Source organism: Chinchilla lanigera, unplaced genomic scaffold, assembly GCF_000276665.1.
Source record: "Chinchilla lanigera isolate Chin_1 unplaced genomic scaffold, ChiLan1.0 scaffold00028, whole genome shotgun sequence".
Lineage (NCBI taxonomy): Eukaryota > Metazoa > Chordata > Mammalia > Rodentia > Chinchillidae > Chinchilla > Chinchilla lanigera.
In genome coordinates, this window is record NW_004955429.1 from 10,991,138 (window position 1) to 11,266,452 (window position 275,315).

The 275,315-nt window shown below is 41.8% G+C and overlaps 2 protein-coding genes across 4 annotated transcripts in view; both read left to right on the plus strand.

The window, feature by feature from the left end:
- The window catches only part of Cubn (cubilin (intrinsic factor-cobalamin receptor)), a 248,624-nt gene extending 201,464 nt beyond the window's left edge, over window positions 1-47,160 (plus strand). Inside the window, exons 57-67 of the mRNA XM_005386965.1 lie at window positions 6,853-7,053; window positions 9,381-9,510; window positions 11,079-11,296; window positions 24,707-24,915; window positions 33,409-33,571; window positions 33,886-34,091; window positions 35,553-35,700; window positions 36,848-37,029; window positions 41,491-41,656; window positions 43,725-43,960; window positions 46,108-47,160. Coding sequence (XP_005387022.1) covers window positions 6,853-7,053; window positions 9,381-9,510; window positions 11,079-11,296; window positions 24,707-24,915; window positions 33,409-33,571; window positions 33,886-34,091; window positions 35,553-35,700; window positions 36,848-37,029; window positions 41,491-41,656; window positions 43,725-43,960; window positions 46,108-46,215 — 1,967 coding nt within the window. The 3' untranslated portion in view covers window positions 46,216-47,160. The remainder of the gene's footprint in view (window positions 1-6,852; window positions 7,054-9,380; window positions 9,511-11,078; window positions 11,297-24,706; window positions 24,916-33,408; window positions 33,572-33,885; window positions 34,092-35,552; window positions 35,701-36,847; window positions 37,030-41,490; window positions 41,657-43,724; window positions 43,961-46,107) is intronic.
- Window positions 47,161-52,067: 4,907 nt separating this feature from the next.
- Rsu1 (Ras suppressor protein 1) lies at window positions 52,068-243,561 on the plus strand. 3 transcript variants are annotated; one of them, XR_261324.2, is made up of 10 exons: window positions 52,068-52,192; window positions 52,389-52,500; window positions 78,706-78,756; window positions 95,063-95,183; window positions 99,740-99,858; window positions 101,519-101,601; window positions 101,873-101,987; window positions 155,892-156,024; window positions 202,938-203,172; window positions 241,204-241,275. XR_261324.2 is itself a non-coding variant. In XM_005386967.2 (9 exons), the coding sequence occupies exons 2-9, from the start codon at window positions 52,392-52,394 to the stop codon at window positions 241,304-241,306; spliced, it is 834 nt and encodes a 277-aa protein (XP_005387024.1). In that variant the 5' UTR covers window positions 52,069-52,192; window positions 52,389-52,391; the 3' UTR covers window positions 241,307-243,561. The 3 variants fall into 3 exon arrangements, 2 of the variants coding, with proteins under 2 accessions (XP_005387025.1, XP_005387024.1); XM_005386967.2 differs by lacking the exon at window positions 202,938-203,172 and having other exon boundaries at window positions 52,069-52,192; window positions 241,204-243,561; XM_005386968.2 differs by lacking the exons at window positions 78,706-78,756; window positions 202,938-203,172 and having other exon boundaries at window positions 241,204-243,561.
- Window positions 243,562-275,315: the final 31,754 nt, after the last annotated feature.

Consider the following 275,315-nt stretch of genomic DNA (forward strand, 5'->3'; position numbering starts at 1 on the left):
ATTAGATTTTTTCTTTCTGACCACATTGATGGTGACATTTATTGAATCCCAACAAACTGGAGTCTTCAGCTACAGCAAAAATAACCTTTCCCAGGCCCTGCTGAAGGGAGCCTGAGGGATTCATGTGCACTTCTGCTGTGATACAACTGAGAATTGTTCTCAAAGAAGGTCATGGCTTTGGGGAAGGAGCATTGGTCTTTCCAGCTGCTGTAGGAAGTAGGAAGTGGTTCTGAGAGACTCTGTTTGAGTCTTGCTGGGCCCAGCATGCCAGTGGGGTCACTGCTGACTAAGATGAAAAGGAGGGTTCTAGAACTGTTGTCTTAATGGACCATTAGCACTGAAAGATAGAACTGGCAAGGAGAAGATGGGCAGTCTCAGGCTACAGAATACTATGGGGAAGCTGCTAAATGCTGACAACTAGTTGGGAAGATTTGTCCTTTTTCTATGTGGACAAATCATCCCTTCATTGTGGCTACTACACGCTGACAACTAGTTAAGGAAGATTTGACTATTCAGACATGTATACCGATTACGCAGCTGCTCACTTGAGCTCTTCCTACCAGGAGGCTGCAGAAGCTCAGTGAACCCCTCTCCACTCACCATAAAGAAAGTTGTTTTAGAAGTGCATTATTTTATGTTGGCCTAAATTTCTCTAACTCTCTCAATACTTTTACATTTCCAATATAAACCATTTTACAAACTACAGACTGTTACCACTTGGGCTCATCTTGGAATTGGGTGTTACTAAATACTTACTTTATTTCCCCAAATATTAAACAGTCCAAAAGTGTATTTTTGTGATCTTTTAGCCATGTGGCCAAGTTGATGCCCTCAAGCTGCTAGAAAAGTTATAGGCCCTAGTTTTTACGTTGTAGATAAAGCACTTAGTAGATGGAGTTAACCCAAGGTAAGCCAAGGCCTTCTACAGCTCAATTTTTCTATCATTAAAATTGGATTATAACATTGATTCATCTTAGTGATAGCAAGGGGCTTGTTTGTTTGTTTGTTTGTTTGGTGGTGCTGGGGTCAAATCCAGGACTTCGTGCAAACAAGGCAAGTACTGTATCGCTGAGCTACGTCACCAGTCCCTGGAGATTTTTAATGAAAAAAATCTTACCTCTAAGCTAACCACGGACTCAGTGTTGCTCAGATCCAGAGCAACTGCCACATATTGGCTGCCTGGGTAGCACTTAGCCCATGTGGTGGGGGCTACGAAAGAGCTAAGTGCTTTTGTTCTTTGTCCTCTAGGGACAGTCTCAAAAATCAGTCAGGGTTGGGTTACATTTTCAGAGCCATCAGCTGGGAAGTCCTACCTAATATTTGCTTGAATTCTCTGATTAGCTTGAAGTCCTGTTTTACAAGCTACATCTAATATAACACTAAAAGGAGAAAGGAAACAAAAGTTAGTTTTAGATTTTTCTTTTTGCTCATCTCATAGCACAATAATTGAGTTTTGCCGGTTGTTTCATTTCACATTTCCACTTATTTAAACTTTAAAGAAAAGTGGCGTTATGCAACTTACCAATTCTTCTCTTTGCTTTCTCGCTTGTTTTTAAAGAATTCAGAATGCGGGCACATTGCACAATGAATTATTTTAGAAGAAATTGAGCAATGGTTCCTTTTAAATACTTCTTATGGGTATTTCATTAAAATTGGCAGGGCGTTAGATGGAACTGCTTAGTTTGTGAGATTCCTGCTTCGGCTCTGCTGCACAGGAACTTGCTTTGTTGGAAGGCTCTGGCCTTCGCGCTGGATGGAGCTTAGTTCTGCGCTAGTCTGTGCTTCTCTCTGCTGAAGCACTTTGCCAGTGAAAAGACCGGTTTCCGTGCTTTGCAGAGTGAAGCTAATTAGGCAGGGGACAGATGCCTGTCAGTGCTTTCCCTTAAATCACTTGCCATCTCGAAACCCTTTACTCCTTCCCCAAAAAGACCTGATTTTATCTACCTGTTCACAGTGTCCTAACTAAACGATACTCCATTAAGCTTAGTCCCTTTTGGCACTTTGTCTCTTTCTCCCTATGACTCTGAAGAAAAACTATAGACTGAATCTAAATTCCACAAGTTTATGCTATTTGCCACGTTCCTCAGCCTTAAGTTTTCTGTTACTTCTTCCCAAAGTTTTAGAATCATAATAGAATTCAGAATTAGACATTGTATTGTAGTAAAGTCCACAAAAATGTAATAAAACTTGTATTTCAGTACTTTACATAGAACGCCTACACATCTCAAACAATAAATATGTGTGGGGAGGATAGAAGCAGTCATAAAAACCAATCATGCTCAATTGCTTTACAGCTTAGATGTCTCAGCAGTAAATATGTATCAAATCATTTATGGAAGGTAGAAGTGACAACGATTGTAGCTGCCTGTCCTACGGCATGGACTGTAGTCCCAGGAGAATATATTGTTCAATTTCAGGGAGCTTGTCTTCCTAACAGGTTCTTGTGCCTGATTCAATGTCACCTGTTGGCCTTAAACTCAACTTTGAGATCTACCTTGTTTCTTAAAGAACTTTATCTAGATCTTGACAAAGTTCCTGCCTCTCCCTAGCAGATAGTTACCCTGGTCATACTTAACTGTCTTCTACTTGAGAGTGCTGTGTACATATAATTATGAGCAATGGATTCCTCATTTAATTATGGAGAAATATTCAATTATTTTCTGATGGTCACTGTCTTTATCACCTACTATCTTCTCATGGAAGAATCATGCTGATTTCTTTGATCGAACACACTGATGTGATATGTAGCCCTTAAAAAAGATATGTGTGCATTACTTGATTTCTTGTGCCACAGTATTTATACCTCATTTTCTTACCTATTACCTGTTCTTACTAGTTCTTGATACATCTTTAGATTTGCACAACTTTGCCAAGTTGTAAGGACAGCCTCTGTGAAAGAAGTCACAGTGGGAAAGGATGGAAGGATACTTTAATCCATTAAATGTTTCCAAGTATCACAGTTTTCAGTTCGACTGAGTCAGGCTTTGAGAACAAGCAGATTATCTTGAACAATTTGATTTATATTACATTGTCATGTACCAAGAAATTCAAATTCCCTCACATCCCCTCTCAACTTCCTCTATGTCTCCCCAACAGACTTTCTTCTTGTCTCCCACCATTTGTAAGCAGTTCATGGGCTCTGGTTATGTCTCAGTAAACCACTGCTATTAATTTATAATTAAACTAGCTCCTTTAACTAAGTTTTTGGAAGAATAATCAAGTATACAGCACACTTTACCTTAAGTGTCATACCCTTGCCATGATTTTCTAAGCTGTGTACCACTGTGATAATCTATATCCTCAGCCCAACAATTTGTAAAGCAGCTTTAAAACTGAAAGGCACCTGCATAGGAGGCTGTTTAGCAAACACAGGGCCAGGAGTTCAGCCTGGGGTCAGGAATGTTTCCCTGCATTCTGTGAGTTTGGATCTGTAACTTTGTACATGGCTGTTCAGTAAAGATGTTTTTATAGCCAACACAAAGTGTTTTCTATTTTCAAAGTCATCTACTCTGCATTTTTAAGACTCCATCTGAGCTTTTGTATGTGTTCAAGAAAAATTCGGAAGTGGTAATTAAAGTACATAATTTGGCAGTACTCAAAGTATGAATCTGAATTTAATTTCATCCTTGTCTTATTTTTCCCAATATCACATTGCTTCTAATTACATGGTAAAATCATTAAAGTTAAGTCTTTCACATTTATGACCGATTAGAAACACTTCTATTCTAGGATTTTCAAAATAAGGGAATTCTCTGAGGCTTATTTAATAAATAGGATCTTCAATTGATGCCTCACAATATCCTCAAGCTGAGGAACCAAATATATTCCTAAAATCCAGATTTAAACTGCACAAATATTTTCTGATGAAAACATCAGCTTTGTCCAAGTTAATCCTCAGATCCAAGAAGTGGGGAGGAGCACCCTGGCTCTTTGTACTCTACGGATGCATAACATGAATGTGTGTGTCAAGATCCTCTCAGTTAAAAGGAGTAGACTATCTTCAAGGTCGATTAGATACAAAGCTGGGATTATTAGGAGGATTCCGGGTTATCTCATATCATCAAAGAAAGGTTTAAAAGCAGGAAAAGGATAAAAGACTTCTAGAACAGGGGGAGCAGAGGCAGGGATCCCTCGCCGGCCTCCCTTCCCCGCCCCTTTGCTGCTTTCTGCATGATAGCACCCTTCTTTCTCATTCCTCCGTGCGTGCGTCAGGAAGCGTGGCTGACCCTGTTTTCTAAGTTGAACGTCTTTGGCTGCTACCACTGTCCCCCGTCATTCACAGTTCAGGTGTGTCCACCTGGCCTGCACTGGGTGCAGTGTCCTGCTTTGGGGCAGTCAATCGTACATCAACAGAACACAGGATGGAGAGGTTCTGTTCTCAAGAGAAACAGCAGTGATGATGATAACAGTAAAGTGCTGCCATGTTGTTAGGAATTTCTAAGGCACGGTTGCAGGGAAAAGTCCAGCTTGGCTTAGACATGAAAGAGCCTTAACTGCATTTGCTTTAGCGTGTGAATGACGTTATCAAATGTGTTCCTGCTCTTGCGCTTCCTCTGTACTGCTCCAGTATGAGGGTTGCTGGGGCTGGTTCCTCTCCTGGCTGTAGAGTAGCAGCCTTCAAAGCAGGGGCCCAAAAGAGAGAAAGATGGCGTCTCTACAGCAGGAGGGCAGAGTTGACTTGATACACAGATGGACGATAAACATGGAAAGGTACTCAGCATCGTAAGTCAAGGAAATGATCTCAAAGCCACAACGAGCTACCACTTCACAAGGGCGGCTTGTAAGCATGGCCACAGGGTGGCTTGTACCACTGGGGTGGCTATAATTCTAAAAGTAAACAATAACCGGTGTTGACAACTATGTAGAGAAATTAGAACGTTATGTATTGTGAGTATGGTTATAAAATACTGCTGCCACTCAAGAAAATAGAGTGCCAGGGTCTCACATTTTTAAATGTGGAGTTAGGGTATGATCCAGCAATTCTACTCCTAGTTATATACCCAAGTGAGTACATATTAATGCATCCAAAATGAAAATGTATCAGTGCTTCTCAACTGATGATATATTTTCAGTACTAAGGGTTAAACCCAGGGCTTTCACACTAAGCTATATCCTAAGTCCTTTTTATTTTATTTCTTTATTTTGAGATGGGGTGTCACTAAGTTGCTAATTTGCTCAGAGTAGGCTCAAACTTATGATCCTCCTGCCTCAGCCTCCCAGAGCCCTAAAATTACAGACGTGTGCCACCACACCTGGCTCTGATGAATGAATGTTTTTAAAAATGTGATATAACCACACAATGAAATATTATGCTGCCACGAAGAGGAATGGAATATTGACATGTACTACCACCTGGATGAACCTCAAAAACATTAAGTAAAAGAGGCCAATCACAAGAGTTTACATATTGTGTAATTTTGTTCCTGTGAAATGTTCAAAATAGACAAATCCATAGATAAAGAAAGTAGATTTGTGGTCATGTAGGGCTGGCAGAGCAATAAAAATAGAAAGGGTAGAGAGTGATTACCAACAGGTACAAAGTCCTGTCTAGGGTGCTGGAAATGTAGACCTGGGAAGAATGGCAAATTCCTAAACCCTGTGCAGGTGTGAATTGGTAACATCTTTCCAGAAGGTCAGTTGGTAAACCTAGAAAGATTCTTGCCTTAGTACCAGTAACTCAAACTCTAGAAGTTTATTCTAATGAAGTAATATGAAACAGCCTCAAATATTTGTGTCCAACAGTGTTTTTCTGACAATTTTTTAGTTGAAGGTAGAGAGCCTAGAATTTATGGAATATGGACAAGTGCTTAACACTTACGATACAGTTTGGAATTTTCTTTTTTCTTCTTGAGTAATTTTCTTTTGTAATCTTTAATTTGATGCATGCATTAATAAATGTGTCAAAAGACTAATCACATAGAAATGCATGTTAGTGTGTTATTTTATGTCACTAAAAATTGGGTCACAAAGGATTGCAATGCATGTGACCCAGTACCTAGTCACCTGTGAAAATGACTGGAGAAGTTGTAGTTGTAACATTCTTTTCAGTTTCCTGTTTATTCTGTTTTTTTATGTTTCAATTTCCTGTTTTATATATTGCATATCAATATATTATAATATTAATTTAATAATATATTATATAATTATATATGAATATATTCATTTTCTGTTTCATATATTTCAATTTCCTATTTCATATATTTCAATTTCCTGCTTATTCTGTTTTCTGTATTTGTTTTATAATTTAGGAACAGTGGTATGTAGTTCTACAATCACTGGAGCCTTAAATTAATTTTATTTGGGTACGCAGTGAAATTGGCTGTTCAGAAAACACGAAGGGGTTTCCAGTGATCTCTTGATGGCAGGAGTCTCTTGCACATTCTTGGAGCAGACCTTCCCTATGGCCGCGCTGTTGATGGGGCTCGGTCGCTTTGTTGCAGCAGCAGCGTGCGGCCTGTGAGAATGGTTCCATTCACAGCAGCATACTTATCAGCGACTCTGGCTTCAATGGCTCAGCAACAAACGTCTTCAGATATTGCCAAATATCCCCCAGGAGGCAAGGCGTCTCTGGTTTATAATTATTACATTACATGAATTATAAACAGCAAATTTTGAATTTTTTTAAAGGTAGAATATGTATCATGACTCTCGTTGCGTTTGTTTTGAACCTGGGGTCCACGCTGTCTCATCAGGAAACAAAGCTAAAAGTCGACGTACTCAATTATCTCTTGATTCTTACTGTAATTTTTATATCACCTCTGCGTATCGTCATAAGGTTTTGTTTAAAGTTTACAGCATTGATTGTCAGTGTGGTTTCTGATCATAACGCTGCTTGCTCCGTACTCTGTGCAGCGCGCTCGGCCGCCACGGGGTACTGTGACAGCGACGGTCTGCGCATTCTCAGAGGGGACAGCCTCTCTTCCACACCTGTGGCTACCGTGTGCGGGGAGGAGACCTTGGATACCATCGGGGTGGCCGGTCCGGTGCTGCTTCACTTCTACTCTAACTCGCGCGTCACGGACTTCGGATTCAAGGTTTCCTACCGGACGATCAGTGAGTAGCTATTACGATACAGTTTGGAATTTTCTTTTTTCTTCTTGAGTAATTTTCTTCTTGAGTAATTTGTAATTTGAATCACAGTTTTCACTGTGATTCAGTAATCACCAGCTTGAAGATTCAGAGACTTTAAGGGAATTAGATACGTGGGACAGAGATATTTAGCCATTCTTTTCTTAAAAAGAGACAAACCAGAGGGAGGATTGAGATTTATTTTGTGATTTAAGTTAAAATGAAAATTCTAGCTGTCTTACTTTGCATTCATTATATAAAGATGTCTTTAGGTGTGAATTATTCCGAGTTGTCTGGTGCCTGTTTTATTCCCCAAGTCACTTTGTTAGTACAAAAAATAATACTTTGTCAATTTAGAAGATATATAAGAGAATATCTATATGGATCTTCTGATAAGAAAGGATTTTTTAAAAATGACTTGCAAAATGCACAAGCCCGAAAGGCAAAGAAAAAGGTGGATACGGTCAACTGTGCTATAATTTACAATTTTTCTCTAACAAAGGCAAATGCTGGATAAAGGCTTTGGAGCTACGAAGAAAATCATAGATTATGTTTCCCATCTTGTCTCTGCGCCTCTTGCTTGGCTAGTCTGCACACAGTGTTTTCCCCATAGCTTCTCCACTTCGGTGAATCAGACTTAGTTTGTAAAATGTCTCCTTGCTTTGTTTTGTCTTTGTTTAACCAAATCCACTGCTAATGGTAGAAAGGTAAATAGTTTCCCTTCAGATAAATTACTTTTTCCATCCACAGGGAAGACTAAAAAAGTCTATTTACTTGTGAAAAGGGCCTTGATAATTTGTTCACATTAGCTGCTATCTGAATCCTAAACGCTATCATTTGTAAAGTATGATTCTGTATGGTGGTGTAGGGCCCGTCGGCACCACTGGGATAAACTAAACGATGAACATTTCTTCCCTCTTGTCTTGTTGAACAAAAAAGGAGAATATATTTGCTTTCTTTGTTTGGAGCAACCACTGCTTTGGAGAATTAAACCACTGCTTTGTATTCTTCTGCTTTTTAATCTCCCCTTTTCATAAACACAATGTGCAAGTTTTAATAAATCTGGTACATAAGCCTCACTTAAAGAGCATTGTTAATCCTGACCCCAAGACTTGACAGTGTACGAAGATGGAAGATATTTAGGCCCTGATGAATTTTCAGAGAGCACATAGTTGTGTATTGAATGAAACAGAGTAACTGCTGCCCAAGGTAGACATTTAATTCAAGACAGATGTGCCCAGGGGTCTGAGACCATGAGTACTTACAGGCAGAGAGAGAGGCGCTTTCCCTGCACATGAGTTCAGCTGAGGCAAAAACAATAAATAAGCAAAGAACCATAAATGGCAGCTAAAAATTGTTTCTCATGTCTCAGAGGTGAAGGTGGAGCATGTCCTTTGACAGTGCACAAACCACAGAAATATCAAGGTACACTAACGACATTGTAATTTTAGAATCATAAAGTACACATAGGTCTGTCTTTCCGCAAGAGTAAAGCATCTGACATTAGGTGCGACAGTCTGATCCTTCTTATATGTAGGCTGAAGCAAAATTACTGTAGTAATTTTATGTTGTGTACAGAGAAGCTGTGTTATACTTTGTGGCTGCCATTTTATTGACTGTTGGGTCTAACTAAAGACTCTGGGTTAATAATTATGGAGTCAGAGTGTGGAGAGGCTTAGCTTCCTGATGCTTATAGAAGGTAAATTATACAAATTTGGGTTAGTGTAGGATTTTTTTTTTTACCACTCTCACAACTAAATATAAATACAGGGGACTTAAGAACTATGTATCTGACCCATACAGGAACAAAGCTTGAAACTTCTGAAACTGATTTCCAGTACTTCGCCTTATAATATTCTATTCTTAATGGAAGATATGTGAATCTATATTTTTAAGGATTTCTAGGCTGAATTTTTTCCCCGATCTCCATGATCTTCTAGAACACACCCCAACTGCCAGTTATCGCTATTATCTATCAATCTGTCAGTTAAATAATGGGACAGGAAGCTGCACCACACATGTGAAATGTACTTCCTCCTTATTTTCACTCTGACTGTTAATTTCACAGATACTTACTCCTTTCTGAAGTGTGCCTTAAGATATTCTTCCCAGGTTTTACTCCTTTACTGTCTCCTATTCTTTACTCCAATGGAAAAAACAAAATTATTTCAAAAGACACTGAAAGAGATTAAAGCTAATTTAAGAAAAAGAATTATTATCTCACTTAGGAGAACACGTACAATAATATAAAATATGTAACATCATTATTCCATACTATGGATCATAACTGTCCTCTGCACCTTCCTTTGCAGCGTGTGGTGGTACATACAACTCATCCACTGGAACAATCAAGAGTCCTTCCTACTCAGAGGGCCACTACCCAAACAGTGTCTACTGTCTGTATAACATCTCCGTTAGAAATGACAGAGTGGTTCTACTCAAGTACGTAAGACAAATTTGCTTTCTCAAGAAAAAAAAAATACTTCCAGCTTTGTTCACAGAAAAGCTATTCTTCTACTCACAGGGAGCACTGATTCTTTCTCTCAATAATCTAGAAGGCAATTCAGAGGAAAGAAGAGGGAGATTTCTGCATGGCAGGCAAATCTGGGAACTCTTCCCTGCCCCATGCAAGGCAATGATGTTCAAAGGGAAAACAGGCTTCCCACCCATTAAAAACAGTTCTTAGGACCCCCCAGCAGTGGAAGGGGCTTCGTATAATGGGTTACCAGGTTCTAAGGCCGTCTTGAAATCAGCGAGGGTAGGAAGGGCTAGAGAAAGCACTTACATTTGTTGGACATTTACCAGACACTGGAAACGCTGATCAATGCCTTCCTTATTTGTTTTTGATTATTCTTAAACAGCCCTGTGAAATGTATATGTGTCTCCCGTCTTACCAATGAGAAAACTGAGGCTTGGGGAGAGAGGGTCGCACAACTTTCTAGGGTAGCACACACTGAAATGACAAGTTAGAATCTCAGTCTACATCAGATGTCCTCCAAAAATCATATCCTTAGTATTCCCCCATGCTGTCTCTCAAAAAGAAATTCTCTGCTAAGCAATGGGTTTTTCAGCCGTGCATCAGAACACCTGTAAACTGGTTCTGTAAGAGATACATTGCGTCATTAGGAAATTCCTCGTCTAATTCCGTGTGATCACAAGATGGTTGAAGGGATGCAGCTCCCTGTTCTCCAGGGGAATAAAGTTCAAGGCTGCTTTTACCTAAAATGGTGCATTTCTAACCCTGGGGTCTCAGTGACACACAGTGCCTGGAAAGGAATTCAGAGAGAATTGTAAATTTCTTGTTACAGCAATCACATAAGACCCAGTAGAGTTTTGTTCATTCTTTTCTACCACTACTTATATGTTTGCATCTCTTATAAGAAGTATGTTCTCTCATATTCCTGCTTCTAAAATGATCATAATAATAACTTCACTTTATTCAGCAACTACTGTGTGCCAGATACCATAGTTTGGTTTTCACATATTGTTGTGCTTAATCTTGCCATGAAGTGCATTTTAAAAGAGAAAAACTAGACTGTCAGCACAAGGCTGAAGCTGTAATTCTGAAACCAGCATTTCTTCCACTTTATTACCCTAACATTCTTCTCACAAGAAACGAAAGGGGTAACAGCACCACTTCATCTCACAAAACAACCAGGGCAGAACAAGTGCCATATTTTGGAATGATAAATTAGTTCAGCTTATCAAAACATGATCTCAGATGGACTTTGATATATCTTAGACTGGCAATTTGTTCACATGTTGAACTGTATACTATTGCTCAGCTGTCAAAGTTTTTGACATTTGTATGTAGTTACTCAGAATATGTATGTTAAACTTTTGAATGCATCACTCAAGTGGTGTCTTACATATAATATTTCTCACCAAGTAAAGCTCAGATGTTTTGCTTTCAGTTTTTGCCTTATGTGCTTCTTTTTTTCTTACAAGAACTGGGGAATTTCATAGGCATTCAAAGGAGAACATCAGTATTAATGAGATACACTTCACAGGTTCGGAGATTTTAGTGTGGTCCCTTCCACTCTGTGCTCCAATGACTTCGTGGCAGTTTATGATGGTGCTAACATCAGCGATCCCCTTCTTGGCAAATTCTGTGGTTCTACACGTCCACCGGTTCTTAAGAGCAGCAGTAACAGCATGCTTCTGGTGTTCAAGACAGATTCTCTTCAAACAGCAAGAGGCTGGAGGGCAGTTTTCCAGCAGACATTAGGTAAGAATTTGGGTCACGGAAATCTTTTTCATGGTTGTTACTTTTGTTTCATTTCATTTTTTTTTCCCACTTGACCAAAGTTTCATTTCATTTGAGCATAGAAGCATATGTTGAATATAGTCTTGGTTTTTAAAATTATGTATAAATCATTTTGGTTTAAAAAAAACATCCAACACACAGATCTCTTCTGTATGCAAAGACAAGAGCAAAGGTGCTTGCTGTTTAGGCTCAGCCACTCACTCACCGACGGGAGCTGCGCCTCACTTTACACCAACAGAAAGGGTAAAAATGGAACCTAAGGTCAATGGAACCTAAGGACAAGGCCGAGATGAAGGCCCTGTGGACTATGCAAAATTTATCCTCAAAAGGATGAAGAGTCTTGGAGAATTTTAAGTAAAGACCTTAGGGCCAAACCGGACTATAAAAACCTAGGGTTAAAAGACCCCATAAGCCAAGAAAGAAGAAGCTTATTAAAGATGGAAAATACCAAGGCTCAAAGTAACAAAAGAGAGAAGGAGGTAGAGGGGAAAATGGAAACCTCAGTTATGTAGAAGGTAGGATGCATTGCAAGTATAACATCTGAAACTTCGTGGTACACTACGTGAGAATACAAGTGGAGTAGGAGGTCCTGTGGGTAAGTGGTTGGACGGTGGGAACTTAGTCTAAGATACAAGGGAGAAATACTATATTTTCCGGTATTTGGAACAGCAGGGCATTCCCATATGGAAGTGGGGGCAGCTATGAGGAAGTCAAAGCTTCAGAAGCAGCTTGGGCAGGAGAGAGTAGTGGCAAGGCAAGCGAGGCGAGAGTTTGAATTGCAAATAACACCCTAGTTTGTTCGTGCTGCACGGGAGAGATAATTATCTGCATAAAATTAGCTCAGAAGTTCAAATCATTCAAAATAAAAGGTAATCAGTTCTCTGTTTAATTATACTAATAGCATCAATGACATAATTTATATTTTACTCCAGAGGATGTTTTGATTCTTGCATTTGAATAGTGATGTGATTCATGTTCTAAAACTCAATAGCTCCCCAAACAAATCTCATCCTCTGTGAAGACTCAGGAAGACCCAAGCGCTTTCCTCTGGTAATAATTCTGACTCGACTTTCCAGCTCTTTTTCTCTGTACCCCATGCTGTGAATAATCTTGATCTCCCTGAGACAAAAGCAGAGCTTAGCTGAGACTTCTTCACGTTTGACATGATACCTTGTGTGCATTTCTTGAAGAAGTAATTATACATGTGTGTTTCGAAGGCCCCCCACAAACTTCAGACATCTTGACAAGTGTATCAGAAGATCGCTTTACCCCCTACCCTCCTTAGCTGTCTCAACAATAACTTGAAAGTAAGTCTTATGGGCAGAGAGAGTGTGTAGCCTAACTAAAATGGTGTAGTGAATACGAAACACAAAAGGCTATTTTGAAAGAAAAATTAATTTTTCTTTGGAGATTTTTTTTTTTTGCACGAAAAAGCTCACACATTTTTGCCTTTAGCACAGACTGTAGGATCGAATGATGTGTCTGCATTTGGTCTGCTACCTACTGTCAAGTTTTCTTTGCCCTAATCTGTGCTTGCATGACCACTGGGATAGCTGTCTTGACGCTCTCCACAGCACTGCCGTCTGCATGAAGCCCTCCAAGTTAGCCAGGGTTTCTGAGCCTTATTAAATTACTATGGTTTTCTGAGCTACACAGGGGACATTTTTAGACTGACTGTGATTTTACTGAGCTGTAGAAACACAGAAGAAAAAATTGTACTCTCAGGGGCATTGTCACTGCATGAGTCATCGAACACTTACAGTAAATTACTGTTTTCCTCCGGTGTCAGTAGAGAAAAGGTTCAAGCGGAGAGTGCAGAGATGGAGTTTCATTGCCTGCCAGCTTTGTGCTAGCACTGTGTTCCACGGGAAAGACTTTTGCCTCTGTAAGAATGCAAACAGCCACTTGGAAGGACTTAAATAATTTTATCTGATCTTCTATGATAAGTTTTTCCAAAACCTACATATTACAGTTTTGTATTGGGCTTTATGAAGTTTTCAAGCCCACACATGTAAGTTTGTTGATATTCTAAATAGCTTTCAAATTTGTTTTGTTGCCCTTGTTTGTGGTGAGGGAAAGAGGAACAACCACAAAAGCAGCTTTAATTCTAAGGATTATGGAAGTCTCTTGGTTATAGATCTGAATTTTTATAAACCTAGAGTTGGCACACCACCTATCTCTGTCTCATCCATTGAAACCTGCCTTGTCTTTCCTGTATGGAGAGGGGAAGTGAATTTATTGGCCAGACCGTGAATTTTCATTTCCGAGGCTTAAGTTTGCCTGGAAAACAACATCTTCCCTGAGTAATAATTGGTGTGAAGAGGAGGCCTTTATGGTCTGACATTTTTAGTTAGTTTGGTGTTAACCAAATCCCTAAATAGTTTTTCAATTTTTCTAATTAAATTATACACTTGGCAATAATTTATATACATCTGTTTTAATTTTTCAGAATTTAGTACACTCTTTTGCATAATTATGTGATTATTAGATAAATTCTTCTTATGCATTTGTTACATTTGCACTGCTGGTGGTTCTTAGAGAATTGGGGAAAAATACCCCTTACTTGCGAATCCCTAAATACGTAGTGAAGTTGGGTCTCTTCCTTTCATGAGATTTCTGCTGTTTGAACCCAAGTGTGGGACCTAAGTTGAGGGAAAAGCTAAGCAAACAGTACTCCAGAGCTAACGGTAAGGTAAATTTGCCTTCCTGTGTTTCCCCTGCACTTCCACACTGCAGAGATAATTGATCCTGAGTGACTGACAACCAGCAAATTCATCATCCTGAGCTTCAGGGCTCTCCGAAACTCTCAGAGTATCTCTAAATCTGAGCATTGCTCTGGACCAGTTCATAGCTGTTATTCGATTGCCAGTGGCCCTGTGATCCTATAAAGTTTAAAAAGCTCTTGGTTCGGTAGATTTGGCCAGAGGAGCCTGCTGTACAGGGCAGAACAGAAGCTTAGAAGAATCCTTGAGTCTAGTAACTTCTACTAGTTTAGTTTTAGCCTTTTTTACTAGCAGGCTCTGCTTCAGCTGTGACTCTACTTGTGTGCCACAGACGAAGCACTTCACATTTGCAAGTGTGTCTTTAAGCATCACAGCCTCTATTTCTTCTTACTAGATGGGTCTCCCACCAGAGTGTCACTCAGTCAGTCTTTTCTTGATGTACATTACTGTGTCATGTCACTGTCCTTTCATTTTTCTCTCAAATAATGTAGCCTGTAGCATTTCAGCAAAATTTTGGTGTACAAAATTGCAGTTGGCCCAGATATATTTTTTAAGCCTTTGAATCAGTGAGCTGCCCAGGAGAGGGTGAAGAGTGCCCCCTGCAGGAATCTACGTACGGGAAGGATCAGGCCCTTCCAGTGGAGAAGACGCCAGTATCACGGCCGTGTCGTGTGACATCAGTGGTGAAGCCTTAACCCAGAACCCTCAGCTCCTGTTACCCACTGTCCACATGCTGAGGATGAGGGTGTCTGTCTGTCTTCTACCACTCAGGGCATTTGTCACACGGAGAATGAGTCAGGTAGCATTAAAGTCAGACCCAGAACCTTTGCTGTGAAACAAAAGCAAAAATATCAAAGCACAGGTCTAACAAGGGCAGAATTAATCATACTCTGACAAAGGTAGAAATATAGCCAATTGGGAAGAGGTACAGAGCAGGCTTTGGGTGGCTGTGATCCAACTCGTTGATTATGTCACTGTGAGGTGACATGGCTTTAGAAAAGTCCTGTAACATTTCTGAGCTCATTTTGTATCCACTAACACAGATTCATTTGAAATATTACCGCTTTCTATCTTTTAAGAATCTGATAAGAATGAAGTAGATAATTCTTATAAAGTACCTTGGCTGTCAAAGAGGAAGATCATTTATTGGAAGGTAATAATAAAGTCCCCAAAGTTTTATAAATCTCTAAGGCTCACCCGCCCTCTCCTCACAAAGGCAGAGGGTAGCTAAGGGGTGGTGGCGGCAGGGACTATCAATCATTTCTTCTCCTCAAGAGCATTTCAGGCTACAGTGATTTCTTCTTTCTGACTTTACACTTTGCCCTGATACCTAACCATTAAGGCCTAAAGTACATTTTAAAATTTAAATCTGAAATCAAAAGCCAAACTCTAATAAAATCTTAAAGCCCTACAGATGCACAGCACATAGCTCTTACTGCATCAATATTGGCTTTATGAGTCAATTAAAAAAATAAATGGATAAATTATGCTTACTTCAAGATTATATTGCATTATAAAATATATTGTATATTTTATACTATAATAGCTATATTATATTTAGGTTCAACTTGTTCTCAAACTTCCATCACAGTTCATACAGTAGAGCTCTTACACAGGGAAGGAACTTGGATAACTTTCATCCAGGCCAAGAGGGCTGGATCAGACTCAATATTTGGGTCATGTGTGTTTTCAGTCTCTGGATTTCTTCCTGTCACTTTAACTTTGTAAAATAGCTCTCAAATATAATAAAGGAAGAAAGTTGGTGCGGTGGGTATAAGTTGAGGAAGACAAAGGGATTCACATATATGAAGACACCATGTAAGAAAAGGAAAGGAAGACAGAAGGATAAAAAGGATGTGACCACAAAGTTGGAAGATACGGTCTCAGCAGTATGAAAAATCTAACATGTCATCTTACTTAGACTTCAGCTTCCAGTTAAATTTAAATTTCACAGTTTTAGTGTGAAGCTTAAACTTTGAGAGGAATTCTGAAATTCTGTAGCTAAACAAGAAAAGAATAAACTTTAAAATATTCAACAACATGAAAATATAGATACATGCCTGTAGACATCTCTTTGCAGCCTGCTGTGAACTGCAAACCCCATGACTTTTGGAAGTACAAGTACAATGAGATAGCTTGAATAAGTTGATAAATCACTGCTCACATAACTCTCAGGTTAGTATTAATAAGAGTACTAGTCAAATGCATGAGGGAATGTTAGTTGTCTGCCTTCTTAATGCTGTTTGCTTTCTTTTATGAAGTCTGACAATGAGATGAACTGAAACTGTAAACCCATTTAAAGAAAACTAGACTAAGCATATTTCCGCCCTTTTATAGCCTTGTAACTTTCACTGTTGATTAGACTTCCCTCGGGCCGGTGATGTCAAAGGGAAGGTTATCTGCAGGTTATTCTTTGTGGCTTGTATTGAAAAGGGTTTTTTTGCTTAGTTTAAATTATGGGAATGGGATAAAGAAACCAACAAACCCTTAGTTCACCAAAACCTTACAAAAGGAAGTAGACTGGAGTTAAATTCCAAATCAGCAAGAAGAAAGGAAAGGTTTTTAATAAACACATTGTAATATCAGATTCTATGTCCCCTAGAAAGACCAGACTGCTGCCCCAGGTCTGGAAATGGTCGTGCTGTCCTTGGGAAAATAAGCCAGATGGTATTGTGGAGACCAAGCTAAGTGATAAAATTGAGTTAATGGCAAAATATACGATAACACTTTGAAAAACCCTCCACTGAACAGGAGCTGAGAAGCAGATACTCTGCAGGACCTAAGCCACACCAGCCCTTCTCAAAATGCAATTCAGTTTTGCCTCAAAAAACTGGGTGTTTTGGGGTGAAGTTTTTGTAACCATATGTTTCCTAAAATAATCATTTTTTTTTTTTTTTGCTCAGACTAGCTTGGCATTGATGTAGTATTCCCAGAAACATGAAAGTGTAATACATTCACTCAGCAGTAAAAACCTTAAAACGCTCTTTGGTTCTAAAAGAATTGTTTAGAAGTAAAACAAGATTAACCCTCTGTTCCTCTCTTTGTTCTATATGAGGTCTGTGGTAGCTTTATATTCTGCTCACTGTCAAGCAAACTTGTCACCAAATCCCAGGGCACAATAATAATAAATACCCATCACTAACACTCTACTCCCTGCCAGATGGAGCACAAGCTTCCAACCCTTACAACTACCTCATGAGGCAGAAGTTGACCATTTCACATAGGAAGAAATAAGAATTTAACCTATGAAGCAATTTGTTTGTGGTCAAAGGATTTGGAAGGGATTAGAAAAAACATTAGCCTTCAACTAGGTCTGACTCTCCCACACTCATGCTTTTCCTTATCAGCCTGCTTTGTCTCCAGAGCAAGTGATAAAAGTACCGGGGATGAGCAAAGACCACAGGCGTGCATTCCTGAAACATGAGTTACAGCTTTTCTTTCCCTTCAGAGTGGAGCTGCTTCTCTCCACGTTCATCCTCTTGTTCACCGCCATCTGCTTTGCAATCGCAGCACACCCACTTGTGCTGAGTCCTGATGGTCTAGTTCGTAGCTATTACTGTAGCATTCAGTGTGGTTCCTCCTCTCAATAAAACAGGAAAAGCACTCTGGCAAGCTGAAGTAGGGAGATTATGAGTTCAAACTCATCTCGGGCAACTTAGCAACTTAGTACGAAGTAAGACCTTGTCTCAAAATAAAAAGTGAAAAGGGCTGGGACTGTAGCTCATTGCAAAAGGCCTTCGATACCCAGTACTGTAAAAAAAATTATAAATGGCACTTTTATAGAATAATTACGTATTTATAGTGCATGCTACAGTTATGAATAGTACATAGCCTTTTACTATTGTACATTCACATAAATATTTTATAACATATTTGCACAATTGTGCATTAATATTAAATACTTGAATAATAGTAAGGTTATACATAGGTAGAGTCATAATTTATATATTATAGTAATATAAATGTATCTGTATAAATAAAATAAATATATAGTGTGTATATACAGGCATATATACACAGTTAGAGCCTGTTATCATGATGGTGTCGTTGACACACAAATGACACATCTGTCTTGCTGGTTTCACATGGCGTTGTGGTAAAGAGCTAGGACAGCTATGGGGAGTATAATTGGATTGGAATATAAGAGCAATGAGTCTCCGCATAACAGAAAAATCGGAGCACCAAATTATCACCTCCAACCAGCAAAATCCCTTATCATGGGTTTATAACATAATAAAGCAACTTATTCAAATGGTATGGTCCTGATTGATGGACTCGTCATGTAGTTCCATTTATAAATTGGGAAACTGAGTCACAAAGCAATCAAATGACTTTTCAGGGTCGTTTAGCAATCTTGAGACATGGAAAATAATCCCTATTCCCATTAAGTAGTACTGCCAGCAGAGTAATAACAACTGAAATATCACTAACACAATGCACAAACACATCAATAGTAATGATAAAAGTTTCATTTTCTTGTTTAAATTATTTAAAAATATTGGATACTTGGGCTGACTTTGTAAATTCCACCTCTTTTTTATTTCTTTTTTTTCTGGTACCGGGGATTGAACTCACGACCTTGCGCTTGCCGGGCCCACGCTGTGCCACTGAGCTAAATCCCCCACCTCTTTTATATTTCAAAGCAAAAAATATGTGAGCACTAACACGGCCTATTGCCAAAAATGTATTGGTGGAATGTTGAGTAACTTTTGATTTTGCAATTGTCAATATTAAGCAGAGTCAGACTTCTTTTAAGTGGTGTTGCTGCATATTAATATCACACAACTTTTGTAAAGTAATGAATCTATTACTCAAGGATTACAATTCCTTAAATACAGACTTAACATCATTTAGTGTCAGAAATTTTTAGCTAAAGAAGCTTTTTTCTATTAGAAAGCTACCCCCTTGGACAATGTTTCAAAACTTTTGATGAAACTTTTATTGTTATTCTGCCGAATCTCTACCTAATGAATCAAGTATGTCATTAAAGCCCAACAAACTAGCTTTCAAGGTAGGCTAACATGTTCACAGCAAAAAGCCACTTTGCTTAGTGAGGTGTGGTAGTGCACACCTGTAATCCCAACACTTGGGAGGCTGAGGCAGGGAAACTGCTGTGAGTTTGAAGTCAGCCTGGGCTACATAGTGAGTCCAGGCCAGCCTGAACTGCCTAGCAAGATCCTGCTCAAAAGAAAAGCCACTTTATTTATATCTATCTATCTCCACACAAACATATCATGATCAAAAACTGCTATGAATTTTCAAATTCTTAAACATTTATGATAGTAAAAGACATATCTCCAGTAATCCCCCTCAAAATAACCCTTGCTTGCACCAATTTATCCCATTGTTTTCAGCATTTTCTGGTTTTTTTTGGTTGTTTTGTTTTTCTCTTGTCTTTTTGAGACAGGGTCTCACTATGCAGGTCAGGCAGACCTTGAACTCACTTTGTAGCCCAGGCTGGTCTTGAACTCACAACGACCCTCCTGCCTCAGCCTCCTGAGTACTGGGATTACAGCTGTGTGCCACCACGCCCGGCCATTTCAGCATTTTCTGAAGCAATTCTCGGTGTCCTTTTTTGTGAGTGTCTTTAGTGACACTGCTGTAGCTCCTTGATGTTTTAAATCCTCTCAAAGTCTTTACCTTTCATAGACTTCTTGACCTTGGGGAAGACCTAGAGTTGCGCAGTGCCAGATGCAGTGAATAAGGTAGGTGAGGAGACACTGTAATGCTTTTGCCAGCCTGCCTGTCCGCTGGATGGCACTCAGCAGCAGCACTCACCCTATTCTTTTATCACACCTTGTGTGTTTATGCACACACACGTGCACACACACACATACACACATACGTGTGCTTAGAGTACAGCAACTTTATAGAACAGAAGTAGATTTAATTACAAGAATTCCCACATAAACATAGACTAGAAAACAAAGATTCATCTAATAAAAACTATTGATTTTTTTATTTATTCCTTCACTGTTTATTCACCAGCACTGAGTCTTTCTTTGAGGGTGTACAGGTGAATCCATCAAGGTTCAAATCCTTAATAAGCTCACTCAAGAAGAGATGTCAAGAAGTAATCAAGAAGAGATGTCAAGAAGTAATCGTAATTCAGTTTTAAAAAACAACCCTTTAACAGAATTATATGCAAGGCACAGGAAGCCCGTAGATAATGTGATTTCTCTGTGAATCTAACATCATTGGAGAATCATTGGAAATTTGAAGCATCTGAATTGCATCTGGCACCTTGGAAAAAAATATGAGGTGGGAATATTTGTCTGGGTCTGTTTCTGAGGTCTCTATCCTGCTTCACTGATCTGTAGATCTAACTCTCCCTGACCATCGTAGTGTCTTGGTTACCATAGCTGGAGAGGGAGCCTTCCTTTCAGTAGCCCAATTCTCCCCCTATATTTTTTGTTGTCAAGATTGCTTGTGCTATTTGAGGTCCTGTCTGATTCCACATAAATTTAAAAAGGACCATTTCATGCTTTGGTTTTGTTAGGCATCACATTAAACTCATGCATCATTTTGGAGAGAATAGAGAAATTTAGTATGTTGAGTTTTCCAATCCATGAAAACATGTCTGCCAATTTGTTTAGGTCTTCTGTTATTTCTTTCATCATTTTGTAATTTTCAGTATATCGATCCTCTATAAGTTTCCTTGAATACATATCTAAGTATTTGATGATAGCTGGCATGGTGTTTTCAATTTTGGTATCCACATTTTCATTGTATTGTTATTGATTTTTTTTTTCCCTGTACCAGGAATCGAACTCACAACCTTGCACTTGCCAGGCAGGTGCTGTGCCACTGAGCTAAATCCCCAGCCCCTTGTTATTGATTTTTATATGTTGTCTTCTATCCTGAAGTTTTACAGAACACATTCATTACTTCTAAGAATATTTCTGTAGATTCCTTAGGATTTCCACAAATGGATAGTTCATCTGCAGATACTGGCAGTGTTATTTCTTCCATTCAGGTCTTTGTATTATCTTTTGTCTTGACTATTATTTGCAAGAATTCTAATACTATGCTGACTCAGAGTAGTAAGAAAGAAATATCTTTACATTGTTCTTTATCTTAGGGGAAAGTCTTTTGTTTTTCATTATTAAATATAATTTTAGCTATGTTTTCATAGATGCACTTATAAACTGAAAAATTTTCCTTCTATTTCTAAACTGCCGAAAGATTTTATCATGAATATGTGTTGGATTTTGTTCAATCTTTTTTAGCATGAACGGACATGCATTAATTTGGAAAGAATAGACAACTTTTTGTTTAATCATTTTTAAAGCATTTGGCTTAATTACTTTTTTAATTTTCAAAGATAGAAAGAATGATTCTCGTTGAATTTCCTGGGACTAATTGCATACATAGGATGTTTTCAATGGTATGTGAATAACACAAAACAAATTAAGAGAAAATAATAAAACTGTCCTTTCCCTAAGTTCCTGACGCAGATGCCCCTGGACTTGCAGTGGGTTTCCATCCCAGCATAGCAAGCTGGTGTACTGCAGTGTGGATTATCAGTTGTGCACTCTTGTGATGGCGTGGTTTCCTCGGAGCTGAGCCAGTATCAGGAGAGAGAATTGCATAGCACATATCAGTGGCCCCAGGAAAATGTCCAAGTATGGATACCGCTGAAAGTAGATAGCTTTTACACCATCATGAAGTCTGCAGGTCAGGAGCTGCACCATTGTAAGTCAGGCACCTGTACTTTCTGTTCTTTTTCTATGGAATATCACTACTGATTAGCTGCTGAAATTAACTTTTTTTAGCAACTTACCTTTCTTTTAGTATGTGAATGGTGTACTTCCCAAACACTACAAGCATACGTACACATTCTAAGTTAAGTTAGGGTGCGTTTCAACTTAGGGTATCTAAAGTGAGTCAAATTGAGTGAAGTTACTAAACACAAACAAACAAAAGAAATAACATGCAGTATTACAAACACCATGAAAATGTTTTTTTCTTATATTACATAAATATTTTTCCGAAAATATTGCACATATTTGAGGCTAGGGAGAATAACAAATTCTACCTTTGGAGAAAAAGACAAAACAGGTTCATTATGAAAACTAGCTGAATTTTTAAAATGAGTTCACTGCTTTGGAGCAACTGTGTACTGCAGCTTCGAAAGTCACAGTCAGGTTTTTGAAAAACAAGGATTATGAAGCTCTATACCTGCATCCCTGAAAGGTTAAAATGAAGCGCCATGGTGTGTTCCATTACCCTGAGGCCCCAGCTTTCAGTGTTTGCATTGTGCTTCCCGGGCCTTTCTCCTGCCTCCCCAGCTGTAGCCTGAAGCCGTAGGCATCCCTGTCTATCTGTAGGTCCAGCTAGCTATCAGTCACCTAAGTAGTGGTGATCCGGAGGCATATGGAGATGTTATCCCAAAAAGCTCAGTAAAATGTCAGCTACATGCAGTGTCAACCCCCCAAAATGTCAGTTCTCAAAATAACTTCACTCCACTAAAGCTTTCAAGATGTTTTCGTTTAGATAGTACTCCTGCCTTTATCAGATTAAGGCCGGCTTGTGCTTCACTCTGAAGTTTAATCATTGGAAGGAAATAATTTAGGATTCAGTTACTGATTCTTAATTAAGTAGATCTGGGCCTGGATCTCACTGCTCGCTATGGGTTTATATTTCCAGTAGTTCTCTAGCCAAAACACTTTCTTCCTCTAAAGAAAAAGCTCTTCTGAGTGAAATGTTTCCAAGTTCGAAATGAAGGTCACAGTGACATTTGTTCTCAGGTCTAAGGTGTGTCACTAGAGAGAGCCTCTGACACAACCTGACTGATGGAGCAGGTGCTGATGGATGAGTCTTGTCTGGATGGTAGAAAATTAAAGGGGGAGAGGATGGATTTATGGTGCTCACCATAGCAAGGTTAAAATGTGTTACAGCATCAAAAAGGGAAATTCGAAATATCAATACAAATATATGCACATTTTATAGAGGGACTCATTTTCGTAGTCACAGGCTTCTCCTGTTTTTCTTCCCACTATAGCCTGCTATTTTAAAATACCAAAATAGCAATGGAGCAATAGCACCTTTTCGGCAGCATACTTTTCTTTCCTTGATATTGATCTTTACGTTTCTGCAGTGTATACTTCCATCGCCATTTTGTCATCGGAGACTCAAAAGCACAGATCGGTTATATTATGTTTAAACACTAAATTGGAGGATTTATACAGATTACATTTCCTGCACCCTACAAATATCTATTTGCTCAAATGACATTTTTTCTTCAGTTCTTGAACCATTTCGGCAGGTTTACCCAAAGATGACGTTAGTTGTGCATCTTTTATATTCCGTACATGTATGAATATGAATTAAGCCATGTGGTCTGTTCTAGTTTGCTAACTTAGACCAGACATCTGTGGGTGTGTTTTCATTTGCTGTTGCCAAAATGATGCTGTACAAAGCTACTCCAAAGGTCTGTGGCAACTCTGCACGTTCGCCCTTCGTTGGTTTTAAGGTTAGAGTTGAAGGTTGACATTGTTGACGCTGTGTATTTCCTGCCAAGCTCCAAATGCAACATTTTAGCGCCCCCTAGCGTCGAGAGCTGTCCTTTGACTGTTGCTAGATAAATACTTGGCCAGAGACGGTGAAGGTAGGCTCAGGACCTTGGGATTTAAGGTTGGAATCACTAAGGATCTAGCTTTGTGTGGAGTGCAAACTTGGGCATTACTTTGAGCACCAATTTAATCCCTATTCCCATTACATCTGTTCTGAACTTAATTTTTTCCTGTTTCTTTAAACTATCAATAAATTTTTCTCCTCTTTACACACTTCTCCTTACCTCATTTCTGAGACACCTGCTTTGACTGTGGGGTGGACAAAATGAAATCCAGTAACTAGAGGGTTTTGTCCCGTATTTTTGCATAGAAGACCGTTTAATCATTTCTAACATGTTCTTATCTCACATTTGTATTCTCACTCTGTAGTACAAATTTTTGTCTTTCAAAGTAGACAATTTTGTCATGTAAAGGTCTTCTTCCGTTTTCTCCCTCCCCTCATTTTGGAAAAGAAAAAAATCAAATATAGAGCCTGATGTAATATAAGTCAGACAAATTATGGAATGCTCCGAGCCACTTTCTATAAACGATTGGAAAAAAACTTTCTGGGAGCCAGTTTTTTGGGAAGATTTGGATAAATCATAAATTCAGTTTTCAGGCTGGCAGTATTCAAGAAAGTGGGACATAGAAGTCAAACATATGCACGTTTTCCACCAGTTTTATTATGCAAAATACTAGATTTTGTATCAAATTGGATTTTTCAAGGTTGGAAAGACTTCAATAAATCACATGAACAGTTCCAGAAATGCACACAGAACCAAACGTGGTTCCTCATATGTGAATGATAAAGAGGCGATGCAGAATTGGGATGGGAATGGAGAAGGCAGGCAGGCAGGCAGGAAGGAAGGAAGAGAGGGAGGGAAGGAGAAAAGGAGGGGGAAGAAGGGAGGAAGGAAGGGCCAAGACAAGTAGAAATCACCCCTGCTCCAGCCTGAAGATGCTCTGTGGATGATAGGATAACGTTCATACAAGTGCGACAGAAAACAGAAACTATGCTCTTTTCAAAACACTCCAAATCGGTTTTAAGATTTATTCTGCTGTGTCTGCATAGTGCTCTGTCTTTGTTTTAACAGGACCACAGCATGGATGTGGGGGTTACCTGACAGCTTCCAATACTACTTTTGTCTCTCCTGATTCGGATTCAAATGGACGGTATGACAAGGGCTTGAACTGCGTATGGTTCATAACTGCACCTGTGAACAAAGTCATAAAACTCACCTTCAACACATTTGTCCTGGAGGCAGCACCTGCTTCATCGAGATGCTTTTATGACTATGTGAAGGTAAGACTATTAAATATAACAGAATCTGCCAGGCCCAAATTAGCAAAGTGTATTCCAGGTACACCATAATAGAAAGTCTTGAAAATGGTGAGTACTATTGCTTTTTACAAAAACATATTCTACAATGATACGGTGTACAATATTGCACATGGCATATCCTCATAGCAAGCTAATCTTTCATAGAGGTAACTCAAAACTTTTGTGTGGCTTCTAGATTAGTTTTAAGATCCAGTTTGTACTTCACCAGTGCCTTCCCAAAAGGTGAACCATGAGAAGCCTGGTTGAATGGAGATATTCAAAGGACCTTTGGCAAATCCTCAAATAAATGACAATGTCTGTCATGTGAATAATCATCTCTTCATATGTCTGTTTATTAAGCTTATAGACTGACATCTTATGCTACCTTTAGATATGGAAAATATCTTAGCTCGTAAGTCCCATTAGATGAACATTTCTGTTCAATTTTTAAATAATTCTCTAATATTAAATGATTGTATCTTTCAGACTATATGAATTCAGAGTATAAGTTTTAAGTAGCATCAACCAAAACTTACTGGTACACTCTCAGGGGGGAAATAACAAGATTGGAAAGTTTTTTTTTTTTCCATGAGGAACTTAAATCTGATTAGAAAATTAAGGAAAGGCACATGCAAATCCAGCATGAATTGTTCAAGTTAATCAATATTTAAGTGCTAACTAATGTATTAAATGCAAGCTTGAAGCACTATGCAAGTTTAAAGGGAAGGAAGTTAATGATAACCTGGTATGATCAAGAAAGTCTTCACAGGGTGAGGGAAAACTTCTTCAAATGAAGAGAGAACTCGAGGCAAGGTGAATATAAAAATGGGCGTAGAAGTTGGACTGCATATTCTGTAAAGAATAAAGAGGCTGGCCTTCTTGAAGCAAAATATTCATAGATCAAGAAGAAGTACCGTTGCCTAAACTAGAGAAAATATAGTTTACAAAGTATAGTGAAAGTCAAGTGAATGAATTTAGATTTTATGCAGCTGAAAGTAGGGAGTAGGTGAAGGTTACTTAAGCAGTGAGTGATGTGGAATCCACAGTCAGGTGAGAGAGAAGCTCCCAGGAGAGCTCCCACCTAGATGAGAAGTACCCAGAATCCGGTGGGGCAAAGCACCAGAGCCAGGTGGTCTTCAATTTTAAAGACACTGGTTCAAAAGAGAAGGACAAGTCATAGGTGGAATAGATATGTAAGTGCTTAATGATAGACTTATATTTTCCCTGTGATAGCAGGGCGTTTAGGACACCAGAAAAGCATGAGTGCTCCTAGGAGTCGTGGTTTCAGTGACAGCCAAACAAATATGCGGCATTGCTCTGGGAGAATGGGGTAGAGCTGGGACAGAGAATGGGACAGATCTCTCGCAGGACACAAACATCGCCGTGACTAAACAGAGACAACAACTGCACTTAAGTGAGAAGAAAGAATGCGTTCTTAGACAGCATGGAGAGAGCCAGGCACTCTCACTAGCTTCCAGGAGAGAGGCAATTGGAGAGGACATAAGAAATAAAAGAAACATGAGTAGTGAAAACTATATCACTGAGGTTGAGGGAAAGACTTTTTTCCAAAGGATGTGTGGTTGATTCTGTTAAATTGCAGATTACAGGCCAAGAAAGGTTAAAGTTGGAGGACCACTATTTTAATGAAATACTGGGACAGAAGCCAAGCCAGAGTGAGGTGATGAAAGGCTTGAGATAACAGGGAATGTCAACTCAGGCCAAATCCTGCTTTCCTAAAATGAGACCAAAATGGCCAGAATAGCCCCAAGCTGAGCTTTAAGACCCAAGCGCTCCCTTAGTTTTAGAGAGAGGACTTGGACCCCGTTTTGTTACCAAATTCATTAACCTCCCTGATTCTTCACTCCATCTACTAAAAAGGAATCACACAAGAGAACTTTCTTTGCAAGACTCTTTTGAGGATTTTTAAAAATGCATACTAGAGTGTTTAGCATTGTGTGTGACATAACTTGTTAACAAATTTATTTCCCTTTTTTTCCCTCCTTCGAGTAAATCCAAATAGGCACAGAGGCTATGGAATGTCTCTTTCTTAAAATATGGAAAATAATTCACTTACATAAATAATTCACTTATGTGAGCATAATTCACTTACAAAATTATTACAAGTTTAGTTTCATGCAGGATATCTCAGGCATGATCTTACAAGGAGAGCTGATTGAATTTCCTCTCCAGATCTATTTCGAGGATTGTGATTTGATAATGTTGTATAACAGCTTGTAATCATATGAATTTGCTCAAATCACTTAGGACAAAAATTACAGTATCAAAAACAAGTAGTTCATTTCTAGCTTCAAAATAAAACACTGTTTCTCTCCCTAAAAAGATTCTGTTTAGATCGACTCTTGTTTTCCCTCCTGGGAAAGCAGTTTCCCTCAGCTGGTAACTCTTCCAACTTCTGCTAACTAACAGACCAAACACCAGCTCTTGGAATGTGGAGCTTGGAGGTAACCTTCTTACTGAGGCTGTGTGATAAATGGAACACTGGCTCCCTTTTAAATTGCTGCTTAGACATTATAATAAAGTTGCTTTTTAGAAAAGCTAGATTAATTCCACTCTATAGGTAGATATGCAAGGCGTATCACACCAAGTCTATTACTCATTCATGTTGCCGTCACTGTTATTTTGGAAGGGGTTAGCTTGGAGAGCAGGCAACACACAATGAACTATGCATCTCATCGAGTGGTTGCTATTGAAGTTGACATCACATCCATTTCACAGAGTTATTTGGCAGTCATTGTGCCTGGCACTGGAGATGTGGAGAGTTAAGGACACATCTCAAGGAGTCAAAGCTTCTCAAGGAGCTGTCAGCCCAGGGAGGAGACCGATGCATAAGCAGAAATGTTATCACACAACATGACAGAAACGGCAGGTATAAACAATTTGAGAAGCAGAGCAGCAGTGGATCTCAGTGGCTTCATTTTGAGGCTCAGAAAGGGTTTCCGAGACGGGATGTTCAAAAGAAATGGAAGCTTCCTCCCCTTTTCTACCCTCCACAAAAGGAGAGGAACATCACAGAAGCATGGCTCTTGAGAGAGTCTGGCCACCAAAAATAAGAGAAAAAGGAATGGCTCTGCACTGCATAATGTCACACCCAGCTTCTGACACCACATTCCCTGCCGGTTCAGCCACTCCTGTGAAGGGTGATGAGGTGGCGAAGAGGGACCGGAAATGCGACTCGGACTTCCTTTGCTGGAAGACATGGTGGCAGCGGTGAGGAGACGGCCCCCTCCCCATATATCCCAGGATTCCCTCAACCAAATCAGTGCCCCGTTTATAGCCAGTATTTTACAAAGCTTCCTCTCCCATCCAATGTGAAAATTTTCTATATGAATTGCCTTGTGGGATTCAGCAATGTGGTTTCTAAACAGTAAATGCCAGATTTACCCCCCAAGTATTGTTTTAATGCCAGTATAAACCCAAAGAATCCCACACTTGTGTAAAACATTCCCTAGGGACTGGTACTGATTACACTGAAAACCTCTGTCTCAACCCACTGGGTTGGACCATTTGAACTGTGGTTAACCACTGGGAGGAGGGACTGGCCGTCTCTGGGTAGAAGATCAGCAGTCCATGCAGGCATGGGACTCCTGTGGGGTAGTGCTGCTATTCCTGCCTTCCTTCCTTCCTTCCTTTAATTATTTATTAAACATATGTTGATATGAGTCTACTTCATTCTGTATAGTTCTCCAAGCACAGGACAAGAGGATTAAGATTTTTCAAAAATCCTACTGTAGTTGGGATCTTGAATGTCCCCCAAAGGTTCATGTGTCAATAGCTCAGTGGCCAGCCTGGGACATGAGGAGTCTGTGGAACCTTTAGGAGGTGGGGCCTAGCGGAAGGAAGTTAGGTCATTGGGGGCGTGGCTTAAGGGAGATACTGGGACTCCAGCCCCTTCTCTCTCTCTTTACTTTCCTGCCACCAGGCAGGGAGCAGGCTCCTCCCCGACATGTGCCCTCCCAGGTTTTTCCTCACTAAAGGCCAACAGCAACAAGGCCAAGGGACTTCGGACCAAAACCTACAAAAGCAAGAGCCAAAATAAACCTTTCCTTTAAGATTGATCACCTCAGTTATTTTGTCCCAGTGATGGAAAACTGACTAACACAAATGCTGTGAAAATACCTGTACTGATGGAGCAGGTTGTGACCCTTGCCGCTTTGATTCTCTTCCTGAGACCAGTGGGACTAGCAGAAGTTTTAGTCCAGAAAATGCTGAAATGGATCAAGGGTTCAGCCCCATATCTGTATGCTGTTTCCCTTACCAAAGATGCCCCAACAAGTTGTCCAGAAGACCCTGTCAGAGATTTTATAGTAAGATCAAAAAGGTCACAAGGATGCCAGGCACAGTGGCACATGCTTATAATTCCAGCTATGTGGGAGGCTGAGGCAGGAAAAATGGCAAGTCTGAGGACAACCCGGGCAACTTAGTGAAACCCTGTATCACAAGGAAAAATGCTGGAGAGATAGCTTATTGGTAGTGCTCCTGTGCCGGGAAGAAAAAAAATTCATGAAAGAGACCAAGAGATGGGAGGTAGGGAAAGAGACATAAAAAGAACTGTGTTATGTACATGTGGCAACTCCCTACAGTGAACGTTGTCATGATGTATCACAAGCATGGGCTAATACAAATTAAAATTCTTTCAAAGGATGCTAATTTGAAATACTCAAATAAGAACACAAAACATTCTCCTATTAGTAAATTTCCTGGGAAATATTACACAACAATATCCTGTGGGAATTAATGTCTGCAGTTACTGTTAGTTCTGAAAATAATTAAATTCTGATTTCAAAGTCTGTCACTCTTGTGCTTTATAAGTGTCTAGGAATTAAAATCCAAAACATTTCCTTCCCATTTCTTCAACTGCTCCAGTTAATGGGTGGGTAATGAATAGGAGCTTGTAGTAGTTCTAGTCACCAGAGGCTGATTTCCACTAAAACATTTGCTTGACCCCTTTAGGATTTTAACTGGAGTCTAATACTACCAAAGAGATTGAAAAGTTGAGGTAACACAAAGTTCTTTTCGGCACTTGCCCACATCTACAAGATTTAGAACACGGTTCAAGCCCCAGGCCTTAAGCAGGTATCCCAGGAAATATGGACTGCCAGAAGACAGTGTGCAGCTCCACATGACCATGAGGGTCCTGAGGAGACCATGCATGTCCTAGTCCTTAACCAGTCCCCTCCCGGCACCCGTAGGCACTGCCTGTAACACTGAGTAGAGCAACTCAGCCGAAAGCCCATGGTAGAGATTTGGGGCTGGCTGAGAACAGGAGAGCAGATGCAGAAATCTTGGCTTTTACCCCACAGGAGTCTAGGAGCCCATGTCAGCTGTCCAGCGGCCACTGGCTATTTCAGCTCAATGAGGAGAAATATTATTGTGGCGTGAGTAAAGGATGCAAAGGATCATAGGGCCAGACACTTGTGCAGTTCCCTCCTCCCCAGCCCTGGCTTGTCCCTCATACTTCCCTCCATATTTCTCAGTTGACTATTTAAAACCCAAGTCAGGTCTTAGAATTCTGGTAGGGCGAGATCGCAGCTACTTGGCAGGAAATGGATCGAACTCCACAGCCTTGTCCGATGCGCCTCCCTACCTGTCCTGTTCTCTCATCTCTGGTCCCGTCCAGGGCATGTGCCGTGCATCTCATGCACATGGCCTCCCACCTCACGTTCCCTCTGCTGTTCCTCTTCTCTTTGGTAAGTCTGAAAGGTGTCTGCGTATTTTTAAGGTCCAGTTCAAATGTCTATGCGAAATCTTTCCTGATTTCCATCATCTCCACCACATTCCCATTCTTCTATGGTAGCATCCCTTTCCCCCCATTTTTTACATGATTCACACACACTCTGTGTGTGTATGGTGTGCTTAATTTATCAGCCTTTCCTCTCCCGGGTCCATGGGCACCTTGGAGGGATAGAAAGTTTTTCCCCTCCCAGCACCTAGCAGTGAGGTCGGACACACAATACACCTTAATGGTACATGGCATAAAAATGCTCGCTAATGTGATTGTGATCATGAAAATAGCAATGATCCTAATGAAACTTTAACTTGTTTACCGCAAAACGGTGCATTACCTCCAGCCTGGCAAATAGCCTCTTCTTTAAAATTATGGGTTCCATTCCAGAATTCTTGAGTCTCTTCTGACTCTAAATTATCTGAAATTATGTTTAAGTGGGAGAAACATTGCCATCTAGTGGTACATGTATTTCACTTTTTATTTTAGAATGACTTACTGTTCTAGTCAACACAATCCTAGCATTTTAAAATAATGTCAGCGGTCATGGTTGCTATGAAGTGTCTGGCACACCATCTCTCTGTTACGACTTCATTTCCAACTACATAGACAGTTGTGTTAGAAATACAGTCAAGATTACTCGGATGGAGAACACTTGACCTTCCAGTAGAGCATGTGAAAGAGATCCAGGCCCCCACTGTTTCTGCTGGTGGTGGTTCTGGGTGCTGGAGACATCCCAGTGAATAATCCAGTCTCCCCATCTATGGGACTTATTTTCTTCTGGAGAGAGAGACCAGAAAAAGCACAAGAGACCCAGGCCAGAAGCAGATATCTCAGGAGACATAGGCTCCCAGAAGACAATTTGATTGTAATAAAATAAGATGGTGGGGGAGGTCAGCACTGCGTAGGGCTGGCCTCTCTGAGGAGACCTGAGATCCTATGGCTGCCCTCAGCCATTCAAGAGCTCACAGTGGTCACTGTTAGTAAGTGCCGAAGCTGCAGGCTGGGGCGCTCCTGGGCTCGAGAGAAAGGAGTGAATCTGAGAGGCGGTGCAAGCCAGATCTGATCTGATGGCATTGCAGAGGACCAGGGATTCTACACTCACTGCAAGGTGAATCCGCTGGAGCATTCCAGGGAGAACAGAAGCGAAATCTCACTTAAGGTCAAGCCCCTTGGCCAGCTTGGTGGAGGAGTCTGGGACCGCTCTGTCGAATTAGGTGTCTTCAGGTAAAGGGTGATGGTGGTAACAGGAGGTGGCGTCCTCTGAGATAACCTCTTCAAGGTGGAGGGGAATGAATGTGGGAATAAAGAGGGAGGTGTGAAAGGATTCAAGGATGAGTGAAATTTTAAGCTTGAGCCATGTATTGAGATAAAGAAGACCTGGGAAGAACAGTTTGGGGAGGTGCAGGGCTATGGTTTGCTTGTGTCCTCCCGGTTCAGGTGTTAGACAATCCTCAGATTCCTATGCTGATGATATCTGGAGGCCTTTGGGAAGTAACGAGGGTTAAATGAGGCCAAGAAGAGGGGAGATGGGGGCTGGCGCCCCTGCTGTCTCTGCATGCGATGCCTGTCCCTTGTAGTGTTGCAGCAGGGAGGCAGCTTGACCTTGGACTCCTTAGCCTCCAGAACTGCGAGAAATCCATTTCTTCATAAATTACCCAATCTGGGATATTCTGATACAGCCACACAATGCAGACAAAGACAGGTGGAGAGGAGAGGAGCCAAAGACTTATTGGGTACTTATTGAGTGTCTATGCCAGACGCTCTTAAAATCTGGGGACATTTCAATAAACAGAACGGACAGAAATCTGTGCTTCTATGGAATTTGCATTCTCTTTAGCAGAGAAGACAGTGAAATAAACAAGCCACCTACCTACTATGTGTAGAATGTCATATTTAGCCTGAAGAAAAATCAGACAGGAAAGGAAAAGGGGAAGCTCAGGAGAGTGGACAGAGGGAAGCCCTTCCTGAGTCAGTGACCTGGAGTAGAGGCGGCAGGGACTGCAGAAGGACAAGCTGTGTGGGCACAGAGGAATTGGGACCCAGGCACAGGGACCGGCAAAGTAATGGGAAACAGGATGGCTCCTGGGTGGCTCAAGAGGGAACAAAGCAGGTAAAGGGTGATGGTGGTAACAGGAGATGGCGTCCTCTGAGATACCTTTTAAAAACAGAAACGGTGAGAAGGGCGACCCGAAAGATCAGGGTGAGGAGGAGCGCAGATTCTGTCAGGTCTTAGCCATTGTCATGGCGCTGGCTTTTGTATTGAGAGAGAGAAATCACTGAGGCAGATTTGTGCAGAGAGGTGACCTGGTCTGGCTTCTTCTCAACATTAGCCTCTGGCTGGCATTTTGAGAACAGACTGAGAGGCACAAGAGTAGAATTGGGGGCGATGATGCAGGCAGGACATCAGAATGGCTTGGACCGGCGTGGTGGTAGGAGCAGTGGTGAGGTGCGTAGCGGGTTTGAGGACACTCATGATACACTCTTCTTTGAATCATATATTACTTTCCTAAAGAGGAAAAAAATGATAGGCACCGTGCTGGTCTTGTACCCAAAACTTTTATAATGTCATTGATCCGATCACAATTCTGTTCCTAAATGACGACGACCTGTCAGAACACTGGTGTAAACATCCTTGGTCATGACGTTTTGGGGCTTCACATCTGCTGCAATGTGAAACAGTGCAGTTCTCTGTGAGGAAGGGAGAACTCATGAGCTCATTTTCTTTTCAGCTATATGACGGGGACAGTGAAGATGCAGACTTGGTAGGAACATTCTGTGGTTCTGCAGTACCTGCTCCTTTCATCTCTTCTGGTAACTTCCTTACGGTTCAATTTGTCAGTGACCTATATTTGGAGATGGCAGGATTTAATGCTACATATACCTTTGTAGACAGTAAGTAAATTGATACTTTTTTATGTTATGACATACCTAAGTATTTCTGTACTGAAAAAGAATGCTATTTTTATTAGATCTAAACTCAGTGTTCATTACTAAATTATATCTTAGTTGATCACCAGACATATTTTATTAACTGTTTTACCCACAGTATAATTAGGTTCAATCCTTAGTCAAAAATATATACTTAAATCCTTACTAGAATGATACAAGTATGTCCCGTTGGGGGAGAGGAGGGGCAGAATGGTAGAGACTGCGTGATGACTTGTGAGTAAAGTATCTCCTACGTTGTTTCTCTCTTGCCTCCTCAGTGCCTTGTGGTGGAACATATAATGCAACTTGGGCTCCCCAAAATATTTCATCACCCTATGTATTAAACGCCAGTTTCCCATTTTTCACCTGTACTTGGGTCATTAGAGCGCCTCACCACAAGCAGGTCAAGATAACCGTGTCGGAATTACAGCTGCACTCGGATGACTGTGCCCAGAACTACTTAGAGTTTCAGGACTCACCACAGGTAACCCTGACAGTGTGGACCACAGTCACAATTAGTGTCCTTTTTACTAATATTTGTAAAATACTTGATGAAGTTAAGGCATGAGTAAATAAATCCTCCAAGTTACTTATGTTTTTCAATTCCATGTAAGTACATTGAAAAACTTGCATTTGGTCCTGTGGGCCAAGAGCTTTCAAACTTTCAGACACCTGCAGATTATCTGGGTGTCTTGTTAAAAATACACACTCCTAGGGCTGCCCCTCTGAGGCTGGTTCCCCTGCATAGCATCAATCTGAATTTTTCATCAGCCTCTCTAATATTCTGGCAATGACATGAGCACTGCACAGGTCGGGCCCATGTCTGTAGCTGGTGAGACCTGTGTATAAGAAGAATTGAAAGAGTCTACAAGGGACATGGGAAATTCAGCTAAGACCCCATTAGGGTTCAGTCTAGCAGGACTGTATTCATGGTAGTAGAATAAGGGGAGAAAAAAGGGGGAGGGAGAAGAAGGAAGATAGAAAGATCTCGTTTGATTAACAGAGAAAAAAAGAAGAAAATCTTAATTTCCCATTGGGTAAGTTCTTGCAAAGACTCAGGATATGAAAATGTGATGTTAACTTAAGGCCTAAAGATTTGAGTGTGGTCTTCATACGGGCAGATAATTGATAATGAAAATGATGAGATCACTTGGGGAACTGTGTAGCACAAGGGCTCAGCACGGGCACCCGGGAGAACACTTGGGAACACCTGGACTGTCTTTGTAGTCTGGGGGTGACTATCCTGCTCATTCCAAGAATGTCATGTTCCAACCCCTGTGTGCTGCCAATAAGAATTCTGTCTGTCAGGTTCTCGGTTCTCAGGCTCCTCCTCACTGTAAAGCTGGGGTTGCCTGCTTCTCACATGCCTCTGTCTTGGGAAGAAAACTCCAGCCTGTCTGACTCCAATGAGCAGGCTTCTCTTGAGACACCAAATTTGCTAAGATTTATATAAATACTAGACGCTGGAATCAGTCTTGAGCTCGCATGGTTGTCAACCTGCTTGGTTACCATCATTCTACGGTTTAGTAGTTTTTAGGACAAAACTATTCCTCACCGGTAGCCTCAGCAGGAACTTACAGCCAAGTAGACAAGACCCTTTGGGTTGAAGCTCTTTCAATTTTCCATTGGTTCATGAAGTTGAGACAGCAGAGTCTGAGGCAGTTCCCTTCAGCTGGACCCAATGAGGCAATTTGGGAATAAGGAGGCAGCTACCCACGGTTTCAGCAGAAATTCTGCCCCCCAGCACCACCCCTCAGCCCTCTGGGGAGGTGTACATCCGTCTATTCCAAGGCTAACAGTGAGTCGTGCTGCAGTGTTCTTGCAACACTGGAGCCAGCGCAGTGGCTGGGTGTGTAAGTCGGACTTCTCTGTGCAGTTCAGTTTGGCTATCGCGGCTCGCTGCTGAGACCAAAGCTAACACAAGTCGGCCTCCGTTTCATTTCAGGTCCGTGGAAACCCTGGAATTCACTTCTGCAGGAGAAACACATCCACGGTGCCGGTGTTTTACTCTTCAATGAGCACTGCTATTGTTGTTTTCAAATCTTATGATTTAAGCTCTAACTCTAGAGTGAGCTTCGTCTATGAGATTGCAGGTAAGTCCTGGGACTTCAATTCATTCAAGAAAATCTTCCATCTTCTAATCATGGGAAGTCACCCCCTTGATGAGCTTAGGGGTTGTGATGATAAATCATGTCCATTAGGTAAGACTCTTAAACTAGAACGTTCAATTTAGCAAATTTCTAGTGCTGGTTCCTGAAGAGGTAAAGTGTGTCTCATACTAACTAACATGTAATGCAGTTAATTTAAATATATACCATTTATTTTATTAATTATCCACTTGACTGCGTGTAAGAGTCACTACGGGTTTAAAAAGTTCACCAAGATAAAATACCTCCATCATGCCTACTGAAAGTTTGCAGTTCAATGATTTTTAGTACATTCAAAGAGCTGGGCATCCCTATATCTTAGGTAATTGTTTTATAAACCCATGGTTCTTTAAAAGGATTATTTGATTTTATAACTGAGAAGTTTACTTTTTAAGAACACTTTATTTCATGTGTATTCTGAAATTGATTAAAGCAGTCTTTGGTCCAAGCAAACAATATAAATACTTTTTTAAACAAAAAATCAGTAAAGAGCAATGACTTTACAGTGTGCTATTAACACACATAATTTACCAAAGGACTTCCAGCGAAACCATTATACAAAACCCTGTCTGAGACACAGTCTTAATGCATAAAACAGAGTCTTCACTGGGTGTGGTGGTGCACACATGTAATCTCAGCACTGTGGGAGGCTATGCCAGGGGGATTTTGCAAGTTTAAGCCCAACGTGGGCAATTTAGTGCATTAGTGACATCCTGTCTCAAAACAAAAAAAAAAAAAATTTAAAAGGACTAGGGATGTAGCTCAGTGTGAAAATACTAGGTTCAATCCCCAGTACCACAAAAGAAAAATCTCAAAAAAGGTCTAAATGTCAACCACCAACACCTTGATAGGATCACAAGAGTTCAAAGGATCCTGGAGTCTTGCTTGGAGGAAGTTCACACATCTCATCCTTGCGCGGGGGTGTTTGTGTCAGCAAGTTTATGTCACCTCTCAGGTCTCAGTGACCTCAGAGGTAAACAAACAGGTTGGATCAGCTTTTTCCTAAAGTTTGTGTGAAAATTATTCTTGTCAGATTGAAAGAGCACTGAATATTTGGATGTATACATTAACTGTGAACACTTTTCTCTCTAAGGTTGCAGCAGACACTATAACCAAGGATTTGGCAGTGTGAGGAGCCCCGGATGGCCAGACGATTACTACGCAAACCTGGACTGCACTGTTCTTCTCTCAGCCCCGCAGAACCGCACCATCTCCCTCTTTTTCCACGCTTTCGGCCTGGAGAGCTCCAGGGACTGCGTGCACGATTTCTTGGAGGTGAGGTGCATTTGGCTGTCATGTAAATGAATTAATGTGAGAGGTGATGGGTCTCTCAGGAGAATTCACTCTTTTATCTCCTGCTGCTAATTCTCTGCATCCCTTATCCATCCCATCCATTTCTTCACCATCCCATTCCGCCCGAAACACTGACTGAGCACCCTCTAGTCCAGGTGCTGGGAATACAACAGAAGACAAAAACATAGTCGTGGCCCTCAGGGTATTTAGAGCCTAAAAGACAGGCAGAGGGCAGGGGGCAATCACAGCATCACGTGGGAAGGACTAACACGCTCCATCCGTCAGGGGCACTGACTCCGTGTGGGGGCAGGGATGGCTTCTTTCCGTAAGGAGATTATACTCGGTTCTGACCCAAAGGACCAGAGGAGGTCCAATGGCAAGGCGCTGGTTTGCAGCATGGCACTGACTTTAAGAGTTTTGTCTGTAGGTAAAACTGAAGAATACCAAAGAGTTCGCTGATTTCCTTGTGGGCTGCAGTCAGCTAGGGCACCTGCACTATTTTCTAAGGGTCTTTGAGCAAATGTGCTGCAAACTAAAATTAGTAATTCCATTTGACCCAATTATTCCCTTCTAGGTATCCTCCCAAAGGAGTTAAAGGCATCATTTTACAATGTCCACGCACACCCATGTTTATAGCAGCACAACTCACAGTAGCTAAATCTTGTGTCCATGAATAAATGGATCAAAAAATGCAGTATTTATACACCCTGGAATACTACTCTGCCAGAAAGAAGGATCCTCTTGAGTCATTGTAGGAAAACGAGTGCACCTTGAGACCGTAATGTTAAATGAAGTGGATCAGATATACAAGTGTAAATATCAGATGGTTTCTTTTGTATGAAAAATGCAAAATATAAATAGAGAGCAAAATAAAAGACAGTTAATAGGAAGTCGGGAGATAGCTGTTTTGCATAAAGCAAGGGGACCAAGAGACGCAGGGGAGGGACGGGGCTGCAGAAAGAACTGAGGTGAGTTATGTCCGTGTGCCAGCTGCCCGCAGTGAGCGTAACATTGTGGGCTACAAACACATACTAGGAAAAAACAGAAATCTTTTGTGCAGTTGTAGGTGAACTGCATTCCTTCGGCCACCCCCACCCCCCAGCCGAGAAGAAGCTGCTTGGGAGCAAGGACTGTCAGCAGTCTGTCTACACTGCACCCAGCCACCCACTCACCTCCACCCCTCCCCAGAGCTCCCTAAGGGAGCAGCGCCGGGCTCCCGGCGTGGCGGAGAACACCCAGCGCTGCTGCGTGTGGGATCTGCTGCCCAACCCGAGGGCTTACTTATGCGGCAGGACGTCACCTCTTTGTTCATGGAGAGGAGATTCCCCTAATGAGCTCTGCACCTTGGAGCGGGTCTTTGATCGGAGTCTTATCCCAAATATCTGACCTTGGTAGGATAAACAAGCGGACGGGGCTTCTTTCCTTCTGGGTGGGCTTCCTGTTGGCTCCTCGCTTCTTAGTGACCGAAGCCCTGGCCCCACCCGCTTCTGCGTCTGCCCTCAGCTGCCTTCTTCCCTTTCCCGCCTGCAAGCCTTTCCCAGCCGGGCTCTCTCCGCCTCTGTGCTCCTGCCAGGCCAGGAAGCCTCGGCGTTCCTCCGTCTGTAACTCTGGAGGAACGGAATCTCTCACCAAGGACTTTGCCCCGGTAGCAGCAAAGGCCGGGCTCCAAGCCGGTTTGGTTGTGTGTGTGTGTGTGTGTGTGTGTGTGTGTGTGTGTGTATGTGTATTTTATTGGTACATTTTAGGTACACCTAATGATCACATTCATCGTAGGGCATTTGTACCTGTGCGTGATACATCTAGCTTCTGCCTCTCTCCCATTCGCTTCCCTCCCTTCAACCCCTCCTCCCCTGCTTATTTACAAAAGCTTTGTTTCCATTTCTTCCTTCCACTCTTTTTTTCTTGTCCCTTCTTTCCTCCCATGTTCTTCTCATCTGAACTTCCCATCTCCCGGTATCTGTTATGCATTTTGGTCCTTGTTTACATTCTGGCTTCCTCACACCAGAGAAACAGTGTGGTTTTTAAACATGTGTGTCCGATTTATTTCACTAGAGAGTATGGTCTCAAGCTGTATTCATTTAGTTAGAAATATCTCAAATTATCCTTCTTTATTGCAGAGTAGTACTCCACTGTATTAAAAAACCACATCTTCTTTATCCATTGATCAGTTGATGGGCATTTGGGCTCTTTCCAAGGTTTGGCTAACACAAACTGTGCCACTATAAATATGGGGGTGCATCCATCACTGTGATGTGATGCTTTTAGTTCTTTTGGGAAGATAGCAAGAAGGGGAATAGCTTGGATGAATGGAACCACTAGTCCTAGTTTTTGGAAGAATCTCCACACTGATTTCCACAGTGGTTGCACCAGTCTACACTCCCACCAACAGTGCAGAAGGGATCCTTTTCCCCACAGCCTCTTCAGCATTTGTTACTGGTTGATTTCTTGATGATAGCTGTTCTTTCTGGAGTGACAGGAAATCTCAGTATCATTTTAATTTGCATCTCTCGAATGATCAGGGGTGTTGAACATTTTTTCATGTATTTTTTTCTATTTCTACTTCATCCAAGAAGTGTCTATTTTGGATGCTGAGTTTTGGATTGAGTCTTTAAATTTGGGGTGTCTGATTTTATATTTTCTAGATAGTAGTCTTTAGTCTGAGAAACAGCTGGCAAAAATTTTTCCCCACTCTGTGAATTGTCTTTTCACTCTGCTGGTGGTTTCTTTTGCTGTGCAAAAACTTCATCAGATGAGATCCCAGTTGTTGACTCTTTGTGATAGTTCCTGTGCAATCAAGGTTTTCTTCATAAAGTCTTTGCCTACACTAATGTCTTCAGGAGTTCTACCTGTTCTCTCTCCCAGCAGATTTAGTGTTTCTGTTTTAATATTTAGATCTTTAATCCATTTTGATTTTAGTTTAGTGCACGGTGAAAGCTATAAGTCTAGTTTTAATCTTCAGCATGTGGAAAGCCAGGTTCTCCAGCACCATGTACTAAAGAGGCCATCTTCCTTCCAGTGAAGGTGTTCGGCTTCTTTCTCAAAGATGGGATGGCTGAATGTGTGTGTTGTTTCTGCATCTTCTAATCTTCTCCACTGATCCTTGGATCTGTATTTCTGTCCAGACCTGCTTGGAATACAGATGTCTTCATGGCCTTTCACTCCCTTTCCAGGGTCTTCTGTCTTCCAGAGACGCCATCTACTCTCAGTTCTTTCATTTGTCCTGTACAGGAAAAAGTGAATATGAGGAGTTGTTAGCAACGTCATATGTTGCTCCTTCTTTCAGAGCAAAGGCATTTGTAAAAGAGGACCAGAAGGAGAGAAGGCTGCCCCATGTACTGGTAGAGGGCTGGCTGCTTTGCTCCGGCCAAGGCCACTGGGTTTAAACATCTGACAGATACTCCAACAACAAGCAGGAGAACAGCCCTGTTTTCTCCCACAGGCTGGAGTGGCTCTGTTCAGCTCAGCCCAGCCCAGCAAAATAAGCACTGCGCCTCTGGAGCAGCTCTCTGATTTAGACAACCGGCAACTGACCGAACTTTTGACTACGGAATTCTTAAGGGAGTGGGGGAACTTCTCAGGTGTTGACTATGTACATCCGGGAAATCAGCACTTACCCATATTGAGCTGGTTCTAACGAGGCACTGCCGGGGTCATGTTCCCAGCAGGCACCGCCAGTGTGCTCTTGGGAGTAGGACTGGCTGAGCAGATGCGGTAGGATCCAGGCTAGAGGAAGGAGTGTGGCTGAATTCACAGAGTGCTTTTTCCTCTATCCCCACACAGACTGACTCATTTCCTGTTTTTACACTTCCCCTGCAGGCTGTGAGCTGAAAAGAAAAACTACACAGCCTCAGGATGTGTTCTGAAAACACAGCAGAAATCAGAAATGTTATAGATTCACTGAGTTGTGTCCTTTTCCCATACAGAATCGTTTTTGTGGACTTTATACATTTTGTACTTGGTATCTCTTTTTCCGTAATCCTTCTAGAGTGCCTTGCAAAGGGAACACACACACACACAGCATAGTAAACGAATTACAGCAGCTAACCCGTAACACCATGCAATATCGCCCCCACCCACAAACATTTTCCATGCACTTTCATTACATCCTGCAAAATGCCTCACCCAAAAGCCTACAGAATAACAGTGCCAACTGGACATAAAAGTGTGCCAGGCTGTTGTGACTACTGTAAGCGGGCAGACATTTCTGAATTCACAGACAAATGGTTTTTGACCTACAAATTGAACATTTCTCCCCTTTGCAAGTAAAAGTGACTTCTGTATGTTTTTTCAGAAAATCCTTTGTTCTTAAGTACATAAAAATACAAAGCTTTTGTAAAAAAACAAACCAGCACTGGTTATTCAAACTGTCTCATGTCCTACTGCGCAGTACTGGTGAGTAATGGTGAGTTGGTGAGTAGTAACTGATGCCTCTTTTCTTAAAAGATAAGAAATGGAAGTGACAGCAGCTCACCACTACTTGGGCTCTACTGTGGAGCCCTGCTGCCCAACCCCGTGTTCTCCCAAAGTAACACACTGTATCTACGGTTCAAGAGCGACAGCAGCATTTCCGGCCGGGGATATGGAATCACCTGGACCTCATCCTCCTCTGGTAAGATATTTGCTTTGCAAGCTGAAGTAATGTAGGTGAGAAAAACACGAGATGTCCAATAGCAAAAGACAAAGCGACCTTATCTTCTCTGCTGTTTCTCTGACGATATTCTGCTAAAATTAGGGATATTTTTAACAACAAAAGCACAGATTCTCCTTAATTCCACATTTATTTTTATTTCTACATATAGAAAAGTGTACATATTTACACAGAAACTAGAAATAAAAGAATTTTAAATTCCTCTATGAATTCTGTTCTGTGAGGTGTTTGACTTTTGTTTTGATCACCAAGGCAGTTGTCTAAGAATTTAATGGAAAGAGGTGGCCCTAAAAGCCGAATGCCTACCACTTCCTGTGCATAGATGAGCCACTGTGCATGCTGGGTCACTGCTGCTTCTCAGCAGTCCTGGGCGTTGCTTCCTTTTTCAGGGATTTATCTTCTTCCCTGTTTGGTTTATTAAAGAGCTGATGCAAATTTACATCATACCATTTAACTTGTGAGAAGGAATACCTTTATAAAAGGCCCCAAAATACCTAAAAAGCCCCCCAAATAAAAATAATAGCAAGGAATCACTTTACCCATGCTAAGGGTCAGGAAGAGGGTTCTATCAAGAAGCCAGTCCTGGATAATGAAACCTTTGTACCTAAAGGAGACTGAGCAATTTTCTCCAAGGCCCTCATTTTAAAAATGAGAAGCTAAAACACCACAATCAATGAGTTGCCCAGGATGCCCAGCTGGACCGCAGTGGAGGTGGGTCAGACGCCAGGCTGGGTGCTTTTGAGCCTCTCCAGCTTCTTCTGGACCTCCACGGGTATCCGGTCTAACTCACAGTAGCTCTGGTATTTAAAGGAAGAAATAACACCAGTATCTAAAGAGTTTTGGCTTTAAATACGTCAATCTTAAAGCTGTCGGTCATTATCCTAGTAATGCAACAGCAAGCAGAAACACCAAAATGACACCCAGGATTTGGAGGCAGATTTATTTACTTCGATGGGCACTGATCGGGATCATTCCCAGAATATCAGGCCCTGATCTCTGGTGGCCTAGGACTTATATGGGATAAGCAAGCAGGAAGTACAGAAGCAGAATGGCTTGTCAGTTGGGGACTGGTTTATACAATGTGCATCACAGTGACCACCTATGCATCATAGTGACCATCCATTTCTAAGAGACAGGAGCAACCAGAACTACAACAGGAACTATTACCTAGGAAACTAAGAAACTAAAGTACACTGGCTGGGGGAGGGGGCGTTTTCTGTTACAGTGAGGTCCCTTTTATTGTAAAGTGATTTGTATCAAAAGCTACAGTGGCAGTCTCTGTTGGGCCCAGAATGTTATTTTTAATTTGACTTTAGCATAGTTACCGTCAACTCAGCACACACAGGTGCTCATTGCCAAGTTCCGGTCTCACCCCAGAAAGAACCGCCATCATCAAAAAATCGGATAATAACAAACGCTGACTGGGCCATAGGGAAAAAGGAACCTGTGTACGTTGTTAGTGGGAATCTAAACCAGTACAACCACTATGGAAATGAGTATGGAGATTCCTGAAAAAACTAAAATTAGAAATTCTGTTTGACCTAGCTATTCCCCTTCTAGGTATCCTCCCCAAAGAGTTAAAGACATCACAATTCACAGTAGCTAAATCTTGGTAGCAACTCATGTGCCATCGCTAGGTGAATAGATAAAAAAGTGTGATAGTCACACACAACGGAGTACTACTCTGCCATAAAAATGGAGTTGTTTGTAGGAAAATGGATGCACCTTGAGACCATAATGTTGAGTGAAATGAATTAGACTCCCTTCAGAGGGGGAGGGGGTCAGGAGATAGAGGGAGGGGAGAGAAGGAAGGGAAGAGGATGAACAGGGAATTAAGAGGAGGAGGTGACTGGGCTGGGGACTGTAGCCCAAAAGTGAAGCTGCAGACAGCGGTTTCTGCTCCCTGTTCTGCACAGTCTCACTCAGCTCGTTAATTAAATAACAGGGGTGACCTCGCCCTCTGCACATTCAAAGCAGGCTCAAGGCTTACTCTGTGCTCACGCGAGCTCCCTGCTGCTCCTCCTTGCAGGCTGCGGGGGGACTCTGTACGGAGACAGCGGCTCTGTCGCCAGCCCGGGCTACCCCGGCACCTACCCCAACAACACTCACTGCGAGTGGGCCCTGTCCGTCCCCTTGGGCAGGCGGGTGGTGGTCAGCTTCTACCTGATCAACATCGAGGACCCGGGAGACTGCGTGCACAACTATCTCCTGCTGCACGACGGGCCCGACGCTGCCTCTCCGTCCTCCGGCCCCTACTGCGGAGCGGTGAGTACCACGACGCTAGATTCGCACTTCCCGCGTTTAAAAACCGAAGGTAACGTGGATTCGTAAAGGCGGACACAGGGAAGCACAAGCCTTCAACGAAGAGTGCAGTGCTGACTTTCTATCGGGGGCACGAGTGCCACCTGGTGGACATGCTCTTTAATTACTACCGATGGCCCAAACCGGACCGCACCCGGGTCCCCGTGGAACTGCTTACATTACAGTCCGTTTCCAGTGGAAAAGTCATAGCGTGCTGCTTTCAAAAGCTGCAGAAGCGCTCTCGGCGCACCTTCAGGACTGAAAACTTACGTCTATTTCTATAGAGACTGTAGAGTATTTATAACGAGACCTGAACTGCTGGCAGATTCCTCCCTTTCATTTCTACTTCCTGCTGAAATTCTCTGAAACAGCAGTGACCAGTAGTTCGATTGCTTTTGTAAAGTCCTGATGCACTGCATCTTCCCCAAGCATCAACTTAGAATCCGACACTGACGCAATGCAATGCACAGCCCCCGCCCTTCCTACCTCGTGCTAAAAGAGCTTACAGAGCTATCAGGGCCTGTGTGGCTGCTGGTGAGAAGCTGTTTCTACCTATCCCGCTTTCCTCATTTGCCTTTTCGAGTCGAATTGGGTAGAGAATTCTATAAGTGGAAATGCAGAGAATTTTAAAAATATAACTCACTTGTAAACTTGGTAAGTGTTCTTTTTTCAGAAATAATAGAACATAGATTAATTTTCTTCTAAAACCTTGAGAATTCTCCTACTGTAGTCTTCACAGCACCTTTCCTTGAGTATATTTGCATCCACACGCGCATTCTTATCCTCCCCGGTGGAGGTTTCTTTCACTTATCAACACATCTATCATGAGCATCTGAGCGGACCAATAAAAGCATGTATTTTTTCATTCATTGTGCCCTCTGTTGTCATTGGACAACATCATGGTCCGGCATAAATTACCTAACAAAGCCCCTCTGACTGGAAGTTTAGGCCGTGTGGACCTTTCACTACTGCAGACAACTTGGCTCCTCTACCTTTATACACAGAGCGACTGTGTGGGGAGAGATTTTGGTCATGGGACCGCTGGGCGTCACCTCACTGTTCACATGCAGGAGGCCACAGCCAAGAGACCCCAGTGAAGCTGCCGAATCCCAGATTTAGAGCTGCATCTTGCATATTTCATTGAAATTTATACATCGTTCAAAAGGGAGGCAAAGAGATAATTTTAACAATGCCATTATTCTGTATTTGTGTAGTGTGTGTATGCATGTGTGGGTGTATGCGTGTGTGTGTGTGTGTGTGTGTGTGTGTTTCGGCTCCCTGGATCCCCATGTGACAATCCTGTGAAGGGGGAGTTCCTGCATATCCTGGACCTTGCCGATAAAAGGAAACTCAGGCCCTGAGAAGGGTACTGATGGCCATTTAAGCCAATGTCACCTTAAATCCAAGTATACAGCTAGATATGTCAGCTTTGTCCCTCTGTTGCTCTTCACAGTATTTCCCCTGTCTTACATTTTCTGTTATAGATGTGGCTATATGCACGCCTGTAGTCCCCACCCTTTGGTAAGCTGATGCAGGAGGCTTGCTTGAACCCAGAAGTTCAAGACCACCCTGAACAGCATAGTGAGACCCCATCTCAGAAAAAGCAGTAGACATAATTTCATGTGTAATTGTATTTTTCATAAATGAAAGGTGCCACCAATATATAAAGTATAAATATGACTGAAAAATTATAGAACATAAAGTCAGTGTACATGAAACAGTAGAAGTAAACCTTTGCATTGCCAGTGTAGACACACAACTGTATGGGGACTTAAAGGTGTTTCATGTTATGATAAAATAAGTGTCTTTGTTCACAAGGAAATTCTGCGTCACTTGCAGCTTCAGACTCAGAACATGTAGAAAACGAAAGAAGAATAGGACATTTTCATTACCCTCAGAAGAAACCCTGCACCCACCTCCCCTCACACTCCACCCGTTGAAATAATCTTTTGTAAAGTTTTGACGCTAATTCTTGCCAACTTGACTTCTAGAAATATGTGCAAGATCACTATAAACTCTATAAAACTTTAGTGCATATTTTTTTGTCACATTTCTAGAAAACTATTCAAATTTTAACAAGTTCTAACTTGTTGCCTTTTTCTGTGTTACAGGACACTGACATAGCTCCCTTTAGGGCTTCTTCAAATCGTGCCTTCATAATATTCCACGCGGAGTACGCAACACGTCCATCTGCGTTCAGGTTAACGTGGAACAGCTGAGCTGAAAAGTCTGGGTTACTCAGCCCCGTGGCTCCGCCCAGGGGCCATCAGACGTCACGTGGGACAGAACTCCGCCATCCTTGCCCGGGGCCACGCCTGTACCACTGAGCAAAAACCGAACTTCTGTGGCTTCCGGCAGAGAATGTATGGGATCAACATTTACCCATTGTGTTGTACATAGACTACCTTCTTTCTATGGCTATGTGTATCATTCTTTCTTCTAATGTTTTGAGCTGAAGTTTAAAAATTCTTTAAAGGTTCAAAAGTGATGTAAATTTTTAAAAAATTAATAAAATTTGATTTTCATTGTGGGTGTCAGAGTTAATATTGAAGGGCATAAAATGAAACTGCGTTACTTTTTAACTCTTTCAAACTTAGTCTTTTACTATGGCTCAATGTAGAAAAAAGTCTGACGTGACCTCCGAAGTCTCTCTCATTTCACCCTCCGCTTGCCTTGCATTCTCCTTGGCGGTGCTGAATCTTTCCACACTTACTCCAAGGACGCTGTCATTTCCTGGTTAGCGAATTTCTGTGTGTTCTTCATTCTCTGTTACTCCGTATTTCTAAGACATTTCCTTTGCTTTTCTTGAGCTTGACCTCTTCTCTACATGCCTAAGTACCAAGGATGCTTGCTTTTTCTTCCAAATATCTTGTCTACTGTTTACAGCTCACTTTGAAAATTATTACCAACATGTAGCTTCCCAAATCCTATATGTAAGAATTTCTCCCTTTTTGATGTTTCATAGCAATTAACGTGTGTGTGTTTGTGTGTGTGTGTGTGTGTGTGTGTGTGTGTGTGTGTGTTCCTGGGGATGTGGTACTGGGGATGGGACCCATGCTAAACAGGCATTCTGTCACTGGGCTGCACCCCCAGCCCACTGTTTCTTGATCAACTTAGCTGTGTATGTTTCATCTCCCCTTATTAAACTGTGTGTCCTTTGAGGACATGGCTCTTGAGTGCTCCCATAATTGTGAAACATGGAATGGATTCCCTCTCAACTGATAAACTGTCACTATGATCCTGCTCGGTTGCCCATCTTTTTCTAGGTGTAGGCAGCTCAGAAGTAGGCTGGGTTCCTCATGACAGGGACGGCTCAAGGGCAGCCCAGTGACCACTGCAGGTAAGTGGCTTGCAGCTACAGAGGGGTGGGACTAAGCCGTGATGCCAAGAAGGAAGGAAGACTGCTGTGGGGGAGAAGACATCCGAAATCAACATTAAGCAGCAGCCTGCATGAGTTCCCCAAATCCTCAGAGATCCATTTATTTTCCAAATGAGTTACTGAGCCTAATAACTAAAGATGTTTACTCCTGAAATTTAATATTATATATTGTGGAGCTTGCCTCCCCCACCCCAAAAAGCAGTGTATTCCTTACATTTTGTCAAAGAAAAATATAAACTTTAATTATATCATAATGCCTTTGTTCAAATTTTCCTCTGCATTTTCTTCTTTTCTCTATGCCAGTGCATAACATCATTATTCACACCATTGGAATGTTACTGCATAAATGTAACACATATTACATTTATTACATTAAATTAATTTTTTCATGTTTCCAGTATTGTTAATTATACTTTAAAATCATACAGTATATAACTTATATGTATTTCACTTAACAACTTCCTCTGTTCACATATTTCCTTCATTCTCAACCTACTACTGTAACAGACGAACATTTGGCAAATACTTTTTGCTTAATTTAAAAATCATTTTATTGTGAAATAACATAGGTTCACAGAAAGCTGAAAGGTCCTGCATATGGAAAGTTTATGTGTCCCTTTCACCTAGTCTCCCCCAGCTTTACACAATGCGTTTTGAATTCTTTCCTATGGGTAGATTTCTGGAAAAGTGGAAGATCTGTTGTCTTGTATTTTGAATTATTGGTGAAAAGGATCAGAAAATTTACATTTCTACTACCAATCACAATTCTGCTAATTTTAGAAAAATATCCAAGTAGAAGCCAGAAGATATTTTTAACTAGCTAATTCATTTCATTTTAACTAGCTAATTCATTTGAAAATTCCCAAGAGTGTTTTGAATTTGAGAACCCTTTGGAAATCGGCAAACATTTGTAATTTATAGTGAGGAGAAATTCTGTCAGAAATTCTTAAACACTTCAAAATGGTAACAGCAATGGATTAAACCAAGTGTGGTGTCCACTGATGCCTAGAAATCTGTGGAATAGGAGAGGTCACCCCCCCAGGAAGCTGGCCCTGCTCTCCATGGGTATTCAGATTTGGAACTTTGGGACACATTTATCTAAGAATTATATTCAAGATGAGCAATTACATATAATTTCTTATATATATCATACATTCATATCCTTATATATGCATGTGTTTGTCTGCTACTATTATGTATTCCAAAGCTATATTAATAAAAGAAAATTATACTGGAAACATGGAAAATAAGAGGGTCACCAGGGAGTTGAGAGATTATGGCATAAGAAGAAATATATTTGTGTCTGTCCTGCCTTCCTAGCTCCTAAAACTCCTGCGATTTTCTGAGTGCTGAGGTGCTAGCTACATGTTCTGATATTTGGTCTTTGACTTCAGGTCCTAACACAGAGCTAACTTCCTAGGTGATAAGAGCACCTTTAGTTCTAATGAAGTGACTGTTGGTGGATTCCTGGATGGAGACTGGTCATCAAAAAGACCAAGCTATGTGGAGAAGAAGCTTGGAATGCTCAATCCCACCCTCATCCTCTAGCAAGAGGAGGGGCCTGAACGTTCAGTGAGAATGCCTAATTTAGGGTCATGCCTGTTGATGAGGCCATAAAAATCCCTGAAGTGCGAGGTTCAGAGCACTTCCTTGCGGTGAACACATCCACATGCGGGGGTGATACACCCCAACTCTAGCCTGCACTCAGGACTCCCGAACTTTGTCCTGTACACCTCTTCATCTAGCTGTTTGTGTGCCCTTCATTATATCTTTTATGAATAATAAACCGACAAATGAGTTTCTCTGAGTTCCATGAAGCATCCTAGCAAATTACCTGAACTAGAGAAAGAGGTCACTAGAGCTCCAATTATTTCAGGTCATCAGAAGCACAGGTGACCACCCACTACCTACTCTTGACTGGAATAAAGTATGGGTAGTCTTGTGGGACTGAGCTCTTTCCCATGGATCTGATTTTTCCCATGGGATCTGCAGGCGGATAGCGTCAGAAGTGAGATCCACTGTAGGACAGGAAGCTGGTGTCCGCTGGATTGCTCGGCATGTGAGGAAAACCGCACACACATATGGTATCGGAAGTGCTGGGTACTGAGTGTGTGTGCAGCAAAAGCAGTTTGATTTTTCCTATTTCAGACAGAAGTGAAGACAACTTTCTATAACATTCAGGAACTGAAGGAGAGCTCACTTATAAATAAAACAGAAAGAAATTGCTGCCTAGAATAACTTCCAGAGAGAAAGGCAGCAGGGCTGGGAATTGCTGTTCCAGGTGCTGTCTGTGTGTGGGACTGGCAGGTGCAGGATGGGAAGGTGGGTGGGAAGGAATGGAACTGCGTTAGCAGGCACCACAATCACCATATCCCACATAAAACTGTGTTCTGTCCTCCAAAAAACAGCAAACAGCCCAAGGAAGCCAAATGCTGACCCCAGAGAGAAACAAATACACGTAAACAAGAATGGAAGAATCCACTCCAATTATCCAGAACAATCAGTTCAGGTCTTCAGCTCAAACATAATAGGCCAGCCAAGATAACCGGAAGAATCCTAGGAGCATACAGTGGAAGAGAACTAAATAAACACGTATGAGAAGGGACCCTTGAAGAAAGTAGCGTAGCAAACAGAAAGGAGGCATAAAAACCATTACTGTCAGAGAGATTTGGAAGAGAGATCATTCATGAAATAAAAGCAGGGCACTAGTTAAGACAGAAGAGTGGGGCCCTAATCCAACAGAATTGGTGCCCTTGTAAAAAGAGGAAGCAACATCACTTACACAGGGAAAAAGCCTGTGAGGATCTAGAGTAGCGGCTGTCTCCATATCAAGGAGAGTCCTCAGAAGAAATCAGACCTGCTGGCATTTGACCTTGGACTTTCAGCTCCCAGAACTTTGAGGAATCAAATTTCTATTGTTTTGGCCACTCAACCTCTGGTATTTTTTTGTAACAGTTCCACAACATTCACAAGGTGCCAGTGCTTTCAACCTTCGTTGAAAGGAATCACTATCAGAAATGGACAGAATAAGACAAATTATCAACTTTTCAAAAAGCATTTTTGCTTTTAAGGAGCTAATGATTCAAGAAATGAATATATAATAGAATGTCAACTGTTAAGTAGAGATGAAATTAGAAAATCATAAATGAGTGCTAATATTAATTTAAAAAGATGAGAAAGGAATTTTTACGTAATCCTATAGCATCTCCTCCACACATTACTTTTAATTATGAAGGAAAAAATATCAACTTTATGGTGAGAAAACCTGCCAGACACCTCCTTAATTAAGAGATCAGAGCTCACCTCACCAATCTCAGGAGAAAACAATGTCATCTCTTGGTATATGGAAAAAGGCCTATTGTTTTAGTAGTATTTTTCCAAATTTCATAACCTAAATCTAAACACAAGGAAACCTTAGATAAACCTACTTCGAAGAACATTCTGCAAAATATCTGGCTTGTATTCATAGATAATATCTAGTTCAAGGATTAAGAGGGCTGAGGAACTGTTGCGGAGTAAAGAAGACTAATGTAAGCATGATATTTTTATTTGGAATGTTCCTTAAACAAGAAATCTCACTTTTCACATTCAAAGGTACAGATCTTTCTTTCATCCAGCTGGTTCAGAGCCTGCGAATGTGTGCGTCTCTGTGTTTGTCTGTGAGTCAACCTACCTCTCCTTCCATCTATCTTGTTGATACCAAAAGAAGGACTGTCTTTCTATGTCTGTCTATCTATCTATCTATCTATCTATCTATCTATCTATCTATCTATCTATCTATCATCTGTCTACATACCTACCTATCACCTCTATTTCATGGTATGTAATTGTCTCTAGGCACAAGTTTCAGTTGAGAGGACTGAATTCGTATTAGTGGGTGACATGAGTGGAACCGACTGAGGAAATACCAAGGCAGCACCCAGTTTTGTCAGAATTCAAAATTTGATTGCCTTTTGAAAAGGAAATTGGAGCTTTCTGGGATCCATAATATGTTTCACAGATGTCAAAGTCAACTATGGCTTTTAAAGTGGTTTGGGTTTTACTTGTAGCTTCTAACCCTGAGTAGGGGGCACTCCATGTGCTCAAGACCAAAGATCTGGTGCAAAAAAGCCAGCAGCTTCGGACAAACTTACGGAGTTTTCAAAAATACGATTTTGAGCTGCAACCTACGGATACACAGAACACGACTGAGTTGTGGATTCCAGTAGCTCATTCTATAGCGTTCCTTCCAGGGGAAGGACTGATAAAGGTAAAATTGCAGAAAACAATTAGCTACCTAACAGTAGCGACCTCTGGTAAGCAGAGCTGCAGTTAAAGAAGCTGAGCCCGGAGACCCACTCACTTTGAGTGAAATTTTCCAGGACCCACCCTCAGCTATGACCTTCTTCCGGCTCAAGACACACCAAACCCCCCACTTCCGCCCTCATTACTTCGACCTTCCATCGACTAACTGAGCATGCGCCAATCCTAGAGCTCGCCTTTCTGTGCTGCTAATTGGCATCTCAAACCCGGAAGAGAGGAACTAATCTCGACTTGGGGGCGGAGTCTCGGAGGCAAATAAAGGACGTGGTTGGCTGGCCTCGGGGTTCACATTCTTCTATAGGCGGAGCCTCTCCCTGAAGCCAAGTTTAATAAACTGTTCTCCTAATTTGGGAAGTGTCGCGTGCGGGCGGGGCGTGGCCCGGGGGCGGCCGGGTGTGCGCCTGCGCGGAGCGGCGGGACAGGGCGTGTTCCGTGTACCCGAAGGGCTTGCAGCGAGGGAGCGCATCTCTGCCCGCCGCGCGCGTCTTGCGGGAGTTCCCTGGGTGCCCTGCTGGGTGAGTGGGTGCCACTGCACCAGATTTGCTTCTCTGCCCGGCCGAGACCGGGCTGGACCCTTCCTACCCCCTTCCCACTGCTCTGCCCACCATCCCGCCTGGCCAGAACTGGGGCGTGGCCGCCGGAGGGGTCTTAACCCTATGTCCCCCTGTCTGTCTTGTCATCGCCCATGTGCTGTGTTGTCGTTTGGTGCAGAACATGTCCAAGTCTCTGAAAAAGTTGGTGGAGGAGAGCCGGGAGAAGAACCAGCCGGAAGTGGACATGAGTGACCGCGGCATTTCCAACATGCTGGATGTCAACGGCCTGTGTGAGTGCCCGAGGGTCCCCGCCTGCCCCGGGAGCTGGGAGGGTTTGTGGGTTTGCCCAGGAGCCGCGGGTCCTCACGGAGAGCGGGGAACGCTTTCCACCGCACGCTGTGCTTGTAAACATCACCTGTCTGGTGCCTGGCGCGGAAAGTTTGCGATCAGAACCACACTGACTCTGGATCTATGGCGTGGATCCAGTTGCTGGACCTCTGTGGGCGGCTCGTCCTCGTCGTTTTCCTAACACAGAAGTTACACGATGAGTAAGAGTTCTTGTGCCTGGAGTATTACAAACATTTCTTGACTTCTTACCTCGTTCTGGGTCTTTATTCTAATTTAATTCGAGTTTTGTTAACTTTTTCTTGTGCTGTAGTGATAGCGTCCTAACTTGCTGTGTTGTCTCCGCTCTAAGGGGTCAGTTTAATCACTTTATGCCCTCCGGTGCTGTTCTCTGGCAGCACCTATGGTGTTATGTTACTGTCTTCTTTAAAATCAGGAATCGCAGGCTCAAATCGCTGCAGGTGGTATTGGACATGAACTCCATCATATGCGTCGATCCAGATGGGGCAGCTGCAGCCCGAGCTACTCAAACCCAAACAGCTGTCGCCATGCGTTGCCAGATTTTCTTTTTTTTAAGAAGCCAAAAATGCAGATTGTGATAGCCACTGTCTTCCTTTTTAAATATTAACAACTAATTCCAATATTCGAAAAATCCTTTATAAGTGAAGTTAAGCAGTTCTTCAGGCTGAATATGACTTACGGTCGGGTCTTCTCCTGGAGACATGTCTAGTTGCCCTTCACTAACAGCCGTGCCGCAGGCTCCTCAGCGTGGGGGGCGAGGTCCAGCTGAGTGTGTCACAGCCTTGTCCTTCCCGCGTGCTCAGCTACACTGAACCTCAGCCACCTGAGCCAGAGCATCCTGCACCTTCCCTCCCCCCACGCTTTGCACCTGAAGTCCTTTTGCTTCTGTCAGTGGTCTACTGAGGTGTCCCAGCAAAGAAGAAGCCTTCTCTGTGCCCAGCTGACCAGTCACTCCCTCCTCTGAAGTTGGACATGCGTCTCTTTCCTCTGCTCCCCGCCCGGAGATGGGGGGCTAAGCCTGTGCGGTGTGCCCCTTATAGTCACTACCACTTCCTGAAGCACAGCAGGGGCTCCCAGCTGTTTGGTGAATGAAGACGAATGGACGAGGCTTACAGGTTTGTGAGATGCAGTCCAGGGTGTGACAGCAGAGAAGAGGTGTGCAAGTGACCCCGAAAGAGGATGAGTAGCTTGGCAGGCATGGGGAGATTGAGTTGACTGTGAATTCCTGCTTTGTGCCCGGGGCACATTCGCGGTTGATGCTATTGGTGTATCTTGGCAAAAGGAGCCGAGATGAAGAGCTGTAGATGGCTTGCGTTTGGTGGCCGTGATTTGATCAGTGTGCTTAACCTTATATTAATGAACACCTCAGTCTTGCTCTTGTATGCTGGTCGCTTGCGTTAAAGATGGGTTGTTGCTCAGAGCAGAAGTCTGGTGCTGGCTGGGCAGCTGAGGATCTGGATGGGCTCCACGCAGCCCCTCCCCAGCAGTGATCGTGAGTTTTACTTGGGCACTGCTGCTAGAGGCAGAAGAGGGTACTGAGGAAGCGGCACAGCTGTACCCTGGCCCCCTATTTTTCTCTCTTACAGCAGCCTTTTTCTCACAGGGCCGAAGAGAGAGTTTCTCTTAGCACAGCAGCGTTAGGCGCCTCTGCTTTAGAAGAGCCTCCATGTAATATTTACAAGTGGAAACCGTGGCTTAGCTGTTTCACTTCAGCTTCATTATCTCGCGGAAGCCGTGGCTCTTAGGACAAAGATAGCTGTTTGCTTCCTGAGAAAAATGTTTCCGGTACAACATTGGGTGGAGAAAAAGCAAGATCATTCTTCGGTTGCTGAGGAAGAGAACATGTTGGGAAGTTTGGTGGAAGGGCGCTTGGAGATCCCACCCCTCAGGTTTCTGTGGTCGCCCCAGGACAGGCTGCCCTCTGCTTATTCCTGGACCTGTGCAGTCCTCGGGTACAGAGTCCTGAGTTCTTCTGCACAAGCCTCATCTGCAGCTCACTCATCAGCCATGCACACAGTGCTCAGTATTTCCATGTAATAAAGTACCCGGCATGGTTACATGAGTGTCTTCCTTTACTTACACAACTTTGCGTAAGGATGGAGGTTTTGTATTTCTTTTTTTCCTTTCTTTATTTTTTGTCTTTTTGAGACAGGGTCTCACTATGCAGTTCAGGCTGGCCTTGAGCTCACTTTGTAGCCCAGGCTGGTCTCGAACTCGCGACGATCCTCCTGTCTCAGCCTCCTGAGTGCTGGGATTATAGGGGTGCGCCACCACGCCTGGCTTTTTGATATTTTTTTTCTTTCTTTTTTGTGTTGTATTTCTTTGAGGCATATAAAATGCTTGGAAGAACAGAGTCTCAGAGAGAGCAAGTTAACTTTTATAGGCGTTTTGTGGAATTTGCTACCAAATACTTTTTCAAGGGGGAAAACTTCCTAGTCCGGTGGCGGATGTCCAAGTGCAGTTTCTTGCCTGCCCACTCAGATGGCAAGGATGGTCAGATCCTATGTTGAGAAGCCTGGGAGCCAGGCTTGGGCTGGGAGAGGCTGGGTTCAAGTTCTGCTGCTTGCTACTGTGTAACTTTAGAGAAGTTACTTAGCCTTGCTGAGCTCCAGGTTCCTTTTGTCAAATGGTAACTAAGTAGCACTTGGGAGGACTGGTGTCTTAGTTACCTTTCTCTCCTTGCTGAGACAGAGTACCCCATTGCCAAAATTAAGGAAGGAAAGGTTTATTTAGCTCACAGTTTGTGGAGGTTTCAGTCCTTAATCAGTTGGCTCCAAGGCAGGGTGGTGTGGCACAAGGGCAACCGTTCAAGGGGGCAGAAGAGAGGAAAAGCAGCAAGAGTAAAGGGGGGGAGCAAGCCTCTTTTCCTCCCTTAAATTGTCTGCTGCTCTCCACCCTAGGGTGGGTCCTTTACACCCACACCATATCCAAGCCCTCCTCTTGCACAAGCTCAGAATGTTTACAAAGTGGGGACCCTGGCCCCATGCTGAGTAACTTCCTTAAACTTCTAAACTCTTCAAGTTGCCATAATGTATCAACCAGTACAACTGGCTTAGTGTTAAATTCAGTAACTGTGCCTTACACAGTAACTATTAATATGAATATCCGTGCAGGCCCAGAGCCTAGATGTACGCAGTTCCAGCTTCAGCAGTTGCCTGAACCAAGATTTTAACTTGCTTACTTAGGCTGGGTAAATCAGTTGTGTCATCTGTTGGCGTTTTTTTTTTTGTGTGTGTTGTTTATTAGAACTTGGAATGTCTGGCATTTTTGCCAAGGGTTCTACTTGATTAGCTAGCTGTTATTTTGATACTTCTAATTCTCTATTTTTAAACATTTTTTTCTACCTTGCACATACTTTGCACACACATTCTTCCTTAAAGTTTTTAAGAGTAATGCTGACCTCTTTGTTCTTTTTATTAAACAGATTTTACCCTGGAAACTCTCCAAACAGCAACTCTCTTCTCATAAATGATAAAGTTACTTTTTTTTGTACTAGGAATTGAATTATAAAGTTACTTTTATTATTATTATTTTTTATTTTAAAGAGTAAAAGAAGAACAACAAAGCAGTAGGGGGATACACCGAATTACAGACAGAGTGGTAGGACATTATCAATGGTTGTTATTTTACCTATTGGTATCTTCAAGATAGTTTCTCAGGAAAACAAACAGACAAATAATAGTGAGTTACAGACAGAAATGGCAGGAAATTATCACTGGTTGTTGCACTATACCCTGCTTTCTCCAGAGTGGTCTCTAGGGAAAACAAATAGAGCTATACATGAGTGATCAATCAAATAATCATTGACTATTCTCAATGGTTGTTGCAAACACATAGTAACAAACATACATCCGTTTATGGAATAGCATAGGAACAATACAAACATTACAGAGCTATGGACAGATTGGTAGGAAATCATCAGTGCTGCAATACATGTTGGCATCCTCAAAGTGGCTTCTCAGGAAAACAAAGATAGGTAAGGAAGATCCAACAAGTAGTTATAGCCCAAGGGTTGCGAAAAATAGCGGGTTACCTCATCAGTGACTCCCCTCACTGAGGTGTGACGGGCAGGAAGGAAGGCCAGGGCTGAAAAGAAGGACGGAGAGACTAGTGCCAGTGTCCAGCCACGGGCCGTCCACTTTTTCCTCTATAGTCATGATTTGGCGGGGCTCCTTCTCCATGAAGGCGGTTCTACAGGATCTGAATACTGGGCACCCATGTAATGCATGAAGTCTCGGTGCTGGAGCTCCACTCGCCCCTCCACCGCAGCCTGCACGGTCAGGGGGAGAATGGCCTCCAGGGGGTTCTCCCCAGGTATTGCGCAAGGTGCTCCTGGTTTCCAGCTCCCGAATGGCTCTCGCATCCCCAGTCAGCTCGACCTCTCAGTCGTCTGGCGTGGGCACTCCCGTGCTCTCCGAGTCCTTGTTCAGCAGCTGCTCCTCCGCTGACTCCGGACCGTTCTGGCTCTCAAGGGCAGGGCCAAGAGTGACCCGCCGTGTGGCATGTTTTCCCAGGGGTTTCTCCAGGTCGGGATGGTTCACGCACGTCTCCGGGCGGGCCTGTTGGTGTCGGTGCTTCTTTGTGGCATGGCGGTTCTGCACCGCGTAGCGTCGGCCGGCGGGAGGGCCGTGCGCATCTCCGCGCTTCCCGGGCGCCTGCTGTCTGCCTTCCCGGGCACCAGCTGCGGGGCAGCCCGGGGCAGGGCGCCTGCGCGGTGGGGTCTGCGCCCGGGAACCGAACTCACTACCTTGCGCTTGCCAGGCAGGCGCTTTTGCCGCTGAGCTAAATCCCCAGCCCCTAAATTTTTTTTTTTTTTTTTGTGGTACTGGGGATCGAACTCACAACCTTGCGTTTGCCAGGCAGGCGCTTATGCCACTGAGCTAAATCCCCAACCCTTGCTCAAGTCTTTTATCAGCTGCTTTTTCTTCTGATGCACAGCTGTAATCTCAGCTACTCAGGAAGACTGCAAGTTCGAGGCCAGCCTGGACAACTTTGCCAGACCCCGCTTCAAAAACAACAATAGCAGCATTAAGAGGGGCGCAGATGTAGCTCAGTGGTAGAGCGTGTCCCTAGCATGCAGGAGGTCTGGGTTCGATTTCACAACTATATAAATGAATAAACAGAATCTTCTACCAAGGGAGGGCACGGTTTAACTAAAGGACCGAGGAAAAGAATCAGCAAGCAGAATCAGGAGTTCCCAGCGGATACTATTTCAAAACCTCTGTCAATAGAAGTATTCCTCCATTAGGAAAGCACGTGGTCATTGTGGGCTGTCTTTGGGGTCAAAATAAAAGAAGCTGGAAAGAACGCGCGGTTTTTTAGCTTACGGCCATTAACTGCCCCGCCAAATTGTGTGCCTTTGCCTGCCTGTGTGTCATGAAGCCTGCAGGGTTTGGCCGGGGAAGCCCTTTGAGAACTTTTCTCTCTCCATCTGGCCCACCCTCTTGTCAGTCAGTGCTTGTTGAAAGAATGAATGGCCTGCCTCTCCTCGGGCTCCGCCAGCCCCACCTCGCCTGGTAAGGGGAGGTGTCCTGTGTTTTAATCTACCATCCATTGAGCCAGGCTGTCCTCGGTCTTGTGCTCAGGAAAAGTTTCTTGAAGGAGAAATGTTAACTGTTTTTAGTCCAGAAATTTAGGTTCACTGCAGCAGAAAGCATTGCATAGGAGAAGGAACGAGAATCCTGCTCCCTCTCTGCTGGATTCTCACTAACTTTCCAAAGGGAAAGCACTTTACAACTCCCAGAGACGGAGGAGAAAGATCAGATCTGTCACATGTTCTAGTTTGATTTTTGAAAATGTGTCAAGATGGGAAAGATAAAACTTAGGACCCTTTAAGTGTAATTGAACTAATAATGACATTTTCCATTTTTTAAATCATTTGACATTTCAACTCCAGTCAGCCAAGACCTATTTTTTTGGTAAGTAAATTTTTTGTTTGTTACTAGCTGTGTGACCTTGGGCAAGTCACTTAACGTTTCTGTGCCTCTAGTTCCTCATCCATATGAGTACCTGCGTCATAGGGTCTGTAAAGTGCTCAGTATCACGTCTGGTACATCTTAGTACTCGTATTTGCTATCATTATTTTATAAAACTGTTCTTTTTGTAATTGTGTAAAAGATGAAGATCATATCTCTTGGTTTCTTGGAAAGAAGGAAGGTGCAGGGGAGAAAGTGAAGCCTCACACTGGCAAGTGCAGAGCCCCTGGCAGCACAGGGAGGGAGGCGTGGGGGGAGCAGTGGGCATAGACTAGGGCACAGGAGTGGGGTTGTGACCTGCTTGGAGCTGAGACCCTGCTGGGGTGGCAGAAACACACTGAAGACTGTTGGTGCTTTTTAAACTATTAGTTAGAACACTGGATGTCGTGTAGCATGTACCTATTGAGTATATATTTGTATTTTTATTTTATTTATTTATTTATTTATTTATTTTTGGTTTTTCTCCGGTACCGGGAACCGAACTCATGACCTTGCGCTTGCCAGGCAGGCGCTTTTGCCGCTGAGCTAAATCCCCAGCCCCTGAGTATATATTTGTGATGGACACTATCAAAGCCAAGTATTTTGGGGACCTCCTTTCTGTTCAATTTTCATATAGTGATAGATTAATATTTGGTATGTTAAGGGAACTGGGAATTTATTTTTGCTTTTTTTTGAGACGGGTCTTAGTATGTAGTTTAGGCTGGTGTTGAACTCAGAGTGATCCTCGTGCCTCAGTCTCTCAAGGGCTGGGATTACAGGCGTGCCCCACCATACCTGGCTGGAAAGTGGTTAGTTGGGGATCAAGTACTAAAATTTTCACCATTAGAAACTGTGACAGCTGCTCTGCCATGATTACTGGCTCCGAATTGTGAGAATCCATGATGGAGTCGGCATGGAAATCAATTGTAGATCATACCTTGTGTTTCTTTTCATAAATTTGCATGAACCGAGTTGACAGGTCCATCTAGGTACATGAGATCCACTGTTACAAAACCAAAGCTAGAGATGATGGTTTTCTTTTATTTTTCCAGTACTGACATTGAACCCAGGGCCTTCACACTGAGCTACATCCTCAGCCTTTAAAAAAATTTTTTTTGAGACAGGATATCACAAAGTCACCGAGCTTGAATTTGCTGTCCATCCCGTCCTCCTGCCTCAGCCTCCCAGAATGCTGGTATTACAGGAAGGCTTCCCCAAGCATGGCTGAGAGGGTTGTTTTATGTCTCATATGGGCCTCTTGTTTCTTTTACTAGCAAGTTTGTGCATGTTGGTTTATTTTTTTATTTTTCAAAGCAAAAGATAGCAAAAAATGTGACTGAGGAGTCATCCCTTCAGATCAGTGGCCTGGCCACTAGGGGTCAGTGTTGAGCTGCTGTGTTTGGCTGGAGGGGTTCTCAGGAATCACTTCCTCCTTCACCCACCTCACCTCTTCCTGCTTTATCCTGGAAAACAGTATTCTAGATTGGAAGTGTTGGTAAAGCTAAAGAGGACAGTGATCCTATAACATTATCTACTTTATTTCCTAGCACGGCCCTAAGGAAATACAACGGGAACACCAGAGTTGATTTCTAGGTGCCAGCAGGGTTGGCTTCTCCTGAGGTGTCTCTCCTGGGCTTGCAGAGGGCTTCTGCTGCCGGTGTCCTCACATGATCAGCCCTCTGCCCTCCGCGTCGGAGTCCGGACTCCTCCGCAGAAGGAGCGCCTGTCACGGTGGTGACCCGTGTCAGCGGTTCACAGCGGAGAGAGCAGAAGGCTGTTGGAACTCTGCACGGAGCCAGGCATCGCGCAGCCCAGTGGGTGTCCACGCCCTCTCCCCGTCTCGCACTCCGCTGTGTTGTTTCCCAGCCCTGCAGGACCAGTGAGGGCTGCGCGCTCTCTTGGATGCTAAGGGGAGATTCCCAGGGCTCGCTTATCCCAAGGCATTCAGTCTCAGAATGCTTTGAAATACTGTGCCAGGCAAATAAAATATGTCACCGGGCTCGCCTGCTGACTGGGAAACCTGGGTTTGCAGGACTGCTGTTGAGCTTCGTGTGTAAAAAAATAACAAACAACTTCGTCTCCATCTGAGCAATATTAGCTGGAAACTTCCCCTTCCTTTGTAGTTCCTGAAAAACTACTAGTTACTAATCTTAATAGAATTTGATAATTAGACGTGAGATCTTTTTACATGGTATATTCATTTCCTTCACTCTTCAAACTCAGAACATTGGCTTAAAATATTCTATGAACTCTGGTGCTGGAAAGGGTTGTATTGGGGGATTGACTCCTGTTTAGGCAGAATAAACCTGAGTCACATGAAACAGCGACTTTAGTTCTAGTTGACTCATTCTCGTTAAAGATTCTTTGTATTTCATGCATTTCTCTGCGTCTCTCTTTCCTATGCCTTTGAACTCAGAGTAGTTTATAATTAGAAGGGAAAACTGGACCCAGTGAAAGACACGCATCATCAGACCAGGACGTTTTTCAGAAGGAATATATATTCGTCTTCCCGGTTTTTCAGGACATAGTAGAGACCAGAGAGCAGTAACATGGTTCACAACTTCAAGATATAAATGGGGCCTTTGCGAATTTTCCTGTGTAACTTATTTTTTGTTGTTGTTATTTCTCAGCTGTAAAGTTTTAAACGTTCAGTCCATGTCAGAAACACTTATTAAATTATATATATATAGTATTAAGTTGTGCACTTTTTGCTAGGCGAATAGATAATACAATTAAAATATCAACCATATATAGGCAGAGTGCACTAACACACATATGTATTTACCTTTTACCACTGTGCGAAGCTCTCTGTGTGGGTTACTGCTTTGAGCCTCATGGTCATTATTGTGATGATCCTCCAGCTAATAGCTGAGGCCACAGATTTAGAGAGCGTAAGTGACTCACTCCATGTCACCCAGGTGACGAGTGGCAGGGTCACCAGACCGCAGGGAACTCTGTGTAACCCGTGTTGTCTTCCTTACTCATTTCCCTGCGTGTTCCTGGCAGGACCTGCCTGAGCCCTGAGGAGGGGACCAAGGTGAACGGTGCATTGAGCGGGCGCCCCAGTTAGCGCTCACTGGCAACCTGCCGTGGCTGGGCTGCTGCTTCCGTAGCACTTCTGCACCTGTGCTGCCGAAGCGCGCACTTCTGTACCCCTCTGAAGTGCATTCAGGCATGTATGTGAGCCTTCCTGTGCTCCTTCTGGGGACACAGAACCGCCTTCTTCCTAGACACCTACATGTACTTTTAAAAAGATCAACTTACAAAAAACTCTGTGGAAGTCCTTAAGAAGATAAGTGCTATAGAATAGCATACGTTGACAAATTTTCAAACAGAAACAACATTATCGGCACCTAAAGGCCCCCCTGCTCTTCCCAGGCACTGTCCTCTCAAGGATGACTGCTGTCCTGACTTGGGAATCATGGATTAATTTGGCTGGTTTGTCTTGACCTTTGAAAAAGGATGGAAAGGAGGAAGGCAGAGAGACAGGGACAGAGAGAGAGAGCACTTTCTCCTGAGTCGGGGTCCTCTTGTTCGGCCTCATGTTTGTGGGAACAAACAGAGAGCAAGCCTCTTTTCCTCCCTTATATTGTATGCAGGCTCTCTGCCCCAGGGTGGGTGTAGCTCTCACACCCATAATCCCAGCGCTAGACCATGAATCAGTCTCAAACTCTAGAGGCCCGTCCCATGACTGCATGAGGCTTTAGGGGAGCATCCAGACACAAACCATAACACTCAGTGACGGTGAACCGGTACTAGTTCTGCTGTTTGTTGTTGTGTCCTGTCATATACTAATGCCCTTTTACTTTCTCTCCAAGTAGTTGGTGACAGGGCTGGTCAGAGCTTTCAGTGACATAAACAGCCCATTGCAGCGTGCGTGCCATGGGCTCGCCACCTGCGCTCTAACTTATTGAATAAGAAGCTCATAATGTGGAAACAGGTATCAGAATTTTTGCATTTAAAAATTTGATTTTGTATACTTACTCACCATGGTCTTGCAGTTCTTACCCTTGGTCAGGCTCAACTTGTTCATTTTGGATCCTCTTCTAGTCGGGTCTTCAATCCTTCAGACGGGACCGCGGTGTTGAATTGCTTTCTTGCACTCTGGGGTAACAAGGTGTTCTAGATGTTTCTGTACATTCCTGCCTCAGATCCAGACTCATTCATTCCCTAAGAAGCTTCTTTGTGTTTTGCGGGGAAGCATTTGAGGATCAGTCTCTGGACTCCAGATTAAAATGATATCATTATGATCATCATGAATGGCTCATGGATTTTTTTTCTTCCCGTCTAATTTTTATACTCTTGAGAACCAGTTGGGGTTATTGGAGGCAAAAATGATGAAAACATCAAGGACCCCGGCAGCTGGGGTCAGAGACAGGCTAGTCACAGTTTGATCTGTGACCTCAGTTCTCTGATTAATCTATGAAGAGTTGTTGATTTTCTGTCTGATCAGTTTTTTTCTTGTTGTGAGGATGGTACTGACAGCTTCTAAGTTCTTGAGCAGGTTTCCCTTTCTTGCCAAAACAGGAATCAGATACATCTCTGACCCTGTTTGGGCTCTTCACATATGGCTTTCCATTTTGTTATAGTTGAAATGTTCTTGAATTCTCAGCACATATAGTCATTTCTTACTATTCTGTCCCTATGTTATCCATCCTGTGGTCTTTCATAGGTACCTATATATTTTATGTTCATCAGTCCTTAGGGCAATGTCTAGTTATTTTGATTGTCTGAAGTTCCTAGTCTTATTAGACAGGCATCAAAAGAATAATATTCCTGGGCTTGTCTGTGGATGATGCATTAAAATTTGTGCCCTTTTTACATCAAAGTCAATTTACCGGATATAAAGTCTCAGAGTTTCTCTCCTGGAGTATTAATTGTGCTCTTTTATTTCTTATGGCATAAAATACTATATTGTCTAGAAGTCTTTTCTTCTAATTTTATTTTCTGTAGTTTCACTGGATTATCTTGGTTAGCATATAGATCATTCTGGATGTATCATTTCCGAGGTACGTAATACACAGTTTAAATAGTTCTAATGTTTTTTTATTACAGGAAAGTTTCTACAATGCTTTTTAGTATATCTTCTTTTCCCTTTTATTTCCTTCCCCAGGGTTTTTCAGTGTATTTGGTCTTTTTGCCTATGTTTGATATTTATTACTTGCTCACAAATTCTTTTAGTGTTGTCAATTCATTTTATTTTTGAAGAAATCACCTATTTCTTGCAAGGCCTAACGTGTTGTGTTTATTTTTTCTTGGCTAGTCCATTGTACTTAAACTTTATTTCTGAAAATCATGTTTATTTTATTGTATTTCTAATTATTTCATGTGTTTCATCTTCACTTCTGAGCTTTACTAGTTCTGCTGTTAGTTGTTGTATTCTGTCAGGTATTAATGCCTTTTTACATTGTTTCCAAATAGTTGGTGACAGGGTTGATCAGTTTCTGGGGAAGCCATTTTTGGTAATGGGCTTTCCTTGTTAATAAAGATGTTATTATTTTCTTTTTCCCTGTAATAAATACTGCTAGGTTGCTTATTACTGTTATTTAATGTAAAACTGAGCTTCCTAAACTTTGAGAGGGAGGCTTGATTCTGCATGGCTTTTCTTATTTCACAGGGCTGTTTTGTGGTTTTCATGTAGAATACACACACAGACACACACACACACACACACACACACACACACACACACACAGTTGCTTGCTTTCAGATGACCTGGCTCACTCTCCCCAGCTTTTATTGGGACTGTCTCTGGCCTGGATCCCTGTCATTTCTGTCCTGCTCAGTTTTGACCCGGTCGTGGAAGGGAGCCCTCCATGGTCTGCTTCCGGGTCACAGGGCCTCAGTTTATTCTGTCCCATCAGATCCTACCAGCAGCCCCCACTTTTGGGTGAGACCAGCCTCTCCTGATCTGACTTCTGCTGCTCTTCTTAACTTGGTCTGCTGTGTATTCTAATGGTTGGCTGTGAGAGTTTCTCACTTCTCAGGATTGTTAGATGCCTCTGTTTTTTCTTTTACCCCACAGGTGCTAATATCATGTTGGTATTCATGTTGGTGGCTTGTCCCCACTTGCTTGTATTTTGGAGTTTGAGGGAATATTTTATCACTTAGTTTTGTGGTAAATTGTGTTCTTGAAATTTCGTTTGCTTCCTACCTACTCTCTTTTTACGTGGGGTTAAGACTTTTAATCTATTTTGTCATGCTGTTGCCTTCTTCCCAGAACTCAGACTTTAGTTTTAATCTAGTACATGCAGGGATTGATCACGAGGGCACCCTTTTCTTCTATGTCTCCCGGCCTGAGCTTTGGGCGCCTGAGCTTGAAATCCCACACCTACTTTACCTACCTCCTGCTCTGTGGCACAGATGTGGGGGTTGTGAGTTTGCTAAGTTTTCCCTGTTAGCAATGAAATGGTGATTGATTTAGAGTTGGGGGCTAAGTTACATGCACAGCAGACCCTCCAAAAGCTTGCTTGAATAAAAACAAGCTTTTCTTTCCATCAGAGTCCAAGGCATGTGTCCCAGATTGTGGGCGTCTCTGTTTCTGGTGGCACTCAGGCTTGATTGCCAAGCATTCCTCTCTTCCTGCAGACTGGGAACTACCTTCTGATTCTTCAGACCTGGTAGCTGGCACTTGGAGCTCTTTGTTTGCTGTTGTGGTCTAGATCTAAAATTTTACCAACAAACCCTCCTATGTCTGGAGGTAGGGCCTGATGAGGAGGGTCAGTGGGGGTATAAGGTGTATTTGTTTTTTTTTTATTCTTTTTATTTTTTTTCTGTTGTCAGGAATTGAACTCATGACCTTGCACTTGCCAGGCCAGTGCTGTGCCCCTGAGCTAAATCCCCAGCCCCTAGGGTGTATTCTTGTCTTAGTGCGCCCTCTCTCTTCCTGCTTCATGGTTCCCCTAGCTTTTGTCCACCATGCCCCTTCACCGTGCCTTTTCTTCCTTGGGCAAGGTGACCATGGACTGAACCTTCTGAAAACTGAGCCAAATTAAACCTCTTATCAACTTGTGAATATCACATATTTTCTCCCAGCAATGGGAAAGTGATTAATACAGAAATTGGTACAGAGAATGGTGTCATTGCTGTGACTATATCTGACCATGTTGTTCAGAAGCCTTTAGATTAGGTTTACAGAAGATTCTGTCTGCAGAAGCCCTTGTGAATCAAGTTCGATGGAAAACCTGATCAGAGTTTAGAAAAAACCAGGATACTGATTGAAATGCTAATGATAATGGTCAGGCTCATGAGGTTTCAGAGGGGAACAACAACTCTATTGGAAACTGGACTAGAGGCCATGCACATTTCATTCCACTAAATAATTTGTCTACATTTTGTGAATGTTCTAAGAGTTTGTGTGAGGCTGACTTTTAAGATAGCAGCCTGACCTGGTGGAGGGAATTTAAAGGCAGTTCATGTTCAGGCTGTGGCAGAGATACTGCTGGCTGCATTTCAGCCAGATGTATAGTGAAAAGCAGGAGCAAAAATCAGACCTCAGTGATTGTAAAAATTTGCAGTTGTATTAGAAAAAAGCACCTATACATTTGGATCAAGGAGATCAGGGTTGCTAGAAAAGATAAGCATTTTTTAAAAGCCACTTACTTTGCATCAGGATAATAGCAAAGGTCCCTCAAAGGCATCTCAGGAATTGGCCAGATCCCACCCTTCTCAGGCTCAAGTGTGTAAAAGTGTAAATTCTCTTACTAGACTCAGGTGTGAAAAGAGGGTTCCAGGGCATTCAGCTCATTGAGGGCTGCCTAGGGAAGTGTTTCCCAAAATTCAGCCATCCAGGCACTCAGAGGTGGCCGTAGCTGTGGACTAAGGGGTCCCCGCTACTGCTTGAGCTAATGGCAAACCTTGGCATCTTCTGTGTGGTGCTGTTTTTTTAGGCATGTAGAATGCAAGAGTTGTGGGGTCTTGGAGGCTTCCACCCAGATTTCAGAAGAAGGCCTGAGAAGGCAGACGAAAGTGTGTAACAGAGTCACAGTCCTTGCCAAGAGCCCCTGAGAGGGTGATGGATGACACTGTGAAAGTGAAGCAGAGAGTGCAGTGGAAAAGTTAAGAGATGCCAAGAGGTTAAAAGATGCCAAGAATGTGGAATGGCTGCTGAGGAAAGCTGTAGACAGTGAATGGAGCCAACCCAAGAGAGAGATCATGTGGGCTGCAACCAGCATGGCCGTGGTGGGAGTTGGCGTCTTGGCAGCACCAGTCCCAGGTGCTGGACACAGAACCATAGGATTAAATGTTTGCACTGTTGGTTTTGGTCCTGCTTTGGTCTGATTCTTTTCTAGTCTTCCTTTGGGAATGGGTATGTTTATCTTGTGTCATTATGTGTTGGAGGTATTTTGCTTTTTTCAAAATTTTTTTATAGGGCTAAGAGTTCCCCTTGAGTCTTACCAGAAGACTTTCAACTTGGACCTTTCAGCAATGCTGAAACTCTTAGGGCTTTGGCAACTCTTGGGGATGGGCTAAATGCTTCTTACGTAATGAGATGAGATGGACATGAACCTTTTGGGACCCAGGGGCAGAATATTATGGTTTAGATCTAAAATATACCCCAAAAGTCTTATGTTTAGAGGTAGGGGTTTTGGGAAGTGATTGGATATTGAGGGTGCTCTATTCCTCAGTTCATTAATTCGCTGTGAATTCATAAGTAAATGTGCTGTCAGGAGGTGGGGCCTATTCAGAACACACAGGTCACTGGGGTTAGACCTAGAAGGGTATATTCTCATCCTTGGCTCTCTGTCATCAAGACCACAGTCCTGGCAGAGGCTCTGGGGAGATCTAATCTCTGCCCACCCAGGGAGTGGTGGCTGGGGGACGGTATCTCCTTGAAGTAACCAAACCTCCTATTAAAATGTTATTACCATGTGTAAAGGGGAAAATGGATATTGGTGGATCCAGGGAAATGTGATTAAGCTTCCTGACTCCTATCTCTGTCTACCAGTCTCTTCCACTGCTGTTAGCCTCTCTATGGAAAGAGTCCTACGTTGTCATGATTCTTGTTCCTCTGGGGTTGATCTAAGGAGATAGTATTATGTCATGATTTGAAGCATAGATTTTGGAGTCATGGTCTTTTGTTAATTGTCCCAGCCTTGCTATTGATTAGTAATGTCTCAGAAAGATTGCTTAGCATTCTTGTGACTCAGTTTTCCTTCTCGTGAAATGGTAAAAATGGAGTTCTCCTTAAATAAAGGATCATGTGTTTGTGGTATCCGGTACAGGCTAGGTACTCAAAAGATGATCATTATGATCCATAACTAGGAAATTGTATTTGTTAAGCTAAGACACAGTCTGTTTTGCAGATCTTTTTACTGGGAGCTCCAACGGGGCAGGAGATTTAAGGGTGAAGAGTCAGATGCATATGTGGGGACAGGATTTGGTAAGAGGCTGTTGATGGCTTGAGTGCCATATCTGCTTGCTGAAGCTGTGTGTGTTGAGAGGGGATGGGCGATGGAAAGGTCTGCAGCAAGACTGGGGAAAGGCATCATGTGAAGGAGAGATTGCCAAGGCCCTGCGGCTGGCCAGAAGAAACAGGCCCATGTGTGATTAGGGAGCAGTGGACCCTGAGTGTCAAGCTAGGCCACCAGTTGCGGGGTTGGAGAAGGCAGGGCTTAGAGGTTAAGACAGGCAACTCACGGGAGGGACGCTGAAGGCCAGGATTAGAAACTGCGGATGAAGTGCCTATGTGACCAGATCATGTCAGGCTGCTGGGGAGAGCAGGTGGCCAGCAGGTGGCGTGTGGTGGTCATAGACGTGCAGTGACCATTAAAGGACCTCAGCTGTGGGCTGGCCTTGGGCAGGCAGCACACCTGGGCTCTGTCTCTTCTTGCATTACCAAAGGGGAACCTGTCCTGGATTCAGGTGAGACTTGTGGGGGCAAGTTAGGGTGTGGAGAGAAATGCCTGACATCAGATCCAGGGAGGGCAAGGTGCCTGTGTCCCATGTAGGTGACATGCTTGTCTGTGGGCATCCCCGGGGGCCAAGACAAGCTCACGGTGTCTAAATACAGAGCATGTGCAGTGATGGCGGTAACACCCATGGCTTAACTTTGGAAGAACGAAAACAAGAAATGGACCTATAGGTTTAAATTCCTTTTTACCTCTCAGACACCATCAAAGGCATCTGTTTGGCAAGCTGTGAGTGTGGCCAGTGGTGTATTTGTTTGCTGTGTGTTTTGACACTGTTATGGTTTGGGTCTCCATGTCCCCCTGAAGCCTTGTGCAGTTTTAGATGAGGCCTTTTCAGAGCTGGCTGAATCTAGAGTGTGTGGTTGGGATTGGGGGTGAATACTGGGGTTAAGGGTGGGTGACTGTGGGATCAGTCCACTGATAGGATCGGCAGCACCCTAATCCTGGCAGACTGGACACAACATAAGGGACAGAAAGAGGCTTGTCTGCCCTGGCTTGCTTCTGCTGTCTTCTGCTGCCATGAACTGTTTCTCCTCGGTGATGCCCTCTGCCAAGCCACCCTGCCTTGGAGCCAGCTGATTCTAGATGGGAATTTCTGTTCTCTGCAAACTGTGAGCCAAATAAACCTTTCCTCTTTTAACTTCGGCTGTCTGGTATTTTGTCTCAGCAATGAGAGAAGTAACGAAGACGGGGTCAGAATGAATCAGTTTCTTATTTTAAAAGAGTTTTCTCTGCTTACCAGCTCTGAAATCAGGGGGCAGGTGAGCCTCTCAGGAGCTCCTTTTCCTTTTCTGATAACTGAGAAAGAGGTAGGTAATGTGAGTACTACCTTACAGGGTTGTCATGAGGAATAGATGCATCAGTGAAGGTCTTAGAATTGTGCTGTCCACCAGGGTTAGTTACCATCATCATCATCATCATCATCATCATCAGCATCAGCAGCAGCAGCATCGTCATTATTCCAGGATAGCACATTAAGATATGAGCATTACATGTATGTTAAATTCTCAGGCTCTCATGGCATCACATGGATCTCACACTGCTAGGAGCTGTGTTTTCCCTTTGCTTTGCTTTGAGTTACCTTATATAGCTGTCATATATTATTCAAGAGAGGAATTTTTCATTCACATGTACACTGTGTTTCTTATAATGGGAATCTTGTATGTTCTTGAAAAGATGACAGCAACCAGGTGTGAGTGGTGCTGTCCTCGTGTGGAAGGAATAAACTCAAGATTGGAAACTTGGAAAGCATGATTGTAGTCTGTGTTCTAAGTCTAATGCTTGTGGACTTTAGGAGACATTTATCACTGGGCCATAGTTTTCCTGTCTGTAAAATGAAGAATTTAAATTCTTTGATTTCAAATGGGCTGTGGTTTGTTTGCGTGTGCTCCCCAAAGTTCCTGTGTTGGAAACTTCATCCCTAAGGCAACAGTGTTGGAAGATGGGGCGTAAGAAGAGCTGATTAACTCTCAGTGCTGCACCTTCAGGAACAGATTAACGCCATTATCCATAGAGTTGGTTTAGTTATCAGGAGAGTAGGTTGTTGTCAACGTGAAGTCGATCCCTCTTGCTGTTTTGCCCTTTGTTCTGTTGCACTGTGCTGCTCTCCACCAGGGGGTGACACAGGCAGAAGCCGTCCCCAAATGGGGGCCCCTCAGCCTTGTGCTTGCCAGCCTCCAGAAACCTTAGAAATAATTTACTTTCCCTTATAACTTACCTAGTCAGTGGTGTTCTGTTACAGCAACACAAAACAGACTAAGACATAGGATTCTGTTGGTGCTAATATTCTGTAAGTGTGATTGCTAAAACTACATGTATTTTATATTCCAAGATAAAATAGCTCATGCTGGAAAAATTAGTTGATGCAAACAAGAAACACATAAACAGAAAGAGAAGGAGGAGATTGTAGACACAGAGTAAAACTGCCACTGGGGATATAGTTCAGTGCCTGTCTGGAAAGCGCAAGGTCATGAGTTTGATTCCCAGTACAAAAAAAAAAAAAAGGAAATTGCCTGTGGTCCTTTAAGATTTTAGTAGTCTGAAAAAACTTTCAGGCATTTCTTCCTTAGTAAGAGTTTCAAATCAGCTTACCTCTTTTATGGCACTCACGTGCATGTTAGGGTTCTAAAGAGAAATAGAACCAATTATATACAGACATTTATTAAGAAAATTGGTTCATGTGATCTTGGAGGCTGAGAAGTCCTATATCTGCCATTTGCAAGTTGGAAAGTTAGGAAAGTGGGCAGTACCGTTCAGTCTGAGGCTGAAGGCTTAAGAATTTTAGGAGGGAGGTGGGAGTTGCTGATGGAAATCCCAGAGTCTGAAGACTTGAGACATAGGAGCTCCGAAGCCCACGGTCAGGAGCAGATGGATATTCAAGCTCTACAAGAGAGACGGTTTCGGCTACCTCTGCCTTTTTGTTCCATCTTGACCTTCAACAACTTGGCTGTTGCTGGCCGTAGTGGGTAGGTTGGGTCTTCTTTTCCCAGTGTTCTGATCAGGTGCTAATCTCTTCCGGAAACAAACCAGAGACGCACCCAGAAGTAATGTTTTGCCAGCTTTCTGGACCGCCCTTTGCCCAGTCAAAGTGACGTATGCATTGACCGTCACATTCTGTGTCATGTCCGCATGTTTTGTCTTGTCCTTGTTGTTACAGAGGAAACTCATTGCGGGCAGCCACTGCCGCTCACCTTGTGCCCAGTATCTTGCGAAGAGTTTAAGTTTTGTTAATACTGCCCTGCTTAACCCTAAGAAGGAATTATGACCATGTATTGTAGGTGGCGTACTGTATTTTTCTCTTTAATTCTTCCAACTTTGTGCAGAAATATACTTTTTCTTTACATGGTTTCCTGAAGAAGAACTCTAAAATGGTACATTGCATATTGTAAAAAAATTGTAAAATGATATATCTGGACAAGAACGACATTCTTAGTAATGCCTTGGGTCTGTCACTGTTCTTAACGTCACAGGGACTCAGTCCCCCAGTTAGTGACAAGTTAGTGACAAGTGACATGTGGGACTTCTCTGTTCTTATGTATATAAAGAGATACCGTGTTTCTTTCCAGTTGTCATACCTGATAAATTGCTTTGTTGTTGAGTTAAGGAGTTAATTGTGGCAGAGAGACCCTTTGTCCATAAATAATAGAATTCAGCAGCTACTTACTGCGAACACTTCCTACTAAAGTGTTTCCGACCTTGCATAGTAATGAGTTATAAAATACAGAATGACTTCCATGCCACAATAATTTTTAAAAATTTTACATTATGGACAAAATTAAAAGAAATGTTATTATGATTCTAGGTATGTTGATGAATATGATATTTGTGTTCTGTCTCGGTGTCAAGAATTTTACTGTATGTCTTCATTTTAATGTATCATCAGAGCCTGCATTCTTAAGATTGGAATCCGTATCCTACTACCAAGGGTGAAATAACTTCAGCCAGGCAACACTGGCAAGCATCTTAGTTATGTATCAGACAGCACCCACGTTCCTGTAGAGTCTCTGAATCAAGGTCATTTAAGGCTGCTGCTGCTTGTAGCCCACCAGGGAAACAAGAGGGAAGGGCCATTTGGACCATCCCGTATATTAAGTTCAAATTAATTCTTTCTGTAATGTGTAACATTGAGTAGATTCTAATGAACATGGCAGCCTCTGTGTGTGATTCCAAAGGGTTCTGTTTCCAAGGTAACCTGTGGAATTGTGCAGAATTTGAATAGTGTCCTCTGAGAGTTACAAAACGAGGTGACCCTCTTTGAATACCTCCTGTGGTATGTTACATTTCTTCCTGCATGAGCTATCAAAAAGTGGTAAACCAGTTGCCTTTGGCTGGTAGCATTCTTTCTAGTTGCTTCCATTTGCAGTGCCCAGTCTGTGTGTTGACATGGTGGTTAAGCACTAGTTTTTGTGACCAGCATTACAGAATCTGTTGTTTGAAACCTAACAATGGCTAGTTCTAACCCATGGCAAGATTTCGGAAGATTTCCAATTCCGTATCACTGTGTGTTTTTCAAGCCTTACATTCTTTTCCCCTCTCTGGATGTAAATGTCATTCTGTGAAGCTAGAACTTTTCCTCCATCTCTAAAGTGCTACCAGAGGAATAATTTGCTTCCTAATTTGCCCAGTTGAAAGCTGTAGAGACAGTTTCCAGTGTGCCACATCTTTGTGATATGTGGGGTTATTTTGAAAATAAGTCTGCGGTGTCATCCTAGCGACTGCAGACTTCATCTGCTTGCTGCTGCTTTTTTTTTTTTTTCATGCTGTCTAACTTTATGCAGAAGGAGGAGGAAAAACACTGAATCCATTTTAAATAATAATAAATACCTACTTATTGGTGTTTGGAAATGCTGCTGCTTTTTCTACTATTTAATGAGTTGTTTGAGTTTTCTCAATTTGCTTCATTAGGATACTGAGTACCTCCTCCAGGTTCTGCACTGGGCTTCCCAGATTGTATTTCTGTGTGCTCGGATCACCTCAGGATCGCAGCCTCTAGCCCTTATGTTCCTGTGTCCTGCAGGTTCAGCTGCATTGCGTGATGCATCCCCCACTCAAAAGCATCTCTGATGTGTCCTTTAGCAGCGAGTGACAACACCTTTCCAATTCCCATGATCCTTTTGGATCCCTCTCCAAGTCTGTGAGCTTCTTATACCTGGCATGTTAAGTTGTCCGTGTGTCTTCCTAAGTTGGGTGACCATTTCGGAGAGGGACAGCAGATATAATCTGAGAGTGTCTCCTTTCAATGAGGATGGATGGTCCATGCTACTTAGGGATTCTAAGAGAATCTCCAAGTTACAGTTGATTGATTGAGTGGCATTCTGAGCATGGTCAGTAAATGTTGTGTCAGTAAACACATAAATGATTCCTTGATTGCTTTTCTGATAAAATTATTGAATTAATTCCTTCGTGGTATTTTTCTGCCCCTTCTCTTCTTGGGTAAAGAATGCACAATTACAAATGGGCCGTGTCAGCTACTCGCCACCCTCTTCTCACCCCCAAGTTCTTCCTTATCAGTGATTTTGTTTCCTGCTGTTCATTTTGGTCAGATCCAGTGTTCACGCAAATTCTGTTCCCACGGGCTGCAGAGGAAGTGATAGTCAAGGCACCGCACTATGGAACTGGGAATGGCAACACATTTTCTTAATCATTTGTGTGAATTTTGAAATGAATTCTCCTCTGAAAACATCTGAGCAAAGCATAGCTGAGTATGGCGTTAGGAATTTGGACAGCAGTTTGTTCCCCCTGTGCTGCTGGAGCCCATTATTGACAGTTTATTTTCCCCCGAGCAGGATGGTGGCCAGCAAGGCCCAAGGAGCGGGTCAGTGGGACAGCCTGCTTCCATTACTCGGCCATGGTGGACTGCGGTGGCCTTTGTGCTTTTAAATACCCCGTTCTATTTTGGTAGACCTTTTCTTCCTTCCTTTTTAACAGCGCGGTTGTGTAACCCGACTCACAATGAACCAGCTGTTCCCAAGTAGAAGGGAGTGGCCCGGTGCATCAGTGCGCCGGTAGCCATGGCCTGAGCCTGCGCTGGGCTTTGTGGCTTTCTCTAGATTCTGTTCAGCTTAACTGCCCTCCCTGCAGACCCAGCCTGCTTTCCTTTGTTGCCCTAAGTCTTTTTCTCAAAGGTCTTTTATTAGCTTTTTCTTTTCTGCTCTAATTTCTCTCCCTTTTACCTTCCGTAGCTTGTGGCCCTACAACAATAGTGAGGGAGAAGAATGCATTCTGTTGGCGTGATCAGGGGAAGCCCCCCCCACCAAACACTTCCAACTTCGTCGGTTTCTGTCTTGCTGTTTGTTGACCGGCCGCAGTGAAATGATTGAGAAGAACCAGCTTCCCCTAATTAAAACTGTCGCCGTGCACCCTGCTCCTCTCTGAGAAGGGCAAAATTTCTTTTTTCTAATTAATTACTTACGAATGTCTTAGAAAAAATGAAGGCAGAAGGAGGTGGGAGGAGTATCAGTTTTCTTTTGTAATCAGAATTGATTCCTGTGACCTACAGATGGCAGCAGGAGAGACTGCTAATTGTCTGGTAGCTTCAGTTTGTCGTATCTTTCTCGATAACAAAACCCCTAGGTTTTAGCTGGCCCGCAGTGCCCTGCAATACGAACTGTGTTTCCTAGCCACTCTTGAAAGCAGACGTCACCGTGTGACCAAAATGTGACTAAGTGCTTTTGGTGGCAATACCGTGCCCGTCTTTGTGGAAGTGTCTGTAAGGAAGATTTCTTCTTTTCTTTCCTCCTAAGGGTGATGATGTAGGCGTGATGGCTTATCACAGGCAATCATTTTGGACCATGAGGTATGTCTTAGTAGTTTGAGTTGCTATTAACAAAAATAGCGTAAACTGAAGTGCTTAACTAACAGAAGTCCAAGGGCTGGAATGTTGAAGGTTACAATGCTAACAGATTCACTGTCTGGGGAGGTCTCTTTCCTGGTATACAGGAGGCCACCTTCTTGGTGTAGTCTTACATGGTGGAAAGGTGGAAAGTGACAGAGGTCATCCATGTCGTATCTCTTCTTATATGGGCAAAAATCCTGTTCCAGAGGACTCCATCCTCATGGCCTGACTGCCCCCCAGTCACCATGAGAAGATCTCCCCTCCCAATGCCATCACTTTGGGGCTCACGCTCCCACATGTGAGTTTTGGGAAACAGACGCCTTCGTTCCATGCTGGGAGGAGCCTTGCACTGGGGATGTCTGGGCCGCGGGACACCGGCAGCCTCTGACCTGTGTGTGCAGGACAGAGACGCCCGTGCGCTGTGTAATCTGGGGTACTTGTTGCCGCTGTCATGGGAGGCTGAACGTCATCTTCACCGATTCAGTGGAGTCTATTTAATCTTACTTGGTGTGAGGGAACTTTTTGAGGTGATTTTTTTCATGCTCAACTATAAACCTCAGGGATAGAGGATCGAGTGGACAAGAAAATCTTAGCTCTCAGTAATAAAAATAGAGGAGGTTTGCAGTAGCATCTGAAGTCTTAACCCTGGCGTGGGAAGCCACCCCTGTGAGTCTTGTTAACAACCACAGAAGTGCTCCTGCTCCTTCTGCCCCCTCTCGCCTCTTCCCTAATGAGCTCACCCCCTGCAGTGACGCGGGGTGGATGTCAGAGCGGGAGTGGGTGAGGAGAGTGTCCCCATGCGTGGTGACTGAGCCCAGCTAGGTGAGGGAGCGCCCAGTGGCGGGGGCCAGGCACACGTGTCAGCGTCCGGGCAGGAAGGGCAGGGGGGACTGGGTGGCTACTGCAGGATCCCCTGGGTCGGATCCCAGTAGGACTTCATGAGGACGCAGGATCTGGCCGGGCAGGAAACAGCAAACCCAGGCCAGCGTTGTGCCCAGGGCTCCTAGGCACAGTCTCCCGTGATTCCTCCCTGTTGCACAGGACACATTTCATGTCCGGATTGCACACCGCAGACCCTGCGTGAGGAATCATGGTTCTAGAAGAGCAAAATAGGAACAAGTGTCCAGCAGTGTCTGGGCTGGTACGATCAGCTGGCCAGCCTGGGCTCCAAGCCGGTGTGAATCACAGATCTACCGGCCCTGGGCTGAGTACAGCTGCGCCTGCCAAAGGTGTCTTCAGCTTTAAGCCAAGCTGTTCCTGGCTCCAAATCAGTAGCAGGCCTCGGGTGCGTCCAGAAGAGAGCACAGAGCTGTCCGATTGTGACAGGAGTGAATCTCACTGTAAGATAACTGTTCCATGCAGTGAAGTGTAGGAGTTTTGGTTCAGTCTGTGAAGAGGTGAAACCAGAGTTCTTCCTGTTAGAGAAGGAAATCGTAGTCATGGAAAGGGAGAGGATTGAAGTGAGTCCTGTGTTGTATCGGAACTGGATGTAATGGGGTGAACTGGTTATTAATAATGTAAGTAGTAAGATTGCGGCACTTTGTGTGTGTGTGTGTGTGTGTGTGTGTGTGTGTGTGTGTGTTCCTAGCTCTTTCTACTCCGAGAGGGCTGAGAATGTCCACCTCACCCCCAAGAACTGTGAGCGCATCTGGACCTAGAGTTTAGCTTATCAATATCACTTCCCACAACCAGGAACCAGAACTTAGGGGAGAAATTGTTGATTCCAGAGCGCAGAAGAGACGGGAGAAGAAAGCGAGGATGCCCTCAGGGAGTGACGGAGACACAGCTACGTGGGAGGGACCCAGCAGCTGGGGTGGGTGGACCCCCACTGGACATGCGAGGCCCAACTTGAGCATGCACATAAGTAATGAGACATTATAATCCCATGACTAAAACGGGAAGCCATAAACCGCACTAAAATACAAGTCAGTCAGTGCCGATGTCCCGGCAGCGGAGCTGGGCCGTTTGAGACTGGGTCATTGCTTGTCTTGGGCTCATCAGCATCCCTGGATTCTGCCGTCTGGGCCAGTGTTACAGACAGGCGCCGTCTATCCTCTTACCATAGTTACTGTTACAAAGGGGGCAGTGGAGGAGCCTCCTGATGAAAGGGGGCATCCTCAGCAGTGGGACGGATTGAAGCCCGGTGCCACTGGACACGAGGCAGTGAGCACAGTGTGTCCGCAGTGCTCTAGCCAGAGCTGCATAGCCAGAGCCTAACCAGGAATCGAGCAGTGGCCTGTCCACTCGAGGGACTGTTGACTGCTTTGCGGGACCACACTGACGTATTTGACATCGGTCATCTAGGAAGTAAAGTAAGGTTTATTTTGGTGCTGGAGGTTTAAGTCCAAGACTGGGTTGGGCCTCATCAGTTTGGGCCTCTGATGAAGGTCGCACATTATGGCAGCGTGGCAGTAGAAGCCAGCAGTTCCATCTCAAGCAGGAAGCAGAGAGAGAGAGAAGGGGGCATTGAAAGAGACCAGGGTACCATGGTACTCCAGCGGGCTCCCACTAGCCCCACCTCATGCAGGTCCACAGCAGCTCCCCCAATACCACTCCCTGGGTCCAAGCCCTTACGTACCTTTGGGGAACACTCATCTGATCCATGGCAAGGACATCATGCAAAATAATCTGACCTACAATTTTCCTAGTTGCCAGTGTCAAGAAAGTCAAGGAAAGGAAGCTCCCAGACTGAAGGGGTTTAAAGAGATTTAACAGCTCCACACAGCAGGGATTCTGAACTGGATCCATTTTTCATAAGAGAAAGAAATGATTGGGGTGCTTCTTGGAGGAGGCAAAGGATTAGGTGGTCACAGTGCTCAGGGTAACCTTTTTGCTTTGATGATTGTCTTCCAGTTATGTGAGAGAATGTTTTCATTTACCACACTTATGGGACACTAGACTAGCAGCTTGATTCAAAGATTCAGATCAGGAAAATAGGTCTTTATATGGTGTTTTGAACTTTTCTTTAACTTAGTGATGGTGTAAGAAAAAAGTAGGCAAAAGTTGTGGTCAGGAGGGATATATACTCATTTTCTTTTAAACATGCTGAGATCCAACAGTGGCAAATTTTTTTGTCTTACTATCCCTTTAAGGAAAAAATCTCTACTGCATTAAAAGAATGGTCTTATAGAAAGAATGTTGGAAAAACTTCTAAATCTGAATCTTACATAAACATGTAGATATCTGCATATATAATGCTGACCACCCAGTAAAGTTTTAGGAACCAAAGTGGAAAGCAGGTCACTTCTCCCTCTCTCTTCTTAATTTTTGTGGATCTGTGTATATTTTCTTTCTTTATAGGTAGAAGAACCATTCTTTAGCAAATTTAATCTTGTTGAGCAGATTAAACTGCTAAAATAATGTTTGAAACTGGCAAGTAAGCTGCATTTCAAATCAGTGCTTTGAAACATAAACGAAAATATATTTAAAGAAAGTGATGGAGGGTCTTTACCTTGATCATCTGATCACGGGTAGAAGAGTTTCCGGTGGACAGTGGACATTGATGAAGTAATACGCTGCTGGCCTTCTGGGAGATGGTACCTCTGTTGGGATAGGATGGTTTTTTAAATCAGTGAGGCCTTCGTGTTTCTCTGGAGTCACTGCTGGCTCTTGAGTGGTACAGGTGGAACTAAACAGGCAGGGTGAGGCAAGCAGACCAGGTCACCAAGCAGAGCTAGCTGGTCCTTGTCATGTGTGATCCAGTAACCTTAATCTCATTAGCTCCAGTTTGCCGTGCTAATTATACCGTCAACTGCCTTTTCTTCATTTGGTTTAACATTTACCAGCTAGTGTTATGTGAATCCTCGTGTCTATTTTGAGCCGTACCACTTCAACCTGCGAAAATCATTTAACAGTTTACCTGGTAGGGGCGCAAGTATAACTTGGATGCATTTCCTGAATGTGATTTTCTTTCTTTCTCTCTCTTTACAGTCTCCTTATCGCACATCACACAGCTGGTCCTCAGCCACAACAAGCTCACAAGTAAGTTAACGCCTCTCATTTATTCCAGAGTTTTTCGTTTGTGGGTAATGTTATCCTAATGCCAACTCTGTTTTTATATTTCCGTTAAAGAAGCTGATGACAGATGCTTACCTGGGCAAACTTAAAGTTGACTTGGTGACAACTAAGATTGCCTTTCTGTATCTTATAGTTGCCTCTACTTTGAGAGTGCTTTCCCTATCATGTGTGTAAACTAGAGGGAGCGTGGCACTATTTATCTGAAAGTGGTTCCATTCAGGAATGGTAAATAATCTGGTGACCGGAATTGCTGGACCATTCCTTACCATTTCATTAAAAAAAATAACCAAAAATACTAGCATCAAAGCTCTTTGTTTTCATCCATGTTATTCTTCAAAGGGGAAAGATTTAACTGTTCAATATGCTTTCTTTCCCTGCTTGAGGAGGGAAGACCCACAAGACAGATGGATTACATACATTTGTATCCACATTTTTCAAATTTTCAAGACTGGTCCCTCCACCCCTCCCTGCCTGGTTCTCTTGAGCATCCACAGTGTCACGATATGGTTATTATGAGATGGAATTAATATCTGTTTTAATAAGAATACCTTATGTGAATGATGGCCCATTTTATTCTTACTGCTCTGGCTTTAAAGATTTTAATGTCAGGGACCCACTCTCCTTTCTCATTCCTAATTGACTGTCACTCCTTTGTGCTTGCCATATTTCCTGCAGACTTGAATGATTTTCTAATCGTGTGGCAAGAATTTGTCAGGGAGCTCTCTGAGTCCAATGGAGTTGAGCAGGATGTCATGTCGCGGGATTTGTGTGGCGGATTTATGTGTTCACGTGCATTACAGATAGCTTGAAGCAATGTCATGGAGCTGTTGATTATTGAGAATTAGGAGTGGCAGTGAGAGAGGGCTCCTCACGTGCGGGAAACAGGCGGATTAGCTCATTTTTAGCCAAGCGCTATTTGGACCGAAAAGGCACAGGGACACAGTTGTCACCTTTAGGTCTTGGTGGCCACAGAAGCTAAAACGTGAGACCTGCCCGTCACGTGTGATCCTTGTTAGCACAGGTAATACGTTGGTGGTTGCATTGTTCTTGTAGAAAATGGCCCTGCTCTCCATGGAGACCATAATCCCAGTCTGGAAGGGATTTTCAGTGTGTTTTGAAAGGTGGACGGCACAATCTCTAAATTCCCCAAGACTTTGTGTGCAGACATTCTTGATGCTCTCCATGGCACAGTTCAGAAAAGTATCGCTTAATTGTTAAACTTAACCCTCATTAGATCTGTGTCACTACTGGGACGAACCGGGTTATTGGTAAGCAAGAAAGGCCGACTTGCTATATTCCTGTTATATCATTCATTGATCTGCCCTTTAAGAAACTCTTCCAACTAGTTGTGTATGTCGTTTTACGTATCCACAAAGACAGAAATCTCAAGGTTCAATGAATCAGTTTCTTTTTTCAGGCATAGCACGTTACATAAATTCAGAGAGGCATAAATAAGGAGCTAAATTGTGTCGGCTGTTAAAGAGGTTGACTGTGAACGAATCTAGACTTCCCATTTCTCCCCTCTCTGTTTTTTGTCTGCTGTTTTACTCTCTCTCTCTGAGACACTCTTTACCGAACCCAGGAGACTCTAATTAATCGTCTTGGTAAATTCTGTTTCCGGCCACGGTGAGTAGTGTCAGTGCCACCAGATCTGCTCCACTAAGGTCAAATTAGCATCTTTTACTATTTTTCTGGCATTTAAATGAATGACTTCTCCTATGGTTTTTCAAGTGTTTGTAGTAAATATGTCCATCTGATGGAAATATAAATATGCATTAAATGTAAGTGGCTGAGCACACCCTCCTGTCACTTTTTATTCTAATCAGTGTCTTTCACTTTCCATTGTTTTTAATAGGGACTGGCTGACAAGGCTACATTAAAACCACTGGGACTCAAAAGATAAACCCCTCAGCACCCGCCTTGATCGTGCTAACGCACTTGTGTTTTTGTCTCCGCGTGCCAGTTACGCTGCTCTCTGACATTGCCGCTTGCTCGGGTATTTAGGGAGTGAATGACTGGCTTACCCAGTCTGAGACCTGCACTTGGGGACACTGTTCGAGTCCACTGACTTGAGTTGATGTCTGCACGGGCAGCTCATCAATGCAGGACTGGGTTGATGGCCCTTTTCCTGCTGGTGGTTTTGACTAGGACAGGGAAGGTAAATAAGCCACGAAGTCGCTAAAGGTGCACTCTATGGCCCTGAAATTGCCCAGGCTTTGTGAGCACAAATCCCTGAAGTTTTCTTTAATGGAGTTCCTAAAACTGTTTGAAGCTTCCCAAGGTAATTATGTACTGTCAGAGCTTTATTTTTATTACAATAAAGCTATTTATGTAGACCTAGTAGTTTGGGACAGCATTGGTGGTTTTTGGTCAAGTCAGCGGAAGAACCCACGGAGACAGTAGCTTTCCCAGGCGTGTGCGTGCTCTCGATGTAGCTATCCAGACAGGAGGAGGAACAGTCAGTGATCTTTTCCCTCTGCCTTCGCCCGACGTTGGGCAGGTGCAAACTAGGAACCCAGCAGGGCGGACTCTTACTGACCCAGTGGACAGAATTTCAGAATAAATATCCTTTCATGTATTTACTTTTTGCAGCACTTTGGATAAAACCCAGGGCCTCACGCATGCTAGGCAGACACTGGACCACTGAGTTACGCCCCAGCCCAAGAGTAAGGTTTTCGTAGCCACTCCTTTCACTGAGCACCGCCTGCTGCCACGCAGGTGCTAGGTGCTCTCTCTTTGACTTCCAGAAACCGCCCCCATCGGGCCACGGCCCGATGGCTTTTTTTCCTCTCGGGCTGCCATAGAACAGTCTCCTGCCCCCCGCCCCATCCCAGCCTCTGCATCTGTGCTGGGTCCTGCTCTCCGGAGCCCCCTCTGCTGTCCCCTCCCTGAGGCCCCTTGCCCACTCCGGTCCACGCCACCTTCTTCCACACCCGTGTTGCACATGGATTCCTCAGTACCAAAGTGACAGTTCCTTTGTCCTTCTGTGGCTTCACGTTTCTTGTCTCCTCAGCTAGACCGTAAGCTTTTGCAAAAACAAGGAGCATTTCTTAGTCGGGTGAAAGCCTGTGGCTGAGTGCTGAGCACTGTCCCTATCATCCCCCATGTAACTGACCGTGGTTGTTCAAAGGAAGGACCTGGTTTCAGAGGGAGCAGCAGCCCTGAAGTGGCTGCTATGACCAGGCGATTTCTTCAGGACTGGCTGGTAGACGGATTTCAGAGGTTCTGGCCACTACAGACTGCCGTGTCTTGGTCATCGTGTGCCTCTTTCAAATGTGCCGGGCTGTGAGCACACTAAAGAAACACGTCCAAGAAACTGACGTTTGCCTCTTCCGCACACTCAGCGCGGTCCTTCTGTAGCTCAGGTGTGATGGGCTCTGAGGGCCTCTGGCACCCCACGGGACCTGCAGCTCAGGAAAACTGGGATCCTGACCCCCATGGGATCCTCAAGACCCCCCTGGGCTCAACTGAGTTCTCTCCAAGTTTTACCCTCTCCTCTCGGTACTCTGCAGCTCATTGATGATTGAGCCTGTGCTCCCTTCACTCAGAATTAGTCCCATATATTTAAATCCTCAAGATATTTACTAATTTTCACATGTACCTAATTGCGTTCTGAATTTCCAGAGGTAGGAATCCTTTTTGTCCCTTCACATAGCAACCCAAAGATTTTCTTCGCGTGGCTTCTTTCGGTCTGCCCTTTCTGAAGCCCTCATCTTCTTAGTGACCCTCCCTTTGGAGTCATCACTAGCTGTGTGTTTTTCAGTCTGCCCCTTAAATCTGATCCCCAGATTTTATAGGGTTGAGGGGTGTAGGCTTTGTGTCTGTGTTTTCACCCTTTGAAATTTCTTTCAGGGACAGCCATTCTAAAAGTGGTCCACTAGAGGTCACTGTTGAGACACACATTCCAACCCCCATCCATTCTTGTACATAAAAAGTAAAACCCAACTTGGTCTTCAGAGACATTGTTTGCCTGCTGTTGGGTGGGTCCTGTACCGCAGGGCTTGTTGGTGCTGCCACTTGCATAGGACAGTTTCATCGCGTTTAGAACCTTGGAGAAGGAGATTTGTTGTTTTTCTATTTGGCTCCTAAGATATATTCAGTTTCTCACTTTTTTTTTTTTTTTAGTGGTTATCATGGCTGCTTTCTTGCGTTAGAAATATTTCTTTTCCTAACATGTTATATATGTAATTGGATTTTAATTAAAAATAACGATGTAAAGCTGGGCGCGGTGGTGCACACCTGTAATCCCAGAACTCTCAAGGCTGAGACAGTAGGATCCCTGAGAGTTCAAGGCCAGCCTGGGATGCATAAAGTGAGCTCAAGGCCGGACTGAACTACACAGTGAGACCCTGTCTCAGCAACCAAAAAAGTCAGGAAAGTATTCATTTTGCACGTATTTATACTGATTTTTACTGTATAGTCATTTTACAGGGAAGAATACTATATGTTATTAAGTGAATTAGGTTCTGCCTCAGCGGTAAAGCAGTCTGAGTATTAATATTTAAACATGAAGCTTTCCTTAATTTTTGAAAATAACTTTACTCCTACAGCAACACCCATTTATAAATACTGAAAACACCTTAAATAGGACAACAGTATTTTTTACTTTTTTTTTTGGTTTTGGTTTTTCTCCAGTACCGGGAACCGAACTCACGACCTTGCGCATGCCAGGCAGGCGAGTATTTTTTACTTTATGACCCATTCGTGTTGAGGATTAAGCTGTCAGCATTTGTGCAGTAAATTCAGAGGCTGTCCCTCTGCTCTGTGCAGACTTCAAGTACCTTTCCGTTACGACAAACTTTCGTTCATGTGGAGCTCTGCATGAGATTGTTTACTTTTATACTTCGAAAAAAATTTTTTAAAGTACTGGGGATGGAACCTATTTGTACTGAGTTATGACCTGAGCCCTTTCCTCATTTTTTATTTTCAGATAGGGTCCTGCTAAGTCACAGAGTGGCCCAGTGTTGACTCAAACTTGCACTTCTCCTGCCAAAAACTTCCAAAGTGCTGGGATTAGAGAGATACCCCATGTCTGGCTTTACTTTGAACTTTAAAGTGTCAGATAAAACTCTCCTATATTATTGCTGGGGTACAACTTCAGATCTTTGCTGTGACTATATCTTGTTATTTAATGTACTAGAGATGGCTGGGCAGGTAGCAAACCCTGGCTTTATGGCAAAACATAAGTTTTTTTTAAAAAGCTATATCCTGTTAGTTGTAGGTTATGTATGAACTTGAAATTCTAGTGAACAAGAACGTGTTAGGATAGTTTCTTTAGTGATTTCAGTAATTTCTTTATGACGAATAATGTCCTAAGTACATAAAGAAGTCAAGGTAATACTTTTACGCATATATACAGAGTCTGCCGAAAAATATATACACACTTCAGGAAAAGAAAAACTTGTATAAATATTTTTACTAATTTATTGAGACATCATGAGTTTAATACAAGTTACCTTTGGCCTCTACAATTACAAAAGGTGCTCAAAGGGGTGGCCATGAGCTTCCAGACATTTATTAGGGTGGCAGACTGCTGCTTGGGTATCTTGGTCACCGAGATTGCTGCATATGCATTTTCAGTTTTTTCTTAAAGGGTCAACAGTGTAGTGGATTTTCTGTAATACATGACATCCTCTAGGGTCCCCCATATGAAGGTAACACCATCTGTTGAAAAAAAGTATTCTATTTTTCCCCTGAAATGTGCATATCTTTCTTTGGCAGACTCTGTATATAGGTAAGATATCTAACAGAAAGTTTTATTATAAGTGAACTAAGCATGTTGAACATGAAAATGTATTCTCAAAATATGCAGATCCAATTATATTAAAGAAAATGAAGCAGTTTTCTTAAAGTAATAAATTGAAACTCTTTTCTACAGATAGATTATTGAGATGAATGAAAAAAATTAACTGCCCCAATTCTGATAAGACTGACCTTCACCACTCTTCTAAGACTTTGTTCTTCCTGAGTCTATAGTTATTCCTTTTTTCATAGATTATTTGTCAGCCCTTACGCAAAGGCTCCCATGCCTGACTTGTATGAAATTAAACTGTGAGGGGGGAATATGCAAAATAAATCGTCCCTGTGTCATGAATTCATCTTGTGACAGTATCAAAACAACTTGCTGTTTGCATTTTAACAGAGTATAAATGTATTTATAATACAGAGGCTTTGATCAATAGCTTATTTTTTTAATTAGTGCACATTTATCAGTTTGTTACTGTGCCATCATCTGAAGATTAGAATTGAAAAATATATATATATAGTATTTTTGAGTGTGACAGCTATTAATTAAACAACGTCTATCTGTTGGTCTCAGGTGGCAGTTACCTTGAAAACTTGCTGGCACTTGGGAGTGTGCTGATGTTTCTTGCTTTAGAAAGTGGGCGGGTGAGTGGCCACATCTGTTGTGGTCCAGTGGCCCCGCCCACGGCCAAGGCTGGTGGCCACAGTGGGAAAGCTTGTTCTCTGCAAGAGACATCTCATCTGTGGCTTTTCGCATTCCTTTGTTGCTGGTTCCAGAGACCAACAAGTGCCTCTTGTAGAGTCCTTTTGCTCGAGAGCCTACTCCGTGCTAAAGGAAACTCACTAAAGCATAGTATACTACTTCTCCTACGGTGTATTTTTCAATGGAACGGTGTCAGTTGTTGCCTCTTGAGAAAGGTGGCTGGCTGTGGAGGAAGGGAGAGAGGGACCTGTGTGCCTTTCACTTTCCACATCATAAGTAGCCCATTTGAGGGGGCTGATCTTGAGATTTCCATTGCCGTTTACAGCAGAACACCTGTCAGACAGAACCAGTTTCCTGGCAGCATATTATGGATATATGGTATTGGGGCTTGTATGTGAATAGGTATGGTGTGTGTACGTGGAGCCTGCTGCTTTCACCGCTGTGAAGAACAGAACAATACAAGAGTTAATTAAGCTCCAGGAGAAGCAAAGGAATCAAGAGGTGTGAGGCCACTGCTGGTGAACAGGACACACCGCTTTCCAGTGAACTTTCTTCATAAGTGGGAGAACGCTCTAAAATGATAAAAGGAATCACTCAGGGTTTTACTAGAGAAGCAGATATAACACAAGATATTATAAATGTATAAGAAATTTCAAGATCGGCTTGTGGTGGTCAGCCATAGAGTTGGACGAGGAAGCGTGCAGAGGGTGTCTGCATGCTGGAGACTGAAGAGCCCAGCCCCAGGCCTGGAGCTCACTGCAGTGCCCCTGGAAGTCCGTAGCAGGAGGCTGATGGGTCTGTGACAGGATGCGGAAGCGTCCACTTCAGAAGGGTGAAGAATCCGAGGTGGAAGCTGAAGCGTCTGTGCCAGAAGCCAGGAGATGACGGAAGCCGAAGGTGAAGATGGATGCTCCTCCCAAGAACGGAAGCGAGTCTGTCCTTCCTCTTTCCTCATTTACACCATCGATGCTAGGGTGGGTCCTCTGCACCCTAGGGTACAGAATTGCCGAGCTGACTTAGTTAAGCTTCTAAACTTCTCAAGTTGACATAACCAATCAATCACTGCAAAAGGCTAGGTTAGTAAATTCATAAGCCAGTCCCCCTGTCCTTTACTATCATAATCCATGTTGTGTGCTGTGCATAATTACATGTGCTATACTTTTATGTGGCTAGCAGTGCAGTGGGCTTGCTACACCAGCGTCTCCACCAACAAAGGGATTGCGCTCGGTGCTAGGTGATGGCTTCTGTGTCACTAGGTGGTAGGAATGTTTCAGCTCTGCCATTTTCTTCGGGACCATGGACATATGTACAGTCCAGTGTTGACTGAAGTATTATGTGTCTCAGGATGGCATATAAATTTTCTGTTGTGTCTTGTAAATAATGTGGGCTGTGTGTATGTGTGTGTGTGTTAGTGTGCGTGGAGTAGGGCAGTGTGAGTATCCAGTGTGCGATATACTTAGATACACACATTCTTTTACAGCATACCTTTTTAACTTTTCTTAAGTCACTGACTTTTTAAAAGAGCAGAGTGAAGACCATAGCAGTGGTCCACAAAGATATTCATGCAATAGTTATGACTTCAGCACATTTGTGGATGCAGATAATCCATGACTTCTGTAGGGGTCCTTGTCCCTCAGGGCAGGGAAGCGCCAGGCTAGAGGAAAGACAACTCTACCTATATTTGCCCTACAGATAGATACATGGTATTTCTTGAAGGAGATGTTTCCTGGAAATTTGTGTGAAACTCGAAGATTTTTTAGGGTAATGTTAAATTCATTCTTTATATCTTTTTAAAATATTCATATACATCACCTTATTTATCTGCCTAAATTTACATTTTTAAGAAAGAATTTGTAATCTTGTAACACCCAATCTTGAATGCAGTGTGTGTGTGCGCGCGCGCGTGTGAGCATACGTATGCGCCTGTGAATTTTTCAACTCCAGTAAAATCTTGAGGGGCCTTTCCCCATTTTTGTGTTTCTGCTTTGTCAGTCAGTCTAGTAGAATAAACAACCCAGATGCGATTGACCACCAGTTAGCAAACCTATTGACCTTGTTTTCTGTCTCTGCCTGAATCTTCTTTTGTCTGTTTTGGTGGCTCCTTTAGCTTTCTTGCCTGCCCATGCATTTTTTGTCCTACTTACGCAATCATTTTCCCATCCGAAGTCCCCGCCCCTCCCTCCGAATCTTGCTCATCTTTTAGAACCCTCCTCGTATTTCCCAGCAGCCCTTGCTCCCCTCCAGTGGAACCAGCACTGTGTGGGAAGTAACATACAAGGTGGCCGTCATTCTGTTGGACCATGAAAGACGACACCCTGCCTGGGTAATAGCTTCAGTGTGAAATGAAGGAGGAAGAGCTGCGTTTACTGAGCAGCTCTGGGGAAACAGCCTAGCACCGTCAGATGATCAGGGCTTGGAGCTCTGGGGCTTCCTCAGGGCTTTCAGCCCCTGCCCTTGGCATTGCCTCCCTGCCCCTGGTTTGTGAGTGTGCAGTGCAGCTGTCCTCGCCAGGGAACTTTCAGCGCTCTGAGTAGGAGCCCTTCTGTGGCTTGGTCTTCCTCCTTCAAATAGAAAAAGCGGGAGAACTGCTACGGTTAGAAGGCAGAGCTGGTGGAGTAGAAGGGAATGCCTCAAAGCCGCTACATGGGCTGAGTGGATCGCTCCATCTCTGAGCATCTTGCCCCACCACGGCCTCCTTCCCTCCTCATCCACTTCCTCTGATCCTCAGGTTCTCAGCGTATGGCCAGACAGGAAGGGAGGCAACCTGTGAAGGAAACCTCAGCTGTAAAGATGGGAACTATGGGCAAGGCGTGCTTTGTGAGTGTACACGTGGGAAAAGTTGACTTCTTTCCTGCCTACCTCTTGATGTTAACAATGGAGCATTAAGTATATATTATAGTTGTACATAACAAATAGGCACCTGCTCTACATGCACATAAAAGGAGCTGAGCAGCTCTTTTTCCAACACAGAGCTCACTTTCTACGTCGATTCACTTAAGGTTCTTGTGTTGCTGTCTCCGGTTTTGCTCTTCTTGGTGTTGGAACTTCTCAGGCTTTTTTCCTAGTAGAGAGTTTTTCCTGTTCTTCTCTTACCCTCCACTAGATGCCGTGTCCTTTTCTCTCAGTTCTTCTCCTGCCCAGCCCCCAGATTCAGGCTGGTTATCGATGGATCATTGTGCCAGTGCTGTAGCATATCAGAACCAGGTGCGTTTCCCCCTCAGGGCTTTGCAGGTCCTCCTGAAGGGCAGCGGCCATTCCTTGGTCCTCTCTGAGAAGTTATTGCAGGGCGCAGGTGTGAACTAAGTTTTGTATCCACAGAGGAGAAGAAATTCATGCTTGTCAGCGTTTGGGGAGATTTGTTTGGTTATGTAAATACACTCTTTATAGTTCGGGGACTTCTTTTTCATGTTTGGATTTCTATTATAAAATCGGCCTTATTGCTTGTTTGTACCTTTTTTCTCTAATTTTTATATAATTGATTATTCTCACTGCTGCTCAAAGAGTGGGGCTTTTTTTTTTGTTTTTTCTCACAGTAATTAAGTCAGGGATATTTTTGGTTCCTAAAATGACTTACGCTGCAGAATCCTAAAGAGGATAATCCATGAAATGATATAATAAGTATGTACTTCCAGCTGTGGGTACTCAGTAAATATTTGTTGATTAATCAGAAGTAACATTACCATTGTCATTTGTAAATCTAATAATATTTGGGGGACATTGGCCTTTATTGAAGTGGATACTTAGATATTTTGCTATTTTATTTTTACCTTGAGGAACATGTAGAACCTTCTAAATGAGACTTTGTTTCAGTGTTTCATAAACTTTATGTTTTCAAATAACCTATAACTACTGTAATTCACTGCTTTAATAGCTGCTGTGGGGGAAACCCCATAAAATCTCTGAAGCAGTTATCATTAGTATATTTTTGAACTTCCAACTCATATGGCAATACATAATTAGTTCATAATCTACCTTGTGTTTTTGGCCAGAAAGCAAAGGTAATTAATCACTATAAGTACAAATGACCTTTTTTTGCATATAAAACTCTGAAGAACATAATTATGTGTATGCAAGGGAAAAGATCCTCTTGTACATGGAATCATTAAAGTGGCATTGCGGACTGTGATATCTGATCTGCTGAAGGAACTGACGTGTGTGTAATTGGTCTACACATCATTTCTGCGGAGTGTAGACACCAACATTTTCCAGCTGTGATATCAAAAGCTTACAGGGCCTGTGCTTTTTACTTTGCTCGGAATGCTCCAAGTCCCATTTTGCATTGTTTCTGGTCAGTTTGGCCTCTTTTCACCTTGTCCCGTGCAGACCAGAGGGAGACAGTTGGAATCCAGTGTCACGTTCATCAAACACTGGGGTAAAGAGATGTTTCCGTTCATCATTTTCTCTTAAGTAGCTGTTTATCCCGTACGTATGTGCAGTGAGCGATCGCATTCGTTTTCATGTATTCTCAAGTTTTTAGTAGTCTTTCTAGCAAATAAGTTTAGTATGACATAAGGTAATTTCATAGCCTTTATCATCTTTTATTTATTTTTTTTTAAGGAGCAGTAGAAACATGTAGCTTTGCAAAAATAAAACCAGACATTTTCCTTTGTTATGGCAGCAGACAGAAATCTCTTATTTTTTTTTACTATAAACATGTCAGGTTTATAGAAGCAGCTCTGTTTGCTCTAGTTTGCGTGCTGTTGTTCGGTGTTCAGCCCAAGGGTAGGTGGCACTTTTGCCTCCCCAGAAATGGGCACAAGGCAGCAGCGCTTAACCAGCGCAGGACCAGGGTGTGCTCTTGGCTCCCAGAAAGCCCCTCCCCGACCTTCCTGTGGGTAAGTCACCCTGCATCACCCACTTCCGTTACAAGCCTGTGAATCCCTTGTTCAAAGAGACAACAGGGCTGAAGCGCCTGCTTTGCTACCCCTGCCCAGTCGTAGCGCAGTAAGCACCAGACGAGACAGCTCTTGGTTCTTCCGCACGAATACAGAGTGGAGCTCTCACCACCCAGAAGTTTGGTTGAAGTGGGAGGGAGAGGTCACCTCCGGATTTCGTGCCCGTGCTTCTGACAGAAACCCACACAGTTCTACGCAGCTTCTGGCTTCCTGGCATCGTGGGTGTTAATGTAGCACGTGGTCTATTACTGCCCTTCTATAGCAGCAGAGCGCTCACCATATGGCCGTAAAGACCAATGCCTGACCCTCTGACCCTCCCGTGGGCTGCGTGCAGGCGAGCTCCCGGCCGTATGTTTTGCGTGGCGCCTGCTGTTCCCAGAGCCTGTCACTCTTCACAGTTTGTTTCTTTGCCTCAGGGTCCAAGATGCTTTTGCTCAGAAAATGCCCTGATCGGCTGCACCTAAGCCGGCCAACCCGTACTATACCCAGCACGCAAAGGTTAGGCCTCGGTATTTCAGAGGACAAAAGTATAGCAGGGGGCATCCCTTCACGTGATGTGGCTGCTGAAGTGACTTCATCTGGTGGATTACGCAATACAGGGATTCTCTCCCCTTGAATGTTGTCATCTGCCAATACCAGTCTCACCATTAAATCTATGTGAGGAAGCAGAAGCTGATGAGATATGGTGCGATGGTTGGGCCTCTTGTTTTTTCCCATCAATCCCTGGGCTCAGAAGGAATCTTAATTTGGATAAGATTGGTTATTATACTGTCATCATCACTGTGGTGCAGGGTTAGGGATACATGGAATTAGCAATCTTGATGTCACCAATGAATTAAAAGTTCTCTGTACCAAAATAGGGTTCTCAGACCAATAGCATCTGCATCCCCTGGGAGCTTGGGGAGTGCAGATTCTTGGCCCCAACCCAGTGGAATCAGAAACTCACTGGTGCTTTCCTGTGTCTTAGCGAGCCCTGTGGCAAGTCTGATGTACTCCACAGTTTGAGATCCACTGTAAAACATTCTGCAGGGATGGAAACTCCCAGGACAGGAACAACCAGCCATGTGTGGTGGTTGTGACCAAAAAATGCAATTAGTAATTTTATTTAATGTTGATTAATCTAGATTTAAGCATCCGCACAACTAGTGGGTGCCCTTTGAACAGCCCAACTCCAGGACTTACTCTGCTGTGTGTTTTCATAGGGGCACACTCCTAAAATGCTCTGTGAATAAATTATTAGTTATAGCATTTTAAATTTTCAGTCATAAGTCATACTCCTGGAGTAAAAATCCTGTTGCTGTAACTAGTTTATTTTGGTTATTTGGAGTCTCCTTTTGCAGGGCGGGAACTTACGAGCGGCCAGGTAGCTGAGGGAAGCTGAGTTTGGCCCAACACGTTAGACAGACACATCTCTAGAGTAATATTTAAGTTCTTTGATTCAGGAGGATTTGAAGGATGAGAGGGCCCAGCTGGCCTTGTTAGTCCAACTGGTTAAAATCCCAGAAGACGCTATGACTGCAGTCCCTGGCCGTAGACCCCTGGGGCCGTGCCCACGGCTCTGTCCCCTTTTGCAGAAGCAGTGGAAGCCCTGGACTCAGAGGGACCCGGAGGTTGTGTGGTCCTGTGGTTGGGGCAGAATGCCATGTGAAGGAGCCACGCAAGCCCAAGCGTGGTTAGGATCTCTCTCCCAAATGTAACAGCCGAAGTCTCAAGACAAAATGAACCCTCGTTGGTGACAGAGAAAATGAGTCTAAGTATCGCAAGCAAAAGTTCTACATGACCGAGCTTCCTAATTGGGGACCCTATTGTTGTATTATTTAAATCCATTACCACTGATTTTCATAGTGCATCTCTTCTTCGACTCATAAATGTTGCACACAGGTAGAAGAGTGTTTAGAAATGGCCATTCTCCGGCCTTCTCATTTTGCACTTGAGACCTGGGAGGCCCAGAGAGGTTGTGTATTGAGCAAAAGCACACACAGCAAGGACGCCGGTGAGGCGGGCTAGGCCTGAGTCACCTCTGCATCCCATGCTCCTCTGGGGCTTCTCTGTGCCCAGTTCTGCGTTGCCTCTGTGCCCTGTGGGTACTGCTGGGCATCACAGAACTTTGGTGAAATATGGCTATCCACCTTTCACAATAGCTAAAATTATTTGTGCTATGTATGTATATGATGTAGTCATTGCATAATTTGTATTGTTAACCTTCTTAATGGATAGTTTTGTTGGATTAGCTTGTTTTCAAAGCACTAGGTCCATTTCAGGTTTGACCCCTCCTTTTGTAACTTTGTGCTTTGAATAGCATGGCTCTCTCACTGTCCCAAAGCACTGCTTCATGCCAGGAATGTGATGCTGTGCTCATAATAAACGTTTGCTAAATATTGGTCAAAAGAATGAATGGAATCCAGCCAGACAGGTTTGAATGGTAACGTCTTTTGATATTGACTGTGGCTGGGGGAAAAAAAATCTACTTTAGGGAAAATATTGTGTGATTTTTTTTTTTTTTTCCTGCTGCTAGCTTGAATGAAGTCTTACACACGAAAAATTCACACGCGCATCAAAAGGCTGGGAGAGGATGGGTAAATTGAATGTGGGGCTATTGTTTGTGTCCACAAAACAAAGTCCTAAATCACATTTAGCATAATTTGTGGTTTTAAATTGGACTGGTTTGGAAGGAGAGTGAAATAATCTCTCATCCTGTCAAAAGGGCGATACCTTTAGATCAGCATTTAATTGCATTGGCAGAGTAACTTTGGGGTGGCCGCAGTAATTCTGGTCGCATTATTCTTGGTTTGTGGCTAAATTGAGATCATCATTTTCTCCTGGTTTCACTAACTTTCTTTATTGCTCTTCAAACTCATCAGATCAGTGTGGGGAGAGTAGGTTTCCTGGTAGCTGGAGGGTGGACAAAGGTCTCTGGGTAGCTGCACTTTGCAGAATAGGGAGAGTCCTGGGGAAAGTGACACATGGTGACAGAGAAGGTACCGGCTTGTGATTTATATAAAGCAAATAGCATTCATTTTTACAAAAGGGTGCTATTGTGTCCGCACCCAAAATATGCTTTTGCAGCCACTTTGTACAGGTCAGGTTTGTATGCTTTAATGTGAATCTGCAGGAATAATTCTGGAAGTAATTCCTAGCTGTCTCAATTATTCCACGAAAACCGCTTATCTCCAGCCACTTCGGGAAGCAGTCCACTGCCCAGTTACTGGACGCTGTCCCTTGCCTCTGAGTCCTGCTCCAGATTGATTTCTAGTTTGCAGGCGTGCTCCTCCCAATAAAGGCATTTCCTTTAACTTGTACCAAGCCTTCCCACTCTCCAAAAACAATCAGTCATCGATGTTTTAGACATTTCCTAGCCCTAAGAGTGATGCCTCAGAACTGTAATGAACAGTGTGCCCCTCCTCTTTCTTTGTCCCCCGGGGAGTTACCAGCTGGTGTCCTTGGAGTAGCCGCCTCCTTGATTATGTTAGATCTGTGTTTGGAATTTCATACACACCTTGGTGGCGGGTCTAAGCACAGGTGCTCCTGGTTGAGTTGAGGCTTGAGCGGCAGGCAGGCATTCAGCCGTCGGGGGCAGAGGAGGAGGAGGGGGCGGGTGGCTGCCAGGAGACTCTTAGCCGCATTTTCACGCTGGACTCAAGGCCCGTGGCAGTGTTTCTAGTTACCTGCATCGTGTTTATATTCAGGCTTCTGTGAGCCTTGGGCAAGATCATTGCACATGCAGATGTTCGTAGAAAGATTGAGTAACGAATGGGATCAGTAAGTACGGTCTGTGCAAAGTCCTCTTGCTGCCAGTTCAAAGTTGGACTTTTGTTCCTCTGTATCCATGGGTGGTTGGTTCCAGGAGCCTCTAAGATAACAGAATCCAAGGATGCTGCGTCCCTCGTGTAAAATAGCATAGTATTTGCTTATAACCTGTGCACATCCTCCAAATACTTTAAATCACCTCCAGATCACTTACAAGACCTACTACAATGTAAATGTTATGCAAATAGCTATTACATTGAATTGCTTAAGGACTAGTGACAAAGGACAAAAGTGTGTATGTCTGGATCTGTGGGTGGTTGACTCTGCAGATGTGGAACCTACAGACATTGAGGACTGACTATATTTTTGAGATAACAACGCCTTTGGCTTTTAAATTTGTATTTGCAGATACAGATTACAGGGAAGGGAGACCCCTACAGATCCTATGTGGTTGTTTTTCAACTTTGATCTGCATACTACTTAGTTCATAGCATGCTCCTCAGTTTGGTAATTGTATTTCTGTATAATTTCAGTGTATCGATCCATTGTTAATCTATGTAACCTGTGTGTGTGTGTGTGTGTGTGTGTGTGTGTGTGTGTTGGCCAAGGTATATTACTCCAAAGGCCCAAATCAGAAACTAGGCAGGTTGAATATTTTGTCATTTAAGGTTGAGCTTAAATTGAGATGTAATACAATGTTTAAGAGGACAGCTCTTCAGATAACTGGACTGTTTAAAAGGCTTCAATGTGGGGCCATCACAGGGAGGAATTTGGGTTTGCTATCTGTGTTCTGGTGGAGGTACGAGAGAACCAAAAGGCAGAAAATAGTTGCACTTAGACCTATGACAATTGGAAGTCTGTGTACTTTGTAATTATCATTTCGTAGTCAGTTTATGGTTCAGAAATTCCTTGTCTTTCCTTTTTTTGCCTCCTTCCTTACTATTCACCTGATACAAACCATGGCAAATCTTCTGTTCTGATCATACAAGAAGAAACACCTCTGCTTCGACCTGGTGGTGAGGCACTACCTAGGAACCTGGGAAAGAAATAAAAACCGAATGTGAATTACGTGGTCGTATTGGAGCTAAAGTTTCACGGGAAAGGAAAGCAAAATGTGTTGCTGGTATTCCTGGCTGGGAGAGAGGCTCCCGGATTCACATCCTGCGTTTTGTCTCCGTAGCTGTGCCGCCCAATGTCGCAGAGCTGAAGAACTTGGAAGTGCTTAACTTTTTTAACAACCAGATTGAAGAGCTGCCCACGCAGATCAGCAGCCTTCAGAAGCTCAAGCACCTGAACCTCGGGTGAGTATTGAGGTGCAGAGAGAAAGGCGCAGAAGGGGCGTGGGGGGAGCAAAGGGCAGGGACACTGTCCATGTTACTGCATAGAAGTGTGTTTCCTGTTTCCTTTTATATGTGAGGTTTTAAGGAAAGTTTTATTGTTTTAATATATCCTTTCAATGGCCTACACTAGTGCATATCTGTTTGAGAGCTAATTGAGAAGCTAATTGTTAGCTCAATAAGGGAGTTTTTTTTCTACTGTATTTTGTGTCCAATAAAATTTTTTATTTCAGTTATGGTGACCAAGGAGACACTGACGTGTCTGCATAGCATTAGCTGTTCAAACAAGTTACAATATGGTTGATTTTTTTTTTTTTTTTTTCCCCCTTCTCTGTATTAGTTAGAAATATTTCACAAAGTGCCTTCCTTCCGGGGACAGGAAGCTACCGTTCTCTCATGCCACTTCATTAATTCTTGCAGTTCTCCTGAGTGGCCAGGAGGTTATAATCCTGTGTCTTTATGCAGAGGTGAACAGAGGAATGTTGATTCAGCTGAGGTGGCAGAACCAAGAAGCAGCCACTAATAACGCCTTGTACTCCCGGATCGCTGTGCAGTTCTGAGTCCTCACGCCAGCAGTGACCCCCTCCACATTTGTGAGGCAGGGAGGGAACGCGTTAGTGCTCCCGTTCCACAGGGAGGAGGCCAAGCCTTTTCCAAGGGGTTCAGGGACTTGCTTCCTACTCACCCCGAGGCTGCTGGCAGAAAGCAGGGGAAATCCCATTGGTGCGGGTCCATGCCTTCTCCATCACAGTCCAGAGAGGCCAGCCGGAGCTGTGGCTTCTGAGTTCTGCCTTCATTGTCAAAGGTGTTAGGTGAAACTGCTCATTCATGCTTCACTCTCTGAGCGGACTACTACATTCATTAAATTGTAGCCCCTCCGTGCTCACTTAAGTCAGGGACTGACATGGAGTGGAACAGGAACTGGCCAGGTATTTATCAGTTTAGCAGGAGGCGAGCGTGGCAAAGAATCTCATCCACGAAATTCCTGTTAGATTATTCTTTGCACAGGCATGTGGTTAGACATTTAGTTTGAAGCCCACTTGGGCTAAGAGACCATCCTTGTAAGACCCATGAGCATTCTTTTTTCTAACGTGTGAGGGGAAGTAGCGTTGAAAGAAGGGAGAAACCTCATCTTACAAGAGATGGTTCTTTCCTCTGCATATTTAGAAACTCTTTTCCTATCTGGCAAAGCAGAAAAGGAAGGACCCTACATTTATTAAAGATTACTAAGTCTCAGTGCTTAATTGGCATGTACTTACGAAGCTAAAACCAGATATAGGGGTATATTTGTACTGTTCATTTGTTCATTTATTAAAGGAGGTATATATAGTTCCATCCTTAGGAACATAGCCTGGTACATGGCAAATAAGGTGTAATGTTGTTATTATTATTAGTATTAGTATTACTATTATTTAGTTTTTCCTTTATTTTGTTTACATGGAAGTGCCTGTTCTATATCAGGAGTCTTGCTTGTCTCGGGGGTCAAAGGTGAAAGTCACGGTCTGGGTTAGGGTTGGGGTTAAGAGCCAGGGCTTGCTGTGGGTCAGCAGTAACAGTACAATAGGGTCCCAGACATGCTGGGGCTGATGGCTTCGTGGGACAGGGAGACAGAGCATGCTGGTCCACACGTGAGGTCCTCGGAGAATTCACACGGGGAACGCCTGGCTCCCGGCTTCACACCTGAGAAGTAATTTCTCAGGCTTAGAAGTGGAAGGAAGGCATCTCAGGTTGGGATGAGCTGTGACCTATTTAGAAGCTCAGAGCATTGCACATCCGGGAATTTTTATTGCAGGTTTATTGATATTTCTGAGTGCACGATCTGAGGCAAGCAGTGGTCAGGGGAGAGGCAAGGCGACACATGCAGTTGGGAATGTCTGCTGCTCATTTTAATGAGTGCTTGTGAACTTCCCAACGGAAAACAAGCCTAAGCAACCAACCGTTCGGGCCCAGTAGAGCTCCATGGCAATTGGGGAAAACAGCTGTGAAAAAACAGATGGCAGAGAACCAGAAGTGCTAGTGAAGGGCCTTGTGAGCTACAAAAAGGAGCTTTGGTTTTATCCTACTGTCCATTGAGAAAGTAGCATAATGGAATAGTGGGTATGAGTTGAGATTTCTCCATGAAAGGTCAGAGTAGAGAAACTTGAAAGAAACTAGAGATTGGGCGGCAAGCGAGAATGCTAGTTTAATGGCTTAGGTGAACGAGGGCAGTGACGGAGGCATGGGAGAGATTTTATTTGCAAATATACAGAAGGAGAAGTTGGCAACACAGCAATGGATAGGGTAGGGCAATACCCAGATTTCTGTTTTTGGTAACTAAAATGGAAATACAAATGGGGATCAGTTTGGGAAAAATATAATGAGCCTTGGTATTGTTCACTTAGGTGTGACATACCTTTGGGCAGAGTGATAAACTGTCCTTTTTCATTTATTATTCATCATTTCCTTCTAGTCCTCTTTGAGTTGTTTGCATTTTTGGCTCTTGGAGCTTTGTGGATTGTATAATGCTTTCTTTGTTTAGTGACACACTCACACCAGCAGGATTGTTAAACTTCCAAACAAAAGTTTTACTTCTTTGGGAGAGAAATTAAGATAGGTTTCAGGAAAGGATATTCAGTCTTGAAATGGCACAGAGTATTAAATGCAGACAGTAATTGCCAGGTTAAAATAAGTTGTAGAGAAGACTGTTTAAGAATAGTCATCCAGAATAAAAACATACACGTAGGAGACCACAGAGCCAGAGAAGTTAGACCACATGGACTGTGGCCCAGAAGACTCGCTGATCCAAAATTTGCTTTTAAAGTTATGTAGTATTTGCTGTTTTTTCTGATGATCACAAAACCTGAAAATGTGTTGACCACCCGCTTAAATAAAAGAACATTTTGTTGTGTTCTTAATTGTTTAAACCTAGTTCTTCTTATAGAGTTATTTTCCAAGAAATGCAAAACCATATAGGTGCCATATTGGTACAGTAATAATTTCTGGGATGACTTCACTGGGTCAGCATTCCCAGTGAATCTGGAGCAACTCCCAGCCTGGTTTGTTGCTAGAGCTTAGCTCATGAACACTTAGTAGTTAGTGAACCAAGTAGGCTACTTGACAAAAACGCTTCACAGATAGTGAATTGATAGAAAATCTGGGTCATCATTATCATTGCGGCAAATGTCCTGAAGGTTATTTTGCCCGTGAAAGTCTACCTGAGAGATAGAAATCCACTTTTCTCTTTTGGTTTTCCATTCTGCCATCAGTCATGTCTTGTGAGGCCTGACTGGTGGGGGTGGACAGGATCGCATCTATTACGAGAAAGATCAGTGACTGGAATGATTTTTAGTGTCACAGTCCCTCCTGTCTCTTAATATCTGTCAACTTAAAGTTTTGGTTTTTTAAATTGACTTTTAAGAATATTCAAAGGAAACTGCATTAAGAAAAATAAGGGTCTTGAATAGGATAAATGATGGTAATATTAAAAAATTACCCTCAGGTTTCATTGGATACATACACACATATACGCACACACATGCATATCCAAAAGTTTGCCATCTTGGTATACAATTGAGATTCAGTGATGGTACAGTATGTTTACATTATTGTGCAAGCGATCTGCGGAAATTTCTCTTCTTGCAAACCTGAAACTCTATAGCCATTGAACAACACTTTCCCCCAAGCCCCCTGACAACCACTAGTGTAATTGGAGATAATTTTAAATCCCAATAGTTGTACAACATGAAGTTGAAATTTCTCCCTTCCATTAAAAGGAATAAATGACGTAAAACACATCAAAAAGTTGGAAAACAGCAATACAAAATACGCATTTTTGGAGGTATCATTGTGCATTCCCTGGGAAGTGTTTCTCCAGACAGACAAATATTTTGTGATAGTTTCAGTTTTTATACAAAACAATAATTGAACTTCACCGTTGGAGAAAATTACAACTGAGAATTTTTAAAATGTTTTACAAATATATAGATCTTGTGACTAAAATTATTAGGTTAAGACAGGTACTGCACAATCTCACTGGTATGTTATCTGTTCAGAAAGCGGAATTTGTAGAAGCAGAGCAGATTGGTGGTCCCCAGAGGCCTAGTGAGTGGGGACCATGTGGACGTGTTAGTCCACGGACACAGAATGTCATGCAGACAGGATTAAGTTCAGGAGAACTACTGTGTGTCATGGTGACTACATTATATAGCAAAATATATGCTATTTTCGAGAATTGCTAAGACAGTAGCTTCTTTTAACATTCTCACCACACACACATACCGGTAAATAAGATGACCAGGCTTGTTAGACAGCTTGATTTGGCCGTTCCACACTGTATCTGTCTACCCACGTATCATTTGTACAGCACTGTGAGTATATATAATTTTTATTTGTCCCTTACATTACATTTAAAAAGCATAAAGTAAATGTGGAACCCTGGCACTTTGTAAGGCTTTCAGCCTGTCAAAAAGTAGTGGAAATCATCTGTGTTCTGTGTGAACGTGTGTCTTGTGTGTGATGACTGGCGTTTTCCTTCCGCGCAGCATGAACCGGCTAAACACTCTGCCACGCGGGTTTGGCTCGCTCCCAGCTCTGGAAGTCCTGGACTTGACTTACAACAACTTGAATGAAAATTCTCTTCCTGGAAATTTCTTCTACCTTAGTAAGAAACTTTTAATTCTATAAATCTCCTTAGCATGGTACTTTGCATTCTAAGGTAAAATTTATTTGCCAGGGCCCAGACTCTTAAGAGAAATTATTAGATGCATATATTTTTTTTCTTCACAGATTACCTTTGAATAGCCCTTCGTAGCTCAGCAGTATTTATATTTGATATATAGTTATCTAACACCCTTGGTCAGAAGTGAATTTAGCAATCTCATATTAAGTTTCCAAGACAGATATTGGAACTAAATGAGAGCAAGTCTCCCTTTTAGTTAAGAAACTTGACTTTCTTTTTAAGAGTGAACCCCCCAAAACGTACTCCCATCTTGCTATTAAATCTTTGCAAGATACTTACTCAAAGATATTCCAGACAAGTACTTATAAAAATACCCACTGTTAATAAACTGTTAACTAAATTTTAAAAATTTCCAGCCAGGATTCTTGTTTTATATTTGGAAAAGCACTTTATTGATGTAGCTTGTTTTTTCCACTGTGCAGACATTAAGAAATTGTTAGTCGTAGATGGACACACTTGATGCTTTTATATGCAAATAAATGTCTTGTGCAGGAACTCTAAACATTAGAAAACATTGATTTTCTAGGAATTCATTACTAAATATTTCAATTTAGGAAAAGGTTGCATGCCTTAAATGAATATTCTGCTTTTCCAGTGACATCTATGGCATCCAGAAAATTCTCAATTTTAGTCTAGCTAGCTAATTTCATTTTTTACCCCATGTACTCTGCCTTTCAAGACTTTCTCAGGCACATGAAACCAATTTGGAATTATTTTCTTTCTTAGTGCTCTGGAAAAAATTGTTTTTGTCACATGTATTAACATACAGTTCTGTTGATCTTTTAAACATTAAATATCTATAAATAAATGAGGAAAAATCATACATCTTAGCATACAGTACCCACCTTTTGGTTGAGGCTAAAAAGATGCTGTAGGATTTTAATGTGCATTAGTTTGGGATCATGTTATTATGGTGTAATATTGTGAACAAAATGATGCTGAGCTTCTGTTTAATTCAGGCTGTATTCCTTTTAACTCCATGCCATTGTTTAATCCCCTCTGTCTTCATATATTTTTGTCATTGAGGCCATAGAAGCAAGTACTAATAATTAGTCTGATTATGGAAATGATCAGCTGTGATTATGGCTCCCATCGCTGGAAAGCCTTTCATGTATTTATTTATTGTGGGCGTCATTGTATTACATATGAAAGTTCTACTGTGACGTAGTCCTGTTTCTCTGCAAGAGCTCTTCTGCTGTCTGTACAGATGCAAGCGAGGCAGTGGGTCTCTTTGTTTTACTTTGGATGCAAATGGAATAATAAGCGTAAATCGGAAGTAATAGAGAAAGATAACTATCCTTTCTAGAAATGCACAGAAACTCTATGCCAAAAACTGCCGCCCATGCCCACTGCTTTAATTGTGTCAGTCCTCTTGGATATAGATGTTTTCCTGGACACACCAGCCACACAATCAGCCAGTAAATCTAAGTTTGACCTGCTTGTTATTATAGTGGGCCGAGGTATGTCACAGGCTTTTCACCAAGCCAGGGTTATTAATCAAAGCTGACTCCCACGTATTGATCAGACCTCAAATGGTTCGGTTCCGTGCCACCCTGTTTATATATTGCTGTTTAATTTGCAGCCACCCTGCGTGCACTCTATCTAAGTGACAACGATTTTGAAATCCTGCCGCCAGATATTGGGAAGCTCACAAAGTTGCAGATAGTAAGTAATTTATCTAAATTCTTAGAAAATCAATTCACTTTTGCAGCCCTTGTAAGAGTAGAATCAAGTCAATTTGAGCAGGAGTAAGGTTTGTTTTGCAGGAGTGAACCACCGCTCCTGCTGCTGTTTCTTGTTTAGCTGCAGTCACTTGTAAATAAATTGAAAGAATTGAGCCTGAGAAAAAGAAAGGGCGCGGGAGAGTGCGAGAGTTTCTGGTGAGCACCTCTTTATGAGGGACTGTATTGACAGCCGCTTGTTTTCTTATATTTAGCTCAGCCTTAGGGATAACGACCTGATCTCGCTGCCTAAGGAAATCGGGGAGCTGACCCAGCTCAAGGAACTCCACATTCAGGGGAACCGCCTGACCGTTCTGCCCCCAGAACTAGGTAAGGCTGCTGATGAATGATCTTCGTTCTTGGCTTAATTAATAACAATTATCTAAGTGCAGCAGTTCTGAACGGCTTCTCTCTTCCTCTTGGCAAACTTTCTCTACCCAGGGACCCGATTGTGATCGTTTCCAGCCCATTTGTCACTGGCCAGAGTTCAGTGCTATGGGTTTGGCCTGGCCTGGTGCTGTGCCCCGCAGCTGTAGCATCTGGTGTCTCAGAACCACGGATGAAAGGTGACCCGGCCCAGCCCCCTGCGCGGTGTGGCAGGAAGCGCGTGGTGCTGGGAGTAATGGTCTTACGTAGGGCCCTCATTTACTGGCTGGGTGAGCTTTCCAGCTTCTAACTGGGTGATTAATAACTTTTACCAAAGCCTCACTCTTATTTTTTAAGGGCCTGAGTTTTTTGGGGTCTTTTTGCCCCCAAAAACATTATCAAATACATAAACTGTTTGTTATAGCTACTTGAAAATGCCTTTTCCAGTCATAAATTCAGTTGTCTCTGCGTCCTGTTTCCAGTGAGAATGGTTAAATATGTTCTCACTGTGAATCCTTAGGTCCTGTTCTGGCAGCTGAATGTCATTTCTCTGCTTGGTCGTTTTTATGGCCCAGGGTGGGCATGCAGCCTTCCCATGTAACCAGCCCACCAGCGACTCTGTTACCGAGGCAGTGACGGCCTTCCACAAAAGGCTTATGAATTCACTTCCCCTTCCTTGTGCCAGCCATCTCTCTCCTCTTGTTTCTTTCAGCCTCTGAAACACGTTTTTTCCCAGTGGTTATTTGCTTCTCTGGACTGAAATAACATAATTTTAGAAACTTTCATTTAATTCACACTTCCTCAAGAAAACAGTTTCTCAGGTGGAGCTGGTGGTTTTGAAGGACCCCCCCCCACACACACACACATACACACCCCAGTTAGAAACTAGAATGTCCCTGTGAAGTCAGAGATCTTTTCATTTTCATCCCCAGCTGTACCCTCAGTGCCTACCATGTGCCTGGTAGCTAATATGTGCTCAGGGAAACTTCACTGAGTGAGTCATGACATGAGGACCTGGGATAGCACGGTGTGGGGAAGGTTACAGGCAGCTTAACTTCTGTCTGGAGCTCTGCTATGCGGTACGGATGTCACCAGCTGCATTTTAGGTGGCGAGTGGTTACTGAGTAGGAAACCAGGAACCGCAGATGGAGGGCATTCCCATCAGCCCGGAGTTCTGTTGGAAAGTGACTGTCTAAAGGAAAAACCATCCCGTGATTTCATGGAATGAATACAAAGTTCACTTTTCCCATCTCCTTCAGCTCCTCTGCTGGGGTTAGCAGGCCAGCAGACCCATAGGATTTTAAAGACTAAGGAGTCACTCAGCGCTGTCTCTTTCTTGAGTGACGAGCAGCCATGTCTTGCTTTGGGAGAAACAAAATACAGAATCAAGAAAAGCTTCCTATCAGGTTTTGAAGGCAAAAACTTCCTGTCAAAGGGAATACTTCCTGCAGGGATTATTCACCGAAGGTGTTATCACCAGTGATGTCAGGGAGTCAGTGCAGAATACAAAGACCTTTCCCTTCCCAACCTCTTGAGTTGGAGCTGTGTGTGAGATGATTCTCATATAATTTGGTGACGCTAACATGATACTTCTGCTGTGTGTGCTTGGTAAGTGTGACTGGAAGAAACAGAAAGATAAATACTATTTTGCTTCTGTTTTAGTTCATCTTTAAACAATGAGGCAAGGCAGGATATTGAAGAATTACTTTATTAGATAGTAATTTGTTAGAAGAAATACCAAATTGAACATACCTGTGCCTATTTATATATTTTTACATCTTCGGTTGCTGTTTTATTTAAATATTCTCTACAGTCATGTTTGTCTGGCATCTTTTAAGCTCTCCAGTAGCAAATTATATATATTTCATTCAAGAGTAGAATTACAAGTAAAGTCTTTAATGACTTTATTTTTGCTGGTTATACCTAGAAACTCTTACTCTTAACATTTGCCTGGAGTTGTTTTCTTATACTTGGAAACATACACCTACTTGGAAATACATAAGAGTTTCTGTTATAAATCTAAACTCAAGATGAAGACAGTATTATTTATTTTTGAACAAGATTGCCTTAAGTTCAAGGCCAGCCTGGGCTACACAGTGAGTTCAAGACCAGACTGAACTGCACAGTGAAACCCATTCTCAAAAAAGCAAGAGAGTCGGGCGTGGTGGCACACACCTGTAATCCTAGCACTCAGAAGGCTGAGGCAGGAGGATCCTTGTGAGTTCGAGACCAACCTGGGCTACAAAATGAGCTCAAGGCCAGCCTGAACTGTATAATGAGACCCTGTCTCAAAAAGACAAAAAAAAAAAAAAAAAAAAAAAAAAAAAAAAAAACAAAAAAAAAAAAAAAAAAAAAAAGCTAAATCCAGAATAATATAATAGTAATACAGTAAGAGCTAGTACATATTTAAGCCCCCTGTGCCAAAGCACTGTGAAAAGTACCTTCCTGCAGTAGCTCTTATAATTGTTGAGAGCAATAAGCAGGGTTTTTAGAGGGAAGGAAACAGGCTTAGAGAGGGCTGGTGATGTGTCTGCAGGGACACACTGTTGTGTCACAGAAACAAAACCTGGACCTGATAGCCTCTTCACTTATATCCACGTTCCTGACCGCAGTAGGGGGCTCCTTCCCATCTGCACACCAGTAAAAAATTCCCAGAAATGCAGTCTGAACAAAAGACAACACCTGTCCACATCCCCGGGTGGCAGCGTCGGGAGAGTGGAGATGCTGTGGTCAGTCGCACAGCAGGGTCAGTTGTGCACGCGTGAGCCTGGACCAGGGCTTTGCAGATGCAGCTGAGGTGGCCTCTACAAAGCGAATTTCTCTTCTGCTGTTCCATCCCAAGCCATGGATTATTCCACAGTTCTCATCTCCCGGTAAACATGAGCCACAGAGGGGATGTCTTCTGGTTCCAGAACTGCTTCTGGCTGGCTGATGAGCAGCACTGGGCGTTGATGCCCTAACAGCTCTGTTCTCCATTCCTGCTGCGTCTGTGGGCTGTAGCTTTGCCCCTGGGTGCACTTCCAAGTGTGGATACTGATGCTCTCCCTCTTGTGCTGTTATTTTTTTATATATCTAAGTAATCGAGGTAAATACTTCTAAGGTTTCTGTGAAATAGGCTTTCAAAATAGAACCAGGATTTATTAGCTTGAAAGCTGGTTGAGGAGAGTTTCAGCCAGCAGAGGATTCCAGATGAGTTCTGGCTTGTGAGAGTTGACATGGTGCGGGCGCACAGCCAAAGTTTGGGAGTTTTAACACGTGATTCCATCACTTTGCTTTTATCGTGTATCCATGTACAAGATACTTACACCATAGCGTCTGGTTCTGAACAGAAAAGCACTTGTCTTCATATTAGTCCATGTAGATATGGAGTGTTAGATAGCAGTTAGCGGTCTCTCATCTGCTCATTTGTTCATTCATTCAGGCATTTATGATGTTGCTACCTCAGACCAAGTCTTGACTCCAAGGAAATTAGCTCTGTAATAAAGTAAAGTTCATTTACCCCACAAGTATTTGTTGACCTCCTGCTTCAAGTATGTGCTAGGGATTGTGAGACAGAACACCCGTTATAAAGCTGATGTTCTAGGATGGGGACTGTGAGAGAGAGAGAAAGAGAGAAAAGCAGGTCACGTGGTGTTTAGTGATCTTGGAAAAGTGTAACTGTGAGCAGAAGAGCCAAGCTGAGGGAGAAGTGACCCGAGGAAGCTTCACTCACATGGTGATGCCACTGAACAAATGCCTGGAGGGAGGATGGAGTCCTCCAGGCAGAGGGAGAAGCAAGGGCAAAGGTCCTGAGGTGGGCTTGGGCATAAGGAACAGCAGGAAACGTAGTATAGATGGAGCAGACTGAGAGAAGAGGGAAGTTGGAACAGAGGAGCTTGGAAAGAAAATGGGAGTTTGTGAGGCATTACTAGGACACTGGCTTTTACTCTGAGTGAGGACTTTGTTTTAAAATTCACTTGATTGTACATTTAGATGAATGTAATGATAACATGCATCATTGGGAGTGTGTAACCTGTAATGACAGGTCTTGCTGCTGCTTTTTTTCCCATTCCCCTGCCGTCCCACCCCTGTTGCCCTCCTTAGTTACAAGAGCTTCATTTCCATTTTTTTCTTCTATTCTTTTTTTCCTTTTCCTTTCCCCCTTTACCCTTCCTAGTTACCCTTCTCATTTGAACATGTTCTTGCTGTTTCACAATATCTATTATGCACTTTGGCCCTTAATTATACTTTCAGTTTCTCACACCAGAGAAACAGTGTGATATTTAAACATGTGTGTCCAAGTAATTTCATTGAAGAGTATGGTCTTAAAGTATATCCATTTACCTAGAAATGTCTCGAGTTTGTACTTCTTTATGGCAGAATAGTTCTCCATTGTATAAAAGACCTACATCTTCTTTGTCCATTCATCAGGTATTTGGGCTGCTTCCAAGAGTGAACTATTAAAAACTGCTGCTATAAATGTGAGCGTGCATACATTGCTGTAGTATGATGGCTTTAATTCATCCAGGAAGATACTAAGAAGGGGAACAGCTGGATCAAGTGGAACCTCTAGGTTTAGTTTCTTGAGGAAGCACACACTGATTTCCACAGTGCTTGTTTCATTCTATATTCCCACTAGCAGTGGAAAAGGGTTCCTTGTTCCCCACAGTCCCACCAGCATTTATGCTGGCTGATTAGTTGGTGATAGGCATTCTTTCTGGAGTGAGACGGAATCTCAGTGTTGTTTGAATTTGCATCTCTCAAATAACCAGTGATGTTGAATATTGTTTAATGTATTTATTTGCCATTTATACTGCTTTAACTGAGAGGTGTGTGTTCATTTCAGATGCCCAGTTTTGGATTGGATCTTTGTATGCAGGGAGTCTAATTTTTTGGAATTCTCTCTATATATTCTAGATAGTAGTCTTTTGTTTGAGAAACAATTGGCAAAATTTTTTTCCCACTCTGTGGGTTGTCTCTTCACTGTGTTGGTGGTTTCTCTACACAAAAAGCTTTTTAATACGATGAGATCCTAGTTGATTTTGTTTGTGATAGTTCCTATGAGATTGGGGTTTTCTTCATAAAGTCTTTGCCTACATCAGTATCTTGAAGAGTTCTACCTATTCTCTCTTCCAGCAGATTTAGTGTTTTTGTGTTTTAATACTTAGATCTTTGATCCATTTTGAGTTTTAGTTTAGTGCATGGTAAGAGATGTGGGTCTAGTTTTAATGTTCAGCATGTAGAAAGCCAATTTTCCAAGCACCATTTATTAAAGAAGCTTTATTTCTTCCAGTGAAGGTGTTTGGTTTCTTTGTCCATGATAAGATGGCTGAGTATATTTGGAGTTGCTTCTGCATTTTCTAATCTGTTTCGTTGATCCTCAGGTCTTTTTTTTTTTCTTTTCTTTTTTTTTGGCAGTACCATGTGGTTTTTTATCATAGTAGCTTTGCAGTATAATTTCAAGTCAGGGATGATGATATCTTCCAGCCTTGCCTTAGTTGCCAAGAATGCTTTTGGTATTCTAGATTTCTTCTCATTCCAAGTGAATTTTAGGAATGTTTTCTCTAATTCTCTGAGGTATGCTATTAGTATTTTGATTGAGATTGCGTTACGTCTGGCTAACAATTTTGGAAGTATGGCCATTTTAACTATATTGGTTCTTCCTCCCTAAGAACAATGAATATCTTTCCATTTTATGATATCCTTTTCATTCTTCTTTTTCAGAGTAGTGTAGTTTTCAATGTAAAGTTCTTTTACTTCCTTTGTTAGATTGACTCCTAGGTATTTCATTTTTTTTAATCTATTGTGAAAGGTGTGGTTTCCCTAATTTCTCTCTCAGTGAATTTATTATTTGAGTTTTGACTTTGTTTCCAATGACGCTACTGGATTTGATTATTAAATCTAGAAGTCTTTTGGGGGGGTTTTTGTGTCTTCTAAGTAGAATATCATGCCATCTGCAAATAATAGTTATTTAACTGCTTATTTTCCTATCATCATTCCTTTTGTTTCTCTCATTTGTCTAATTGCGCTGGCTGATGTTTCCAGAACTGTATTCAATAAGAGTGGTGACAGTGGACATCTTTGTCTTGTTCTTGATTTTAGAGTGAAAGCTTTTGGGTTTTGTCCATTTAGTATGATGTTGGCTTTTGGTTTGTTATAGATGGCTTTTAGCAGATTACGATGGCCTGTTTCAATTTTCTGTAGGGCTTTTATCATGAATGGGTGTTGGACTTTGTCAGATACTATCTGCATCTGTTGAGATGATTGTGTGATTTTTTTGTTTTTAGCTCTGTTGATAGGGTGTATTATATTTATTGATTTGCTTGTGTTGAACCATCCCTGCTTGGACATGGTGTATAATCTTTAGGATGATTTGCTGCTTTCTGTTTTTCTATTACCTTACTAAGGATTTTTTTGTGTCTATGTTCCTTAGGAAGATTGACCTATAGTTCTCTTTGTTGACTCTTTCTCTGGTTTTGGTATCAGAGTAATGCTTGTTTCCAAAAATGACTTTGGGTGTATTGCTTCCTTTTCAATTTCATTAAAGAATTTGAGGAGTAGTGGTACTAGATATTCTCTAAATTACTTGTAGAATTCATCAGTGAATCCATCAGGAACTGGGCTTTCTCAATTTTTAATTACATCTTCAATTTCATTGATTAATACTGGGTTATTCAGAATTTTTGTATCTTCTTGATTCACCTTTGGTAATTTTGATGTATGTAGGGATCTGTCCATTCCTTTTGTGTTTTCCATCTTATTAAAATGCAGTTTCTCAAAGTAGGTATAGTTCATCTTGTGGATTTCTACAGATTGTGAAATCTGCTGTAATTTCACCCTTTTCATTCCGGAATGCATGGATTTGAGTCTTTTCTGTCCATTTTTTGATAAGGTTCACTAAGGGTTTGTCAATTTATTTAACCTTTCAAAGAACCAGGTCTTTGTTCATTGATTCTTTGTTTTGTTTTCTTAGTCCCCATTGCATTAATTTCTACTTCAATCTTTATATTTTCTTCCTCAGTCAAGCTTTGGGCTTGACTTGTTCTTCTTTTCCTGGAAGTTTGAGGTTGAACCTTAGGTTGTTTCTTTGAGCTCACTCTGTTTATCTGATTCAGGACTTCACTGGTATAAATTTCCCTCATAGAATTGCTTCATTGTATCCCATAATTTTTGATATGTTAATCATTTAATGATTAAATGATATTAAATGATTTTTGATAGTTAATCATTAAATGATCATTTAATTGTAGAAGCTGTCTAATTTCTTCTTTAATTTCATCTATTACCTATTGGTTGTTTGGGAGGATGTTATTTCATTTCCATGTGTTTATGAAGTTTTTGAGGTTTTTTTGGCATTGACTTCTAATTTCAGTGCATTGTGGTCTGATAATATGCATGGGATAATTTCTGTTCCTTTGCATTTACTTAAACATGTTCTGTGAGCTAGTATGTGGTCTATTTTGGAGAAAATCCTGTGTACAGATGAGAAAAATGTGTATTCTGATATTGTGGGATGGTATACTCTGTAGACCTAAAATAAGTCCATTTGTTCAATAATTTGGTTCAGTTATCTGTGTTAATTTTTCATCTAATTGATCTATTTGTGACAGTGGGATATTGAGGTCCCCCATTACAATTTTATCAGTGCTTATTTGATTTTTTATTTCTGTTAATGCTTGTTGTATATAGTTGGGTATAGTGGTATTTGGTGCATATATTTATGATTGATATCTCTTCCTCCTGAATTGTTCCCTTAACAAGGATGTTGTGACCTCTGTCTCTCCTGATCAGTCTTCACTTGAAATCCACTTTTTTGTGCAAATAGAATAGCTGTGCTTGCTTTTTTCTGAGTTCCCATGACATGGGGTATTGTTTTCCATCCTTTTACTTTCAGTTTATGAATTTCCTTTTGAATTAAATATGTTTTTTGTATACAGAATATTATTTGATTTTCTTTCTTGATTCTTGATCTCGTGTTTCTTTTGATTGGTGAATTGAGACCATTTAAATTGATGGTTATTACTGATCTTTATTCTTGTTATTTCCTTGTGGTTGGTTCCTTTTTTCCCTTTTGTTTAATTACTTATCTTTCCTAATGGATTCATTTTGTTGGGGTTCATGAAGTTATAGTTCTTGTTTTTTTTTTCTAGAATGTTCTTAACAACATTTTGGAGTGCTGGTTTGATGGTTATGAACTTCCTTCCTTTTCCAGGGAAGTATCTTATTTCTCCATCAATTTTGTAAGATAATTTTGTGGAGTACATCTGTCTGGGCTTGAGTTGTTTCCTTTTAGGGCTTGAAATACTTCACTTCAACTTGTCCTTCACTTAAGAGTTTGTGTTGAGACATCTGCTGTGATTCTGATGGGCTTTCCTTTCTAGGTAATTTGTTTCTTTTGTCTAATAGCTTTTAATATTCTGTTCTTGTGTTGAGTTTTTGGTATCTCGGCTATTACAAGTCTCAGTACAGTTTTTTTTTTTTTTTTATCATGGCCAGTTGGAGTTCTGTATGCCTCACTTAGTGTATGTAAAATTCTTTTTCCATATTTGGCAAATTGACTGCCATTACTTCTGTGAACAGGTTTTTATGCCATTTCCACTATCTTCTGCTTTTTCATTGACTCTGATCAATCTTAGCTATCCTTCTTTGTATCATCTAGCCGCGTTAGATTGATTTTTCATGGTCTTTTGCTATTTTTAAGAAATCTTTCTTTTCATGATCACTAACTCCAATCCTGTCTTCTATATTGATATTCTGTCCTCACATCGATTCATTCTATTGTATTTACTTGCAGTAGCATTTTTAATCTCCTGGATATCTGCTTAAATCTGTTTCACAGATTCCATTTCTTTCCAATGTTGGGCCTTCATGGTTTCCATCATTTTCCTAAGTTCCTCTATTTTTTATCTGTATCTACTCTAGATTCACTAACTATGTTCTTCAGTAGGGTCATTATCTGTGTAGTTGTCTGAGAAATTATTTCTGATGTGAATTTTTCTACAGCCTCTCATTTGCTTTGTTTTTTCCACTATTACCACTTCAGAGAGCCTGAGTGAATGGCTTTCTAATTGTTTCACCTCATTGCCCCCTGGGTTTGCCTTTGGCCAGCTGGAAGTTGGGTTTGCATCTTGCCTCTGTGTCTTCTCTTTTTCCATTTTTTTTTTTTTTTAGTTTAGTTCCCGCATTGATGCTTATGAACTGCTTTTGGTACTTAAATTTATTGCTGGTATTGAGATCCCTTAGGAAATGACTCCTTCTCAGAGATGTCTTCCAGATGTAGCTGGCTTTTGCTTGTGAAGTCTGTTGCAAGATCCTAGTTTTTTGCGGAATCTCCACACTGATTTCTACAGTGATTGTACCAGTCTACACCCCCACCAACAGTGAAGCAGGATTCCTTTTTCTCTACAGTCCTTCCAGTATTTGTTATTGCTTGATTTCTTGATGATAGCCATTCTTTTTGGGTGGGATGGAATCTCAGTGTTTTAGTTTGCATTTCTTAAATGACCAATGCTGTTGAACATTTTTTCCATATATTTATTTGCCATTTGTATTTCTTTATCTGAGAAGTGTGTATTCATTTCAGATGGCCATTTTTGGATTGGGTTTTTGAATTTTGGGGCCCTGATTTTTTAAAATTGTTTATATGTTCTAAATAGAAGTCCTTTGTCTGAAGGGCAGTTGGCTAAAATTTTTTCCCAATTCATAGGTTTTCTTTTCACCCTGTTGGCGATTCTTCTGATGTGCAAAATCTTTTTAATAAGATGAGATCCCAGTTGTTGATTCTTTAAAGTATTTCTCGTGCAGTTTGGCTTTTGTTCATGAACTCTGTACCTACCCCTATGTCTTCAAGATTTCTATCCACAATCTCTTCCTACCTCTTAATTTACTGGGTAGAAGAAGTTGCCGCATATTTGGCCTAGTCTCTAATTCTTTCACACTGGCTTATAGTATTGTTTATGACTCTCAGACAATCTCTGTCTTGTCATACAAGGAAGAACAACTGATTAGAACAATTATGTCACTTGGTTTGAATAATACAGTTAATAATTTAATAGCATCAAAACAGCCTAAAAAATGTCAAACTGTGTTAACTATTAATTTTCCACCCTTAACTGTATGAACAAGACTTGCAGTTATATAACAGAACCTAAAGCAAACCAGAAAATTGTATATAGTAAATATCCCTCAATATGGCTATTTTACCTTCAGGGGAGAAAATTTAAAAGGGGCTAGGGGAGGAAATAGAGAAATCGAAGAAGAGAAAGTGATTATAACCAAAGCTGAGGGACAAAGGCGGATGTTGCAAGCTTTGGAAAGCCGATGAAGACAGGAGGGCAAAAAGAGGGAAGAAACAGAAATAAGAACAGAGCAAAACTACAGCAACAAAAATATTAGAGGCAGTGTTCACACTCATATAAAAACAAGAACAATCAAGATAAGAGAAGAAAAAGAAAATGAAACCAAAGAAAAGAAAAAAAAAGAAAAAATGTCCACTTCAGGGCATGTCCTAAAGTCACTGGTAGACGGAGGGGACATACAGAGCCCAGATCTGTGTTATTGATCCCAGCAAGCCAGCAGTACAATTACTGTGGGGTGGTGGGTAATCCCAGCAAGGCTGTGCGTTTAGTTCCACTGAAGTTCAGGCTGCTTCTGGTGTCTGGCTGTGAGGCTGGAACCCAAGTTGTTTGGCCTGCAACACTTCAGGTGCCTCCTGCTGTCTTAAACTCGGCTCTCTGCCTGTTTGACTTTGGCTCCCTGACCTCCTGCCGGCTTGGATTTGACTGTACCTTACCATGACACTTTGAGCTGCTAGATAGAGCCAGCTTGCAGCTGTTCTGGGTTCATTTGTCCCCTTCCCAAAATGGCGACCAGCTAATTGCCTTCTGCTGAGGGTCATCTGAACTGGGATAACTCAGCAGCCACTGCAGTCCGCACTGTCCTCTGCTGTGTTCCAGTGGTACTTTTCTCCTTGGAGGCTTCTGGGGTTGACAGTAGTTACTGTCTGCTGGTTTGAGTTGCCGCAGCATACTGCAAGCCAGGGCCCAGGGAGAAAGTGGTTTGCCACCTTCCTCTTCTGCATTGAGGTTCTTCGCTTCTCTCTCCCCACGGGCTCTAATTCTTGCTTTAGACCCTTGCTGGATCACAGGGATCCACTTCCCTCCTTGTCCTCCTCGTGTTGCTGTATTCCAGCATCTAGACTCAAATCTCAGAGAGGCTGTTTCTCTGCTGCTCACCAGTCCACCATCTTCCCTGAAGTCCTCTACTCTGAGTGAGAAGCACTTTGCCAGTGGGAGTTAGAGTCCTGAGCTGGAAGATCATCCTGGATGACCCCACTAGATGAGCAAAGCGGTGGCAGGAGAAGCAAGAGGGTAGGGGCCTGTGTGGAAGGGGCCCTGAGCCAAAGAAAGCAGGTGGCCTTCAGGAGCTGTAGAAGGCAAGGAACTTGATTGTGCCAAAGGCTCTAGAAGGAAAGGGTCTTTGCTTACATCTTAGTTTTAGCTTCATGATTTCCCTCACCAGACTTGTGAACTCTGAGCTGTAAGAGAGATTTCTGTTGCTTTATCTTCTGCTCATGGAAACTTACACTGGCAGCAGCTGATACAGATGGGAAGGGCTTCTAGCAAAGATGGGCACCATCTGACTTACTTTTCAGTGGGGCTCCTTGGCTGCTGTGTTGAAATCATATCAGAAGAAGGTAGAGGATAAGCACGGAAGCAGAGACTGTGATAATAATCTAGACAAGAGCAAAAGCCAGAACCCTCCAGATGGTGGTGGTGGGTGTACAGGTACTGCTGAGTGGCCTGGATGTGTTTCAGAGCTGAAATTGGTGATGGCTTGGATGAGGGGCTGAGACAGTCACGTTGATGTGAGGTTCTGGTCCTGTATGGGACGGGAAAGATTTGGGGAAGAGTAGGTTAAGGGAAGGGAAGAGGGAAGGTAGCCAGGAGGTGCTCCTGGGATGTCTTGAATTTGAGATGCTTTCTGGGTATCAAATTGGAAAGGCAACAGAAATTAGAATCTGGAGCTCAGAAGAGAGATCTGGGCTGCTGGTTTACTTCGAAGCAGTGCAAGTTTAATGCCACAGATGGAGCACGAAGCCTTGTATGTGACTGTAGAGGACGGAAGTGGAATTTAAAGCCCTTTGATTCCTAAACACTGAAGCCAATTGGGACCCAGGGTGTTTGGCTCCAAATGGCTTCTGGGCAGACCTTGGGTCCGGGTCAGGCTGGTCTCTTGCCCTGCTGGCCCACAGCTGCCTCGTAGTGTTGTTTTTTTTTTTTTTCTCCGGTACCGGGAACCGAACTCACGACCTTGCGCTTGCCAGGCAGGCGCTTTTGCCGCTGAGCTAAATCCCCAGCCCCTTGCCTCGTAGTGTTGTGTGATATGCAGTGGCTTCTGAGAAGATGAGTCCTCTGCGGAGGCTGCTGGAGGCTGCCTCGTGTTTTCCCTGGTGCAGTTAATTCTGCCAGTGAAGAACAGTGAAATGCATGTGATAAAAATCTGCTACTGTGCCTGCTTCCCTCCTGAAGTCTCTTTTGGGCCAGTATTTTTAGCCAGCATCCAGTCTGTCCTGTGAAGCAGCACCTGTGATGAGCCGGTCTCACCCCCATCCCTTCCCGTGCATACTATTTCTTGGAAGAATTAATTAATGGAGAGGTTAAAAGGCCTGCATCTGTAGGTGAGCAAAGGAAGGCAGGATCTTAACTATCTTCAGGCAAGGTAATGATAAAGAGTCTGGCCCCAGAATAAGAGCACCGTGTGACTTCAAGGCTACCAGCAACAATGGCAGTGGTGACAAGTGTTCCGCTCCACTTTGCCTTTTCCCTCTCATATTTGAGAGATGTTTCATGAGCTCGGTACGCACTGCATGGTTTTGCATGGTCGTCCTTTTTCAGTGTTGTGTGACCTGGATGACTCGCTCTTGATAGACTCATACTTGGATGAGACTAGAGTCTCATCAATAGTCATGGGACACTTACCCCTGCATTTGTCACTCAGGTATTGCTTTTGGAGGAGACAATCACATTCCTCAGCTAGATATACCACTAGGCAAGTGCTTAGATGTCACAGCTATCTCTACTCTGATCTGAGGCTCCCATGGGATGTGGTTGTGAGGTGCCGCACCTACCTGGGGTGAGCTGGCTTACTGCTAGCTGTATGTGCCAGTAATCAATCTCATTTCTTAGTTACAGTATCTATGAGAAGCATATGCGTTGTTTCTAGCATACTTGTGAAGGGTGAAGACAAATATTAATTTTAATCAGAGAATGAGCGACATCATGACTTGAGACTTTCCTCCCATTTACATTCCCTAGAATGAACAAATTAAGACATTAATATCTTACCTATTCTAAACTTTTTTTCTGTTATATTTCTTGATCCATTTCTTGTGGACCCTGAGAAGCTAAGGGAAAATGCTTTCTTTATGGAGGCAGGCAAGGAAATCCCATGTTCTTTAGACAGTTAAATTTCAGATTATAAACATCTTGTTTATCTTCTCTTGTATTATTGTCACTTCGCCAACGATTCCTTTTTGTTTGATTCAGAGTGTTAAAACATTTTTAAAATACCAACAGTAGACCACAAAGGTGGTTTGGCCCTTTATCACTAGACCTGGGTTCAGATCTCACCATCCCGGTTCCGTGCTCTGGAACTGTCTCATTTTCCTTGTTGCTAGAACAAAATATCCCATGTGCACAATTTAAGGAAGGAGGGTGGTATTTAGGCTCACAGTTTGGAGAGGTTACAGTCCCACCGTCCACTGGCTGCACGACGGGGCAGAGGGGCTGAGGGGTGTGGGAGCGGTGAGAGGATCAGCTTCATGGCCTGGCAGCGGAGAAGCAGAGGAAGGACAAAGGGAGGAGCGGGGGAGGGAGGGTGACCCCTCCAGGCCACGACCCCAGGGACCAGGCTGCACCTCCCAGTGTCACACTGGGCTACAGACTCTTCAGTGGACTACTAATGAGTGTCACAGCCCCATGAGCCAGCCACCTCCTCCTGCCCCCCCCCCCCCGTCAGCATGAAGCTTTGGGGGACCTCTAGATACAAGCCGTGATGAACTTTGGACACGTTACTTGTCTGAGGTAAGATGAGGATAGTCATAGCCTGCATCTCCCTAGTGTCGTTGTGAGAATTAAAAATACAATCCGCATAAAACACTGAGCCCTGTGTCAGGAACTCAGTAAAACTTAGATAAATGAACACACATGCTCGTGCGAAGCGAATTCCTATACTCTTAACCTTTGACCGAGGCAGCTTCTCTGAAACCTGGGCTCTTCTGGAACAGTCTCAGCTTTGGGGTTCCCCAAGCCCGCCTTGTGACAGTCATTCAGCACCTGGGGCAAAGCAATGCTGGGGGAACCCCAAAGCCGGTGTCTGCTCCATGTGCCGTGAATGAACGGTCCATGTGTCCTGTGGCCAGAAGAAAGGCTTGGAACCATCCTCCGTGCCAAAGCTGGGGCATATGAGGCATGCCAGGAGAGACACAGGAGAGAGGAAAGAGCGGGTTCCATGAGGCGGCCCTGTGTGGCAGCCTCTCAGAGCAGACTGGGACCAGCAAGAAAGGTGTCACTGCTGTCCAAGTCCTTTTGTGATCTTTATCTTGACTGTATTAGCTGATCGCCCAGTTCTTCTTCCTGAAAGGCTCTGTGGTTAGTTTTGGTTGCTTCATTCATTCATTGATTTTTTTTCTTTTTGGACATCTTTTGTGTGATTGTTACTGCCTCTGTAGTAGTTGGATACTTTGTAAATGCATACACAGTAATCACACTCACTTCTTTGTGTGTTAAATGGCTTCTCTGTGTGTGGCAACTTTGTTTTCTTATTGTGGAATGTCTCCCTTTTTTAGAGAGGGGCGTTGAAGTAGGACCTTGCTGTGTGTCTGAGGCTCCCTGACCTCAGACTTGTGGCAATCCTCCTACCTCAGCCTCCTGCGTGCTGGAATTACAGGCTTTGTGTTACTGTCTTAAGTTAGTGTTTTGGAAAGTGCTTATCTCATTGACCTTTTTTTTTTCTTTTCCCAGAACTCTTGATAACCACTGCTCTGAACTGATTGTTTTTATTTTTTAATGTCACTAATACAGTGTATATGCATACACTGTAAATTTTTGGTTATTTGCCTGCACATGAGTAATTTATTTCATGCTTAAAACAAGTATAAATCCAACTTTCTAAATCTTGCTTATAGGCAGGCTGTGGTGGCACAGGCCTGTAATCCCAGCTCTTGGGAGGCTGAGGCAGGAGGATTCTTGTAAATTCGAGACCAGCCTGGGCTACAAAGTGAGCTCAAGGCCAGTCTGAACTGCATAGCGAGACCCAGTCTCAAAAAGACAAAAAAAAAAAAAAAAAAAAAATCTTGCTTATAGTGTTACGAATTAAAACCATTGCAGACCCAGAGTGTGAAATCTCTTCTAGAATTGGGCAAACTCGCTTAACTGTTAATGACATCTTTTAACTTCTCCTTCCAGAAAAGATGGAATGGCAGTTATTAACCATATGTAGAACAGACTCCAAAAACATAATGGAAAGCTTAGAATTTTTTTTTTTTTTTCTAGCTTCTCTCTTCTGGATAGTTCCCTGCTTTAATCCGTAGCGGCTTTATGTTATTATCAGAACTGGTGTTCTCTACCTCAGTCTGTTAAAATGAGAAAGTAGAGAGCCAGGGTGTGATGGTGGTGCGTGCCTATAATCCCACCACTCTGGGAGGCTGAGGCAGGAGGATTGCAAGTTCCAGCTCAGCCTGGGCAATTTAGCAAGACTTTGCCCCTCCCCCTGAAAAAACTTTAAAAAGACTGGGATGTAGCTCATTGTGAGAGGGGGAAGGGGATCGGAGACTGTTGTATCTAACTGAGTTGCGAAGTAGCACAATTTTGTTTGCCATCTTGCCTTTCCTGTCTTTGGTTTTGTTGCTGCGTCCTTTGCGGACTTGGGAATGAAGTGGAGACCGAGACAGCGCAGGGAATGGTGTCGGCCTGAGTCCTTCCCCGCTCCATCTCTGCCCTCTGTGTCCCTGTGAATCGCTGGCCAGGGCCACAGGCAGCCCTCTCTTTCTCATCTGTGGTACAATTTCCAGGTCACCAGAGTCTCTGCCTGAGTCACTTTGATCGTTTAAGATTCCTGCTTGTCTGAAAATGAAGAAATTTTGTAACAGTCTCAAGTAATGTTTTGTGTATTTTGTTCTATTTGGAAGGAAATTTTTAACATACAGAACACAGCCCCTTGTCCTTTGGTGGACCCTTGAAGGGTTCTTACAGTGTAGTTCAGGGAATGCTGCCAGGGAGGCTGGCACAAAGGCAAAATGGTGTGGTAGACACACCATGTTTCACAGCCTTGGTACAACATGTCAAGGATATCCAGAGAGATTTGCCCAGAGGGTGACTAGTGCCGACCCCGCTCCTGCATCGAGTCTTCAGCTCTGCCCAGGACAGTTACTTCACTGGCTCCTGCGGACACCTGAGTTTGCAAACCCTGCCTTTATGCGCTGGTCTCTGTCTTCTGCCCTCCTGGCACCTGGGAAGCACTTAGCCCATGGCAGGCCCACACAGTGGCCCTGGCCATTACTCTGCTTTGCAGTTTTCTTTGCAGTCCTGCACTTCTCTGGCTGAGCCCCGTAGAAAAAATGGAGATTGCTTCTGGCCCAGATGCTCCTGCTGGAAGCCTGCAGGGAAGGTCGCAGGAGATGCAGATGTGATCCAGGAGCCTAACAGAGGGCTTGGAAAGGAGAGGAGAGGTGGGTACCAGTTTTCTGAGATATGCCAGGGAGACAGAATGGGAAGAAAAGAGGCAGGAGGCTCCTCCAGTGGGAGCCCAGGGGTCCCTGAGCACTGGGTTGTGTTTTGGCATCACTTCTGGTTAAATATTTTATTATTTTGTTTTGTTTTTGGTCCAAAGAAGTCACAGGACAGAAGAGGAGAATGCTAGTAATGGTCCAGCATGTAAGCTATGCCTTTGGGCGTTGTATGCAGCTCTTCTCATTTGACTGCCCCAGCAGCCTTGAGAAATGGGGCCTTCTCCGTGTTTTACTGTGTGGATTGCTGAGCATACATGGGGGCTGGACCGGGAGCTGGAGTGTAGGACTCATTCTACAACATGTGATAACTCACCCAGTTAACAGGGTAGTATCATGCACTATTAGTTGCTTTGTTTTATGCCTTTTTAGGTTGTTGGTAACATATACGTTAGTGTATATAAAGAAATAACATTATATATGTATATTTAAAAAAGCGCTTTGGATTAGGTACTAAGAAGGTACATACCTTAAAAGGTGTAGTGGATCAGTCCATGGGATGGTTGGCAGACGGCATGGGGCTCTAGCTGAATAGAGCCCTAAGTGGCAAGGACTTTATGGGGCTGTAAGCGGTACCACTTGCATATGTGTATAATTGAATTTGTCGATTGATCAATCACATTTTTAAGGCCACTTTTAAGTTAAATATAATTATGTGTGTATCTTAGTTCCTATAAAAATATCACAATTTACCAAACCTTTTCATACCCTGAGTCTCAGTTCTGTGCTGGAGGCAAGGGGAGCTCTCTGGCCTCCTCTTAAAGATGAAACCAGATGGACCATGCCCAAAATTACATTATCGATCTGGCTTATTATTGACAGAACCTCATTTTTAGTTCAGATCTTTTGGTTTCAAAACTGAGTATTCCTCCTGAGAGTATATGCCCGTGAATGTATCAATACTGAGCAGTAGAGGCATAATTTATCATTAGATGACACATTGCAGTGATGTTAAATACATGCCCTAATTTTATTTGAAAAACAAAAAGCAGGAAATAGAAAAATTGTATCTGACTTTGAGTTGTGACTTGGATTATATTGTCTGCTTTTACATTTTATTTCTGGGCTTATATTTCTTTTGCTCTGCTCACACATGCACACACGCGCACACACACGCACACACACACGCGCGCACACACACACAAATATATCTTTTGATTCCTGTGGTCTCAGTTGATAATCAAAAGTGACTCCTGTTGTCTCCTACATGATATTTTTAAACAAGTTCCTTTTTATATATTCTGTTTCTGTGAATCTTTAGCCCTGGAAAATGCTTCGAGCATGGATTTAAAAAATGCTAGGTGAATTATATTTCTACCTGGAAAGTGAGTTCCTTAAAAGGGGTGGCAAGTTGCAAATATATAAAATGTTTTTGCCGTAGTATAAATCTTAGGAAGCCCAGTATATGATTGAACGTGTACATCAATCTGTGTTAACACCAGCTGGTAAAACATGCCACTGTTTACATTGGACACTCTTGATTTAATAGGACACTAAATGTGTTCTTGCCCTGGGAGAAATGCCAGCCGCACTGAGATTGCAGATTTAATGTTTGTTATTTCAGAGGCATGTCTGTAAATACAGCTCTTATCACCTGAGTGTATATATCTTACTTTTATATAGCATCTCCTTTCATATTACCCCCTCCGTGTTACAGTATTCTGATCTGAAAGAATAAGTAGTATTATATTGAGTCATACCTGGAAGGTACTGCATGTATGTTTCTTTTGGGGTATCAGAGCTGGGAAAGGGGTGATGTGGGGGTGGTTGTTTTTCATGTTGTCAGTAGCAGAAATCTAGAGATGAAGCTGAAATATTATATCTTGTAACTTACCCCAGATCAGCTTTGTAAATTTACACTTATGTAGAACTTTCTGGAAAGTTCCTTGGTGCCCTAATTTCCTAAATTGACTACATACTATCAGAAAGCATCTGATTGTTCCATTTGTACTTTGCGAAGTTGTAGGCAGTTGCCTGCCTTCCAATGTTCATAAAAATACCTGGACTAACTAACTCTATGTATGTTTAATGATTTTAATAGGCCTTGGTTACTATCTTCATTGCTTTTTATTTTTGCTATTTTTAAAAAGAGTGCCTTTTCTTAGATAGTCCCTGTCTAATCTCCCTGTCATATCAGATAGAATGTGTAGAATGTAGTCCTGTTTTCTGGGTTTGGGGAAGAACGATTAATGAAACAGATACAGTCCTTGCCCCCATAATGAAATAACTGATTTCTTGGAAAGAAATAACTAAACATACAGGATAATTACAAAATGGGTATCACAGCTCCTATCCAGATCTGCTAGAATGTCAGTGCTGCTGTTACACTTGTCTAGGCATTTTCATCTCTCACCTTGGTTGCTGTATGCACTGAACATCTCTAGTCTAAAATGTAAAATTCACTAAAATCTGAAATTTTTTGAGCGCCACTATGATGCACAACTGGAAAGAAAATTCCACTCCTGACCTCACGTGAGCAGTTGCAGTAAAAAATGCAGGTGCACAAAAATGTACAAAATTACCTTCAGGCTGTGTGTGATACATCTATGAAGCGGAAGTGTATTTTGTGCTTGGACTTGCATCTCATCTCCAAGGTAACTCATCAGGTACATGCAAATATTCTCAAATCTGAAATCCAAAACACCCCGGCCTCAAACATTTCCGATACAGGGTGCTCAACCTGTAAAAATCTCCTGATTTCTTTCCAGCTGCCCACCTTGCTCTTTGCAGTTGAGTCTGTACACAGTGGTCAAAGTGTGATTGGATTCCATCACGTCACTTGTTAGAACTTCTTGAGGTATTCCACCAAGCTGTAGTAGTCAGGGTGATCTGGCCTCCAGGTATTTCTTGCTGCTTTCCCTGTTCCCTCCCAGGTTGCACCCAGTGGTGTCCTCTCAGTTCATTAAGGTCTCTGCCATGTCCCTAGAATTTTTACCTCCTGCGTGTTTGCAGGGCTTCTCAGATGAGCTCTTTTCTGACCGTCCCTGTCTCAAAGGGGCCCTTCCTTTTATCATTTAGTACACCATTACGCCATGTTTTTCTCCTTCTATGCATAGCTAATTTTTTCTTTACCCAGCACCAACTTACCGAGTTCCTTCTGACATCAATGGAAAAAGGAAAACAAAGCATCAATCATACCTTCACGGAGGTTTAAATCTGTGATCAGCTCAAGTTAATTTTTGTGTATAAATGAGATCATTATTTTCACCTAAACAGTTGCTCCGGCACTATTTCTAAAAGAGAATTTTCTTGTTCTGTTAAGTTGCTTTTGAGACTTAGTCAAAAGTCAGTTTACTGTGTAAGTACATTTCTGGACTGCATGTTTCGTTATTCTACATTTATAGCAGTACCACATTGTCTTGGTTACCGGAGCATCCTAGTAAGGCTGGAAATCATGTAGTGTAAGTCCTGTAAACTTTAGGGTTGTTCTGGCTATTCCATAGCATTCATACATTCTGCTTGGATTTTGGTTGGTATTTGAATTGATAGATCAACTTGGAAAGAATTAGCATCTTAAGAATATTGAGTTTTCCCATTTCTAAACAATATATTTCCATGTTTTTTACATATCTCAACTATGTTGTAGTTCTTGGTTGTATAATTTTGGGGAATTTTTTTTCTTAAATATTTTATATTTGATGGTATTATAAGTAATATTTAAAATTTTTTTCAGTTGTCACCAGCATATAGACATAACAGTTTTCAAATTGACTTTCGAATCCTTTAACTTCCCTTAATTTACTTATAAAGATTAATATTATCTTTTTGTTTTGGAGTGTGGGAGGCATATTCCAAGATTTTTTTACATATACAATCATGTTATTTCCAAATAAAAATTCTATATTTCTTTTTGTCCAATTTCTGTGCTTTGTATGGTTTTCTTATCTTACTGCACTGGCTTGGACCTCCCAATTAAATGTAAAATAGGTGGACAGGAAATATCCACAGTTTGTCTTCATCTTGGGAGGAGAATATCCAGTTATTCATCTTTAAATATAATGCTAATTCTAAGTTTTTAGACAATACTGACTATCAGGTAGAGGAAATTTCTTTTTGTTCCTAGTTTTCTGAGAGTTTTTCTGAATGGGTTTAAATGTTGTCAAATCCTTTTTCTGTATCTGTCGAAGTGATCATGGTTGTTTTTCCTCTGGAGACTCGCTCTAGTGTGTCCAAAATGAGGCTGCGTCTTGATGTTCCTACCCTTGAGTTGTCTCCCTGTTGGTTTTGTGGCCGTAGAAAGCAGCAGAAGTAGCGGCCTGCCCCCTCTGAGACTGGGTTATGAAAGACTGCAGCTTCCACCTTGCCAGGCCCTTTTGTTCTCTCTCTGTCCCGCCGTCTCTTGAATAACTTACTCTGGGGAAAACCTGCTGCCACATTATGAACAGCCCTTTGGAGATGCCCATGATTGATGAAGGGAAGCCTTCTGCCAACAGCGGCACAGGCAAACTGGGAAGTGTGTCACCCAGCCCCAGCCAAACTACCAGAAGCCATAGCCCCAGACTAACAACTTGATCGCAACACGGAAGTCCCTGGACATGAGCCACCCAGGCAAACCGCTCTCAGACTGATCCCTTGGAGCGCGGTAAGGTAATAATGCCAGGTGCTATGCTGCGTGGAACAGATACAAGCTGTTGGTTTTCTAATGTAGTAAGACATACTGACTGGGTTTTTTACAAGATAAACCTTATATATTAGGCCAGTCTTGTATTTTTACTTTAAAGCACACTCGATCATGGTATATTATTCATTTTTTAATAAAAGCGTTAATGAGGTACAGTTTGCAGGTCACACAGTTCACACACTTTAAGGGTACAAGTCAGTGTTCCGTTGTGCAGTCACACAGTTGTACAAGATCCACCCCAACTGTGGAGCATTTTCATCACCTCAGAAAGAAACCCCATAAACTTCAGCTTTTAAACCCCAATTCCCCCATCTCTCCCAGTCTTAAGGATTTTATAGTCTTGGCTTTTACATTTCAATCTTTGATCCATTTTTAATGAACTTTTACATGTGGCGAGAAGTCGGGATTCAATTTCATTCACTTACACGTGCCTCTCCTGTTGCCTCTGTACCATTTGAAGGAAAAACTTTTCCCGCCGTATGGTGTTGGATCTTCAGTCAGCAGTCAGTTGACCATGGATACGCTGTTCTGTGTCTAAACTCTCAGTTCTTTTCCGGCAATGCCTTATGGCAGGGCCACACTATCTTTAGTACTCTTGAGTTGTGGTAAGCTTGGAAGGTAGGGTGTGCTAGTAAGAACTTGCAACTCTCCCTTTCAGATCCCTCGAGTTTCCAGCTGAAGTTCAGGATCAGTTTGTCAGTTTCTTCAAAGAAGCCAGCTGGTATTCTGACAAGGGTTACACAGAACCTGTAGATTGTATGGGGGATTAATAGTACTTTCCTAATGTGAAATCTTTAGATATAAGAACTTTAGTTGTCTTTCCATTTACTTAGAACTGTATTATTTTCAGCAGTACCTTACTGATTTCAAAGTTTATGCTTGATACTTATTTTGTTAAATTTTGTATTAAGAATTTATTATTTTGATATATACATCTATATATGAAATTGCTATCTTAATTTTACTTTCAGGTTATTCACTGTTGGAGTATTAAAACGCTATTGAGTTTTGTATTTCTGCAACCTTGCTGAACTTTATCATTAGATCTAATTTTTTTTTTTTCTGGTACCAGGAATCGAACTCACGACCTTGCGCTTGCCAGGCAGGTGCTGTGCCGCTGAGCTAAATCCCCAGCCCCAAGATCCAATTTTTGTGTGTGTGTTTTTCATAGACGAGGCCACTGTGAATAGAGGTAGCTTTATTACCTTTTTTCCAATCTGGATCCCTTTTATTTTGTTTTCTTGCTAATTTCTCTAGCTAGAGCTTCTCATGGAGTTTGGAATTTAGGTGGCAAAAACAGACATCCTGGTATTCTTGATTTTATGAAGGAAACATGTAGTCTTTTCCTATTAAATATTATGCTGTCGGTAGGTTTTGGAAGATGACTTTTGTCCAGTTTAAGAAGTACTGTTGTATTCTTTCTTCCTAATTTATCATAAAAAGGTTTTAGATTTAGCCATATTCTTTTGCAGCATCTATTAAGGTGACCATGTATTTCTGTATTTTTGTATTTTCCCCTTTTATGTTACTTGAGTTAATTTGCTGATATTTTTGTTTACAGTTTTGCCACTGTATTTATGAGGGGTATCAGTCTATAGTTTTCTTCTTGTCTTAGGTATGTGTGGATTTTATATTAGGAATATCCTGGTCTCATAAAATGTGTATTCCCTTAATGTTTAAAGTAAGCCATTAGTGCAGCCATCTGAGTTTTAAATATTCTTTGTAATAAGCCTTTGAATTATTATGCATTCAGCTCCCCCACCCACCCCCATGATTTACGGCTCTTCAGATTTCTGTTTCTTCTGGTGTCAGATTTCTGTTTCTTCTGATAAATTGCACATCTTAGAGATCTTGTGTATTTCCTTTAAGTTGGTCTCTAGTATCTGTAACGATGCCCTCCAGTTTCGTTGGTGAGATTGGTAATTTGTGTTTCCTCTCTCTCTGCCCTTTGATTGGTCTAGGTGGGACTCTATCAACTTTATTACTCTTGTGTAGTTTCGTTGAGTTTCTTTACTCAATGTTTGATCCTTGTATTTCACCGATTTTTTTCCTGTGCTCACTTTAAGTACAATTTGCTCTTCATTTTAGCTTCTTCCAGCAACAGCTTAATCATTGATTTCTATTGGCTATTTTTTCCCGAATATAAGCATTTAAAACAATAGAAATTTCCCTAACCGTTATCTTAAATCCATGTCCTGTATTCTGTGTTTTATTATCTTTCAGTTTAAAATTGATTTCTGTTATGGTTCCTTCTTTGGCTTTGTGGTTACTTAGAAGCTTAGAAATACTTTGTTTTTCAGGTTACTTAAGAATTTCTGAATCTTTTGGTTCCTGATTTCCAACGTAACACTGTGACCAGAATGTGTAGCGTGGATGACAGTGACCCTCTAAAACTTGCTCATTTGTTTTAAGGCTCTGTTTTACTGTCTGTGTTGGTGAATTTTAAGGGAGCACTTTAAAATATTATGTACTTTATACTCGTCTTCTATCAGTGCTGTGGCAAATTGATTGCAATAACCTCCGATAATAATAAATTTTTTTCTCAAGTCATTTTCCACTAACTTAAAAAGAAAAAATATTTTATATTTACTGAAATATTTACCATTCTTGGTACTCTTCGTTCTTCGGTACAAATAAGCACTTCCGTCTGTTCTTTCTCTTTTATCCTGATGAATTTTCTTTAATATGTCTGGAAATACAGTTCTTACAGCCTTTCTTCCTCTGAAATATCTTTACTTTTACTTTCATTTTTTGAACAGTTCTTTTCTAGATATAAATTTTATTTTGACATTTTGGGTGATTTTTTTTTTTCCTCAAGCACTGACAGGTGTTCTGTTATCCCTGCTTGGCATTATTTGCTTTTCATTCTTACCATTGTTCTCTGTATGTAATATGTCTGTGTTTTCTTTTATGACTTTTTCTTTATCATAATTTTATACATAAACTTTCCTTAAATTTCCCTTTGAGAGCTATGTGGAACTTGTTTTATATATACGTTTATTGGACGCAATAAGTTTTGTGGGTTTTCAGTGGTGGTCTCTTGTTTGATTGGTTTATGATTTTCAGCAGTTATTTCTCAATTGCTTGATTAGTTAACTAACTTCCCATCTCTCTCTCTTGCTTTGGAATTCATATTGCCCTTGCATTAGATGAACTAGTAACTTAGTTTTTCCTTTTATCTTGTTTTCTTTCTCCCTGCTTCCCTTTTTGCTTCAGTTCAGATAGTTTAATTTGTCCTGTCTTTAAATTCATGACTTTTTTGGTTCTACAGTGTCTTCATTTCCTAGAGGGCCCAGTAAAATTTTCATTTCACACCTTCTAAGTTTTCAGTTCAAGTACGTGCATGTAGCTCTTCTTATAATTCCATTTCTCTATTAATATTTATTATGTAGTACTTACTATATTTATGTTTTTCTTTAAATCTCTGCATATATGTTAAATACATGTTTTAAAATTTTCATCCCCTACTGTAATTCCTGATTCTGTTTCTGTCAACTGACTTTTGTACGGTTCATAAGTCACCTTTTCCTGGTTTCCTACATATCTGCTATTTTAAATTTTCAAAACATGTTTTACAGTGTAGTAGACATTGTGAGTGGCATAGTTTTGAGGATATGAATTTTGTTTTCTTCTGTAGGCTGCTGAGTTTAATTCTGGCAAGCAGTTCATTTCTTTGTGAATAGCTCACTCTTTCAAGGCCTGTTTTTATTTTTATATTATTTATTTGTGGTACTGGGCATTGAACTGAAGGCCTTCATGCTGAGCTGTGTCCCCAGTCCTCTTATTTTATTTTTTGAGGTAGGGCTTAAACTTGAAATCCTGCTGCCTCAGCCTCCCAGGGTGCTGGGATTACAGGAGTGCTGCCCTGTCAGCTCCCGAGGCTTGCTTTTCATGTTGGTTCGGGTTAATCCGTCCTCCTCTTTACTCCTGGCCTAGATTACCCTGATGTCTAAGCCGTTTAGGATCTCTACCTCATGACTAAGGATGTTTAGTAAGATCTCTGCTCTCTGGATGCTCGTGGTGAGAGCATTTTCTACTCTCGTACAAACTCTAGGAATAGCTCAGTTTCCGTCTGTCCTGAGTTGTTCTTTCGCTGTTATTTTCTGTTTCATTGTGTTTTTCCTTCCCAGGTTTGGGAAGTCTTGCCCTAGCCATTGGAGCAGTTTCCGTCACTGTTCCTTTCTTTCCACTCCCCTCCCCGACTCAGTAGCCTCAAACTCAGATTTCTGCTTTTCTGCTCAGCAGCAGCACTGGGTCACCACATTGCCGGAACTGCTTCCTGCGCAGCTGTCTCGGCGATAAGAACAGGATGTGGCTGGGAGGATTTTCTTTCTTCTCTTTCTCTCATGGGAGAGTCCCCTGCTACCTGTTGCCCAAAATCTATAAGCAGTTATTTCATGTACTTTGTCCCTTTTGTCATCATGCCTATATACAGAGGTTTGGATTAATGTTTGATAACTGCTACTGGGGCCAAGTATAATAATAGTTATTTTTCTGTCTCTTTCTTAGCTATCTACACAGCCTCACAAGTTATTTTTACAAAGTATGTCCCTCCAACTTTCACTCACTGACGGGGTGTCCTAGGAGACACACAAGTGTGGTAATACATAGCATTACTTCTGTGTATTCTTTAAGACCATTTCCCCCTTCGTGTTTTTAATCCCCATTAAAATCTGTTGGGCTTTGTTGCTTCTTGAATTATCTCTTACTTCGTTGTTAGAACTAAGAATGAACTGTGTTCATTTCCTGGGCGCCACAGGACTGTGTGGCTTAGACAACAGAAAATTGTGGGCCCAGAGGTCCAGTATATAGGACTGGCTCCTTCTGAGAGCTATACAGGGTGCATCTATTCCAAGCCTCTTTCCTTGGCAAGTAGATAGTTGTCTTTTCCCTGTGCCTTTACTCTGCCCTTTGCCTCTGTATGTGTCCATGTGATGCTTAATCTTGACCGTTTACTTGATTGGCTTGAGAGATTCCTACGTTAGAAAACCAAACTTCTGGGTATGTCTGGGTTCCCATGGGGGCATGACATTGGAGACTGATTGTATGTGGTCTCTGGCCTCTTCCTCTTTCTTGCTCTTTCTGCTTCCAGATGGACAGTTTTCCTCTGCCATGCCCTTCTGCCCTGATGTTTCTGTTTTGGAGACAGTTTACCATGGACTGAAGTCTCTGAAATCATAAGCCAAATATCACGTTTTAGAAGTTTTTTTCTGGGTATTTGGTTACAGTGATAAAAACTGACTAATACTTTACATGTCCAAATGTCCTCTTTTCTCAAGGGCATCCATTATATTGGATTGCAATTTACCCATACACCTTCATTTTATCTAAATCACCTCTGTGAGGTTTTTATCTCCAAGCGCAGTCTCAGTTAAAGATACTGGGTGCTAGGACTTCATTATGAATTTAGGGGGAGACAACACTGACAACTTGACATCTTTTACTTTTTTATTTATAAACTTTAGTGTAAATATGATATGCTTTGATATTGTTTCATTGTTCACATTGCATATTTATATCTCCAGTCCTTTTATTTATTACAGTAACAGGTCAAATTTGAGCCATGATTGTTAATCTTCATGAATTACTGACCCCTTTGAGGAACCAGTGAAATCTATGGAGCTACTTTGCCCAAAATGTTTGTTTTCACATGTGAAGGTTTACTTATAATTTGGAGAATTTTAAGATGCTCCAGATCTACCCATTGGACCTTTCAGTCTAGCAGTCCCACCCCAAGTAGTCCTTATTTTAGCTTTTTTATCTAAATTCTATTATCTGACTGCTATAGATGCCCACATTTTCTACTGAACCGCATGCAAATAGAGAACAGTGACTGAACTCAGAGTACATAAGTGGGGTTGCACATGAGGTCACAGCTACAGAAAGGGAAGAGAAATCTGTCACTCCTTTGATGTGTTCTCTTGAAATCTAGTTCATAGGGTATAGTGGGAGATGTTATATATTAAACTTTAAAGAGGTGTTGCCTCTTGTCCCCTTGCACTTAAAAGGTTATGTGACACAATGTAAGACAAATAAATCACGATTCACTACAGCAACCATGTTCCTGTCGGTTACATAAATTGCTAGTGAAACACTAAATCTGCCACTTGGTGTGTTCTGACCATTTAGCAATTGCAGTAGTATTGGGATGGAGGGCTGGCTAGAAACCAAAGAAGCGGCTATAGTGGCAGGTGCAATTAGCAAGATCAATGGTTAGTGTTAAAGGTTCATTGTTTGCTTATTTCTGTCAATCCAAGTGAAAACAGTTGCTATCCAAAAGGCTTGGCTCATGTGATTTGCTGTAAAGGAGTAGCGAAGAATGAGTTACTCAACAGACACTTTAGAGAATGGTGGTTCTCAGCTTTCTGTATTTGTAAGATGGTGACCAAAACCCCAAGCTAGTTCTTTTCATGTGGGCTTTCCATTGCTATTTTAGAGCTTTTGCTTATTACCCCATTTGCTTAGGAAAAAAAAAAAAAAAGACTGGCTCTTCACCTACTTTAACCCAAATTGCCTCTTCCGTGTTTATATCCCTCATAACAGTTCTCCGAACCCCAGTGTGTTACAACTTTCTGTTTTGTCAAGGCTACCAGATTTTTCACTGTTCAGTCGTAACCTCAAGGCTGACTCCATGAACTGTGGCAAACACTCTTTGAATAATGTCAAGTTTTCCATTTCAATAGATTTTTATACCTCTGCATTTCATTGCCTGAATTGATCAGTTCTTTTAGGCAAGTGAAGTGGAAAATGATGATGACAGTAATACTGTTAGCTTCCATTCATAAGTACTTGCTTCCCAAATAGGATAATTTAATCTTAAATAAAATATTCTTAACAAGGTAGAGTACCCTTCCCCCCATTTTACAGATGAGAAAATTGAAGTTCAAGAGGGTAACTTTCAATATCACATAAATAGCCTGTATATCTGCCAGACTCCAAGCTTTTAATGATTCCTTCTTTGGAAATGATTCTTCGTGGAAGTTAGGATGGAGTAGTAAGTATTTATTACGTAAAATCTTTTTAGGCCTTGTGAAAAGCACAAACACTGTAACAAGGTTCTGTTTCAAGCAAAGCTAAAATCATAATGAAACTTGGAGAAAGTGTAAAGAACTAGTAATTGGAATGCCTCGCGGAATTAAGACAGGAAAGCAACCTGGGCAGTGATTATTGTGGTAGCAGTAATCACTGTGATAGCCTTGTGATAACCTAAAGAGGTGTTAATATGTCTTAGCCGGGTTCTTACAACAAAGGCTCGGTGACTTAACATAAATTTATTTCTCACAGTTTTAGAGCCTGGGAACTGCAAGAACAAAGTGCTGGCTAGTTCAGTTTCTATTGTGGACCTTCTTCCTGGTCAGGTGAACACCTTGCTATGTCCTCATCTGGCAGAGAGAGAGAGAGAGAGAGAGAGAGAGGGAGAGAGAGAGAGAGAAAATTAAGAAAGCAATGGTATATTAAGTTTAATGACTAAAGTACAAGTTTAATCTGTTGCAAAGCTGTTGGTCCCATGTGTCCTGTGCCTTCCTTGATCACTCATCAGTTCTGCCTTCCTTGCAGGTGGGTACTCTGTGATTGGTTGGGTCCCTCTGCAGAATCACTTCGGTGGAGTGTGCTCATGTTGTACTTCGCTGTTTGGTCCAGTTACAGGTTAGGAGATCCTGGACCACTTTAGGCAGCTACTGAAAGCCCACAACTCTTTTAGAGAAAGATATGGAGTTGTCCCTCAGTATCCACAGGAGACTGGTAATGTTCCCTCAGGTATCTGTTGTTATCAAGAAATAATCCACAACTTGAGTTTGTACAAGTAGTATCCTCTTGTAGCATAATTGTAACGGTGAAAACATTTGCGGCCCTCTTACCATCCAGTGATATAAAATTGATTAAATAAACTATGGTAGATTATGGAGTGTGAAGTGATACGAGAATGCTTATAATAGCATATTATAAGATGGTACTTGTAGAGCGATTCCACCTATGGGGAATATTCATATATATCTATGTGAAAATAATCAAAAAATTATTTATGAATGTCTCTATACATTGGAATTCTAGGTGAGTTTCTTTTTTTCAGAATTTCTCCAGCGTGTCTCTATCAGTTTTATAGTCTACATCAAGTTAACTTTTGCTGTGCAAGAAACCACCTCGAAACCTAGTGGATTAAAACTGAACCATTTTATTTACTCACAGTGTTCTCAGCCAGAACTGCCTCAGCTGCTGTGTACTTGCTTTCTCTCGGGTGTCAGCTGGGGAACGGGTGGAGGGCTGGGTGCTGTGATTTGAATAAGCCTCCCCAAAGCTTCTGTGTTGGAAACGTAATCCCTAAGTTCGGATGTTGGTGGTGTCTGGTGGACAGGCCCTTCAGAGGGAGTCATGGCTAGGTGAGGTTGAGAGGGCGGGGCCGCCACGGTGAGATGAGTGGCATTATAAAAAAAGGAAGGGAGACCTGAGCTGGCATGCTTGCACTGTCATTGTGCGATGCCCTCTGCCGTGCCGTGATGGAGCAGAGAGGTCCTCCTCACTAGGGAGGCAGGCACCTTGCTCTTGGACTTCCCAGCTTCGGGAATGGTAAGAAGTTTCTTTTCTTTGTAAATTACCAGTCTGTGGTAGTCTGCTATGGCAACAGAAAACGGAAGACATTGAGTGACCTAGGAGGTCTGTGTGTACCGGGTCTACCATGCTGTCTGCCAGCACACTGCAGTTCTCCAGTTGTCCTTGTCTGATGCAGCTGCCTTGGGTTCATTCATGGTGATCTCTCAACAGAGGAAATGAAATGCAGGGTATAAACCCACATACTCAAGCCCTTTCCAGATCTCTGCAGCGTTCACATTTTCTAATGCTCCATTGACCAAGAAAGTCATGTGACTACACCTGGCATCCGCTGAACGGCGAGGCCGGGGGGAGATGAGGGAGCTGGATGGGATTATTGCAGCAGTGTTTGCAAATGGCCCTTGCATTACAATGAGGTAATGCCATACCCAAGAAAAGCCCCTGCCTCCTCTGGATCCTAACTTTAAGGCTTCTAAGAATCATGGTGTCTTTGTGTTTTGACTGCACCCACAGTCTCCTTATCTTTGCATTCCATGTGGCCATAAGGATGGAGAAGAGAGAGGTGAGCCGGTCACTGCTATGCAGCTGTCCTTGTCCACCCATCTGGCCTTCATCTACCTGCCACTCTTCTGTCCAGCCTGAGGGGCCAGGTGCTGTCCCTTGTATAGCAGGAGGTAACCACTTTGATAAACATTTGGGGGATAGTATTTTAAGATCTTTAATCATTTAATAAATTGAAGAAAGTGACATTGTGAGTCACTGAAAGAGCCAGCTTTCCTAGCACCTAGGATATTTTTACATAGTGTATTGGTTTCTTATGGCTGTTATAACACATAAGCATAAGTGGGGTGGTTTAAAACACCAGTCCATCATTACATTTCTGGAGGTCAGAAGTCTAGGATAGGGTTCGTTGGATTGAAGTCTATGTCTGTCGCCTAGTTTGGTTTCTTCCAGGGGGTCCAGAAGAGGATCCATTTCAACTGTTACCGATTGCCTACATTCTTTGGCTGCTGGTCCCTTCATCCTCAGAGTCACCTCAGTCTCCACCTCTGTCATCGCGTTGCCTTCTCCTCCCACTTTCTTCTCCCATTGCTCTTGTGAGGACCGCTGTAATTATACCAGAGCCACCTGGGAAATCTTCCTGTCTCCGCATCCTTAACCTAATACTTCTGCCCTACAGCTGATGTTCACCGGTTTGAGAACTGAGGACATGCGTGTATTGGGGGACCACTCCTATCTCACATAGTTATGTGCAGCGAACTTCATAATTCATGAAATGGTCAAATTTTCTGTCATGGTGGGTCCTGCTTATGTGCCGCTCGTTCTGTGGGGTACCGTTTAACATCAGGATCTTAATTCTATTGGGATGTGTGTCTCAGATTGATGCAGAATGTAGGTGTATGTAGGACTGATTCTTATGATTCCATATTGGGGAGAAATGAAATTTATATTGCTTGCCTCCCTCATTCTATATATTGATATTATGATTAATAGCTTTTGACACAAAACTATTTTGAAATACGAGTCTTTGGTGACGTATTTTGACAGCAGCAATGTCATGCTTTTCACTGTTCTAACAGGAATAGGTTACAGGGACGACCAGCCCCATATTCCATATCCGGGTAGTCAACCAAAGATTCATGTCCAGAAATATCACTAAAATGTCAACCACGAAAATCGCTTTAAAATCGTCTCGTTCAGAGGGCTGGAATCTTCCATCCCTTGCCGTTTTGAAATGTAAAATTTGTTAACGGCAAGGGAGCCCTAAGTTATTTCTTTCTTTTTCAGAGATGCCAGATGGATGTTGAATTAAGTCCAGTTTTTCATTTTTCTTCAGATAGTTTTTTAAGTTTGTGGTGGTGTTTTGGATCCTTATCAGTGCGTTCTGCCCACAGCTACCCACAGCCTGGCAGCAGCGTGGTTGCCTTGGTACCTGTTCCTGAGGGCTGTCTGTGGTGCAGTGCACTTGTTTAAATAGCACGACTGATCATCTAAAAGTAGAAGTCATTAGCACAGCGCCGTTCGGCTAGTGGTGTCTTCAATACTGTTTTAAAATTTATCTTATTTTATCACCTTACTGTTTACTCATTTCACCACTGGGAATTTTAAAGCCTGGTTCACTGTATGAATCCAGAGTCAAAAATTTAAAAATTCTCCCTAAGAGTCTCCTAAAATTTATGCCCAAAACAGTGGCACTTGTTGGTTATTTTGTGTATTTTTCAAGATGCACACTTTGAAATTGCAGCTTTCTTAGTTCCGAGGGTGATCAGTAAGCCTTCCCTGTTCGGGGGTGTCGTCCACAACTGAACAGGGTTCACTGCTTCTGAGGAAAAGCAAATTGCTGCTGCCTTTGGTTTGGACCTAACTTGCCCTTTGTGGGAGTTGTGAATTTGCCAGAAACACATATTTACCTCACAAAACTTTAGCGTAAAAGTTGAAGTGGATGCTCTGAAGGCTATGTATCTAAATGACCGAGAGTGTATAAATTATAGCAGAAGATGCAGCCGGGCAGAACATCGCCCCTGTCTGCCCAGGAAAGTGACTGTGAAGTCCATGGCTGCTGTCACTGCAGGTAGGGGGGAAGTGGCATCCTGCTCCTTCACTGGAGGGCATCCCTGCAGGAGCCACCCACCGGCAGCCTGTGCTGTGAGGCAGGCACATTAATTAGTTCCTCGCAACTCTTTCCTCATTAACTCCAGGTGCACCGTTAGAGCGAGCGTTGTAGAGTTCAGAGTGTTGGTTTTGGTAATAGGAAAACAACTGTAGTCACCAGAGCATGTCATCTTGTTTGTAAAACAGATTGGGCCCAGTTTCTGTCTGCCTGGCAGATCGTGTTTTGTCATTAAAGGACTTGATCTTCCTTGAAACTTAGTGGCTCACTTCATCCAGTAGATACAGATAGTAGATAGAGATGTTTATTTGGGGGGATATTAAATATGGCAGGGCTTTCTGTGTGTGTGTGTGCTGGTAGAGTAAGGAAGGTGCAGAGTGAACAAAAGGAAGGGTCTAAATGGAAGAAGCAAGTGGAAGGAAAACTTTTGGTATTAACTAATTCAGTGTGCCAAAAAGATTGTATTGCTGTCATAACAATAATTCATATTAATTATTTTAAAGAACTAAAACATTCAGAAAGCTAAAAAATTCATTCAATGTCCTATCACCATGAAATAACCATTACATTTCATGTATCGTCACTAAAGATACGTCTCTGTGAAAGCAGATTAAAAATTAGAGAAGTAACTCTACTGATAATAATAAAAATAGTATGTTTAAACTAGTAAATATTATTTGAGCTTAAGAAAGGGAAATCAAATACAACTAAAACTTTCTGAAGTTTGACATCTCAAACCAGAGAATAGTAAGATATTAATTCCTACAAGATGGCTTGAACGTAAAAGTAGCAATTCTCGGTAGTATTGATTCCTCACTAGAATTATAAGCTGTATTTTGCAAAGTAGATTGGTACTTTTCTCATATGTTATTTAATGGACTGGATTTAATTGCCAAGTATTTTTAAAATACATATACTGTGTTTCTGCATACTTGATGTCTTAGTCTGTTTTGTGCTTCTATAATAAAATACTTGAGAGCACAGAATTTATAAAGAACAGAAATTCATTGCTCATGGTTCTAGAAGTGTAGAAGTTTCCTGGCAGGTTTGGCAGGTTTGGTGCTGTGGGCGACGTTCTTCCTTTTTGCTGTACTTCTAGAGGGTGGATCATTGTGTCCTCATTTGGCACATGACAGAAGGTCAAGGACAGAGATCTTTTCCATCAGGCCTTCTGTATTAAGGCACCAAGTCCCATTCACAAAAGTTTCATCTTCATGGCTGAATCGTCTCCCGAAGGTCTCACCCACTACTACTGTAAATCAGTGATTGACTTTTAACATGTATGTTGGAGGGGATGGGAACATTCAAGCTATCACACTGGAGAATGTCCCTGGTTTATTTGCTGGATAATTTATCTGAGTATAAAAATCTTGAGTTGCCTTTTCATTTTCTCAAATTTTATGGGCATTGAATTTTGGCATTGAAGTTTGCTAAAGTAGTATCAGAAATCAGCCTGATTTTTCAGCTTCCTAAGTACTTTGCTTTTTCTACTAGGATGCTCATATGGTTATTTATTCCCATTCATCCTGATAGCTTCTCATCTCTTCTCTGTCTCTGTGTATCTCTCTGTCTCTCACACTATTTATGAAAACATAATGCACATAGAAAAGCATGCATGATATAAGCTTAAAGCTCAGTGAATTATCAACATATAAAACTTCAAATGACAATAACCCAGGCTGAGAATTAGGACACCTCCGTCATCCCAGGAGTCCTTGTAGGCCATCTTCTAATCACTAGGCAGGCCTTACTTTTTGCCCAAATGTGGCCACTGTCTTAATTTCTAATACTCCTTTTTTAGTTTTGCTGTCTTTGAATTTTACATAAGTGAACCATTTGGTGTGTATTCTGTCTTCTTTACATGACATTATATCTTGAGATTTATCCACATTGTTGCATTCCACTCACTTTTATTGCTCCCATGGTATGAATTTTCTGAAAGTAGCTCCAGTTCTCATTTGGACTACATACTTATTTAAGCAACAGCCCTGTCACTTTTCTCATGTTCCTTCCCTTTCAGATCATCAGTGAAGTCAGAGGCTGTGTGCTGATGTGGGACCTCCCCCGCCCCCTCCCTGGTTCCTGTTACTTCTTCTCTCTCAGTGAGAAGCTATTCATAACTCGCCCCCTGGGTGTCCCTGTGAGACCCACTGCTCTGCTATTCTTCCACCCCAGTCCCACCCTCAGGCCTGTTTGAGGGGGCTTTCAGGACTGTTTCAGCAATCTATATTGTGTTCGAGTTGTAAGGAACTGTGCGTCAACTGCCGGTGCTTCCCCTCCTGTTGGTCTGAATTTCTCTGTATTCGGCTAACACTCATCATAGTTTGTGATAGTGTGGTAGCAACCATTTGTTTTATTTTCAGAATTCTTTTATTGTGTTTCATACCCTCCCAGTAGATTTTAAGGAAAGGAAATATAGAAGAATTAGTTTATCCCTTGTTATTTAACTGTATGTGCCATATACCATCTTAGGAAGTACCTTAGAAAACCAAAGTTCGGTACTGCATCTCTTGGGCCGTCTCAGCCTGCCCCCTTGTCCCTACCTACCCAGCCTCCTGCCCCCCACTTCCTGCGTCCAGCTTTCTGCAGGCTCATCTCTCCGCTGTCCTGCTTTAGCCCAGACACCTGCCAACCTGCCTGAGACTTTCCATTCTTCATCGGGGCTGGTGTACGCAGAGGAGTGCTTTCACCAGAGGGGGTAAGCGATAGTCTGAGGCTAGCTTTATGTTCCTTTATAGGTTTTTAATATCAGGGAATGAAGAATTATTGTATGCTGCCTTCGAGTAGGAGCTTAATATTATCATTCATCATCAAAAAGCATCTGGAAATTGCCATCAGAGCTCCTGCTCAAATGCTTCATCGAACTTCAGCGAGGCGCCTTTCGCTCTTGTGTGTAATGTGGTGCCAACGTGGTAGCCCCTAAAGAGAGAGGCATAACTTTCTAAAAGGCACAATCATTCTTTCAAAATAGTGTACAGGTTATCGATTTAAAGTGACAGCAGTATTTTGGAGAAAATATTTTATGTATAGAATGAAAAATACTGGCTATTGTATAATTACAGGAAAATGTAGCCTTTATTTCTTTCTGGTTGGTTGTACCCTTTTTACTCCGCCACAGTGGTACCCACAATCGCAAATGCTGGTGAGAATAATGAAGTCAGATTACCTTGAAGTTTACTCCCCTTGCTCAACTCTTGCCAACTAATGTGATAAATATTATATTATGAATACATATACATTGGTAGGTAAAGTATATAAAAATATGTTCTTCAGATAACTTGACTTCCTCTAACCTCTGTTGTTCAGAAAATTGTCTATTTGCCCCATCTGTGTATTTGGTCAAACCCATTTCTTAAGGACACTATGTTTTAATTTTGCACTTTTTTATTCATAAGTTCTAAGTCCGTGTCCCCAGCCTAGCTACTCCTCACACCTGATATTCTTGATTATAAATCTTACTGCTTGGTGGATGTCCCCACTTTGATGGTCTTCATCATATTTAACATGCCTGACATTGTGTCCCTGCACTCCGCCTTCTGGATTTTGGATTTATGTTAGTCACATCAGCATTCGTGCATTTGTCACCTAACAGCGAAGGTGTCAGCTCTCAAGCATGATCCCATTAATTTTCTGGGTCAGAAGTTCTTACTTTCTATCTTTTTTGTTAAAATAGTCACAGTAGTAACAGTCATGTAGTACTACTTAATGGTGCATATTTCTGTCATACTTAATATGTCATGTCCTACACGTTTTCCATTTATCAAAAGTTTTACTCTCTTAGCAACTGAGGTGAACGCTTACAATGTTCATCTTGCAGATAAGCAGTTGAGATGCAAAGACAATAGTTAGTCCTGGGTCATGTTGTCAGTAAGCAGTACATCTGAGATTTAAATGGAAATGTACGGAAAGCGAAGAGGATAAACAGAACGTTGTTTTTCCATTGCAATTACTGGTACAGTCACTGTTTTCTGCCCATTTTTCAGTGGATCAGAAAAGTATATTGAAATACAGGTACATGACCGTATTAACATTAAAGGGTCTCAGTCTGTGACCTCGTTCACAAAGAAGCCTCGCGGATCTCACTGCACCATGTTTAGTCACAAGCTGCTTGGGGAAGCGGTTGAGATTTCATGGTCACAGGCCAGTGGCCGGTGTGTGCTGAAGACTTACCCTTACTGGAGTGACTGCAGTGCTGTCTCTGAACACAGAGGTCAGACCTGTGGCTCTGCTGCGGTAGCCCTTCTGCTGGTCCATAGCGTGTGTGGAGCAAGCAGAGCTCCTGGCTGACAAGGCTGCTGGTGTTCTGGCCTCTGCCTCTTCCCACTTCCCTGTTCTCCTCTGGGCTCCCGGTGATTTTGTAGCTCCTGGATACTTACTCTTGTTCTCGAAGAGTCTTTCATGTATGACGCTTTCTGTCGTCACTCTTAACCTCTTCTTTGCTTTCTCCACTTTTGATTGAGTCTTTCATGTTTTAACTATAGCTCTTGTGCTTTTATGGGAACTACTGCAGCACAAGCACCTAGGGACAGTTTCTTTGTGACACAAACGGTACTAAGACAAAGTGTACATGATTCAGTACATTGAAGAAGCAGAAGGAGATACTTACAACAGTCCTGCTACTATTCTAGCTACTCAGCTGTTAGAAAATGGAGACTGTTGTCTATTAAGGCTGAACTGGGCCCTCACCCGTTCATTTGCCAAAGTGCTAAGGCTGCATTTGGGGCCAGGGCCCAGTTGAAGTGAGTCCCTTTGGCTGAGCCCTGATCCAATGACTGGTGTCCTGGACACAGAGGGACACCAGGGTTGTACCTGAACAGAGGAAAGACCACACAACCAGGAGACAAGAGAGATGCGGGAGACCAAGTGAGAGAGGAAAGACCACAGAGCCAGGAGACAAGAGAGATGGGGGAGACCAAGCTTTGATCTTGGGCTTCCGACTGTGAGCTCATAAGTGTCGCTTACTTGAACTATCCAGTCTGTGGTCCTTTGTTCTGGCAGCCCTAGTAACCTAACATGCATATGAAATGACTTTTCAGAACTTTGTGATCACTGAAGGATGTGTATGTGTGCGTTTGTGTGTGTGTGTGTGTGTGTGTGTGTGTGTGTGTGTACTGCATGTACAGATGTGAAGGAAGCTGTAATCCTCACGGTAGTTTACTTTCTGTGTATTGTACTTATTAATACATCAAACTCTGGTATAAGAGAAAGTGTTCTGCAAGAACTGCACTGAAGAGGGTTTTCTACTTACCTTGAGTTAACTCTAAAATTAGTCGGAATTTCTCATCCCCTAAACACTGTCGTTAGTAGTGTGCATATTTTGCATTGTGATGCGTTCAGCGATCATCTATATAATTCTGCTATACTGTGTAGTAGTTTAGTGATTCTGGCCACTTCTATTTGATATTTCACTTCTATATTCACTTTTATTTGTAGATACCTGTGGGTGTTACTAGGGGCTGTATGGAATACTCTGTATGATAAACTGCATGCTTTGTGTCATCCTCAGGGTATGTATACTCTCTTAGGTATCATCAGCTGTTGCCCTGACCCTGATGCATAACCCAAGTGCATTTGCCACTGTCTCTGTCACTTTTTTCTTTGAAAGGGGGGTGGAGATAGCAACAGTTGGGTGAATGAGAGAGAGAGAAGAGAGAGAGCAAGCAGGCAAACTAGTCCTTTCAGGCACCTGCCCTTGCCTGGTAGGACGGCACTGACGGGTGTGCGTCTCACTTGCCCGGTAGGACGGCACTGACGGGTGTGCGTCTCACTTGCCTGCTGCTCCCTGGGGAAATGATGCAGTCCTCCATGAGCGTCGTTTTCCCAAACTGTGAAGCACCTCTTCGTTTTGCAGATTCCGTGCAGCCCTGAGACCATATGTGTAGGGCATCAGGGCTTGCTTTTCGTTTGTAAGTACAAAAAACATTTTCCCCAGTCTTGAGTTTTTAGATAGTCATTTAGGGCAGACATCTTTGTTTTGCCTCCTTCCTAAAGGAAGCTGCTGAGAAGGAATCAGCTGTGTGTGGTCAAGTGTCAGGAGCACAGCCTTCACTGCTCCAGGCAAAGCTGGAGAGGGCATGGGCCCAGGGAGGAAGGCATCGCTCTGAACAAGGTCACATGGCTTCGGTACCAGAGCTGGAATAACAGACCAAGGGTAAGGAAGGAAAGTAATCCCAAAATCTAAGAAACACTATGAAGGACAGAGAGAGAGAGAGAGAGAAGTAAAGGGGACCAGCTTCCTGTGCTATCTCAGCGGGCTTCTCAGAAGAGGCAACAACTGAGCAAGTCAAGTTTCATCCTGAAGCAAAGGGGAAGTGTTTAAGTACAGAAACAAAAGAACGTGGTGTGTTGGGCCGCACGTTGTGTAATGGGAAGTGATCGGGATGGTCCTGTAAATGACCGTGAGTGACACTGAACTTGAACAGTTGTTAAAGTCAGACCACTATGAGTCAGACCACCATGGGGGGCTGTTATTTATCATAAGCTTTACCACTAGGTGTTTTAAATTACCAGGGGGACTGGCTCTTGATTAGATGGTAGCACACGCTTCCTATTTGTTGGTATCAGGTTGTTAGCAAGCAATTTTCTGAATGTTTCTTGGGCCTGTAGATGGTGAAAATTAAAAATGGCAAGTGTGCAAAAGGTATAAGGTAGCACCGGTGAAGAGTGTATGTACTGCTCAAGGTTATTTTGAGTGTAAAACAATTATCACCATCAAAAATTTGTTCTAGTTCCCTTTTTTGATGCCAGTTTTAATGACGATAATAATCAGAAACTCCAGGATATCCTGGAATTTGGGAACTGACCATAGCCAGTTGGAATTTGGGTGTTGTCAATGCTGTGTAAACCAGTAGAAATCAGAAGGTTGTTTAGAATACTAGTGCTTAGAGCCAAGCCAGAGTTGGACTACTTCAAGCTCTGTGTTGTTTTTGTTTGTTTGTTTGGGGATTTTTTTTGGTAAATAAAGTGCGCTTCAGAAACACCTTCACACGTTGAAAATGATTTTGTAATTGTTGATTGTTTTCTTCTTGAGTAGAGTATTATAGTACTTTCTTTTTTTATGTTATTTGTTACTGTGGCAGTACTTCATATTTTTAACCCAAAGCAGTTGGTTTTCCAAAAATACTGGAAACAAATTCATGATGTAATCATCCTCACCCACATCCAAAGTTGTGGTAGATCTCCATTTTCACTCTGTTATTTATAGTAACTTTGTATGTTCAGAGTCATAGATTATCTAAGTAGACCCTTGAAAGGTGGTAGAGTGGACTCTTTCCCCTTGAGTTGTATAGTTATTTTGCTTTCATTTTTCTTAATCCTAATTGACAAAATTCTAAAACATATTAGTGTGTGACTTTGGCTTGTGCTTATTTTGGATTAACAGACAATAGGCATCTTTATTCATATCTGTTTGGGGATGCTTGTCTTTTATCACTTATATAGAAAAAAATAAATCGTTATCTCTAGGAATATAAGTCTGTCATTTCTTTCTACTTTTTCCTGTTCCTATTATTATAGCGTGTAGCTTTTGCTTTTATTGTATTTCTCAAGTTCTGATGTAGGGTGTATGTGTATGTGTGTGTTTATGCACACGGACTTGTAGAACTACAGCCTTCAGAGCATGTGTTTTTCTTCCACTGCCTCCTCCTTCTGAGATATTCTTGTTAATCCTAAAAACAAGTGAAAGTAAGTTTCACCACATCTCATTAAAATGGATTGTTAATATATAACCTAAAAACATTTGGACTTCTTCTTGAGCGTGAAAAATTTTGGATGCACTGAAAATTAAGTTATAATTGCAGTTTTTAATGTAGACTTGGTAATTGTGTCACTCATGATTCTTAATTATCTTAGTCCATATTTTATGTGACACAATATCCACACCCTTACCGTCTACATCCTCTACAGAGAGTATAACTCATAGCACCAAAGTAATAAAAATATAAGCTCTAGAGTGTGAAGCAAAGCCGAAACAAGCCATTTTTACATATAACTTAAGTTTAGGTTCTGTGTAGTGGGCTGATCCCTTACTTAACCTTTAATAAAATTGGATTCAAGGGTATTTATATATAAATAAAAAAGAAAGTTAATTTTGCTTCATAGTTCCATATGAGCAAGTACCTAGTAATGCATTACAGTGACTTCAGCATGAATCCTATTGGCTGAAAATTGCTACACTTTTTTAGCAGTGTTTATGAGAGCAGTCATTAAAAAGTAAGTTTTTGCCACTTACTGGGATGGTTATTGTTAAAGGTATGTGATCATACTCAGAGTGATTTCATCACTGTATTTGTTTGGCCTTTTATCTCATGACATCTAGAAAATTATTTCCTCTTTTTACATATTTTGGAAATTAAATTTTGATAGCCCCTATACCCTCTGTCTTAGTTACTTTTCTCTCGTTGCTGAGACAAAATGCCCAATGCCCAAAGTTAAGGAAGGAAAGGTTTATTTAGCTTAGTTTGTGGAGGTTTCAGTCCATACTCAGCTAGCTCCAGGACAGAGTGACATATGGCAGAGGGCAACAGTTCATGGCGGTGGAAAGTAGCAAAAGCAACAAGAGCAAAAGGAGGAGCGGCAGAAAGCAGCTTCTTTACCTCCCTTACATTGTATGCAAACTACCCAGCCCAGGGCAGGTGTAGCACTCACACCCATGAATCAATCATAAACTCTAGAAGCCCGCCCCATGACTATATGAGGCTTTGGGAGGACACCCAGACACAAATCGTAACACCTTCAAGCTCTGGAAAGGGCTGTATAGTTCTGTGTGCATGTAGATCATGGTCAGACTTCTTCTCAAAGTAATGCAGTCACTAGTGTACATGTACATGAGGTTGTAAATCCAAGGCTAAGGGATGGGTATAAATGTTTGCTGAGAAGACAGGAGTTTTGACGCTGCTTCTCACACCTGACCACACAACCTTACCATGGCGTAGTGGGAGGTGGTGAGAAAGAGGGACCCAGGAGGCGTATCCATGGAAGCACTCTCAGAAGTGCTTGCAGTCAGCCATGGACATTGTGAAATGTGAGTCACGGCTGTTTCTCTGCAATGGTATAAAAGTTTCCATTTTTAAAAATAAAAATAGATTAAAATATACCACCCCAACATCAGAGAGCTCCCAGCCACCCACAGAACATCGTAGTTCTACTCCACTGTTCACCATCCACACCCTGACCCTGCACCCGCCTTTCACAGCCTGCCCTGGAAGGCTTCTCTCAAAGCCTCTGCCTGGACTAGGACTTGTTCTGCCTTTTCTTCCAGTGAAGAATTTTCCGAGATAGCTTCAGTTCTCCTCATTTCTGTAGAATGATTTTCCTAAACAAATCTGCCCTGATGAAATCTGTTAAATATGTAGTTATATGAAATTTTGTTCTTTAAAAAAAATATGATATAAATGAGTTATCAGATTAACTAAAACCATCTCTCCACTGTCCATCTGACTGCTGGACAGGGGGGTGCCTGGGCACATTATTGCAGTCTGTTGTGGACACGTGCTGTGTCCTATTAGTGGAAGTGTGTCATACTCCTCAAAGCAATCTGCAGATTTAATGCAATCCTTGTTAAAACCCCAATAATGTTTTTACAGAAATATAAAAACCCATCCAGAAATAGGTGTGGAATCCCAGTGGACCCCATATGGTCACAACAATCTTCAAAATGAACAAAGCAGGGGACTCTTACTTCTTGATTTGAAAACTTGCTACAAAGTTATTCTGATCAAAGCAGGAGGGACTGGGCATGTAGCTTGACTGTAGAGTGGTTGTCTAGTTTTCCTAAGGCTTGGGGTTCAGTGTTACAGATAAAAACAAAAATTGCAAATAGAAAAGTATCAGCATTAAGGCAGACTTTGAAACCAATAGGATGAAATAGGGAGCCCCAAAATAAACCCTCCCGCTAAAATGATTTTTGACCAGAATGCGAAGTGAAAGAATACACAGTCTTTTCAGCAAATGATGCTTGAGAACTGGACAGCTTCCAGTGAAAGAATGAAGTTAACCCTTACTATTAGACCAAAATGGGTGAAAGACCTAAAAAGAGGCATGCAACTGGAAACTCTTAGGAGAAAGAGTAGCAAAGGAAGCTGTATGACAGTGGTACTTTCTTAGATAGAAAACTAAAGACACAGGCAATAAAAGAAAAAAATAGACACATTGAGCTTTACGGAAAAATTTTTAAATGTTTTATATCAGAGGACAATATCAGACAATATAAATGCACCCCAAATAATGACAAAATATTTCTAAGTGGTATATCTAGTAAAGGATTAATATTCAGAATATATAGAAAACTAAAACTCAAGAACTATAAAAACACAAATACTGATTGAACAGTGGACAAAGGACTTGGATAGACATTTCTCCAAAGAAGATCAACAATGATGCACAGAAGGTCTATATTACTATTTATTAGAGAAATGCAGATCAAAATTATAAGGAGATCCCACTCCACAACCATGAGGAGACTATGGCTACTACTACTAGTATTAAAAAAAAAAAAAAAAAGCAAAATGAAAACAACCTCCCACAAAATAACAAGTATTAACAAGGATCTGAGATCAGAACCTTCGTCTCCTGTTGGTGATTGGTCCAGCCTCTGTGGAGAATAATATGGCAGTTTCTCAAATAATTAAAAATAGAATTAACATATCATCAAACAATTTCATATCTGGGTATACACCCCAAGGAATTTAAAAAAAAAAACAAACAAACAAACAAGGTCTCCAAGAACTGTTTCTGCATAGTCATGTTTATGACAGGATTATTCACAAAACCTGGAATATGGAAGCAAACCAAGTACCTGTCAGCAGAGACTTGGAAATAAGGAAAATATGATATATACACACAGTAGGGTGTTGTTCAACCTTCAAAAAGGAAAGACATTGTAACATATGCTGCAATGTGGATGACCCTTCAAGACATGGTGGGAAGTGAAATATTCCAGTCCAAAAAAGAACACTATGAGATTCCATATATATAAGAGGTACTTAGAATAGTGGAAATCACGAAGACGTGGTAGAGCTCAGGAGAAAGACAGATGAGGAGTTATTAATGGGTATGGAAGTTTGGTTTTATAAGATGAAAACTACAGAAATGGATGGTCATAGTTGCAAAAAATCATGAGTGTATTCAATGTCACTGAAATGTACTCTTAAAATAATTAAATGATAAATTGTATGTTATGTGTATCAATGCAATAAAAATTGCAAGTAGTGAAAGCAATGGATATTATTTTTTAAAATAGCCAATAAAGTGTAACAAAAATAACAACTAAAGAAAAAAGGAGAAAAAGCATCAGTTTAATTCATTGTTCTACCATTCTTTAAAATGAGATCATAATTCTTTTCATGCAAGATTGCATGACTTCTTGGAATAATGTACACTAACCTTTTGGAGCAACACCTGGCACATAGCACATGCTCAATAAACACTAGCTACTGTATAAGTAATTATGGTGATGAAGCTGATTATAGGGAGGAGCATTCATTGTTGGGTGAAGGTTTCTGACATCCTTAGTAGAACTTATAATCACACCTCAAAATTCAAATTTCTTTCTCAGAACTATTGGTAAATTAAAAATTTGTCTTGTACTTAAAATTCTAGTCTCGTTTACTTTTTACCCTTAAGAAAGACCAGTGACTCTTTGAAGTGTAGTCCCTTAGAACAGAAACATTGTGCCTCCTAGGAAGTTGTTAGGACTGCACACTCTTGGTCTCACTCAAGACTCATGAAATTAAAACGCTGAGGTGCGATAAGACCTTCAGAAAATTCTGACGCACTTCAGACTTGAGAATCCAGAGTTCTTCCAGGTAGGAAATGCAGGAAAGCATAACCTTTGTGACTCCACCATCCCCAAATACCAGTAATAAAATTCTAAGTTTATTTTATTCTAGTCTTTCTCTTGTTTTCTAGTCTTTTTTTTTCCCCTATACATCTGTCTGTATGGTTTTTTTTTAAAAAAAGCATGTTTTTGTTTTATAGTCTACTTTTCAGTTTTCAGTATTATGTTGTGACCATTGACCCATGTCACAGGATTCTATTGGGAAACCTTTTTAATCACATGACTATATGTGTATTATGCCATCCTGTGTCTCATAATTTACTAACCAACTCTCAGACAATTGAGTTGTTTCCAGTTGTCCAGGAAGAACATAAGCAACACTGAACTGAAAATGTATGATCATAAATCATTTAGAATATGTGTGATTGTTTCCTCAGCACAAATTTATCACTGGGGTAGACTTCGGGGTCAAACAGTATGAACATTTTTATAGCTCTTAGTATAAATTGCCAATTTGCCTTTCAGAAAAGAAATGCCAACCAGAGCACTCTAACTAGCAGGGTAGGGAAAGTGCCCATTCCTCAAAGCCTAGTCAGCCGAAGGAATTACAGTTGTTTTGGGCTGTGCCAGTTTGGTACAGGAGGATATACACATATATGAGTTGTAAATGAGTAGGATAGACAGCTCAGCCTTAGTAGCTTGATGTTTTCTAGTCATTGCATTAATCTGTGCTTGCATATTCACAGAATCCAAGTTACTGGTTTGGAGCTTCTCTCTTAATGATAAATGTGAGGGTTAATATTTTCTGAAGTTTATTGTTCCAGTATGGCTCTTACCTTCATAGACTCTATAGGTTTTTTTTTTTTTGAAAGCATGTTGTAGGTCTTACAAAGGTATGCAGTGGAATAAAAATAACCGGGCAATACGGATGGCAAAATAGGCCCTGTACTTCCAGCATTAGAGATTAGCTAAGGACTAGAAGACCTTCTAGGAAGAGAAAAGCAAATCATTTCTGTCCCTAACATCACAAAGCAATTAAGTAACACTGTTGTTAGTACTGAATCTTGCTAGTGGGGAAACTGATGAAGTGTTAATGCTAAACTAACTGGGGAGCTGCTGTCCCATTTTCTCAGTGGCAGTCTCGCATATGTTTAACTTAGCTGTGATGGGGCTGCATGTGAAGCATAGTGGTAGAACACTTGCTTAGCAGATGCAAGGTCCTGGGATCAAGCAGAGCCCCTGAGTGCTGGTGTTTCCAGCTTCCCACGAGATTGGAAGGGTCGCCTCTACACAGTCCCATGAGCTGGGGATTTTGAGGGAAGGGAAGATCTTGGAGAGGAAGATAAAGAACGGCCAGTGCGTGGGTAACCCACCAGGTGGAGGAAGAGCAATCACACTTAATCATATTTATAAGTGGTGGAGAGCGCCTCCCTCCCGTTTTATCCTGGATGACACATGTTAAATGGCCAAGAAGAGGATGAGCTAGAAACAACGTAAAATGGAATTTTTCTGTTTTGCTATCTTGAAATCTTTCAGTTCACCTGAAAATGAATTTGGTGTTCCCAATTGTATGTTAGCTCTGCTTTTATTCACAGGCATCTGAGAATCTTAGGAACAGGACCCTTTCTTCAGAAGAGTATAACCATGCAAAGTTGACGTTCAGTTTCAGAAGCTTATTAATTTCTTGAGGGAACATTTGGTTTAGGCAAATATGCATCATTTCCCTTTGGAAGTTTCAGTTAAAAGAATAATGAAAGTAACACTTTATATTTTCTTAATGCTTTCCAGTTGGTAGGACCATTTTCATATGTCCTCTGGTCCCTACCCACAATCCTACCCATTGATCTTTCTCCTCTTTGCTTGGCAACTGAGGAAGCCAAGGTTCGGCAGCGCATGGTATTCATGTGCACTCTCCTGGCCACGAAGTCAGTGAATGGCGTGTGGGATCGAGAGCCAGGACCATTGGATGTTTTTCTGTGTGACCTGACATTGCATGATCAATAAAGAAAAAATCTGATGACCAAAAGCGAGATTACCTCCCACATTTAGAAGAATGATAAGGGAATCCTAAATGGATGCCAGATTTAACACAGGAATTATTTACTCATGGCCATATCAACTTGCACGGTAAACCCACTGGGGTGGCAGGCCTTGGGGTCAAGCGCTGCTGTGTAGCTGGTTAATCATATTTATAAGTGATAGAGAGTGCCTTTATCCCATTTTACCCTCGACGACACATATCAAATGGCCAAGAGGAGGATGAGCTGGAAACAGTATAAAGTGGGATTTTTCTTCATTGCTAAAAGGACTCCTGGATCTACTGGCACCAGCACACACATAAATCAGGGGCTCCTTTTGTTAGAGCCATTTGGCAAGGAGGTTTTGTTTTTGTTTTTGTTTTTTTTTTTCCTTATTCAGATTGTCCTCTTCCCCGTCCACATCAGAACAGCAGCAGTTTATTTTAGCGCTCATTGTGAAGCAGCAGTGCATTGCCTGCGTGAACAAAATGCCTTTTTTTTAAAGATGTGTCACCAAAAGGCTGAGCAGACAGTTGCCAGGATGACAGTATGGCCTTGCATTCCCTGCAGAATAAATTTGCGACCTGTCAGGAGACACCTCAGCTTACTTTGATTGCTCTGACGGTGTAAAGAAAGAGAAGCAACCTTAGACCTAGATTCTCAATCCATTTAGGGCTTGATAGACCGTCATCAAGAATGTGGGCAGAAAAGATGGGCCACTGGCCTGTCGATAACACCGTTTTAAATAAGATATACTCGTTGGCACCAATTAGCATGCACTGTGTATTTTGAATTTGTTGTTGATAAATTCCCTTTCAATGCACTTTAATCTTGTAACCCTTAACCTTTATCATTATCAAAACAGTGACTACTTTAAATAACTTGAAAGAGAAAAATTAACATGTTAGATATCCTTTTTCTTTTTCACATAAACATGCACATACGTACTATGGAATTTTTATCTTTTGTTCAAATAAGGATCGTAGGAAATATAGTATTCTCTGATTTTTTTTTTTTTTTTTTTTTTATAGTATAGATCTCTCTCCAGGTCAGGACATACAAATAAGTCTATTTTAATAACTGAATAAAATTTCATAGTATGACTGTTTTATATATTATTGTGCTTATCACTTGGTAATGAGCATTCTCGTTGTTTCCATTGTTTAATTATTGAAAACGTTCACTGGTACAATAGAAGCATCATTTTATAGGCCTTATCATCATTTTCTACATGGTAAAATGGAGCCAAAAAAAGAAGCCTTCCATTGTCTGCCATTATCTATCATCATGCATTTCTATAATTAGTAGTGTAGCACATCATAATAAAAAATTACAGAGATGTATGTGTAGACCATCTCTTTATTTAGAGCGCAGCCCTAAATGCGGCTTTTATTTTGTGTTGGAGTCATCTGTGGCTAGCTTCCTTGGGATTCACTGCGGAGCAGAGGCGATCTTTCAGCTGTCATGATATGCCATGTGTATCCCTTTGTGAGCAAATCAGTTACCTGGGTTTGGGCAAATCTGGTATAGTAATGATAGACTACCCAATCAGCCATAGTTTTGTAAATTTACCTGTTAGACCATAATCTGAGACTTTTGTGACTGAGTAAGAGAGAGCCTGGCTCTTAGAGTACATGATTTAAAACACTTTCTGGGGCATTGTTTTGAAATTAGGAAAGAAAGAAATGCTGTTTTGATGATGTGAAAAATTTGCCGTGGTCCCCCCACCCCTCGCCCCTGATTACTCATGCTATGACAAATGGTGCTCCCGGCCACATGTTTTAGGATTTTGAGAACTCAGGAAGAATTCCCACAGTGTGATTACTGAAACAACCAATTTCCATAAGTGAAAATGAGCATGCTTATTAATGGGGCCGCAGTTGCCTATTCAATCACATTTATAACCAGCAAGGAGAACGATTGTTTTGCATGATTTAATGTTTATACAATTACCATTGCACAGCCAAGCTTGCTGTACTAGAGGCTAGAGAAAGAAGCATATGTGGTCCTTTTGCAGGTAATAAAATGGAAAATCCAATTTGCGATTGCAGAATAAGCCTCTGAGTGATATATGATCTTCATAGCGGTATCGGTCAGGGGGTCAGCGCTAATCACGGCGCTGCCTGGCTTCCCCAGTGGCCTGCGCCTTTCGACTGAGGAGTGAGCAAAGTGAATCTATGTCTGGGAGGCAGCCAGCGTGTCTGTAGATGCACCACTTTCGAGCTTATTAGATCCTCTTTGTCACAGTGCTTAATCCTGCTGCCTGATCCTTGTTAGAACACCACCGGAGCACCGCTCAGCCTTCTAATAAAGGGGATGGGTGAGGGGTGCGCTCTTGGTGCACTGAAGCGTGCTGTGTGAGTGCGATTGCTGGCTGACTGACAGTGGGGTGAGATGCTTCCTGCATGTTATTACTTAAAAGGGAACCTACCCCAGACAGCTGACAGCCGAGCTGTGCCGAGGCGATGGGGACTTGTTGCTAGGCTGATACGAGACGGGTGTCATCTTTTCACACAGTATAATGGCCTCGCTTCACTCTAATTATATTAGCCCTCTTCTGAAACTGCTGCGTGTTGTGTCGGATGGGTGTAGAGTGAGGTAAGAGAAGCCAGAGACAAGTAGCTTGCTGGGAGGATTACAGCTACACAAAAGCAGGATTGTGTTATCCACCGGTGACATGCGGTTGAAAAACAAAATAAACACATCCTGTCCCACCAAGTTATAACTCTGAGCAGGCATTGCCCGGTGAGACTCACATGTGAGGTGATTTCCATCCTGGTCACAGGCAGCCGTTTCTTCCTGTGTAGTTTGCCATGGACACTGAACGCTTTTTTATGGTGTTTGGTTAAAAAGAGGGAACAGCATCCAACAAGAAGCTCTCGCTTTTCTATTTTCCCTCCTGTGAACCTGAGTCATCCTTTCTCTCAGGCTTCCCAGTTCTTGCAGCTTTATGAAGCACCTGTGAAATTGATTTAGCGGCAAGTTTGAGACTAAAATAAGCAAATGGGAACGGGCTAGCGTAACCCAGAGCCCCACCTCCTCCCCCAGCCCTGGCCAGAAAGTGCAAATGGTTTCCAAGTGATGTGAATGAAGACGCTCATGGATAGCCCACAGTCCTTTCTGCTTTCCTGACTTTCAGACATCACTGTAAGACTCCTTTTCCCTGAAGGGAGTGTGTCTGGTTTGCATCCAGCGTCTCCCATGTGCTCCAGTTAGCAGAAGTCATTAGCAATCCCCCGTGGCTCTTTGTCTCCACTGACAGCACTAATAGAGACGTCACTTGGGACTGACAGATCTCCAGCGGGTGAGAAGCTTCAGACAGAAGGGCACGGCTGACCTTTCTTGGCATTATTCCTCTAGGTCTGTCTCCCATGTGTGGCAGTCAGGCAGCACAGAACTTTAGTGCATTATTTTTGGAGGATTAGCATTAAAAAGACCGCAGCCTTAGTAAGGAGCTGTTAAGAAGTGAACAGAGGCAGTGTGCGTGCCAAAGAGGGTTCAGAAGTTGCTGGTGGTCGAGTGCGGGCTTCTGTACTTTAAGTTCCAGGATGGTCCATTGAAACCGACTTAGCTCACCTGTACTTTTGGGTTATTGAGGCAAGCCTGGGAACTTGGCAGAAGGAGCTTGTGGTACAGGTCGGAGAAAGAAAAGAGTCTCTCTCTTTCACTGTCCTGTGTAAGTCATCCAAGAGCAAATTTTAAATAGCTCAGTCTTGTGGATAGAATCTTTCGCAGGCCATTTCTTGGGTCCATGTTGCTCTCATACTGACTGAGGGCCCTGAGAATACACTGTGGTCAGGGATGCTCCGTGCCTTAGACATCACTACCTTCTGTCTTCTTCCTGCTCTTTCCCCAGGATAAAGAACAAAATCCTGTTGTCATGATCTCCATCTGAACCGTGTGTGAGCAGGACAGGGGTGCCGCTGCATGAACTCATGGTAGCATGTGAAGGACGGGAAGTCCTGGGTGCTTGTACAATAGAAGTCTCCTGACTAGAAATTCAGGTTGTGTCTCAGTAGGAGGATGCAGGGTTGAGGGTGAGAAGGGAACAGATGGAAGGCAGAATTGCCAGTAACGAGGGATACCCTTTGTTTAGGAATTAGTTCACATCCTTATGATGCTTATCGCAGCTTTTTTCCCCACTTCATCCACTTTGTATATGCAGATTTTTCCAAAAGTTTCCGTAATTTGTTTCCTGGTTCATTCTGTACTGAGTCAAAACGAAGGGCAAGGAGGCAGGAAGATGACAGTAAGTGTCGTGGTTTGGGGGATATTGCAAAGGAGAACAATAGAATACAGGACACATATTTTATAAGATTATTTATAATAGTCACCCAAAGAATCATATACAAGAGAGTGCAGGAAATCTGTCCGCATACTAACAACCAAAGAATCTTGACCAGCTGAGGGCCTGGATCCCACAATAATGTCCTACATGAGTCCAGTGAAGACCTAGAGCCCATAACAACACCTCCCACGAGTCCCACTGGAAGCCCAGAGCCCATAACAATATCTCATGCAGGCCTGTTTCACGGATCTGCACTGGGAAGGCCCCAAGGTCAGTGGTGGAATCTAGAAAGTCTGTGCCAGCGGGATGAAGGATCTGTGCTAGCAGGCTGAGGGATCTGCACTGGAGCCAGGAAGCAACACTCAAAATAAGAACCAGAGCTCCCCCGAAAAGTACCACAGCCCTCCTCAGCAGCAGTGAGGCCCAAGCTTCTCTGATGATGAGGAAAGCCAAGTTCCCATCAGGGAAGCCAACGTGAAAAGCTTCTCCAGGAGACTGAGCTGTGCACCATCTTCCCCTCTGGAGCCAGGAAGCAATGCTCAGAGTGAGGACCAGAGCTCCCCTAAAGTGAACCAGAGCCATTCTCTGCAGCAACAAGGTCCTGAGCTCCTTGGAAGATGAAAACACCTAAGTTGATCAGGAAAGCCAGCATGATAAGCTCCTCTAAGAGAACCAACAGCTCCTTACAGCTTCTTTCCACTTCCAACAGGCTCTCAACAGCTTCTGCCAGCTCCCAACAGCCTACTTCGTCTTCTCCAGTGCTGCCTCTTATGCTGCTGGCAACAGTCCCCAGGTGGGCCTCCCACACCCAGCACCATGCCTACTCAGTTCAGGTCGGGGTTATAAGTTGACCACCAGTTGTCAGTCCACCACAATGAGTAAGCCAAGTTATTTCTTTGGTGAATGTTTGAAGAGAGGGTGTTCTCCTGCAGCACCTGCATCCTCAGTTTATTAATGAATTGCTGCACTGTGGTTACCATTGCCTGGAATGCACGCCTGTCCCTGGATGGCCGCCATTTTAAGAACAATCTCCATTGTATTCTTTCGACATGGAAAACGTGACATATCAGAAACACAGATCTGCCTATAAGGGAATGGGTTCTTTCCAGAAATTCCTATTACCCTCCTTTTTAGAAAAGGGGAATTCAAAGAAAAAAAGTAAAAAAGTAATAAAGGAATGAAATGAAGAGAAGATACAGAAGCATCATAAACTAGATCCTAAGAGGAAATAGAGATGATCGAGAAATGCATGCAAGAGATCAGTGGGGAATCTAGAAATCCTTCCCTAAGTAAAAGTAGAAACAAAAGCAAAAAGATGAATGGCAGCTCCCTGCCAACATGATACACCCAGGGAAAGGTACTCAACTGAGCAGAACGTCTATGACCCTTGGGTTTTCACTCACCTTGGACAGCTTTCTGACTCCTAGAGAACCAAGCTCGTTAATTTCCCAAGAGACTAAAATCTAACTAATCATATTTAACCACTAAGATGAGGACACTGACATTATTGATAATATTGGAGAGGAATATATCGGCTTATTTTTTTCACTTGACACCAACAGGCTCTTCTTTTTCTTGGAAAGATCATGGTGAATTATTCTCTCTTAATATTTAGTAATATTTCCTTCCTTAGAAGCATTTTTGTGAATTTGTAATCACTTTTCTTTCTCCATTTTCCTGAACAGTTGCAAGTCCGTAAAACAAAACCAGAAATGATTCAAAGTATCTATTTTGTTTAAAGAAGAAATATTGCATCATTTTCTTAGTAACAATTTCATTTATCCTTCCTTTCCCAAAGCACAGATCAGCTGAAAAATGATTTGTGTCCTGGTGTACTTGCGTCCCAGAATACACTTTCATTATCTTGACTTATCAGTTATAGCAAAATAGACAATAGAGCCTCAGAACTGGACATACGTCACTTTGGTTGTGTCTTGGGAAGAGTGATTGCTGGATGTCTGTGTTCCAGTAGCCCTGGGCTGTGGACCAGAAGTCTGAAAATGGACATACGTGGTAGGAATTGTAGGGAAAGGGCTTCTGTCTGTTTGCTGCTAGGAAAGCTACATATATCTCAGCTGCTTCATCCCTGTCCCTACCTCTCTGTCTCATAGGTAAACACATCACACAAAGTTCTTTCACACATCATCTTCTCCGTTTTTGAACATACCAAAAAGAAAAAAAAGTAGCTTGATATCCATAGCTACATTCTCTAAGGTGATACCCAGACCTACATTCCCTGCCCTTTTTTTATTTTTTTATTTTGACAGAGTCTCACTAGGGTAGGTTGCCCATGCCGAGCTCAAACTGGAGATCCTCTTGCTTCAGCTTCTCGGAGTGGTGGGATTACAGGTGTGCACTGCCATGCCTGACAGACTCATCTTTACTGGTCTAGATTAGCATGTGATTTAACATGATTATTTTACCTGTAGAAAGAAAAGGTGGTTTCTAGTCATGATTGAACCCATGTGACAGCATTTTTTGATCTTGGACATATCGGTGAATTCCCTCAAGTTTCATTTCTTCACCTAAAAAGTGATGTTGATAGCTAATTTGGGGGACTGCCAGGGAATTAAGGGAGGAAATGGTTCTAAAAGGGAATTTATAAACTGATTAGAGCTGTACAAGTATTAGTATCCATCATTAGCGTGTTAATGAGCTTCATTTAGCGCTGCTTCCGCGATGTGCTTCTGGTTATTGTATCGAGTAACACAATAGGCATTTTACTTGGGCAACATTCGTGTCTTCATTCATATGCTCCTTGCTTGATGAAGTGGTATTGATCAGATTGGGCTTAGATCTACTAGGACAAAGTGAATATTCACTCTAAATGTTCTCAAGATAGAATGTCAAGTGGCTTCAATATTACTGCTTCCTTCAGTCTCAGACAGCTCTTTTTAGTTTCTGCAACAAATACCTAGAAGTACAGGACGTTTGTTACCCTGACAAGAATTCCTTCCACGTTTGTCTTTTCTTTGCCCCTTCTGTCCATCCCTCCCCTACCCTCCCTTCTTATTTCTTCCTTCCACTTGGACTTAATTTCTTGAAACAGGGTGTTGTCACTAACATTACTTATGTACCTAACAGTGATGTCTTGGGGTAAGAATTTTTTTTAGAAGTGCAATTAGTGACCACCAGGTCACACGCTAGTGGGCTTGTGCTGTGAGTACTGAACAGGAGTCTGTAGACCTGATCTGTATTGGTTGAGATGATCTTCACCTTCTCCTTTCTCTTCATCCTTTCAGGAAACTTGGATTTAACTGGTCAGAAGCAAGTGTTCAAAGCAGAGAACAATCCCTGGGTTACCCCTATTGCTGACCAGTTCCAGCTTGGCGTGTCCCACGTTTTTGAATATATCCGTTCTGAAACATACAAATAGTAAGTAGACTATGTTTTTCTACAATATCTGTGGTTTTTCTGGTATTTATAATGATGTCATGTAAAGAATTATCCGGTAACATTGTCCTGTTGCTGGCAGTTAAAGCGTAGCATTTTAAAATGTTTTATTAAAAACTACATGTGGGAATTGCCTCTGTAGATTACTTTTACTTGACATTTTTAAGGGCATTTTTCACTCGTTTTGTTTAGAGAATTTTTAAGATACTAAATTAGTTGAATATTCATGGCTTCAAGGAAATACACCAGACACTTTAAGATCGGAACATATTTTATTTTTCTGTGAATGCAAGAATTATAAATGTTATGAACAAAATTTTTAAGCAGTGTATTTATAAGATGACAGAATACTAGGAAAGCCTCACTCTGTTATGTAGAAGGTTTTACTCCAGTGACATGACAGTCTCTAAGGGAAAGAGAAAGGACAGAAAAAGAGGTGGAGAAATCAGCTTAAAATCACAGCTTCAAAATACCTGAAGTCCTGACTTCAGGTTAAGGGGGATAATATGAGCCACCCCCAAACCTAGCCTCTTCCTGCTGTGTTGGGGTTTGAGGGGATTTTTCTGCCTCCCACCTACTTCCGCCATTGTTTCCCCCTTGTACCCCAGCTCCTCAGCCCGACAGCAGCCGTTTATCTCAGTGCTCAACTGATCCCTAGGACTGGCATCTAGGCTAGTTTCAAGTATCTACAACAAAGATTTGGAAAATAAACCCATAGTCGGATTTAATCTGTTTCTGTGTTTGGTTGGTATCAACTTTTGAGAATTTAGCATCCCCACTATTAGTGAGAAGTTAAAGGATCTTGGAAGTTTACATTCAGTTAAGAATCTCTCTCCCTGTCTCCCTCCATCACTCTCTGTCTCGGTTGGTCTCTGTCTCGTCTCTGTCTCTGTCTTTGTCTCTGTCTCAGTATAAGAAAGATGCCCACCACTCAGTGCGTTTCTCAATGGGTCTGTGCTGGGCTGTGAGGTTGGATCCAGTGACAAGACAGAACTTCTGCCTACGAGTGGCCATCTCTGCCAAGCACCGTGAAAAACAATGATGTTAAAATGAGATGCAACAAAATGCCCGAATTATGGCATGTCTTCATGGATAAAAGCAGTTTAAAGCATGCTTTACATGTTTTAGATGATATTCTGACATTTATAATGTAATCCTTAATAAGAGTAAAATGGGATAAGTATACGATATGTATTAAGTTGCATGAGCCGTATAGATATGTGCAGTTATTACAGATTCAATCATTGTTTTAAACACAAATATCGTCTAGCCTCAGAAATTGGTTTGGTTAATGAGATGATGTAGAAATAATATAATTGCAAGTTAGCAAATTATTGTTCACTTTGTTTTTCTTAATTGTTGCCATCGTGTGTTTTAGATACAGCTCTGATTTTTTTGGTGGTAAATGGGAAGCTAGATAGAGCTCAGTTTATAGACTGTGTTTAAGATACCTTTCTGTATATGGCATTATGTAGAAAATACTCAAGTAAGTACCTATTAACCCAGAATTGGAGGAAGTATGCTTAATTGTTTTGGTACAGTTTAGCTATCCGTAACTATAATATTCATCATAGGGAACTGGTACCTGTACATGATATATCTTACTGCTTCTTTTTTTCCTGCTTCTCTCCTTTCAAACGTTCTTCTCCTGCTCTATAAAAACTTTGTTTCCATTTTTCCCTTTTATTCTTTTTTTTCTTGTCCCTTCTTTCCTTTCCCCTCCCCTCTTCCCTTGTTTCCCTTCTCATCTCAACATTTTGTTCCCATTTCCCCAAATCTGGTATACATTTTGGTCCTTACTACATTTTCGGTTCCTCACACCAGAGAAACAATGTGATATTTAAACATACATTCTGATTTTTTTCACTTAAGATTATGGTCTCAAGGTGTATCCATTTAGCTAGAAATGGTCTCAAGTTTATCTTTCCTTATGGCAGAGTAGTACTCCATTGTATAAGAAAAAAAACCACATCTTTCTTATCCCTTCATTGGCTGATGGGCATTTGGGCTCTGCACAAAGTTTAGCTATTACAAGCTGTGCTGCTATAAGCATGGATGTGCATATCATGCTTATAATTCTGTGGTATCATGCTTAGAATTCTTTTGGGAAGATACCAAAAAGGAGAATAGCTGGGTCGAACTAGTGTTAGTTTTCTGAGGAATTACCACACTGATTTCTACAATAATTGTACCAGTCTACATTCCCAACAGTGGAAAAGGGCTCCTTTTTCCCCACAGGCCCACCAGCATTTGTTATTGATTGATTTGTTGACGACAGCCATTCCTTCTAGAATCTCAGCATTGTTTGAATTTGCATCTCTCCAGTGACCCATGATATTGAACATTTTTTCATATATTAGTTTGCTATTTCTTTTGGTTCAACAAGAGGTGTGTGTTCATCTCAGATGCCCATTTGTGGATTGAGTCTTTAAATTTGTGAAATTTGTATTTTTTCAGTTCTTATTTTTTTGAGATATTAGTCCTTCGTCTGAGAAACAGCTGGCAATTTTTTTTCCCCATTCTGTAGGTTGTCATTTCACTCCATTGGTGGTTTCTTTTGCTGTGCAAAAGCATCTTACTATGATAAGATCCCAGTTGTTGATTCTTTGTAATAGTTCCTTGCAGTCTTGGTTTTGTTCATAAAGTCTGCCTACACCAATGTCTTCAAGAGTTCTACCAATTCTATCTTCCAGCAGACTTAGTGTTTCTGCTTGATATTTAGAGCTTTGATCCATTTCCATTTTAGTTTACTGCATAGTGAAAGATACGGGTCTAGTTTTAATCTTCAGCATGTGGAAAGGCAGTTTTTCTAGCACCATTTATTAAAGATGCTATCTTTTGTCCAGTGAAGTTTTTTGCCTTCTTTGTCAAAGATAAGATGGCTAAGTAGGTTTGGAGTAGTTTGAGCATCTTCTAATCTGTTTCATCGATCCTTGGGTTTGTTTTTGGGGGTTTTTTGGAGGGTTTTTTTTTTCCCAGTACCATGCTGTTTTTATCACAGTAGCTTTGTATTATAATTTTAAGTCTGGGTTTGTGATGTCTTCCAGTTTTGCCTTTTTTGCCCAGAGCTGCTTTTGCTGTTCTAAGTCTCTTCTCTTTCCAAATGAATTTCAGGATTGTTTTCTGTAATTCTGTGAGGTATACTGTTGGTACTTTGATGGGGATTGCATTAAATCTGTCTAAGAATTTTGGAAGTATGGCCGTTTTCACTATATTGGTTATTCCTAGTCAAAAACAAGGGATATCTTTCACATTTTCTGATACCCTCTTCAATTTTGTCTTTCATAGTACTTTAATTTTCAGTGTAGAGGTCTTTTACTTCCTTCATTAGATTGATTCCTAGGTATTTCACTTTTTAAGATGCTTTTGTGAAAGGTGTAGTTTCCCTAATTTCTCTCTCAGTGAGTTTATTATTTGTGCACAGAAAGGCTATTGACTTTTGAGTGTTGTCTTTCTATCCAGCTACATTCCTGAATTTGGTTATTAAATCTAGAATTCTTTGGTGGAGGGTTTGGGGTCTTCTATGTAAGGTCTCCTGTCATCTGCAAATAATGATAATTTAACTTCTTCCTTTCCTATCCCTTTTCGTTTTATCTCTCTCTCTTGTCTAATTGCTCTCCCTAGTGTTTCCAGAACTGTATTGAATAATCATGGTGACAGTAGACATCCTTGTCTTGTTCCTGATTTTAGAGTGAAAGCTTTCAGTTTTTCTCCATTTAGTGTGATGTCGGCTGTTGGTTTGTCATAGAGGGCTTTTATCAGATTGAGTTGAAGACCATGATTCCAATTGTCTGTAGGGTTTTTACCATGAACTTTGTCAAAGCCTTTTTCCTCATCTATTGAGATGATCATATGGTTTTTGTCCTTGACTCTGTTAAAATGCTATACTACATTTATTGATTTGCATATGTTGAACCATTTCTGTATCCCTAGGATGAATCCTACTTGGTCATATTGTATAATCTTCTTGATGAGTTGCTGCATTCTGTTTGCCAGTGTCTTATTGAGGATGTTTGCATCTATGTTCATTAGGGACATTGGCCTGTAGTTCTGTTTGTTGTTTGGATCCTCTTGTGGTTTTGGTGTCATAGTAATGCTTGCTTCGAGGAATGACTTTGGGAGTATTATTTCCCTTTCAGTTTCATTAAATAGTTTGAGAAGTAGTAGCATAAGGTCTTCTGGAAATTTCTTGTAGAATTCAGTAGTGAATCTGTCAGGACCCGAGCTTTTCTTTGTTGATTGATTTTTAATTATATCTTCAATTTCATTGATTGATCTTGGTTTATTTACATTTTTATATCAATTTGGCTTGGGTAATTCATATGTTTCTAGGAATCTGTGCACTTCTTCTGTGTTGTCAGTCTTAGTAGAATACAGGTTTTTGAAGTAGATATTGATGATCTCCTGGATTTCTACAGGATCTGTTGTGCTTTCACCCTTTTCATCCCTAACTGCATGGATTTGAGTCTTTTCTTTCCTTTTTTTGCTAAGGATGGCTAAGAGAGATTATCTATTTTACTTAATCTTTCAATGAGCCAACTGTTCAGTTTATTGAGTATTGTTTTCTTAGTCTCCTTGGCTTCAATTTCTGCTCTCATTTTTATAATTTCTTCCCTCAGGGGCTATCAGCTTGACTTGCTCTTCCTTTTCTAGAGGCTTGAGAGTTACTAGGTTGTTTATTTGAGCTCACTCTGTCTTTCTCATATGGGACTTCTCTGATATAAATTTCCCTCGTAGGACTGCTTTCATTGTGTCACATAAATTCTGATATGTTATATTAGCATGATCATTTAATTGTAAAATTTACCTAATTTCTTTTTTTTCATCTGTGAACAATTAGTTGTTCAGGAGGGTGTCATTTAATTTCCATGTGTTTATGAAGTTCTTGTTTCTTTTGCCATTTCTCATTTCATTGCACTATAGTCTGATAATATGCATGGGAAATTTTCAGTTCCTTTGCATTTATTTAAACATGTTCTATGAACTAGTATGTGTCTGTTTTGGAGAATTTGCCATATGCAGCTGAGAATGTGTATTCTCATATTGTGGGGTGGAACACTGTACACATCTACTAATTCCATTTGTTCATAAATTTGGTTCAGTTCTGATATTTCATTGATTATTTTTCATCTAGTTGATTTAATTGTGACAGTGGGGTATTGAGGTCCCCCATTACAATTATATAGTTGCTTATTTGATTTTTCAGGTTCATTGATAATTGTTTTATATAGTTGGATCTGCCAGTATTTGGTGTGTATATATTTATGATTGTTATCTCTACCTCTTAGATTGTTCCTTTTACAAGGATGTAGTGACCTTTATCACACTTAGTTTGAAATCCACTTTGCAAATAGAATAGCTACACTTGCCTTTTTCTGGATTCTTGTCATATGGAGTATTGTTTTCTGTCCTTTGATTTTTCAGTCTATGAATTTCTTTTTGAGTTAAATGTGTTTCTTATATGCAGTATATTGTTGGGTCTTGCTTCTTGATCCATTCTGCCAGTTTGTTTCTTTTGATTGGTGAATTGAAATTTTAACATTGACGGATAAACTGATTTTATCCCTGTTATGTTATTTTCCTGTTGTTGATTCCCTTTTTTCCCCTTCTGTTTAATTTCTTACCTTGCCTGGTAGATATATTCTGTTGGGATTCATGTAGTTGTAGTCCTTGTCCTCTTTCTAGAATGTCTTTCAGAACATTTTGAAGTGCTGGTTTGGTGGCCATGAATTTCCTCAGGTGTTCTTTGTCATGGAAATATCTTATTTCTCCCATCAGTTTTGAAAGATAGTTTTATGGGGTACATCAATCTGGATTGTAGGGTGTTTTGTTTTAGTGCTTTAAATACTTCACCCAAGCTCTCCGTGAGAATTTGTGTTGAGAAGTCTGCTGTGATTCTGATGGGCTTTACTTTATAAGTCATCTGTTTCTTTTCTATAACAGCTTTTAATATTCTGTTCTTGTGTTGAGCTTTTGGAATCATGACTATTATATGCCTTAGTGTAAGGTTTAAAAGCTTTTAATTTGCTTTAAATGAACTTATAATTTACAGAGGATCAGAAACATGGCATATGAAAGTGCCACTAAATTTAATTTCATTCCTTAAGATTAATTTGTGAATTCGTGGATTTTGTAGTACTTCAGGTTCATTATTGGACAATTAATCACCATTATACACTTTAGAAATGGTTTGTATTTATTAAAACATGGGTAGGACTCGATAATGGGAACTTTATTGTTTTGGCTGAGTTGATTGGTAGTTACTTCAGAGGAAATACTTGATACATTGTTTAATCAGTGACATTTATGTACACATCCTTACCTCCATTATTAGCATCCTACTTTTGAGGGCATAACCCAGCATTTTCCCGACTGTGAACTTACTTAGCCTTTTTGATTTACAGTACTTACAGAGCGCTGCTTTACCTTGTGTACAGTTAAGCCACCATTCAACAGGAGGTACGCCTAGAGCATCCTTTGTCCCTTTCGTAGGGAACCCATTCACTGCTCATCTGTGTGAGCCATTGGTGGAAGGACACACTTACTATCAGCTCGCGTAAAGCTGGGATGCTTGATGACTTCCCGTCTTTCCTATTTGGAAAGGAGAGGAAGGATGACTTCCCTCAGCTTTTCTCCCTGTCCTCCCCTAATAATTGTCATCACTTCTGTGTCCATTACATTGTATCTGTAGAGTGCTAGGGATGTAGCTTGGTGGTGGAGTACTTGCCTAGTGTGATCCCCGGCAGAGAGAGAGAATATACTTACATTCACCTGTACAAAAATGTTCTCATTTCTTTTTTCCATATGACTACATGCTGATTTTTAAAATTTAAGGTTCTCCTAAGTGGTCTCCTAAAAGACATATTCATGGAAATATCAGTAGATGCATATTAGTATATCCTTATTTAATTAGAACTCAACTGTACTGTTTTAAGTAGCCATTTTATATTAAAGGATTTGCAATATCCTTTCAAATGATCAGAAAAAAATATTGTTCTTATTAATGAAGACTTGGCTGCTTGTTAAAAAGGTTTTCATGTGACAACCTTCAGGGAAAGCAATTTGTTCCTGACACTTACTTCTTTTAAAAAAGAAGCGTATTTCACATTCAGTGCATTTGTTTTAGATCCTCAATTCTAAAATTCCTAATGGTTACTTCTTTGCTTCTTGTTATGTAAGCCACACATTCCCCTTTAATGAAAAATCCTTTTCTATTTGTGTATTTATATAACTGTATGCATATTTATAGATAGATAGATAGATAGATAGACAGATAGATAGATAGACAGACAGACCTTTCAACCATCGTGGAAGCATAGTTTTGTTTTGGCCCTTGAAATGGCAGTGAACTTCCTTCCTTTTATCTCTTTTAAACCAATTAACCTGTTACCTAAATGAGAGCAACACAGAACTAAAGAACTGACCAGAATGTTTTATTTCCCTGCAAGGCTGTGGGAGACTTTCACAGCGACCTTCGTGTTCTCAGCACATCTCCCAGGCCTTCGGAGCTGGGGAGGCGACAGCGGGAAGATGGATTAGCTGATTTATAGTCTCTAATGGACTGCGAGAGGAGACACGGACATTTGAAACAAAACAGTGCACTTGGTGCTTGGGAAGGAGTGAAATACTTCAGGATGATTTGACTTGATGAAGGTAGGGGCTTGTGTGGTGAGGCAGGCCAGGGAGCAGGCAGTTGCGGCAGGCAGGATGTTGAGGTGTCCTTCTTCAGAGGTTCTGTGGAGGACACGGGCATGCATCGTGTCCTCCTCTTCGTTTCTCAAGCAGAGGTGGCTCTCTGCTAGTCTGCCATGCTTTCTGCAAGGGGCACGTGCCAGCTGGCGTTGTTGCTTTGCCCATTACAAGTTGCTTCCCCTTTAAAGGGCTTTGTTGAGTGTGGTTCAGGGTCACATCCCGAGTGTGTAAGCATCTTCTCACTCTTTAGGTGATGGCCTCTTTTATTTCTGAGGAGGAGAATGATGATAGAATAATACCAAATCATCACTTGTTCGGTCTCCAGAGCAGCGAGGATGCTTTTCCTCTCAGGAGGGGCGGTCAGGTTGAAGTCCGGGCACTTGACGAGATGCACCGTGTAAGGGAGTAACTCACACCTTTCACATTTCCATCGAGGAAGGGGGACAGCAGCCCGGGATGGTTTTAAAAGCTGACAAGTTAACTCTTGTCAACAAGTTCACAAAACAAGAGATTTGACAACTGCTAGGTGGAAAATGTATTGGTTGAAAGAAGCATTTGGGAAACAGACTTTCTCCTGAAGGCTGCAATTTGCCAAGTGTGGCAGTGCTGCAGCCTCTTCACAGCCTGGCATAACTCAGAAGATGCCTCCTCATCATCCTTCCTCCCTGTGGTTTTCTTTTCTCCCTCGGGAAAGGCTTCCAACTCACTTGTTTTTGTCTTGTGTTTGGCTTTTTTGCCTGAAAACTGGCCATAGCATTTTTCAGCTTCGTTAATGGAAACATTTCAACAAAACAGTGCTTGGTGATTGGTCAGGGACGATGAGAAGAATGCTGAGAATTTCTCTTGACTCAAAATCTAGCAAAATGAATCCTGTTTGATTTGTAAGGAAAAATTCTTTTCTATGCTGGTTAGTGTTTCTCAAGTTGTTGTGCTTGTGGAATGAAAACTAAGTACTTTTGTTTCTTCTGCCCTGTGTGCAAACCTATTAGAGGCTATAATGGACATTAATGGGCCTTATTAATGAGCTTCTGTGACCTCAAACAGCTGCTGAGTCAGTGGCCTACAAGTTCTTTAAATATTCGATTTCTCTGGAACTTAACGGGTGAGCCTGTTCGTTTTATGCAGCCCTTTGTGGAAGGAAATCATGTCTAGCAAATACTCCATACACCTTATTATTTTCTGGTGAAATCTGAATGAATACACAAAATCAGCGGATGGTTTTATAAATATCTTCAGGAAGATAGAGGAGAGGGCTTAAACTTCCAGGGCCTTCCAGCAGTTAGTGAATTTACACCCTGACAATCAGTATGCAGAACAGCGTAGACTTTCCTTATTGACTACTATATCTGAAAATAGCTCAAGTGAAGCCACAGACAAACAGTATTTCTGGGCAATAGATACGAGAATGAAGGATTAGTGTTTTCCCTAAAGCTTTTGACTTAAAGATTATTTTTATTTTTAAAAGGTGACTCTGTGTTCTGTTTCTGATAATTTACATTTCCTTTATAGATGCTACGTATGTAGTGTTGCTTCTTTTTCAAAGCTAATAAATGTATCGTCACATTTCCTCCATAATATAAACCGCAGTTCCACCTTTTGACATCTCTGGGCCTATTTGCATGCAAATATGTTGCACCGAACCAATATGACTAAGTATTATCAGGCAGAAAAGGAAACTCCTAAAAACCATGTTATGCTGTGGGCGGTCTCCTGTCCCGTCTCTCAGTTCACGTTCACTGTGCCAGGGGGGAAGAATATCGAAATGGAGCAGGGTTAGCGTGGAGCACTTCAAGCAGAATTGAGAGCTCGTTGCTCATCCTCGCAGATAGATCCACAGCTAAACCTCTGAACTGGGCTGCAGACACAGACACCCCCCGCCTGGGTGTGGGTGCAAGTTGACCTTCTAAATCCTGTTCACCTCTGTGGACTTCTATACAATGATGCTTTGCCCCAAACTACCCAGCTTGGGACTGCTCACAATCCCCTGTTTATAAGACTGTAACTTCTGCACGTATCACTCATAACTCCTGACTAATGAATTGCCAGCCCATGGGTGGAATTTTGGCTTTATTTTGGTTTGTTTGTTTGTTTGTGACAGGGTAATAGTAGGCTGCTCAGGCTGGGCTCGTAACTTACAACGCTCCTGCCTTTGCCTCTCAGAGAGCTGGGATAACAAGTATATGCCACCCTTCCAGTTTAAAGCCATGTATACACCTGCCGTGTTGTAAAACCTCAGAGCACATTTTCAAGATTGCTTGAGTGTGGTTTTCTTTTCCTAGACTGTAATGCTAATTAACACCCAAATAAATGTAGTTCTCTTAGTTCTCAACTAGGTTGGCTTTATTCTGGGTCACCAGCTTTCAGTGATAAAATCACACAGCATTAATGTTCTTCCAGATAGTAAGTAGGTTATGAGCTCAAGTTGGATAATTTTTATCCAACTGAATAAAAGTAAATCAGGATATAACATCAGTTGTTGGTCTTTGCTTTAGTTGCTCAACTGTTTCTTTGTGTGGTCATTCTCTGTTAATTGCCGTTGTAAATTAGTATTTGCCTCTCTAAGGTAACAGGAAGAATATAGACTATTTGAGGAAGACTGCGTAACATTTCTCTGTCTTCCAAGTTTGTGATTGATCACTTAATATATTTTGCATTTAGAAAAAATTTCCTTTTCTGCTTTGTCCCTTGGTTACCAACCACTAGGATGCATAATTTTGTGTGTGTATGTGTGTGTCTGTGTATGTGTTCGTGCATGCTTCACAGGTATTTACTGTGTTTCCTTTGTCTCTGTACAATTTCCCAGTTTATTCTGTGTGTTTTTAATAGGCCTGAGAAGCTTTACTTGTCTATAAATTTATAGCTCATACAAAATGATTCCATTGACATTTTCAGGACACTTGGATTCTGTAAGTGTTACACTTTGCCTCCTCACCACCAGCACCACCACCAAACCTGTGAAGGTCAAACGTGAGCCCTCCTAGGGATTGAAAACCAGCTTCTAGGAGCACAGTCCTGAAAGCATTTGTAGTAAATCTGGTTTATACATATCTTGTTCTGGAATGTTTCCCACCCCACCGTGCTGCAGATACAAATCCAGACTGGGACCAGGTCTGTTCTTGTCTCCTCCTGCCTCCCTTTTGCACCATGCCCTTTCCAGAGGACTCTGCATTGTTCTGGGGGAGTCAGGTTTCCAAAGAGAAGCTCTGTACTTCGCATGCGGTTCAGTGCCGTTCGCATTATTCTCAGCAACTCCTGCACTTAGCATTAAAGATTTCTGAGTAACTATTACAGGGACAAAGGAGAAAGGAGACGACAGCCACTACCACATCAGTAGGAAAACAGGCAATGTGAGCTCTGAACCTTACCTGCAAAAAACTTTTATTGAGGACTTTAGGATCAAGAGTTGGAGGACACAGGGAGAGATAGCAGGGGAAGGGGATAAAGAAAGAAGTAAGATTTGTCGTGTACAAGCTGCCCATGATAAATATAATCATTATGGATTGCAAACATGTACTAACAAAAAACACATAGTAAAGAAAAGCAATCTGATTCTCTCTTGCTCCCTGCCTCCCTCCCTCTTTCTCTTCTCCCTCTCCATCTCCTTTTTCCTCCTTCCCCTTTTGCTGTTCCTCCTCCTCACCACTCCCCACTTGGTAGGTGAGGCCAGCCTTGTACTTTGCAGGTGTTGTATAGCCTGTAATGTGCAGTGCAATGCATTACAGCATCAGTTCAGGTAGATGGAATATAGGTAACTTGTCCCACTTGACCAAAGGAAAGTAAATCTCAACTAGACTCCATCTGCACCACACCGCGGAAATGTGTCAGATCTCCTCCTCTAGAGGAGCTCTTCTGAGTTCCACTTTTAGATGATAGCCATTTGATATAATCATATTGAACTATTGAATATTGACTTACTCAGTGAAGTGAAATTGGTCAGCCCTCCATATCGATAACTTTTATTAACTCCTGGTAATCTTAAAGTTCAATGTTTGGTGCTTTCTATCCAGCTAAAGTATTGCCTGCATTTACTGTTTTTATTTGAGAGATAAATTAAAAAGTGGCGCTTTTATAATCAAACAAAACTGTCTGTGATTTCTATTCTCTACACAGTAATATCTTGTTTTATTGCATGCTGGCTTTTTATTGAGCTCCAGTCCCTTGTTCTGGTTGGACATTTTTGAAGGGATTTTTTTTATTATTATTTTTGGCAGTTGAGAGTTTTTCTGTGCTGTCAGATATTTTGGTTTAGAATACATTATATTGTGAAAGGACTTTCAATCAAGTTTATCAGATAAAAAGCTTAAGCGTAAGTTATGTTCCTAGGCAGTTGTCAGTGTTCCAATTTATTCATCAGGCATTAAGCAAATAGTTTTCCATATTTTATTACATTATATTCATATATTATTTTGCCTGTGTTTTTAAGACTCATATTAAGAAATGTTTGTGGTTGAGAAAATACTGTTTTCTATTATCCTACTTAATTCTAAATAGTCTCACTTGGAACATATACAATGTTGCTTCAAAATGTGTACATACTTTTTATTTTCTATCAAATTGTTTAGTGATTAAGTAAATTGTCATTGAGGTTTTGGCTATTTTACACTGCAAGTTTTTTGTTTTTTTTAAAGAAAAGTCTACCCTAACAACGTACCACAAACCAGGTAGCTTAAAAGCAGAAATTCCTTGCCTGACAGTTCTGGAGATTAAAAATCCCACATCCAGGTGTCAGTAAGGCTGGTTTCTTCCAAGTGTCGTGAGAAAAGTTTCTGTTGCAGGCCTTTCTCCCTGGTTTATGGATGACTGCTATCCTTCCTTGTGTCTCTTTATGTGGTCTTCCCCACTTGAGTCTAGTTCTATGTCCATACTTTACTTTTTATAAGGACACCAGTCTTCTGGATAATGGCCCATCCTGATGTCCTCATTTAACTTGACTACCTCTTTGAAAACCTTACTCCAAACATGATCAGTCTAAAGTACTGGAGGTTGTTCTTCAGCAATTGAATAGAGTTGAGAAAACACAGTTTACCCAAAGTAGCATTCAGTTATGTTTGTCCCACCTTGTTGCTGTTCTTCTATAGCCCCCGAGCTTCCCTCACCCCCCAGCCCCCGTCTCTTACAGGGTTGGTGCTGGTGTCTTCCTGTGGTGTCTCCCTACATGTCAGATTTGTTCCTGCTCCCAGTAGGTTTCATTTTAATTCTGAGTTGTTTATGTTTTTGGAAACATAGTTTATTGTTATGCCAATTCATAATTTTTTAGAAGAATTTAGTTTAATTCTCAAATTAATATCCCCACCCTTCTAAAATATCTGGATCTACTTTATTGATTTTTTTTAAGCAAAGGGAAGACAATGATGACCCTGAATATAAATTGTTGCACGGAAATGGATACAAGATAAAATTACCAGATCAACCTTTTTATTCTATATTTTATGGAATATCTAATATATGTTTGGCAGTAACTTATTCTTACACATGAATTCCTGACACTTTCGATTCTTCAGACTTATTAATCAGTATAGTCAGCACCAGAGCAATTTTATGAGACTTACCAGTCATCAAAAATTTATTATCAGATAAATCAAAGTAACAACGAGCGTCTTAATAGGGTAGAGAAAGAGACATGTAAAGGATCATTTAAGACTGTGCTTTTTGTCAGTTGCATGTGATATTTACAACCAATATCAGAGAACTCACTCATAATTTGATGCAAATAGTCAGCAGGGTAATAGTTATCTTCTTGGGTAAAAACTTTCTCTCTGGTTTTCTCCAGTATAATATTGTTTGGTTTAACTATAAAATTTAGAGTGCTAAATATGTAGGAAGCATCATTTTCCAATGTTAAACCTATAACGTTCATTTTAAAATAGCATCTGCATTTTCTTCTGATTTCACTACAGTTGTCACCCAAAGAATTACTGAGCTCAGTCCTTCCCTTTGAGTAAGAGAGGTAACCCTGAGCTCTTTGGGCCAAGCTAACACCCGAGTGCCTTTATACAAAGCCACTGGGGATGGTCCCAAAATGACAAGGCTGGGTCATGACCCGTCCCAGATAACTGCTTTTTGCTGTGTTCTCTGCTTGAAGTATTATTTCTTCACATCTTTGTCAAATGCCCAATTATTCTTCAAGTCTTGGTGTAAATATTGCTTCCCCAGAGACCTTGCTACCCTTCCACTCCAGGTCCCTTGTATCATTTCATTAGACCCATTCCTTTTCCTTGTAATGTTTGTAATGATGATGATGATGGTGAGAACAGCTATGGTAGCATGTATACCAGGCACTATACCAGGCGCTACACCTTGTGTGCACTGTATGCACCACTCATCAGTTTATTGCTCAGTGTTTATGTGAATACTGCCTTTATTTTGGAGAGCAAATACATATTGTTTTCTCCCTTAAGAAGGTAGAATCTGTCTAAAAGCAAGACTCAGGATTTCCTCATGACTTGAATGTGCTATATAAATAAACCATCTCATAGAGTTGGCCCTAATTTCTAAAAAAATTAAACAAGCCTGAGGCCTGCAATAGACCAATTTATAGTTCTTTGTTTTTTGCTGGTAATTGATAAGCAGTGCTTAAAACATTAAGCTATGTTCTCAGTAATACAGTGTTAACTGAAACTTAGGTCTTTCCAGGACTCCTTCATTATTTTTGTAGATGCCTCCTTTTTCCCATGCTACCCTCACAGTGCAGATAAAACATGTCCACAGCAAATGAATGAATTGTGTTTGAGAGGGAGGTGTTCCTCGTGTGAATCCGAATTGGTGTGCCTAGTCTTCGTCCACCATGGGAATACCCCACGAGGGATGTAGGGCATGTGATTGCATTTCTGTGGGTTATGCAATAAACTAGTAAGGGCAACAAATGGATGACTAGAGGTAGGAAGGGAGGGCACGTTGTCTTCACTTGAAATTTTGGTACCTACCAGTGGTATTGGTTCTCTTTTGTATATGTATTTATTATTTAAAAGATTGCTTTGGGGCTGGGGCCGTTGCTCAGTGGTAGAGTGAATGCTTCCCCTGTGTGAGGCCCTTCTTTCCATTCCCAGCACCAAGACAAAATATCACTTTAAAAAAAGAACCCATGGGGGTACTGGGGATTTAGCTCAGTGGCACAGCGCCTGCCTGGCAAGCGCAAGGTCGTGAGTTCGATTCCCGGTACTGGAAAAAAAAACAAAAAACAAAAAAATAAAACCCACCAAAAAAAAGAACCCATGGGGTCCGTGAAAGAAAGAAACCAGGAAGAATGTGCCTTTGCCGCTGGCTTTGTGTGCTGCTATCTCTCTTTCTAGTCATTTGGAAGCCCCTTTTGATCAGTGTCCCTTTGATCCTTGCCCCAGAATGTCTGGGGACTTGGAAAGAGGTGATTTGAATGAGCGCTTGTAAGGTAGTTTCTCAGTTAATGCACTAACCGTTCCATTTCTTCACTTAAGCATTGTGGAATCTTACGTGGATTATAACACCTGTCAGATGATATTAGGCTTGCTTGTGTCATTGCAAGAATCTGTAGCAATCTGTTCCTTCAGAACCCAGTGTGAAATGGGAAAAGACAGTCCTTCACAAAGACCTAAGAAAAGAAAAGAGTAAGCAAAAAAATGAGAAAGTGGATTCCTATATTGTGTTTTGTTTTAATGACGTCTTACTACCCTAAAAGTTTCATTGATTGAGAGGGAGGATTTTCTGTATTTGAAAGGTTCTAAGAGTTTGAAATAAAGAATGGATGTTTAGAGAACTGATTACATACAGTGTATTAGAGAGTAGGACTGAGCTTCAGATTCCCATATGAGACAAGGATTCTTTTTGGTTTTCTTTCTTTTCTCCTTTTCATTTTTTGGGGCTGTAAGCTAAGATGACGTGTGTGTTTCAGACTGTTTATGTGAGATTATGAGCATTCTTAATCTGTTCTTGTGCATTCTCGATAGAAACTGCGTGAGTGGTGATCTTTTAATAGAATTGTCTTGCAACTAGCAAAATTTATTTTGGTACTAAATTCTGGATAATTCCTAAAGCATATAAGTTTTGTCAATAAAAGTTTTGTCTGGTAATACTTAAAATCTTGGAACTATAGTTTTTAGGTTTTCTAGAGGGAGCTTCTGCTTTATTTTTTCTAAGTCTAAATAACAAGGCAGACCAACAAGAAAAATATGGATCATAAAGTGAAAATACTGTTTATAAATTTTAGCCTGGAATATGGTTGCCAAAGAAATTATTGCAGAGGAGGGATAATGTGTTCCTTGAAGCCCACCATGTGAATGGATTGTTCAAGGTGACTTTGGTTTACTGTAGTTCAGATACTAAGAATCTTGAGCACCATTGAATGGAAAAATTCAGAGGGTGCATTATTATGAAGTCGTCTGCTCCCAATCCCTACTGTGCCCCATCTTTTTTCTCTCCTTGTACCGACATCCACGTGGATTAGTGAGCTGTGGGACAGAATTTGCCCCAGTTATGCTAAGGGGAGGCAGTTGGTGTTCATTGACTTCCTGCTGTGTTCCTCATGCAGATCATCTCCTAAGCTCGTGCCTTCATTTTAAGATTCACCTTGGCTTTCAGATGAGAGAGTGGAGAGTCACAGAATAAGTGAAAGAACTGATGGAGTAGCCTCTTGCAAAGCCAGAAACCAAAATCAATGCCCTACTTCTGGGCAGTAGGGTAATATCTAGGAAGAAAATGAGGAAATGCAGGTTTTATGCTGACCTACCCAAAGGAATTCAGTGATGGAGCCTAGGGGCAGCAGGTACGTGAGCATTTAACTTTTCTGATTCTTGAATCAGACTCAGCCTCCTGCAAGCTCCCATGCTCATGCTAGCGTGAAGATACATGTGCATTCAGGGGTTTGTAAACAGTGTCACTGTTGCTACCTCTGCGGTCCTGACACCCTGACTTCCCACAATGTACCGGATTCCAACTGAGTATCTTCTTATCTGGATGGTTCATGATTGAAAAGGAACAAATGTATTTTCTGACTAGCTGCACCCTCTGGCTGGGGAGCTGTGTATCCATCCACTGTGGGCTGCACGGCTGTACTTTGTAGTTGAACTTCAGTCAGTTAGTGCAGGTTGAAGGGCATGACCTTTCTGTAGCACAGTTTACGTTATTTCTTTCCTTTGAACTTTGTAATGGACTCTGCCTTGCACAGCTCATATCAGTCAACTAAAATCAGATTGGCTGGTACAACCCTTCCCAAGATTTCTCCTTGGTCCCTTCTTTCTGTCTTTTATTTTATTATTATCTGTAGAGCTAGGCTTTTAATTCTCTTGCTCCAACAAAGAACTGCCCATTCACCAAAGAGCCCTAGTCTTTAAGTGAAAAATAGTATTAAAATAGAAAAGCTGAGGCTCAATAACACATTTCCCAAATAGGCATCAAAGATAGGCTGAGTGTTATGTGATCTGCTAGCTATTTGGATGACGAAGCAGAGAAAAAAAATACCTTGTATTTTTTCTAAAAAATGCATCTGTGTTGATCTTTTCCCTTACTTCTTTTTTAAAGATTTTCTTAGCCTCCCTGCATTTCCAGAATTCATTCATCCAGTCCCCGCTTTACCAGAGCACACATACTGTATCACACCATGTACTTACACGAACATGAGTGGCCATCCCACATTTCCAATGTACCATTTTGTTTTCTGTTCCTAACCCTGGACGCAAGTGTTCTAGAATTCCTGCTAAGTGTGTCAGTTCCAGAAATCTTTTTGTCACTGTCCCCAGGGTATCACTTGCCTGAAAAGAAAAGGAAATAGGAATAGATTTTACACGAAGGAAACCAAAAGTATGGGCCATTCAGTCATATAAAGGTTTGGGCCACCTGGTTCTAGATAGGATGCCATTCAATTAAGGGACAGTATCAGAAGGAAGACATACAGTTACACCCTCCTGAGGTTGTGTGTATTACCTCTTTGTTTTCTTGGCCGCTAGTCTTTTTCTTTAACATAAAGAGCTTCTCTTTAATTCTTGAGGCCTTTGATTTGCTCCCCATCTCATTCACATTTCTGCTCTGATACCGTCTCAACCAAAGGCTTCGTGTTTTATTCAGTCTAGAGTGCGGTGCCCACTCCCCACTGCTGTCTCCACGTTTATTGTCCAGTTCACCCTTAAAATGCGGGCTCCACCAAGCACACAGACTTACTTTTGCATTAGAAGCTCCTCTCTCGCCAGTGACCTCAGACAAGGCCCTGAAAATATTTGGTGAATGAGAACTGTTCTGTCAGGCATGCATTGCCGCCTGTAATTCCACCACCGTTTCTCCTAAAGGAAAATTTTGGAAAATGTTCCATCACCCATCCATTGCTCACTCTCAGCGCTGCACTTTTTGTCTGAGTTGCATTGATTCAGGATGGTGTGGGTGCTGCCGCATCACCATAAACGTTACTGGAGGTCTCTGAGGCTGCGGCCTTCCCTTGCCAGCTGTTTCCCATCAAAGCTAGTAGCTCTTTTTAGCTCTTTTGAAAAAAACTCCTGCAAATACAATTTCAACAGGTAGCGGGCAAAAAAAATACCAGAAGCTCTAAAAGGGTGTTTGACCTGGACTCAGCCTTTTGTATTGTTCTTGTATCTGAATTAGCCAGACCTCCGTCCCCTAACAGATACCTCTGGAGTGGAACTGTTGTCTGCTGTAGGTGTGAATTTGTCCCTTCCTGTGATGGTGCGAATGCGCCTTTAAAAGGTGAATTGGCAGGCTTTGCACTCTAATAATTGCTTAAAAATAAATGGCGAGAAAGAGGAGAGGGCAGAGAAGGCAACTCTTTTTTCCCAGCCCTTGAAATATGAGAAAAGTGGGGGTTTTGTTGGCAAGTCAGAAAATTACTTGGAGCCTGATGTCTGAACCTGAGAACCAAGTTGGGAAAGAGCTTAAGGAATCGCTGGGCATCGCCATCTTAGGGCCCCAGGAACCTCCCAATCAGCCACCTGGAGAAGAACCTGTGTCCAGAAGTAGGTTGTATCGTCCATTGTCCCCCACCTGTGCCATCTGACAGTAACCTGACCTGAACACAGGGACACCTGACAGAGGTGAGGCATGATAGTGTGCTTAAAGAAATATTTGACACGTCGGACATGTCAGTGCAGGGAAGAATCCCGTCAGCACAGAGCTTCCAAATTCGATGTTAAATTTTCTCACAGATTGAAGTAATGTTCTGTATTTCTAAGAAAATTATCCTAATTAAATTTTCATTGTTAATTATGTGTTGGGGGGAGATGGCATTTCATATGTCTCCTCAGATCTGAAAATAGCGTGAATTGGTTTTAATTATGTGCACAACAAGAAGGAAAGGAGAGAAGGAAAAAATTAGAGCTGCTCTGCTTATGTCAGCGTCCCTGCTTATATCAGAATTCCTGCTTTTGAAAATCAGTGTGGCTTCCTGCTTTACAAAACAAGAACCAAGTGATGCATGGCATTTATATCAGAAGCACAACCACTTTGGTCCTCCTTGCAGCCTTTGAGCACACTTCTACTGGCAGGATTTGAGGACCCTGGAGAAACGTTTCTATGGGGCCAGAGAGCTTGTGAGCACCCTCTGAGGAGATGTACATCGATTGTGAAGAGGCCCAAGATGCAGAGGGCCGAGCCGCTTAATATTGAGCAGGCACAACCCAGGAAGGTAGGCCAATCCCACTGTTACCTTTTGTCAGCTCTGTCATACTGGGCCAGGTAGAACTCATGTCATGTAACATCTCTATTGAGAATGCTTGACCTGCAACAAACTACATATATAAGATATGCAGTTAGATGTTTTGACGTAGTTATCTTATACAACAGTCAGTCAGGATAATGAACATATCCCTCATCCTCCAGAGTTAATTTTTCTCCTATGGAAACTGTACTTGTCCCTTGGTCCCTCATCTCTTTTCCCTTCCATCCCCAGGAAATCACAGACATGTTTTCTGATTATACATCAGCTTATATTTTGTAGGGTGTTATATAAATAGAGATATATCATGTTTATTGATCTTCTTTTTAAAAAACCTCTTCTCATTCAATGTAAGAGTTTAGAGAGTCACTCCATGTATTGTTATTGTAGTTACTATTATTGCATATAACAATAGCTCAGTACTTTCTAGTGCTGATCAGTGGCCTGTTGAATGGATATACCACAACTTGCTTATCCACTTGGCTTTTGATGGGCATGTGGATTGTTTCCTTTTGGGGGTACTACAGATAAAGCTACTAGGAGCTTTTGTGTGGAAGTCAGCTTGAACAAGTACTGTCGTCTCTCTTCGATAAATCCCTGAGTGCAGTGGGTGGGCCTTATGGTAGGTGTGTATTTGTCTGCTTAAGTAATTATCGAACTGCTTTTCAAAGTTGTAGCACCACACATACCAACCAGCAGTGACTCCATATTCTCATCAATTCTTAGTAGTCAGTTTTTCAAATTCTGTTTGTTCTAATAGGCTGTGGTGATGTCTCATTGTGGTTTTAATTCACATTTATCTGATGAACAGTGATATTGAACTTTTGACACTTTTCTATTATGATCAGTGAACTTCTCTGAAAATCTGTTCCATTTTTAAATTGTTTAGTATATTTTCTTATTAGAGTATTAAGATTATATATTATAGACAAGTTTTTTTTTTGTGTGTGTGGTACTGGGATTTAACTCAGAGCCTTTACATGAAGCTACATACTTAGACCTTTTAAAAATTTTTTTAAACTTTATTTTGAGGCAGAGTCTCAAGTTGCTAAGTTGCCCAACTGGGGCTTGAACTTGCAGTCCTCCTGTCTCAGCCTCGAGAGTGCTGGGAGTGTAGATTATATCTTTTCAGAGATATGCTGCTCTGGTCTGAATGTTTGCATCTCTCTCAGATTTATATGTTGAAATCCCAACAGCCCAAAAATGGTATCAGGAAATGGGTTTTCTAGGAGACATATAGGTCATGAGGACAGAACCCTGGTGAATAGGATTAGTGCCCTTATGAAATGGACCTGAGGGAGCTTGTTTGTCCTCTACTCTGTGAGGACATGAGAGAGTCTCAGCTGTAAGGAACAGACTCTCACCATTTACCAAATCTGCTGGTGCCTTGATCTTTAGCTTCACAGCCTCTAGGACTGAGAAGCGAGTATCTGTTGTTTAGAAGCCAACCCTGTGCGTGATATTTTGTTAAAGCAGTCTGAATGGACATGTACTCTACAAAGATCCTCTTCTGTTGGTGGTTTTTTCACTCTTAGTCACATCTTTTGAAGAATAAAACTGTTTAATTTTGTTGAAGTCCATTTTATCAATTTTTTCTTTTGTGAATTGTGCTTTTACTGTTTTGTTTAACTATTCTTTGCCTACTTCCAAGTTAAAAAGATTCTCTTCTGTATTTTCTTCGAGAAGCTTTATAATTTTGGCTTTCACATTTGGGGATGATACATTTTAAGTAATTCTTGGTATATAGTATGAGGTATGGATCACAGTTTGTATTTTTGCATGTAGCTACTCAGTTGTTTCTATAGCATTTGAATATAGTTTGGCTAATTATATTAAGTCATGTATGTCTTCATTTTCTCTGTGCTTGTTCTATCAGTTGTTGAGATCAGGAACTGATATCTCAGCCTATAATTCTATTTCTCATTGATTATCCCATCACTTTTTGCTTCTTGTATTTTGTAGCTTCATGTGGTTTGTTACTGAACCCATAAACATTTAGGATTAAGATTGCTATTTCAAGATGAAATGAAATTGGTTTTGTTTCCCAGTAATATTCTTTAGCTAGAAATATAACCAGATACAAATATTGCCACCCTTGCTTTCTTTTTTATTTGTATTAGTATGGCGTATCATTTTCCATTTTTCTTTTAATGTATTTATATCTTTGTATTTAATGTGGATTTCTTGTAGGAAGTGTATTGCTTGCTTTTGCTTTTTCATCTTGTTCAATAATGTCTGCCTTTTAATTGGTTTATTTGGCCATTTATATTTAATGTGTTCTATTCATTGCTGTAGTTATTTTCTCTCTGAGTTTCATTTTCACTTTGTTACTTTGCTTGAGGTTCTGTATTGCTTCATCTTACTATTATAACATTTTGTGATTCAATTTGTCTTTTACAGTATCCAAAAATCATAACTGTTTAACGCTAGAAGAAAGGGAGATTCTGGAGAGAGGAACTCTACTTCATTCTCTTCTTTGACCTACCTGATGGTTGCATAACTGTTCATTTTTACATTCCTGATAATGAACATATATGTTTTATGCACTTTTGTTGGGTAACAGTCGTATTTTTACAGTTTAAGAGAATTCTAAATGCCTTGAAAATAAATTGTGTATTCTAGTAGATGAAACTTCAATGACAAAAAGAACTGTTTTCTTTTGGTCATATATTAGATTCAGTTATTATATTGTTAATTGTGGTACTTTATTTTTTTCCTCAAGTTGTTACATTTTTAATTTTTTTGAAATCCAATGCAAATAAGAAGTTATATTACTGTCATTATGACTCAGACTTACAGAAGAGAAGAAATATACAAATTTTTAAATGAGAGAAATTAAGTGTATTCTACAACCCTAAATTTGAATTGGAAATATTGTAAGAGTTCGTAATGTATTTTTTCTTTAAAAATATTCAGTGATTTTTTTTTTTTTCTTACACCAAAAAGCCCTAGATAAAATAACCATTGAGACAACAGTGGGTACTCTAAGCTCTTTGTTTGTTATATTTGAATACAGTTTCTCATTGAAAGAACTCTGGGATCTTTAAAGAAATGGCTACTCTGGATCCCTATTAGTAGAATATACAGCAGAGCTTGAAACATCTTGACAATCCAGAAAGCAAGAAAGCTGTCAAAGATTGTGCCTAAATAGTCAAGTACAGAGGCTCTCTTTTGACCCCAAACTGGGATATTTTAGTCACTGTAGTAGTGTTAACTCTGAATTAAAGTACTGCAAGTATGTTTTTGAAACTTGCATTCAAAAAATCCACATGTAAAAAAAAATTAAGGTGGGGAGTAAGATAATCAGGAAATTTGAATACTGGATATTTGGAGTTGAGGATTGACGAATTATTAATTTTAATTTTTATATATGATATTACTTAATCATTATGTACCTAAGTGTTTATGAATGACCTAGTAAAATTTCTGCAATTTACTTCAAAATAATCTAGGGGAGTGAGGAACTGGTAGAAAGAAAAATGAACAAGACTGTCCCTTTGTAAATAATTCTTCAACGTGGATGTTAGAGAAATTGAGCCTTATGTTATTCTATTTTTGTGTTCTGGTAAAATTTCTCCAAATAAAGTTTAAAATATTTTTAATGCAGTCAGAATATAAATTGAGAACAACTGTAGAATAGTGATGATGATTGAATTAGATAGGTAATGTCTGTGAGGTCTTCATTCACATTACTGGACTTTTGAAAAAAGAAGAATAGCTTAGTTTCCATGCCCTCCACCCCAGTTTTCCTCCCAGACTATAAAAGGCTCTTTCATTGCAGTCCAGTGTGGAGCTGGAGAAGCACCCTGTGGTGCTGTCCCCGGTGCTGATTGGTACTGATAGAGTAAACACTGGAAGGTAACGGGGCATGAAAGATGAGTCTGGTCTTATACACAGGGAATTTGTGGTTTCTGGAAACACTTTTAGTAGAAAGAAATATAATTAGGACGTGGTTCTGTGGACCTAAAAGTCAGGCAGCCAATATAAAATGGAGTTGAGCCCATCTTACATATGGCTGTATATGCCTAGGATCCCTGCTTTCCCTGGTCACCAAGGGGCCAACTCAGCCTCTCAGTGTGCTGCAGCCCAAGACACTGTAGGACTAGGCTAGTCCTGCTTCTGGTCCTTGTGCTTTGAAAAGTTAGGATCTCGGTTTATCAATTCATGTCTATGTTTATGCATTGCTACCTGTTTAAAGGTATTTGTCAGAGATTAAGTGCTTATATTTTGGATCTTACCATAGAATAAAATACTATCCTTAGCACGTATAATTATGTATCAAGTACAGTAAGCATAGATTGACATTATTTGTTCTCCTTTTTGGTACGAAATTCAATCTACAGGCTTTCTTCCTATACTTAATCTGTACTTTCTTCCATAACTTAAAATGTACTAAACTTCACCTCCTTAGCTGGTCTCTAGAATAAGCAGTGGGAAGCTTATACCTGCTCACATTTACAAAGCAATTTAAATGTGGCCTGAGTGGAAATTGCTGTGCGTAGATGTTAGTGTTATAATTTCAAAGGTGGAACAGGTATCATTGGTGATAGGCTGTATTTTCTAGAGACTGTGTAAGTCAGCATTTTTGCTTTGTTGTAATGTTGGATGTGTAAACAGGAATGAAGAGGTGAACCTTTTCTGTGGACAACCTGTTGCTGATGGGCAGAGGAATCTTTTCTCTGATGATCTGGAGTTAAAACATTGAGTTTCTCTAGGGCCAGAAAAGTAACCAAACACAAACGATCAGCAGCCATTGGAAATTCCAAAGTGGAATTTGATGAAAAAGGTTAAAAGGCAGTGTAGTGCTTTGAAAAAAATATTCATTAAAAGAGGACACTCCACAGAGAGAATGCTTGGATGTTTTGGAGTAAAGCAGCCCAAATTTGAATCCCAGCTCCACAGTGTGAGTGGCTGTATTTTCAAGAGTGTGTTATTTTGATGCCTTGGATCCATGTCTTTCTGTAACACGTGAAAGGTGTCAGGGTTGTGGGTTACATTCTGCATAGCTGTGGTCTGACATTTGGATTTTGTAAGTAAACTCTTGATATCCTCAGCACAGAACAATTTTGAAGTTTGTATAAATATTCATCTTCAATAATAGAAACTTCCAAATACTCTTTCTGTAACCCGCAGGTTGCAAAATGAGGCTTAAACTCTAATAGAAAGCAGCACACAGAAGTTTACCTAACACTTCCCACTGAGTCAAGGTATCTTACTGACACACGTACACATAATGTTATAGCAACAGTTTGTTAAGTTTAAATTCGCATCTGACCATCTTTGTACAAAACAGGCTCTTTAGTAGGACGTGGCTGCTGGAATCATGTCGATGGATGATACTCCTGAAACAGCAAATTGACATCACAGTTGGAGAAGTGTAAACTACCATCAAAGACAGAAAATGAGGTCATTGCAGTCTGACTCCTTTTATTTACAGATGTAGGGAAGCTAATAATGAGGGAGATCAGAGTAAAAAGAATAGAAAGGAGATAAAATGGAAATGTTCCTCAAAGTTATATCGAAGGACTTTGCTGGCTCCATTTAGAACCATAGGAAGCAGTAAAACATGGAGGAAGAAAGCATTTTTAATTACTTAATGCTGTATTTTCAGATTTCATAGAATTAGAAAGTTCATGAAACTGTGAACCAAAATCCTTATTTTTCCGATGATAAAATTGAATTCCCAAATGGTTAAATGACCTAAAAGGATCTCACTAGTTAATGTCATATTTTGTTCACAGGACCTTTTCAAGTACAGTGATCTGTGCCAGAAACATTTTTCCTGTTTAATACTCATCCTGACCCAATGCCTGGTTAATTCTCACTGTTTCACAGATTTGGGCTGTTTATATCTTTCGTTGAGGAACCTATCCTGGCCACTGTCCTACCCTTTGTCAAGGTCAAATAATATAGTAACGGAAACAGTCTCACAACTGTTTGCTGAAAAGTTATCATGTAATCATCATAACTCCTATGGTGGGGACCCAGAATGTCCCCCAAGAGGCTCCTTGTGTAGAAAGTCTGCTTACCAGCTGAAAGGCTTTTTTGGGAAGGAGTTGCATCATAGGTCTCTAATTTCATCAAGTGGGTTATCCATTGGTAGAGTTATCTGATGGCATTAGAAGAAGCATTGGAAAATGCAGGAGATAGGGCCTCCTGGGAGGCCGTAGCTCACTGGGGATGTATCCTTAGGGACTGTGTTTTGTCTCCAGCCCCTTCCTGTCTCGCTCATTGCTTCTCTGCTTCCTTGTTGCCATGAAAGGAGCAGCCCCCTTCACCCCACACTCCTACTGCCGTGATATCTCTGCCTTGTCCTAGGCCCAAAGCGGTGCAGCCAGCCAACCTTGAACAGAAACCTCAGAAGCCATGAGCAAAAAGAAACCTTTCTTCCTTTGAGCTGTTGTTCTCAGGTATTTTATCACAGTGTTGGAAAACTGCCTAATGAAAGAACTCTGTGGGGTTGGTCCTGTTTTTTCCCTCGGATACAAGGGAATTCAGTAATTTGCTCAGAATTAGAAGCTAGAATTCCATCCCACACATTCTTGCTGCAAAATCCAAGTTCAAGTCTGATCTACTAGTTACCTGTTATCTGGCAACCTTCTAACTCTCTTAGCATGTACCTAGGCTGCTGTTGGTGTGGCTATTTGATTAACATACTTTTTCTATGGGACTATAACCTTCAGGAGAGCTCAGAACACTGATCTTTTGATTTGCCATTTTGCTCAACTCCTACATCCTTAATGTCTTGCAGGTTCATTAAATATATTATTTCATATGGAAAATAGAGGGTAATGTCATTTTTGGAATTCTGTTGTTCTAATTGCATTGTACCATGATACTGATTGCACTATTTTGAGAATTAAATGAGAAAATATATGCAAAGTGCTCACTATTTCAAGCACGTGATAAGTACTCAGTAACTGAGGGGGTATAATTAGGCACATGACTTAGAGATAAGTTAGCTTTCAACCCCAAGAGAGACTCCAGACTGAGGTGTTTATGCTCCTAACTTTTATACCCTAGCCCTGTGGTACCAGTACTGGTGATAGTTAGAAAAGTGAGTCTTAGACACTGTATTCCTTTCCAGAGCTGATTTCAGATTCTTAACTAGACAAGACAGCTAAACCATCAGTTTCAACTTTGGTGTCACTTTAACCCTTGAGAATAAGGCAGATCCAGAGTCTGGTGATCCTGTGATAGCTGACAGGTCACTTTTGAATCAGCCTCCCAAGTGCAAGCTGTTAGGACAGACTAAAATATTTTTAAATCAGTACATCATTTCAGGGTGTGGTTGTTAGGCTCTTATTAAGTTATAGCAGAATTTAAGTATTTGATTCTTTACTCTTCCTTTGATCTTTTAAATGTATTTGTTTCTACCTGCCTTGTGTCTTTTCCTGTGTATGTTTTGAATGGCGCAGATATGATTTGTTATTTCAAATCATATCCTTGAAGTTAGTTTGGCAGTGCTGTCTCTGGGTATAAAGATGAATTTGGCAAAGAATCAGCAATGTATTGTAGTATATGGAACCTGGCTGTGGAATAAAAATTGAGTTATAAAATTAATCTATAAAAGTCACAGATGATACAGTGAGGAAATCAAAATTAATCTTTAAAAAGCACCAGACAAAATGCAGATATCCCAGAACAAGAAATGGTAGTAGTATTCATGAAAGAGACAATTAATTATTTAATTCCAAGGACACATTATAGTCTAAAAATATATCTCAGGTTCACACAATTGACTAGCTATTTTATGTGGCAGAATACCAGCTTTGCATATTTATTAAAATTATTCATAACTGCATAGCTGCCTAGATGAACTGTGGAGTTCTTCTTCCTCCATCCAGTATATTATCTTGTCCATTTTTATCATGGCGTGGTGCTGGAAATTCATATAAATTTTAGAGTGATCCATGGAATATCTTCAGCATCAGCATCTCCTAAATACTTACTTTATTTCCGTTTTGCCTTAATGTGATCTTTTATATAGGATTGGAAGAAATAGCCTGTCTCTGTGGAAGAATTATAACTTTTTTGTAAGGAGTAAATTTTAGACAAAATCTTGCTTAGTATGAAAATTTGTGATTATTATTTGTGTATCATATATTCCTGTTACCTACAGGAATTTGGACAAGATGTAGGGGAAATAGTAGAAGCTTCTGATTTTCCTGTGTATTTTCACTGAAGAACTATGTGTGCTTTAGTTATTATCTGTTGAGTGTTTAATGTGTTGCCATGATCTGTCCGTAGGACAGTGTAGTTGGGATGGTGACTTGTGAAGTCAGACTGCCTTCAAATTCACATTCTGAGCTTACTACTTATTATTTCTGTTATATAACTTTTTGAGCATTAATTATCTCATCTGTAAAAAGGAATGATCTTAATATTGTTGTGGCTTGTATCTAGATGTCCCCCCAAAGCATTATGCAGTCATAGATGGGGCTTTTCAGAGGTAGGTGGATCTTGGGTGTATAATGTTGGGATTAAAGGTGTGATGCTGGGATTAAGGCTCCCCCATGCTTGGTGTGGGTGGCACCGATCCATAAGCTTGCAGCCTGGATGGAGTATAAAGAGAGAGAGAGAGGCAGGTTGCTGTTTCTGTTACTGCTGTCACTTGCTGCATGCTGCCTTCTTTCTGCCCTGCCACACCGAGCCATTTCTCCTCTGATGCTCCTCTGCCATGCCCCTCTGCCTTGGAGCCAGCCGACTCCAGACTGAAACCTCTACAAACCGTGAGCCAAAATAAACCTTTCCTCCCTCAACTTTTAAGTGTTGAGAATTTTGTTTTAGCAATGCAAAAATTAACTAAGAGAAATGTCTTCCTTATAGATTGTCTTAATTACTTTATCATTGCCTGGACAAAATAACCAATGCCCACAAGTTAAGGAAAAAGGTTTATTTTAGCTCACAGTTTGTAGAGGTTTCAGTCCACAGTCCTCCAGCTCCAAAGCTGGTGGCACAGCAGGGGAGCATCAAGGAGGAGAAACAGTCCGTGGCAGGGCAGGCAGACCAAAGCAAGGAACAGCCACACACAGCCTTTCTTCTTTCCGTCCCTTTATATTCCATCCAGGTTACAAGCCTATTGGTTGGTGCTACCCATACCCAGGATGGGCCTTCCCATTGTCCATACCCAGAACTCTGCTGAACTAATCCAGTTATCACACACTTCATCCAGTATCTAACAGCCATGATCCAGCCACTCTCAAAAGCCCCACCTATGGAGCCCATGAGGCTTTGAAGGGACAGCTACGCACAAGCTATAACATAGGTTGACAGTGCAATAATGTGTGTAACAGTGCTTAAAACTGGGTTGGTTCCACAGTAAGCATCAAATAAACATAGGGGATATGTTAATAGTAATAGTGATAGTAGTACATCATGGGATGCTACAGAAAGCTAAAGTTTTCACAAAAATATATGGCAACCTGTCTTTAAACTGATAAGGAATGGCAACTAGATGAAATTCATAAACTAGAATATTAATTATAACTTCAAAGAAGCCTCAGATAATGTAGTTTATATGTAGTTTAATAACCTCTCTTTGTGTAGGTAGAGAGTACAGCTGCACAAAGGAAAGTGGCTTCTACAGGGTTACCCAGCCGGGATGGCAGAGTCTGAACCAGATCTCCTGCCTCAGTGTTGAGTGCTCAGTCTGTCTTAAAGTGCTGGTTTTTGGGCTGGGGATTTAGCTCAGTGGCACAGCACCTGCCTGGCAAGCGTGACGTCATGAGTTCGATTCCCGGTACCGGAAAAAAACAACAACAAAAACAAAACAAAATAAAATAAAGTGCTGGTTTTTCAACAAATCACATGCATTAACTTCCTAAATACGGTGATTATTTAGGAACTAAAAAGTATATGATGTCCTAAGCAGCATATAACACTCCCTGCCCCTTTTGGTTTAGTGTCCTGGTGATGAATAACCCTCCAGAAATAACTTTCTGTACACCTAGAATTGTGTACAAAATGATGGTCCCAGAGTTACCATGTGCAGCACGTGTGAGCAACTCAGTCTGAGGGACAACAGCTGTAACTCTGGACAGGAGGACAGGAAAGGAAATATCTACCCTGGAGTCTCTAGAATTTCCTTTGAGACCTTATAAACATCTAAAAGTAAAATGAAGCCTTTCTTCCTTATAAAACAGTCATGTGTTAAAGGTGATGCATTAGATGCTTCTGTGCTGTATATTTTAGTGGATTCTATAAAATTTCCCATAAAGGAAAGGTCTGTGTTGGGACCATAAACAGTGTTCACGGAGGCACATTTAACCCCAGTCCTTTCGTGATTCCGAGTGTATTCATTGAACTGCTGTCCTTTGACAGTGTCCCTTTGCCCATCTCTTCCAAAAGAAGGCCCCACTCCCGCCCAAGTACCCTCTTTCTTAGAGACAGCAACTGTTTGTGACTCTGTCGCCAGGGGGGACTCTGAAAGGAGGGATGATTTCATGTCTTTAACAGCATGGGATGCAGAGCTTCCCTTCTAGCTCAGCTGCACTTTCGTGTTTGAGGATGCAGAGAAAAGACTGTGGTTCCACCCATTTGTCGGGGGTACGGTGTGGCGTCCTTCTTCTGTACTTTCACGGCAGCCTGGCGGGTGGAAATGAAGAAAGACCAGCGGTGACCTTTGCCTGCTGACGACACAGGTAGTCATGGTGCACAGCGAGCCGCTATTCATGTGACCTTTCTGGCTGTCGCAGAGCCTCCCAGCTGCAGCGCCTTTTGCACTGGACAATGGAGAGATAATGGTCCTGGCCTTATTTCACAGAGTGGTTTTGAGGCTTAATTGAAGAATATTTTTAACCTATTATCAGGAGCATTAGGAGGAAATGTTCAAAGAGTCTTGGTGCGGCTCTTTCAATTGAGAGAAGTATGTACCCAAATAAGCAAATTATAACCTTCTATAGTGATCCAGCTTTATCTGAGTCCCTTCATCTTTCCAAGATAAAGACTTCTCTCTTCCTTCTGTGGGTATGAAAGTGGGGCAGAGCAAGCCTGAGCCTCTCAGATGAGTGTTCTCCCTCGTGTGTGTGAGCACGTAACGTCACTCCTCGTGTGTAATACAGGAAGCCTCTGAATGGACCGTCTTGGAACAGTTTTCAGCCGTGTGTTCCAGGCTGCTGTGGCACATACAGAGCTGGATGGAAGATATTTAAAGGTGTTCAGGCGTCGTGCGTGAAAGCGGCAGTCTGAGGCATGAATGGGCTTTTCTTCGCGTCATTATTTCTGATTCCTCCCTGTCTCTGTATTGAACAAGTATGCGCTCATCCTTTCAAACTCAGAGGAGGCTTTTTTTTAAAGGAGGGCTGACAGATGCCCCCCAAAATATTATTACTGCAGCCAAGTTCTTAGTCATGGAGTATAATCAAATTTAATCCTATCTTTAACTTCACAGATAGTGTTATCTTGTGCTGATGTCTTTGGTTATTTTGTCTTTTAATTTTAAAATGGCAAAGGAAAAAAAAATTCCAATTTTTTCTTTAATTTAAATAAGTCTGTGTGAATTAGCATATGAACTTTCTGAGAACATCTAAGTGATGAAAGTTTGGAAGCTTCTTCGGCTTAAACAGAAATAGAGAGTTTCAATGGCATTTTTGTTTATTGATTCTTCTTTCCTGTAGTCTGAGGTCTTTTAAAAATGTGTTTCAAGGCACCAAAAATATACTTCTGAAGCTGAAACTAGAATTTGCCAAAACTAAGACACCCAGGAGTGTGATACGGGTTAAGGGAGGCTAAAACATACACAGAAAAGACAGGCTAAAAGTGGCAGTGTGATTCTTTTAGGAAAGTGAACATAGAGAAGTCTGTGGTATGAGGTAGAAGGCGAGTTATCTGCTGAACAAAAATATAACCTTGCTTTCAAGTATGTAGTAGTAATTTATGATGTTTCAAGCAAATTAAGTACCGGATCCCAAGTTTCTTAGTCTTTCACTTATTTAGAAATTCATTTTATAAAAATTTACCTGTGTTTCTCAAAGAGGCATGCTGCCGGTAGACATCACCGGCACAGCGGGTGAAATGGTCAGTGAAGATTCTTTGCCTTAAACTTACGAAAATTAACCAGTCTGATTAATTTATTGCTTTATTCCAGCTGTTTGGGTGTTCCAAAGTGATATAAATTGTAGTGTAAGTGTTGTAATTTACCAAATTTTTTTTTTATTTCTTCAAATTTTTCTTGTCCGTTTGTATGGGCAGCTGTTAACCATATGTAAAAGCTACTGGCAAAGAGGGAAAGACGTTCACTTCTTGAGTGTGTGGTCAAAATAGGAAACATGGCCATTATAGTTTATGGGAACCAGATATTCTGAAAGCTCTTTCATCATGGAAGACTAACCGTAGGATAGATTGGGGAAAGATACTTTATAATTGTGCTGTTCAACTCATAAGAGGGTGAGAGACATGCTAAAGGGGTCAGATGACCCCTTGGTAATTGGAAACGAAAGGGGTAATGGTAAAGGAGACCAGGACTACCACAGAAACAACGCCAAGTGAAAAACCTGCAGCTCGATTGTTTTGGAAGAGAAAGAGTGAGACTGAGACTGACTGGATCTGTGTAGAACTGAGGGTGCAACAGGAACCACTCAAGCTGGAGTATTCAGTTGTGTCACACCATCAGGGAAAGTCAGAGCTGGAAAAAGTTCACCAAGAAAGCGAGCAGATGAGCAGATATATCTGTTTTTGCTGTTGCTCTATGTGAACAAAAAATACTAATCATCATAATCGTCTTTCGTACTTGCAACTTATTTTCAGTGGACGTGGGGCATAAATTTATGCTAATTGCAGGCTTATGAAAACCGTAACCCTGAAAATGTAAGTGACATGTTTCCAGGTTAATGGAGCTGTCTGGCACCTGGTGGAGATAAGCATAAGTTCTCTCTGGAGGAGAGATTTCACAATCCATTGCCTTCAAAATTCCTACGTGTTCAGCTAATATGAGGTGACCATGAAAAATATACTGAAAGCAATCCAAAAATTAACAGATATGGAATAACATCAGCCAGAATTCTTAGCAGAAACAGTAAACAACAGATTTAGATCGCCTGTGTCTTATGACATTGGGGTGCCGAATACTGGATATAGAAAATACATGAGAAATATATAAAGAAGTATGTTCATCATGGAGTAAGAGATCAAAAACAACCAGAAAGACTTGAAAAAGAACCAAGTAGAATTACAGGAAATGAAAAAATAATTATTAGAATTAAAAACTCAGAGGTAGGTTAAGTAGAGGTTCATGCAGCCAAAGAGTAAAGGAATGGATGGGAAAATCAGAAAAATTCCCCACCATGAAGCAAAGAGATAGAGAGAGGAAAAAATAATTAAAAAATTAAGACATAAGGAAGATGGAATGAAAAGATCCCACATGTCTATTTGGAATTCCAGGACATTAAAATACTGAAAGTAGGAGCTGTTAAGAACTGTGCAAAGTCTAAGATTTTACCCTCCTCCCAAGCTAATAAATTGGCTTCTTAGATGCTATCTGAAGACTTTGCAGACGTGAGTAAGACACAGAGGACTGTGTTTCTCACAGCAAAAGCGCATGAGTTTTCTGCTCAGGTTAGCTCTTCTGGTTCCCAAGATCCATGGAGGTGATAGGAAGGAGGCCCTCAGTGGGTGCCGGGCACACTGAGTTTAGATCATACCCAAAGGGGCTGAGGATTTAGCTCAGCGGCACAGCACCTGCCTGGCAAGCGCAAGGTCGTGAGTTCGATTCCCGGTACCGGAAAAAAACCAAAACAACAAGAACAAAAAAATAGATCATACCCAAAGATTCTGAGCCTCCGAAAACCAAAATGTTTTAAGTGGGCTTTAAAGAAATATGTCCTTTATCCTGGAGAGACACAATATCTTTACTGTCTTAGACAGGGAACACATCTTCCATCTTCTTAAGAACAGCCATCTTCTCTCTTCAGACATCCTTGAAAAATTCCTCTAGAACTAAAACTAACCACCCCTCTGCTCAGGAATCATGGAAGCAAGAGAGCACGGTGCAGAATCATCCCCCAGCAGGGGAGAGGCGATTTGTTTAAGATTTCAAGACCTGCACATTTTCTGAAATGTTAAAACATTGGAATCCTCACAGGACAAACATTATATACCAAGCAGAGTAAGTAAATCCACACTTAGATCTGTCAAGATGCAACCATAGGATATGAAGGACAAAAGAGGGGACATTAGAAACAATCAGTAAGCAAAGGTTGCTCAGGTTGACCAGCCAGTTCTACAACTAGAAGAGCAAAGGACCAAAAGCAGCTAAGATCTTCCTGAGGAAGAATGAGACTAGGAACGAAGGGGTGTCTTGACTTAAAGGCACCAGTTTCTGCTATAGATACAACAGTTACCGCAGCATGGTAGTAGATACAGGCAACAAGACCAGTGAAACAGGACAGAAGGGCCAGAGTCCCAGGCACACAGACAAACTTGGTTCGTGACAGAACGAGTCCTGCAGGCCAGTGGGGAGAGGATAAACTGCTTGATAAATGATGCAATTAGGAGACATTACATGTGGAGAAACCACATGAAACCAGATGGTGACAGATACGGAAACCCAGTTCCAGGTATATGAAGTATTGGACTGTTTACATCATGAACAGAGAGTTATAAAAGGAAAGAAAAGCCATAGAACTCAAAGAACCTAAAAATAATCATTTGATTTGTGAATTTGCTGCTGTTGGGGATCAAGCATAGAGAGCTCTATCATTGAACTACAAACAGCCTCAAGAATAGGGGAAGGTTTCTTTCTTATGCCTAAAACACACACACACATGTGCTCACACACACACACACACACACACACACACAAACTGTAAAGGAAATATTGATATATTCAACTTTAGAATAAATTGTCATCAAAGAAACATTAACAGATTTAAAAGGTAAAGCTACCGCTGGGAAAAGTGGCCTCCAACATATATTGCTGGCAATATATTCATGTCTAAAAGACTAATAAATGTAATGATCCCCTTTCCTACAATTTTACTTTCTAACAGCACAATACACAGCACAAGTCCATTGTTGTCCCAAAATATGGAATGGAAAATTCCAGAAATAATTCAGAAGTTTTAAATTGCATGCCACTTTGAGTAGCATGATAAGATAATTGTTGTGTCCCAGCCAGGCTGGGAATCTTCCTTTGTTTCAGAGTATCCACACTGTATGTGCTACCACCCACTGTAGTCGCTTCATAGCCTCCTTGGTTATAAGATGGGTTGACCTGGTGTTCAAGTAACCTTTAAGCAATAGCCTGAGGCTCCATCATTTGCTTGGTCTCATCACATGGGCAATGTATCATCTCACATCATCCCAAGAAGAAGGCTAAGTACAGTACAGTAAGATACTTCAAGAGAAGAAGACTCCATTTTATTGCAGTCTATTGCTGTCAGTATCCTAGTACGTTATTATTTTTATCCATCTCTTACTGTGCCTAATGTATAAATTAAACTTAGGCACTGTCCAGGGTTTCTGGCACCCACTGGGGGTCTTGGAACGTATCGCCATTAAATAAGTGGAGATTAAATAAAGTAGAAGTTGACAGAAGATGTGAACAGACATTTCAAAAAAAGAAAAGTTCAATGGCTAATATACAGAAAATGTGATCAACCTAATTATTAATCAGGAAACTACAAAATGAAACCATAATAATAACCATTTTATATCTACAAGAGAGGAACAGTCCGGAGTAATACCATTGTATGAGAGGATATAGGGCCACAAATAGTCTTCTCATAATCTCATTCCTTTTAAAGACCTGATAAATACAGCCTAACTGTACTTACTTTGCATTATTCAGGAGAAGGTACTTTCACAAAAAGTGTTATTCTGCTTTTGTTTTAATCAAGCACGAAATTATTTGTAAGCCAAATTATTCTTCGGTCAAATGTTGAATAGTAAGATTGCTGTTTATTTTCAAGGGGAAACACTTAGCAGCAGAGAAAAATCACCAGCGTACCACCTGAGTTTGACACACTACTTTCTTTTTTTAATCCCAATCCCTAAGGTTAGATAACTCAAAAGAAAACTTCAAAGGAATAGTCTTCTAAAATATAATGTGCTTTTATTTCTGTGATTGAGATTGACCAGTTGATTCAAGAAAATGAAAAACTAAACATAAAGTATGTTAGTCAACATCCTCTTATTATATCATATCTGAGATAATTGACTTATAAAGAGAAACATTTATTTGGACATAAACCACTAAAATTCCTGTTGTTTAAGAGGAAGAGAAATTATGTCACAACAACCAATTGTGTACTCAAAGAACGCCCAAGAGGTCTGTGGGAGAAGAGTAATAAAGAGAAATATTCTGAACATAGCGGTAACAGAAATCTCATCTAGTAGAGTAGAATCTAAACAGAAAGGTTCTTCAGGGGTGTATGATAAAAACATTATAGTATAGTTTTTAAATGGAGGGAACCCCTCAAAATCTAATCTTAGTGTTGTCTATGCTGGCAGCGTCGCCCGGTTCTTTAAATTCTGTTTCCAGTAACTTCCACTAACTGTTGAGGTATATGTGTACATACTCTTATTACCCAACACTTGTTCATTAAAAATTCTAAATGCTTCAGCTAGATAGTCAGGGAAGTTCCCTAATTAGCCCAGAGAGCTAAAGGAAGTACTAGAATTTATTTTGGGGAGAAATTTCGAAGCTTGAATTTGAATACTTGTCAAACGTTGTGACAGTAGACGAGGTGTGAATCAATATTTCTGCCTGGAAGTCGTGTAACCTCTCTAAGAGATTAATGTGGTTCCTGTTGGACTCTGTGTTCTCCATCAGCTCAGTATGTGCACTTGTCATTCATATTTTGTTTTCAGCTTGTTACACTGACAGAAAAATCTCTGCGGAATAAAAAAACCAGTTTTCTGAGCATGTAAAGCTATGTCCTATTTGCATATATATTTCCAGGATTTAAAGAGGACAGTGTCTTTCCTTGAAACTTCGTGTGGGTAGTTCTTCTGATTGCATGATTCTGTAAAACAGTATTGTCAGCTACTAAAGTGTCTCATTTTACTGGCGCTGATTATTAATTTTGTTGATAAAATAATACCAGGAATAAAGAAATTTTAAATTAGCATACTGCCTTTACCCAAAAAAAGGCTGAGTAAAGCTTCTGACTTCTGGCATTACATAGTGTGTTTATAGAAATATATTGTAAGGCAGTTCTGCTACAGAGGTTAGTCATTCTACTTTGACCTCTGTTAGTTCAGATACATGACTGTGTATCTGCTTGTGCACACATGGTTGGTCAAGGATTGCGGGATGGAAAGGAGTCGGGAGCTACCTAAAAATCGCTTGTTTAAGTGCATTGATTTTATACAGTCTCACTGCGTAGCCACTGGCTTCCACCTTGAAATAAAATAGAATTCTTTAGCTCCTGCTCACTTTATTTTGTACATGAGGTAATCCTCTTAACAAACAAGCCAACAAAAACCTAATCTCATTTGTAATGGCAACAATTGGAAACCACACAAGGCCCCACAGGACACAACTGAATAAATAAATAATGATGCCACAGTATGATGGAATGCTAATGCAGCCATTTCAAGTTGTGTTGTACAAGACCAGTTAATGACTCTGAGAATTTTCACAGCGTATCGTAAATACAAAAAGCAGACTGTGTAACTGTTCCTAATTGCAACTTTATGGGGGGGGGGGAATATTTGAAGGCTATTCCCTGAACACTCATCATAATTTTCTCAAGTGGTAAGGTTTTCTTGTGGTTTTGTTGTCTTCCAGTTCTTTGTAATTTTTCTCTCATTACATACAACTAGATAATTTTTACTTTTATCTAATAGCACGGACATTTAATAACATCATTTTTCCAAACAGCACATATGTACTGATAAACTTTCATAATTCAGAAAAATGGTTTAAAAAAAGGAATCATTTGATGTTTCTTATATTTTTATTATCACAGCAGTACTCCATATAATTTATGAAATTGTTAATTTTTTATTTTGTATTTTTCTTGGTATATTTGTAGTACATTTGTGATCACATTCCTTGTCGGGGGTTGGTGCATGGACATCACACATCTTAATTCTTTTCTCATCCCTTCCTCACCCCTCTTCCTCCTTTTCTTTGCCCCACCCTTATTTACAAAAAATCTGTTTCCATGTTTCCTATCAACTGTCTTTGTTTCGCTCCGTAATCTTTGAAGCAGCCTGTATGTCCATCCACAGATGAATAGATAAGGAAAATGTGTTTACGCCGAATGAAGTACTGCTCTGCTGTTAAAAAGGATGAATTTGAGTCATTTGTAGGAAGATGGGTGCACTTGAGAGCACAATGTTAAATGAAATAAATCAGACACACAATCTTAAAAATTACATGGTTTCTCTTAAATGAAAAACGCAAAATATAAATAAAATTGTTAACTATACATATCTTACTATATGTACAGAATTATACTTGATTATTGAACATTGATTGTATGCTAGTTCCTCAGCTAAGCCCTCCATATGTTTTCAGGCTGACAGAAAACATAGTCACCCCCATTTGATAGGTTAGAAAACTGAGGCTTCAGTTGGTCAATAGTTTTACCCTCAAGAGGCAGCTGCTGAATGACAGAGCTCAGCTTTGAACCAGAGTCTGAGTCTCTAGGCCGAACTTTTTAGAACTACCTTTCTTGCCTTTCACTTTTTAAAATTGTTGTTAGTAACAGTAATCCTGCCTTTATCTATTTCTTCTCCTGCATTTCTCATTGGAAGAGAAGTAAATCCCAATTTTATTTGAGAGAAAAAGTTAAGTATCCTTAAAATTTGAACTGAAATAGGTCACTCACACTTGTATTATATCCTCCAATACCCAACGACCAATCAGGAATTGGCTTGCATCTTGCACATTCTGTTGAATAATGGAAAATGTATCTCTCTCTAGGAAGGAAGGGGTGTCCTTGGGTTTTGTCAGTGGTTGTGATTGTAAATGATTAAATGTGTCTCTCTTTTCCCTCCTCTCCCTCCACCACACCCATTCTGTTTTCACAGTTAGCACTGTATGCCAAATATGGCAAACCACTTCTGTTTCAGGGTGACCCCGACCCTCCTAGAAGATGCATTCAGAGGGTGTTTAGGAAGATGGGCGTGTAGAGTCTTTACTTGTGTACTTCAGGATCCTGGGGGTCTAAATGAGGGCACTGTTCATAGAGCCAGCCAAGGCATCCGTGAGCTCTGGTGTCAGTTAGCTTCAGCAATCTCTGTGTGACATCCCTTTGAGAATACCATTCTTCCTGCCACCAGCACATTGTAGCAGGTTTCCAAATGGTGTATCCCAGCTGCTAATCCACAGTCAGTCTGGTCTTGTGAGAGGTCAGCTACCTTCAGCTAACTTCAGTCAAATCAAATAAAAACAGTGTACTGAAATAGTAAAAGTGTACTCAATTCTCAGTCAGAGAAGCCTTTAGGCCCTTTTACCAAATGTTTATCTTCTGGCTGGGCCTGGTGGCACATACTTGTAATCCCAGCACTCTGGCAGGCCGAGGCAGGATGATTACAACTTCAAGCCCATCCTTACAATTTTGCATCTTTCAACTTTGCAAGACCCTACCCATAGCTAAAAACAAGAAGGGCTGGGGATGTAGCTCAGGGTGAAGACCCTGGGTTCCATCCACAATACTCAAGAGTGTTTTAAATGTATAGCTTTTGAGGAGGTATTATGAGTTGCAGATTTTTAATCAAGGAACAAATGAATATAGCAGAGGAAATGTCCTGATTGTTTTAGTTCATGCTCTTGGTGGAAGCGCATTTATCCTCATCTGTCCCACGTGGGGGCGAGGAGAGAAAGCCGTGTTAATACCACATAGACTTACAGCGGTGTTTATTTTTATACTCTACAACAATATACACATGGAGTATTGTTTTATGAGAGGAATTATGTGTAGGAGTCTTAGAGATCTGTTTGTATCTTAGCTCTCTCCTAATTGTTCAACCTTGTTCATTCTGTATATTTTATCGACTTTAAAATGGAAAAACTGCTAATAGCCTGCTGTAATACAAAAGCGTGTTTATCACAAGTAGGTAACGTGTCAGAGTTAGGCAAATACGAGGGCTTCTCCTTCTTTTCCTGTGCCCGCTACTTGAGCCTTTCGAAGTATCTCTTTTCCATCAGTGATTCTAAGTTTAATTAATGGCTTATCTCCGCTCAGCTCCTATTTTGTTCCTCAAATACTTTTAGCGCTCCTGTTTATATCTTTGTTCTTTAGGTAAAGAAAGACTTAGCAAAAATTAAAATTAACAAGATTCTTAATTCTGCTTCCTAATTCATGAAGATTAACGTGACATTTGGCATATGTGCCTGAGTATTTTTAGTGGAAGTGTAAAACTGGGCTTGATGGCGCACACCTGTTATCTCAGCACTCTGGGAGGTTGACGCAAGAGGATCACAAGTTCGAGCCCAGCCTGGGTAACAGGGCAACTTAGCAAGACTCTGTCTCTGACTATATAAAATAAAAAATAAATAGAAATAAAAGTGTGGTGAGGTAGTTCAGTGCAAAGACTTGTGTACTGAGAAAAAAAAGTGGAAGTGTAATATATGCACATATAATGCACAGGCCACAAGAGTGTGTGTGTACGTGTGTGTGCTTCCCTGAGTTTTGTCAAACATGTATATCCAACACTCTAGTTAGGATACGAAACATTCCCATCATCAGGAAGTGTTCGTTTGTGCGCAGGAGTGACTCCTTTGTCCATTTTCTTGGTTTCCTTGTCCTGTGACAGGAAATCCCCTCTTCATGGTGTTAGGACATCTTCTACAACCTCAGATCAGCCTTTCTGAGCCAGCCCTCTGTACAGGTAACATACATTTTGTTTTTTGTTTTTTGGTTTTTGGTTTTTCTCCAGTACCGGGAACCGAACTCACGACCTTGCGCATGCCAGGCAGGCGCTTTTGCCACTGAGCTAAATCCCCAGCCCCGTAACATACATTTTGAATGGGAGGTAGGTGGCTTTCGTTTTCTACCTGGTTTTCCCTGTTGTTCATTCCTTTGTTTTTTCTAATGTCTCTCTTCTTATTGTCAGCTGGTATCAGTTTACCTCCCTGGGACTCCAGTCCACCTCCAGTGTCACCAAAGGGTCTTTAGGATTAAAGAAGCATTTAATGTTTTCTCTTGAGGCTTCTCATACCTTATCTGACCCCTGCCACCACCCAGAATTCCCATACCATCTGTACATGTAAATGCTCCCTCTCCTCCCGTAAATTTTCTAAAATATAGTAGAAGTCTGAGTATTGTCAGTTTTAGGATAGTCAACTCAAAAGCAGACCAGCCATTTTTTTTTTTCAAGTGGAAACAAATATTCCGCTTGTTTGCTTTTTGTTCCCATCTTGGCAAACACATGATTCTTGATTAGTTCAAAACTGTCTTGCATTTCAACTCAGTTTTTGTTATTTTTCAAAGCCTTCTGTAGATATAAAAGACGTTCATGAGTAAAACTTTCGAAGTACTACTAGGTCTGTCAGCCCTCACTCTATTTGTATAAAAATGTTTGCGTTGGTGCCTAAACGAACACCATTGGAGGAATGTTTTAAATGAGTTCTCCTTACCAGAATAGTCCGTAAAGGTATCTAAAGTGTGTTTGCTCCACCTCTACCTCTCTATTTACACCTCTTCGATTTTGCTTTATGAGCAGCAAGAGCAAACTGTCACTATTTGCTGTAAATTGAAGCTTTTAATAACTATGTCTGTTCTGCAGCATTTGTCAGCTTTGAATATTCTGTCAGTAGAAAATAAAAATAGCAGGGAAACGCAGCAGCAGTGACACTGAGAATTTATCTGCCTATGCAACAGGAAGGTAAAAAACATAATCTTGAAGGATGAGCATTTGGCACTTTTTCCCTTCAAAGAATGTAAACTTGAACTGGCTCTTCCTGGAATAAATTTTAGATGAAAAGTTGGCAAAATAAATGAATGAATAAGTTTCATCATTAAACACAGAGCACCTTTTAACCTGGAAAGAAGAGAACGAAAAAGGTTACCTTAGATCATTGATTCAGTCATATATGCCTCATTTGACATCAGCTTGAAAAATAAATTTTAGGAATACATAAAAAGGAACATGATAGCTCAGTAGTAAAAACTCTGATGCATCCAGCATTTAAATTTTTAAACTATTTCATAGTAAAAATTCATGTGCAGAAGATCATCTTGGCTATGTGACAATAAAAAATTAATTTACCTAATAAAGATGATGCAAGTAAATCAAACCTAAATAAATTCCAGAGTTCACATTTTTGTTCATAAATTGTATGTGTCAGTTATAAATATTAAAACCATGAATGAAATATGGATTATGAAAAATTCACTGCTTTCTTTGTTAAGATAAAAGCATAAAAAGTTCTTTAGGACTTGTTCTTACTAACTTCTAGTTTGTTCATGTAGACCCAGCTTCGTGGTTTGGTTTCTCTTGATTTTCTTTTCTTGTCAAGATAAATTTGTGGTTGTCTTTATCAACAGCAGTGAACTGGAGCTCTTACTACCGCTGTGTTTGATAACCATAGTAGGTCAGCACCATTTTGAGGGAATCAGAATGCTCAAAGTGTGGTCAGTTACTATACAGTCTTCATTTAAGCTTCTGTTGTAACAGAAGAGTGATGAATGAGGCAGTCCAACTCCTCTCCTTCTCCTCTTGCCCTCTTCACGGGCCTGCAAATACCGTTTTAAAGATAGCAACGCCGACCTGAAGAGGTGGTCAACTTTTCACCAAATGGACATTCGTACCTGCATTGTAAAATGTGGTTCTGTGTTCGCTTTATTCCACCCTTACAAATTAAGACTGAGGGAAAGAGTGAATTAATTATTTTCAAAAGTAATGAGACAATTGCACGTGTGTAATTTTACAAAGCTCCCTACAACGGTGTCTGTCCATGATGAGAAAGGCCTAATTCCAAACCTTCCTGTGGAAGGACTGGCATTTGAAAAGGTGTTTTAAAAGACAAGATGTGTTTTATTTGGTCCTTTAAACAGAATTCATAGTGTAGTATTAAGTCCTGGTTTTGATAATAGTGATAACTCGGAATTTACTTTGTCCCTGTGTGCACAAATGTGGGCTCTTTTTTCTATGAAATTAAATCTCCTTATGTCTCTTATAAAATTTCATTTCAGAAAAGATTAAAGGAGTGATTTCCAGTAAAATTGGGCTATTCATCATGCATTAATGATTTGTGAAGACAGGTGTATTTTTTTTCTGCAGAGAATTTTCTTATTGAACTCAGTGAAGAATTCATTTGTATTCTGCCCCTCCCTCAAATCTTGCCTATAAATAACTTGTAGGGAAGGTGATGGCTTTACTTTGATGTTTTGCCGTTTCAATTTGGAACTAGTGGTAACTACGAACATTAATTATTTTTTTCCTCTTGTGGTCTGGCTGTATAGAGACACATTTTTTTCCTCTCTTAGTAGCTCATTTTAAGTACCTCTTAGGATTTATAAAACTATGCCTTGGGTTCTTTCAGATACAGTATTTTTTTTTTTAAATACTGATAAGACTTTCCCTTTGAATGTACATTTCTTTTTTAATTTTGTTAATTGATTTGGATAAATAAATTATCCCAGTTGTTTTGCTACTGAAAGAAGAAGATTCCTATCTCAGAGAAGGAGAGTAATTTAATTCTCAGTCTCTGCCCATGCAGAACGTGTGGCTTCATAATTCAGAAGGGCCACTTCTAATCTGTGTTTTGTTAGAGTATTTGTCTTGCTTGCAAATAAATGATAGTGAAAACCTCTTTAGTTTAAAGCTTTGCTGATACTTCAAACAATAAATTAAAGATAAAAATGAGATTGTTTAAATCTTTGGTTAAGGAAGTTCACAAAATTCTCATTTTTAAAAGAAATATTTAAATGGATTTTTCCTTAACTATTTAAGAGTCGCAGAACGGAATCATTTTATAGGTGTTCTAGTGGAAACAGGAAAATGAATCTTGTATATGGCAAAAGTGGAGGGTTTTTTGGTGAATAAATGAAATCTAAAAGTCATCTGACGTAACTAAGGTTTCAATTCTTCTTAAGTTAGGCAAATTATTTAACTTTTTTAGCCTACTATTTTCTATTCTTAATCATTAAGTTCACCAAAACTAGCACTTTTAAAAAACAGTATTTTGATTTTCAACAATAAAGTAAAAATTATAAATTCCAATCTTTTTTGGAAGACAGCGCTTTTAAGTATGAGTGAACAATTGAATTTCCTATTTGATTTCAGAAAAATAAGTTTTTGTTATTTAGCCATCTGTTTACCTCCCTCTCTCAATCTTCTGCTCTTCCTACTCCTTCAGACAAGTTACAGACTTGCCTAATCTGAGACTGCAGCTTCCCCTCTGTATCTCTCTCCCATGCAGAGGCTCACTGCAAGTCCTGACATTTCTTCACAGGCGATGTAAGAAGGGAGACAATAACAGCTCGTTCATACAGTCAGCAGATCAGTCAGCATGTGAGAGATAAGGTATGGGGATTCTGGGTGATTGAACTATCCTTGAACTGCCTTTGTTCCCACTCAGGTGTCAGTGAAGAAATAAAGCCAGACATGGTGGCACACACCTGTAATCCCAGCACTCTGGAAGGTGGAGGCAGGGGGCGGGCAAAGTGGAGCCCAGCCTGGCCAACGTAACAACTTAGTGAGATCTTGTCTCAAAATTTAAAAAAAGGCTGAGGATGTAGCTCAGTGCAAAGGTCTTGGGTTCAAGAAAAGTTCTTTCTCTAGGTCACTTAGTGATGCTTTTATTTTGTAGCTTTTATGTTAATTAGCTTTTCATGGCTATGACAAAATATCTGAGAATAATGAACTTAAAGAAAAAAATTTATTTTTGCCTTGTGACTTCAGACATTTCAGCTCCTGGTTGCTTTTGGGGCCTGTGTCAAGGCCAAAACATCATTGCAGAAGTGTGTGTTAGAAGGAAGCTCTTAGCTCACAGTGGCCAGGAATCAGACAGAAAAAGGGAGGTAGAGGGTCCCAATACCCCTTTCAAAGGCAGGTCCAGTGACCCCAGGACCCTCTTTCTTCCAACTAAGCCCCAACTCCTAAGGTTTCTGCCACCAACCCATTGTGCCCCCAGCTGAGACCATGCCTTCATCGGCATGGTCATCAGTGTTTGAGAGCCATTTCTGATCCAAACCATAACAGCTTTTTTGAGATAGAACTCATATACTATACAAACTCATCCGTACAAAATATCCAGTTCAGTAACTTGTTATAGTCTCATAGTTAGCACCCACCACTGTAATCAGTTATGGTATATTTTTATTACTCCAGAAAGAAACCCCACAGCCCATAGCTTGCTTAGTCCCCCTCCCCACAAGCCTGGAAACCAGTGTTCTACTCTGTGACCCTATGTATTCAACTACAGTGGTCTCTTGTTTCACAAATATAATTCTTTGCACAATTATGGTTACAAGCAGAATTGGACAAGAACCAAATCAAATTTCCCCATAAGGTCAATGTTGAACCTAACCATTGAATTTGATTTGGTCCTCATCCAATTCTCTTTGAGACCAGAACTGTGGAAAGAATTAAGTTTGTGAACTAAGGTACCACTGAATATTTCATCTAAATGGCATCATACCAATTGGGGCCCCTTTTTGACTATCTCCTTTTGTGTAGTTTAATGTTTTCAAGATTAGCCCATGTTGTTTAGCATTCATGAGTCCTTCACGCCTTTTTAGTGCCATGTAATACCATATCCATTTATTATTACATTGTATTTCATTTATCCATTCATAATTCATGGATATTTATGTCATTTCTGTTTCTCTAGCTCATATGAATAATGCTCCTTTGCTCACATACAGGTATTTGTGTGAACATAAGCTTTCACCTTTCATGGTGTGCACCTAGGAGTGAAATTGCTGGGTCACACTGCAACTCCATTTGAAGAACTATCAGTCTACTGTAGCCACCTTTAACCATTTCACATTCCCACCAGCAGTGTTTGAGCATTCTGGTAGCTCCACATGATCAGCACACATTATCTGGCTTTTTGATTTTCATCCTAGTGAGGTTGAAATAATAGCCCAGTGTGATTTTGTTTTGCATTTTCCTAGTAGCTGTAATGTTGAGCATCTTTCCAGTGTGCTTGTATACATTTTAGTATTGTTAGTTATGGCACCTTACAAATGATGCTTACTAAGATCACTTGACATGTACCATGTCTGTCATAACCCTCGAAGCCAGAAAGATCCCTGGGCCCTGCCTCAGTAACATATGAGATAGAAGGAGTGAAAAAGAACACATTAAGTATGTGAAATAAAATCTTCTGGGAACTATGTCAGAAATGTGTGTAAGGATCAATGGGGACCTAAAGATGGAAGGGTTTTATTCAGCTAGAGAGAATGGGATTGAAGGGGGTGCAGAGAGGAGGTCTCGGTTCATCTGTAAATAGTTATGTTTCAGTCATTGAACCAAGAAACGGGATTCAAGGATGAAAAGACTCCTGACTTTTTATGAAACAACTGACTGTGAATACTTCAGAGTCATGATTCTTGACAGTAAGGATGTTTTTAGCGATGGTTCTACATGGCATTCTTGACCTAATATCTTTGCCTTTATTCGGCCTCTCAGCTGAAGGACATGGTTTCTCATGTCAGGTACGATGCAGAGGGGAATCACAGAGCACCTGAAGAAGAGCTTTTGCTTTTAGTCCAGAAACTGCTTTGTTGTTGTTGCTTTTGTTGTGGTTGTGGTTTCTGTTGTTGAATGTGCGTGAGAATCTCTTTTAGGGCCAAATTTATATCTGGGGGAAAATTTTTTTAGGAAAAAAATGTAACTTGTGATCTTTAGTTTATGAAATATGAAATGACCTCCCTAGGTCCTTTGCCTGTGTGAGATTTTTTTCCTTTGAAAAATGTTATTACTGTAAGCCTGACATGAACTGTTCGAATGCCCATGTTTTTTTTTTAATAATTATTCTTTCTCTATTATCTTTTATGATGTCTTTGGAAGAAATGATCACTTCTATGAAGCATGCAAATAAAAGTACCTTTCATACTAAATCTTACGTGGAGTACTTCTGCCACTTAAAAACTCTCCAAGATAGTCTTTAAAAAATGTGCAGGAGAAGTGACTTTCAGTAACCTTGACAAGCCTAAAGCTTTATTTATGTTTACTAAATTTGCAGCTCTGACATGATATTTTAGAAAGCCATATAACATGATTTTTCCCATTGGTTATGGTGTTTGATAGCTTAAGGAAAAATAGATTTGTATCTTGAAATTTCTGGAACCGTTCCAACATTCATCTAATTTTTTTTTCCTTGCTAAGATATAGGAAGAAGGGTGCTGAGGAGTCAGAGCTACTAACTATTGTCACGGAATAGCTTTAGTTTTATTTTCTTATAGTTAAAATTAGATTGGGAATATAGGGTTTTCTGAAATGCTCTCATGACAAAATAGGCCACTGCAAAAATGCCATAAAATAATCAAAGCTGAATTATTAGCACTGGTGTTTTCTTCCGTGTAATGTCCCCTCACATAATATATAGTTTTGCTTTTAAACATCATTTTATTAATAGCAGTGAGGAAACTTCCATTCCTAATCCCTCCTGCTATGAATATTACCCTAGTGTTCACCATAGAAACTCCTAGCTCTTTTCTTCTTCCTGCAGATCCAGAGAGAGTGCAGAACCAGAGCACTGCTCTGTGCAAGGCTGTGCATGCCTCAGAGCCTGGCCCAGCTCCTGCAGTCACCGCTCCCGAGCTGCACCAGCTTGGGCAAGTGCTCTGCCTTCTCTTGCGTCTCAGTTTCTTCCTTGGTAGCATGTGAACTCTGTGATCACACACACATATCCTTGGACTGCAGTGTAGAATAAACAAGAGACTACACAGAAAGCAAACAGCCAGGTAAATCCTACAGCAGTTCCTCTTGGTGTCACCACTAAGTGTATTTGGAAACTGAGGCACAGAAAAGTTGGGCAACCTTCCCAGGGTCACATAGTTCATAAAGACGGGACATCATGGACCATTTTGCATTTTGAGGGCCTTTATGTTACTTGAGTGGTAGCGAAGATGATGTTGAAGTTATCATTTTAATTCTTTTTTTTTTTTTTTGGTTTTTCTCCGGTACCAGGAATCGAACTCACAACCTTGCGCTTGCCAGGCAGGCGCTGTGCTGCTGAGCTAAATCCCCAGCCCCTCGTTTTAATTCTTGAAAGGAGAAAACAGTAATAAGAGTTTACCATATACTTGTTCCTCGCCTAATTTTTATGTAAAATCCAGTACATATATTTTAAGTAGCACATTCCTTATGTGCTACTTAAAGCAACTGTCCACAAAGTGCTAAGCTAACTAATTTAATGAATTCTTTAGTGTGTGAGCATTGTTCATGTACCAGAGATAATGTTTACAGCTTCACATATCCATTAGACATCCACTCTGACCTAAAGGGGAGCTATCATTTTTTAAGGCAATCATAGTATTTCTCTTCTCAGTAATAGATCACATTTGTTATCCTTTTCTATAAATTGTCACTTATGTGTTTGATGTTTTCCGGACCAATCTGTATGATCCCCATAGCCAGGCATTACTGGACTGACTTCTCACACTATATTGTAATTCTTAAAGAGCTCTGTAGATTTGTAAACATCCTTTAAGAGCTGTGCCGTTTCATAAATCCCCTTATTATAAGAATACTGATCACTTTTTGTTGTTGTTGTCTGCTAAGTAAATTAAGCAGTGAACATTTGCACTTACCAAAGGACCGCGAACTTCTTACCTTTTCACCTCTTAAAGTTAGCATTTCAATTAGAACTACTGATAAACTTTTATTTGGGCTTGTGAAAGAATATGAAATTTTACTGTATATAAATTATATCCCCATTAAATCAGACTGTGAAAAAATGGAAAGAAAGCATAAATATTTGAAATCTTGAGATTGGCCGGGAATCATGTATAAATTGAAATTAGAGAATTCCCAAGGTTTTTGCTCAAGGCACTGGTTAGTTTTGTGGATACAGGGTTAAGATTAGTGTTTTTACGTGCTTTAAAATAGTCCTCTGAGAGACTACTATAAATAGTTTTTAAAGAATACTGCTCAGATTGTATATAATGTTGATATCCCTCCACACCGAGAATGATGTTTCTTTGTTTACTTCCCATATGACAGCAGGCCACAATGACCAGAAAATTTAAGACGAAAGAAAGTGGCTTTTCTCTCAGCCTGCAGCCAACAGTTTGTGAGAAATCACCGACAGGAAAGCTTGGAGACCCAAATTCTTTCAATGACAATAGCCTCCTACTGCTGTCCGACCTCCAGCGTCAAAGGCCAGCATTGCTGTAGTTTCCCTCTTTAAGAAGCCCTCCCCGGAACACAGAGCAGCGCTTTATTTTTCCTCCAGCTTCTCTAGCTTATTCTGGTCTGTTTTCTGAACATCTGTAACCGTTTCCTTTTCCCCTACCTGCCTATCTTTGTGTGCCTCGCTGCTTTTTAGTAACTTTATTGAAGAGAAAGTACTTATTATATTGGTGTTCTTCTCTGCCACCAGAGAATATATTAGCTGATAAAGCAAATCAAAATTACACTAAAATCAGACTGATGCTTATTATCAGTTCCATCCCTGTTCCGTGTCCAAGAAAAACCACAAGTAGGATATTTTTAGAAGCTTTATAGTGCTAAGTTTACAAAACTTAGGCACACATTAAGTTGTCAGAGCCGGGAAGAGTCGCACAGAACACTTCTGGAATTGGAGCAGCCAGTGTGCCGAGGCCCTGGTGCCAGGACATGTCCACACTGTCCCTCTCCAGTGTAGGCCAGGTTGGTGATCCCTGACTGCACACAGAACTAATGTGCGGGTCCATCCTGGACCGGAAGTCAATCTGGTGTGAATGCAGGCCCAGCTACTCCTGGGTGTGGACCTAGAATCCATATCCCCAGGTGGCTGTAGCGGAAGTTTATGAATTAATCAGGCTTTTGGACCAAAAGTTATACTCTGGGAAGGAGGGGGCTGGTGTTGGTGATGGCGACCTGCCGTAAGAATTTCAGACAGCCGAGCCCATTAGAGGGCAGCACCCAGGCCTTGTCCTATGATTGTCCTAATAAAGTTGGACTTACAACAACCTGGTCCCGGACTCAGGTGTGGATGTGGATCTACCCTTTCTAAATTCTTCAGACTGCATTGAGGGAAGAAATCTGGTGGTGTAAACAATTAGTCCATGGGTGGCAGATAGTCCTGTGACATGATTGCTTCCCTGTGTGGTTTTAGAGCCTGCCTTTCACAATGGCAGTGGGTGGGGGAGGTATTAAAAATCCTCTTGCCTAATGTTATTGCTGTGATAAAAGCTGTTGTTTAGTTCCATTCCTTGGGTGCACAGCCCAGTTGAGCGCTGTTTTACATTTATGATAGACCCTCAGATAAACAATTCAAAGGTACTCAAAGACAGCTGTGCTCCATGCCCTTGTGAGTATGCGGAGTAGGGAGAAATCAGATAATCTAAGATAGAGATGTGTATCATGAACCATAGTGAGTTGGGGAAAACTTAGACTGTCCTGTGAGAGCTTGTAATGAGAGACGTGAGGGGTAAGCAAAGCCCTGAAGCCTGGCAGGAGGTACTTTCCAGAGGAAGGGACAGGAAAGATAGGTGGTGTTCCGGAGGGAGCCTTGAGGGTATTTCCATCAGAGAGAGATGCACATACAAAGGTGCTATCATAGCAGAAAGAAAAGCACACAGAGGATGTGACTGTCCTGACAGTGCCCCAGTGACATCAAAATGCTAGGCAGCGCCACCTCATTCCGAGCCTGGCAGCCCACGTGAAGGGGCCGGGGTGTGATCAGCTTTGCTTGTTGAAGAGATCGCCTTGGACTTTATATATATTATGGAGTGAAAGGTCAGTAGCAGTGGAGAGACCAATTACTAGGCTATGTCAGAGGCCTGTAAGAGACAGTAGGCGCTTCAATCAGAGGGCTTTTGAAGAGGTTAAGAAAGTTATTTAGGCTGAGGATTGGGCCACTCTTAAGTGAGATTAGGCAAAGCAATGATTAGGCAACAATAGAGTGAAATATCAGGGACAGGTTCTTGAGGGATCGGGGATGAGGTTCCCACAGGAAGGGAAATAAATGCAGAAACCCCAAAGGTCAACATGTAATTCAAAATTTGTAGAGCCCAGCATGCAAATATTTTTTCCTCTCATCTCCTGTCTTGCTTCCCTGACCTTTCTTTCTTTCCCTCCTTCTCTCTCCTTTTCTCTCCCTGTCTCTTTCATTTTCCTAACTTTATGTTTCGACTCAGGCTGAAAGCTTTTGAGTGCCTCAAAGGAAATTTGGGTTCGTAACTTTGCAGGTACCCAGGGCTGCGTCAGTTCCCACGCATATGAAGTAGGGGCTTGATATTAAAGCCTTTCCAAAATAGATTGTCTCATTTATGTTAAAAGCTTACAACTTCTGGGCACATACTCTATACTTGCTGGCACGGTGAAACATGAGCTGGCGGGGCGGTTTTTAGGTGCTAAGCTGAGTATCTGCATGAATTGCAGTGTGGGTATAAATATTTCCGGGCCCAGACAGGTTAGATGCAATAGGAAAAACCTGAGCAAATTCTTAGGATGCCAATATTGTCGCAAAGTCTCCATGCAGAATGAAGTTGTTTGACAAAGTGTTTCCCTGGTGATTTGGCTGCAGATGAAAATGTCTTCAGCAATAAAATTCCATGCTTCAGTCTCAGCCCCGTGCACTCATCAGTCAGCAAATGACAGATCAAGGATCTTTTTTGCTGTATTAGTTAATATGTTGGCAGATATATGTGAAACATTGTTATTCCCCTCAATCTCTCTGCATGGATTTTTTCCCATTACCTTTAAACACATGAATTTTGCCAAAATATTTTGCCAGGTATATATTTAGTCCTAGTCAACAGGGTTGCACTAAAAAAGAGATAAAAGGTTTTTTATTGCAAAGGTTTTCTTATTTACCAGCACTAGAAGACTTATCACAGTAAGAGCTACTGTTTGGCCCATCATTTGAAAATGATTTCAGGGAAATTTAAGGGTTGCTCGGGCAATTAGTGATGAAGCATATTTTAATTATAGTAACGGGATAAGCTGCTTACAGCTTTATGGATTAATACATTGTTTAATAGGTGAGAGTTACATGTGGTTTTAATCACACTTCTTATTGTAGCCATAGTTTTATTAGCAATGGTATTTTATAACTTAATAATTTACACTTAATGAGTTTAGAAGTTCCATTTGCATTGACATCAAAGGAATAATTTAGCCCATACATTACTACTCATCAATAGGAACAAAGTCCTTTAGCAACACAAGTGAAGAACTGTCCGAAATCATTTTGCATTAAAGGATACTCGCAATAATGAGATCATTTTACACTGCATTATATTATTTCTGGTGATGCCAAGTCGGTTTCAGAAAGTCGTTTAAAGACCGGGAGGGAAGATGAATCACAATCATTTCACACATATTTAATGAGCATGAATTATCCAGTGAAGTCTACATCCATTCTTGAAGTTGTGAAAACCATAAGGTGTTTGAGTTAATGCTGTGTTGTAGAATATTCTCTTCTGTCGCTGTTCTGTTCCACTCTGCATGCTGCAGGCTTCTGAGCACGTCAAGAGCTGTTGTGGCGACCGAATTGAGCTGTGTTTATTTTAATGGCATATGTGTCATCCTTTAGCTTAGGGTTTGCAAAGCCCCTCTGCCTCCTCGCCTGTGGGCATCCGTTACCATTCTGGGGACAGCGAGGTCTCACCCCCTCCCTGGCCAGCCTCTCAGAGACGCCCGCTGTAAGAACACCCTGGGCTTCTGTCCTCACACCACAGCAAGGCAGCTGTCCTCAGAGATTGATTCCTTTACAGCAAGCACTGTGTGAGTTTATACTTGTCATTTGCATAAGGACTTTATTTGAAATCATAAGCCCACTGGCATTTGAGTTCTGCAGTTTTTCTAAGGCCATGATGGGATAGTGTTGGAGAATCCTTAGGCTTAAGGTGCAAAGAGGTTAATAGGCACTGGGCCAAAAAAAAAAAAAACGAGATGTTATTTATGTTCCACGGAACTTGAGAAACCTTGGGGGGCTTTGTTGTACATCAGGGTATCTCCACGAAGGTAATCTGACTTGCAGCATTTCCCAAACTTAATTGACCATTGAACCCTATTTGGAAGAATATCTTATCCTTGATTTCCTCCTCTAGAAAATATATAAGTATAAATCAAAATATATTAAAATTATACAGTTACGCTATTCTGTCTACCACACACATTTTGTCAAGGTAAAAGAACTAATGTTAGCCTCCTATGATTTATGAGCACAAAGGACCATAAAAAACTTAGGATTGTTTTTTCTCCTTTGATCTTTTTCAAAACAGAGAATAAAAGGATGATACACTGAATTCTGTAATTATTCGGAGTCAGGCTGGAAACTGTTCCCTGTGTTCCTTTCCTCCTGTCCCTCTCCCCTGTGCTGGGAAAGTCACTTCCGTTCTTGCACATCCCTTATTACTAAGTATAGAAATGGTCATTCGTCTGCCGTTCACCTTTTATTTTAAGTTGCTTTACTAGTTCTTTTTTTTTTTTTTTTTTTTAGGTAACAATACGCACTGGAATTACAATGGTGAACTCCTAAGATCTTGTGTAGTGAAACTCTGTATTATCTCTACTGTTCTATTGAAGAATTATTTTCTTATTCCCTATAACGGTTTGAGCAATCTTTCATTCTTTCATCTGGTAATCTGAGCAGTGTAGTTGAGGATAGCGATCCGTAATGTAACAACCACTGTTGATTTGTATTATCTGTCTTGAGACTCTATATCACTTTGAATGTTCTTGCTTTCATTTGTTTATGTTTGTGATACTCGTTATGTTTGTGCCGTCTTCCAAATACCTGATATCGGATATGGTAGTGCCTGGAGTGGCTTTGCTTTTAATGTAGCCCCGTAACTATTTGTATGTTTCCTCTCTTTCCCACATTCGGCTTTTCTAGATTGGTGTAAGTTTTTTTAAAAAAAGAGGGGACTAAAAGTTGGAGATCCATGTTTACGACTAATTCCCTGCCCCACCGCTAGGTAGACATCACAGGCTGCACTCTGCAGCGACGGCAAACCTTGTAGAGGCCAAGTGGCAAACTGCAGTACAGAACCCACTTATTTTTCACAGAGGGCCAATGCTGCAATTATACCCGAACATGGAGGTTTTAGTTTAGAAAAAACAACTCAAACATTAACATCTTTTGTCTTAAAAGAAAAGTACAATAAGTGTGCGCCATACCTTCACCACTGCTGCCCTGCTGTCAGCCTCCTTTCTGGTCCCAGCCTCCAGATTTCTCCTCTAACTAGTCTGCGTTCACATTAGCATATCTGTAAATGTTTGCTAAATGAACAAACAACTTTGGGCACCATAAAAAGCTGTTTCAGTTTCACGTGGAGGCAAGATTGGATTTCTTCGTGGTTTGATTCCGTGCTGTCAATTCCGCTTATGTTCACTTTGAGAACATAGAGCTCGGTGGTCTCTGTGAGCTAATTTATTGATAATGCAATTTAACTGTAATGCTTTGGTTGCAGGAAATAAAAGAAACACATCAGGGGTGTAGCTCCGTGGTGAAGCGCTCGTGTAGTATGCAGAAGCTTCTGGGTTAGATCCCACCTATGACTTTCCTTAGATACAACAGGGAATACAAAGCAGTGCTTATCCTCATGAAATTTGCATTCTGGTAGATGAGAGAAAAGGGAATTAACAGATGTATGTTGCCTTAGAAGGTAATGGGGAGGTGCAAGTGAAGGAGGTTGCTAACATATTTGTAGTGGTCCGGTAAGGCCTGGGATTCCTGAAGAATGTACAGAAATTCGGAGGAAGAGTGCTTTAACAGGGGGATTAACAAGTGTGTACACCCAGAGAAAAACAGAGGCTCCAGAGTGAGCTGGGGACCAATGTAAGCGGGGAGATCACACAGGTGATGTGGGACAGATGGTGGGAGGATCTTGCACTGTTGTAACACATCTGGCCCTGTGTTCCAAATGAATCAGGAAGCCAGTGGCATATTTTGAGCTAGAGAGTGACAAGACCCTGCTAATCTTTTTAAAAATATCCCTGCTTCAACGGACTCAGAGGGGGACACGCAGAAAATGATTTTGAGGCAGTTGCAGTAATGTAGGCAAGAGATGACATGGTGGCGATGGGGAGGAAATGAGACCGTAAAATGCCAGGTTTTTTGAAGGGAAGGCTGACAGAATTTGCCCAGGAAGTGGATGTGGGATGGCAGAGAGGAGTCGGGGAGAAGTTTGCAATTTAGCAAAGCAACTTGGAGACTGAAGTGAGCGTTGCTAAAATGACGGCTCCTGGGAGCAGAACAGATTTGGAAGAGGGGGCAGTTTGGGAACGGTTAAGGGTGAGCTGCCTCCAGACACCCAAGAGGAGCTGTTCTGTGGGCAGATGGCTGCAGGAGCTTGCAGGCGGGATTGAGATCTTGGGTGGCGACAGAGCTGTATTGGCGCATAGTTAGAAGTCCGGAGGATCATCTAGGGAGTGAGTATAAAGAAAATACATCCAGACACTCAGCCCCATGGCACCAACAAGTCGGGGAGACAAGAAAACCAGCAGAAGGTGATCACCCACAAACCAAGCAAATTAAGTACCTCAAGACGGGCATTATCAGCTTTTCGATTGCTACTGGCGGCCAGAGTGAGTTAAGAGTGAATGGCCTTTGGAATTCGGAGGGTGTGGTCCAGAGCTGGCTTCATGAAGCAGTGGAGTTGAAGGTTTAGCTGAATGGGTTCAACACAGATAAGTCCTTGAGTTGTTCGGATGATGACAGAGAAATAACTGCTGGAGAAGAGCATTGAGCTCAGGAAGGATGTTTTTAAGATGGCAGCATAGTACTCTGTTGGAATATTTTGTGTGATAGTGGATGACTAGCGGGGGGGAATGGAAAACGCATGATGCAGGAGAGGGGGCAGTTCCTGGAGCACTGTTAGCATGTAGGTAAAAGGGATTGTTTCTGGGGTTTTTTTGTTGGGGGTGGTTCATTTGGTTTGGTTTGATTTTGAGGCAGGGCGTTGCTGTGTTGCCAAGGCTGGCCTTGAACGCCTGTACTCAAGCAGTCTCCTGCCTTGGCCTCCTGAGTAGCTGAGACTACAGGCACGTGGGCCTGAAAGCACATGTCACTGTGGCTGCATGGGATTGGGATCTTGTATGCAAGTGGAAGGGCTGGCCTTGGCCCAAGCAGCTCACACAGAGTGAAAGGAGAGAAGACAGAAGGTGTGGCACCCACACATTTTGGGCACCATAAAAAGCTGTTTCAGTTTCACTCCACTCAAGCAGATTGAGAAACTGGTGTTCGGACCAGTTGGAAATTCACTTCAGTGCTTTAGTTCTTGAATAAAACAAGACGTGGGCTTACCAGCCAACAAGGTGGATGAAGGAGGAAATGTTATAGTAATCCAGGTTTGAGGTGAAAGAAAGGGATATAAAATACTTGGCTGGCAGAGGGAGAAAGAATGGACTGTAAGTGAGGTGGGTGGGCAGGAATGCAGGGCCCTTGGGAATAATCCAAGATAATTTCTTCTTTCTTCTTCTTGCTACAGCAGGACAACTTGACCAAGATATCCTCTAAAGCAACCACTCTGCCATTGTTAAATGGGCCACAAGATGTGGATCCATTCGCCTCTTACTGGACATGAATGTTGTTTCAAACTAGGTGATCATGAAAGCAAGTCCTGTGAACGTTCTTTTTTTGGACATACATCTTCATTCCCCAGGTGAATTTCCTAGAAGCAGAAGTAAAAGGTCATAGAATAGGTATATATTTAACTTGGTAAGAGATCACCAGTTTTATGCAGTAGCTCTTCTGCACAAACAGCCCGGCAGATGCTTCACCCTTGTAGGTAGCAAATAAGCTATAATAACTGAAAAACGCAGTGAAGTAGACTTACCTTAACAAATCACTGAACTTTATAAATCGTAGGTCACAGAACTTCTAAGGACTCAACTTCTCCCAGAAGTTACACAAAGGAAATTAATTAAGTTGTCTATAATAAGTTCCCTTCCAGTTCCCACATTCTTTGATTTTTGGTGGAATTCTGCCACATGGTAATAAACAAACAGAAAGCTACATCTCTGCATGTTTTTATTCAATGGGAGTTGAACAGCATTGAATGTACAGGGCGGAGCAAGGAAATCCAGGACATAAAGTGCAGAGGCAAAAAGATTAGGCTTAAACAAAGCACATAGTCATGTGTGAAAATCATTAAAAGAAAACAGTGTAAGGTGATACAGAACTCCACTCAAGATTTTATATAAAAAGTTGTATACCTATGAATAGCTCCCATCTGTTTTATAATTATAACAAATACTGGGAGATGCAATGGGATGGTTTAAGGAAAAATGCTTACACATTCACTGTCTGGATGGCTGGGGCTTGTTTTGAAACCAGAGTAGCGAAACATATGTCTCTGTTCCTTTTGGATAACTACTGGCCAAATGTTCTGTTCACCTGAGCTCTCTACAGCCAAGAGCAGAGAAAATTCCCCCATTCCTTCCACCAGATAGGAGCAGCAGTCCTGTTGCCATGTGGAATGTGCCGCTCTCTCTCAGTTAACTTCCTGGCTATCTGTTCCCGTACTTGAGCACTGCATGGTGAAAAGTGCGCCTGGCAAAGGCTGAGGCGTCAGGGTTCACTTGGTTGAAGCCATCTGATAAATAGAGGTTGCTAGAAAAGACAGACTGAACATCAGTGTGAGATCCCAGACTGCTGTAATTTATCTTTCAGGTTAATGAGAATTAGGAGTAGGGAGGAGAAAACCAGTTGGAGATAGCCCAGAACCAGGTGGTGATCAGTGGTAGGGGTAGGTGTCCGGTTGCTTTCAGTCACCTTTCAGAGGCCTGGGGTAGTGAGGTCCTGACCCACCCAGGAAAGGACCCATGCTCTGTGCTTGTCACAGCGTTTTCCAAAGGGACTCTGAAGAGTGTGAGCATGGGAAGGCACAGATCGACCTATGGGATCTGGAGTCGAGCCATTAGAGGTCAGTTAGGTCAAACTTCTGTCTCACCCAGATTCCTTTCCACCACATCCCTGACGCAGTTGTCATCTGGTCTCTGCTTGAATACCTCCAAGTGGCCTGGAACTCGCTACCTTAGCACCTTCACTGCAGGACCTATTGCTTTTCAGCACGTTCAGTGAGGGCACAACCTCCCCAAGCCCTCCGTGTATCACCTGTGTTCCATGGCCAGAGGAAAGAATTTAGAACAAGAGCATACCCATTGCTAGCACAGGGTAGCAGCTCTGGTTGGTTTTGTTTCTCTTTCCCTAGGAGGATGGAGAGTAGACATCATAACATTTTACTTCCTCTGTTTATTGGAAGCAGAAATAAACTCTGTTTTCCTTCTTGGGGACCACCTTGACTTGGTCAATACATATGACTCCTCCTTCACATTTGGTGTATCTTCCATTCAGAGCACATGCATTTATCACTCCAAAGCACCAATTCTCACCCAGGACAATTTTACCCATCAGGGTGCATGTGACACTTTCTGGCAACATTTTAACTGCCACAACTAGTGCGGGTGCTATTGATATCCACTGGTAGGAGCCAGGAGTGTTCCTGTACAGCCTGCCATGTACGAGACAACCCCCATGATAAAGAATTACTTGGCCCACAATGTTACAATGCCAGGGCCAGGAAGCACTGGGTTAAAAGCATTGTTAATACCATCTGATGGTGACCAACATAGTTGGCATTTTTTTTGCCCTATTTTTATTATTAGTATCTAGGAAAACTGAAAGAGCTTTAATGCCATGAAAGGAAGAGTTTCTGCTTTTCTGTTCCTCACTAAGGTTCTTACAGAGTTAGAGTAGAACCAACCACTTAGCTGTGAGAAGGATTCATTGGAAACTTAGCCGATGGAAGGAGCTACACCATAATGCCTGGCGTTGCTGTCTGCTAGTTTATTTGTATTTATTAGTATATGTTGTGATACACAATAAATATATGTCTCATGAGGAATTGGTACATAATGTTTTACAGCTTGATCCTTTTTATCTGAGGAATTTAAACCATCACAGACCTCAGGAAATGGTGGATACCTTTAACTCGTAAATAGGAGCTTATTTTTGAAAAGGCTCCCAGGATTTTTAGGACACTTCACACTCATTACTACTAAAGCGAGAATGTGTATGTTACTTCCAATTAAATGAGAATTTTAAAGACTTTGTACTTTGGATAGTTTATCCATCCAGTTGCAGAAAGCAACCTGTTTTGCATAGTTGACCCAGAGTTCTAAACCCATTGTCTCGTTTATTGTTTTATTTGTTGTTCAGTAAGGATTTTGTTTGGTTGGGAGTATTTCTGTAGTATGGAGACCACAGGAAGCAGTTTTGAAAGAGAATCAGAGGTACTTTCCCCATTGTCTTCAAAGACGAAAGTAATGTCTGCTACTGATGTGCATTTTAATGGGTAATAGTGATGTGGCAGACTTAAGTGTTGTATAATTTCCCACACACCCTTTTGGGGCTGGGACCCATGCTGAGAGAGAACACAGAAGAGCTTGTCAGTGGAGGCAGGAGCTAATTAGACGGGCTCCAGTGCTTCTCTGGACTGACTGCAGAAGCACACGCCCTGTCACATTTGCCTGGAATGCCAGTTCCCAATCACTTTGACTCCAGCCAGTCTAAACCTGCCGGTGGGCTTCTGGAGTGCCTTTGCAACAGCAAGTGTGCATTCTTTAGGGGCACAAAAGTCAAGGTCAAGGAAGGAGTGTTGGGCTCACAGTGAATCATAAATCATAACTCGGTAAAATAAGACAGGCAGGGTTACCTTGGCAGCACTTAAAACTTTGGGATGGGGAGCATAGTTCTTGAATGACTGTGCTTTTAAATGGAAATGGAAAAACTGAAAGAAAAGAGGGGTGGTGAGCTGCTGTTAGTGGTAGAGATAGCAGGTCACCTGGAACTCCAGGATGTTCCAGAGCATAGGATGGGGAGCCCGCTTCAGTCCTGTGATTTTTATTTTCATGGTGAAACCCTCTCACTATGTTTCCTCTTACCGTGAGGCTTATGAAAACCCACACAAGCAGATCCTGATGATGACCTCCCTAGCAGATGCACTCTATGCGGTCTAACCGTGTCCCTTCGCCCAGGACCCAGCCCCGGTACACCCTGGGCTTGTGCATGGCTTACATTAGCTGGGTTCCTTGAATTCTTCCCTCTGGAGACCTGATTTGAACCAACCACTCTCGTGCCTTCTGAGCCTCCTGTGGAACATGATGGTTTTCGTTGTGACGGCCAAATTAATTACTAGAAACGGTTTGCTGTCAGACAGTTGGATGCTAATTATGAGTGGAACCATGGGTCCCTGAAAGGCAAATGTGTTGATATTTGTTGGTGCTGATTAAAATGAAAAACAATGAAATGGGAAGGAAAATTTTTTCTTGGTAGACAACAATGCAGATTAGGTGAGGACACTTTGCATGAGTTGACTGTGACCTGAGGTAAAGCTACTCACCCTGTGGTGTGGGCAAAAGGATTCAAGAAGTGGTTAATTAATTTATTGCTGCACTTCCTGGTAGAAAGGAGATTGAGTCTGGGCTATTTCAACACAAAGCAAAAAACACATTGATTAAACGTAAAGTGACGTTTGGGGTGATGTTCTTAGAATGTCTAAGTTTGATTGTCTGGTTTAACTTCATACTGTGTCCCAGGTTTATGATACTTTTCTAGCAAGTTTCACTCAGGAGGTATTATTTTCAGTTAAATGAATCATGACCACTGCAGAAGCCACCATGAAATAAATGCACCTGGAGTGTGGGGCCATGCAGGGAACAAAGCTATCCAACTCACAAAGGGACGGCTTGGGAGTCGGCTGTGCTAATGCTGGCTTTGGGTATCATTTCGTTCTTTCCCATCAACGGTTACATTAATGAGGTCTCAGGATAAAGGAGGGTAGATCATGGAGCTGTATGACGCCAGAAGATGGATGTCACAGACTGTCAGAGTGACAAGGAGACTGACATAACCCTGATCATTGGACAGAATTATAATATGTTGTGAGAGTCTTCATAAAGAAAAGACAAAACAAGTAGAAAGGAGATCACATATTAGTGGAAAAAGCAGAAAATTTAAAAAGAAGGACAGAGAGTTATATAATAATTTTACATGGGTATAGGAATAGACAGGCTTTCTTTGGCCGTGCTGGAGATAGGCAAGACCTGAAGCATACGTTCTAGAATATTCCTTCATGAATAAGTAAACAAAGACACTCATAAATGCTTTTTTGAGGACAGCATTATTTTTTTCAAATAGGTGTTTTCTCATTCAAAGTTAAGTAATTTATTTTTCTTGAACTAGATGGGTGACATGAAATAGCAGTATAAAGAATTTATGTTTTCTGTTTCATGCCAGTAATTATGCTTCAGCTAAGTCTGTCTGGCAGAAACACGTAGGCTTTACTTGGGGTGCACAGGGCGGTGAGCCTTCAGTTCGGTGTGAGAATTATGCCCCAGTCAGCGCAGGACCCTTCTTTGCAAGGATTTAACCAGACACATATAGATGCACGGACTTTCTTGTTCCACAGTGGAACAGGTTATGGCCAAGAAAGTACAGATGTTTATAAGAAACTACTATGTTGAAGTCTGAAATTTTTCCTTAATTACTCTAAGGGCTGAATTTCCTAATACTTGCTCTTGCTTCTCACATGGGTATGGAAGACAAGACTAATAGTTTAGTGGAGTGATTGAATCTCATTTCTCTTTGTGTGCTATCCAGTTTTTTTCCTTGATAATTTGAATTTTTATCATGCAGCCATTCATTGACCTCGGTTCTCCCTCACGAGCAGGAGAGGAAAGCCCTGTGTGTTTAAGGAGCCTCAGAGCCTCTAGGCTGGCCTAGTTCTGTGACGGGAAGCTGTGCATAGCAGAGCCCCACTCGGTGCAGAGAAAAGTAGGTGATGTGACTCTGTTGAAAGGGGAAGGAGGGCAAGGACCAAGCAAGCAGTGCAGACACCCAGATACTCACCCACCCTCCAGCCCCGCAACTTCCAGGCCCCACCTGGTCACTTGTCAGAAGTGCAGAATCAGAATCTGCAGATGCGCGGGATCAAGTCTGAGAAGCTTTGTGTGTCTGGCGAGCTCCCAAGTGAACCTGCCCTCAGGCAGTGGGACACACTGAGCACCACTTCCTGAGAGCAGAGTGGTCAGTGCCTGGCCGAGAAAGAAGCCTGTGGGGCATTTCTGAGGCACTGGAGATAATCAGACTCTGTGAAAATGTCCCAAACCCAAGAGAAGCTATAAAACGGAAACATTTGGTTTCATGGACTTTGCTTCTTCTGGCGATGAGGAAGAGATGTTCATCCCTTTGGAAAAATTCCTTTTAGATTGCTTGAAAGGTCAAACAATAAAGTTCAATTAATAAAAAGGAAGAAGGTGAAGCTTAGTTATAAACCAAACTTTCTCAGGGCCCTCCTTTTGAGCTAAACTGTGGGAAAATCTGCCTTTTTCACCTCTATCTTCACGTTTCGTAAAACAACTCTAAAATGAAAAATCATGGAACAAAATACACAGCTTGTATCAATCACTGCCTCTCCTACCTGTCTTGTAGAGCTGTTTATTAAATGCATAAAATTTTGTATAACAGAGTAAAAAATGTACAATTTCTTGCTACTTCTTCTGTTTAACAAGTTAAATTGGAACTTAGCTCATTTAGAGGAATGTAAGTGGTATGGTCAGTGAAGTTCAGGCTTATACTGAAAAAAAGTGTTATGTAGGAAACAAATTATTTTTAAGGTATAGAGTATGTAGATACATTTGTGTACATAATGATACACTGATGGGGAAGAAGGTTTTTATTTACTCTGATTTTCATAATGCGCTGATCCTTCACAAAAGGTTAAAGCAAATGGAAGTATTGCAAAAACTTTCAAAACTATCCACCCTAACTTCGAGAACTATTTTCTCCAAACTGCTAATTAATGTAAAGTCAGCTTCATCTATTGAGATGTTTAATCAATTGGCAGATTGTTGTCAATAAATATGTGTCTTAAGTGGTTTGTAATGGACAAGCTAATGAAGTACCCTCTGTGAGTGTCAGAGCTATTGGGAAAAATCTCTTTCCCTTCTGGGCGGTTTGCCATGGGCGATCAGTCTCCCTGGGATTCAGACAGATGCCCTTCAGCACTCCGCTTTCACCTCTGGATGGAGTATCCAGAGAAGCAAAAAGTAAATTTCATTTTCTATGAGCAGTTAGTTAAGCAACATGAAGGAGAGACTGGTTACTAGGAGAGCGGTAATACCGCGGATAATGATACTCGCCAAGTTTCTTCAGCAGATGCTACATGCTGGACCCTTGCTTAATGCCCTAGCTCACTTATTTCACTTAACTTTCCCAGCAGCCCCATGAGGAAGGTCAGTTTCTCAACCCTCAGATCCCTTATGTTACAAATACCAGGCTGGGGATGTAGTTCAGCGGTACAAGCGCCTGCCTAGCAAGTGCAAGTTCGATTCCCGGTACCTAAAAAACAAAAAACAAAAATTGTCAAATACTGCCGCTACTGTCCTGGAATAGATCATATAAATAATAAGACCTACCAGGTAATGATTGCAGAGACATTATAATCCCCTAGCTACAATATAATGGAGAAGTTAAAGGAATAGAGTTTCTTATTTCAGGGGTGGCCATGTTCCCATTCAATATAATAATTCTGATACAATACATTCAATATATAAATTCTGATCCTGACTGTCCTTGAGCATGGGAAATAATAGACATTTGTGTCTGCATAAAAATTCCATGAACTTGGTGGCCCTAATGGTAGTCTGAAAGAGATGTGATGTACCAGCTACTCAAAGTCTGAAAATGACCACACTGCCAGTGATACGTTTGTATAAAATAGTGAACAGTTCTTAGAAAAGCTCCAAAAACAAAGCAAAACACAATTCAGTCTCACCTTGGTTTGTACCAAAGTCACACCTCTGGAATGTCTAGCTGACACTGATACTGACCAGAAAATGCTTTGTGTCCACTTGTAAAACTGACTCAGGTACTAGACCCCTGGGATGATAAGGTTTTCACCTGACCGTCCAGTGGAACATGGAGAAGTCAGACAGCCAGGGAGCCCATCCTTAACACTGCTGGTGTGGCCTGCTGTTAAAAGATATCTGGCATCCCAAACCCATACCCAGGAATGCATCCAGTAGACCTCCCCACAATCATGACAACCACAGACAGCCCTGTAGCATCCTGGAAAGATGAGAGCATGGCCACCCCTGAGATAAGCGTACTCTGGTTTTTATCCATATTTTTTCAGGTGTGGCAACTGATACTTCAGTAGCTTCCCAAAAGCACAAAGGAGGAAATCGCAGGGTTGAGATGCAGAGCTGGCCTGCATTTAGCCCACTGTGGCCTCCTCCCTTGTGCCTCAAGACAGGCCTGGGTGGGCCGGATGGATCACGGTTGATTAGAATGTGGTGCACTCCTCCACTTGCCTTCCGCTCTGCCCAGAAGCTGTGCGTGTGTTTCCCAACTTTCCAATGCTGCAGTACTGTTGTGGCTGATCCCTGTTCGTCAGTCATGAAGATTCACCTGAGCCCCTTCTCCAGGTCACCCAGCCTAGGAGAAGACCTGGGTTCAAAACTTGGGCTTGGGTTCCTTCAAAGCCCAAGCTCTTGCCTCAACTCCTTAGAGCAGGAACAGACCCTCCGGGGGAGGAAGTGCGTACCTCGTGTGGATTCCATACACTCACACCTTCTGACCTCCCTCCACGTTCTCCCTCTTACCTAATAAGCAGGGTAGCCAAAGAGTTCATTAGACAGTGAGGACGCTTGAGTGTGGTAGAGGACACTAACATACCAGAACAGTGGCACACGTCCCTTGGCGATGCCCACTTCAGGGCTTTGAAGAGGACACTTGACCAGTTCATAGTTCATGCTCATACACAGAGCTGAAAGGGTGCCATGCAATTCCTGGTCAGAACACACTGGACACTGCTGTTGCAGGAACGCCACTTCGCCACTGTTGTGATTTGCTCCAGAATGTCCCCCAGACTCTCACGAGCTCGGCGGCCTCGTTTTGGAGGGTGATTTGATCAGGAGGCATTGGACTCACCCAGAGTTTCATCTCATGCTGAGTTCAGGGGTTGAGTAGGCTGTTGGGACAAGGTCAGAAGAGGAGGATCACTGGGGATGTGACACGGAAGGATGTATCCCCTGCCCCTTGGTTCCTCCCTTCTCTCTCCTTCCTGGCCACCATGAGGGGAGCAGCTTTCCTCCCCCAAGGCCCTTCCACCCCGCGCTTCCTGCCTCGGAGCCAGCCCAGCGTGGACTGAGTCCTCTAAAACGAGGAGCCAGATACACTGTTCCTCTTTTAAGTTGTGGCTGTTGAGTATTTTGTCTTAGAAATAAGAACATGACTAAGACAGCCACCCTCAGAGACCAGGTGACCATGCCGAAGAAAACTGTAACATTACTCTTTTGAATGTTTTCCACTCTTTTCATGAGGCAGGGACACGCTATCCCTGAATATTGCTTCTTAGTATAATGAGAGTAATTGCGGGGAGCAGAGCAATACCAGGACCCCAGGGAGACAAGCTCTTTTCAGAGTCAGAGCCTAGGAGAAAGCCTGCTTCCCACGTCCAGCCTGGCCCGCTTCCTTTGAGGAGCAGGAGCACAGAAGCCTTCCTTCAGCCTATATGTAAAGCTTGGACTGAAAGAGCATAAGTGACTAATTCTGCCTGAATTTCCCCAAGCCTCTGCACTTGTCTTTGTTTATTATATTAATAAATACTACGCAGCTAATGGTCCCATCTGGCAGGGAGAGGAAAGAGCATGGAAATGAAGTTGCAGTGACATCACTCCAATCTAATGAAGGTGATGCCCGCTTGGCATGGTGGAAAGGTGGGTCTTTATTATAGAGTTCTTAATTAAGAACTGCCAAGTGACTAATATTAATTAGGAAGCCAGCTGTATCCTTCAGTTTCATGGTATATTTCTTCTTGGGAACCTGTGAAGGAAGGAAGTCTGAGGCTCTTTTAATCAATCAGCCCTTGAGCAATTATCCGTTAAGTATACTTTGTGTGTGGGAGACCAGGCTGTGCGGACAGAGATTTATAAGATACTGTCTTTGCCTGCAAGATACGCACCTAATTGAGGAGTGTGCACAAAAGGAACCAGTATTTCTGACAGCGAGTCAGAGTGTCCTCTGGATATAAGAGGCATAAGAGAAGTGTGGCGTGGGGGAGGGAGGTTTTCACGCAACATGGGTGCCCTCCCTGTCTCCCCGGGTTGCAGTGGGGAGCCCCAGTGGAAGTGACGGGAGGTGTCTCATCCTTGGGGATGTTAGAGCACACCCAGCGCATTGGAAAAGTGGGATTCAGGGGAGGGATTGAGGACCCTGGGCAGAAATGCTTTAGGTGATTAGAACTGGATCTAAGGAAAGATGAGTTCCAGTTGGAGAAGAGCAAGGGACAGCCCCCAAAGGTAGGAGAGCGATCAGGCTAATAATGCATCATACGGGAATGTCCACTTCCTCGCTGGAATTCTGGGTCTCTGTGTCCACTGTTACTGATTCTGCTGATGCCGTGCATACCTGTACACACATGAACATGGATACGTGCACACGTGCACGCACGCACACACACACACACACACACACACACACACAGATGGGCTTGCTGTAGAGACCTAGCACCCTGAGCTGGGGACTTAATGCACTATGTATACCTGACATGGTCATTCAGCTTGTTAGTAAAATTATGCCTAGAACAAGGGGCTTACTAGGAAGCAACTCCAAACCCAATCCACTTTCCTGCATTGTGCAGCTCTTTTGACGCTGATATGTTAATATCCGCTGAATCCTCCTTTTGTGAATCCCTAGCAACTGAAGAAAGATCATATGAAGATTAAGTTATAATGTCCTCTTTTTAAATTTTACTTTCCCTTATAGAGAGCTTTAATGATCACAGGGCTTCCGCCCCCACCCCAGGCTTGATTTGTACTTTAATGTGCAATCCTCTCTGAATTTTAAACCTAGACATTCAGTGTATGAGTTGTATTTGTGAATTGCAATGTTAAACCACCTGCCAGGGTGTCCCGGCTCTTTTCCTGCAAGGCTCACATCCAGGAATGTGTGATGCTTCAAGTGCCTTTACAAACTTGTTTGATTAGTGCTTCTTTGAAATCATCCAGCAGTAACTCATGGTCAAGGGTTCTAAGCCCTGAGCTCGGGGCTTGGGAACTCACAAAGCCCTCATCTGTAGATTTAGACTCAGGGAGCTGAGTTTGATATGCTTTTCTCTCCTCAGGCTCTGCCACTGAACTTCGTTTTTCTCATCCGTTCTCCCCAGTGCTAGTTTTTGTTCAGGTAGGAGAGGTAAGGATGTGTGTCTTTGTGTGTAAGTATAAACCCATTCTGGGTCTAGCTTATGACCTTTGGCTGTGGAAATTAATTCAGACATCAGAGCAATCTTTTTTCCCAACTTTTCCATAAACTACTTGCTGCTTTAGTTAGAATCACCAATTGTTATCTTCGCAGTGCTGCCCCAGTGCCATGGTTGTGAAATCTCTGAATATTATTACTGTAGGCACAGTCCCATTTAAAAAAGAAAAAGGGAGAGAAAATTTGGAAATGGTAGATCTATGCTTTTCATTTTATGGCTTGAAGAATTTTACTAACCTACGTCATCATCACCAATGTACAATTAAAATCTATTCAGTAGCCAGTGTAAATGATATCTATACAAATAACAAGCAACAAAAGAAGAAATAAAAACAAAAACACTGTTCCAGAGAGATTTTCCCTATCCAAATAGTACCTGTCTTTTCAAAAATATATATTATAATACTTTTCCTTAAGTCAGTGTCTTGGTTACTTTTCTCTCATTGCTGGGACAAAACACCTGACGCCCAAAATTAAGGAAGGAAAGGTTTATTTCGCTTACAGTTTGTGGAGGTTTTAGTCCATACTTGGCAAGTTACAAGGCAGAGTGGCACGTGGCAGAGGGCTCCAGCTCATGGTAGCAGAACACAGCAAAAGCAACAAACACTAAAAAGGAGGAATGGCTGCAAGCAGCCTCTTCCTCTCCCTTACATATGCAAACTGTCCACCCCAGGGCGGGTGTAGCTCTCACACCCATAATCAATCAAACTCTGAAAGCCTGCCCCATGACCACATGAGGCTTTTGGGGACACCCAGACACAAACCATAACAGTCAGTTTATATCCCAAAATATACTTTCAAAAGAAACTTTAGAGCTGTCTTCCAAATGATAAATTAGTCTCACTTGCCCTTAGTGAAGACACTTTCATAGGAATTAGCGCTTACAGTCTGTGTCTGTGCACATGCAGCCCTCTCACAGAACGTCTTTTGGAATCTGTGCAGGGCGATGCGGTACGGCTGGCGGGCACTGGCAGCATCAGGGAAACAGAGCCGTGTGCCCCTAGTTCTAATATTCAGAAAGGGTCTCAGGTTTAATTCCATTTCTAAGCCTTGTTTATGCCAGGATATTTCAGCCTCATGACTATTCATATTTGGGTCTTGCCTTCGTCTTTTTTCAGTTGCTGATAACACAGTACCACAGACTGGGTACATTATAAAGAAAAAAGGTTTACTTTGGCTCACAGTTCCAGTCCAAGGTGGAGGGGCTGCACCTGTTGATGGCCCTCTTGCTGGCTGAGCTCTGAAATGGTAGAAAGGATCAGAGGGCAAGAGAGTCAAATTGACTTTTGTAGCAGACCCCCCTTCCGCATAATCCCTTAACCCATGAATCACACCAGCAAATTAATCTGTTCATAAAGGCACAGTCCTAATCCCCTTTGAAGGTGCCACATGGTCTCACCTCTTAATGTCTTATAATGGGGATTAACTCTCAGCATGAGTTTTGGAAGGAACAAGCATATTCAAGCCATGAGCCACGTGGATAATTCTTTGTTGTGGGAGACTGCCCCGTGCATTGTGGGATGTGTAGCAGCATCTCTGGCTCTACCCACACCTCTGGGGGTGACAGCTACATAAAATAGCACTCTAGACATTGCCAAATCTCCACTGGCAGGGGGCAGAGTTACGTTACATACTCTTATTTTTATCCTTGATCTGAAGTTGTTACGTTGTTAGGTATGCATATCTAAAAATACACACATTATGGTTTTAGCAACCTTTTCTTAGCATTCTTTAAATAGGCTTGTTACTCCCCTTTCCCTAACACGACAGTGGCTCTGGTCTATGCTGAGATCTGCCGGGCCGCCCCTCAGCCCTGGCAGCAGAAGTGAGTTACTTGGTGTTCCTACTGACGTCAGCTCTCGAAGGAATCTCACTGGAAGGAGGAAGCCTGGACCCCACAACCCTTCCCTTACATTTCTGACTTGCGTGCGGGTATGGTTCCTGCCAGGAAAACCCAATGAGAAATCGTCTCTTGTGTTATCCACCCTTTCCTTTAACAGAGGCCTACATTTTGTGAGAGACTACTTGCTTTCAACATATTGTGTCTTGTAATTATCACCAAAGTCCAAGGATGTCAGTGGATATTACTTATCTCTCTTTATTTCAATATGAAAAACTAAAGCTAAGTTAAATAATTTCCCTAAAGCCACACTGCTACAGTTGCTATTCTTTTAAAACAGAATTGAGAAGCAGTCTGTCCCCAAACAGATAAATGTTAAAACCTGTCAGTACACTGATTATTACTGCTTTATTTTTAAAGTACATTGGGTGAAAACTTAAAAGAAATATGCCAAAATGCTACTAGAAGTTATGCTTAAGTTACTGCTGGCAGTTTTCTTTTGACCCTCTTCTGAATTTCTTAATAGGTCATAATCAACTTCTGTTTCTTTTTAAATGGAATTTAGGAGTGAAAAAGTAAAAGAAGATATAGTTCATGTTACTGCCCTATGTTTGTTTTTTTGCTATGATTCTAAGACGTGTCTGTATTCTGTACATGTGCAAGCGCATATATGTCCGTATGTCTGAGCTCAGCAGTCCTTCAGAGTTGCTTTGCTGTGTCTTTGGGCCAAGGGCTGAGTTACACGTCCTGGAAACCACACAGAACATTCCTTCCCCTCAGAATACACACTGACAGAAACTAGGGCATGGACGGAATCTGCTGTCTTCACTGTATTGTTTTTTTCTTTTTGTTTTATTTCTTCCCTGTGCTGAGGATCAAAGCCAGCCCCTTGCACATGCTAGACAAGCACTCTACTACTGGGCCAGATCCCCAGTTCCTATTTTAATACAACCACTTCTGGGATGGGGTGCAGCCTTAGCTACCAAGGGAGACTCCAAGAAACACAGTGTGTGCCTACACTGGCTCACACTTAGTCACAGCATTTATGCCTGCTGCTGTCGCAGAAGGGAGATGGATAGTGGGGCACATCACCATCCACTCTGCCTAGAGAAGACTTGGAACTGAAGCCAGCTCCACAGGACCGTGTGAGAAACACACAGCATGCCTTGTTACACGCTACCAAGCGGATACTCATATGCTAGTGAATGCACAGGACGTTTTGAGACAACATGAACATTATCCCAGGTGGTATTATTTACTTAAATATCCTTCCATTTGTGTCTTTCCATTCATTAATTTCCTAGTACTTCATAATAATTGCATTTTAAGTTCAAAAAGTATGGTGAACATTATGCCCATTGGATATCCTTTTCAGTAAAGTACTAATAACTAAATTCTCATCTATTATACCTGATTTGAAATTGAGATTGCGTTAACTACTGGGCTTGAGCATTTCCCTTAAGTACGGGGATACTTTGTTTACCTTTTATATATTTGTTCATAAGGTAGGTGCATACAGTTCATTGTAACATTACCAGAACTGCCTTCCTTACCCTTGTGATGAACTCACTGCTTTTTTTCTAGCTTTGACTCTGTGCCTGCCCTCCTTGCAGGTATCCCAGAAGCCAGCCCAGTAATTTTTCCCCATGACCCCAAGCTCCCATGGAATCTGGCCTGGGTGAGAGTGTTCCTTGTGTTCTAACTGTGCATAAGATCTTCACAACCACCAGTTGTCTTCTGCCCCCTCGCAAGCACTATGTCATGTCTGGAAAAAGAAATTAGTGTTGCTTTTCAAGAGCTGTAGACATTTTAAGAAAAGTTTCTTCTCAGCTCTTCTCTGATCTCTATCAGGAGAACGCGTAGTCAGAAAACATGGCATTACTGTGGCATGCCTGCCTGGACACATCTCCCCACTGAGGTGGATTTCCCTGAAAAGGACCACCTGACCCAAAAATCGTACCCAGAGTGGTGAGTCCAGATCTGCAATCCCCGTAGGTACCACTTTCTTACCCTTAAATTATTCCCTGGCACCGTGGCACACAGGATCAAAGCTAATAGTCTAATGAAAAGTGCTTGCTTTAGACACCCAGTGTCCAGTGGGGATTGCTGAGGCCCCATTCCCATTTAGACGGGCGGAGCCACTAGTGCTTCTGCCAGAGGCCCAGTGCTTGGCATAAATCCATGAGGTCTCCATGCCTTTGTGCTGGTCAGTGACCGCTCAACTGTGGCAGTGACGTGGTCTCCCTGGGGACTTACAGCCTCCAAGAGCACGAAGAACAGAGGCATATGGAAACTCCACTCTCACGCTTAATATACAACATGCAAAATGAATTTTTCATTTGGGCTTTTTTTAAAACATGGAAGCGTTCCAGCTTTTCCTCGCTGGCGTGCCTTTTGGAGTTACTGTCCGTTAAAGCGGGGGGGGGGGGCTGTAATGTAAGCAGTGTGGTGTTTGCAAGGGAGAGGTGTAGGAGAGGCAATGATGATTTTAGAAACATTATTCTGGGCATTGAGTGAACAGAGAGTTATTACTGCAGGAAAAAGTACCCCAAAACCTGTTGTTAATGTGCTCTCAGATTTGGGCCTGGAGAACCGTACTGTGAATGGAATGGAAGATAAGTAGAGAGGAAAATAGCAAATTAAGGGGACAAATAATCAGGGGGAAAGACAAGGGGGAGGGCCGCCTGCTGGCATCAGCAAAGAGAACATATAACCAGTGTCTGATGCATTTCCTTAAGAATCGGTGTGTTTGCAAATTGCTCCATTGCATCTTAGCAGAAGCTAATCTGAGTAACGAAGCGCTGACTAGCGAACATGGTTGGGTGAATTCCCTCAGTACTCCTGAAGTATAACAGAGCAAGGAACAGTATAATGAAAAATAACGGAGAGTGTAGCCAGGGGCTTAACTTATGATCAGTGTTCATTACAACAAATGACACTTTCACTGCAGAGTTACCATAAAGATTATTGGCTCTTACGTAATGTGGTTCCCATCTGAATAGATCCGGGAACAGCTTAGCCTGGGAATGGGAGAGCTGGAGTGTGAGGAGGGCTGAGCTGCACTCCACACCCTCACTCATTTTCCCGGTTAGTCCTGGAGAGCTGCCCAGTCAGGACCCTGGACAGAGCATAATCCAGCCCCTTCCTGAAGACTTATATTTGCTGTTGACTCAGGGGCTGTGTGTTATAAGTCAGTGGCAACCAGGCTCAGAAAGTGACTAAACTTGTTGGTAGTTTCATATCCAAGGACTCTCCTTATGTTCCTGGCCATTTGCTATTTTCCTCAAGCATACATAATACAACCTTTTTTAAAAAATATCTCTTTGGAAAGAAACTGTGTTTTGTGTAAAACTTTGGGCAGGCAACCATAAGGCAGTTTGCAGTTTTGTGGCTTCACCCAAGTGTGGAATGGGCAGCCTTGGTTCTGAGCACGGTATGCAATGGCTGTGGTTTATTGAGCACCTGTTTGGTACCCGCTAAGCACTCTGTGTTATTTCTTCCTTACAGCCACCCTAGGAGGTATGTGCTGTTACTATCAATCCTATTTTACAGATGAGAGAGAATGCTCAGAGAGGCTAGGTAACGTGTCCAAGATTACCCAGCTGCCAAGAATTACAGATGAGTTTCAGAACAATTTCTAACCGTTTGCCTTGTATTGATTTCCACACAGGTGCTCAGCTTGCAGAAAGATTCCTGTTCATTCTCTCCCACACTCAATCGCCCTCTCCCTAAGTAAACTAGATTATAAGCCTGTCATTTGTCCCAGAACATGCCTTGTTGATATTTGAGTGACTACTCCCTTTCCTTTTGGGATCTTGCACCCACAGTGTCATTGTACCAGGTTGGGGAGGGGCTTTCCAGCTACCCTGTCCCTCTGGCATCTCCACCTCACACTTTCACTTCCACCTCAGTTTCGCCATCTGCATTTAGAATGTTCTGACACCTTTCAGGGGTGTTTTATGGGTGAGATTCTTCGATGAAGCACTAGAGATTCTTGGATGCAAGGGGCTGATGTAACAAGCGTAAGCTCTTCCCTCCCACCTACAACTACCATTTTGCCTCTTGGGGGCAACTGACACGGAGAGCTCCTGCCCACCTGGCTTCCTTGTTGCTACCTGGAATCCCCTCATGGAGTCCAGGGCCCCACCCGGAGTCCTCTCCGGAGTCCAGGGCTCCACCTGGCTTCCTTGTTGGTACCTGGAATCCCCTCACGGATCTGACAAAACAAAAAAACCTAACCCATGCATCTTAGTTTTTAACCTTTTCGTACTTGCAGACCAACAGTTTCTCTAAGAATCTTAAAGCTCTGATTTAAAAAATAGATAGAAACTGTGCCTAGTGGCATATGCCATTAATCCCATTGGTCTGGGAGGCTGATGCAGGAAGATTCCAAATTTGAGCCCAACCTGGGCCACTCAGAGACTTAGCAAGACTCTGTCTCAAAACTTTTTTAGGAAACTAATTTTTCCATAAGACTCAGGATAAAAGAATTAAAAGGAAGGTGGCATCCAAAGATGCATTTACTATTGAGCTGCCACAAATACCTTCTCTGTTGTTCAGGTGATGGGTGGTGACCTGTCCCTGAATACCACCTTTCTGGATAGCAGCACATCTCCTTGCCCACAAAAAGCTGGGCTCCTCTCCTTCTTCGTGTCTCTGGCCAGTACTTCAAAGGCTGGACTCTCAAGGGGAGGAAGAGCACAGACTGGCTTACCTGCCCTGTCACAGAGATGGCAGAGAGAGCGCTGCTGACGGAAATTGGCTTTGCCCAGGAAACAGCAAAAGGTACCAGGTGCCTGCTGCTGCTTTTCGCCCGGGGAGAGTCTCGTGGATAAAGCGCCATGCGGGTAGTAGGCAGCTGGGAGTTTTCTGGTTTTGAATCTCTCGGCTGTTCTGGGTATTTTGTTTTGTTTTCATTTTTGCTGCATATGTAAAATGTGATTCACCTCACCAGAAATCCTTTGATAGTGGAGGAAAGGAAAAATAATTCAATGCTGTCTACAGTCTCAGACACCATGGCCCATCCTAACCAGATCAGAGCAGGAACCTTACAGATGTGAGCCCTGTGAGGTTTCATTTATCATAATTTAGTTAAGGGCTGAGTGAGTTCGTGTGACTGTAGAGCTCTGCAAGTCTCAGAGGTAGAATGTGTAAGTTCCACCAGATGCCCAACTCAGACCGCCCAAAGTGCATGCCCCCAGTGCTTCTGCAGCGGGTGCTGGGTGCAGTACCATGGAACACCCCACTGTTGTGTGGGGTCTGCCCTGCAGTGACAGGGTGTGTGGCGTCATCACGCATGTGCGGTAGTTCCTACCCCCTTGCAAATCCCAAGACCTCCTTTTCTTTTTGGAGAAACAGAGCATCCAGTGAGCAGTTCCTTCCAGAACCTTCTGAGTCCCAAGTCAGTAGTCTTGGCCCTGGACTCTGATACCAATAGCTTTGTGCTTGTGTTTAATGTCCGGCCTTCTCTTGACTTGGCTGTGTGTCACCCGCTGCGGTCAAGTCACTGGAAAGGAAGGACACTGTCATGGGCAGAGTCTGTGCCACCAGCCACGAGGAGGAGGAGGAGACATAGTAGTGATGGCGTTAGCAATAGCACTATTCTCTGTATGCTTTTGCCCCTTGCCCTTACCTTAAAAAACAAGAAAGAGAGATAGGAAAGGCTTCTTTTTGATCCCGATATTCCTAGTTATGTGACAGCTGATTGGTAATTGTAGTTTCATTTACATCTATGGCCATCGGACGGATGTGGATCCTGGGCGGCTTCATTTGTGGGCATTGCTTAAGGCGCAGATTAGGTAATACATAGAGAGTGCTGTGTGCAGTGAGCGCTACATTGGTTGCTATCGTGAGGGTGCCCTCAGTGACTGAAGCGGTCAGGACCATTGCCGAGCCGCTCATGAAGGACCCTTGTGTGGCCGTACAGAAGAGGCTTCCACAAGGAAAAAAGGTTCTTCTTATTTTTACTGTGTGTGCCCAAAGCAAAGGGAAAAGAATCACTGCTTTTATAATGTTTTTATGAAGGAGTTCTCTTTCATAAAATCTATCAACTCATTGTTACTAACAATGGATAGGACTCATATTCACTGAAAATCCATCATACCATAAAGGAATTCAGTGGAGCCCCCGGTCCCAGGGCTGAAAGAGAATCTCCCTAGAGGATGAAGTCTGACAATCCTCAGTGGACAGCCGCCCATGGGGTTGGAAACAAGGACATCACGAAATGTTATTTAACTGAGATTCTCATTAAGTCCGTGTGTACCAGGTGACTGTTGTGTGCCAAGCACTGGATCTAGAGAAACAGAAGTGATTTCCATCTTGTCCTTGACCAGAGTCACCAGTGATCCAGCTAGGAAGTCACGCACACAGTTGATTCCTTCAGTACATCCTAGTAAACGCAAGGGTACAAACTTTCAGTCAGTCAGTCGATAAACATCAATGATGCGTTCATAGCATGCTGGAGACAGAAGGCGCTGAAGAAGACAGACAAGATTCCTGCTGTCTACGAACTAATCTTCTATTAGGAGAGGCAGGAAACAGTAGTAATCTAATAAGCAGAATAATTGCTGTGACACATGGTATCAAGGAGATAAATATGGTCAGAGATGTGGGCACAGAAGGCTGGGTGGGGCAATTCTCGTGTAAAATTAGTCAGCACTCAACATGCCCTTCGATTGCAGGAATGCAAAGCCTAAGAGACAGAGGGCATTGCTTGATGGTTTTATAAGAATAATCCAGCTGAACAATGGGCTCCGGGCATGTCGTGATAGAAGGGCCCACACAGCGTCACCTAATTCAAACCCTCCATCTTTTAGTCCTTTGTCTGTGCTGGTTTCTGTCCTGGGTGGATTCTTGTCACCCCTGGCTGAGGTGAGAACCAGCACACCTCGAGTCCTATCATTCCTAATTAAGTGAAAGACAAGGAAAGGACTTTCTCTCTCTGCCTGTTGGAGCTAAGGTCTTAGGCCCATTGCGCCCTGGCTCTCCTGGACCCAGGCTTGTGTGTGAACAGTGGCTGTAGCCAGGGGCGGGTACATCCTGGGGGCTGGAGGCTGAGCCATGAATCGTGTGACACAAGGCCAGGGGCGGCAACCTCAGACTCTGGAGTCCAAGGGCTGCGTTCTTATCCACAGCGTTGGAGCTGTTGGTGTCTCCCTTCCTCCATCTGTAAAGTGGGCTTGGGGCCGGGGCCCAGTTCAGGGAGACCTTGAAAAGAACAGAGGGAGGAGTGGCGACCCACATCAGAAGTGGGTGAGGATCTGGGGTGGGGGCAGGGGACGAAGGAAGGGGGAGCTCGCCAGAGACTGGACCATGCAGTCTGCATTTCGGTCCGCCTTTGGTGCCACGCTTGTGGCGATAGAACCCTGACAGCGCATGCGCAGGGTTCACAGCCTGCTGGTCCCCGCCGCCCTTCTTCACCAGCGGCACTTCCCCCACTGTTTCAGTTGCTGACCCGCTCCCCGCTGATGGGCATATTCCCTGTCCAGTTCTGTCAGTAGCCTGGGTCTGGTTATAGCCATGGCCGCCAGCCCCGGAATCATACTGTGTTCTTCTGAGTGACTTGTCGTATTTCAGCTTTGATCCATTTTGTGCTGCTTTTACCGTTTAACACGCAGAGGACAGTCCTAATTTCCTTTATATTCATGTTTTCAGGTGGTGCCTCACTCTCCTCTTCCCCTGACTCTGATGATCTCTTTAGCTAATTCTGTGTGAACAGGACGTAAAATTTAAAGTGGGTCATATAATATGAATAAAATACCATAATAATCTTTGATGATGCAGGGTAGCATCCAGGTATGCACGCTAAGAAATTAGAAAATTATTATTTTGTAACTTGACTTACTAGTTAGTGGATTTTCATAGTAGTGGGTTTTAAGAATAATTTCTAAAGGGGTAAACTGCCCATAAATAAAAATTCCTAGCTTTTTTCTTCATATTTGCAGCTAGGCTTTTATATCTGTGTGTGTACTGCAAACATATAGATGTGTAAAACTGAGTGTCTCCTTTCAATCAGTACAAATGCCACTTACTAAAATAATTCTCCCATAAAGAAATGTTCATCCCAGGTACGGAGTCTACCAGGGAAGTAGCTTGTTTGAGAAACTTACAGCGCCCTTGGACTTATTTCCTTTCGCCTTTGAGTTTATTCTGGAAATTGCAACATTTAGCACTTTGTAGTTTAATTTAAAAGGATTACCTATTTTCTTAAATGCTTAAGCAGGGAAGCAAGTTGGAGTTATTGATTTTTCTCTGCATGTATTCCGTGAGAGCTGGATTTGCTCCTTCCCCAGGGAGCATACCTCCTGAACTGCATGCCTGCTGGTGACAGCTTGGACCTCTGATACATAACCGAAGACCTTGCCTAATATCCTTGCAACTGCTCGGGGAATTTTTATTAAGTAAAAGCATCATTAGAGTTGACAGGATGATGAAGTTTAATGAGCAGCTTTTGTGCATGATACTGTTAGTTTTGGTTTGCCAGAATCCTCATTTCTCCTCTCTTGCGGGGCAGTGAGCAAGTCTGGAATGTATAACGTGTTTTTAGAACAGCCATATATTTTGTATTTTTATACAGCTTGATTCTGTGCTCAGCCAGCTACACATTCCTTTTGGCTATTTTTATAGACACCGCTTACACATGTATGTTTACACTTTCTTTACACACTATGCGTTGAGAACTGAGAACGGTGAGGATTTTGATGGAAAAGACAGCGACAGACCCGCACTGCCACTAGTGAATGGCATGGAACTGTCTCTTGGAGCTCTGGTTTCACACAAAAAAAGAAGTCATTGCCTTTTAAATTAATGAGACTCCTCTTAGGACCAGGATGACTAAATTTTTTTCTTTAAGACTCAGCAATTTATGTGCTAAGGCTCTGTCATCAGCTCCTGGTGGCTGCTAGAATGAACAAAGACGCTGCAAATACTTATTAATAAATAAGCTTCACACTTTGTCCACAGATTCATTTGCAGGGATTTTAAATTTAGCATCCTACCATCAGATTAGATTATAAGCACTATTATTTCCCTCTATTATTTCTGCTAGCCATCTACTTAGATTTTAAAATTGCTGCTTTTCTTGGTCTGAAGAAGGACTTTCCATGGAAACTCCCAAAACAACAGTAGGGAGGCATATGACACGAACAAATGACTTCAGAACAGCATATTGTACCTCTCATATACCTGGCATCCTGAAACACAATATTTACATCACACACAATGTGTTCCTAGCGGTGCCTTGAGTGTATGGAATACAAAAGAAGTCAAGCCTGTACTCTCCACTCTCAAGAGAAGGGTAGTCTTATTAAGAAGGCAAAACTGAGACACCTGAAGAAGATGCCTGACATGTGAACTCAGTCAGGTTTGAACTGGGTTTGACCCAGGACTCAAGTTGCAAAACACCATTTTCCTCATTTGAAAATGAAAGATTTTAACAGGACCAGCTCACTGGATCATAGTGGCAGTGAATAATGATTGTGTAGTAGTGTTAGTATAGAGGTTGTGTTATCGCCAACGTACTCTGATGTTTTGAAATAATCTCCAAGTATAAACATCACTTTATGTATCGTCAAGGACTTAATGGGAAGATCCCGACAGATCCCATGATCCTTAGCAAAAGCAGAATGGGGCGGGGGCTGGAAGAAGTAACGAAGATCGCAGGTCCTGAAAGCTTGAATGGATCTGAGTTGTAGAAAGGACCCAGCCGGCCATTCCAGCCAGTAACGCGGATCAGCCAAACTAAAAAGCAAAAGCAAAACAAAACAAAAAACCAGGCCTGAAGGAAGGTTGGCTGGCTGGAAATGTTAATCCCAGACTGCTGACTGAGTTGGCACTTTTGCGTTTCCTTCACACCGCCCTAAAGAACCCATGCCAGGCCGATGGCCAGAGAGGTCAAGAGTGTGCAGATAGTCCAGTTTTCCAGCTGAGATACCAGAGTTTCTGGAAAGACTTGAAGTAACTCGCCTTGTAGGTGGCGGAACTCGCACTGGATGGTCATTTCCTGCGCTCTGCCCTGCCTGCCTCAGAACCAGTCGTGTTTCGCTGGTACTCTTACTGCACAGGAGAGCTGAAGGCGGGGGAGCTGGCCCCAAGTCACATGTGCCGTGGCTGGTGTGTGCAGGGTGCCAGGCTGCACAGTCAGTCTAGGGGACCCTGGGTCCTGTTCCTTGTGCACACACCGAATGGGGACTCTTCTAACAGTCAGGTGCAGGACACACTGGAGGAGACAAAGGACCAGTGTCAAGGAGACCAGCCAGGGAACCACTGTCATAAGCTAATGGCCACATGACAGCAGAAGGAGGAAAAGAGGAACGCACACACTCAGAGGGTGGTGGGAATCAGAATAAACAGTGCCATAGAGTGACTAACTGACCCACTGGGTTATGAATCTTTTAAAAAACTGATGAAAGCCACAGCCCTTTAGGCTGAAAGATACACCCACAGCATTGTCTAGGGTTTCAGATCGGTCCGTGGTCCCAGCCTCAGAATTGGTACTGTGGAGGGAACTTCTCTCATGTCAGAATGATGCCAGCATTTGGTCCTGATGGTGTGGAGACATGGAAGCCGCTGGGGGAGGAGAATTCCACCTGCTTTTCTGGGGTTTCTGGCTGAGTCTCCAAGCAGACTGAAGGCAACGGTGACTTGGGGAGCTGGTGCTCGGAGATAATCACTGGCACTGTAAAATTAGGTGAGCTTTCTGGGGAAGAGGATACAGAGATAAAAGCAGGAGCGCATGGTCTGAAGAGCTCTCCAAAGAGGTAGGAAGAGTAAGGACAGTGCCCTGTGTCTAAGGGAGGAAGCTGTTGAGCTGGGTGGCCCATGGTGGTCTTTATTGCTACAGCAGAGAAGGAGGTGATGGTCAGTGCCAGAGCTCTGGATCCAGCAGGAACAATAAAGCTCATGGAATTTTCCAAAATAGAAGGTGCCCACAGTAAATAAAACTCACGTATCAATAACTGAAAACCATGTATATCACAGTGCTTAAAAGTATATTGGTTGCTAAATCAGGTCAGATTATGGTGGGCTGGGGTTTTCTTCTGCTGTACAGTTTTTGATGTAATCAACAATGGTGGTCAGGTGCATGGAGTTTCCAGTGGCCCCGTCTGCAATCTGCCTTCATGCCACCCTGCTAAAGCGATCTGCCTGGTGACCTGGGCAATCTAGAATCGTTTCGTTATGTGTCCTCCAGTGGTGGTCTTTCCCGGGGGTTCTTCAGCAAGTAGCTCAGGCAGGGCCCAGGGCCAGGTTTACCACTGACCTTTACAGCCTGGAATGAGGGCCCTTGTGAAGCTGAGCAGGGTTGACTCCTCATCTGCAGCGGCCAAGAGCATCCTCAGGCACCTCACCTTTCAAATCATTTTTGGCAACTTCTAGAAACCTGTTCATTAGACTCCTGAGAGTAATGCATCCTTCCCTGTCGCTTTAAAGTGCTCTTCGTTGGTTTTTCCCATTCTTTAATCATCTCCCAATTATCCTCTAGAAACCTCAGATTTCAGGGGAGGAAAGATTTTCTAGGGCTCTGTGCAAAAGTCCCCTTTACTTTCCTGGGCTGAGCACTTCACCCACCACTGGCTGCAGCTTCACGGGTGCCCTTGAACCAGGGTCCCTCTGTCAGCTCTCAGGCTCACATCACCAGGTGGTGGTGCTTGCCAGAGCCCGTCTACCAAACACGTGGTCACAGCGCAGGTTCCAGGCAATAGCACATGTGAAAGAACCTGGCCAGGTGATGTGCGTCACGGAGCCTTACTAGAGGTCAGGGGGAGCCACTACCATTTCATAACACCTAGTGTGTGCCACACGGACACAGCCATTTCCGTGTGTAATTTAATCTTTCCCCATCCCCTCCAAAGTAGCTGACAGTTTTCACCTTCACTTAGCAGATGAGGACATCAGACTGTGGAAGTTGGTGGCGTTCCCGGTACACACGGCATCAGGACTGCACAGGGTGCGGGACAGAGAGGTGCAAGCAAAGCCTGGACTGTTCTCCAGGAATCCCCTGTTACGGGGTGTCCTGGGCTCCTGTGAGATGAGACAGCTGCCATAGAGGGCAGGGAGCACAGAGGGGACGTGCTGTGTGGGAGCAGACGGGTAGCGGGAGCTGAGGGGTGATTGAGGTTTGCCCAAGTGCAGGGATGGGAAGGACAGGCCAGGTAGGAGAAGCTGGATTCGCTAAAGCCCTGAGAGAAGCAGCATATGTCAGGAGAGGAGGCAACTGGATGATCAGGAAGACAAGCTGTATTGACCATATTATTTCATGTATTTGATGCTTTAACAACTTAGAGACCTTGCTGGCCAGGTGAGACCACCCTCCCAGGGGTAGCTAACCCCCTGTCCACGTTGTGACTCAGTCACATCTATAAAAGTAAAGCCAGATGCAATCAAGACATGGCTCACCAGTTCTTACCTTCAGCGGATGGGGGACGAGGACTGTCCTGGCTGGGACAGAGAGGGCCAGTTTTCCTGCCAGGTGGGAAGAATACCCCATTCTGTCTTTAGGGGACACCTTGCCCTTCTAGAAACTTGGTTCTTTAACTTCTCCTCTCAGTGATCTGCAGCCCTGGGAATCAACTTTCACTCTTGATGAAAGGAAGCAGAATGCTCATGTGTGCACTGCCCGGTCAGGCCCTCTCGCTGCTCTGTGCTTAGCCCGTCAGTTCCCGCTCGCTGCTCCAACTGATCACCACCTATTTACAAACGTAGTAGCTGGAAACAAAGGATGTGCTGGCTTAGAGCTCTGGACATTAGAAGTCTTGAGATCAGGGCCAGTGTAGTGTTGCGTCCGTCCAGAGACTTGAGGCAAGAGTGTGCGAGTCTCTCCTTCCCTTCCTAGCTTTAGCGTCTCCTGCGCCTCTCGGCCCCTCTTTCCTGCATCTCCCAGCCAGCAGCCTTCTTCTTTCTTACAAGAATTTTTTATTCACTTATTTTTTTCAGTTGCTGGGGATTGAAAGTAGGGCCTTCCCACTAAGCTGCATTCTCAGCCGTGTGTGTGTGTGTGTGTGTGTGTGAGAGAGAGAGAGCGAGAGAGAGAGAGAGAGAGAGAGAGAGAGAGAGAGAGGGAGAGGGAGAGGGAGAGGGGGAGGGTGTAAGCTGCCCAGGCTGGGCTTGAACTTTCAGTCCTCCCTCAGCATCCCAGGGTGCGGGTAAAAATGCTTTTTGATGACACTCAGTTCACCCTAAAAACCAGGATTATCTCTCCAGCTCACAGCCCTTAATTACTCCCCCCGCCTGCAGGGTCACTTGGGCCATGTGAAAGGACAAGTGCACGGGTACTGAGGTTAGGATGTGGCCCCCTCTGGAGGCCGCTGATCTGCCCGCCACACTCACCGCCTTGAGACCCCGGGGCTCATTACTGGTGGAGCCCGGAATGGCACCGAGACTTTGGACCCTGAGATGCTCTGGCTGCTGCCTGCCCCAGCCCTGTCCCCATGTGAGCGTGGCTGCCCGGGAAAAGGCCAGCTCTCATCTGCCCACACAGGGAGTAGTTAAAGGATGTCACAGCAGACCCTGTGCCCTCCAGCCCTGCCAGTGACTCACCAAGGAACTGGGGCAATGCATTTAGCTAGGTCAGCTTTAGTTGCTCTCTTCAAAGAGGATTAAAACCTTTCTTCCAGAGGTGTGTGGGGATTTAACATTGATAGAAAAGACTGTGCTCTTTTCAGAGGAAAAAGCCCTAAAGAAATAAGGTAATCGTGTAATTACCTATATTTAATCACTCTTAGCATTTAACCACATCAGCCGTTCTCTCCAAAAGCTTGTGGTGGCCGTTTCTAAGGGACTTGCCACGGTGCCAGGCTTACTGGACCACCTTGCTAGCGAAAGGACATCCTCTGACAGAAGAAGAAACTGAGGCATGCACAGAGCCAGGAGCTGCAAGCGTCAAAACTTGGGTTTAGATATCCATGGTTGCGGTTTCAGGCCTGGCCCTTTGTGCGACTTGCTGGATGGCCCTGGGAAATCCAGACACACACAGTGGAGTCTGAATGTAAAGGGCAGGAACGGAAACAGCAGAGCGTCTCAGATCCCTCCGTAATGGGAGCAGAGCCTGCCCAGGGCCGAGGAGTTTTGGTACCCCCTTCTGAAATGACTGGATTGAGTTCCCCAAGGCCACCCATGCACCCTGCCCAGCTTGGCTCCTCACCCCTCCAGGATGTGACACAGATCAGCAGCTGCAATTTCAGCCTCCCCTGGCCTTTCACAGCTGTCAGTACCCCCTTTCCTATCACCCAAGTTTCCAGGTGCATGAACTGTGGCGCCATATTTCTGTAGGTGTTTATAGTCCTTAAAGTTCGATATTGTCTATTTCTTTTTCCTTTCCTGGAATACAAGGTGGGAAAGGAGAGGAGAGATCTAAAAGAAGCTGTAAGGGGGCTGTGACTGGAGCTACCAAGACCCTACGTGACCTGGGCAGACAGAGGTCTCCGCAGAATGTCACGCTGCAGCTCGAAGCTCCCAAGCATGGAGCTCATGGCCTTAAGCAAGCTGCACCCTAGGAGGAAGGGATCGGAGGATCCTCGAGGGCAGAGTACGTTTCTAGGTGTGTTGATTAAGGAGGGGGTTGTATAGCAGATGGCTCCACTTGAGCTCAGGGTTTCTTCTACCTCTTTGCTTTATCTAGAGAGGTGCTAAGGAGGAAGTGGTGTAAGGTTGGCCCACCCAGATAATCAGGACGATCTTCACTTCTCAAGTGCCTGACTCCGACTCCATCACACCTGCCGGTCCCTTTTGCCGTGTAAGGTTACATACGCCAAGGTTTTGAGCAGTAGAAAGGAACAGCTTGGGAAATAGGGGTAGCATCAGAGGTAACTTGAGACTTGCTTTCTGCTCTGCCTAAACCTGGCTTTCAAGGCACTAAGGTGTCCTCTGCTTGGTCTTGCCAGCATCTGTGATCCTTTTTGAAACATGGTAGAGAGGACCCCATGTAAGTCCAAGGTTGCATTTTCCTGTGTGGCAGATTCTGTCAGAGAAGAAAGTGGCTCTGCTATGACTGCCAAGGGGCAAGTGCCAGGCTGGGCCAGAGTGGGCTGCCAGCTCCATTATGTAGCACAAAGCTCTCCAAACTGCTGACTCCTACAGAGCCTGAAAGCCCATGTGTGAACTCTCGTGTTACTTCCTTCCAGCACAGATGGCGCCTTCTTGACAGAAAACAAACGACCCTCCCCTTTAGCTGCAGAGCAACACCTGGCTGGAGAGTCTTCTCTCTGGCTCCTAAATCCGTCTCCAAACTCTGCATTCCTAACTCCATGAAGGCACCTGCTCTTCTTCACCACCGCTGGGGGACCCTGCTAGTACCACTTCTAAGGAGGTCCTTGGAAGACTCCTGGGAAGAGCATATAATATAGCTACGAAAACGCCGGGGTGCACCCGTCCCTCACCAATCACAGTCAGCTCCACGTTGCTAAGTCTTCCCTTCAGCCTGCCAGCCAGGGCATTGGTGTCATCAAGGGCTCCAGTACGTGCTAAAGAGCGCCACACGGTGTGGGCACAAAACGCCAGTGTCAAGAATGGACGGTTGATTGCAAGTCTGGTAGCATTAACCTTCAGGCTTGTGTTCAGGCTGACGTCAAAAGCATACATGAAAACATCTTAGAGTGCGACAAGTAGCTATATCTCCCCTTGAAAAAAGAAAATCCTTTGTCTGGAATGGAGATTCTCTGTGGCTTCAGAGTGATTCAGTGGAGAGGTTACCAGTGGTGTTGTCCGGGTCTTCCTGAACCCGAACCTTAGAACCAGTGTGAACCGGAGAACAGTGTTTGTACCAGGCTCCCATCGGTGCAAGGCAGCTGCGGGCGAGAGTCAGCGGGTGCCTCTCCTTGGACAAATTGAGAGCCGAGACACGCACCGGGCTCTCTGGGAGACACAGTTATATCAATAAGGGGAGTTAAGGTTAAGCAGTATTTATTTTAGGGTGGCTTTTAATTTAGTTTAATCAGAATCACTCATAAATTATGGATTAATTACTATCTGGTGCTCAGTTAAATCCCCTCAGCCATGGAGCCAGCTCCGCGCTGCAGTGAATGCCATCCCTGTAATTGTAAGGCACTTTGTCAACATTTAATCAGCAGTACTTATTAATGTGGCATTGATGTGTGGTCACCGTCCCTGCGATATCAATCACACGTGAGCAGCCAGCCCGGACTTGGACCCCATTGCTCTTTGTCACATCAGCCGGCCCCTGGGCTGCTGGGCCAGGCGTGGTGCTCACTTGTCACGAAATGGACACTCTGTTTCTCCTGCCCAAACTTCTTTTAGTCATGTCTCCACCTAAACACTCACGGCCTTTGAAACACTGGTCTTCCTGAGCATGAGCTGTACCCAGAATCCAGAGGACCTCTTCCAGGTTTCCACACCCTGCCCAGTGAGTGGGAAGTTCTAGGAGGCTTGTTCGCTGCAGAACACATGCATACGTGTTCACGCGCATGTGCAAGACAATTGTGTTTAACTATTTTATGGTTCTGGGGATCAAATCCAGGACCTCACACGTGCTAGGCAAATGCTCTACCACTGAGCTATGCCTCCAGCCCCTTTAAATTGTTACATATAGTAAAACAAGGGATCTTTGAAAGGTGTTCTTTGGTTGATTGACTACTTCTGGAGATGAATCTGTTGCTTATGTTTCTACCAGAAGGAATTTGGGCTGGGAAGAGAGACCTCACGCTCTCCCCTTTCTCTTTCTAGCCTCTACGGCAGACACATGCAGGCAAACCCGGAACCCCCGAAGAAGAATAACGACAAATCGAAAAAGATCAGCCGGAAACCTCTGGCAGCCAAGAACAAATGAGGGGCTGGCCGGTGCTGGGCTTCTGGACTCTTCTCCGACTAGCTCTTCTGACCTCTCGCTCCTTCTCACAAATAAGGACAGTGCTCGGGTGGCTTTTTAAAAGCATTTCTTTTCACTCTCCCTGTCTAGTTCTTACCAGCTCACCTTTTAAATTCTTTTGGTAGGTGGTAGGTTTCTATACCGCGTTCAAACCATTTCCATTTGTTTCCTTGAAATTGCCAAGGGCAGAAAACAGAGCTGTAATTCAACTGCAAATTCCAGAGTAGGCACAGGTTTCAGTGCCTTGAATAGACATCACAAGCCTGCTTATTATCAAAAGAATAATTAAAATCATGTAACCACTTAAATGTCACAGTTAACACTTTTCATTCTTTTGTTTATTCACACAACTCATTATTTTGCCTTATTAAAAAGTCTTCCTTCACTGCTGAGCTGTTATGTTCACTTAGCTTACAAAGGATTTTAATAAAATCTTGAATTTGTACCACACGACGCTTTTTGACTAGAAAAAATAATCTGATTTTAGGGCATACATGTTTTTGTTTACTGTCCCCCCCCCGGAAAAAAAAAAAAATGACCTCCAGTTTTACTGGCTGCAGATGATAAAGTCAAACTTTCCATGAAACAAATTCAAAATTAAATCAGAGTTAGTTTCTTCTCACATCAATTTGTCAGGGGTTTATGTATTTTTTTTCTTTCTTTGAAGACTGTTTCTAAAATTAGGAAGCTGCAGAAAAACAAATCTCTAGGAGATTCTGCCAAAGGATTTTGGAAAGCGGCACTCCTTCGCCGAAGAAGTGGTGACTTCTGCCAGTGACTGGGAGACGAGAGCTGTGAAACGGAGGGAGGAAGGACTCAAGTATGTGTTTTTGTCTCTGCAGAAAATCTGCTCATACTAAAGCCTTCTTCTAGGAGACTTTGTTGCCAGCGAAGTTGTATCAGCGTGTGCAGTCTACATTGTGGCCTGTGTGGAAACTGCCTGGGCCGAGTCATTAAACAACCCATTATTTCACATCTGTGGTAGGCAGTTTTCCTTCTTATCGACACTAGCATTATGGAAATGAAGATAAATCCAAGCTGATGCTTTGTGCTGATGAAACGTAGTCCAAATGGACCTCTGGAGCGGACCTACCTGTCTCACATAAGCTCCCAGGGCCAAGACCACTGGGACCCTGAAAAGCCGAATCAAAACAAAAAAATCCTGAATCCATTAGCACGTGGACTTTCCATTTCAGTGGCCTTTGCATTTCAGTTTCCTATCTCTGGATAACTTGTATCAGTTACCAAGAAGTCAGCCTTGGGAAGGGAGATCCTCTGGTGCCATGACCTGTTTGAGAGTAGAATCGATACTGTTTTCAGGGACATAGCACTGCATTTGCCTCCACCTAAATTCTTTAAATTCATGGAAGAGCTTATGAAATTGCAGGAGAACACCAGTGGCTCCCCGGTAGTTGATTGGAATGAAAGTTTTCCTGTAGCATTCCAGGTAGAAATATGGACAGTGCAGATAAACTCACAAGGAAGAGATATTGCAGGCAACAGAAGAAAAGGGAGGAGGAGCAAACGCTCACTACTAATCAAAAAAATACAAGTCAGAGTGTGAGCCATGTGTAGCAATGAGAAGTGTGCAGCTATGCCTTAAGGCAGTATTAGGTGTGAGAGGAGTAACATGAGATAAACATTCTCAGACCCAGCCGTGGGCATTATACGTTTCTCTCCTGCGAGGTGGTAGCAGTTTGATAACATGGAGCCCAACCTTAAAAGTGTGTACTGGGATCCAGGATTTTTATTGGTAAGATGTGATCCCTGCACACAAAGCACTATGTGGAACTTGTTTTTGTAGCATTGTGTACAAAGTGAAAATGTGGGGAAAAGTTGGGTGCCCACCAGTTAAGTAGAAAAAAAGACTTCAAAAACTACATCATGATGGCCCAGTTGTGTGAAAACGAAATTGTGTTTAAAATATGTAAACCTAAAAGTATTAAATGGAAGTGAAAAAATTTTAAGGCTGATAAATTATCTCTTCATGGTAAACTAAGTTTTTTTTATTGTCTTTTTATACTTATTCTGCGCTTTAAATTTTATGTAACAAGCATGTACACTTTTGTAATCAGAAACATTAAATTTTTTAAAATGAAATTAGCATACTGTATATTATGTAATTCAGAAAAGATCATATACTTAAATTCAAAGTATAATATAAAATATTCAATTGGCTTTGTTTTCTTTTGTCATTAAAATAGGTTTTTCACATCTTTTTCTACAGTGTTTTCTGGTTGCTTTCTATCTGGATTAACAAAAAATTCATAGCTCCAAAGGTAGTCTTTTAATAAACATCATATGCCCTTTCCAGCACGGCACGGAAATCTCTCTCTTGTGCTGACCGCTGACACCTTGACATCACTGAAGGAACCTGTGTTAGTCGGCTTCCCGTCACTGACAGAATACCCAAGGTCAATTCAAAGGAGGAGAAGCTTCTTTCCGTTCAAGCAGTGAAGCTTTTAGTCCATAGTTGCTTGGCCCCATTGCTTTGGGCCTGTACTGGCGTACTGTATCATGGTGGAATCACATATCAGAGGAGGCCAGCTCACCTGTCCAAAGCACCCTGAGCTGGAGACTGAGCCTTCAGCGCCTGGGCCAGTGGGGCCATTGCAGATCCAGACTACGGAGGCCCTGTACTCAAGCGCTGAGAGCCTGGGAGGGAACCTGGAGAGAACCTGGAGACAGTTTTTAGTCCTTGATGCAAACATCTTTCCCAGTGTTTCTCCTTTTTATGTGAAACCCTGGCCTTGCCCACATGGCGGAGTGAGTGTCCTGGAGGAGGTGTGCAGACACTTTGAGCACACAATTACATTTGGTGGTTGTAACAGTCTATAAGGTAGACAGGGCAAGTTGTTTGACGGGAAATTTTATAATGGTTTTGAGGTCTAGGAGAGGAGCGTTTCTCTTTATTTACTGGAAGTTATATGCTCTGTTTATCATGAACCTTCTGATTTTGTTTTTAAATACAGATGAGAGCAAGTAGAAAAAGTGGGAGAATAGGGAGAGACATAGTTAAAAACATTTTTGTTTTTCATGTTTTCTTCCTACAAGATTGCTCAGAGATTTACCAACTTAATGTGTGTTTTGAATCTTTGAGCAGGCAGTCTAGTATGCAGGGCTATTTGGTCACAGAACCATTTGCTCACTGAGTTATCTGACCCCTATAACCTATGGAACTTGCTTTAGGAAGTACTCCGGAATTGAGCAGCTGGCCTAGAGTCACACCAGATTCACCCACTGGAATAGAAGCTGCTTGGACACCACATGGGAAAGGTAAAGCCTTACTTTAGTATGTTGGAATAGATACAGGATGAAAATCAGATGAACCCAGAGAAAACTGGGCTTGAAAACTATAAAATAGAAATGGATGTTTGTATACTTTTACTTAAACAATGTACTTAAGGGCTGGGGATTTAGCTCAGCGGCAAAGCGCCTGCCTGGCAAGCACAAGGTCATGAGTTCGATTCCTGGTACAGGAAGAAAAACAAAAAATGTACTTAATACTTTTTTCTTGTATTACAAAGTTATTTATTTATTTATTTTTAGATAGGGTCCCATTATATAGTCTGGGCTGGCCAGGAACTTGATATATAGCCCAGGCTGGTCTTGAACTCACAATGATCCTCCTGCTTCAGGCTCCCATCCCAAGTGCTGGGATTACAGGAGCAAAGTTAATTTTTAAACAAAGCTTCATACTCCTAATTTCCCACATATACTCGGTAGAAAAATCCTCCCTCAACCTTCAAAATACAACCAGAACTAAAGACCTGAGCGTCTACTTCTGCCCTGGTCCAGGTGACCCTCAGATCTCACCTGGATTATTGAAATGTTCTCCAGTGGGGCACCCACTTTCACTATTGCCTCTTACAGTCTGCTCAACAGAGCCTATAAAGCCGGTGTCAGATCAGGACGCCTTTCTGCTCACAATCTTCACTGGTGCCTTCTCTGCTTCCTCAGCGTGAATGCCTGGGTCACCAAGGCCGAGTATCCAGCAGGCCACGGTCCTCTTCGCCTCACCTCTACTGCTTTTCTCCTTACACCCTCGACACCAGCCCCGCAGGCCTCCAGGCTCTTCCAATCTCAGGGCTTTTGTACATGTGGTCCCTCTAGAATGTTCCTTTCCCAAATAGAACTCCCTCACCAACTTCAAATCTTTGTCAGAAAGTCACTTTCTCAATACATCGATCTAACTATAAATTTCAATTCACTTTGCCTAATCCCTGTCACAAGCCCAGAAGCCAGATAGCATCATCACTAGAACGTAGGCCGCATGAGGACAAAAATCAGGAGACGTGAGCCTATAAGCCAGACCCAACCCAGACCTGTTTTTGTAAATACGGTTGGTGCACAGCCATGCCCTTTCGTTCACATGTTGTGTATGGCTGCTTTGGTGCTATCACGGCAGGGCTAACTGGTTGTGACAGACTATAGCTCACAAAGCCTCAGAGATTTACTATCTGGCCCTTTACAGAAAAACGCTACTGATTAGTCCATTGCTATTATATCTACCAACACCTAACAGGTTACCTGGTCTACAGTAAGGGCTAAATAAATGTTTGTCTAATTGAATTAAATATCATTGTTAATTGGATAATATAAAGCTAACATTAAGGGAAAAATCCTGACACACCCCTTAAGATTTTCTTCTTCATAACTGAGTCCACTTCACCAAAGTAACTTCCTCTAAGAGAAAAATCTCTAAATATTGCTATAGGTGGCAATTTATTTAACCCTGTAAGGTTTAAACAAACTTTTAGCCAGTGTTTCTGTTATAATAACCCAGTTGCTGGATAGTTGGTTCTTTAAAATTTTCCTCAAACAACCAACAATTTCTTTTGTATGGCTAGGACCCAAAGAAATATGACCTACAAATATCTGTTAGGAGTTAGAAGAAGGTTCTGGTTGAGAAGTAAAATCCAAAGTACCCTTGTCAGTATGAATCAATTTCAAATGAACCTGTGGGTTTTCACCAAAATATACTTTCTCAGGAAGTGATGTTTCAGGCAGCAGGTCTGTCAAGTAAAATAAAAAGTCTCTGGGCTACCTTAAAACATTTTGTTTCCTAAAATTAGACATTAATCATTCATCTATGTCTTTCTATGTATAGTATCATAAGATCACCCTATATCAACTATATTTCCTGTACCATATATATGTATAGGATATATATCTTCCTGTTAGTAATGTTTTTGGAGAAGCTCTATGCTTGTTAGAAATAAATCACTTTTCTACTAATATACATATAAATACACTGTGATATGACCTCTTAATTTCATGCTTATTTTATATATAACAGAATTTGATGATTGGCCTTTGTTATTGGCCACATTGGTCATCCTCATTTGGTGGAAAATTTGACCTCAGAGATAAAGGAACTTTCCCAAGGGTGCACAGCTAACAGGTGGCAGAGCAAGGATGTAACATATTCCTTTGACTGTCAAGCAAATATCCTTTCTTCAAGTGCCCACTGCCTCCCTTCAGCCAATCAAGACCCCCTTAGCCTACCCAATAGATAGCCACTCCCTTCATGTCATCTCTTACACTGGAGTTTCTGCTTTTGAGCTCTGTCAGTGTCTGTTACATTAATACACTTAAGTCAGTGCATTCCTGATAGCCAGCTCAGTGAAGTATTACCCCTTCTCCATAAATGCTGGACCTCTGGTTTCTAGTGCTTCTGTTCCCCATTCTTGGTCAGGTGACACGAGCTCTCTATTGGCCAAGTGGTATGCTGACCAAAGCAGAGGAATGGGTTTCGCTCCTGAGAATAACTTTGCTCATTTCCTGTGTCACCTGGAAAAATAGCTCTTCCAAGGATCTTCCATCAGGGAAATATTTTATTCCTAAAGGAATTTCCTCACTGGGCTCACCCAAAGAGCAGTGCCTTTTAAAATGGTGGGAAGTGGCTTTGGATTCCATTTCCGGTGAGTTGGGCTTGGGATGATTGGCCACTTAAAACTGTTTCGTGTGGCTCAGCCAGACGTGGAGAGGCCTCATCTTACCCATCCTGGCATCGTGTTATAGTCCCTAAAGCACATTAGACAATCAGATATTACTACCTGAATGAATGCTATTTCTATTAGATATTTATAGTGCCCTATGACTGTTTCTTCTAGGGATTTATACTCACTTTGTTGATGGAATGGCCCCATCTTATCATGGGATGTTTAGAGGCGTTCTGAAGAGCCAGGAAATCCTTCTGCTGGGTTTACAGACCCAGGATTTGGGAATGAGTTAAAGGGTCAAGAGTCAGATAAGAATAAAATGCTATCAGAAAAGTCCTCAAATTAGAATTGCTCATCATCACCTAGGGTATTAGAGTATTAGATCAAGAATGTCCCCAAAGAGCTCACACACTCATGTGAGGGGCTTTGGGAGCTATTGGATCTTGGGAGTGGCACCGTTGCCTTGCTGTTGGGAGGTGGGTTCTGGTCGGAGGAGGTGGCGTGTGACCCGGGAGGCTGTATTTTCATTCCCAGCTCCTTGCTCTTCTCTCTGCTTCCTCGTCTCAGTGACACAAGCAGCTTCCCTCCACCCAGGCCCTTCCACCTTGCTGTTTCTGTGTTTAAACCTGCTGAACAGGAACCAAAACTTCTAAACTGTGAGCCAAGATAAACCTCTCCTCCTCAGCTGCAGGTGGCAGGTGTTTAGTTCCAGCCATAGAAAGTGACTAAGACATAGAGGGTGGGTTGGCTCTTCAGATGAGGCCTGAGCAAGCCCTCGGTTACAGAGCTAAGAGTATATACTGCTCTGAGGTTGAGAACTGTGCTTACCTGCCACACCCACCCCAGAAATCATCCCAGTGTTGAAACACAGGACCCACTGTGTCTCCGGAGGCGACCTCTTCTGGATGCATGGACTTCCCCGCACACTCTGAAATTGGCACTTTGCATATACAGCTGTTGTCAGCGAAAAGAGTTCACTCCTCTCCCCAGGAGGAACACAGCTCCGGTGACTAACAGCTGCAAGGAGGAGAAGAACCACAATCCATTCATAACTCCTCCAGAGTACCACCCAAAATATGCCTGCCACCCCAGGCGATAGTCCTGCCGCCTGTGTGGGCTGCTTGCTATATTTTGATTTTAACAAAGAACTGTTTTAATTACGCACAATGCAGGAGCGAGAGCAAGGTTTTTGTTAAGGAAGCCTCTGTTGGAGAATGAGTGTGAAATTCAAGATTGTCTGACTGTGCAGCACCTCCAGTGTGTGGGAGAGCTTCATTAGGGGTGTGGGTTAGGATGGGTAACGGAAGAGATTTCGGCGAAAAGAGTAACAGTGACATTGGAACTAAAAGCAGTAAGTTGCACCTGTGTGAGAGACACACAGGGAGACACTGGGGTCTACTGGCCAGGAAGACATGGCAGACCATGTTAATGGAGATATTCAGATGGGCCGAAGCTTTGACTTGTCTTGGTCACAAGTCACTTGCCTTGGGCATGGTTCTAGGTTGAACAATGCCCCGCCCCCAATTCAAGTTCACCTGGAACCTCAGATTGTAACATAGTCTGGAAATGAATATTTGCATATGAAAGTAGTTTCCTTAAAATGAGTTCATACTGGATTACGGTAAGCCTTATATGTCGTACAGCGACTGTTGTGCAATGACACAGGGTCACACAGAGAAGAAAAAGGCTGTGGGCAGTGGAAACAGAGATCCGAGGGATGCGGCTACAAGTCACAGGACACTAAGGATTGTCAGCAACATCAGAAGCTGGAAAAGCCAAAGAAGGGTCTTTCCCTAGAGCCTTGTGAAGGAACATGCTTTTACTGACACTTTGACTGGACCTTTCATCTCCAAAACTGAGAAAGTGTTTCTGCTGACTTCGGCCCCCACATTGATGCTACTATGTTATAGCATCCCTAGGAAACAAATACCAGCACCTAGAATCGGCTCAGAGCTGACCGTATAACATAATGCATGGCCAACAGTGATGCTTGCTATAATCAGAATGGAAAAGCCAGAGCAAACCAGAGCGGTCTACAATTTTCTTTCCATCGCTGGCACACCAGGATGGTGTGTAACCAGCTTCCTTGGATCCAGCACATCGGCCTGGACTGAATACCACAGTGCTGTAGGAAAATGCTTTGCCCTGTTCTTGGCTTAGGTGAAATGATTCCTATTTCATCCGGTAGTTTTTATTGTTATAGAGAACTCTAAGAATGCAGTTGCATCTCTGAGTAAAGAAGACCCTTTTTTGGTTATTTCCTCTGGTCCTGCAGTCAGTCACTGTGGACTCTCCCACCTCATGTAAGGTCATGTGAGCGTATCTAATAATCCTTTTACATAACTATACGTGCTTTTTGTTAATTCTGTTCCTCTAGAGAACCCTAACTAATACAACCACTTACTTAAAAACAAAAAAGTAACAAGCTGCATTTCACCATGAAATCACTTGACACAAATTAAATTTACCATTGCACCAACATTAGCAAGGCTAAAGGCAGGGCTACTCAATGACACCTAAATGACAGTAGGAATCAAATTGTCACATTGAATTAGTTAATGACATTTCTCTTGGAAGGTAATTTTTATTTTGCCATTTTACTCTTTAAGGGCACTGACATCGCCCTCCCAGAGCAGCTCATCGATTTCTTTTCTTTATGATTTCTGATTGTAAGAGAACAGAGATCACCAGCTTTATAGAGATCATATGTATGCATTCAAAAAGAGTTCTCACCACATTTACATTTTTCACATTTTCCCAAGAAATGCTTCCTTGCATATAGTTAACAACTTATGCCATTATATATGGAGACAAGTTCCCTACTCGGCTGATTTAGTTGAATCAAACCTTTGAGAAATGAAATACTCTGATCGTCTTATCCACGTCCTCATCCTCTTAAATAAAGATCATAGTATGAAAGACAGATATCGGGGACCCTTGCAAGCTACACTGAGGTAAGAGTTGGGGAGACTACCTTGACCAACCCCTTAATGTGTCAGGTGAGGAAATAGAAGCCCAGAGAGGTAGAATGATCCCGGAAATATAAGTCACACAGAACATCAATGACAAAATCAGGACAAGAATCTGGACCTCTGGGCATAATTCAGAGATCATTTAAATAAAATGCTAAAGGAGAAGACTAGAAACAAACTAACAAGATGTGAGCTAATACAGTCCATCCTCAGAACTTCACAAATCACCGTCTATCTTTGCATCTCTTGTTCCCCATCCAAAGAATGGGAAAATAGTATCTGTATCTTCCATCCTCTTATGAGGAGTTAAGTGAATTGGGAAATCTGGTATTTGGGGAGTGAAATGTCAATGGCCCCAGAACTTGGTAGAACAGTTACTTTACCGTTGTGCAAAACAGCCCCACTGCTGGATCTGGAGGCCAAAGACCAGCCTGAAAGCAACTGACACAGAGCCTACGTGGCTGAATCCCTGTATCTGGAATGTGCTACCACATAAACCTGGGTAATCCCAGAGATTATTAGAAGAAAAGAGCATACAACCCAAAAAAGCAAACCCAAATCCCCTTCATTAGTTATGAAAAAAATAAGAGTAAAACTTATCCAAAGATGAGCAATTTTTTTGCTCAAAAAATCCCAAGGAAGAATGGCTGAACATTAAACCTGTTTAGCGTGCATAGAGGCATCTTATGCCTTTTTCTTTCCTTCTTGCTCTTCCAGACCTTCCCACCCTACCCCCACTCCAGGCTCCTTCAAGCGAAGCTTACAAGCCCCAGGCAGCTCTCCCTAAGTAAGGGGCAAGAGGAGGTTGAATAAAAGATAAAAAGGGCTGGCCACAATAGATAAATATCTAGTAAGATGTTCAAGAGAAAGATTTTGACTAGGTTTGTTCATGAGCACAGAGAGCGTAGAACTACTGCAATAAGAAGAGAGACTGTCCTGAAGATTCTGCATATGCAAGAGATAATTTGCTTCATTAACAAGGGGAACAATAAGATTCACACTCCATTCAGCGCTATGGAAACTAATAGACTTCAGTATCCTTCGCAACTCCAAGTTGGGCATGTAAATTAGATTCGAGACATTTTGGTTTCCAGCTCTATCAACTGAAATCCACCCCTTCAAGGAGACAAAGCACTTTACAAGTCCAATGTTCAGCCTCCTCTCTCTGGGAATATACAGCAAAACAGTGGACTTCCACCCTCTTTTCCACAGAAAAGTTTAAAATGGTAGAAGTTTTTAGAATGATGTTGTCTGCCATAATTTTATGCTTAGATCTGTGTGTGGTACGAGTAGTTGTTAAACATCAGTGCAGGCTCTGGCTAAATCCTACTACTTAAAAAGGTGCCCAGGGAGTGTGATGCGAAGCCTGTGGAGTCACAAAAGGGGTTCTGCACCCGGTGGAGGGGGTTTGCATTTTGGAAGAGTCTGTTATAGATGAGAATCTATTGCTGTATTTCAAAGGCGATGTTTCTTGAAACGTTTTAATGTCCTCCCTCAGCTGGAATCATCTGTATCCAAGATAACAAATGGTCCCATACTTTTCCCCTCTGAACCTCAGGAGGCTGGATTTTTTTTGAAGTTGATGAAAATTGGTGTGGGAAATCACAAGGGAGGTCCAGAGAAGAATAAAATCAGCCATTCAAAGCTACCAGCAGCCCCTGGACCCCCTCTCCGCTGCTATTTCCATGTCACAGAGGTTTTTTTTTTTTTTTTCATTTTAAAACATTCTGAGATATTTTCATGGTGTTGTGGCTAACCATTTTTAGTCAGTTAAAAAAATGCCTTTATCACCTCCCACCAGGAAACTCATGGAACACACTGTCGGAGATGCTGAAACTTTTTTAAAAAATTTTTCTCCTTAAAAATATTAATGGTAAGCATTTTAAAAAGAAAGCAAAGGCATTTCATTTGGTTGCCAGACAGCTTCATTTGGAGTTGCGGATTGCACCTATGCCTGGAAACCAGGTAGCTGTGAATGATCACAGTGACGAGGCTGATGATGTTTGTGGAGTGCCGGGGTAGGTTCCAAGGTCTCCATGCCCCTGAGGGGGTGCAGAGAATATGCCGTTGTGCACCAGTGCAGAAGGCTCTAGTCTGAGTGGCTCAAAGAGACAAAATTAAAAATCTCTGTCTCTCAAACAGAAAAAGGTCTGGTGGGTGAAGAAGACAGAAAAAGAGAGACATAGACAAGGATAAATGAGAAGCTGAGATCACAGAACTTCTCTGGCACAAGGGAGAGAAGTCTGCTGTTGTAGTCAGGGTTTGCAAGGGGGACAGTTTAATATAGGACACATTGTTGGGATTGTTTTATAGTAGTCACCCAAAGAGTCAATGACAAAGGAGTGCAGGGAGTCTGTCCATACACTAAAGACCCAAAGAATCCAGCTGCAGGCCTGGATCCCACAATAATGTCCTGCATGAGTCCAGTGAAGACCTAGAGCCCATAACAATGCCCTCAACAAGTCCAGCTGGAGGCCAAGAGCCCATGACAATGTCTCATGCAGGCCTATTTCACAGATTTGCATGGGGAAGGCCCAAAGGTCAGTGGTGGAAGCTAGAAAGTCTGTGCCAGCGGGATGAAGGATCTGTACTAGCAGGCTGAGGGATCTGCACTGGAGCCTGGAAGAGATGCTCAAAGTAAGAACCAAAATTCCCACAAAAAGTACCACAGCCATCCTCAGCAACAGCGGCGTCCCGAGACCCTGTAATGATGAGAACAGCAGAGTTCGTATCAGTAAAGCCAACACGACAAGCTTCTCTGAGAGTCTGAATGGTGTACCATCTTCACCTCCAGGCCGGGAAGCAATGCTCAAAGTAAGGATCAAAGTGAACCATAGCCATTCTCAGCAATAACAGGGTCCCAAGCTCCTTCGACAATGAGAATAGCTGAGTTCATATCAGGAAAGCCAGCATGACGAGCTCCTTCAGGAGAACCAACAGCCCCAGGAGAACCAACAGCTCCCTAGCAGCATCTCTTCTCCTGTAGTTCTCCTTTTTATTTTGATGGCAACAATCCTCAGGTAGGCCCTCCACATCCAGCAAGATATTATTACATAAAGTAACCAAAAAAATTAAAGCTAACATCCACTGACCTATTCCTATGTGTGAGCTATTCCTGTTGCTTATAACTTATTTTTCCTCCCAGTTTCAATCTTTAGTTGCATCAAGATGTGATGGCTGGAGCTGTAGCAACTATTTTTACCCATGAGGAGAGACAGATCTGAAGACTGCAGCACCATACTGAGCATATCTGGGTTTCAAGACAGTAAAAAGTCTGGGTCTTTTATGATGACATTGGGCCACTGAATTAACCAACCCTAAAACCTTCTATCTTAGGAGCTTTTTCAGAAAAAGTGACATAATACCTATCATTTAAGACACATTTTATTAGAATTTTTATTACATACAATCAATAACATATTAACTGGTATACTTCCTTCCTATTAGATTTTTTTTTACCAACTTCTCTGAAGGTAAGAATTATGTTCCTTTCATTTTTGCATTTGTAGATCCAACACAGGAAACGGCCTATGGCTATGTTTTCCTTTAATAGATACCAGTGGCAGGTAGCAGACAGAGATGAACAGTATGAACTGGACTGATTTGTTAAGACCCTGGTGCGAAGGGGACCCTCACCACATCATTTGCACACCGTGCTGCCTTCTGTACTATTTTGTATTATTATGGCGTGCTCTCAACAATTCTATGCTGATCTTGTCTTCTCATTTTCCTCCCAATACTTGTAACCTATAAGTGACATGTGCACCTACTATTTTTGCATTGTTTCAAAATTTTTATTCTATGTGTAAATACTTTACCTATAGAGTGAGAGCGAGTTTAGAAACCAGGGACCACATCTGTGCTGTTATCTCTGTGCAGTACCTGATACAGCTCCAGTTTAATTTGGCAATAAATAAATCCCTCTGGATGATGATGATATCTGAAAGCATAAAATGAACTCCACGGAGAAATAATCTCTTCTCAGCCCGTGTCCTATATCCTCTTCAGGATAAATGGGAAATTAACAAGATTGGAGACATTTCAGACCTGTAGGCTGAACCACATATACTTTTCTTTTTTTACATTTGTGAATTCAAGTTCTTTATACATTGTACAAGTGTAGTTGAAGAGAAGAGATTCACCAACTTCCACAAAAACTGTTTCAAGGTCATATCTACACAATTGGGTCAATGCAGATTGAGTGTCTTAAAATTCTGGTCTTTATCTCCAGTTGCCTAATGCTTTTTTCTTTTTTGGCTGTCTCGTTATGACAACAAGTTCAACATAGCGATGAAGAAATGCATGATCATCCTTAAACAAAAAGTTGGCTTCCTTTCTTGTTTTTCCAAGTCTTGTCACCGTTATTTTTTTTTAAGTTACCTTTGATTTATTCACCCTTTCACATCAAGCTAAGTCCTGTCCTTTTCCCTGTAAAATATACACATTCTATTGCCACTTGTTTCAGTCCGCACTATCGCCACCCACCTTGTTCCCCTGAATCTAATCTGTCCCCAGGCAATCCCTCTGTACACTGCCTGCCATTCTCCGCTCAACGTTATTCATCATGGAGGGCTTGGTCTGTTTGGCAGCTTTAGCGACATACCCCTGAGTAGCTTATAAGGAGCAGAAATGTATATCTCACGGTTCTGGAGACTGGGGAGTCCAAGATCAAGGTGCTGACTGATTCAGTGCCTGGAGAAGACCTGCTCTCTGGCTCATAGACGGCGTCTTTTACTGTCAGCTTACCCGGTGGAAAGGGTGAGGGTCTTTTGTAAGAGACCATTCATGAGATTCTAATCCCATTCACCTAACCACATCCCGAAGACCCGACACCTCCAAAAGTCAGCGCATTACAGGTTAGAACTTCAACATATGAATTTGGGGAACCCAGACATTCAGGCTACAGCAATGCCTTTTCCCAATTCAAACTTCAGAGTGGCCTCCTACTTCCTTTTACGTGTAAGTGCCTGTGTACTTCTCAAGTCTTAGCCTGGTTTGCCTACATAATCATAGTCTCTTCTATTCACCAATGTGCATTAGATCCCTCAGACTGGCTGATTCCCTACCCATCCCCACAAACGGATAGCTTATTTTACCTTCTCATCCCTTGCATTAAATGCTTTCTCTTTCTCACTGACTTAGTGAAAAGCAGCTGGCTGTACAGTGTCCTCAACCAAGTGATTTTGTCCCCCAGGAAATACCTAGAAATGATATTTTTTTACTTGGCTAAGCATTCTGTAATGTGTAGGACAGCTCTGGCAACAAAATTTACTCAGTCCCAAATGCCGACATGCAGAGATTAAGAAAATCTAGCCTGACAAAACTAGTACAGGAGACAGGAATTGAGAGACCTCTGAGCCACTCCAAGTTCCAGTGTGTCACTCCTATCCAGATCGCTAAGATGGATGCGTCTTCATGTGTCATGTAAGGTAAATGGGCCACAATGAGAGCTGGCATTGAACTCACTTTGTAGCCCAGACTGGCCTCAAGCTCACAATCCTCCTGCCTCAGCCTCCTGCCTGCTGGGATTACAGGCATTCGCCACCATACCCAGCTTCTTCTGACTCCTTTTCCTTACTCTGTAACACATTTTAATCTGTAGTACACACCTTAAACTTTCAGATTCTATGCCGTGGACAGTCTGATGCCTGTTGTCTGTTTTTCTCTGCTCAGACTTGACCTTCACCTTGAAGGTGAGTGCATGTCTCATGCTAGTATCCCCACAACACCTTGCCTGCTAAGCAAGGAAATATCTAAGTAGTCCTGTAGACTGATTAATTGTGCATCTTCCCCAACAAGTATTTCCAAACTATTCGACACAGAATATGCCTATATGCCTATTCAGAAAGTCAAAGGCTACATTTTGTTTGGTCAAACCAAATATTTTAGGTTGTGAATGTGTTGTTTTGCCTAATGAGGGTAAAAAAAAAATAATCTTGCTTGTTCATTATGATCCATTTGGGATACTTATGGAGCCAAATGGCAGAGAGAAAGAGGGTTCCCCCCAGAGTTTTATTTTGATTTAATAATATAAAAATTTGAAAATATAGAATATGTTTAATACCATAAAATAAACATATGGCATTAAGGAATGATTATCTTAAAATTTAAATATAAAAATATGCACAGCACAAAATTTACAATGAATCTTAGTCCCACCAACCAGAGATCACCCCTGTCAAGATTTTGAACTACTTAGCTCTTTAAAAAGGATATACATATATTAATATTATAAATTATTATAAAAAGTAAAGAACACTACAAATTAAAATACTGTGATTTTATTTAAAACACAAACACATTCTCCTTGCAAACACCTAAGACTACATAAAATGATGAAGGAAAGATTACTCTCTCTCCTTATATTCATCTCAACATTTTCCTGCAAAGATAATACCTGTTAACCATTAGTATGTACTTTTTAGTCTTTTTCTACCCATGTATGAATATATATGTATATCTCTTTTTTGCAAAAATATTATGTGCATTGTTATGTATGCATTTCCACATAATATATTATGGGTAATTTTCTACATCATGTAAGACTATCTTTACAAGAAATTCAACATTAGAATGAGTCACAGTTTTTTAAAGCCTATATTGTAATGCCATTGAATAAACATAGTAAAATATTTCCAAAGAGTCCCCAGTTATGACCTCTTGTTTTCATTTCCCCCCATAAGACTTTTTGCAAATAATGTGTTTGTACATATGTATTTTAATACTTTTGCAAGTTTCACCCTAAGACATATCTTAGAAAGTGGGACTGCTACATCAAAAAAAAGTGTAATACAAACATTAGATGCTGCCCGTCTGCCCTTCAAAATATATTCTAATTATCCCACTTTGCTGAAATCATGTTTTAGTAGAGGATTAAGATATGTAACTATGGTTTTTATTTTAGTATCTTTGTAGTTAGGTCAAAATTAGATCCGTTGACTTTAAGATTTAGATTGAGTCTAGTCACATCTCTGAAAAATCTCTCTCCCACTGAATGTGGTGGAGGGTCCTCTATGTCTGATTAAATAGGCATCAATATCCCCAGTAAGAAAAGCACCACTCCTTGGTGACTTTAGAGGCAGGCAGTTTATATTTGACTCCTACCTCTTTTAACTATTAGCTGTGTATCCTTGGGAAAATTGCATAACTGTTCTGAATCTCTATTTTCTGCATGGAGATAACAAATACTACTTTGTAGAGACATGTGAAGGATTAAACTAAAACTTTTTTAACAATACCTCGCATACCACTGACACTTGCTGGTTGTGTTTCCTTTAAGAGTGTGATGAGTATAGCTCTAGCAACAATGAAGTCTGTTAGTGAAAGGATACCAGCAGGTACAAGGCAGACTGCAAACCCTACCTTCCACATTAGGGAAGAACTTGGGATTTGTCAACTCTAAAGGCTTTCAATTGATCCATATCACTGTTTCCATAATTGCTATGCATGGAAACACACACACACACACACACACACACACACAGAGAGAGAGAGAGAGAGAGAGAGAGAGAGAGAGAGAGAGAGAGAGAGAGAGAAAGAAACTGAGATTTCTGGATTCTCTTGTACTATGACTCGGTGTATCCTGAGACCAAAAGAGATTTGGGGACCCTTCCACCAAGTATTAGGTGACAAGGTTAAAATCCGCACCTGGAGGATAAACAGCCAAGCAACATTCTGCAAGGATTAAGGTAACAAAGAAATTCTGTCATTCTTGGATGAGGAGGTCTATAAAATGTCGCTCTATCCCATGCTCTTTGCAGTAATACAAGTATTCTTGCTCTTGTGGGTCCACCAGAGCTCAAATGTGTCATAAAAATGTAATGGCAAGAAAGTCAACAATAGAATGAGTGACAGTAATTGGAAGTAATTTGAGGAGAAGGGATATGAAAAAGTAGTTTTTTATTATTAATTCTCTTCTTTTTATAATATAAATGATCATTTGTAACATAGGTATATTTTAACAGGAGGCCAAGACTTTAAAAATATTCCCATGAACCAGCTGTAAACTGTGATAATCAATTTCTTGGTGATTATACTGATTAAGGAAATTATTCATCTATAATACTTTTCACCTCAGATATTTTTCAAATGTCACTTAGGACTCTTAAGCTTAAAAAAGCTTGCCATCAGCCAATATGCATGCTAAATGTAAAACTGATGGCACAAATATTATGAATAGTACCTCTTAGGACAAAATTTGATTTGTTTGAAGGCAGATGACATTATAAAGAATAGTCAAGATGTCAGTAGTGGGACTTGGTGTGCAACTTGATTTACTTAGCATCTTTGTCACTTTACAGATTGAGATTTGATTGATGGTAACATTAATATAGAAAGTATGTTAATATTAGAACAGGCTTTGAGATTCTCTAGTAGAAAATTCTCCCCCTCCTCAAATTGCTATAATTTGGAATAAAATGCCGAAGGATACAATGCTTTTTAGGCTCACTAACCCGGTGGTGTAAGGATTCCTTTTTATTTTTTAGAAAGTTAAATCAATTTTATTAAGATATTCTTCACATATAATAAAATGCACTCATTGTGAGTATACATTTCAGTAATTTTGACAAAGTTATATACTCGTGTAACCACCATCACAATCAAAGTATAGAACATTTCATCACCCCAAAAGTTCTCTTTGGTTCTTTCTCAGTCAGCTTCTCCTCTCCCTTAGCCCTAGCCAACTCCTAAATATTTTCTGTCACTGTAAATTCTATGTGTCTTCTCTAGAGTTTTGGCTACATTTAATCTTAGTATTTTGTGCTTGGCTTCTTTCACCTGGTATGATGCTTAAGCTGGATTATGTCAACTTGATTGTTTAGGAGCCACTGGGGGTTAGTAAAGTATACTTCTTGGTGGGTCATGGAGGTGTGACCTTGAAGGTATGACCTTGGCTACTGTACCTGATCCCTCTTCCCTTCCTCTCTGGCACTGTTCCCCTGCTCTACCCTCCAGCTGCCATGAGTTAAGCAGCTTTGTTGCACTATGCCCTCCCGCCATGATGTTTCTGCCCTGGAGCCAGCTGACCATGGATTGAATCCCCCTTAAATGTGAACTAAATTAAACCTTTCCTTGTTTTCCTACTGTGTTGGGTAGTGTGTACAGCAAGAGGAAAGATGCATTCACTCAGCATAGTGGTTTTGAGATTCACTCACATGGCTGAAAATATCACATGGCTGAAAAAGGTCACACTTTTTGTTTCTTTTTGGTTTATTAGTATTTTATAATATGAATCTAGCATAGTGCCCATCTGGTTTATAAATTTGGCTATTATAAACGAACTTGCTCTATACATTTCTGAATAAGTCTTTGTGTATACATATGTTTTTTTTTTTCTCTCGGTTATATACTTAGGAAAGTGTGGCACAGGACATGGTAACCATATATTTAATTTTGTAGGGAATGCTGAGCTACATCCCCAGCCCTTAACATTTCTTCTCCTGAATTATGAGGCTGGTTCTCTCTAGGTTTCCTCACTGGCTCTGAGCTTGCTATTTTACTGCCTCAGCTTCCTGAATAGCTGGGATTATAGGTATGAGCCACTATGCCTGGCCCATATATTTGATTTTATCAGAAACTAGCAAATTATTTTCAAAAGAGATTCAATCATTTTATATCACACCATCAATGAATGAGAGTTTCAACACGAGTTTGGCAAGCTTTTAACTTTTTGTCATTTTAATTTTTTCTGGTCTTTTTTTTCCAGAAGAACCATTTTATGTAATTTTTACAATGTGTTTTTCCTTTACATATTAAAAATTACAATGTTACTTTCCTTAGTATGTTATTCTTTTTATTTTAAAAATAAAAGGAGGAAAACATTAACAGACAGACAACCTTTTACAAAATAGCAAAGGAACAGTACAGACAATACAGAGTTACAAACAAAGTGGTAGGAAATTAACAATGCTTGTTGTATTTCATATTGATATCTTCAAAGTAGTTTCCCATGAAAACAGAGACATGCAATACTGATCAACCAAGGACTCATTGACAGTTTCTTTCAGCAAAGAAATAGAAGACAGTAGATCAACTATGTTAACTATCCTGTATATACATACATACACAAGTTCTCCTTCTTTCCCTTCTCTTTTCCCACATCTCAGTTGCCCTTTACCCTTGAGTGTTTTCCTATCATTTCACAATGCCTATCATACCCCCAAGTTTGTATTAACTCTTTCAGGTTTTACACTAGTGAGACGATGTGGTGTTTGCACATGCTTTTTGTTCTTTTTGAGACAGGGTCTGACTATGCAGTTCAGGCTGGTCTTGAGCTCACTTTGTCGACCAGGCTGGTCTCGAACTTGCAACAATCCTGCTGCCTCAGCCTCCTGAGGGCTGGAATTACCGGCGTGTGCCACCACACCAGGCTTCTAATGGTTTTGTAGTAGTATCTAATTATGGATAATAACTAACAATGCTGAACATCTTTTCATGTGCTGACTGATCATGCATATACCTTCTCTTGTAAAGCATCTGCTCATATCTTTACCTCGTTTTTAGAAATTGCATTGCTTATGTTGAGTTTCTGAAGTTCTTTATATTTTCTGGGTATAGTCCTTTGTCAGATACGTGTATTGCAAATATTTTCTTCAGTCTGTACCTTACTTTTTTTTTAGTATTGTCATTTGAAGGCCAGTAATGAATTTTGATGAAAGGGAACTTTTAAATACCTACTTTGTTGTCTCCCCCACTGCTCTGAACTTTGAACAGAGCTTTTGAACACCAAAGTAAACCCTTAGCAAATGTTCGTTTATTGACAACTGGGAAAGGCAGAAAACATTAGGTCTGAGCTGAGAATTCTACTTTAAATATGACATTCTGGCTTCCTGCAAGTAAATTATGCAAATTTTTAAAAACAGAATCCCGATGTAGAAAAACTATTTCTACTCCCATTTTATAGGAAAACAATCCGAGGTGCAAAACGCTGCAGTTGGTGACCTGTGGTGATGCAAACTGTGAGGCAGAGCAGGGATGCAGGGAAACTAATTGGTCACAGTGATCGCCTCATCCAAGCCCTCTGGGGTCCATGCCTGGTGTCCAAACCCATTGAGCTAAATAATTACAGCAAGATGGAGCCTGAGGGGGTCACCCCAGCTTGGCACCTGCTGATGCTCATTTTCTTTCTTTTTTAGTTCCCTCATCCTCATTCCCTTTCTTTCTTTCTTTCTTTCTTTCTTTCTTTCTTTCTTTCTTTCTTTCTTTCTTTCTTTCTTTCTTTCCTTCTTTCATTTTCTTCCTTTCTTCTTCCTTCTTTCCCTTCTCTTTCTCTCTTTCTTTTTCCTTCTTTCTTTCTTTCTTTCTTTCTTTCTTTCTTTCTTTCTTTCTTTCTTTCTTTCTCTTTCATCTGTCTCAGTTCCCTTATGAACTTAATTCAGCTATGCTTAGTTTTGCAATTTTTTACTTCTTTTTGTCCCCTTTTCCTCAATACTCCAATCTTCAATGAAAAACTCTTCTTTTATAACTAATCAAAGCTTGGTTTTCATGTTGTGCACAAAAAATGTACATTTGCACAGATCTCTATAATCTCCTGACGGTGGTGGAACTAAAGCTAAGGTTAGAACCCACTTCAGTGCAGATGCTGGCAAGGGCAGAACTGTGGACTGCGTAGCTGTGACCAGAGGATTGAAAATAGCCAGCTCATGGCGGGGAAATGCTTAATATGTTCTGGATTTTTACTTTTAAATGAAGTTTCCCAGAAATGATTAATTTTCTAGTACTAAGCCACTGTAAAACAGCAACCACCAAATGGCGATCTTTTAATTTTACAAGTCACATTTCTTTGCTTCAGATTTAAAGTCCTGTTCCTCACGGCACCCTGCAAGATCCTGTATAACTAGGAGCGCTCTGTGTGATTTCTCTATCATGTACTCTGTTGACTTCTGGGTTTGTGCTCCTTTCCACACCAAGCTTCTCCTACTTCAGGCCACTCCCATGAGCCCTCCACTGCCGGACATTACCATCTTCCTCTCCGCTGGCCCCTCCCTCACCCATCCCCTCCTTCTTCAAAATAACATAAGAACCATGTTCTTTATACCAAAAAGTATGCACATCTTCCCAACAAAAATGTAAGCAACAGAGTTCAAAATACAGTTTAAAAACAATTAACCTACCCAACATGGTATCATGTGCCTGTAATCCCAACACTTAAAAGGCTGAGGAAAGAGAACCACGCAATTTTGAGGCCAGCCTGGGCTCAGTAGTGAGTGCAAGGCCAGCTTGAACTACATAGTTCACTACAAAACAAAAAATTTAACCCATTACTGTGTAATAACTATCACTCACTTTTAACATTATTTCAAATCTTACTTATATATACACTCATATAAACTATATATTTAAAATGTATATTATAAAATATATTCACACAAATATATAAACATTTGCATAGATACATGTACTTATGTGTATGATACATATAAATATATGTATATATGTTACACACATTTATATATACAAGTCCAATGCACATGCAAATATAGAAAGCTTATGTGTATATATTTTTACATGTGTAATTTCTGAATGATATGAATGGTAAATAGGATCAATTCTCAAAAAACTACTAAATTTGGTTTATATTATGCATAGCATTGAAATGTTTTACATTTATCTGAGTTTATATAGGGAAAGGATGAAAAGTGAAAGAACTAAATTTCAGTTGTTTCTTCATTACAAGTAATATTGCTCCTTAGAAAATCCCCCTAAAGTTAATAAAAACACAATCATAATCGATTATTTCCATTTTATAACATCTTTACTGAGCTACATTGGTACACAATGAAGTGCACATACTTGAAGTATACAGTGAGGTATTGTACATTTATACACACCTGTGAAACCATCCCTACATTCAAGAGAGTGAACACACTTCCCTCACCCCAAAGTTTCCTCTGCAACTTTGCAAATCCTTTCCTTTCACCAGTCCCTTCTTTCTTCCCAGTCGGGTAAATGGGCCTTCTATAATTGCAGAGTGTTTTGAATTTTCTAGAGTTTTATGTAAATGAATTCAATTATATATTATGTACTCTTTCTCTGGGGGTGGTGTTCTGGCTTATTTCACTCAGTGTAATCATACTGAGATCTGTCTACCTTGCTGCCCAAAGCACTTTACTCCTTTATATTGCCATATAGCGCTCTTTGATATGTGTCACCCACAATTTGTTTATCACAACCTGTTGTCAGATGTCTGTTTCCAGTGCTGCACTATCACAGTGATAATTGTACTTTACCAAAGACTTAAAGCTGCATTGGCTAGGGCTCTCAAAAGGAATAGAATATTTAATTATGTGCAGGGAGTTATTAGTGGACCTACAGGATCAGAGGAGGTAGAGTCCACAGTAGCCACATTCAACCTGGAGAGCCTGAGGGTCCAGCAGCTGTGAAGTCCAAGAAGCTGGAAGCTGCAGAACAAGAGGGGTCAAGGGTGCAGGGCCAGGCCAGGCTGGAAGACTCGGACGGTCCTGGCACAGCCCTGGTGCGAGTCACTGGTGAAAGGCTGAAGACACGGAGGACTGGTGTCCGCAGGTGATGGCAGCAGTAAGAGATGCATCTGTTGAAGCAGAATGGAGCTTTTTAACGCACACTGAGTTCTCCCTGCTTCCTCTTTCCATTCCATCCAGGCTGCACACCTATTGGATGGCACCACCCACTTGAGTCACCTGTAGGGAAACGGAAACAGATGTACCTTGAAACCACAATGTTAAGTGAAATAAATCAGACACACAAGCTTAAACGTCACATGGTTTCTTTTATGAGAAACCTAAAATACCAACACAGATGATAAAGCAGAAAATAAAAGATACATGATAGAAAGTAGGGACCCCTTTTTTTAAATGGGAATGGGGACAAGAGCTGGAGAGAGAGGAGAGAGGAAGGAGGTGACAAAAAACTGAATGGAAACATTGATTTTGCAAATGTAAATGGGACCAAGGGATGGAAGGAGTAGGAAGGGATGGTAGAGGTAGGGGACAAAATAAGAATTAAGAGCCATTACGTACATGCAGGAACTCTTCACAATGAATGTATTTAGTAGGTTCTGCAAACATATACTAATGGAAAATAAATTTATAAAGAGGTGTGCTTTACTAACCTGCTAGGTGTCTCTTAATCCAATCAACACTAATCATTAACTGTCATAAAAACTCTTTAAAAATTTTTTTGAGGCAGGGTCTCACTACGTAGTTCAGGCTGGCCTTGAACTCACTATGTAGTGTAGGCTGGCCCTAAACTTGTGGTAATCCTCCTGCCTCAGCCTCCTGAGTGCTAGGATTACAGATGTGTGCCATCATGCTCAGCAAATGCAAAAAAGACGTTGCTCTGTAAAAGACATTGTCAAGGGAATAAAAAGGTGGGCAGAAAAATATTTACAAAACACATGTTTGATAAAGGACTTTATCCAGAATATCACTCAAGATCATCAACAACTCAATAATAAGAAAACAGACAACCATTATAATTTTTCAGTCTACACATACAATTTTTCAGACTGCAGAATCTGTTAATTCCTTACTACAAAACATGAGGAATTTAGTATTTATATTTTCTCCTATTTCTTCCTCTCTTCCTATTTTTTGTGGTTGTAGTATTACTTTTGTGTTTTCAAGGTTTGTAACATTTTCATACGCTCCACTACCATAACCTTTTGGATATATTCTTAGTCCTTTCTCTAAATAGATTCAATGCAATACCTAGTTCTTCCACCAAATCGTCTTTATTCCTCAACTTCTAGTTTATATTTATTCACAACTTGCTGGATCTCTTTAGCAAGGAACTTGGCTCAAGAAGGGCTCTCCACGCTGTGTTCGCTAAGGTTTTTCATGCTTAGTCATAGCTTTCAGTTATTAATCTGGAGTTTCGTCTGCGTCTGCCTGCCATGCACCAAATCCCAGCCTAAGGAAGTGAAGTGTTTTTAAGGAAGACTAGGATTAAGTCAATCAACCTGTACTTTTTCTGCAAATTACATAGAGTTATGCAATCAGTGTGTGATTTGCTAACTCTGGGTATGATATTGTGTTTAATGGTCTTTCTAGACTATATACACTTTAAGGGAAAGGCTCATATCCATCCTGCCCACCACCATCTCCTGGCACAGTTCATGGATCAGAATAGGGGCTCAATACATTTTCTCATCTGTCTAATCAACGTCTATTGAAGAGTTGAGGTAGAGGCAAAAACAAAATAGACACCACTAATAAAATATCACTGCCCTCATAGAGACCATGTTCTGGTGGAGAGAGACAGAAAATGAACAAAGAAGTATATGCAGCATATAGGGTATTTTAGGTTGTAAGATTTTTTATATTTATATAGTATATATACATTTATACAGTATGCAGGGTGTTTTAGAAAAAATTATGAAGTTTTACATATTCATATATTTTATCAATGTATATATTATATACTCTGTAAGATGTTTTAGAAAAACATGAAATTGTAGACTTTTATAAATATACATAAAGAATCATACATAGTATGTTTCAGAGAAAAATAAAGCAAGAGGTAGGGATTACAGTGATGGGAAACAGGAGCTGTTAAATCTGCTGGCCAGGGAGGACTCCCTTGCAAATCAGCATTTAAGGAAACAGCTAAGGGAGACAGAGTTCACTTAAGATGAGGATGAAGGTGATGAGGAGTGAGGACAAACCACCCCTGGTAGAAACAGGAGTAAGAAGAAGAACAGTTTAAAGTGGACTGATCATCTCATTACAGGAACCCAGGTTCAACCAGGAGCCCTTATGGAACTAAGTAGCAAAAACACTGAGTTTTCAGATTCACTGCTGTCTTAGTTAGTTTTCTCACTGATTAGACAAAAGACCCAACACTCAAAGTTAGAGGAGTAAAGGTGAGGTTGTAGAGGTTTCAGTCCATAGTCAGTTGGCTTTAAGGCAGGGTGACATGGCAGAGGGGCATTGCTGAAGAGAAATAGTTTATGGTGTGGCAGATAGGAGCCAGCCAGCAGCAGCAGCAGTAGCAGCAGCAAGCCTGCCTTCTTTCTGTCCCTTTACATTCCATTCAGCATACAAGCCTATTGATTGGTGCTACCCACATTCAGGGTGCAGCTTCCATTATCCATACCATTAAACCCAGTATCACATCCTTAATCCACATTCACACACCCTAAATCCAAAATATCCCACCTGTGACTGCATGAGGCTTTGAGGCATATCTAGATAAAAATGGTAACAACTTCTTTCCCACAGATATTCTTGACCACCAGAGGAAAAGCTGATTGGAAGATGCCCACAGGTCTCCTTCAGATCACTGGATCTTAGTCACAAATTAGGACTAAAAAGTAACAAGAAACTGTTCAAGCTAATGAAATAACTCCTCCCAATGGGAGGAGCTTCTGTTTTCTATATATTTCAGAATAGGGAAGATAGGGTTTACTCACACTTTCAATAAAACAAGGAGCATTTCCCATGAAGCACGACTTGAATGAAGTTTCAGGGATGTTGTATTGAGCATAACAGGTAAGAGTCTTTCCTCCCCTCACTGAGCTTCCAGTTTAGTGGTTGACTTTTGAGCATGACTTACTAACATTACACCACAGAAATGGGCAAACACTATAAATTGAGCCTGATATATTCTTTTGTTTCTAGACTCGAGAGAGAGAGGGAAAAAATGTTAATCATGCAGACTTGATTTAAAAATGTGTTGTTTGTACCGATCACATTGTGAACATCCCCAAAAGTTGAAGCAATGCTCTAGTACTCAAAAATCATTACCCAACCCATCAAAGAAGTCACTCATGTCACTGATAAATGAAATAAACCCCAACATACCTTTTCTGTGTTGCTTCACTGTTATTTTACTCATTAATGTGGATGTAAATATCAATGCACATTCATATCAGAGCCTGCCTGTTTGTCATTTATAGCCATTGCTTGGCTACAGATACAGGAAGTCATCTAAAAGTCAACATCCTTAACAAAAGAAGTGAAAGATCTATACAGTGAATACTATACTACTATGAAAAAAAAAGACATTGAAGAGGATTTCAGAAAATGGAAAGACATTCCTTGCTCATGGTTGGGAAGAAACAACATTGTGAAAATGGCCATACTCCCAAAAGTGTTATACAGATTCAAAGCAATCCCAATCAAAATACCATTAGTATACCTCACAGATCTAGAGTAAACATTCCTAAAATTCATCTGGAACCAGAAGAGACCTAGAATGGCACAAGGAATCCTGGCAACAAAGGCAAGGCAGGAGGCATCACAATCCCTGACTTGAGATTATACTACAAATCTACTGTGATAAAATCAGCATGGTATTGGCAAAAAAAAACCAGACATAAGGATCAATGGAACAGACTGAAAGATGCAGCCACAACTACAAACACACTCAGCCACCTTATTTTTGACAAAGGGGCCAAACAAGTTCACTGAAGGAAAGATAGCCTCTTTAATAAATCGTGCTGGACAAACTGGCTTCCCACATGCTGAAGACTGAAACTAGATCCACATCTATCACCCAGCACTAAACTAAAGTCATAATGGATTAAAGATATAAATATTAAAACAGAAACACTAAATCTACTGGAAGACAAAGTAGGTAAAAATCTTGAAGACATAGGGTTAGGCAGAGAGTTAATGAACAAAAACCAAACTGCATGGGAAATACTTCAAAGAATCAACAACTGAGATCTCATCTTATTGAAAGTATTTGGACATCTAAAGAAATCACCAACAGAGTAAAAAGAAAACCCACCAATTGGGAAAAAATTCTAACCAACTGTCCCTCAGACAAAGAACTTCTATCTAGAACATATAAAGAATTGTTAAAAAATCAGACCCTCCAGATTCAAAAACCCAATCCAAAAATGGGCATCTGAGATGAATGCACACTTCTCGGATACATACATATACAAATGGCAAATAAATACATGAAAAAATGTTCAACATCATTAGTCATTTAAGAAAAGCAAATTAAGACAACACTGAGATTCCATTTCACCCCAGAGAGAATGGCTATCATCAAGAAATCAACCAATAACAAATACTGGAGGGGCTGTGGGGGAAAAGGAATACTTCTCCACTATTAGTGGGACTGTAGATTGGTGCGACCACTGTGGAAATCAGTCTGAAGATTCCTCAGTCAACTGAGATTAGAGGTCCCATTCAACCCAACTATTCTCTTTTGGGTATTCAAAAAAAAAAAACAAAAACATCATACCACAGCGATATATGTGCACCCATGTTTATAACAGCACAATTTGTAATAGCTAAATTGTAGAAACAACCTAAATGCCCATCAACTCAGGACTAGATTAAAAAAGATGTGGTATTTTTATATAATGGAGTATTACTCAGCTATAAAGGAAGATAAACTCGAGGCTTTTATGGGTAAATGGATGCATCTAGAGACCATACTCATAAGTGAAATAAATCAAACTCATATATGTAAATATCATATTGCCTCCCTAGTGTAAGAACCTGAAAGAGTAAATAAAATCTAAAAGGTACAGTAGATATTGTGAAAGGGAAAGAAACTGCTCAAAAGGAAAGAACAACTGGGATAAGGCAAAAGAGAAAAGAAAGAAAGAAGGAAAATATATGAATACATATACACAAGATAGCTAAGATAATTGTACTACTAACTTCTATTGCTTTAGTGAAAGGAACAGTTAACGTTTAATTGTTTGATCAGTCTTACAGGCCTATATTTCTTTGTCTGAGTAACCAATCTGAAGATACCAATATGTAATACAACAACCATTGTTAACTTTCTATCACCTTGTCTGAAATTCTGTATTGCTTTTATTGTTTTTATGTTTGATTTATGTCTGTGTGTCTGTTAATATGTTTCGGTTCTTTTACCATTACAATAAAAAAATTAAAAAGTTAAATAAAAGTCAATATCCTGTAGAACCCATTGGCTCGTGTTTGGATTCCTTCTTTTTGTTTTGTTTTGTCCACAGAAACGCCATGAGCTCCAAATCAAAGCAAGGGGAAGGCTCTGCATTACCTGTTTATTTGGAACCGAATATCTTCTCTTGGCAGGAACTTGATCGTGCCCTAAAGTGCACAACACATAGCCTGACTTCCTGAGCAGAGTTAAGGAGTCTCCCTAGTGGTACTGGCTCGGCCACTGTTATCCATGAAAATCTGCATACAAGGTTGTGTCCCTACCGATCCTCCAGCAGTTTCTTTCCAGATGTCTGACTATGAGTTAGGTCACAGCAAATATTTCTCACTTTCTTTGTATGCTAGCTAACGCTACTGACAGGTAAGGCATCTAGCTAGGTCTGGTGATCAGGTTCAGATCAGAACTCATAAAACAGTTTTCCCTTTTGGCACACTAATCCACAGTCCAGGCCACTAATTAGCCTTTTAACACACATACAGATATTCAATAAAATGTCTGTACACCTCTTACTTTGGTTAGGCTATTGAGCTTCTGTTTCTGACCACTGTTATTCAGAATTGCATGTTGTCAGCAGCATGTTATCAAAAGGGAAAGGAAGCTGAAATTCTATAACAGTCTAGAAACATGATCCTTTTGACGAAGCATCTCTACTTTGTAGTATCGAGATCTGCCAGCATGAGCTGATGACTGGGTTTGTGAAATGTCTCACTGAACTATGGTTGAAATATGTTACTGGGTGGCCAGAACACTCAGTTTATCCTTGGATTCTGTGCTTGTTCACCTTTGTGGATTTAGGTCAGTGATGCAAATTCCTAACAAAGGTAAGAGAGCATGGTAGGGGAGGAGGAAGAGGAGGAGGAGGAGGAGGAGGAGGAGGAGGAATTGGAATTCTTTTTTGGAGTCTCTGAAACTGCTCAGCTTCTTCTAGTGCAGAGGCACAAAGACATCCAAAACTTGTGATGTTACAGATTAGAAGCAAAAATGGACTTGGGCTTTCTAATTAGGACAAAGATCTGTCTATCAAAGCTGTCAGCACATTATGCTGAATGTAAGCAATTGAGTTCTTTTAGCAGTTTTTTATTAACCTGAAAGCATTCTGGAAGTGGTGGTAGTTCATTGAATCTGATTTGGATTAGATGTTTTAAAACATTTCTCATATGTTGAAATATGTGCACACCCACATAGACATGAACATACACACACAAGCACACTCACATGTGACTTGTAGGATGTTCTATCAATTGGGGTCCTGCCAGGAATAATAAACCATTTGAGTTTCTTCAAAGAGGAACTTTATTGCAAGGAGTGGGTAACCCCACCATGGAGCTGCTGAGAAACTGAGCAGAGAATGGAGAAGTGAACTGGAAAATGGCCATGTCAGCAAGTACGAGGGACAGAGGGAGCGGGCGGATTTACTGCAGCCTGAGCTCAGGAGCAAGGTGTTATGAGCTCCTTCCTTATTCAACTCCTCTAATTTCCACCCCTGGCTTCCTTTTTCTACTTCTTCATCTTACTGATTGCAATTTCTAATTGTAGTTTAAGCCATTAGAAGAGAGAAGTGGGGAAGGGAGACAGTTTGTTATGGTTTGTGTCTAGATGTCCCCCCAAAGCCTCATGCAGTCAGGGAGGGGTGGGCTTTTTCTGGAGGTGGCTGAACCACCTCCATGTGTTGTTGATTCATAGTGCAATGCTGTGATTAAGGATGGGTGATTGTTGGATCACTCCACTGACTGGATTGGCACCGCCCTAGTCCTGGTGGACTGGATGTACTATAAGGGACAGAAAGAGGCTTGTCTTATTTCTCTCTCTCTTGTTGCTTTTGCTGTCTTCTGCTGCCATGAACTGTTGCCCCTCTGCCATGTGCCACCCTGCCTTGGAGCCAGCCAATTTTGTCTCAGCAACAGAGAAAAGTAACTAAGACACAGTTCCTGCCTGACCGGTCGCCTGATGGAGACCAGAACCACCAAACACAGTGACTGCCCCCGAGGCCATCCGGGGCACAAAGTGAGGGGCATGTGCCTTGGTTTCTTCCCCTTCCCACCCCCACTTCTCTGCAGCAGCTCCCATTGGCTGAATGATGCTGGAGTTCCTGACACAGAAGTCTGGGAAAGCAGCCTCCCAGCACTAATTGCTTTGGGTTAGTTTTGCATACTCATAACTGGTTACTACAAAGATAGAGGCTTAAAGCAATGCTCATTTATGATTTCATACTTGCCATAGATATAAGCCTAAAGATAGGTTAGTGGACCTGCCATGCAGTTCCCCAGCCAGGACTGTGATCTCATGCAAGGATCCTGGCCTCTTCCACACCCATTCATGTTGACAAGACTAATCTCCCTATGGTTGTAGGACTGAGCCTTCCTGCTGCCTGTGGAGTATGAAAGATCCTAAGAGGCTATGCACAGGCCCTAACCACATGACTCAATCACGACATGGCAGCTCAATGCCTCAAAGCCAGCACAAGGCTCACCCTGTCCAATCTGCCAAGGCAGAATCTTTCACGGCATAACAGGATCATGGGAATGAGAATCCCATTGTTCCCACAAATCCTGTCCACACTCAAGGGGAGGAAACTGTACAGTGTAGACACTGGGTGTTGGGATTTGGAGGCCAAATTTTCCATTCTGGTACCCCAGCCCTGAGACAATGAACAGTGTGGAAAACAACAGAAGAATAATATTTAAAAATTTTTGAAAGGATCCAAGCAACCAGATCCAGCATGAGCACACGCACAGACCTAAATCATCTTTGCTTTTCCTTTTTCTTTTGTTTCAACTTCACCAGCGGAACTACTTAATTCCTTACATTGTGACGATGGTGGCAGCTCTTACTCTGCCTCCCCGTTCCCTCATCATCACACACTGCGTCAGTGTAGTGACCGGGGTAACCCGTTGCAGGTCAGAGCCAATACTTTAAAGCTGATCACAGTTAGTGTTTCTCCTCCTCCTCCTAACTCAGGCCCAATGGGGTCAGGCAGCTGTGTCAGGGGAGGGAGTATGGTTAGTGTCTGCTCTGCTCACTGGTTTGCTTTCTTCCTCTTTTTCCTAAATGCAGGTCTGACCCCTCCTCTATGTCAGTAAAGGGAAGAGGCAGCCGCAAAGGGCAGGGGGAGGATCTGGCAGGAAGGTTTTTACCCGGATGGTGCTTTTGAAGGTTGGCTGCATGCTGTCTGAGACTGGTTTCATGAGTTCTTTCTCTTGCAGACATGTCTGGAGGTTCTTTGCAGTAGTCTTCAGGGCTGGGGATCTCCAATATACTGTTCCCTTAATAGCAGAGAATGCATCTATCTTCCTGCTGTTCTCTAGTAGCTCTTTGCTTACCTCTGTGAACCTGGAATTCCGCCCCGCCCCTCCTCAAAACTCTTATCACTGAAGGTTTTTCACCTTATGTGCAGCTGGCTGAGAGTGAAGACCACTCCCATCCCTACCCTCCCACACGGCCCATTTTCAGGCTACATAAGGGACTCTGATGCATCCTTTGCTCTGACAAACTGTCAGAGAGCAGTATGACCCCCTGCACACCTGTCACTCCCTCAGCGGGCCGGCCTACTTTCAAGCCTTCAGAAGTCGACTCCAGTCCACTGGGTTACACTTATCATTCTCTCTATGTGTGCTGAGGAAGTCCCAGTAGGCTGGAGCGGTGCAGAGCCTCTGAACCTGCTGCCCTGGATGGGCCTGGTGGAGTAGGACTCTGAGCACCCCAATATCTGTTTTTCATATCCATTTATTCCTTGCACGTGAACAGCTGATTAAGACTCAGGCAACATTTTTGGTTTTCTTTTTTAAGAACTCGCATCTTAGGTTGTCAGGATAGTTCAGTAGCAGAACAAATGTCTAACATGTGGGACTCTGAGTTTGATTCTCAACTCTGTAAAACAGAAACAAAACAAAACATAAATTTCGTGTCTTGCTTGTCATTCGCTGGATTTAGGAATATTATCTGTTTATTCTCTACGTGTGGGAATCTTAAATGAAGGAAATCTCCTGTTTGCATAGCGAAGACAAGCCCATGTTTTGAGGGAAATTGAAGGGTCTTCCAGTCATGATCCCTACTTTCTTCTCCCAGGGAGAAGCTACCCCAAATATGCCCCTGGGACTATCGCTTGACTTTAGAGTAGAATCTAGCATCACACTCAGCAGATTTCACAAGGATGCAGTGATACTAATAAATGTAATAACTTGGACAAGTGTCTGTGAACATTATAAATCATGTTTCATCAGCAATATGTCATAATCAACTGTAGCTGACTTACAGCCTAAGAAAAAAGAATGGAATCAACGTTGTTTCCCTGCAGAATTCTTGTTAGGCTGTTGGTGTTTCAAAGATTTCTCATGTCTCAAAATGGTGCCATCCATCTTGACTCATGGCAAAATTACACCCACAGGGTTTTACAAAAGATGAAAAGTTTGTCCTCATTCTCTATCTGAATATTTTCTACAGTGCTTCAGCCCATTGTCTCCAAAATACCATGCTTCTTTATCTGCATGTAGAGGGTAGGCCATTGGCAATTCCTCTTTTTCCTGTTTTGCTGAGAAAATTGCATGTGAAGACATTTTCCATGCTACAAGAAAAACATATCGAAGTTGTATCAGGTAATGAGAAATCCCCTGTTTAGAGAGGAAAACAAAAGGCTTATGAGTAAGTAAATAAAATAAATACATTGCACTTATCAAGCAGTTATTTTGCAATAAGCTGTTTGTTAACTCAGGCACAAATCTTACTTTCCAAACTTACATGCTGTCAGGGTCACACACACTCCCTTGTCTCTCCTACTTTTACACCTTTCCCAGAAACTCATTATTTACCAGACCTCCTAAATTCTCAAACATGTTTCTGTCCGCTTAGGACACTTTTCTTCTTTTTTGCCTTAATTCTGTGGTGTAATTCAAATGCCTGTCTCTTATCTTTATGCAGTTAGTGCTTTAGTCTTGATAATCCCCTGTCCCAGAGTTTGGCAAATTAGAATCTCATGGGAGAAATCCAGCTGTCTCAAGACAAAAACTATCTGTGCTTGTAAATAAAGTTTTATTGAAATGCAGCCATTTCACTTGCATTTTGTCTGTGGGTGCTTTCTTGCTACTGTAGAGAGTTGAATGCCCCCAGTGGGGATTGTTTAACCCATCAATGCTACATCGTAATTAAGTGACAGAGAAATTTGCTTTTTAACTTGACAGGAAAACTGTGCTGAGCCTTGCCATGGAACATGTGCACACGTGTAAAAAGGCCCCCAATGTCTTGGATGGAACTTGGCTACCGACTTAATTGTCTCAGTCCTTCCAAATACAGGCCATGGAAAACAAGCCCCCTGGAGTTGGACCTCATTACAGTGTTTAGCCCTGCCACTTACAAGCTGTGTAGCCTTGAGAAAATGACTTGATGTGTTTGGACCACAGGTTTCTTATTTGCAAAATAAGGGTAATCATGACCTCATAGGGCTGCTGTGTGGATTACATGACATACTGCAGCGGACCTTCCAATAGTATCTGGAACAAATAATGTTAGCTCTTAGTAATCTTTCTTATCCCACACCCCACTGAAATATTCCTCACTCTCACAGTGTCTGAAATCTAGTGCATTCTCCACAAAGGTTTCTTGCATTTATTGGTAGAGGGAATGAAGAAAAAAGACATACGTATTCCTGGAAGATTAAGATTTAAATCATGGAAAATATTTGAAGTTCTAGACTTATCCCATGCACAAAGCAGAAGTTGACTCAATAAACTTAAATGATCTCAGCACGGTGATACATGCCTGTAATTCCAGCACTCTGGGAAGCTGAGACAGGAGGATTGCAAGTTCAAGTATAGTGTGTGCAACTTAGTAACTGAACAAGACTTTGTCTCAAAATGAAAAAAAACAAATTTAAAAAGGGCTGGGAATGTAACTCAGGGATTGCATATATGTTCAAGAAATTCTATATAGCAGCAAGATAGCACCCATAGACAAAATGCAAAGGAAGTGGCCATATTTCAATAAAACTTTATTTATAAACACAGATAGTTTTTGTTCTTTTGGTTCCCCCCTCCCCCCTGGTACCAGGAATTGAACTCATGACCTTGTACTTGCCAGGCGGGTGCTGTACCGCTGAGCTAAATCCCCAGCCCCTATTTTATTTTATATACTATGTTTGGGAAGAGTTTTGAAAGAGCTCAATTGTGAAAATAAACCATGGCTGTAATCAAC

Excerpts from the sequence above, each read along its gene's own strand:
- Rsu1 (XM_005386967.2), top strand. The coding sequence starts at position 52,392 with ATGTCCAAGTCTCTGAAAAAGTTGGTGGAGGAGAGCCGGGAGAAGAAC. Across the intron at positions 78,757-95,062 it reads CAGCCACAACAAGCTCACAA|CTGTGCCGCCCAATGTCGCA; the intron begins GTAAGTTAACGC and ends TTGTCTCCGTAG. Across the intron at positions 101,602-101,872 it reads AGCTCACAAAGTTGCAGATA|CTCAGCCTTAGGGATAACGA; the intron begins GTAAGTAATTTA and ends TCTTATATTTAG.